Source organism: Dendrobates tinctorius, unplaced genomic scaffold (genome assembly GCF_039654945.1).
Source record: "Dendrobates tinctorius isolate UK_male_01 unplaced genomic scaffold, ASM3965494v1 ptg000103l, whole genome shotgun sequence".
Lineage (NCBI taxonomy): Eukaryota > Metazoa > Chordata > Amphibia > Anura > Dendrobatidae > Dendrobates > Dendrobates tinctorius.
The window spans coordinates 35,236,230-35,522,159 of record NW_027361771.1 but is presented as its reverse complement, the minus strand read 5'-3'; the positions used below and the strand labels follow the sequence as shown (position 1 = coordinate 35,522,159).

The 285,930-nt window shown below is 45.5% G+C and overlaps 3 protein-coding genes across 18 annotated transcripts; 1 reads left to right on the top strand and 2 right to left on the bottom strand.

The window, feature by feature from the left end:
• Positions 1-45,887: 45,887 nt before the first annotated feature.
• On the bottom strand, positions 45,888-92,667 carry LOC141100190 (uncharacterized). The gene is made up of 8 exons (XM_073588502.1): positions 92,185-92,667; positions 80,809-80,937; positions 61,239-61,430; positions 60,719-60,842; positions 60,216-60,328; positions 60,043-60,123; positions 59,802-59,916; positions 45,888-47,086 (listed from the first exon to the last, which is right to left on the bottom strand). The coding sequence occupies exons 2-8, from the start codon at positions 80,890-80,892 to the stop codon at positions 46,086-46,088; spliced, it is 1,710 nt and encodes a 569-aa protein (XP_073444603.1). The 5' UTR covers positions 80,893-80,937; positions 92,185-92,667; the 3' UTR covers positions 45,888-46,085.
• A 22,265-nt stretch (positions 92,668-114,932) lies between these two features.
• LOC141100202 (uncharacterized) lies at positions 114,933-259,704 on the bottom strand. Of its 5 annotated transcripts, none has more exons than XM_073588545.1 (8): positions 259,582-259,691; positions 223,575-223,687; positions 220,216-220,613; positions 217,523-217,620; positions 217,324-217,426; positions 205,265-205,374; positions 164,114-164,266; positions 114,933-115,271 (listed from the first exon to the last, which is right to left on the bottom strand). In XM_073588545.1, exons 3-7 carry the CDS (start codon positions 220,247-220,249, stop codon positions 164,204-164,206), a joined length of 408 nt encoding a protein of 135 aa, XP_073444646.1. In that variant the 5' UTR covers positions 220,250-220,613; positions 223,575-223,687; positions 259,582-259,691; the 3' UTR covers positions 114,933-115,271; positions 164,114-164,203. The 5 variants fall into 5 exon arrangements, with proteins under 5 accessions (XP_073444646.1, XP_073444645.1, XP_073444647.1 ...); XM_073588544.1 differs by having other exon boundaries at positions 204,348-205,374; positions 259,582-259,690; XM_073588546.1 differs by lacking the exon at positions 205,265-205,374 and having other exon boundaries at positions 259,582-259,683.
• A 26-nt stretch (positions 259,705-259,730) lies between these two features.
• Positions 259,731-269,603, top strand: LOC141100200 (uncharacterized). Of its 12 annotated transcripts, XM_073588527.1 has the most exons (8): positions 259,827-259,894; positions 260,215-260,260; positions 261,289-261,384; positions 261,463-261,557; positions 262,117-262,163; positions 262,934-263,124; positions 263,203-263,322; positions 263,400-265,983. In XM_073588527.1, exons 5-8 carry the CDS (start codon positions 262,119-262,121, stop codon positions 264,067-264,069), a joined length of 1,026 nt encoding a protein of 341 aa, XP_073444628.1. In that variant the 5' UTR covers positions 259,827-259,894; positions 260,215-260,260; positions 261,289-261,384; positions 261,463-261,557; positions 262,117-262,118; the 3' UTR covers positions 264,070-265,983. The 12 variants fall into 12 exon arrangements, 7 of the variants coding, with proteins under 7 accessions (XP_073444627.1, XP_073444625.1, XP_073444628.1 ...); XM_073588526.1 differs by lacking the exons at positions 259,827-259,894; positions 260,215-260,260 and adding an exon at positions 259,731-259,826; XR_012234631.1 differs by lacking the exons at positions 260,215-260,260; positions 263,400-265,983 and adding an exon at positions 269,312-269,603 and having other exon boundaries at positions 259,810-259,894.
• The last annotated feature ends 16,327 nt before the right edge of the window (positions 269,604-285,930 follow it).

The window sequence follows — 285,930 nt, the reverse complement described above, 5'->3', positions numbered from 1 at the left end:
GTGACTTCGATGTGCTCAAAAAATATGTTCAAGTCCCCGTGGCTGCATGTGTTGCGCCTGTTAGACACCCGCAACACATGCAGGGATTGCCTAAGAAACAGCCAATCCCTGCATGTGTTGCGGGTGTCTAACAAACAGCCAATCCCTGCATGTGTTGCGGCAGCCGATGCGAGACATGCAGCCTCAGAGACTCAAACATATTTTTTGAGCATGCCACAGGCACTCAGCACACAAGTATGCTCGGATAACATCTTATTAGAAAACATTTACTCATCACTTCTGTATACACACCACATAGGGGACACCTTATAGGAGACTCTGGAGCTTATGCATCACATAGGAGACACTGAGGCAAGAGCATGTAGCACATAGACGCTGGAGCAGGAGCATATACTTCACATAGGAGACTCTTGGGCTGCTGTCTTCTGAGGGACGTGAATGCAAAGCGCGCTAACTCCACCCACAAAGAACGTCTTGGACTTGGCCACCATCAGGACGTAATCCTTCATTGCATGGGTCAGTGATCATTACTGAATGCTGCATGCTCGCAATGTAAGGAGCAACTAAAGTAGGGGTAGGAACCTTTTCTCTGCAAAGGGCCATTTGGATATTTATAATACCCTTCGGGGGCTGTACAATTCACACTCTAATTCTGCCCACAAAGTGCATCCTGGCACTAGTGTCAGGACATACTCTTTCATTGCACGCGCTTCAGTGTTCAGTAGTGAACATCGTGTACACGTTATCACAGAGCAAGAAGAAAGTAAAGAACCAGCAGCTGTAAAAATGCAGTTGCCAGCCCGAGGACTACCATTCCCATGAATCTGCCTGGGAGCCACATAAAAGGTCATCGAGAGCCGTATGGCCCAAGGATCTGAGGTTCCCCACCCCTGAAATAAAGGGTTGGCAAAATGGAGCTGCCAGCTCAAGCACTATGGTGCTTATTGGTTACTTATTAAATTGCTGGTAATGAAGGAAATAAATTAGTTTCTGCTTTGGAGCTGCATTACATTGCGCTGATCGCAAGATACTTGAACTGAATAACCGTCCAGGGGAGCTAGCACACTCCTAAGGTGCGTCCTCCTCCACTAATGGAGTTCGGCCTCCCGTTGTTTAGTAACAGAGTACAGAAAACACAGACAAGTTGAGTAAGGAGTGGTTTGGAAGCCACTTCGATGTATTTTTTTTACAGTTTTTTATTAAGCCAAATCACTCAATAAAATTATTTAAAAATGTTAAGGGAATCTGTCATCAGGTTCTTTTCTACCCCTTCTGAGAGCAGTATAATGTAGGGATAGAGACCCTGATTCCATGTGTCACGGAGCTGCTTGCTGTCATTTTGATAAAAATCCCTGGTTTATCTGCTGCAGGTATAGCAGTTATCTGAATGTTGAGCTCTGTATAACTCTGCCCACAACCTGATTGACAGCATTGTTCCTGTGTACAGTGTGCTCAAGAAAGCTGCCGATCAGTGGTGGGGAGAAGTTATACAAAGCTCATGAATATGGAGGACTATCTGGCAGCAGGTTTACTAGTCCTTTAATGATAATCTCCTGCTGAGCTGAAACAGTGATTTTATCAAAACTACCCTAAGCAACCCATTAAATGACACATCACTGGTCTCTGTTTTCAAGCTGTTCTGCTCTCAGATTAGGTGTCAAATGTCCTTAAAGGGTTAGTCCCAGAAACCCATTATTTTTCCAAAAGTACAGTAAATGCATACTTATTGTTAATATACAGACTAAAGGCCCCGTTACACATATCAATGTCCCAACGATCCAACGTGGATGGGATTGCTGGGACATCGTTAGGCAGATCGCTGGTGAGATGTCACATAGACAGCCCCTCCAGCGATCAGGACCAGCGAGCAAGCTGGTATCCAGGGTAAACAGTGGATAACTAAGAGCCACGCGGCTCTTAGATACCCACTGTTTACCTTGGAAACCAGCGTCGCTGATCGCCGGTCTCTCGCTGCCACAAGCAGCGATGCATGCTTGCCAGCGGGAGACCAACGATCAAAAAACAGCCCAGGACGATGGAGCGCGATCAACGATACTCGGCAGGGGGGCGGTCGCTTATCCATGTCACACACAGTGATCTCGCTGGCGATATCGCTGTGTGTGACGGGGCCTTAAGACCAACAAAGTTTCTTTCTTGTACCTTTTTTCATCTTTATTTTCAACTAGCTGAAAAGCTCGGCGTTGCCCGGGCATAATAACTAACTGTGGTTAGTTATAACAAATTATAATTCCGGGTACTGTATTTTTCAGATTATAAAACACTCCGGATTATAAAACGCACCCCAAATTTTGAGGAGAAAAAGAGGAAAAAATGTTTTTTAACCCCTTCATGACCAAGCCTATTTTGACCTTAATGACCAGGCCATTTTTTGCAATTCTGACCAGTGTCCCTTTATGAGGTAATAACTCAGGAACGCTTCAACGGATCCTAGCGATTCTGAGATTGTTTTTTCGTGACATATTGGGCTTCATGTTAGTGGTAAATTTAGGTTGATAATTTTTGCGTTTATTTGTCAAAAAATCAGAAATTTGGTGAAAATTTAGAAAATTTTGCAATTTTCAAATTTTGAATTTTTATTCTGTTAAACCAGAGAGTTATGTGACACAAAATAGTTAATAAATAACATTTCCCATATGTCTACTTTACATCAGCACAATTTTGGAAATAAAATATTTTTTTGTTAGGAAGTTATAAGGGTTAAAAGTTGACCAGCGATTTCTCATTTTTACAATAAAATTTACAAAACCATTTTTTTTAGGGACCACCTCACATTTGAAGTCACTTTGAGGGGACTATATGCCAGAAAATACCCAAAAGTTACACCATTCTAAAAACTGCACCCCTCAAGCTACTCAAAACTACATTCAATAAGATTATTAACCCTTCAGGTGTTTCACAGGAACTAAAGCAATGTGGAAAGAAAAAATGGACATTTTAATTTTTCCAACAAAAATTTTCTTTTAGCATCAATTTTTTCATTTTCACATGGGAAACAGGATAAAATGGATCCTAAAATTTGTTGGGCAATTTCTCCTGAGTACAACGATACCTCATATGTGGTCATAAACCACTGTTTGGGCGCACGGCACGGCTCAGAAGGGAAGGAGCGCCATTTGACTTTTTGAATGGAAAATATGCTGGAATATTTAGCGGTTGCCATGTCGTGTTTGGAGAGCCCCTGTGTGCATAAACATTGGAGCTCCTCCACAAGTGACCCCATTTTGGAAACTAGACCCCCCAAGGAACTTATCTAGATGCATAGTGATCGCTTTGAACCCCCAGGTACTTCACAAATTGATCTGTAAAAAAAAAAATACTTTTTTTTCACAAAAATTTTCTTTTAGCCTCAGTTTTTTCATTTTCACATGGGCAACAGGATAAAATGGATCCTAAAATTTGTTGAGCAATTTCTCCTGAGTGCACAGATACCTCATATGTGGTCATAAACCACTGTTTGGGCGCACGGCAGGGCCCGGAAGGCAAGGAGCACCATTTGACTTTTTGAATGGAAAATTAGCTCCAATCGTTATCGGACACCATGTCGCATTTGGAGAGCCCCTGTGCACCTAAACATTGGAGCTCCCCCACAAGTGACCCCATTTTGGAAACTAGACCCCCTAAGGAACTTATCTAGATGTGTAGGGAGCACTTTGAACCCCCAAGTGTTTCACAAAAGTTTATAACACAGAGCAGTGAAAATAAAAAATAATTTTTTTTCCTCAAAAATGATTTTTAGCACACTATTTTTAATTTTCACAAGGCTAACAGGAGAAATTGGACCACAAATCTTGTTGTCCAGTTTGTCCTGAGTACGCTGGTACCCCATATGTGGGGGGGAACCACTGTTTGGGCACACGGCAGGGCTCAGAAGGGAAGGAGCGCCATTTGACTTTTTGAAATGCAAATTACTTCCAATCGTTAGCGGACACCATGTCGTGTTTGGAGAGCCCCTGTGTGCCTAAACATTGGAGCTTCCCCACAAATGACCCCATTTTGGAAACTAGACCCCCTAAGGAACTTATCTAGATGTGTAGTGAGCACCTTGAACCCTCAAGTGCTTCACAAAAGTTTATGACGCAGAGCCGTGAAAATAAAAAAAAAATTTTTTCCCTCAAAAAATTATTTTTTAGTGCGCAATTTTTTATTTTCACAAGGGTACCAGGATAAATTAGACCCCAAAATTTGTTGTCCAGTTTGTCCTGAGTACGCTGGTACCCCATATGTGGGGGGGAACCACTGTTTGGGCACACGTCGGGGCTCGGAAGGGAAGTAGTGACATTATGAAATGCTGACTTTGATGGAATGGTCTGCGGGCATCATGTTACATTTGCAGAACCCCTGATGTACCTAAACTGTGGAACCCCCCCACAAGTGACCCCATTTTGGAAACTAGACCCCCTAAGGAACTTATCTAGATGTGTGGCGAGCACCTTGAACCCCCAAGTGCTTCACAGAAGTTTATAACGCAGAGACGTGAAAATAAAAAAATATTTTTTTTCCTCAAAAAAAATGATTTTTAGCCAGCAATTTTTTTTTTCACAAGGGTAGCAGGATAAATTGGACCCCAAAAGTTGTTGTACAGTTTGTCCTGAGTACGCTGGTGCCCCATATATGGGGGGGAACTATTGTTTGGGCACACGTAAGGGCTCGGAATGGAAGTAGTGGCGTTTTGAAATGCAGACTTTGATGGAATGGTCTGCGGTCGTCATTACGTTTGCAGAGCCCCTGATGTGCCTAAACAATAGAAACCCCCCACAAGTGACCCCATTTTGGAAACTAGACCTCCCAAGTAACTTATCTAGATGCCTGGTGAGCACTTTGGACCCCCAAGTGCTTCACAGAAGTTTATAACGCAGAGACGTGAAAATTAAAAAAAAAAATTTTTCCACAAAAATATTTTTTTAGCCCCCAATTTTTTATTTTCCCAAGGGTACCAGGAGAAATTCGACCGCCAAAGTTGTTGTGCAATTTTTCCTGAGTACGCTGATACCCCATATGTTGGGGTAAACCACTGTTTGGGCACACGTCGGGGCTTGGAAGGGAGGAAGCACCGTTTAACTTTTTGAACGCAAAATTGGCTGGAATCAATGGTTGCACCATGTCGCGTTTGGTGACCCCCTGATGTGCCTAAACAGTGGAAACCCCTCAATTCTAACTCCAGCCCTAACCCCAACACACCCCTAACCCTAATTCCAACCCTAACCATAACCCTAACCCCAACAGACCCCGAACCCTAATCCCAACCCTAACCATAACCCTAACCACAAGCCTTACCCTAATTCCAACCCTAACCCTAATTCCAACCCTAACCCTAATTCCAACCCTAACCCTCTTTCCAACCCTAACCCTCTTTCCAACCCTAACCCTCTTTCCAATCCTAACCCTCTTTCCAATCCTAACCCTAACCCTCTTTCCAACCCTAACCCTCTTTCCAACCCTAACCCTAACCCTCTTTTCAACCCTAACCCTTTTTTCAACCCTAACCCTCTTTTTAACCCTAACCCTCTTTTCAACCCTAACCCTAACCCTCTTTTCAACCCTAACCCTAACCCTAATGGAAAAATAAAAATAAAAATATTTTCTTTATTTTATTAGTTCTGCCTACCTATGGGGGTGATAATCGGGGGGTTTATTTACTTTTTTTTTTCATTTTGATCACTGTGAGAGTGATCAAAATGAAAGAATGGAATCTGCAGCCGGCAGATTCGGGCGAGCGCACTACGCATGCGCCCGCCATTTTCAAAGATGGCGGCGCCCATCATCCGGACCCGAGGGACACCGGGAGGGTCGGGGGGACTCAGGAGGTACCGGGGGGGGGTGAGGGGGGGATCGGAGGCTAGCGGGGAGCAGAGGGAATGGGAGGGGGGCAGATGATGACAGCGGCGGCAGATCGCCGCTGTCATTCAGTTGCGGGGGGGCGATCGCCGGTGGGGGGGTGGAATCGGTGTCTCCAGCCATGTCCGATGCTACAGCAGCGTCGGACACGGCTGGATTGTAATATTTCATCAATTTTCATTCATTCATTTTATCGCTCTGATTGGCTGTTTCACTTTTAACAGCCAATCAGAGCGATCGTAGCCACGTGGGGGCGAAGCCACGCTCCCTGAGGTGAATTACAAAGCCCCCTGCATCTGCGGGGCTTTGAAGTCATGACGCCACATAGGCATCACTGGTCAGATTTGAACCAGGTTTCATGACGCCTATGTGGCGTCATTGGTCGTGAAGGGGTTAAATAAAATGGTGCTTCTTATAATCCATGTGTCTTATTGCTTACCGGGGGTGGTGGTTGCGGTAAAGCGGGGTCCCAGGGTCGCTGGTGGAGGAGGCAGGCTGGGAAGAGGGGATGTTCCGATGTGCGGCGCGCCGCTGCAGGTGTCCGGCGCTACTGCAGGGGTCTCCGATGCTGCTGCGGGGGTCTCCGGTGCTGCCGCGGGGGTCTCCGATGCTGCGGGGGCTCTGATGACATTTTATGAAAGGCCAGAGCCCCCACAGTTCCATGGTTTCTTGTGCGGTGGACTCCGGGAAAAATGGCCGCCAGGGGGCAGTGCATGCGCAGATGTAGATCTCTGCACTGAACTCTGATCTCATCTCCCAAGATCTTGGTGCCGAGATCTCCATCTGCATATGCGTCGCCCCCTGTGGCCATTTTTCAAGAGTCCACCATGGAACTGTGGGGGCTCTGGCCTTTTACCAAATGTCGGCAGAGCCCCCGCAGCAGCACCGGAGACCCCCGCAGGAGCACTGGAGACACCGCAACAGCGCCGGGCACAAGAAGCACTGCCGGATACCCCCTCATCCCAGCCTGCAGCAACGGTACAGGTAAGATATCCGCATTGTAAGACGCACCCCTATTTTCCACCGAAATTTGGGGGGAAAAAAGTGTCTTATAATGCGAAAAATACGGTAAATTCCCCACTGTCGTCTCTGATCCCGGGTATATTTCCCGCTGTTTTCTCTGAGCCTGGGTATAGTCCCGGCTCTTGTCTCTGATCCCCGGGTATATAGCCCGCTCTCGGGCTCCCGACCATCCTCGCGATGCCGGCCATGTTGGCGGTACAGAGTGCGGATTGTCGATGATGTTGGTGTTCATGTCGCTGCTCTTCTCAAACGCAGACTGACAGCGGGGGCTCCGTCTGTGTGTGGTGAGCTTCTTCTTTCCTCCTTTCTGCCAGGCCAGCAGCTGGTGCACAGATCCAATTCTGGGTCCATAGAGTTTCTGGGCTTCATGTGCCAATCAGCACATTGGCAGTGGTGATCAGCGTAGACAGAGTGAAACTCCCGAGAGGATTCATCTGTTCCCTGGCTGAACTCTCGGCAGATGCGAGATCCTGGGCAACTAAAGGACTTGTGATGATTTCACGACCATGTGACCAATCACGTGATTGGGAGGAGGAGTCAGACGCATTGCTGTGCTGGTGCTGGAGTAGAAGTGTCAGCTCATGTCACAGAGCAGGGTCTTATACCACATCAGTGGGGGAAGTATTGTAATCCTGTATACATGGGATCAGAGGGTCCCTGCAGCAGAGCTGTGTGTCACAACTGTTGTCGGGTGTCCCTGGACCAGGGGCTCTTTCCCTGTGGCTATGCGGAGTGGGTGGGGCTATGTGGAGTGGGCGTGGCTTGATATACACACATACACTCATTTTTATATATATAGATTTGATGCATGCAGCTTCACATAGCAGAATGAGAGGTCCAATTCTTATTTTCAAAATATACACTGCTCAAAAAAATAAAGGGAACACTTAAACAACAGAATATAACTCCCAAGTAAATCAAACTTCTGTGAAATCAAACTGTCCACTTAGGAAGCAACACTGATTGACAATCAATTTCACATGCTGGTGTGCAAATGGAATAGACAACAGATGGAAATTATTGGCAATTATCAAGACACTGTGACGACCATCTGGTGCGAGTCTGGAGTGCAATTGAGACAGCACCCCGAGATACCCCGAGACCCTTTACCCTTATACAGGGATCTGCAATTACAGCAGAGCCCAGGAGGTAGCTGTCTGTATAAGAGCAGTGGACCTGAGCAGGACGGTCGCCAGAAAGGGATAAATTAACGGAACCGAAGGAGTAGTCAGAAGTCCAGGTCTAAACCAGGCGGGCGGCAGACGTACAAAATCGGCAGACAGTAGCAGAGTCAAAATCCAGGCCAGGTCAGAGTCTTAAACCAGGAGGGCAACAGAGGTACAAAATCAGCAGACAGTATCAGAGTCAAAATCCAGGCTACGGTCAGAATCAGCAATAGCAAATAACAAACTAGCACACTGGGGAAACCAAGACTATATCTGGCGGCCTGCAAGACAGGCCCCAAGGTATTTGAAGGATCAGGCTATCCCTCACAGGCTCACAGTCTGATTACGTCATTTGGACCGCCCCCAAGACCAGGCCAGATGGTGATACACCAACCCCTTCATGACTGACAGAGGAGCGGAGCCTGCGCCCACCAGATGCCTGCGCAGGAGCCCCTTCTCTGTCACCACCACCCATGGGCGAACCACGGTGCCTCCTAGTGGTCGAGGCAGGAACAGCCATCCCCGAGTCTGACGGCGACGTGACAGTCCGGCGCCTCCCAGTGGCTGAGACCGGAACAGCAGTCCTCGAGTCTGACGGTGACGTGACAGTCCAGTGGCTCCCAGTGGCTGAAGCAGGAACAGCAGTCCCTGTGTCTGACAGCGACGTGACAGTCCGGCGCCTCCCAGTGGTCGAGGCAGGAACAGCAGTCCCTGTGTCTGACGGCGACGTGACAGACATCCTCAATAAAGGAGTGGTTCTGCAGGTGGGGACCACAGACGACATCTCAGTACCAATGCTTTCTGGCTGATGTTTTGGTCACTTTTGAATGTTGGTTGTGCTTTCACACTCGTGGTAGCATGAGACGGACTCTACAACACACACAAGTGGCTCAGGTAGTGAAGCTCATCCAGGATGGCACATCAATGCGAGCTGTGGCAAGAAGGTTTGCTGTGTCTGTCAGCGTAGTGTCCAGAGGCTGGAGGCGCTACCACGAGACAGGTCAGTACACCAGGAGACGTGGAGGGGGCCATAGGAGGGCAATAACCCAGCAGCAGGACCGCTACCTCCGCCTTTGTGCAAGGAGGAACAGGAGGAGCACTGCCAGAGCCCTACAAAATGACCTCCAGCAGGCCACAAATGTGCATGTGTCTGCACAAACGGTTAGAAACTGAAGGGGTGCTTCTGAGGAAGATATTCATCGAAACATGCATTAAGGGGGCCCCTGGGTAATTCTTTCATTCTGGTAAATATGTTATTGCTTTAATTCTCTAGCCATGAGGTGCATTTCCCTTACTTGATCCTCTCTATACCCACATCATTTATTTTTAGGAAGGATTTTTTCCTTCTGAGGAGATCAGCTATGGGAAAACCAGCAGTGTCTGGGTTTCATCTATTTCATTGTGCATAATGTCGCTGCAGGCTTCATTTAACATGCTATTAGGCTCTAATATGTGAGATTATATCATTAATATTATCTATTTCTGCTTGCTGCACCAGCACTTTAAGAATTGCTTTATATTCCCTCATGTGCTACATTATTGTACCAGTCATTTTATAGTTCTTATGTTTGTCACCCAGTGTCATGCTATTTTCCACTTTCTGTATGGTTTGTGTCATGGTCCAGTCTGGAGTTTATTTTCTGCTGTCTTCACTCCGGACTGGTCATGCGGGAGTTAATCTCCTCAGCCTTGTTCTGGAGCTACAGTCATGGCCAAAAGTATTGACACCCCTGCAATTCTGTCAGATAATATTCAGTTTCTTCCTGAAAATGATTGCAAACACAAATTCTTTGGTATTATTATCTTCATTTAATTTGTCTTAAATGAAAAAACACAAAAGAGAATGAAGCAAAAAACAAAACATTGATCATTTCACACAAAACTCCAAAAATGGGCCGGACAAAAGTATTGGCACCCTCAGCCTAATACTTGGTTGCACAACCTTTAGCCAAAATAACTGCGACCAACCGCTTCCGGTAACCATCAATGAGTTTCTTACAATGCTCTGCTGGAATTTTAGACCATTCTTCTTTAGCAAACAACTCCAGGTCCCTGATATTTGAAGGGTGCCTTCTCCAAACTGCCACTTTTAGATCTCTCTACAGGTGTTCTATGGGATTCAGGTCTGGACTCATTACTGGCCACCTTAGAAGTCTCCAGTGCCTTCTCTCAAACCATTTTCTAGTGCTTTTTGAAGTGTGTTTTGGGTCACTGTCCTGCTGGAAGACCCATGACCTCTGAGGGAGACCCAGCTTTCTCACACTGGGCCCTACATTATACTGCAACATTTGTTGGTAGTCTTCAGACTTCATATGCCATGCACACGGTCAAGCGGTCCAGTGCCAGAGGCAGCAAAGCAACCCCAAAACATCAGGGAACCTCCACCATGTTTGACTGTAGGGACCGTGTACTTTTCTTTGAATACCTCTTTTTTTCTCCTGTAAACTCTATGTTGATGCTTTTGCCCTAAAAGCTCTACTTTTGTCTCATCTGACCAGAGAACATTCTTCCAAAATGTTTTAGGCTTTTTCAGGTAAGTTTTGGCAAACTCCAGCCTGGCTTTTTTGTCTCGGGGTAAGAAGTGGAGTCTTCCTGGGTCTCCTACCATACAGTCCCTTTTCATTCAGACACCGACGGATAGTACGGGTTGACACCGTTGTACCCTCGGACTGCAGGGCAGCTTGAACTTGTTTGGATGTTAGTGGAGGTTCTTTATCCAACATCCGCACAATCTTGCGTTGAAATCTCTTGTCAATTTTTCTTTTCCGTCCACATCTAGGGAGGTTAGCCACAGTGCCATGGGCTTTAAACTTCTTGATGACACTGTGCACGGTAGACACAGGAACATTCAGGTCTTTGGAGATGGACTTGTAGCCTTGAGATTGCTCATGCTTCCTCACAATTTGGTTTCTCAAGTCCTCAGACAGTTCTTTGGTCTTCTTTCTTTTCTCCATGCTCAATGTGGTACACACAAGGACACAGGACAGAGGTTGAGTCAACTTTAATCCATGTCAACTGGCTGCAAGTGTGATTTAGTTATTGCCAACACCTGTTAGGTGCCACAGGTAAGTTATAGGTGCTGTTAATTACACAAATTAGAGAAGCATCACATGATTTTTCGAACAGTGCCAATACTTTTGTCCACCCTCTTTGTTATGTTTGGTGTGGAATTATATCCAATTTGGCTTTAGGACAATTCTTTTTGTGTTTTTTCATTTAAGACAAATTAAATGAAGATAATAATACCAAAGAATTTGTGTTTGCAATCATTTTCAGGAAGAAACTGAGTATTATCTGACAGAATTGCAGGGGTGTCAATACTTTTGGCCATGACTGTAGCTGGGCTATTTCAGTCTCTCGCAGCCTGCTGACCAGTGTTCGTGATAGCTCAAGCTTCCAGTTTAGAGCCTCTGACCCTTGTACCTTGGTGATCCTCCTGCCCCTTTGACTGATACTCACGTGTATGACCCGGACTGATTTCTGACCCAGTCTCTTGGCATTCGTCTCTGCTGTTACGTTCCCTCTCTGGCATCTGACTCCCCAGCTTGTACCCCGACCACGTATTTCGTCTCACGTTTTGGACCCCGTGCTCATTTTCTGGCTTTCTGACTCTCGGCTTGGTATTTTGACTACGTGTATTGCTGCTCCTTCTGGTACGTCTGCGTCTGGAGACGTCATTGATCGGCAATTGCAAAGAGAAACAGTCAGCAGCAGATCTTCATTTGCATGCCCAAGAGGCAGAAGAATTCTTGGACAAACATTAATAACCACAAGATGGCAGGGGGGAGCGTGAGAACAGGACTTTACAGCAGCTTAGGGCTACGAAAACGCTTAGTCATGGGGGGCGGGGAGATAGGAACCCAGGAGGGAAATTCCTGAGGAGGGAGATAAATAGGACAGGAGAGGGTTCCAGAGGGTTCCAGTCCTGGGAGGAGCTCAAGAGGAGAAGAGACAGTGAAGGAGAATGTACAGTAGAGGAGAGCTCGTCCAGGGGACTGAGGAGAAAAGAAGTCAGGGGGGTGGTCCCGACACGAAGAACCGCAGAACAGACGAGGCCCCGGGGGTACCAAATTGACGACGACCTCGGACTGGTGAAGCGCTAGCGGTAGATAGGCCTAGGGAAGCCCCAGTGAAAGAGCCGCGAGGAACGTCACTATGACAGAAGGAAGGTGCAGGTACCCGGGCCTGAATACGGAGAGATGCTGCGGTGTATTGCTACGGTCATCAGGAGGATGGCCAATAAACTCGGACCTGTTGTACCCGAAAATCTGCCTCCGTCTCGTCTCTGTGTCGTCTGTTCACGGTAAGCAGTGGACCACCCCCCAATCTGGCCCTCACTACATTTGGCGTAGTCGGCAGGATCGCCGCCGCCAATACTTCAACTTCATCGGCAAGCCTGCGTCAGAAGAACCCAAAAGGACTCCAGTTGCTTTACTTGCGGATTACAAATTTGAGACTTCGTTCTGGATCATTGGCTGTCATCAGAGGATCCGGGGCGGTACAAAGACTGGACAAAATGGCTATGGTACGCCAGCGTCAGGAAGAGTCACAGGCGTTTGCAGCTGTACTGGACGATCTGGGGCTATTTCGAATCCGCCCCCTCATGCTAGACTCTGGAAGATGGGTGGAGAGGCCGACCACCGCCCCGCTCAAAAGCGGGAGTGGCCCAGGTGGAGAGACCTGCTGCGGCTGTTTGGCGCCATTCAGCTACTGGACACCGGATGGAATGCGACGATGCAGCTGTCGTGGTCTCGGACACTTGGAATGGCAGTGGCACCAGGAGATCGAGTCTCGTCAGGAGACCTGCCCCTAGGAGCCACTGACAATACCCCGAACATCGGTCGGAGAAGAGGAGCGACGATGGGCCCTGCTGGAACAGCCATACGAAGGAATCTTCAGGGAGCCTCCCCGTGGAATCATCAGTACTGGAGGCTGGCCCTGCTGGACGGCAGGGTGAAGATCCACGGCTGTTGGAGGAGCTGCGGGAAAGTCTGCTGGGAGCCGCGGCGCCGGGGAAGGTGAGCATTCCCCCTGCCTCGCCGGTGGCATCACAGGCAGATCCCGTCCCAACACTCCGTGTACAAGACAGGCCTCGGCCCCCCCCGCCCGACCTCCCGCTCTTCAGTGATCCCGGCTCCGGATGACTCCATGGCCCCTGCCGGGCCGATTGACACCCACGACAATGACCCTGAGCCACCCCGCCCGGCGGCACCTTGTCCTGTTTTGCCGGTGTGGAACCAACCCGCGGCCGCCCCTGCTGCGCTCCAGCGTTCAGCCACATCGGCCCCACTCCCGGTCACTGCTGTAATCGGACCGTCAGCTGCCGCGGTTGACTCACCGGCATCTGCGGTCGCTGTTGTTCCATCTGCGGCCTTGACTGCGGTCGACTCGCTGATGCCCGCGGCCGCCTTGGTTACAGGTGCGGGCTCCCACGCGGCCACTCCTGTTATGAATGGGTCACCGAGGAGGAAAAAAACAAAAGCTAAGTCACAGAACACCAGAGAGATTGGTAACTATGCAGATTACAGATCCCTGATCCTAACCACACAACTAGCAGCAGCCGTGGAGCGTACCTACGATGGTCCTAGATGCTTCGTCACAGCCGGAGGACTAAATAAGCCTGAAGCAAGAAAAGGGGAAAACTAACTGCCCCAGAGCAGACCCCAAAGGAAAGACAGCCCCCACACATGTATTGATGGTGAAGGAAAGGAAGGAAGGAAAGACACTGTCTGCAATCTGCAAAAAACCCTACAAAAATAAAGTCCAACACTTCTGATAGCAAAATTAACCCTGAAGTCACTAGACTTCTCCCACTATATTAGCACTCTGAAATATTCTGAGACAGAGCAAAAAGAGGCCAATCTAATAAGGGACAAAAAGCAAATTGGCAAATACAGATAAATAACAGTGGACATTTAGCGCAGCCCCAGCCGGGGCTGGCTGACCACACAAAAACTGAATAGACCAACAAAATCAAGTGTGAACATTAGCAGAAAAACAGCTTTAGATGACTGGAACAGAGCTGAAAACAAAGACCTGACAAGCCAGAAGGAATCACCAGCACCAGACTAGGGCGTCGGCTGTCTTAAATCCAGTCTGAGATTCCTGAGGTCCAATCGTCATCCTCATTATCAGGTGGCAGATCACTACTGATTAAATCAGCCTCACTACCTCCAGTTACCACCAGAGGGAGCCTGGAAGGAGAACTCACAACTGGTGGACCGGAAAATGAACTCTCAACAGTACCCCCTCACCGAACCCTCATCCACACGACCAGGCCGATCAGGATGGGCCCAGTGAAAAGCATGAACCAATCTATTGGCATGAATATCAGAGGCAGAGACCCAAGAATTATCCTCCTGGTCATAACCCTTCCATTTGACCAAATACTGGAGTCTCCGTCTAACCAAACGAGAATCCAAAATTTTCTCTACCTCATATTCCATATTGCCTTCAAACAACACAGGGTCAGGAGGTGCTGCCATAGGAACCACTGGCTCAACAAACCTCTTCAACAGAGACTTGTGAAATACGTTATGGATGTTGAACGTAACTGGAATCGAAATCAAAAAGAAACAGGATTAAGAATCTCCAAAATCTTATAAGGTCCAATAAATCTTGGCTTATATTTTGGAGATGCAACCTTCATAGGAATATTCTTAGACGACAACCAAACCATATCACCCACTTTAAACCGGGGACCAATGGTCTTATGCCGGTTGGAAAATCGCTGGGCCTTTTCCTGAGAGAGTGACAACTTATCCACCACTTGGTCCCATATCTGTGCATTCTCTCAACCACAGTGTCCACACCTGGGCAAGATGAAGATTCCACTTGCCCTGAAGAGAATCGAGGATGAAACCCAAAATTACAGAAAAAGGGTGACATCAAAGTGGCAGAACAAATTCTATTGTTCAGTGCGAATTCGGCCAAGGGCAAAAATGAGACCCAATCATCCTGATCAACAGATATAAAACATCTTAAATAAGACTCCAAGGTCTGGTTTGTTCTCTCAGTCTGTCCATTGGTCTGGGGATGAAACGCGGAGGAGAAGGATAACGGAATTCCCAGATTGGAACAAAAGGCTTTCCAGAATCTGGAAACAAACTGGACTCCTCTGTCGGACACAATGTTCTCAGGAATCCCATGTAACCGAACCACCTGTTGTAAAAACAAGGGCACCAACTCAGCGGAAGACGGCAATTTTGGGAGTGGTACAAGATGGACCATCTTCGAAAATCTATTACAAATCACCCAGATAACAGTCATTCTCTGAGAGACAGGAAGATCAGAAATAAAATCCATTGAGATATGTGTTGTGAGTTCATTTTCCCCTTCACCATTGAGGTCTGATGAACTCCCTCTTCTGGTGAAGGAAGGTAGTGAGGCTGATTACCAAGCACCTGGGCAGGATGATGATGACTGGGTGACGGGAATTACTGACTGGATATAAGGCAGCCGACACCCTTCTGCCTTGCTGGTGATCTCTCTGAGGGATTCTAGGAGACCAGTCTGATTCCTGCTCCTCAAAAGCTAAGTTTTCTGCTCTACTTTTTGTATTTGTGTTTTGGTTTTGTTTTGCATTGTTTTCCTTGATTTCTGCCATTCCCTGCTGGGGTGAGCTGAATTCCATTTTGCTCTGTCTTCAGAAAATACCTGAGTACTGATATAGTCTTTTTGAAGCCTAGCGTCTTCAGGGCTTTTTTCCCTATCAGCTGTTGGCTCTTGTTTTGATAGGGTTTTGGCGGATTACAGACAGCAGCTGTTCTATCCGGTCCTATCTAGTTAGCTTGGGCCCCATCATTTGCTCAGCCTATCTTTCTATCTGTGTGAGTGTTTTTTCATCTTGCTTCACCGTCATTATATGTTGGGGGCTGCCTATTGCTTTGGGGTCTGCCCTGGGGCAGTTTAGATTTCCCTTTCTGTCTTTAGGCCATGTAGTTCTCCGGCTGTGATCGAGGGGTCTAGGGCACCGTAGGAACCCCCCACGGCTACTGCTAGTTGTTTTTGATAGGTTCAGGGGTCTGCAATCCGATAGCTGCCAACTTCTCTGGTTTTCTGGACTTAGCTAGTATTTCTGTTTTTGCCTCCTACGGTGACTCATTCATAACAGATATGGGTCCATGGCCTCTTGGGCACCGGCAGGGGCATCAGCAACCCACTAGAACGAGAGCAGGGTTTAGACCGAGAACAAGTCCCACAGGACTGTACAAAATTCCCAATGTCACGAGACAAGGCAGGCCACCAAAAAGACCGACTCACCAAATCTCTGGTACCAAACATACCTGGATGAGCAGCCAATGCGGAGCAATGAATTTCAGACATCACTCTCTTTCTCCACTGGTCAGGAACATACAATTTTCCCATAGGGCAACGCTCAGGTTTATCCTCCTGAAATTCCTCCAGGGCGCGTCTCAAATCGGGCGAAATGGCAGAAAGAACTACCCCCTCACCTAGGATGGTAGTAGGCTCGGTCATATTAAGAGAATAGGCAAAGAAACTCCTGGAAAGGGCATCTGCCTTAACATTCTTAGTGGCTGGAAGAAAAGAGACCACAAAATTAAAACGCGTGAAAAACAAGGCCCATCTAGCCTGCCTAGGATTCAAGCGTTTGGCCGACTCCAGATAAATCAAATTTTTGTGATCGGTGAGGACCACAACTTGATGTCTAGCTCCCTCCAACCAATGTCTCCACTCCTCAAATGCCCATTTCATGGCCAACAATTCCCGATTCCCCACGTCATAGTTGCGTTCAGATGGGGAGAACTTTCGAGAAAAGAAGGCACAGGGATTCATCTTAGAAGTCACAGGGTCTTTTTGGGACAAAACCTCTCCTGCACCAATCTCAGAAGCATCTACCTCCACCTGAAATGGAAGTGAGACATCAGGTTGCCGTAAAACTGGAGCTGAAGTAAATCTCCGCTTAAGCTCCTGAAATGCTGAGACAGCCTCAGGAGACCAATTCAGCACATCAGCGCCCTTCTTGGTCAGATCAGTCAGTGATTTGACAATACCAGAAAAATTACCAATACATTTACGATAGAAATTGGCAAAACCCAAAAACTTCTGGAGGGCCTTCAAAGAAGTAGGCTGAACCCAATCAAAAATGGCCTGTACCTTGGCCGGGTCCATTTCAATAATCGATGGAGACAAGATAAATCCCAAAAATGAAATCCTCTGTGCACCAAAGAGGCATTTCGATCCCTTAACAAACAGGGAATTCTCCCTCAAATTCCAGAACACAGTCCGGACGTGTTCCACATGAGAATCCCAATCACTAGAAAATATCAAAATATCATCCAGATAGATGATCAAAAACTTATCCACAAAGTCACGGAAAATATCGTTCATAAAGCACTGGAAGACAGAAGGGGCATTAGTGAGCCCAAAAGGCATCACCAGGTATTCAAAATGTCCCTCCGGAGTATTAAACGCCGTCTTCCATTCATCCCCGTGCTTGATGCGAATAAGATTATACGTCCCCCTGATGTCAAGCTTAGTAAACCAGCAGGCACTCTTAACTCTGGAGAATAAATCAGACATCAGAGGTAACGGGTACTGATATTTAACAGTCATCTTGTTAAGGGAACGATAATCAATACACGGTCTTAATGAACCATCTTTCTTGGCCACAAAAAAAACCCAGCACCTAAAGGTGACGAGGATGGTCTAATATGACCCTTCTCTAACGACTCCTTAATATAGGACCGCAGAGCATCATGCTCGGGTACTGATAAGTTGAAAAGCCAACCTTTGGGAAATTTACACCCAGGCATCAACTCAATTGCACAGTCATAACTCCTATGAGGAGGCAAAGACGCAGACTTACTCTCACTAAATACATCAGAAAAATCGGCTAGATAATCAGGAATATCATGAGACTGAGGAGAGGTGGAGAAAACAGGAGCGTCCCTAAGAACACACTGACAACCCCAACTCACCACAGACCCAGACTTCCAATCCAAAACTGGATAATGAGTTTGCAACCAGGGAAAACTCAGAACAATAGTATCATGCAAATTATGCAGCACCAAAAGCTTACAATTTTCTTGGTGGTCTGGGGCAACTCGCATTATCACCTGGGTCCAAAACTGAGGTTTATTCTCCGCCAAAGGAGTAGCATCAATACCCCTCAAAGGAATAGGCGTCTGCAGAGGCGTCATGGAAAAATCACAACGTTTAGCCAAGTCCAAATCCATCATATTCAACGCTGCTCCTGAATCCACGAAAGCCAGTAGAAAACGTGGATAAGGAGCAGATCAGAGTAATTGCCAAAAGGAACTTAGGTTGTACACTGCCCACAGCAAATGTGTGTGCAAAACGTTTCTCTCGTTTAGGGCAGACAGAAATAGTATGAGAGGCGTCTCCACAAAAAAATACAGCTTATTACGCCTTCTAAACGCCTGACGTTGCGCCCTAGACAAAACCCCATCACATTGCATAGGTTCAGACGTTTGTTCAAAAGGTGGCAGCGCCTCCCGTGTAGTCTTACATTCACGTAAACGCCAATCAACTTGAATGGCTAATGACATAGAATCATCCAGACCAGAGGGAACAGGAAATCCCACCATAACATCTTTAACAGTCTCTGATAAACCCTTCCGAAAGAGAGCTGCCAATGCACTATCATTCCATGTAGTAAGGACCGCCCACTTTTGGAATTTTTTACAGTATAACTCTGCAGAATCCTGACCCTGGTTTAATGCCAACAGGGTTCTCTCAGGTTGATCAACAGCATTAGGTTCATCATACAACAACCCCAAGGCCTGAAAAAATGCATCCACATTAGTCAGAACAGGATTTTCAGGTGTCAGAGAAAAAGCCCAATCCTGGGGATCGCCGCACAGCAAGGAGATGACAACTTTAACCTGCTGCACAGAGCTCCCTGATGAGTTAGGCTTCAAGGCAAGAAATAATTTACAATTCTTAAAATTCAGAAATTTAGACCGATCCCCAGAAAACACATCAGGAGTAGGGATCTTAGGTTCAGCAGCATGTGACTGAATGAGGTAGGTGGAAATTCCCTGTACTTCAGCAGCAAGTTGCTCCACATGATCAGACAATTGCTTAATCTCCATTAGGAAAAAAAAAAAAATTCTCCTACGGCCCCAGAAAAAAAAAGAGGAAAAAATAAATTTAAAACAAAAAAATTCTGACACTTTTTTCTTTTCTTTCTTTAACAACTTTTTCCTGCTTTTGAGTACCCTAGAATCTGCGGTATAGCTGGTTATGAATGGGTCACCGAGGAGGAAAAAAACAAAACAAGCTAAGTCACATAAAACCAGAGAGGTTGGTAACTATGCAGATTGCAGATCCCTGATCCTAACCACATAACTAGCAGCAGCCGTGGAGCCTACCTACGATGGTCCTAGATGCTTCGTCACAGCCGGAGGACTAAATAAGCCTGAAGCAAGAAAAGGGGAAAACTAACTGCCCCAGAGCAGACCCCAAAGGAAAGACAACCCCTCACACATGAATTGACGGTGAAACAAGATGAAAGCACAAACACAGGCAGGAAAATGGGCTGAGCAAACGATGGGGCCCAAACTAACTAGAAAGGATAGGAAAGGAAAGACACTGTCTGCAATCTGCAAAAAACTCTACAAAAATATAGTCCAACACTTCTGATAGCAAAATTAACCCTGAAGTCACTAGACTTCTCCCACTATATCAGCACTCTTAAATATTCCGAGACAGAGCAAAAAGAGGCCAATCTAATAAGGGACAAAAAGCAAATTGGCAAATACAGATAAATAAGAGTGGAAATTTAGCGCAGCCCTGCCGGGACTGGCTGACCACACAAAAAACTGAATAGACCAACAAAATCAAGTGTGAACATTAGCAGAAAAACAGCTTTAGATGACTGGAACAGAGCTGAAAACAAAGACCTGACAAGCCAGAAGGAATCACCAGCACCAGACTAGGACGTCGGCTGTCTTAAATCCAGTCTGAAATTCCTGAGGTCCAATCGTCATCCTCATTATCAGGTGGCAGATCACTACTGATTAAATCAGCCTCACTACCTCCAGTTACCACCAGAGGGAGCCTGGAAGGAGAACTCACAACTGGTGGACCGGAAAATAAACTCACAACACACTCCGACTTCACTCCCGGTGCCGGCTGCGGCCTACTCACTGGGATCCATGGCTGCCACTGCCCGTCGCCTTGCCCCAGCTACAGCTGGGCCGCCAGAATCTGTGGCCGCCTCTGCCCCCCTCTCAACCCCGACCGCATCCCGCCTACCGGACTCTGCGGCCTACACCGGACCCTCCGCTTGGGTTGCGGAGGTCATTGAGCAAAAGAAGGCCAGAGAGTGGGAGATCTGGGGGCTGCTCCACGATAAAGGGGAGGCTGGCATGGCGGCTCCACGGTCCACTGGGCGGCTCGTGCACACAAACATGGAGAAGGGCTACAGGTTCATTCGGGACCTCGCATCCGGCCAAAAGGTATACCTGAATGTGACTTCCATCCGTCACAGCCGGGCTCTGCGGGAGGGAGACCTCATCTCCTACTACAAGGAGTACTGCCCCCCGCAGCTACTACGCTGTAGCAATGCTCGCCTATCCCGAAGGCTACGAGCCCCCATAAAAGGACCCACAGAGACACTTCAAGCATCCCGGGAGCTCCACAGCTGTGGAGTTCCTTGCTATTGGCGGAACATCGGCCGTCAGGAGATGGCCCGGACTGTCGGAATTTCGGTGCACCGTTGTGCAGCCTACAGGACAGTTTCACGTCCAAGATAAGGTAAAAATGTTTTTGTTTGTTGTTTTCTCCTGATTCAGTGGGGATGCATACGGGAAAGTGCTCATGTTAAAGGAAGGGGGAGTACTCTCATTTTGTTTTTGAAAAGTTGTGTTTAAAGAATAAGTAAAAAAAAATTAAGCAGAAAAAAAGGGGTTACTTATGCTATTATTAAAATCTGGTTAACCGTGTATACGGTATACAAAAGTTGGTTTGATATGTAAAATATGCATAAGAATGTTCAACAGGTCCCGGGTACGAGGTATGACGAAAACGCCAACCATGGCTTTTTAAAGTGAAGGACAAAGAGAAGGAAGGAATTGAACCAGACAGTGGTCCCTCAGTCAGGTCCCCGATACCATGGACACCCCAGAAGTATAGGCGGACGCTGACTATGGTAGGCGAAAGGCCTCGGTCATGGCGTTCCGGACTGTTGTGGGTGACAGAAGGGGAGAGTAGTGGGAGGTACATGCCGTAGAGTAGTCCGGGTGGACCTAGCCCAACCTGAAAGAAGTTGTCATGTGGCGTGACGTGCTCCCGGTTTGGTTCGGCCCCCCGGGTGTGGCGGGTTCGGCCCAACAGCTGGTCCAACAACAGACAGTGTAAAAGCTTCAAGACGACGAAGGTAGGGAATACGATTGTCAAGGACGACAATAGACAAAGGAAGGGAGAGTGTAGGGAAGGAGACCTGATGGACGGACTTGTCTGTAATGAGAGAAGGGATGGTTGGTGCACTGAAGATGGATGCTTGTAATAGTAGAAGGGCAACAGCTGGGGAAAATGGAATAGGAGTGCAGTACCTAAGTTTGACCACAAGATGGCAGGGGGAGCGTGAGAACAGGACTTTACAGCAGCTTAGGGCTACGAAAATGCTTAGTCATGGGGGGCGGGGAGATAGGAACCCAGGAAGGAAATTCCTGAGGAGGGAGATAAATAGGACAGGAGAGGGTTCCAGAGGGTTCCAGTCCTGGGAGGAGCTCAAGAGGAGAAGAGACAGTGAAGGAGAATGTACAGTAGAGGAGAGCTCGTCCAGGGGACTGAGGAGAAAAGAAGTCAGGGGGGTGGCCCTGACACGAAGAACCGCAGAACAGACGAGGCCCCGGGGATACCAAATTGACGACGACCTCGGACTGGTGAAGCACTGGCGGTAGATAGGTCTAGGGCAGCCCCAGTGAAAGAGCCGCGAGGAACGTCACTATGACAGAAGGAAGGTGCAGGTACCCGGGCCTGAATACGGAGAGTTGTAAAGGTGCTGCGGTGTATTGCTACGGTCGTCAGGAGGACGGCCAATAAACTCGGACCTGTTGTACTCGAAAATCTGCCTCCGTCTCGTCTCTGTGTCGTCTGTGCGTGGTAATCAGTGGACCACCCCCCAATCTGGCCCTTACTACACTGCATCTAGCGCACTCCCATGTACACACCTACTATTGTCCAGTACTCTCCGTGCCTCCGTACACTCGCCCTGTACCCGGCGTGTCCCCGTGTCCATGTTCCTACAGACACACTCACTCGTGTCTCCTGTGAGCCGGCCACCTGGTGCCAGCAGTTGTGGTACCTTACCCCCTGGGGCTTGTCCCTGACACTCCCTGTATACGGGGTGGTCCTCACTAGGTCAGCTCCCCTTGGGAGGGTTGGTGCCACGACCCAGAGGGTCCACTCCAGGAGTTCTCACAGTAGTCAGACCATGGACCCCGCTGGTATCACGGCTTCTGCATCCCAGCTAGCCAGTCTCCAACAAGAGCTTACTCGGCAACGCGACACCCAGGCCCAAATCCTCAGCTATATGGCATCGGTAGATAACCGGCTTCTTTCCCTTCAGGCCACTGCCTCTGTTTCTGCCCAGGCTTCAGCCCTGCACCCGCTGCCATGCTTGTTCAAATCACCCCGATACAGTGGTGACCCCAAGTTTTTGGGGGGTTTTGAACCAATGCCGATTGCATTTTGAGCTCTTGCCGCAACACTACCCCACCGATCGTGCTAAAATTGCTTTAGTAGTTTCCCACTTAGAGGGAGAGGCGCTGGCATGGGTGAACCCTCTCTGGGAGCGTGATGATCCCCTCGTCGCTCAGCTTTCCATCTTTTTGGGCACCTTTCGCAAGGTGTTCGGCGAGCCGGGTCGTCTGGCTTCCACCACAGAGTTCCTCTCTAACCTCCACCAGGGTACTCTATCGGTAGGACAATATGCCATCCGGTTTCGCACCTTGTCCTCTGAACTCGGTTGGAACAATGAGGCCCTTGTGGGGGCCTTCTGGCATGGACTGTCCGGTCGGATTAAAGATGAACTGGCGGGTCGGAATACTCCCACCTCTTTGGAGGAGTTGATCGCTCTTGACACACGCATTGACCTGCGTTTTCAAGAGCGTACCCGTGAGGCAGCCAGAGAGAGAAGATCTCCTCGTCTTCCTCCGTCTACTTGCAGTCCTCCCCGCTCACGACCTGTGCCTTCTGCGGTCCCCGCTCCTGAGCCTATGCAAGTGGACCGTTTCAAGATGGTCGAACATCGTCGCAATGAGAGGCTCGCACAAGGACTCTGTCTTTACTGTGGGAGTCCTTCTCATCTTCTTCGCTCCTGTTCCAAGAAGCCGTGAAACATCTCCGCCTGGGAGTGGTAGGAGAGGCCTCCCTAGGTATACGTGACGCCTCTCCTCCCCTGATCGTGTCTGTTCTGTTGCATGTGGACTCGAAGCACTATTCTGAAGAGGCTTTCTTAGACTCAGGAGCGGCAGGGAACTTTATTAGGCTCGAGGCGGTAAAAAATACCGGATTCCTGTCAGATCCCTGGAGACTCCTTGGGTAATTGCTTTGGTCGATGGTAAACTCTTGTAGGAGACCGTTACATCACTGAGGAGATTGAGATGCAGATTGGAGCTCTGCACAGGGAGATTTCCTTCCTTGTTTTGTCGACTATGTCCCATGGTCTTCTTCTTGGTCTCCCTTGGTTACGGACTCATGAGCCAACCCTGGACTGGCGGTCAGGTGACATACTCCTCTGGGGGCCATCTTGTCAGGAGAAGTGCTTGTCGTCCGTCCATCCCACGAACTTTACCTGTCCATCCTCGGCACCTCCAGGTCTTCCATCGGCTTATTGGTTTTTCTCGGATGTCTTTGACAAAAAGGAGGCTGAGACTCTGCCTCCTCACCGTCTATATGACTGCCCAATCGACCTCTTTCCTGTTGCTACCCCACCCAGGGCAGAATTTACCCGCTTTCGCCTGCTGAAACCCAAGCTATGTCAGAATATATCCAAGAGAATTTTGCCAGAGGTTTCATCCGCAAGTCCTCTTCACCCGCAGGAGCGGGATTCTTCTTTGTGAAAAAGGACAGCTCCCATCGTCCCTGCATAGACTATCGAGGGCTGAACGACATCACAGTCAAGAATAAGTACCCACTACCACTGATCCCGGAGCTCTTCGACCGGCTAAGAGGAGCACGAATTTTTACCAAGTTGGATTTCGTGGGGCCTACAACTTAGTCCGTATTCATTCTGGTGACAAGTGGAAGACCGCCTTTAACACCCGAGACGGTCACTATGAGTACTTAGTCATGCCCTTCGGCCTGTACAACGCCCTAGCAGTATTCCAGGAGTTCGTGAATGATGTCTTCCAGGATATGCTGTACTCCTGCGTGGTAGTCTACTTGGACGATATCCTCGTGTTTTCCCCTGATCTGTCTGCTCACAGAAAAAACATGCGCCAAGTCCTCTTGCGCTTGAGGGAGAACCGCCATTACGCCAAGCTTGAGAAATGTGTCTTCGAACAGACATCCTTGCCATTCCTGGGGTACATTATTTCAGACTCCGGTCTCCGAACGGATCCGGCAAAAGTGTCTGCCATTCTCGATTGGCCACGGCCCCATGGGGTAAAGGCAATCCAACGTTTCCTCGGCTTTGCAAACTACTATTGGCAGTTCATTCCCCATTTTTCTTTGTTGGTTCGCCCTATCTCATCCCTAATCTGCAAAGGGTCTAACCCGAATGCTTGGTCCCCTGAGGCAGAAGAAGCTTTCCAGTCCTTGAAACAAGCTTTCGCCTCGGCTCCAGTGCTTCATCTTCCTGAGGTTAATAAACCTTTTATTCTCGAGGTGGACGCATCCTCTGCCAGGGTTGGCGCAGTCCTGCAGAAGTCATCTTCCGGACACCTCGTCACCACTGGCTTCTTTTCTAAATTTTTCTCCCCGTCTGAGCAAAACTACTCCATCGGCGACAAAGAGGTGTTTACCATTAAGTTGGCTCTGGAGGAATGGAGATATTTACTGGAAGGCGCCATACATCCATTCAAGATCTATACGGACCATAAGAACCTGGCGTACATCCAGTCTGCTCAGAGATTCAATCCCCGGCAAGCCAGGTGGTCTTTGTTCTTCGCCCGCTTTGAGTTTGAACTCAATTTTCAGCCCGGCGATAAAAACGTTAATGCGGATGTGTTGTCAAGGTCTTTCCAGTCGACTGATGCTGAAGAAGAGCCTTATCATATCATCGACCTGTCTAAGTTGATTACCGTGGCTCCTGTCAGGTTGACCACGTTACCTCCGGGAAGGACCTTTGAGGCTGAGAACAACCAGAGACGAGTGTTGAACTGGGGACATTTGTCCAAGATTGCCGGTCACGTTGGTGTCAAGAAGACACTCTCCCTAATTTCATGCTACTATTGGTGGCCATCCCTTCCCCAGGATGTCAAAGACTTTGTGGCTTCTTGTCCTTCCTGCGCTCAGAACAAGGTGCCCAGACAGCCACCCTCCGGTCTTCTGCTTCCGCTTCCTGTACCTTCGGTTCCATGGCAACACATAGCCCTGGATTTCATTACCGATTTGCCTCTTTCCTCCGGTTGTACTGTGGTCCTGGTGGTTGTAGACTGATTCTCGAAAATGGCCCATTTCATTTCTCTTCCCGGACTACCCTCGGCCCCTGAATTAGCGAAGATCTTCATTTCCCACATCTTCAGAATACACGGTTTCCCACTGCACATAGTATCTGACAGAGGGGTTCAATTCACGTCTCGGTTTTGGAGAGCTCTTTGTGGACTCATGAAGGTGACATTGGACTTTTCTTCCGCCTATCACCCGCAAACCAATGGGCAGGTGGAGTGTACTAACCAGATCCTTACATCCTATCTCCAGCACTTTACTAATGCTCATCAAAACAACTGCATCGGTCAACTTCCTTGGGCTGAGTTTGCCTACAATAACCACTCCAGTGAATTGTCCACCAAGTCTCCCTTCTTCATCGTCAACGGACATCATCCCAGTGTGCCTCTTCCGGTACTTCCTGTCTCGGGAGTACCTGCGGCCGACTCTCTATCCGTGGAGTTCTCCAGGGTATGGCAGAAGACCAAAACCGCTTTTGAGAGAGCACGTGACAGGATGAAACTACACGCTGACAAGAGGCGCCTGGACGTTCACCCGTATCTTCCTGGTGACAAGGTGTGACTTTCCTCCAGATACATTCGCCTTAAGGTACCATCTTACAAACTGGGCCCCCGTTACATTGGTCCTTTTGAGGTCCTCAGGCGTATTAATGATGTTGTGTACAAATTGAAATTACCCCCTTCGCTCCGTATTCCCAATTCCTTCCATGTGTCACTCCTTAAACCTGTGGTACTTAACCGGTTTCATCCTTCTACTGGCCACACTCCCCAGCCTGTTGGCATGGGGGATGAGTTTGAGGTAAACAACATTTTGGCCATGAAGAAGGTAAGAGGGAAAGCTCTTTTATTAATTGATTGGAAGGGTTTTGTGTTATGATTGGGTCACCGAGGAGGAGAGCAAGCCCAAGCTAAGCCACAGAAAACCAGAGTGGTTGGTAACTAAGCAGATTGCAGACCCCTGATCCTATCCACACAACTAGCAGTAGCCGTGGAGCGTGCCTACGATGATCCTAGACGCCTCGGCACAGCCAGAGAGCTAACTAAGCCTAAAGCAAGAAAGGGGAAATCTAAATTGCCCCAAAGCAGGCCCCAAAGAGATAGATAGCCCCAAAACATGTATTGTCGGTGAGACAAGATGAAAACACAAACGCAGGCAGGAAAATAGACTGAGCAAATGATGGGGCCCACACTGACTAGACAGGACAGGAAAGGAAAGACACTGTCTGCAATCACGCAAAAAACCCTGCAAAAAAGTCCAAAACGTCTGATGCAAAAAATACTGAAGTCGCACGACTTCGCCCACTATATCAGCACTCTGGTATATTCTGAAAGCAGAGCAAAAAGAGGCCAATCTAATAAGGGACAGAAGCAAAATGGCACAAGCAGTAACATATGGTTGGAGGGGGCTGGTGATTCTGTTATGATTGGGTCACCGAAGAGGAGAGCAAGCCCAAGCTAAGCCACAGAAAACCAGAAAGGTTGTTAACTAAGCGGATTGCAGACCCCTGATCCTATCCACACAACTAGCAGTAGCCGTGGAGCGTGCCTACGATAATCCTAGACGCCTCAGCACAGCCGGAGAGCTAACTAAGCCTAAAGCAAGAAAGGGGAAATCTAAACTGTCCCAGAGCAGACCCTAAAGGAATAGATAGCCCCCAAACATATATTGTCGGTGAGACAAGATGAAAACACAAACGCAGGCAGGAAAATAGACTGAGCAAATAATGGGGCCCACACTGACTAGACAGGAAAGGAAAGACATTGTCTGCAATCACGCAAAAACCCTCCAAAAAAGTCCAACATGTCTGATGCAAAAAAAATTGAAGTCGCACGACTTCGCCCACTATATCAGCACTCTGGCCTCTTTTTACTCTGCTTTCAGAATATACCAGAGTGCTGATATAGTGGGCGAAGTCGTGCGACTTCAGTATTTTTTGCATCAGACATGTTGGACTTTTTTGGAGGGTTTTTTGCGTGATTGCAGACAATGTCTTTCCTTTCCTGTCCTGTCTAGTCAGTGTGGGCCCCATTATTTGCTCAGTCTATTTTCCTGCCTGCATTTGTGTTTTCATCTTGTCTCACCAACAATATGTGTTTGGGGGCTATCTATTCCTTTAGGGTCTGCTCTGGGGCAGTTTAGATTTCCCCTTTCTTGCTTTAGGCTTAGTTAGCTCTCCGGCTGTGCCGAGGCATCTAGGATTATCGTAGGCACACTCCACGGCTACTGCTAGTTGTGTGGATAGGATCAGGGGTCTGCAATCTGCTTAGGCCTGTTTCACACTTCTGTTTTTGACAATCAGCCAAAATCCGCCGGTTTGAAAAAAATGGATCCGCCATTTTTTTTGGCAGATCCGTTTTTTTCCCCATTGAGTTGCATTACCGGCGCATCTTGACGGATGGACATCCGTTGGATCCGTTTTTTTACGGAGCCGCCAAATTTTTTGCGTCCGCCGACATGCCTGGACGGACCCTGCAACTTTTTTTTGGTGCAGGCTCCGCATTTTACAGTGCGCATGCCCAGAGAAAGGAAGTCAGCCGGGAATTTAACCCTGAAATCCTTTCTGGCGGATGAAAAAAATTCTCTCTCTCTCTCTCTCCTTCCCAGGCAGCAGTTCCTTTAAAATTCTTAATTCGGCGGATCCGTCATAAAAACGGATCCGGTGGCATCCGTTCACATCAGTTAATAACGGATCCGCTTTCCGCCTTTTTGGCGGATTTTGACACAAAAAACTGAAGTGTGAAACAGGCCTTAGTTACCAACCTTTCTGGTTTTCTGTGGCTTAGCTTGGGCTTGCTCTCCTCCTCGGTGACCCAATCATAACAGAATGACCAGCCCCCTCCAACCATATGTTACTGCTTGTGCCAGTTTGTTTCTGTCCCTTATTAGATTGGTATATTCTGAAAGCAGAGCAAAAAGAGGCCAATCTAATAAGGGACAGAAACAAACTGGCACAAGCAGTAACATATGGATGGTGATTCAGCACAGCCCCAGCAGGAGCAGGCTGACCACACAAAACTGAGATAGACAAAACCAGATCAAATGTAAACAGAATAGCAAATGAAAACTTAGTTTCCAGCTCAGTCCCTGCATGTTCAGCTAAGACCTCAGGAGGCAGGAAGAAAATCACCAGCAGGGATAGAGGGAGTCGGCTGTCTTAAATCCCAATCTGAGACTCCAGATCTCCAATCGTCATCCTCATTATCAGGTGGCAAGCCTCTGTAAATCAGATCAGCTCCATTACCTCCAGTAACCACCAGAGGGAGCCCAGAAAGAGAACTCGCAACCCCTCTGTCAATTGGACCAGCTCCACTACCTTCAGTAGTAACCAGAGGGAAGCCAGAAAGTGAATTCACAACAGTTTTGGCCCTGAAGAAAGGTCTTGGGAACCCAGAAAGAATATCCATGCTCCTCAGATTTTGTCTAAGTTTCTTTCCAGCCTTAGAAAGATGGGGCGTAAAGGGGGGGTACTGTCACACTGCCTGTCACATCGCTCTCACCTGGGGGCGGGACCCCGGACCCGTTGTCACCACTTCCGGTGCTGCGGCCGCTCCGATGGTCCCGTCGGGTGCGCACGCGCACCTCTCGCTCCTAGCTCTGTGGTTGCACTATGTTCCAGTGCGCACGCGCGCTCTGCCCAGCTCTGTCTTTGGTCTTGTCCTCTCTATGATACTGGAGGACTTGACCCGGAAGTTCTTGTACTCATGTGCTATATCAGGCTACCTCTTCCTATGGGAGGTGCCTGATTATTGTTGTGCTTCCTGGCTTGGTCTGCCATGTCCTTCCCTGGCTGTACGCTGTATTCAGGTCCTCTGCCTTGTGCTGAGTTGTGCCTCCTGGCACACACTCTTATCCTGTCCTCTGCCTTGTACTCAGTTGTGCCTCCTGGCACACGCTCTGATTCTGTACTCTGCCTTGTGCTCAGTTGTGCCTCCTGGCACACGCTCTGATCCTGTACTCTGCTCTATGCTCAGTTGTGCCTCCTGGCACACCTTCTGCCTAGCCTTGCACTCTGGCATGTTTCTCTGCACGCGCTCTGTTTAACTCTGTACTCAGGCTTGCTCCTTAGCATGCACCCTGCTTTGCTCGCTCCCGGGCGTGCCTGTCTGTGCACGCCATACGTGCTCTTGTGTACCCGCCTTGCACTATCCTGCATCTAGTTAACTCCCGTGTACACACCTACTATTGACCAGTACTCTCCGTGCGTCCGTACACTCACCCTGTACCGTCCTGTACCCGGCGTGTCCCCGTGTCCACGTTTCGCATGTTCCTACAGACACACTCACTCATGTCTCCTGTGAGCCGGCCACCTGGTGCCATCAGTCGTGGTACCTTACCCCCTGGTGCTTGCCCATGACACGCCCTGTATAGGGGGTGGTCCTCACTAGGTCAGCTCGCCCTGGGAGGGTTGGTGCCACGACCCAGAGGGTCCACTCTAGAAGTCGTCACAGCAAAGAAGAAAACAGAAAAAAGCAGAGAGATCAGATTCTGAATAATACAGGGAGTCAGCAACCACCAACATGATCCCTCATGGCACAGGAGCAGGTGAGTACTATAATATACAAATGTCTGCCTGTAGAAACACTTCTCTCCTAGTGAAATCACTGTTTTCTATCCCTGTACTGTGATATCACTTTGTACATTATTCTTGCACTGTGACATTACTGTATACCATAACTATACTATGACATTACTGTGTGCATTATCCCTGTACTGTGACATCTCTATATGTTCAATACCTGTACTAAGAAATTACGATGTGCATTATCCACATACGGTGAGATTACTATGTGCATTATCTTTGTACTCTGATATAATGATGTACCTAATCCGTGTACTGTGACATAACTGATTATTCCTGTTCAGTGGCATCACTGTTTATTATACCAGTAGTTTGACAGCACTGTGTACATTATCACTGTTCTGTGACAACACTGTACATTGTGTACTGTGGAGTGCTTAAAGGGAATCTGTCACCCCATTTTTTGAGTATCAGCTGCCGGCAACGCCATCAGGGGCTTATCTACAGCATTCTGAAATGCTGTAGATAAGCCTCCGATGTAACCAGAAAGATAAGAAAAACGAGTTATATTATACTCACCCGGGGGGCGGTCTAGTCTTGGTCTGATGGGTGTTGTGGTCCAGCACCTCCCATCTTGTAGCGGTGACATCCTCTACTTTGCTTCCCATCGCGGCTCTGGCGTACTTTACCTGCCCTGTTGAGGGCAGAGTAAAGTACTGCAGTGCGCAGGCGCCGAACCTCTCTGATCTGGTCCGGCGCCTGCGCACTGCAGAACTCTGCTCTGCCCTCAACAGGGCACAGGAGAGTGCGCCTGTGCAGGAGCCACGACGGGAAGCAAAGAAGAGGACGTCTCCGCTAGAAGATGGGAGGCGCGGGACCGGACCGCAATACACATCGGACCAAAACAGGACCCGGACCGCACCTGGATGAGTATAACTCATTTTTCTTATCTTTCAGGTTACATTGGGGGCTTATCTACAGCATTACAGAATGCTGTAGATAAGCCCCTGATGGCGGTGCCGGCAGCTGATACTCGAAAAATGGGGTGACAGATTCCCATTAACTGTTGTACGTGAGGCCATAAAGGAGGATCTTAAACATTATTTATTAAACAGTACTTGTAAGCCAAAACCAGCATTGGGTGATAAATACAGAAGTGGTGAGACATATTTCTATTCTACTTTTCCACTGATTGTTCCACTCCTGATTTTGGTTTACAAATACTGAGATAAAATACTGACCACATACTGAGTGTGTGACCATGATCTTAGACCTTTTTCACATTGCGTTCATCCCCATGCTCAGTTGTCCAGTTGGGACTTAGATCCGAATCCTCTACAAAACAGGATTTGGGCATATGTGTCAACAGGGCCATTGACTAGAAGATGCCTGACAGAATCACTTTCAGGCGTACTTTCTGGAGGCAGACTCTCATTGGCATTCTACTACATCTGACTGTCCACCTCCAGTAGGCGTGTACGCCTGAAAACGATGCACGACGGAGCACATGATGCCTCTATCGGCATCATTATAGTCAATGGCCCCGTTGGGACATATGCAAAAATCCTGTTTTGTGGGGGGGCTCGGACATAAGCCCCGGCAGGATCATTGAGCGTGGGGATGAACGCAAGGGGCCTTAGTGGTCTGCGCAGTATTAAGGAAAACGAGAAATAATGAATGACTTATTGGAGATGCAGCTGGTGAGTCACTGGACGAGAGAGGTAATTTTTATTATGGAGCACTTTTTGGTGACAACTCTCAAGAACTGATAGCTCATCCTTAGACTAAACCATCACAACTAGATGTAAGATTCTGTCGGCACCTGGTCGGTCAGCTGCTTGGACTCCAGTGCTCAGCGAGCATCAGTCATCGTTAATATTCACATTGTCTTTAGGCTGTCATGGTTATTAGGGATATAACCCAACTTTTGTTTCCACTTTCAGTTCCAGTTAGGAACTTGCAGCTCTCTGGCGCCCCCCCTTATCCTCAGGTCAGCAGAGAGAAAACTTGGCACTCAAAATTTTTTTTATTGTAGTAAAAGATTCATTTTAAACAATGAAAATGTAATAGAAAAATAATAGAACAGAAAAATAATTAAAGTCTTTACATGCATCATAATCCTCAGGTCAGGGAACTGCACCTAGGATTAGTAGTCGCCGGAAAGGCTGCCTTGTCGCATACTGGCTATCGGACACTCAGCAGTGAGAGCGATGTGTATATCACCAGCCCCAGGCAGGGAATATATACATAAACCTCCGAACCGTCACTGCCAGGGTTCCCCAATACCACCAGGACGCTATGCTGCCACCAGTTCATTTGATACTAAAACCTATATCGGGTCAGGAACCAACCGACAGTGTAGCGTGATTTGGCGCGGAGTACGTGTTGGTTCTATCATAGAGCAAAAAGAACGAAACTAGTAAATGTACAAGTTTACTCCAGAAAATATAGGCAGTATTTACAAAAATGCAAAAGCTATTACAAAAGGAGACAAAATACAGTATGTACAAACGGTTACAAATAAGAGGGATTAAAATAAGAAACTTACTCTCAGTCACAGATATGACATGTCAATAAAGGGGAGGAGGGCCTTCCCAAGGAAAATGGTTCATCAGCACAGTGTGGATGTTAGCTGGTTCTCCAGGCATCTGACACCTCCCCAACTGAGCGTCTCAGCTTTAGGCTATGTGCCCATGTTGCTTTTTTGATGCAGAATGTTCCTGAGCAGAAACACACACCCTCTTCCCGGGAAAATGCATGCGTTTTATGACGCTTTTGTTAAGTATTTTAGCATGCGTTTTCCTATGTGTTTTTGCAATACAACTGTATGTATGCGGAAACGCACGCGTCTCCGACAAATTAATGAACATGCTGCGTTTTTTTCCGCTAAGCGTTTCCGCAGCGGAAAAAAAAGCACCTTTAGCACATGTGCGGATTCAATTATAACATGGGATGCTTTTCTTAAGCGTTTCCGCGGCAGAAACGTGCGTCTAAAAGCTCCATGGAAACGCTTAAAAAAAACGCAACGTGGGCACACAGCCTTATGCTTTTGCCCAAAACCAAGAGACTCCTCCCTTGCTGACTTCACTTGGTGGGCTGTTAGAGGACATTTTTGAAGTTATTAAAACTCCTATCTTTCCAGATCTTTGGCTGGGGGGCTCACAGGGTGATGACAGGGGCATTACCTTTTCCTCTGCAACGTGACCATTCCTTTGAGACCAACTATGACACGTATGCATGTTGATGGGGGGGGCAGAAACTGTTTTCCCAGTTTCTGATGGGCGTAACGGCTAAAAAACATTGCCATGAGTAGCCCTAATTATACGGATTCTGGAAATATCTTTTTCCTGTCTCTAAGATCATTGTGTGTTATTAAATTCGACCTGGAATAGACAAAGGAGATTGTGGAGGGAAAGACCGCATTTAACTGGCCAGATGCAATAAATGTGGTTAGTGGATAGTTTTTCACAGAGGCAGAGAGAGGGGGGCTGCAGCTGTGAGGGGGAATCGCTGGTGAAGCTCTTTAAAAACCAATGGGGGGAAGGGCAGTAATTAATCTCTGGATGTGTACCTGGAATATCAGGAAATAACTGATATTTTCCTGACAGGCTGGTTTGTACTTTTCTAAGCTGTTCTTGAAGGTTTTATAGCATTGTTTCATTCACATCAATAGTGCAATGCTGTAATACCTGTAATACTATGCCCCCGTCCCACCCCAGCTACGTCCATTTTGGTAGAATTGAGCAAAACTGGTGTGAGAAAAACAAAATGCGCAATATTTTTGTGCAACTTCGAGTTGCGCAAAAACTTTATGACTTTTGATGGGGATATACACCAGAATTCTGGCATAAAACTCTGATGGGTCGGCCACATACTCTCAGACACAGCAGTTTTGATCTAATGTGAGAATATAACCAAAGAAAACCAACTTGACAATGTTCCATATCACTGAACAAAACAAAATTAGACTTTTACTATAATGCACATTAAAGTGGCTGTCCAGTCACAACATATCAAAAACCTATCCATAGGATATCAGATATGTGGGGGTCTGACGCCTGGCACCCCCACCAATCGGATGTAATTTGCTCCAGCGGTGTCCGGATGTAAACACTCAGTGGAGTCACAAAGTGCACCCCTATTCAACGAGTAACATTCGCTGTCAGTTTGAGATTTTTTGAACAGGAACTGATCTGCAGGACCCTGCAGTGGCTGCTACACATTGAATTGTGCTGTGCAGCTCCACTCAAAATGTTGACATCCCTACCAAAGATATAGGAGCACGACCTTTGCCCCTGACTGGTCTCATTTCCTCTTTTGTCTTGAATTTTACAAGACTCTGATGAACCTTATCTGAATGGAGCAGAAGTCAAGCATATGCATCCCTAGGGATCACACCTCCAAGGATTGGTGAATTGTCTCCTTTCCTGAAGTTACCATGAATAATAAGGCTCTTTAGCCGAAACACGTTGGTTAGTGTGCAACTGGTGATTCCATCTCTGTTTTTGTATTTTATTCATTTTGATAATAAAGTTTTTTTCTGAATTTGACCACATATGTCTCGCTGGATTTTCAATCCCTTTTATATTGATTCCTGAATTTACCAATAAACACTCTTGAGTGTGGAGATTGTGAATAAGGAGTAGCCGTCGTTTTAATTATTACATAAATCAACGAAAATAGGAAACTTTGTAATATATCTCATCAGATAAATGTTTTTTTTCCTTCTCGATTGAGACTTAGGCCTCTTTCACACATCAGGTTTTCGCCATCAGGCGCGATCCGGCGCTTTTGACAGAAACCGGATCCGGCGAAATGCAATGCCGGATCCGGTTTCCCCCCCATTGACTTGCATTTGCGCCGGATCGCGCCGGATGGCCATGCGTTTCATCCGGTTTTCGCCGGATCCGGCAATGTGACGCGATCCGGCGTCTGGAAAAAACGGCTACTGTAACGTTTTTTGTCTCCGGCGAAAAAGCCGGACACGCCGGATCCGGCTTTTTCACACAATGAAAGCCTATGAGCGTCGCAATGCGCCGGATCCGGTTTTTTGGTCTGAGCATGCTCAGTAGCTCTGCCCACAGGAGATATATAAAAGCAAGACAATGGGACCCTCAGCCACACCCAACATGCCACCCAAGCCAAGAACCAGGAGCAGGAGAAGGCAGCAGACATCTGCAGCAGCAGCACCATCAGCACCACCCCAAATGGAGCAGCAAATGGAACATGCTGAGGAGGGGAGTCCAGCAGCAGATGAGAGACGGTAATTATCAAATCCCCCATTCCTCCAAACTAGGGCCATGGAATATCAAGATATTCATTGGCCCTTTGTTTCTCTTTATTCAACAGCCGCCAAAGAGATGCAGCAGCAGCAGCAGCAGCAGAAATGGCATCACTGGCAGCAGCAACAGCAGCAGCAATACCCACAGCCATGGAGTCTGGCCATCAACAGGACAGCACATCTTCTTCTGGGAGCCCTCCCTCGCATCGTCAGCGTTTGACGGTAAGTTTTTATTTCCAAAATCCATCATCTCTGTAATATATGTCTATTCATTGCCTTTTATTTCAAAACAGGAATCACAAGATGAAGAGGAGCTCCCAGAAGAAGGAAGGGGTGGACAGACACCTGGAGTGGGCTCACAATTGGTAAGTTTTTTGCATCAAACGCAGAAACACAACATCACACTACACACAACACATAGAAAACAATGTTCTGCAGACCACACACAGCAAACAAATGCCTACATCCAAAGACATAACATTTTTTGTTTTTTTCTCTAGTCTTCCCAATCTGGTGCTCGGCCAAGAGGTCCTCGCAGTGCCTCCCAGGGTCGTCGGCGACAGCAACGCGGCGGTCACCAGCGTGTAAGTATAAATATTTTTGCTTTGTTTTTTTTGCACTTTTTATTTCATTTCTTTTGTGGAGGCTAATTATGTTATTTTTGTCTTTTTCTTTAACAGCCTTCACAGCGTGCTCCCGACTCTGACGGTGAGGATGGAGGGATTGATGTGGACCGCCTCATCGATCTCGTCAGAGAAAGGGAGCCGCTCTGGAATATGGCTGACCGCCGCCACGCTGACCTGATCGTTACCCGACGACTCTGGGAGGAAATCTGTTCGCTCCTTGTGGGCCGCTGGGAGGACCTCGATGTTCGGGCCCAGATTAAAGAGCGTAAGTATATACAGTACCGGTTGCTTGATGTAAACCAGTGTTTCCCGAACTCCAGTCCTCGTGGTCCCCACGGATCATGTGTTCAGGATTTCTATTTACTATGGAAATCCTGAAAACATGACCCCTGGGGACCATGAGGACTGGAGTTTGTGAAACACTGATGTTGTATACTAACCACTCCTTTCTCGTTTCAGGGAACAGAATTGTGAATCGGTGGCGGTCTGTGAGGGATCCTTTCAAGAAGGAGTTCAATAAAGAGATGCGGGCCCCGAGTGGATCTGGAGGACGCAGGAGCAAGTACAAGTACGCACAAGCCCTGTCGTTCCTCCGGGAAACAATGCTCACCAGAAGGTAAATATTACACACCACATGTGAAAAAAAATGTTAGATGTAACTTTTTTTTTTTCAGCCAGGGCCATACCATGTCAGTATTTTAATTGTTTTTTTTTCTCTTTATTCCACAGCACGGTGAGCAGCACTCGGGAGCCTGCACGATTGGACCCTTCTGAGGCGATCCCTGAGGAGACCGGCACCGAGGGACACTTCGACCGCCCCGGTACATCTGCACCTTCCCAGCCTTCCCACACATTCGACCCATCTGTCCCATCCACCAGCACAGGAGCATCGTGGCCGCCTACATTACATGAAGCTGCTGGTGAGGAGATCGCTTTCCCTTTACCCCACCCTTCTGCCCCTGCCACCTCTAGTACACCTGCGGGTACTGGGCGGCAGCGGCAGAGGGGTCAGGAAAAGAGTTATGCGCAAGAGTTCTTGCATCTGAATGCATCTTTCCAGAACTGTCTAAAAGTCTAGTCAGAGCAAATCTCCGCAGGCTTTCAGCAGATCAACTCCAGCATTCTGGAGGTGAAGACACTTCTGCAAACCATGCATTCAGAAGCAAGATCTTCGCCAAACCACACCTTTTTCAGGTCTGTTGTGAAGCGCATGGCAACACTATCTCCTACCCAGCAGATGCATGTAATGCATTCGTGCCATGGTGCTCTACAGCAGGTTACCTCCCAACCTCCACCTCCCACCACTGTAGTTCCTCCACTTGCACCCCCTCCAGCCACTTTCCATCCTCCCCCTCCTATTACATCTGCACCCCCTCCAGCCACTTTCCATCCTCCCCCTCCTATTACATACCAGCAACCTCACCAGTACCAGCAACCTCCCCAGTACCAGACATCTCCCCACTTCCAGCAACCTGCCCCGTACCAAACTCCTTCCCCGTACCAAACTCCTTCCCCGTACCAAACTCCTTCCCCATACAACTTTCCATCAACATCATCTGCTCCTACAGTCCCTGCCCAACCCTCCACTCCACCGCCCACCACCTCTTCTGCCTCCAACATGTCCACCCATTCTGTAGCTTTTTCCACACCTTCACCTCTAACTGTTCCTTCCCCACCACGATCCCAGTCCTCTCTCCACACACCCAGTGTCGAAGTGTCCCGCAGCCCCTCCAGCAGTATTTCCACCCCACACTACACAGATTTGTAATTTTTTTTTTTTTTTAATAAAAATGCCCATTGGGTTTAAAACCTTTATTAAAAAAGTTTTTTGCACTTTAAAAACATTTTACAAAAAAAAAAAAAATTTAAATAAAAGTTAAATTATCGTTTCACAATGGTTGTCTGTCTTTTCTTTCTGCGGCGAACTATGTTTAAAAAAAAGGTTAAATACAGGGTATTTCAAAGGTAAAGAGGTATTCAAAACCAGGTATATAACTGTGGGTAAATTTTAGCTTTTTGCCACAGTTGTGTTCCTGGTTGTGTTTGAAGCAAAGTATTTCACCTAAAAAGTTGTGTTTATTGTTGGTGATTTCCTAACAATGTACACAACTTTTGTTAAAAGGTGAAATACTTTGCATAAAACACAACCAGGTACACACCTGTGGCCTAAAGCTAAAAATAGTAGACCATGACAAGATAGCCAACTTTGGTTGGCAAAGGTATATACTGTTGGTCCAGAAGGTACACAAGTTTGGTTAGGGCACAAATCTTTCACACTCTGTCATCCTGCCAGTGTACTCTGCCTTGAGGGTCAATTTTAAAAACCGGATCCGGCGTAATCCGTCGAAAAACGGATGAACCGGATGAGACGGATCCGGTTTTGTCTGTCAAGAACAAGACGGATCCGGCAGAAAACCGGATCCGGCACATCAGGTTTTACAAAACATTTGCCGGATCCGGCATTCCGGCACGACGCCGGATCGCGCCTGACGCCGAAAACCTGATGTGTGAAAGTAGCCTTAGGACTGAATCATCAGTGATTTCTTCAGATTGCACACTCCTGATCCTGCTCTGGAACACTACTGTTTCTTCTCCGATTTCTATTGTGCATTAACCTTTATTCTACCATACCCACAATGATAAAATCAATTTGTACAACAAAAATGAGCTTGCCAACTTGCTGCCATTTTAGCTTTGAACCGCAGAATAAAAGAAAACGACTAAGTAACAATACTATTAGCTATTCCATATTGTTGGTAGTTTGAACAAAACAATTTACCTTAATTTTAATGGCTGTGATATATTATTTCCAGGGATGTTGTATAAGCACAATGTAAGCGCCGACACAGCAGTTACACCAGTGTGTCGAGGGAAAAGAGATTATGAAAACGTGTCCAACATTATGTATTTTAATGTTACTGTCAACAGCAAAAGTAACGAAGTTTGCAAATTCAAAAGAAAAAAAAGTCAAGGTATTTTATTTAACCATTTTATTTTTGTCAAATATTTGTAGACTTTTCCAGGAGGTTCGAGTCAAGTGAATGTCACAAGACTACAATAGCAAGCACAACAGTTACAAAACGTACGGTGTGCAGTGTAAAACAGTGCAGAACCTAAGGCATGAACAGACTGGAGTCCTCGCCTGTAAGTTGTGGGCAATCCAAAGAGAGGAGCGCTGGAAAGACAGATTTTGGCCCCTAACGATCTGACATTAATGGACAATTCTAAGCATAGAATAGTGGACAATCCCTTTAAGCTTGATTTTTAGGTTATTATTCAAAAATTCCAAAATATTCTAGTTGTCATGCTGGTCATGAGCGAACATTAAATTAACTGTCTCTTTCTGTTCTTAAAGGGAATCTCTCAGAAGTTTTTTGCTGCCCCATCTGACGTCGGCATGATGTAAGGGCAGAGACCCTGATAGCTTCTTGTAGTCACTCTGCATAACTAGAAAGCTGCCAATTAGTGGAGGGGCTCTTATACAGAGCTCATGAATATGGAGGACTACATGGCAACAGGATTACTAGCCCTATAGTTATAATCTCCTGCACCTAAAGAAGCGATGTTATCAAAACTTCAGCAATCAGCCCAGTAAGTGACACATCGCTGGAGTCAAGGTCCTTGCCTCTACATTATGCTGCTCTCAAGTTCAGTGGTGAAGACTTTGGGACATATTCTCTTTAACTGCTCACTTTACAGAAATTCCTCAAAATTACAATCACAGATAGACACCTTATTGTGTCTTATAGCACCACTAAGAAAGGAGGTGATAAGACACATAATGGGATAAAATGGCTCATAATGCCAAGGTAGGGAGATAATTGGGGATGCTTTATGCTACGAAATTGTTACTGTAATATCTTTGATAATCAAACCCTTTATAGGCGACAGAGGATCGCTGTATGGTAATGTCTACTAAGAGAAGATTACGATCAATTATAATAAGCCAGCTTTAGATATAGAAAAGCACAGCGTAAAATGAACTAGAACTATCACTTTTTTAAATATATATTTGAGTGTCCTATTAATTACAAGCAGATCAATGAGGCCGGGTCCAATGCTTTCTATTGAATTTGTACTCCTGTCTGTGTGTCCTCTCCTGTCGCCTGAGCTGCTCATCTCTCTCAAGGGTTTTCTTGAACAACTGATGGAGGTCTCAGGACTCAGACCATCACCGGATTCCCTGTATTGAAAAAGGCACTCAAATAGTTAAAAAAAAAGTGTTTAAGGTTTAGTTTATCTTTAAAAAGGAGTGAAAGTAGGAAATGGGTCACTCTGTTAGAGCAGTCTGACCCAGTTTGTGTAGATTTTACCTGCACATTTTCCTTTTGACACTAGACAAGTATTTGTGTTTCCATTACTAGGCTTTGAGTTGGAATGTGGTCTATGCATTAGTAAAGAATTCAATTTGAGCCAGCCCCCTCACCCTCCCATATTACAATTAAACTTTAGAAGTTAGACCAATTTCAATGGTTTAGTATGCAAATTGCCTCTTCAGAGAGGAAGAAGACGAACTGTAAAGCAACCTATTGGAACTAGCAATCCTAAAAGTCACTGTTGACCCTTTATCGAGCATTCCCACATGACTCCGGATAAAAACAAACAAACCGGAATCTTAAATTTGCAGACATGGTTTCGAGGGGTTGCCCAATGTTCCCATAGGATAACTACATGGCCTATAAGTCTCCTTATACTGCCATGTCACTCTCCACAAAGAGCAACCTTATAGCTTAGACCCCAATGATTCACTAAAAAAAACCTAAAAATAAATGTGAGAGTTAATGTCTATTTGGACAATGGGTTTACAGGCAAGAGTCAACCATGCCATATTCCGATAAACTGGTGGGATTGGTGAACCGATAAGGGTCATTCCATGTCAAGTGGACCAGTTTTAAAAATCGTCCCCACTCGACCTTCTCCGATTTTGTTGAAAATTTATGAGGATGTACATGTATGTTTGAAAAGAGGTTCTGTAAATTTTTAGGGCCAGATCTCAAATACATTGGGCACTGTTGACCTTTCACTGGAGATTCCACCAAGCCTGCGGCTTCAGCTAAGAGGATTTTGCAAACTTTGGCACATAGCCATTAGAGTTCTATACTGGCTATGATGCTGAAATTTGGCATACTAGCTCAACTTTTGCTGCTAAACACGATAAAATTATTACCGGCTATGACAAAACAATATTTCGGCCGCAATTTTGTGTCAAAGTAGCTTGAAAAACGCATCGCATAAAATTTATGCCTAACTTTGCCCATATATAACTCAAGACCAAAAACTAATAGTAACTGGTGCTTTGCCTTGTACACCAAACATCTACATGACTTTGCATTGCTGCAATATCATGGTCAAAGCATATGTATTTGTGGAAATATTTACACCCACATATGATGAAAAACTTAAAAAAACGAATTTTACCTATTTTTAGGTCAAATTTCTCAAAAAGGGTACCCCTAAAATATATTAATTCTGATATCATTAGAGCACATTTTTCTCTACAAGGATCAGTTTTTTTTTTTGGAGTCTCTCAGTTTAAGAAAAGAAAAATGCCACTGAACATGGTGCTATTTATTAATACGCAATGAATGGTAACTGCACTATTCAAAACCTTGCGTTGGTCCATGGTGGTTATACCACAACCAATTCCCTAAGAATTGGTATTATAATCCTATTAAGAATTGTAATAATGCTGTCTTTCGAGAATTGGCAGCCCCATCGCCTAGGAGCCTTGGCCGATAGCCGTGCAAGGCCAACCGCGGGCGGTCTCTTTATCGCAGGTTCCGAAGCCTGAGGGTGGGTGTCTTTGCGTAGGATCCCAAGCCTAATATTGGGTATCTTTTGTTGGTTCCCAAGCCATAATGTTCAGTCTAAGTGGTCTGGAATTGTTGCTGAATTTGCAACATAATCGGTTCAGAGAAGCTGTATTGTCGGCCCATTGCTGTTGCAGCTGGTGCTGGAATTATTGCAATGATTGACTGCTCGGGAATCCAGCATGTATCATTTCTCACAGGCCAGTGAAAGAAGCTAGCTGGTCCATGAGGATGCATAAAATTTATGAATGCATCATGGTCGTCGACTGAAATTTCAGAAATATTTCCAATCCACCAGTTCCTATCGTAAATGCAGGCAATGTATTGCCCTGGCTGGAGGTTTGCAATTGGCACAAAAGCCATTTCTGATCTGACAGATCTATCTACATGGGCAATGAAAGATGATGGGTCATTTGACACCCTTGAAATGCGAATCTTTTTGTCATCAATTGGCACAAACTGGCGATTTTCTCTTGTTCCAGCAATTGTATGTCCATCTTTGAACCTTTCTTCTTGAACTACCCGTATTTCGTCAATTTTTTCTTTTGGAACAAAAAAAAAAAACTTGATTCCATGCAGTTCCTTGTTGCAAAAGTTGAATAAATCCACCAGGGTCAGTATTTGGTTTTCAGTTGGGCGTTGAAGACTGGCACGAGCTGCCAACCTCTTTGCTGTCCCTTCAATCCTATCACAGGGCGACTTTCCATGACTGGTACAAATAAAATTCCATTCAGCGCTGATATTGAAATCAGCATTGTGGTGGCACAAGTTGAGAAAACTTTTGAAATTTTTGTACTGGGCTGCAGATCCATCGCTGAAGTAGTGGATATGACGAATCCCATAGATGAGTCTTGAGATACTCCACAATTACTGTTAAGAAAGTGTGGACTGCATCTATGTCATGTCGTGAGCAATCACTGATTATGCACAAGCTGATGTTCTGCGCAGCTTCACCATTTAACTCCTTGAAGTAAATTACAAATGGGTGTACTGTAGCTTGACTATTTTCCCAGTGGAAACCTTGAATGGCATCTTGAACAATAAATGAGTAATTTTCAGCAAAGTCCATAAGGATCACAAGCTCTCCAGGTCTCAGATTTTTCCTTCAACGATTTCAGATAGCAACTTTGATGCTTGGCGATGTAGTGATGGCTACAAAGTTTAGAAATTTTCAAAACCAATTCTTCAATGAAATCTTCTATAGTCAGTTGTTTGGTATCAAGCGTGTCTCGATCAGTGTGAATCCATTGTTTGAACTCAATAATATCTTCAGGGTCACTGTTGACAAACACATTGACTAGAAATTCTTTTAAAACTTCAGGACCTGGGCATTTATCACAACGGCCAAGCATACAGTCCTTGGATTCAATTCCACAGACCATTTTGCATATGAGCTCTTTGTAGTCATCATTGATTGGGCATGCTGCAAGCATTAGTTTGACATTTTGGTGAAGTGTACACACACAAACGGAATGTGTTCCAGCAGATCCAACGGTTACGCATCACTTTGGCCGAAGCTCACAAAACTTGGAAAATCCAATTTCAGGGCCATTCCGATCCCGATAGGCAACAAATATTTCCCTCATATTGCTCAGTAATAGTCGCTTTTGCATCTGTTTTTTTTCTCCTGCTATTCGCACTGATACATAGTCTTTTTTACCAGGGCACATTCGACTGAATTCATCATCCTCAAAAAATGCCTGCACCTCTTTCTTCACTTCCTCAGGAACTTTCTTGCCACACTTGATTCTAGGTAAGGCTAAGATCCCATGTTCACATTTAAGCTTTCGAGCTTGTTTGACCATTCGTTCAGAGACACCGAATTCGTCTGAATATAGCCCTAATGGACCAACTTTTAGGTGCCAATGTCAAGATTTGGACCTTTTCTGCCCGACTGGACACCTGCAGCTTTTGCTTCAAATCTGCCAAAAGGTGATTGTAATCCAGGCACATTTTGCACTGTGCTGTTTTTGTTTGCTCAATGTCTTTCGGCTCAAGCCCTCCAATTGAAGCAATCTTGCTAGAAAATGCATTTTGTACCTGGCTTATCTTTCTCCTTGCATATCCAAGCGAATCCCGCTGGCTTACCCGAGGATATTTCGGGGGAGAGATGCCAATGGATGTTAAGCTTGAATTTAGACTTTCAGGAGAACATTCCATTCCATCTGGATCTGATTCAGAGGAAACTGGATCAGTTGATTTTTTCCTGTTAGCAAATTCTTTTCGACCTGATGCACACATCTTCTGGCCAGACTTCACATCATTCTTTGTAAATTCGTTCAACTGGTCAGCTGCTAACAAATTGATAGCTCGCAAATTCTTTTTGGTGTTATGACCTTTCTTCCCAAAAGGATTGCAGCACAATTTTTGCAAATGCTCATATTTGGTCAAGAATGAAGCTTCATGGTTGTAAACAGATTTGTGAATGTTCGTCAAAATTTAGTCCCACTCGTCGACGCAGCAATTTCTGTTCATCCAATCCAAAGCTTGTAAACAATTTCAATTCATCCTTGCTATGGGTGAATGTCTTAAGGTGGCACTTCGAATTGTTCGCAAGGCCGATAGAGCACTGGGCTGATTCTTCATCAATTTCATTCTCCATCGCTAAAAAATAAATAATATATGCATTAAAATGTAACAATAGTCAATAACTTTTCATAAATAAAAAGGTTTATAGGTTTTTGATAATAGACATTGCTAGCAACAATACAACTCTGTAACATGTGATAAGAATCTGAAAATCAAACACAAAATCAATGCATTACGCGCATAAATAACACCATGTTCAGTGGCATTTTTCTTTTCCTAAACTGAGAGACTCCAAAAAAAAAAAAACAATGATCCATGTAGAGAAAAATGTGCTCTTTATAATGATATCAGAATTAATATATTTTAGGGGTACCATTTTTGAGAAATTTGACCTAAAAATAGGTAAAATTCGGATTTTTAAAGTTTTTCATCGTATGTGGGTGTGAATATTTCCACAAATACATATGCTTTGACCGTGATATTGCAGCAATGCAAAGTCATGTAGATGTTTGGTGTACAGGGCAAAGCACCAGTTACTATTGGTTTTTGGTCTTGAGTTATATATGGGCAAAGTTTGGCATAAATTTTATGCAACGCGTTTTACAAGCTACTTTGACACAAAATTGCGGCCGAAATATTGTTTTGTCATAGCCGGTAATAATTTTATCGTGTTTAGCAGCAAAAGTTGAGCTAGTATGCCAAATTTCAGCCAGTATAGAACTCTAATGGCTATGTGCCAAAGTTTGCAAAATCCTCTTAGCTGAAGCCGCAGGCATGGTGGAACCTCCAGTGAAAGGTCAACAGTGCCCACTGTATTTGAGATCTGGCCCTAAAAATTTACAGAACCTCTTTTCAAACATACATGTACATCCTTATAAATTTTCAGCAAAATCGGAGAAGGTCGAGTGGGGACCACTGGTCCACTTGACATGGAATGACCCGAAAGTAGGTTTTTTTTCTGGCAAAGCAAGCAGATATTTTTTTCCCCAGACATGTCTACAGATCAGACACTACATACCTGCATATGACCTATAAATACTTGCTTTAGGGCATGGTTTCAACCCTATGTATTACACTAGATTATATACCTTGACTTCTGGATGCACAAAATTTGAAGAAATCCTCAAATGTTATCTCACAAATAAATATTTTTCATTTATGTTATGAAATGTTATGGAATTTATATAGCATGTAAATATTCTCCAAGCCTTAAATGTTCTCTACCTAATATAGCATACTACAAGACGAGGAATGGCATAATGTGCCTGCTGATACTGTTCTCTACAGTCAGGAAAATGCCAAATTAAGTCATTTAACAGACAATGGATACACAGCCCAAAACCCACAGCTGCCACACCTCTGGTAACCAATGTGGAGAGTACAAATGGGACAAGGAGGCTTGCAAAGGACTTAAAACAAGCCTTAGTAAACTTAATGTTAGTGTAGATCCTGCTAAAGACTAGGAAGACAGTATTCATTCTAGGAAAAGTTGATTTAAATAATAAAAAAGACTGAAAAAAAAGGAAAAATACATACATAGGGTACCCTTATATATCACCCTGGATTATAAAGGCGGCTTTGACCTGGAAATGCATAAATACAGTGTTTGTGTTCCGAATTTAATGTCATAAGTTTTTCTGATAAATTATGTCTATCCTTTAAAATTTTCTTCTATTTAATATGAATTTTCTGATGTTGAACAAGGCCGGGTTTCTGCGTAAAGCATTTCCCACACTCGGAACATGAATAAGGTTTCTCGCCTGTGTGAATTCGCTCATGCTGAATCAGTTTTGATTTGCGTATAAACCCTTTTCCACACTTGATGCACGAATATGGCTTCTCCCCAGTGTGAATTTTCTGATGCTCTACCACATCATATTTCTGGGTGAAGCATTTCCCACACTCGGAACATGGAAAGGGCTTCTCCCCAGTGTGAACTCTCTGATGTTTACCAAGTGTAGTTTTCAAAGCAAAACATTTCCCGCACTCAGTACATGAAAATGGCTTTTCGCCTGTGTGAACTCTTTCGTGGCGCGCAAGCTTTGATTTTCGCGTAAATCGTAATCCACACTTAGAGCATGGAAACGGCTTCTCCCCTGTATGGATTTTCTGATGTTCAAGAAAACTATATTTCTGAGTGAAACTTTTTCCACACTCAGGACATGAGAAAGGCTTTTCTCCTGTATGAGTTCTTTCATGGCGATCTAGAGTCCATCGGTCCTTAAATCGTTTACCACATACTGAGCAAGAAAACCGTTTCTTCACACCTGTATGACTTCTCTGGTGTTTGAAATAATGAGATTTTTGCTTAAAACATTTCCCACAATCAGAACAAGAAAATGGTTTTTCCCCAGCATGCAATCTCTCATGTTCAATCAGATTGGCTTTATACACAAAGTTCCTCCCACATTGGCTGCAAGTGTGCAGCTTCTCCCCTGTGTGAATTCGCTGATGTATCAGGAGACTTCCTTTTTTATAATAACATTTTCCACAATCTAAACATGGATATACTTTCCTCTCTATGTAATCTTCATTCTGTGTATCAGTATATAAATTATCTAAAGAATTTTCCCAAGCATTTGAAGAAACAGGAAATACAGGGAACATATTTAGAGCACTGGAATTCTCTTCTGCAGAATCCTGAATGAGGTCATTGGCTTCCATTTTAAAATCTGTTGATAAAAAAAAAGATATGTGTTGGAGATGTTCACACTGTTCAATAATTAAAAAAATAAAGAAGCACTCCTCCCATCAAAGTTTTCATCCTCTTAATATATTACAATCTTCATATTATATAGTACTGTGTACTTTCAATTGCTCATTTTGTCCTTCTAACGTGCTAATTCTTCTCTTTTCCATTAGGTCTATGACATCATGTGATTAAAAACTGACAAGCTGAATTCTTCTAAGCTCTATGTAGAAACAGCAGGTCAATTTTCCCTTATTAGTCATGTTTCTCTGCAAGAGTCCTAGGCAGGGGGAGGAGCGGAGCAGTTAGGTCAGGAGATGAAGAGGGGAATGTTTTTTTGCAGGGAAAATAAACTTTCTGTTTCTACATAGAGCAGAGAAAATGGAAGAATTTACTGGGTAGAAAGGCAAAATAAGCAATTGTAAGTACATAGTGCTATATAATATGATGATTGAGAAGTAAATTGGTCCAGGAGGCTGCCAATAGGCTTACAGCAACATTGAGAAAAAACATCCCGGCTCAGCTATGTTTTGCAAAAGACTACATCAAGTCTGCCAAAAGCATATGGGAAAAACGTGTTATAGTCTCATCAGACTAAGGTTGAATCTAGCCAAAATTGCAAAAAGTATGTTTGGTGTAAAATCAACACTAATCATCACCAAAATAACACCATACCCACAGTAAAGCATATTGGAGGCAGCATTATGCTTTGGAACTATTTTTCAGAAGATAAAATTGAGGTTTTAGTCAAGTTTTATGGAATTAGTTCCAAATATCAATTTTGCAACAAAACTGTCAGACTTTTGCTAAAAAGCTGACGATGAGGGAGATGTTGGAGATTCCTCTCCTATACTTTTGGCTATAGCTAAAGTGTTGTATCATACTAGGAAAACCATTGTAAAACATTGGCTGGATAGAGGCCCCCTTGAAAGAAGAAGTTATTCGGTGCATAAATAATATAATTCTTAATGGAGAAAAAGGTGTACGGTTAGGTCCATATATATTTGGACAGAGACAACATTTTTCTAATTTTGGTTCTAGACATTACCACAATGAATTTTAAACAAAACAATTCAGATGCAGTTGAAGTGCAGACTTTCAGCTTTCATTTGAGGGTATCCACATTAAAATTGGATGAAGGGTTTAGGAGTTTCAGCTCCTTAACATGTGCCACCCTGTTCTTAAAGGGACCAAAAGTAATTGGACAATTGACGCCAAGGCTATTTCATGGACAGGTGTGGGCAATCCCTTCATTATGTCATTCTCAAGCAGATAAAAGGCCTGGAGTTGATTTGAGGTGTGGTGCTTGCATTTGGAAGGTTTTGCTGTGAAGGAAACATGTGGTCAAAGGAGCTCTCCATGCAGGTGAAACAAGCCATCCTTAAGCTGCAAAAACAGAAAAAACCCATCTGAGAAATTGCTACAACATTAGGAGTGGCAAAATCTACAGTTTGGTACATCCTGAGAAAGAAAGAAAGCACAGGTGAACTCATCAATGCAAAAAGACCTGGGCACCCACGGAAGACAACAGTGGTGGATGATCGCAGAATAATCTTCACCATGGAGATTATTCTGCGATCATCCACCACTGTTGTCTTCCGTGGGTGCCCAGGTCTTTTTGCATTGATGAGTTCAACAGCCAACCAGGTGAACAACACTCTCCAGGAGGTAGGCGTATCAATATCCAAATCTACCATGAAGAGAAGACTGCATGAAAGTAAATACAGAGGGTTCATTGCACGGTGCAAGCCACTCATACGCATCAAGAATAAAAAGGCTAGACTGGACTTTGCTAAAAAACATCTAAAAAAGCCAGCACAGTTCTGGAAGAACATTCTTTGGACAGATGAAACCAACATCAACCTCTACCAGAATGATGGAAAGAGAAAAGTATGGCGAACACGTGGTACAGCTCATGATCCAAAGCATACCACATCATATGTAAAACACGGCGGAGGCAGTGTGATGGCTTGGGCATGCATGGCTGCCAGTGGCACTGGGTCACTAGTGTTTATTGATGATGTGACACAGGACAGAAGCGGCCGAATGAATTCTGAGGTATTCAGAGCCATACTGTGTGCTCAGATCCAGCCAAATGCAGCCAAACTGATTGGTCGTTGTTTCATACTACAGATGGACAATGACCCAAAACATAATGCCAAAGCAACCCAGGAGTTTATTAAAGCAAAGAAGTGGAATATTCTTGAATGGCCAAGTCAGTCACCTGATCTCAACCCAATTGAGCATGCATTTCACTTGTTAAAGACTAAACTTCAGACAGAAAGGCCCACAAACAAACAGCAACTGAAAACCACCGCAGTGAAGGCCTGGCAGAGCATCAAAAAGGAGGAAACACAGCGTCTGGTGATGTCCATGAGTTCAAGACTTCAGGCAGTCATTGCCAACAAAGGGTTTTCAACCAAGTACTAGAAATGAACATTTTATTTACAATTATTTAATCTGTCCAATTACTTTTGGTCCCTTTAAAAACAGGGTGGCACATGTTAAGGAGCTGAAATTCCTAAACCCTTCATGCAATTTTAATGTGGATACCCTCAAATGAAAGCTGAAAGTCTGAACTTCAACTGCATCTGAATTGTTTTGTGTAAAATTCATTGTGGTGATGTCTAGAACCAAAATTAGAAAAATGTTGTCTCTGTCCAAATATATATGGACCTAACTGTATATTAAAAAGGGGAGCAATTGGCAAATTTGGAAAAGAATGGGGTGATTTTATAAGACGTAATTCAGTAGTCTCAGAGGAGATGTAATATTTAATAAGCTAATGTTGGGAAGATGAGGGTATTTTGGATAATGTATTATAGTTTGGATTCACAGTTGGGATTTGTCTATAAAAAACTTTTCATGAATCTAGGTGCGGGGGGTTGGTGTTAATGGGGTGGGGATTCAGTTTCATTAGCAGTGGTTATGTACATCAATATTGCTTTAGTGATCAAGGACTATATTACTAATGTAACTTTTGCACTCTTATGAAGTTTGTATTGTCAGTTTGCGTGATTTAAAAAAAAAAAAAAAAGGCTGACATTGAAGAGGAGTTTCTCATTTTAGCACAATGACCCTAAGCAAACCTCCAAATCAACAATAGAATTGCTGTGCCAGAAGATCAAAATTTTGGAACAGCCCAGCCAGAATTGAGAATCTATGGGTCTACCTGAAGAGGGTGCTGTACACAGGCGACACCCTCGCAATCTGACAAATATGGAGCGCTGCTGCAAGAAGGAGGAGTGGGCAAAGATTGCCAATTCTAGATGTGCCAAGCTGACAGACTCCTATCCATAAAGGCTGAACACTGTCAGAAATTCAACAAAGTATTAATATAATGGTTCTTTACTTTTCTTTATCCACCTGAAATGATTTCAGTGTATTTGTCAGTTGAATTGTACAGATTACGTGTGACATTAAAGGTGGAAAAAGTTATAAAATGATTCTTCTTAGTATGATCTTTATGCATGACACACAATCCTGGCATTTTAACAGGGTGTGTAGACTTTTTATATTCACTGTGTATTCACTAATATTGCAACAGACCTGAACATCATAAGTCATTATGCAGCTTGGATAAAACAGAACTTATTCCTTTATGTAGATCACACAATGAGCAAGGGGTGAGAAAACAGTGGCCTCAGAGAACACATGGTAGTATGACAAAATAATGTAGTTACAGAACCATTGGTTGACAGGAATAAGATCATTTTACCACCACTGCACATCAAATTAGGTTTAATGAAGCAGTTTGTAAAGGCTCTAAACAAAGAGGGAATATGCTTCGACTACTTCTGCAGAAAAGTTTTTGCTGGTCCTCAAATCAGAGGGCTCATGAAACATCCACACTTTAAAGATTCATTGAACGATGCTGAGGCAGATGCATGGTCTTCTTTCACTATGGTTGCACAGAATTTTCTTGGGAAACATAAAGCAGATAATTACACTGAACTAGTAAAAAGAATGCAGTCTTCTTTCCGTCACCTTGGCTGTGTGATGAGTATCACCATGCATTATCTTCACAGCCACTTGGATTGTTTCCCAGATAACCCTGGTGACCTAAGGATCTCGTCTCCCAAGATCTTGGGACGAGATCTGAATCTGAGCAAGCGCCGCCCCCAGGGGACATTTTCCCAGAGGCTACCGCATCGCTGCAATGGAGCTGCGGGGGCCTCCGGGCTCAGACAAAATGCCGGTGGAGCCCAGACGCACAAATAGCCACCACTGCTGCCCCTCAGCACAGAGCCCCCACGTTCCACAGAGGAGCCGCCGCCGCCCCTGAGCACAGAGCCCCCACGTTCCACAAAGAGGAGACGCCGCCGCCGCCCACCAGCACAGAGCCCCCACTTTCCACAAAGAGGAGCCGCCACCGCCAACCCCCAGCACAGAGCTCCCATGTTCCACAAAGAGGAGCCGCCGCCGCCAAAACCCAGCATAGAGCCCTTACGTTCCACAAAGAGCCACCGCCGTACCGCTGCCACAATGAGGTAATAGGGGGCTACGTCACTTACAGCTTCCCTGTGAGACGCCCCCTCCCTTCGTCATCGGGACCACTCCCCCCACCATATGCAGATTGCTCGTCACCTGCCCTTTAAGACGACACCCAGCATATAAGACGACCCCCGACTTTTAAGAAGATTTTCAAGGGTTAAAAGGTCATCTTAGACACTGGAAAATACGGTAATGTAATAGACAAGCCATTATTTCTTATATTTAGGAATATTTAGGGACACTACAGCGACGGAGTCTGTTCCACAGAACTGGCGCATAGCAAATGTGGTACCAATATTCAAAAAGGGCTCTAAAAGTGAACCTGGAAATTATAGGCCAGTAAGTCTAACCTCTGTTGTTGGTAAAATATTTGAAGGGTTTCTGAGGGATGTTATTCTGGATTGTCTCAATGAGAATAAGGGTACCGTTACACTTAGCGATGCACCAGCAATCCCGACAACGATATGGATCGCTGGTGCATCGCTAAGTGGTCGCTAGTGAGCTGCCACACAGGCAGATCTCACCAGTGACATCGCAGGGGTCGGGGGGGTCGCTACTTACCTGTCAGACACGGCGATCCTGACGTCCTCCCGCCCGCGTCCACGCGTCGCTCGTCGGCGCCACAGGAAGCGCCCGACGAGAAATGATCTAGGACGTTCTCGCGCAATCAGCGATAGCCAGCGGGGGAGCCGGTCGGAGGTATCACATGTAGCGATATCGCTAGCAATATCGCTGCTGCGTCACAAATTCAGTGACGTTACAGCGATATTGCTAGCGATCTCACTATGTGTAACGGGCCCTTAACTGTTTAACTCCTTATCAGCATGGGTTTATGAGGAATCGCTCCTGTCAAACCAATCTAATCAGTTTTTATGAAGAGGTAAGCTATAGACTGGACCAAGGTGAGTCATTGGATGTGGTATATCTTGATTTTTCCAAAGCGTTTGATAACATGCCACATATGAGGTTGGTACACAAAATGAGAATGTTGGGTCTGGGGGAAAATGTGTGTAAATGGGTAAGTAACTGGCTGTTATGCGGGGCTTAGGTCAAAGGAGGCTGACAAACCCGGGCCCCTGCGGAGTCCCTCAAACTAGGGAAAACCCTGTCTGACCCTCAACCCAGGGTTTTTGCTAAAGGTGCAAATGCCTGAGCCTCCAGCCTCTCCTTATCTCCTGCTCAGCCCTAGGCTGAACCCTCCACCCTCCACCCAGTGAGTTGTCAAACCACCAAAGCCCACACAGTAATGACAGACAGGGAGAACTCAAACCACACCGCGCCGCAACCACACAGGACAATACTATAATGTGAACAGGGCAAAACAAAGCACAAATATAGGAAGGCGAAAAGGTAACAACGGATCATACGACACCAGATATGAATTTCTCTCTCCAACACCTCCTCTCCAGACCGGAACCACTTGGCACAAAACACAAGCTATAATCGGTGACGCCCACAGGCCAGCACGACTATTTAAAGACCGTGGGCGTGACCAAACATCCCACCTGATTTCCAGCTAGATTAACCCCAGATAACCTGAGTAAAATCAAGCCGCGCCACTGAGGCTATAGTGGACGGAGATGGAACTACCGCTGCCTGCCGGACGCTGTGGTGTGAACAGCGTCCGACATGACAGTACCCCGTCTTCTACGAGGGACCCCAGGGCCGTCAAGACTCATAGGACCTGGCTTGTGCGGATGACGGCGGTGAAAAGAACTGACCAGCCGATCCGCATGTATGTCCGAGGCTGGTACCCAAGACCTCTCCTCCGGACCATACCCCCGCCAGTGCACCAAATACTGAAGAGTACGGCGCAGTACTCGAGAGTCCACCACCTTGGAGACTTCAAACTCTAAATCGCCATCCACCATGACTGGAGGTGGCATCGGCGTCGTGTCCACAGAGCCTACCACCTTTTTCAATAAAGACCTGTGAAACACGTTGTGTATCTTGTATACCGCAGGAAGCTACAACCGATAAGCAACCGGGTTTATGATGGCAGCAATCTTAAAAGGGCCAATAAACCTTGGACCCAATTTCAATGATGGAATTTTGAGTTTTATGTTTTTAGTAGCTAACCACACCCAATCACCCACACACAGGTCCGGACCTGGCACGCGTCTAGAGTCAGCCACACGTTTGTATCTTGCACTCATGCTCAGCAATCGCTGTTTCACACTCCTCCAGACCGATGATAGTTGAACTCCTAACCGGTCCTCCTCTGGGACGCCCCCAGAGCCCCCCTGACGCAAGGTACAAAATTGAGGATGGTGCCCATAAACACAAAAGAACGGAGACTCTCCCGATGATTCTTGGCGGTGATTATTTAATGCGAACTCGGCCAAGGGAAGGAACGTCGACCACTCCTCTTGGTTGTCAGACACAAAACATCGCAAATACTGCTCCAGATTTTGGTTCATGCGCTCAGTTTGACCATTTGACTGCGGATGAAACGCCGACGAATTAGACAACTTGATCCCCAATCGTGAGCAAAAAGCTTTCCAAAACTTCGCCACAAACTGGGTACCCCTATCAGACACTATGTCCGACGGAACTCCGTGCAGTCTGACCACCTCCTGCACAAAGACCTGAGCCAACGTCTTCGCGTTGGGCAAGGAAGGCAACGACACAAAATGCGCCATCTTCGAAAATCGATCAACCACCACCAGGATGACCGTGTTTCCCGCCGAGGCAGGCAAGTCTGTGATAAAGTCCATGGAGATTTCTGTCCATGGCCTACTAGGTACCCCCAGAGGCTGTAGAGTGCCAGCAGGACGGGTTCTGGGCGACTTGGCCCTGGCGCACGTGATGCAAGCTGTCACGTACGAAACCACGTCCTGCCGGATTTTTGGCCACCAGAAGCGGCGCGATACCAGTTCCAAGGTGCCCCTAACCCCTGGATGACCGGCCAGGACCGAGTCGTGGTGTTCCCCCAACACTTTAAGACGAAGATGAAGGGGTACGAACGACTTATTAGCAGGAAGTCCTGGTGGTACCTCCTCCTGGGCCTCGGCAATCTCCGCCTCTACCTCAGTCGTGAGAGCCGAAACCACTACACCTTCCTGGAGGATGGGTACCGGATCTTCCCGAGGTTCTCCCCCCGGAAAACACCTGGACAAGGCATCCGCCTTGGTGTTTTTCGCCCCAGGACGGTAAGTCACCAGAAAGTTAAAACGTGTAAAAAACAATGCCCAGCGAGCCTGCCTGGGAGACAGACGCTTGGCCGACTCCAGATAGAGCAGGTTTTTATGGTCGGTGATGACTGTGACCTGGTGGGCCGCCCCCTCCAAGAAGTGTCGCCATTCCTCAAAAGCCAATTTGATGGCCAACAACTCCCTGTTGCCGATGTCGTAATTCCGTTCGGCCGGCGACAGCTTCTTGGAGAAGTAGGCGAATGGACGCAAATTGCTCAAGGACGAGCCCTGTGACAGTACTGCCCCCACTCCTACCTCAGACGCATCGACCTCCACCGTAAAAGGATTAGATACGTCCGGTTGCACCAGAATGGGGGCTGAAGCAAAACGGTTCTTCAGGAGCTCAAATGCACGCACCGCATCCTCAGACCAGATAGCGAGATTGGTACCTTTTTTCGTCATGTCCGTGAGCGGTTTGGCTATAGTAGAGAAATTCTTAATAAACTTCCTATAATAGTTGGCAAACCCAAGGAACCGCTGGAGCGCTTTTAGATTACCAGGCCGTTCCCATCGCAGCACCGCTTGCACCTTCGCGGCATCCATTTTAAACCCTGCGGCGGACACAATATATCCCAAAAAAGGCAACTCTTGAAAAAAAAACACGCATTTTTCAAGCTTAGCATAGAGCTTATTCTCACGGAGCAGCTGTAACACCTGCCTGACATGCTCTAAATGAGTGTCCTGGTCGCTCGAATAAATAAGGATATCATCCAGGTACACAATCACAAATTTCCCCAGCACATGAGCAAATACATCATTTATGAAATGTTGGAACACAGCAGGCGCGGTTGTCAACCCAAATGGCATAACTAGGCTTTCAAAATGACCCTCAGGGGTATTAAATGCCGTCTTCCACTCATCCCCCTGACGGACCCTTATGAGGTTATATGCCCCCCTGAGGTCAAGTTTGGAAAACCACTTCGCACCAGCCACCTGGTTGAACAAATCAGGGATCAGAGGCATCGGGTAGGGATCACGGACCGTAATCAGGTTTAACTCCCGGAAATCCAGACACGGGCGTAACCCCCCATCTTTTTTCTTAATGAAGAAAAACCCCGCTGCTACAGGTGAGGATGAAGGCCGGATGTGCCCTTTACTTAAACTCTCCGCAATGTAGTCCTTAAGAGCTTGTCTCTCCGGACCAGAAATACTAAACATCCTCGCCTTTGGCAATTTAGCCCCGGGTTTTAACCTAATTTGACAGTCATAGGCTCGATGTGGAGGTAGTTCTGAGCTACCCTTATCAGAGAATACGTCCGCAAAATCCAGCAATGCCTCCGGAAGGCTGGACTTCACGGCGGACACACATGTGGCCAAGCAATTTTCCTGGCAGAAACTGCTCCACTGGACTATGTCCTGGGTTCTCCAGTCAATCACCGGGTTGTGCTTAGACAACCATGGAAAACCCAGGACTATTTGTGCTGGGAGATTATTGAGTACCTTACATGTAACCCACTCAGAATGTAGGACCCCAATGTGGAGTTTAACCTCAGCTACAAACTCAGTAATCTCCCCCTGTGGGAGGGGAGCGGCATTAATGGTAACCACGCGAATAGGATGAGGGAGTTTTTCGATCTTGAAACCTGCCATGCGTGCAAACTCCTCATCCATGAGATTGGTGGCTGAACCGCTATCCACAAACACTGATATTGGTAGCTCTCTGCCCGCAATAATAACCCTGGCAGGGAGCATACATTGAGATACCATCATGAAGGATATGCATACGCTCAGTTGGGCCTCCTCCATACCCTCTGAGCTTACCAGTTTTCCGCCGGTGCGACTTTCTTTGGTAGCACAGGACAAGCATTTACATAATGATCTCTTTTACCACAGTAAAAACATGCTCCATGCTTCCTGAACCCAGGAACGCGACGCTGCACATGTGATACCCCAGCGATTTGCATAGGTTCCGTGGGCTCATCTGCAGCAACCACACTGGCACCCCTGCTTTCCCCCAGAGGCAGCGTCTCCTGCGCCCCTTGACGCAAACGGCGATCAATACGAATAACCAAACTCATGGCAGATTCTAACGATGCAGGAGTCTCATACATCAGGAGGGCCTTTGGGTATTTTCTATCATATAGACCCCTCAAAGTGGCTTCAAATGTGATGTGGTCCCTAAATATAAAATGGTGTTGTAAAAATGAGAAATCGTTGGTCAACTTTTAACCCTTATAACTTCCTAACAAAAAAAAATTTTGGTTCCAAAATTGTGCTGATGTAAAGTAAACATGTGGGAAATGCTAGTTATCAAGTTTTTTGGGTGCCATATCTCTGTGATTTAAGGGCATAAAAATTCAAAGTTGGAAAATTGCGAAATTTTCTAAATTTTCGCCAAATTTCCGTTTTTCTCACAAATAAACGCAAGTTATCTGAATGAAATTTTACCACTAACATGAAGTACAATATGTCACGAGAAAACAATGTCAGAATCACCGGGATCCATGGAAGCATTCCAGAGTTATGACCTCATAAAGGTACAGTGGTCAGAATTGTAAAAATTGGCCCGGTCATGAACGTGCAAACCACCCTTGGGGGTGAAGGGGTTAAGATACAACACTAAACGTAGAAATCTTGCAATGGGGGCTTTTTTAGACTAATTGCCTTTTGTTTCAGGAAACAACACATGCACATAGCCACAATGGTAAAACCCCCGACTCTATTTATTGTATTGACGTGTTTAATGAGCCTGTACAAAAGTCACTGTGAAGGGAGGTGGAGCAGGGTCAGGTGTGACAACACTTATTGTGAATAGTGGATAATGTGTTATTAGCTTTGAATAGTGGTGCTACCTGCCATTGTAATCCTGCCTGTTAAGAAAACTCCTGTAAACTCCTACCAAATGGACATATGACTCTAACAAAGCCCCAGGGACCAGTGTGAAAATAGAAAAATTTCTATTTTTGTTTAAATTAAGATCATGATCCAAAAAAGCAAAAACCCAAACATTGCCTTTTTTAAATATATGTAACACAAGAACCTGATTTAAACAATAGGTCATTTTCTGATGATAGCTTCCCTTTAGGCAAGACTGATTACAGTCATGGCCAAAAGTTTTGAGAATGACACAAATATTAATTTTTACAAAGTCTACTGCTTCATTTTTTCTAATGGCAATTTGCATATACTCCAGAATGTTATAAAGAGTGATCAGCTTAACAGCAATTACTTGCAAAGTCAATATTTGCCTAGAAAATGAACTTTATCCCCCAAAACACATTTCAACATCATTGCAGCCCTGCCTTAAAAGGACCAGCTAACATCGTTTCAGTGATTGCTCCATTAACACAGGTGTGGGTGTTGATGAGGACAGGGCTGGAGATCAATCTGTCATGATTAAGTAAGAATGACACCACTGGACACTTTAAAAGGAGCCTGGTGCTTGGCATCATTGTTTCTCTTCTGTTAACCATGGTTATCTCTAAAGAAACACGTGCAGTCATCATTGCACTGCACAAAAATGGCCTAACAGGGAAGAGTATCGCAGCTAGAAAGATTGCACCTCAGTCAACAATCTATCGCATCATCAAGAACTTCAAGGAGAGAGGTTCCCTTGTTGCCAAAAAGGCTCCAGGGCGCCCAAGAAAGACCAGCAAGCGCCAGGACCGTCTCTTAAAAGTGTTTCTGCTGCGGGATCGGGCTACCAGCAGTGCAAAGCTTGCTCAGGAATGGCAGCAGGCAGGTGTGAGTGCATCTGCACGCGCTGTGAGGCGGAGACTCTTGGAGCAAGGCCTGGTCTCAAGGAGGGAAGCAAAGAAGCCACTTCTCTCCAGGAAAAACATCATGGACAGACTGATATTCTGCAAGAGGTACAGGGAGTGGACTGCTGAGGACTTGGGTAAAGTCATTTTCTCTGATGAATCCCCTTTTCGATTGTTTGGGACATCTGGAAAACGGCTTATTCGGAGAAGACCAGGTGAGCGCAACCACCAGTCTTGTCTCATGCCAACTGTCAAGCATCCTGAAACCATTCATGTGTGGGGTTGCTTCTCAGCCAAGTGAATGGGCTCTCTCTCAGTCTTGCCTAAAAACACAGCCATGAATAAAGAATGGTACCAGAATGTCCTCCAAGAGCAACTTCTCCCAACCGTCCAAGAGCAATTTGGCGATCAACAATGCCTTTTTCAACATGATAGAGCACCTTGCCATAAAGCAAAGGTGATAACTAAATGGCTCAGGGAACAAAACAGAGATTTTGGGACCATGGCCTGGAAACTCCCCAGATCTTAATCCCATTGAGAACTTGTGGTCAATCATCAAGAGACGGGTGGACAAACAAAAACCTTCAAATTCAGACAAAATAAAAGCATTGATTTTGCAAGAATGGACTGCTATCAGTCAGGATTTGATCCAGAAGTTGATTGAGAGCATGCCAGGGAGAATTGCTGAGGTCCTGAAGAAGAAGGGTCAACACTGCAAATATTGACTTGCTGCATTAACTCATTCTAACTGTCAATATAACCTTTTGCTACTCATAATATGATTGCAAATATATTTCTGTATGTGATAAAAACATCTGACAAACACACATAAAAACCAGAGGCCAGCAGATCATGTGAAAATATAATATTTGTGTCATTCTCTAAACTTTTGGCCATGACTGTATAGCTTTATTGCTAAGCACAAGAGTTCAGAAGGGAGGAGGAGCAGAAGTGGCTCATAAGTGTAGGAAAAGACCTATTGATCTATACAAAGTATGTTGAGGCATCCATTTTAGGAACTTTGGGTATTTCTATCAATTGAACTAAATGTTGGTTATTGAAATGAATGGCCAGCCTCTCCAGAACAGGAGAATTATTTAGGAGCTAACTCTTGTAGCTCATACAAGACAATCCAAGGGGCCACTGCTCTCGATGATATTCTATAACAATTATACACCCCAATATGGCATTTGTATATGGATTGATAATTAAGGTATACTGTACAAACAAAAGCTGGTGGAACATAAGCGGAGATAAAGTAAGAGATGGCTGTTCAGACTTACTGTAATTAGGAGAATATGTAACTCACCTGGGTCAATGTCAACAGGAATTTCCTCTTCTTTTATTTGGCCAAGTTTCAGATACATCTCCTCCACTTGTTCTTCATCAACAACTTCAACTTTAACATGAACCATATTTTCTAGCTAAATATGCAAGAAAGAAAAAAACAGAAACACTGGTTTCCATATTTGAATACAAGAAAAACGGATATAAAATGTAAAACGCTAAAAATGGAGTATATAATGTAAGCTTCCTGCCATTTCATCTACCTGATGATCCTGTGAGTCACTGTCATCTTGTAGGTCACTGTCATCCTGTAGGTCACTGTCATCATCCTCTTCTAGAATATCCTGGGAACACAGAAGGATAAAGACTAAATCATTAATTAAAAAAAAAAGCTTCAGTCTATTGGCTCTGTGTTAATGATATTATTTAGTGAGACCTTGGCGTCATCTACTTGAAGATCCTGAGGAACAGAGTGATTTTGCTGCAAACAATCGTGGAAATTCAGAGGACTAGGGCATTCCTCTGGAAAAGTTATCTCACTGGAGCTATCTGTAGGAAACACAAACACAGTGAGCGAATACATTGTGGTTTACTACGTTTCTCAATATTGGAAAAGAGAGTGAGACCAATGTGTCCGATGTTGCATCTTAATGGTGAATTTAGCACAAAGCGACAATTCTTATGGATGGTTAAAAATTAAGGTTGAAACATAAATGTATTTGTTCCCGACCTCCTTTTAAGTTTTAGTGTTGATACACCATTTAAAAATCCATGTAAGACTTTATTAAAATTGGTGCATGCATTTACGAAAAAGAAATGTTGCAAATTGTGCAAAAGTTTGTGCGCAACCGCAATGATAACCATCTCGTATTTTTTCTATGAAATGATCAAATGATGAATTACATCAATTTCTCCTTTACCATTATCGTCTCCTCTTACCTGGAGATGTTGGGGACTGGTTGTCCTCCATCATGACGTCCTTGTACAAAACCTTGTGTCCTTCTAAATACTCCCACTCCTCCATGGAGAAATGGACAGTGACATCCTGACACCTTATAGGAACCTGACACACAATGATACAGTCATCATCCAGCCACTATGGGACCAATTCATCAAGGCTTTTACACTACAAAATGGCACAAAAGCTTTGAAAAGTAGCAATTTTTGGAGCAAAACTGCCCAGCACTTTAAATCAGCTCTGCTCAAATTGGTGGAGCTTGGGATGAGTCGCGGAGGGATGGGCTATGGTCATGTCCGTCCGATTCATGAAAATTGGTGGACATTTTTTACGCCAGAAAACCAATTGCAGTCCCCAACTGGAGTAGCACTTATGATGCGGAACACGCCACTAAGAAGAGGCCCCCAAGTATGATCTGGTGTGTGCCTCTTAATTCAGCAAATGCGCTACCTCAATCTTCATTAATCAGCCCCTTATTCCAGTATTCCCAGCAGCGCTCACCTCTCCAGTCAGAAGTTCAATGATCTTGTTGGTGAGGTCCAGGATCTTCTGGTCACTGTATTTCTCTGGTAACATGGAGTGAGGTGGAGTCTCCATGATGGGGCTCTGAGTCCTACTCCGTCCTTCTGAGACAACACGATTGCTGTTTGGGGTAACGTTCTCTCCGGATTTCTTCCTCACTACTGTACAACTCTGTGCATGGAGGTAGATTCTGATTAATTAATATCATCTACACTGCCAAAACCCTTGACAGCTCCAGCTACGTATGTAGTGTTTTAACGGTTTTTTTTTTTGGTTTTTTTTAAATCAAAGTTTTATTGAGGTAAAAACATAATAAAGGGGAGTACCAGATCACACGAGTACAGTGGTATTTACAAAAAGTAAAATTCATTTATACTAGCAAACAGCATATGAAAAGAAAAACATTTAGTTCAAATTTTGGATATAAATGAAAACAACTCTTTACCCCAATGTGCTTATTCCTACCCTTGCTTGGAATGCAAAGCGATTTGAGTACACAGAAATAAGGACCAATTTATCAGTGCTCAAGAATATAGAAGTTGTCTTTCTGATGGTACAAGGATTATCCGAGAAAAAACAAATTAAAGATCACATTCCTAGCGAGTGCTTCAGATACCACTGTTGGGCATTCAATCCAGTCTCCACACTGCTTTTCCGAATTTGGCTATGGCTCTCCTCTTAATGTGAACCTTTCTCTCCATTAGAAAAGTAGTATGTAGGAACTGGACCACTACCTTTTGTAATGGAGGAGAGGCTCCAATATCTCCTACATACCCTAAAATTCAAAGCAGGGCTGTGGAGTCGATAAGCTAAACCTCCAACTCCTCAATTTCCTGACTCCCGACCCAGTGCACTGCCTCACTACTGAGCATGTACATACCCGACCCCACAGCACTGCCTCGCTACTGAGCATGTACATACTCCGACCCCACAGCACTGCCTCACTACTGAGCATGTACATACCCGACCCCACAGCACTGCCTCACTACTGAGCATGTACATACCCGACCCCACAGCACTGCCTCACTACTGAGCATGTACATACCCTGACCCCACAGCACTGCCTCACTACTGAGCATGTACATACCCCGACCCCACAGCACTGCCTCACTACTGAGCATGTACATACCCTGACCCCACAGCACTGCCTCACTACTGAGCATGTACATACCCCGACTCAAAAGCACTGTCAAACTACTGAGCATGTACATACCCCGACCCCACAGCACTGCCTCACTACTGAGCATGTACATACCCCGACTCAAAAGCACTGTCAAACTACTGAGGATGTACATACCCCGAAACCACAGCACTACCTCACTACTGAGCATGTACATACCCCGACCCCACAGCACTGCTTCACTACTGAGCATGTACATCCCCCGACTCCACAGCACTGCCTCACTACTGAGCATGTACATGCCCCGAACCCACAGCACTGCATCACTACTGAGCATGTACATGCCCCGACTCCACAGCACTGCCTCACTACTGAGCATGTACATACCCCGACCCCACAGCACTGCCTCACTACTGAGCATGTACATCCCCCGACTGCACAGCACTGCCTCACTACTGAGCATGTACATGCCCCGAACCCACAGCACTACCTCACTACTGATCATATACATAACCGGACCCCACAGCACTGCCTTACTTACTGAGCATGTACATACCCCGACTCAAAAGCACTGCCTAACTACTGAGCATGTGCATGCCCTGAAACCACAGCACTACCTCACTACTAAGCATGTACATACCCCGACCCCACAGCACTGCCTCACTACTAAGCATGTACATACACCGACCCCACAGCACTGCATCACTACTGAGCATGTACATGCCCCGACTCCACAGCACTGCCTCACTACTGAGCATGTACATACCCCGACCCCACAGCACTGCCTCACTACTGAGCATGTACATCCCCCGACTCCACAGCACTGCCTCACTACTGAGCATGTACATGCCCCGAACCCACAGCACTACCTCACTACTGATCATATACATAACCGGACCCCACAGCACTGCCTTACTTACTGAGCATGTACATACCCCGACTCAAAAGCACTGCCTAACTACTGAGCATGTGCATGCCCTGAAACCACAGCACTACCTCACTACTAAGCATGTACATACCCCGACCCCACAGCACTGCCTCACTACTAAGCATGTACATACACCGACCCCACAGCACTGCCTCACTCCTGAGCATGTACATACCCCGACTCAAAAGCACTGCCTCACTACTGAGCATGTACATGCCCCAAAACCACAGCATTACCTCACTACTGAGCATGTACATACCCCGACCCCACAGCACTGCCTCACTACTGAGCATGTACATGTCAGGAACCCCGCACTGCACTTGCTCACTGAGCCAGTGCACGTGTCCTGAGTACAAAGACTGTGCACAAAGATACCTGCGGAGCGGGGTCTCAGTGGGTGACGATGCATACTCCAAGCTCACAGGACCTGAAGCATGTGACTGCTGGGGGCGTGGCCTCGGCGCCACAGAGCCAGGAGCTGCAGGGACACTCCTAGAAAGGTAACTACGGGGCAATGTTACCAAGGGGCATAGACAGAGACAGAAACCAGATGAAGTCGGGGTCAAAGCACGAGATAGCAATACATGTTGTGAGTTCATTTTCCCCTTCATTACTGAGGCCCGAGGAACTCCCTCTTCTGGTAAAGAAAGGTAGTGAGCCTGATTATCAAACACCTGAGGATGATGATGATGACTGGCTGAGTGGAGTTACTGACTGGATATAAGGCTGCCGACGCCCTTCTGCCCTGCGGGTGATTTCTCTGTGGGATCCTTGGAGACCAGTCTGAATTCCTGCTCCTCTAAAGCTAAGTTTGCTGCTCGGCCTTTTGCATTGGTGCTTTGACTTTGTTTTGCTTTGTTTTTCTGGATTTCTGCCATTCCCTGCTGGGGTGTGCTAAATGACTTTAGCTCTGTCTTCTGAAAATACCTGAGTGCTGATTTAGTTTTTGAAGCCTAGCTGCTTCAGGGCCTTTTCATATCAGCTTGTTGGCTTATGTCTTTGATAGGGTTTTGGCAGATTGCAGACAGCAGCCTTCCTGTCCTTTCCTATCTAGGTAGTTTTGGGCCCCGTCTTTGCTCAGTCTATCTTTCTGTCTGTGTTAGTGTTTTCATCTTGCTTCACCGTCATTATATGTTGGGGGCTGCCTATTGCTTTGGGGTCTGCTCTGGGGCAGTTTAGATTTCCCCTTTCTTTCTTTAGGCCTATTTAATTCTCCGGCTGTGATCGAGGGGTCTAGGGCATCGTAGGAACCCCCCACGGCTACTGCTAGTTGTGTTGATAGGTTCAGGGGTCTGCAATCTGATAGTTGCCAACTTCTCTGGTTTTCTGGACTTAGCTTGTATTTCTGTTTTTGCCTCCTACGGTGACTCATTCATAACAGAATCACCCGCCATACCGCAGATCCTGGGTACTCAATAGCAGGAAAGAATTGTCAAAAAAAAAAAAAAAAAGTGTGTATATTTTTTCCTCTATATCTCTGAGGCCGTAGGGGGAATTTTTTTTTTTCTCTCAATGGAGATAAAGCAATTGTCTGATCGTGTGGAGCAGCTCGCTGCGGAAGTGCGGGGAATTTCCGCCTACCTTGCTCATTCACATGCTGCTGAACCAAAGATTCCTACACCTGATGTATTTTTTGGGGATCGGTCTAAATTTTTGAATTTCAAAAATAATTGTAAATTATTTTTTGCCTTGAAGCCTAACTCGTCAGGGAGCTCCGCGCAGCAGGTTAAAATTGTCATCTCTTTGCTGCGTGGCGATCCCCAGGATTGGGCGTTTTCTTTGAAACCAGATGATCCTATTCTGACTAATGTGAACGCATTTTTTCAGGCTTTGGGGTTGTTGTATGACGAACCTAATGCCATTGATCAGGCTGAAAAGACCCTGCTGGCATTGAACCAGGGTCGTGATTCTGCAGAATTGTACTGTCAAAAATTCCGAAAGTGGGCAGTACTTACTACCTGGAATGATACCTTGGCTGCCCTCTTTCGGAAGGGGTTGTCAGAAGCCGTAAAAGATACTATGGTGGGATTTCCTGTTCCCTCTGGTCTTGACGATTCTATGTCATTAGCCATTCAGGTTGATCGGCGTTTGCGCGAATGCAAAGCTGCACGAGAGGTGTTGCCACCTGTTGAACAAATGTCTGAACCTATGCAATGTGATAGAGTTTTTTCCAGAGAGCAGCGTCAGGAGTTCAGAAGGCGTAATAAGTTGTGTTTTTTCTGTGGAGATGCCTCGCATATTATCTCTGTCTGTCCTAAACGAGAGAAACGCTTTGCACACACGTTTTCTGTTGGGGGTGTTCAACCTAAGTTTCTTCTGGCTATTACTCTGATCTGCTCCCTGTCCACATTTTCCGCCAAGGCTTTTGTGGATTCGGGAGCAGCCCTAAACCTAATGGACTTGGATTTTGCTAAACGTTGTGGATTTCCGATGACACCTCTGCAGACGCCTATCCCATTGAGGGGGATTGATGCTACTCCTTTGGCTAAAAATAAACCTCAGTTTTGGACCCAGGTGGTAATGCGGGTCGCCCCAGACCATCAAGAAAATTGCAGATTTTTGGTGTTGCATAATCTGCATGATACTATTGTTCTGGGGTTTCCCTGGTTACAAATTCATAATCCAGTTTTGGATTGGAAATCTGTGTCTGTGGTGAGTTGGGGTTGTCGGTGTGAATTTAGTGAGGCTCCGGTGTTTTCCACCTCTCCTCAGTCGCATGATGTTCCTGATTATTTGGCGGACTTTTATGATGTATTTAGTGAGAATGAGTCTGCGTCTCTGCCTCCTCATAGGAGTTATGACTGTGCAATTGAACTGAGCCCGGGGTGTAAATTTCCCAAGGGTCGGCTCTTCAATTTATCTGTACCCGAGCACGAGGCTATGCGATCCTATATTAAGGAGGCGTTGGAGAAGGGTCATATTAGACCATCCTCGTCACCCTTAGGTGACGTTTTTTTTTTTTGTAGCCAAAAAGGATGGATCATTAAGACCTTGTATTGATTATCGTGCCCTCAACAAAATTACTGTTAAATATCAGTATCCGTTACCCCTGATTTCTGGTCAATTCTCCAGAGTTAAAGGTGCTTGCTGGTTTACCAAGCTTGACCTCAGGGGGCGTATAATCTTATTCGCATTAAGCATGGGGATGAATGGAAGACGGCGTTTAATACTCCGGAGGGACATTTTGAGTACCTGGTGATGCCTTTTGGGCTCACTAATGCCCCTTCTGTCTTCCAGTGCTTCATGAACGATATTTTCCGAGATTTTGTCGATAAATTTTTGATTATCTATCTGGATGATATTTTGATCTTCTCCAAGGATTGGGATTCTCATGTGGAACATATTCAGACTGTGTTCTGGATCTTGAGGGAGAATTCCCTGTATGTCAAAGGATCTAAATGCCTTTTTGGAGTACAGAGGATTTCTTTTTTGGGATTTATTTTGTCCCCGTCAACTATTGAAATGGACCCGGCCAAGGTACAGGCCATTTACGATTGGGTTCAGCCCACTTCTTTGAAGGCCCTCCAGAAGTTTTTGGGTTTTGCTAATTTTTATCGGAAATTTATAGCAAAATTTTCTAGTATTGCCAAGCCATTGACTGATTTGACTAAGAAGGGTGCTGATGTGTTAAATTGGTCTCCGGAGGCTGTTTCTTCCTTTCAGGAGCTGAAGCGAAGATTCACCTCCACCCCGGTTTTGCGGCAACCTGATGTATCACTTCCATTCCAGGTAGAGGTGGATGCTTCTGAGATTGGTGCAGGAGCTGTTTTGTCCCAAAAGGATCCTGTAACATCTAAAATGAATCCCTGTGCTTTCTTTTCCCGAAAGTTCTCTCCATCTGAACGTAACTATGATGTGGGGAATAGGGAACTGTTGGCCATGAAATGGGCATTTGAGGAGTGGAGACATTGGTTGGAGGGAGCTAAGCATCAAGTCGTGGTCCTCACTGACCACAAGAATTTGATTTACCTAGAGTCGACTAAGCGCTTGAACCCTAGACAGGCTAGGTGGGCCTTGTTTTTTTACACGTTTTGATTTTGTGGTTTCTTTTCTTCCTGGAACGAAGAATGTCAAGGCAGACGCCCTCTCTAGGAGCTTCTTTGCTGATTCTCCTGTGGTGACCAAGCCTGCTACCATCTTAGGCGAAGGGGTAGTTCTTTCTGCCATCTCGCCCGATTTGAGACATGCTCTGGAAGAGTTCCAGGAGGACAAACCTGAGCATTGTCCCAGTAGAAAGTTGTATGTTCCTGACCAGTGGAAGAAGAGAGTGATGTCTGAAGTTCATTGCTCTGCTTTGGCTGGTCATCCAGGTATTTTTGGTACTAGAGATCTGGTGAGTCGGTTTTTTTGGTGGCCCTCCTTGTCTCGTGATGTCAGGAATTTTGTGCAGTCCTGTGGGACGTGCTCCCGGTCTAAATCGTGTTCTCGCTCTAGTGGGTTGTTGATGCCTTTGCCTGTCCCCAAGAGGCCATGGACCCATATTTCAATGGATTTCATCTCTGATATGCCTGTCTCTCAAAGGATGACTGTTATTTGGGTGATTTGTGATAGCTTCTCTAAGATGGTTCATCTTGTACCACTCCCTAAGTTGCCGTCTTCCTCTGAGTTGGTGCCCCTGTTTTTACAACAGGTGGTTCGTTTGCACGGGATTCCTGAGAACATTGTATCTGACAGAGGAGTCCAGTTTGTGTCTAGATTTTGGAGAACTTTCTGTTCCAGGCTGGGAATTCAGTTGTCCTTCTCCTCTGCTTTTCACCCTCAGACCAATGGGCAGACAGAGAGAACAAACCAGACCTTGGAGTCATATTTGAGATGTTTTATTTCTGCTGATCAGGATGATTGGGTTTCATTTTTGCCCTTGGCCGAATTTGCTTTAAGTAATAGAGCTAGTTCTGCCACTTTGATATCACCTTTTTTTTGTAACTTTGGGTTTCATCCTCGATTTTCTTCAGGGCAGGTGGAGCCCTCTGCCTGCCCAGGTGTTGACACTGTGGTGGAGAGAATGCACCAGATCTGGGACCAAGTGGTGGATAAGTTATCTCTCTCTCCCAGGAAAAGGCCCAGCGGTTTTCCAACCGACATAGGACCATTGGTCCCCAGTTTAAGGTTGGGTGATATGGTGTGGTTATCATCAAAAAAATATTGCTATGAAGGTGGCTTCTCCTAAGTTTAAGCCTAGATTTATTGGACCTTACAAGATTGTGGAGATTATTAATCCGGTCTCTTTTCGTTTGGCTCTTCCTGTCACATTTAAAATCCATAATGTGTTCCATAAATCTTTGTTGAAGAGGTTTGTTGAACCTGTCGTTCCGGGGGTGGCACCTCCAGACCCTGTATTGGTTGAAGGTAACATGGAATATGAGGTAGAGAAAGTACTGGATTCCCGTCTGGCTAGACGGAGACTCCAGTATTTGGTTAAGTGGAAGGGTTATGGTCAGGAGGATAATTCCTGGGTCTCTGCCTCTGATATTCATGCCAAAAGATTGGTGCGTGCCTTTCATCGGGCTCACCCTGATCGCCCTGGTGGCGTAGTTGAGGGTTCGGTGACCCCTCCTCAAGGGGGAGGTACTGTTGTGAGTTCATTTTCCCCTTCATTACTGAGGCCCGAGGAACTCCCTCTTCTGGTAAAGAAAGGTAGTGAGCCTGATTATCAAACACCTGAGGATGATGATGATGACTGGCTGAGTGGAGTTACTGACTGGATATAAGGCTGCCGACGCCCTTCTGCCCTGCGGGAGATTTCTCTGTGGGATCCTTGGAGACCAGTCTGAATTCCTGCTCCTCTAAAGCTAAGTTTGCTGCTCGGCCTTTTGCATTGGTGCTTTGACTTTGTTTTGCTTTGTTTTTCTGGATTTCTGCCATTCCCTGCTGGGGTGTGCTGAATTCCTTTAGCTCTGTCTTCTGAAAATACCTGAGTGCTGATTTAGTTTTTGAAGCCTAGCTGCTTCAGGGCCTTTTTCATATCAGCTTGTTGGCTTATGTCTTTGATAGGGTTTTGGCAGATTGCAGACAGCAGCCTTCCTGTCCTTTCCTATCTAGGTAGTTTTGGGCCCTGTCTTTGCTCAGTCTATCTTTCTGTCTGTGTTAGTGTTTTCATCTTGCTTCACCGTCATTATATGTTGGGGGCTGCCTATTGCTTTGGGGTCTGCTCTGGGGCAGTTTAGATTTCCCCTTTCTTTCTTTAGGCCTATTTAATTCTCCGGCTGTGATCGAGGGGTCTAGGGCATCGTAGGAACCCCCCACGGCTACTGCTAGTTGTGTTGATAGGTTCAGGGGTCTGCAATCTGATAGTTGCCAACTTCTCTGGTTTTCTGGACTTAGCTTGTATTTCTGTTTTTGCCTCCTACGGTGACTCATTCATAACAAATACAGTACCAAAGGGTTAGACAGAATGGATAGTCAGGACGTAGCAATAGATCAGATAACCAGAATGGGCAATAGACGGTACAATAGGGACAAACTGTAACGGAGTAACGATAGCCAAGTCAGGAGGTCAGAACCAGAAAAGACAATAGTGCCAAAACGAGAAACGGAGTAGAGTGAGGGAACAGACCAGGTCATACACGGGAAGCAAACAAGCAACGCAGAATACACGCACACCAGGGTCAGACACACCAGAACAACAGTATAGCTGACAGAGAACCCTGGTAAAGAGTGAGTATAAATACCCCTCTCAGATCCAGAAAGAGGCCAAGAACACTTAACCCTGTGAGTGCAGGGCAATAACCCTGTTCAAACCATGACAGTACATACCCCGACTCCACAGCACTGCCTCACTACTGAGCATGTACATACCCCGACCCCACAGCACTGTCTCACTACTGAGCATATACATAACCGGACCCCACAGCACTGCCTTACTACTGAGCATGTACATACCCCAACTCCACAGCACTGCCTAATTACTGAGCATATACATGCCCCAAAACCAGAGCACTACCTCACTACTGAGCATGTACATACCCCGACCCCACAGCACTGCCTAACTACTGAGCATATACATACCCTGACCCCACAGCATTGCCTCACTACTGAGGCGAAACACGCGTCGGGGTGGGTCGCAGTGGCAGATTCAAACGCGCATTCTGGTAATATATCCATTGCACTTTGTGCTGGCATTGTGATCGTTTTGATTCACTGCTTTTACCTCTTATTGGTCTGGTGTCCAGGCACTACTGCTTTAGGAAGATTATGCATTGTAGGCATTGTTATTATTATTGGACTATAGATAATGATTGTGATAGGTCAGTGGCTATTATTCAATACGGATATCTGATGTATCAGTAAGCAGCTTTTTTATTGAGTCAGTGTGGTTACTGCCTGCGACTTCTAGAATGAAAGGCACTTTATGTCTTTTTATGTAATGTGATAATTTAAATAAAATTTTCTTATATTTTTTCTACATTCCTTGTGCCATTAATTTATTTTTTGGCATTGATGTATTACGAATGTGACCTGTTGTGTTATTTAGGTTAAGAGGACTAATATGTATGCCTGAGCATGTACATACCCTGACCCCACAGCACTGCCTCACTACTCAGCATGTACATACCCCGACTCCACAGCACTGCCTAACTACTCAGCATGTACATGCCCCGAACCCACAGCACTACCTCACTACTGAGCATGTACATTCCCTGAACCCACAGCACTACCTCACTACTGAGCATGTACATGCCCCGAACCTACAGCACTACCTCACTACTAAGCATGTACATACCCCGACCCACAGTACTGCCTCACTATTGAGCATATAGATACCGACCCCACAGCTCTGCCTCACTACTGAGCATGAACATACCTTGACCCCACAGACCTGCCTCACTACTGAGCATGTACATACCCCGACCCCACAGCCCTGCCTAACTACTGAGCATGTACATACCCCGACCCCACAGCACTGCCTCACTACTGAGCATGTACATACCCCGACCACACAGCACTGTCTCACTACTGAGCATATACATACCCGGACACCACAGCAGTGCCTTACTACTGAGCATGTACATGCCCCAAAACCACAGCACTACCTCACTACTGAGCATGTACATACCCCGACCCCACAGCCCTGCTTAACTACTAAGCATGTACATACCCCGACCCCACAGCACTGCCTCACTACTGAGCATGTACATACCCCGACCACACAGCACTGTCTCACTACTGAGCATATACATACCCGGACACCACAGCACTGCCTTACTACTGAGCATGTACATGCCCCAAAACCACAGCACTACCTCACTACTGAGCATGTACATACCCCGACCACACAGCACTGTCTCACTATTGAGCATATACATACCCGGACACCACAGCACTACCTCACTACTGAGCATGTACATGCCCCGAACCTACAGCACTACCTCACTACTGAGCATGTACATACCACGACCCACAGTACTGCCTCACTATTGAGCATATACATACCGACCCCACAGCTCTGCCTCACTACTGAGCATGAACATACCTTGACCCCACAGACCTGCCTCACTACTGAGCATGTACATACCCCGACCCCACAGCCCTGCCTAACTACTGAGCATGTACAAACCCCGACCACACAGCACTGTCTCACTACTGAGCATATACATACCCGGACACCACAGCACTGCCTCACTACTGAGCATATACATACCCGGACACCACAGCACTGCCTCACTACTGAGCATATACATACCCGGACACCACAGCACTGCCTTACTACTGAGCATGTACATGCCCCAAAACCACAGAACTACCTCACTACTGAGCATGTACATACCCCGACCCCACAGCCCTGCTTAACTACTAAGCATGTACATACCCCGACCCCACAGCACTGCCTCACTACTGAGCATGTACATACCCAGACCACACAGCACTGTCTCACTACTGAGCATATACATACCCGGACACCACAGCACTGCCTTACTACTGAGCATGTACATGCCCCAAAACCACAGCACTACCTCACTACTGAGCATGTACATACCCCGACCACACAGCACTGTCTCACTATTGAGCATATACATACCCGGACACCACAGCACTGCCTTACTACTGAGCATGTACATGCCCCAAAACCACAGAACTACCTCACTACTGAGCATGTACATACCCCGACCACACAGCACTGCCTCACTACTGAGCATGTACATACCCCGACCCCACAGGACTGTCTCACTACTGAGCATGTACATACCCCGACTCCACAGCACTGCCTCACTACTGAGCATGTACATACCCCGACCCCACAGCACTGTCTCACTACTGAGCATGTACATACCCCGACTCCACAACACTGCCTCACTACTGAGCATGTACATACCCCGACCCCACAGCACTGCCTAACTACTGAGCATGTACATGCCCCTAAACCACAGTACTGCCTCACTATTGAGCATATACATAACGACCCCACAGCACTGCTTCACTACTGAGCATGAACATACCTTGACCCCACAGACCTGCCTCACTACTGAGCATGTACATACCCTGACCCCACAGCACTGCCTCACTACTGAGCATGTACATGCCCCAACTCCACAGCACTGCCTCACTACTGAGCATGTACATGCCCCAACTCCACAGCACTGGTCACTACTGAGCATGTACATACCCCGACCCCACAGCACTGCCTCACTACTGAGCATGTACATACCCCGACCCCACAGCACTGCCTCACTACTGAGCATGTACATGCCCCAACTCCACAGCACTGGTCACTACTGAGCATGTACATAAAGTGCAGCAAAGATTCATCTCAACTAAAAGCAGAGATCCTTAGATCAGGAACACAACATACATTTATAGGATAGTTCATAACTTTCACAAATTGTTATGAAAATATTTACAGCACACCCTGCATTGTACTACTGTACCCAATTTTTTTTAATAGATTTTAGAAGTCAATCCATTTTATACAGACCCCGACTCCACAGCCCTGATTCAGAGGCAGTCAAATGTTACATACCTCTTTAATCATCCTACCCACATTGTCCCATAATACAGGGTGGGCCATTTATATGGATGCACCTAAATAAAATGGGAATGGTTGGTGATATAAATTTGTGGCACATTAGTATATGGGAGGGGGAAAACATTTCAAGATGGGTGGTGACCATGGCGGCCACTTTGAAGTCGGCCATTTTGGATCCAACTTTATTTTTCCAATGGGAAGAGGGTCATGTGACACATCAAACCTATTGAGAATTTCACAAGAAAAACAATGGTGTGCTTGCTTTTACCGTAACTTTATTCTTTCATGATTTACAAGTTTCTCTTTGTTTACAGCCATTGACATGTCGCAGAGGATAATACGTGAGGAGCGGATATAAATTGTGTAGATGTCTGGTGAACGCAGTACCCGGGTTTTTGCAGCAGATTTCAATGCAAGACACCCTACGCAAGAAAACTGTCACCATTCCCATTTTATTTAGGTGTATCCATATAAATGGCCCACCCAAAAAAGTTTGCCTCATCACTGAACATAATGTTCTGTGTAAACATTAATAGACAACTTTCCAAGGGATTTCAAAATACATTCCCATTCTCTTCAGGGGAAATATGCCCTATATCCCTTTCCCATCTTGACCTGATCAAAGCCATAGGATCCCCTAAAATGTTGGATAGCAAATATTTGTACATTAATGAAATCAAACTTCTAGTTGCTTTTGCTTGTACAACATAGTCCAGAAGCCCATTGGATGAAATAGTGAGATCCATACACTCTTAGACCCTTATTCGTGCCTTAACTGAACATATTTGCAGAAGTCAGAGTTTCGGAACTGGAACGTCCATTTTAGGTGATCAAACGTACAGAAGTGTCCATCCAAATATAACTGATATATAGTAAATATTTCAGTCCTCTTTTACTCCATTCTTTAAATCCTTCCAGATGACAGAGCTCCCTCAAGCTTGGATTATTCCATATAGGAGTATATTTAGAATAGTTGCATATATCCCACAGATTTTTACAAGGTCTACTACATTTTATGTATAAGAGCAAGGGTCGGGGCATTACTACTGGATTTGGCGTTGAGTATATTTAACTCTAGAATTCCAAAATATTATCCCCACCCCCCCAGGTATTTAAGTACCACAGCCCCTGCCCCCATAGTCTTCTCCAATGCCCACCTCCTGAAATGTTGGCACTCAGTGGTCAGAAAATACCCCCATGCATTAAGAAGGGTTAAACCACCCTTATCTTTGGGCACCTTTATTTTAGGGACGCCCTTTGTCCAGACCGGAAGATATTATGAGTCTTTTAAACCAGTACTTTGGGATCAAAACAAGAGAATTATGTAAAAGTATAGAGTACAGAGGGCTTGGGGCACATTTTCAAGAAATGTGTTCTGCAAAGGGCAGAGAGGGGTAGTTTCCCCTACGCTCCAACTTTATTTCTTTAATTAACTTCCAGAGGATTCAGGTTTAAATGGATGAAGTCATTATCCTCGCTGGTAACATAAATGCCAGGTATTTGAGATTTTGCACCATCGGGATTGCTACAGACTCATTTGGTCAAAAGATGTACATTATTATCTAGGCCGAGAAAAAACGACTTCAAACAATTAATATTTAGGCCAAAAAAGGTCCTAAATTTTTAAATGGTATCCATTGTTAATGGAAGAGAGATATTCAAATTATCAACAAGAATTCTGCAGGGTGATCTGTTCCTCTTTGCCACTATATTTCAAGCCCGTAATACCCAGGTGTGGTTTTATTGCAATAATAATAGAGGACAGCCTTGTATTGTTCCCCTAAAAGATCAAAACTCTCCAACATATCTCTGTTGGCTCTTATTCTAACTGTCGAGGTTTTGCACTGTAGCATTACCCATTTGATAAAATTAGGCCCAAATCCAATTTCCCTTCGCACTGCCCTCATACAGTTCTGGCAAAAATTAAGAGACCACTGCACAGTTTTATAAAAATCAGCTTCTCTACATGTCTGACATCCATTCCATTCCAAAGTAGGTTGAATTCCAACCAGAGTGCACCTCATTCTATTTAATGTGTTTCTGATTAGGTGATCACCTGAACCAAAACTTATTTAACGAAGGAAAGTATAAAAAACCCTGCTGTGGTGTTCACAATCCTCTTGCCATAGGACAAGCTGGATGGCAAAACAGGTGCAATATCCCAAAAGTAATAGGAATGAAAAAATAACTTTTAACCATGCCAAAGGAGTTGAAAAGAAAAGTCTTGAGTGAGGAAAAGAAGGGCTCAATTCTGTCTTTACTAACAGTGGGATACAGTGAGTGTCATGTTGCCTCCATCCTTAAAATTTCTAAAACGGCAGTCCATTACAACAAGGTCAAGCAGCAGATATTGGGGACAACAAAGCTACAGACCGGCAGAGGGCGAAAACGACTCTCCACTGACATGGATGACCGTCATCTTATTAAAATGTCACTCAGCAACCGCAAGATGACATCAAGTGACCTACAAAAGGAATGGCAAATGGCAGCTGGGGTGAAGTGCACAGCAAGAACAGTTCGTAACAGGCTCCTAGAGGCAGGGCGGCTCAGGTCATGTAAAGCTAGAAAAAAAGCCTTTCATCAATGAGAAGCAAAGGAGAGCCAGGCTGAAGTTTGCCAAAGACCATAAGGATTGGACCATAGAGGACTGGAGTAAGGTAATCTTCACCGATGAGTCTAATTTTCAGCTTTGTCCAACACCTGGTCGTCTAATGGTTAGACGGAGACCTGGAGAGGCGCACAAGCCACAGTATCTTGCACCCACTATGAAATTTGGTGGAGGATCGGCGATGATCTGGGGATGCTTCAGCAAGCATGGAATTGGGCAGGTTAATCTTTGCGAGGGACATATGAATCAATCCACATACAAGGTTATCCTGGAAAAAACATTTGAAGCCTTTGGCTCAGGCAATGTTCCCCAACTCTGAGGACTGGCTTTTCCAGCAGGACAATGCGCCAACACACAGCTAGGTCAATCAATGTGTGGATGAAGGACCACCACATCAAATCCCTGTCACGGCCAGCCCAATCTCTAGACCTGAACCCCATTGGAAACCTCTGGAATGTAATCAAGAGGAAGATGGATAGTCACAAGCCATCAAATAAAGAAGAACTGCTTAAATTTTTGTACCAGGAGTGGCATAAGGTCACCCAAAAGCAGTGTGAAAGACTGGTGGAAAGCATGCCAAGACGCATGGAAGCTGTGATTAAAAATCATGGTTATTCCACAAAATATTGATTTCTGAACTTTTCCTGAGTTAAAACATTAGTATTGTTGTTACTAAATGATTGTGAACTTGTTTTCTAGCATTATTTGAGGTCTGCAAGCACTGGATTTTTTTGGTCTTTTGACCATTTCCCATTTTCTGAAAATAAATACAAAACTTAGTGCTTGGAAATTCGAAGACATGTTGTCAGTAGTTTATAGAATAAAAGAGCAATTTACATTTTACTCAAAAACATACCTATAAAGAGAAAAATCAGACAAACTGAAAATTTTGCAGTGGTCTCTTAATTTTTGCCAGAGCTGTACATTTCAACTGCACACTATCAAAAGCCTTTGTGGCCTCCAAGAAGAGAACAGCATTATTCTTGGGATAAGGCTGCACTGCTTGCAAATTCAAAAATAGCTTTCGTAAGTAATGGCAGCCAACTTTGATGGCATGAAGCCAGCTTGATTTGGGTGTATTAACGTCATCACAGAGCTCAATATATTTGACAGGATTATTGCCAGAATATTGACATCAGACGTTAGTAGTGAAATAGGTCTGGATGATTCTGGTAGTTCCTCATCTTTCTCTTCCTTTGGCAAGACAACTATTATAGCGTCATATATTGATCTTGGTAGTGTCCCCTCAGCAAATGCATCATTAACCATTTCCAAATAGTGTGGTAAAAGCTCCACCTAAAATCTAAAATATTTTAAAAATCTCTACTGAAAGCCATCAGATCCAAGGGCTTTACCATTTGACATTTCCCCTACCGTTCGTTGACTCTTCTCCAAGGAAATCAACAAATCCCTTAGGCTAGTTCCACACTAGCGTTACCAAGCACAGTGCAGGGCCGCCGCTAAGCTCCGCCACGGCCGTGCCCCCTCTGTCAGCAGCTCCTCTGGGCGCATGACGCTGCATGCGACTAGCGTACCCTATATTTAGCGTTGGGTACGCTGGCCGTGCGCTGGTATGGTTTTGCCGGCGCATGCGCCCTTTTTGCGCTGCGCCGACGCGCGCCAAACGCACTCTGTTGCATTTTTGTGCGCTTGGCGCAGCACAAAAAGGGCGTATGCGCCGGCAAAACCATGCTGCGCTTGGTAACGCTAGTGTGAAACTAGCCTAAAAAAAAATCTCTGTTGCCTTCTCCCAAAGTTGGAAGTTTAATCCCAATAGTGCTTCTCCTGAGTACTTGGCCCCAGATGAATACTAATTGGTAAAAACTATGTAATGTCTATAAAATTGCAGGAGTTTTGGTGTTAATGCCGAAACAGAATTGATATCAAAGAATTCCCTAAGTTTCTCTCTAATGGTAGTGCAATTAATAATTTTAAACAGAATGGATTAAAGAAGTCCACTACCTGGACAACTTCTTCTCATGCCCCTCTCTTGGTCCCCATAAAATAATAAACCTTATACTCACCTTCAATGCCAGTGCTGTTCATGCGGTGTCGGCACTCCGTCTTCTGCGCTGTTGTGACAAGTGACGACGGCGTCCAATCAGCGTTGGTGTCACTGCCCCACCTCCTGTTGAATTGAGCAGGAAAAGGAAGTCCGGGATCAGCTGCAGCTCAACTTCCTCTTCATGTTCAAATTGTCATAAGGCGGGGACAGCGCTGATTAGGGGCCATTGTCAAAATAACCACACGTGAGCCACGGGAGAACGAGTGCTGACCCCCTTGGGAACGGCACCAGAGGTGAGTATAGGCTTTATTACTTTATCGGTGCCAAACATTTTGATCAAGAAGGGGTTGTCCTGGTAGCGGACAACTCCTTTAAGTTTCCAACCTATTGAATACTTACATATTAACGGTGCCACCTGCACCTATAGCCAGAGCGTAGAATGATCCATTAGAGATCTAGGAAGATATTCAATTTTAGATATTAAACGGGAACCAACTGTCACTTGGATTTTTTTGCTGCTTTTTAGTACATGGTAAAGGTAAATGGTAAGTCATGGTAAAACCAATGGTGTCGTTCAAAAGTACAACTTGTCCGGCAAAAAACAAGCCCTCACATGGCCATATTGACGGAAAAATAAAAAAGTTATGGCTCTGCTCTGAGAAGAAGGGGAGCAAAAAACGAAAACTGAAAAAGTTTCCGTCATGGAGGGGTTAATATGGTACCTGAGCCCTTGAAGTGCAGGATATTTGTCAAAATAGGCCTGGGGGGGGGGGTCTGCCCATTGGGACCAGTCTCAACTGGACCCTGTGAGCGCTCTCCACAGCAAACAAAGGAGAGAGAGGATATCTTTGCCAAGATATGAAGTAAACAATTAAAACAAAAAAAAAACAACGTCATTCCCCTCAAGACTTTTCTGGAACCCTCACCAGCCTAATATTATTGCGTCTCTGACAATTTTCCAGATCATCAGCCTTAGCAATCAGTGCTGCGACTGTATAACTCTGCGGACTGGCGGGAGAGCGTCTTCCAACTCACTAACTCTGCTTTCCACTGCTGTGGTGCGTTCGGCCCCTTTCTACACATCATGACGTATTACAGAAATAGATTCTTGTATACGGCCACCTTGTCCCATCAGTGTATTGAGCGTAAAGTTACATTTATTAAATGCATTGAGGACATCTGCGACGGAAGGGGGACCCTCTGGGAAGACTCTTCAAGGGTACAACTTTTACCTTTAGGAGCTGCAGTAGATCCATTATGCCTTTGAGGCATTGGCCTTAGCTCAGGGCACTCAGTCTTCTCCTCCAGAGATAATGCCATAAATCGAGACCTTTCACCAGATGTTTCCCTGTGGGGGAGGCTCTGACCTCTTGAGCGGCAGTGCAGGCGGCAAATTGGATTTCGGCCAGCGCCACGTCTTCATCCCTCTCTTGATTTTAAAGTGCATCATGACACCGCCAAGGCCCGGAAAACAGCTCCCTGTCATTCAGGCACTTTGAAGAAGTGGGTGAGTCAAGCGCTGGTCTGTTCTTTTGCCTCCAAATGGATCATTCAGGATGAAGCGCCGCGGGAGCTCAGAGAACGCACGTTTCACCACATACACAGCGTGGCCATGCCATGTTTTAATGATTATTAACACTCTACAATATAATTGTGCAAAAGAGCTGTGCTACCATCATTACCAGTGGGTGATGGATGCAAATTAGCCCTTAGATGTCACAGATGATAGAGATCGTAGCATGTAAGCTGTGAAATGATGGAAGGAGCTGTCACCGCATTGGTGACTCTGCAAAAAGCCTAACACAGCCCAACAAGAACCATGTATCTGCTTATCAGGCCTTGGGACAGAAAAAAAGAAAAGGTTTGACATAAAAGTCTCAGCCACTATGTGACGGCAGACTTATGAGTCCTCAAAGTGCGCTCTGTCAGGAATCCCCGGTTCTGGTGGAGAGACCGGGCATTTATGTGATCCCAAGACTGTGATATGCATATTTCTGGCCACATTCCAACTAGACATGCACAGCATCACTCAATTCACTTGTATTGAATGAAAGCGTGCACGTCTAGTTGGAATGTGGCTGAGAGTATGCATATCACATACTTGCAGCCATATGACTGTCCTCTCCTGGCAACAGAGAATCCCAAAAGCGCACGCAATGAGGATTCACAAGTCTGCAGTCACACATAGACTTCAGATTTTCGTGTCAAAACTGGATATCACCTTTAAGTGCTCTGGGCCTCTACCCCCTAAGGTTGTTTCCCTTTTGAAAGCTCATTGTCTGGTGGCTGAAGTCACATAATGAGCTATTAATCAAGCTAAATAGGTTGGTGGTGGGCAAACCACCTAGAAAGGCAAAAGCTTATAAAGTGCTCTGTCACACCTTGAGAACTTGAGGCCTCATTTGAATTTAAATAAAAATGCTAATTTCTTTGGAATGCAGCAACAGATAGAAAGTATAAAAGGTGTCCATGGATTTAGCTTTAATGTGTTTGGGGAGGGTGGGGTGTCTTACCCTTTAAAGAATAAGAAAATAATTAGTAGACAGCAGCAAAAAAAAGAAAAGTTAACACTTTATATTTCTAGCTTCTCCCCTCAAAAAGGTCATAAATAAGATATAGGTACTACCAACAAGGATAACTAGTGCCTCAGAAAACAATGCCTCATAAGGATATAACAATAGTAAGTATAAAAAAAAATAAAATAGAATCTTGTAGATTGTGAGCCTTCGCAGGCAGGGTCCTCTCTCCTCCTGTACCAGTTATAACTTGTATTGTTTAACATTATTGTACTTGTTTATATTATGTATACCCCTCCTTACATGTAAAGCGCCATGGAATAAATGGCGCTATAACAATAAATAATAATAATAATCTATTTCCTAACGACAAAAATAGGCAAGGCATCTGACATTCTCAAAACCCCTCACCTCTCCAATTAGAAGACAGATAATCTCCAGGGTCAGGTTCAATATCTTGTCGTTCGTCCTATGCCCATCCGTGTCCATCCTCATTGTTTTGAGGAGGAAACTGAGAACAAGACCTCACCAGGAAAGGTTCTGTGTAGTAAAAAAAACAAATAATAATAATTAGGTTGCCCATAACCTGTAATAAAGTATAATCACTGAATGTGAATAATGATATAACATTCATGAGACGTACAGTCTAATCCCAATGCAGCTCCTATGCATTACAATTTATTTACTTGATTATAAGGCACTATTAAAGGGGATCTGTCACCCCATTTTTCGACTATCAGCTGCTAGCACTGACATCAGGGGCTTATCTACAGCATTCTGTAATGCTGTAGATAAGCCCCGATGTAACCTGAAAGATAAGAAAAACTAGTTAGATTATACTCACCGAAGGGGCGGTCTGGCTCCGGCGCAGGCGCACTGCAGTATTCTCCTCTGCCCTCAACAAGGCAGAGCAGTGCGCCTGCACCGGAGCAACGACAGGCAGCAAAGAAGAGGACGTCACCGTTAGAAGATGGGAGGCGCCGGACCGCAACACCCATCGGACCGGACCGAATGCCAGCGTGAGTATAATCTAACTCTTTTTTCTTATCTTTCAGGGTACATCGGGGTCTTATCTACAGCATTACAGAATGCTGTAGAAAAGCCCCTGATGGCGGTGCTGGCAGCTCAGCCGAAAAATGGAGTGACAGATTCCCTTTAATTCCACAGCACTGATGAAGAGAGTCACATTCCCACCACTAAGGCCCCAGGAGAGGGTCCAGGATGATGCTCGGTAGACAGCAGGTCAGTGAACATTACTCTGTGTGTGACGTCCAACCCTTGATAGTGAATGCTTTCTCCAGCAGGTATAGTGGGTAAAATAAGTATTTGATACGCTGCTGATTTTGCAAGTTTTCCCACCTACAAAGAATGGAGAGGTCTGTAATTTTTATGGTAGGTACATTTCAACTGTGAGAGACAAAATCTAAAAATAAAAAAAAAAACAAAACAGAAAATCACACTGCATCATTTTTAAATATTTAAAATGCATTTTATTGCATGAAATGAGTATTTGATCACCTACCAACCAGCAAGAATTCTGGCTCTCACAGACCTGTTAGTTTTTCTTTAAAAAGCCCTCCTACTCTGCACTCATTGCCTACATTAAATGTGTGTTTTAACTTGTTACCTGTATAAAAGACACCTGTCACACTCCAGACTCAATCACACTCCAACCTCTCCACCATGACCAAGACCAAAGAGATGTCTAAGAACAAAAGGGAAAATTTTTTAGACATGCACGAGGCTGGGATGGGCTACAGGACAATAGGCAAGCGGCTTGGTGAGAAGGCAACAATTGTTGGCACAATTATTAGAAAATGGCAGAAACACAAGATGACTGGCAATTCTCCTCGGTCTGGGGCTCCATGCAAGATCTCGCCTTGTGGGGTAAGGAGGATTCTGAGAAAGGTCAGGGATCAGTCCAAAACTACACGTGACGTTCTGGTGAATGACCTGAAGAGAGCTTGGACCACAGAATCAAACATTACCGTTAGTAATAAACTACGCCGTCGTGGATTAAAATCCTACAGGGCACGCAAGGTCCCCTTGCTCACACCAGCACATGTCCAGGCCCGTTTGAAGTTCGCCAATGAGCATCTGGATGATCCAGAGGAGGCATGGGAGAAGGTCATGTGGTCAGATAAGACCAAAAATTGAATTTTTTGGTATCAGCTCCATTCACCGTGTTTGGAGGAAGAAAAAGGATGAGTACAACCCCAAGAACACCATCCCAACCGTGAAGCATGGTGGGGAAACAGACTTGGGGGGTGCCTTTCTGTCAAGGAGACAGAACAGCTGCACTGTAGTGAAGGGAGAATGGATGGGGTCACGTATCGCAAGATTTTGGCCAACAACCTCCTTTCCTCAGTAAAAGCACTAGATAGGTTGTGGCGGGGTCTTCCAGAATGACAATTACTCGAAAAACACACAGCCAGGACAATTAATCAATAGCTCCATAAAAAAGCAGACCTGAACCCAATAGAAAATATTTTGGAGGGAGCTCAAACTCAATGTTGCCCAGCGACAGCCCCAAAACCTGAAAAATCTGGAGAAGATCTGTATGGAGGAGTGAGCCAGAATCACTGCTGCAGTGTGTGCAAACTTGGTGAAGAACTACAGGAAACGTCTGACCTCTGTAATTAAAAAACAAAGGTTTCTGTATCAAATATTAAGTTCTGTTTTTCTATTGTATCAAATACTTAGTTCATGCAAAAAAATGCAAATTAATTACGTAAAAATCAAACATTGTGATTTTCTGTTTTTTAATTTTATTCTCTGTCTCTCACAATTGAAGCGTACCTACGATAAAAATTACAGACCTCTCCATTCTTTGTAGGTGGAAAAACTTGCAAAATCGGCAGTGTATCAAACACTTATTTTCCCCAACAGTAGGTCTACATACACACCTTTACAAATTATATATGTCATTTTTTTACATTTTAAAAATTACAAAACGGAAAATGGGCTAAAGCAAAACTTTTGGCACCCTGCATGATTAGTACACCCTTGAGACAGCAGTGAAACAATATACAAAACGCAGGTTGGGGATTCTAGCTTCACAAGATATGGCCTTCCCAAAACCCTGTGCATTTTTTCTACTAGGCAGCCAACCCCACCATGGTCTGGTAGGTGTGGGGTGGTTGTTTTTTATCAGTAGTCTGCACCTGTGCTGCTCCTTGCCTTTATTAGTGGAGGCCGGCTGCATCCTGCTATATGTGCATTTGGCATCAGACAGGGTTTTGGGAGGGCCATATCTTGTGGTATGAGTTTTTTTGAATTTTTTCTATGTTAGCTGTTTGGATTCTAACATCCGGCCGGGGCCTCCAATAGTTCTGCTACTCCTGTGGTAAGCTTGCTCTGAACAGTACTATTTCATGTTACCTAACTATAATTTATGATCTTTATATACTTTTTTTTTTTTTTATCATAAAGGTTTTTATTGAGTTTTCAGAAAAAATACAAACTTCTCATACAAAAACATCAAGAACAGGAGCAATGAGTAGCAAGAGGTGGAATAACCTCGAGCCATTATTAGAATATCAATCTGGGACATTAAATACCCCTTCCAACAACTTGAACATAGAAGCGGGGAGAGGGGGGGGGGGAGGGGGAAGGGGAAGCAGCTCTACATGCATGGCATTCTTAGGCACAATCAATTTATTTATGGTGTAGGTGTCTGTATCTGGGGGAGGGCCGTTACATAAAGGGAAGTGGCCCACGGATGCCATTGTTTAAGTCTCACCGTTCTCTTCTCTAGATTGGGGGTCAAGTTGGTTTCGTATAGCCAGTGTAGGTTGGTCCTCTCAATTAGTTCTGTTTTTGTAGGGGGGCTCACCGACCTCCACTTGTATGCCACACAGTACCTGCCGGCTATGAGAATGTGAGAAATGATATTTTTTAAAAGATCCGGGATCCCATCTAGGCCAATGTGTAGCACCGCTAAGGTTGGGTTTGGGGAAAGACGGAGACTAGTAACCTCATGGATTAGATTGAACACCTCCTGCCAGAAGTTAGATAACTTAGGGCAAAACCACCACATATGACACAAGGTGCCCCTGTGGTTGCATCCCCTCCAGCACAAAGGTGACATATGTGGGGAAAAAGAAGCCAGTTTAGTAGGAGAGTTGTACCACCGCAGATGAACCTTTTTTAATTGCTCTATGTGATTGAGACATGAAGAGAATTTGTGGATCCATTTTGAGGCCGCGAACCATTCTTGCGACGGAAGCTGAGAGGCTAGATCTTTTTCCCATTTGAGCATATACGGCAATTGTTTGTCCGGTTCCGGGGAGTTTAGCAGGTTATGGATGTATGAAAGGCCTTTGATTTTGCTATTATGAAAGAATCTTTTAATTGCGGCGTGGTCGGCTGTTGTGGGAACCGGTAGGTGAGGAGCGGACTGAAGGAAGTGACGTATTTGAAAAAACTGGAATAAACTGTGTCGGGGGAGGTTACATTTAACACACATTTCTGAGTACGGGAGTAGGACGCCTTCTCTATAGAGATCTGCTAGGGTAATTGGACCTCCACGTGTCCAGGCGGCAAGATTCAAATTCGGAATGAAGGCTTCCAGCGATCTAAGGGGAAGGCTGGGACCTAGAGCCTGTGACACTGGCTTGCTCCATAAGGACCAAGCTTTCTTTAGAGCTGCTGTGGTGGGTAGAAGATCGCCGGGGGGCGAAGGGGTTAGGAGCAGGGAGTCTATGAATTGTTTAGGGGAGTGGGCCTGTGCCCAGGTGTACTCAATCTGTAACCATCTCAAGTCTGAATCATTCTTCCACCAATCTCGAGCCGGTTCCAGGATAGCAGCTCTGTGATATGTTAGAATATTAGGAATACCCATTCCTCCACCACTGAACAGGGCATGCATACATCTCAGGGCTATTCTAGGTTTTTTCCCAGCCCATATAAATTTACTCATTAGCGAATGAATTTTGGTGAGATACCGTTGCGGAATTGTTAGGGGCAGGCACCGAAGTAAGTAGATAATTTTTGGGAGACAGATCATTTTAAAAGTCTGCATTCTTGCCACCCAAGAGAGCGGGAGAAGAGAAAGGCGAGTAAGTTCTTTATCCAATGAGGTGTGCAGGGTCAGCAGATTTTTCCGGATCACGGAGTGTAGCGGGGCCAGTATAATACCCAGGTAGGGGATTCCCTCGTCTTCCCATTTGAAAGGGTAAAGATGAGAAAGAGTGGCTCTGGTAGAGGCTGGAAAGAAGAGCGGAAAAATTAAGGACTTGGTAATATTAAGCTTGTAATACGAGACTTGAGCGAAGGAGGACAGGATCTCCATTACGTGTTGTAGGGACACCTCTACATTAGTGCAAGATAAAATCACGTCATATGCATATAGACTGACCACATGATTTATACTCCCCACTCGAATCCCCGAGATCCGAGGGCATTCACGGATAGTCTGCGCCAGAGGCTCTATAGCAAGGGCATAGATGATAGGGGAGAGCGGACACCCATGGCGTGTCCCATTGGTTAATTCAAAACTCCGAGATATAAATCCGGATGCCAGAACTTTGGCGTTAGGGTTAGAGTACAGCGCCATTATGGCATTAAGTATGGGGCCTTTGAAACCAAACTTGGCCAGAACAGATTTCAGATATCCCCAGTGCACCCCGTCGAACGCCTTCTCTGCGTCCAGGGACAGGAATACACTGGGGATTTTCCTCCCCTCAGCCACCGCAATCAGATCCAGCATACGTCTCGTCCCATCTTTCGCCTGCCTCCCCGCCACAAACCCCACTTGATCCGGGGAAATCAGTGATGGAAGAACTTGATGTATTCTAGCTGAGATTATTTTGGCGTACAATTTTAAGTCGCAGTTTAGGAGGGATATTGGCCTGAAGTTTCCTGGTGAAATAGGGGGTTTTCCTGGTTTTGGCAGGGTAGTTATAATGGCCTCTAGATTATTTGGTGAAATATCTGCTGTGGCTCGCCAAGAGGAGAAAAGTCTCAGGAGGAAAGGAGACAGGGTTTCAGTGAATTGCCTATAATAGGAGTTAGTGAGGCCGTCTGGGCCTGGAGCTGAATTTCTTTTGGCTGTGGTCACCGCCTGGCGAACCTCTTCCAGAGAAAAAGGGGAATTTAGTTTCTCCAGCTGTACTGCAGATAACCGAGGAAGATTAATATTGTTTAAGAAGGAATTAATTGCCGTTTGGGTAGGCTTTGGGGCAGTGGGGTCATTTTTAAGGTTGTAGAGAGACTGGTAAAAGTCAGCGAATGCGTTGGCTATTTCCGTTGGGTTGCGTATTGTGGCATTAGAACCCGTCACGAGGTATTCAATTTTATTTTGCATTTCTCGTTTTTTAACCCTCCTGGCTAGTAAGGCACCCGCCCTGTCACCCATCACATAGTACCGCTGTTTGAGGGATCTTAAGTTTTTCTCATAGTCTGCCATCAACACCTGGCGGAGCTGTGTTCTTAGTTTCCTGAGTTCATCAGATGTCGACAAGTTTGGGGCAGATTTATTGTGGGCTTCCAAAAGTACTATGTGGGACAGTAGAGCTTTGTAAGTTGCCTGACGCCTCCTCTTCTCCCTAGTGGCAATTTTGATGAATGACCCCCTAATATAGGCCTTGTGTGCAGACCAAAGCGTTTCCTTTGTCACCTCCTTGTTATCATTAAAGTTAAAAAACTCTGCGAGGTCGGCCTGCAACGCCTCAGAGATTTGTCTACAGGCTAGGAGGGAGTCATTCATGCGCCACCGGGCAAAAACAGGCGTGCGGTTTTGCTCCTGAACTGTCAGGTATATGGGGGCGTGGTCCGACCAAGCTATAAGTCCAATTTTTGAATCTGAGCAATCCATAATAAGTGAGCTATCAACCAAAAAGTAGTCCAATCTGCTGTAAGAGGTGAACCGAGGCGAGAAGAATGTGTAGTCCCTCTCATTTGCATGTTGGTATCTCCATATATCATGGAGATGCCTTTCTGAAATTATTGTGCTCATCTCCTTCCTCTTTACAGCAGTATTGGAGCAATGCAGAGTGCTGGACATTACCATGTTAAAATCCCCGCAGATTATTTGCTTACCCTCTTTAACGGATGAAAGCTTGGAAAGAAACCTCCGCAAAAAGCTGATCTGACCAGAGTTGGGGGCGTAAACGGTTGCAATAGTATACTTAGATCCATTTATGGAGCAATTAATAATGGCGTATCTACCGTCAGGGTCTAAATGTTGTGAATGTAGTGTGAACGCAACAGTATTTTTTACACAAATGAATACTCCAGCCTTTTTTTTTTTTCCACAAGCCAGCAGTATGAAAGGAAATTTAGCATTATTTAACCTGTGCGAGTCCCCTTGGAGGAGATGAGACTCCTGACCACATATTACATCACATTTGGATTTAACCACTTCCCGCCAAAACATGGATCTCTTGGCTGGCGAGTTCAGACCCCTAACATTTATAGACATACAGTTCAGTACCATTGTACATGAAAAAAAAGTCTCTTGCCTAGAGCTGCAGGGGGAAAAGGAAGGTTAGGCAGGAAAGAGATAACACTAACAATATTGACATCACTAACATTACTGATGTAGGGAGCATCAGTCCACAAAGAAAAAAGCCCAAAAAAGGGGCCTGCGGTATGGTGGAAATTTACCGCCATGGGGGTTCAGGGTCCTGGTTGAACAGAACCAGCGGACCTTAAAAGTAGCAACTAAGTCTCAGCCGCGACTCAAACATATCACATAACTCACACGACGGACCAATCTTCATTCACTTTATCCTGTTGGGATGATCCTGTAGCTCTTGGAGATCTGGCCGGGAGATTTGCCAAGTTCCATGAGGATAGGAGCTTTGCCAACTGCTGTGGGGAATGGCAGGCGTGGGTATTTCCTGCTCGGAAAAGCAGGATCTTTACAGGGAAACCCCATCTATAGGATATAGCTTCATCCCTGAGAACTTTGGTATAAGGAGCAAATTCCCTCCTTTTTGCCAGGGTTCCTGCAGACAGATCTGGAAAAATGGACAGGTGCCGGAATTGCTCAGACAGAGGGGGTCTCTTTCTCAGGGCTTGCAGCAGGGCTTCTTTGGTCTTGTAAAAGTGCAGGCGAGCTAAAGTGTCCCGAGGGACATCAGCACTGAGGGATTTAGGCTTAGGGACTCTGTGTATTCTGTCCACCAGGAAATCAGTTGCAGTCAGGTCTGGGAGCAGCTCCTGCAGCAAGGAGCCCAGAAAACTCTGCAGCCCCTTGTCTGGTATGGCCTCTGGAATTCCTCTGATTCTTATATTATTTCGGCGGGACCTGTCCTCTAAATCCAAGACCTTGGTATGGAGCTTTTGCACTTGTTCCTCCAGTGCTGCATTGGCATCAATGAGGCTATTGTGTGACTTTGTCAGCTCCCCCATTTTAGATTCAATATGTGCTGTACGGCTGCCTATGGCAGTGATATCTCCCCTCAGCTCAGCCACCATATCTTTCCAATCCTGCTGCAGTGATGAGCGGAGGGCACTGAGCAGTTTCTGCATTGTACCTTTGGTAAGCGGTATATCTGCAGCGTCTGTGTCCAAGTCTGGGCCTGCTGTGGATCCCCTCCTGGATGAGCGTGAGGAAGCTGTGGAGGAGGATGCTGCCGCCATTTTCCCTCGCCCCGTGCTGGAGAAGAAGTCTGTAACTTTCGCCGGGGACGGCTTCTTCTGGGATTTTCCCCTTGGCATGCTACGATCCTGGATACCTCCGCAGCACTCCCCCCCCCGTGTGCAGAGAGATTGGTGCCGCTGGCGAGCCGCAATGAGCCGATTAGGAGTCGAAGTGGCTGGAGCTCAGCAGCTAAGTGACCGATGCCATTAGCAAGCAGGCCACGCCCCCTTTATATACTTTTGAGAGAGGGCTTTGCTCCACTTTACTTACTAACTCAATCTAGACTGTTGGCGTGCACCATTTGTCTTTTTCTGTCCTACTTGCACTTTATGTGTTGCTGCACGATTTATAATATATTTTTATTTAAACTATAAAATCTTTTTTAACCGTACTACTCCTTTTCCTCCTTTATTCTTAAGATTAGTACCTAGTAGCACCCCCTTCTCAAAGTATCACAGCTTGTAAATGTTTTTTGTAGCCGGACAAGAGGCTTTCAATCCTTGTTTGAGGGATTGTCATCCATTCTTCCTTGGAGAATTGTCCAAGTTCTGTGAGATTCCTGGGTCATCTTGCATGCACTGCTATTTTGAGTTCTAGCCACAGATTTTCAATGATACGCAGATCAGTGGACTGTGAGGGCCATTGTAAAACGTTTATCTTGTGCCTTTTCATGTAGTCTGTGATGTGTATTTAGGATCATTATCCATTTGTAGAAGTCATCCTTTTTTCAAACTTCTTTTTTTTTTTTTTTTTACAGACGGTGTTATGTTTGCATCAAGAATTTGTTGAAATTTCATGGAATCCATTCTTCCTTCTATCGTGAAATGGCTGCAACGCAACCCCAAAGCATGACTGATTTACATCCATGCTTAATGGTTATCAAGATGTTCTTTTCCTGTAGTTATGTGCCCTTATTACTCCACATATATCTTTGATCATTGTGGCTAAAAAGTTATATTTTAACATTGTCAGTCCAAGGACTTGTTTCTAAAATGCATCAGGCTTGTTTAGATGTTCTTTTGCATACTTTTGACTCTGAATTTTATGATGAGGACACAGAAGAGGTTTTCTTCTGAAGACTGTTCCATACAGTCAAGTGGGGGTTCTGGTTTACCTCTCTAGTAAACCTATGAACAGCTCTCACTGAAATTTTGCTTGATCTTCCAGACCTTATCTTGACCCCTACTGTTCCAGTTAACTGACATTTATTAATTACCGTACATTTAGAACTGAGGAAAGGGTAACTTGAAAACACTTTACTATCTTCTTGTAGCCTTCTCCTGCTTTGTGAGCCTCCACCATTTCCATTTTCAGAGTGCTAGGCGGCCGCTTAGAAGAACCCATGGCTGCTGTTTTTTAGCCCAAGGTTAGAGAAGGCTGGGTTTCATAAAGCTGGGAAATTTCCATCACCTGGCCTTTCCTAATGGTGATCGTGAACAAGCCATAACCCTAACAGGCTCATTAAGTTCTGAAACCTTGGTCAAAGTTATCTGAGCACACAAATCTCCACAGGTGCCCAAACTTTTGCATCGCGACATTTTTCTTTACAAAATATTTAAAATGTAAAAGATAAATTTTTTTTTGCATAAAACACAAAGGAAATGTGTCATCTTTAGGCCTTTTAGAGATCATTTCATCTTCAACTTCCTTAACTGTTCACAATAACAGTAATTTTGACCAGGGGTGTCAAACTTTTACATGTCACTGTACATATATATCTTTTAAAACACCCTTTTTTTTTACCACTAAGCCAAAATAAATAATATTTATAAATTGCTAAAAGTCCATCCTATCAAAATACAACATTTGTAAATCCATACGGTAAACGCCACAGAAAAGATATAAAAAGAGCAGAATTGCTATTTTGCAGTCATCTTACCCTCCAGTAAAAAAAAATGCAAACAATCGTATTTGTTTCGGTCACATACAAGCTAATAAAACTAAAGCTCACCCTGCAAAATAATCAAGCCCTCATACAATCTAGTGTTTGGTTTTGTTTTAGCCCTGGAGTGGTGGTACTAATGTACTGTAAGGTCCCTGCCCCTAGTCTCATACTTTTCAGCCCTTCCTGGCTCTGCTTGGGTTCCGAGTCGCCATCTTGTAACGGCGCCCCTGACTGACCGGCTGTGAATGTAAAGCTATGAGACCGTCACTCCGGCTCACCTACACTTAGATTACGTAGTGACTTCCCGCTCACCCTGAAAACACTAAAGTGATCCGGTAGGTCGCAAACTGCTGATGAAGAGAGAAGAAGAGGGCGGCTGGTGAGTAGAATACTAAGGTCAGGGAACGTAGAGGCACCACACTGCTGGTGTGGTGCTGTAACAGGAGGAAAAGAGCAAATATTTAGCTTTTTATAATCCATACAGTGGTGTGATACAGAATAGCGGCCCAGCCACTTTAAAGTGAATCTGACAGCAGAATTCACCCCAAACTATTTCTATCCACATGTAGCTGTTGCAAAGTCAAATCCAGCAATATCCACTTCCATTACCGACAGATCTGTATCTGAATCGATGCACAAATGAGGCTGAAGTGCTTTCTGTGTGCAGAAGCACTTCCCAAGCGCCTGTCGCTCCAGCTCTCTTTTGCGCATCCTCCTGCTCGACGGTGAAACGATTGGCCTTCGGGTAAAGGAGCTGTCAATCAAGCAAGAGGAGGCGGTGCTGGGTGAGGAATAGAGGCGGAGTGAAAGACACTTGTCAAGTGCTTCCACATGCCGGAAGCACATCAGCCTCATTTGCATATCGATTCCAACGCTATTACTCGGTAACAGACTGGGAATTTCTAGACTTTTTGTTTCCAAGAGCTGCATGTGCATATTAATAATTTGGTGGGGTGAGACCCTGCTGACATTCCCTTTAACACACTGTATGAAAATGCCAAACTTTATAGCAGAAACATGTTGCAAAGAAGTCATAAAAATGATTGCCGGGAACGTTGTACAGATCCATGACAACAGTTGGGGAAGCCGGCTCTGGCCAGCAAGACTGCCCACTGATATATTCTGCTCCATTTATGGCAGGAAGAGTCCTGTGCCTACAATATAGTAGGTAGGAGACAGCAGGGGATGCGGTGCAGTGTTGCAGGCAGCAGCTGCTTCTTCTTCTATACTAGTCTGTGGCTAATACAGAATATGGCACGGGATGGCCCAGCAGGCTCTGCATAAAACCGCAGCAACATCATTTGTGAATTACCTCTAGCTGCAGGTACCGGGCTCTCAGAAAAGGAACTGGAAGCAGCACGGAGGATAACCTAGAACAGACCTATAGTCATGAGTTTGTAGCCAATCAACAAAGGACCACAACAAAATGGCCGCCGTGCTCCGGTTCTGGGCGTTCTCTTCAGTAAATGAGCCTATATATATATAAATATAACGGTGAACTGCTGTTAACGACACGTCCCCTAATGTTTACCAGGTAAAAAATAGAGGAAAGTAGGGCTGAAAAATAAACGAGAAAGGGCAGATTTGTGGACTACAAGAAAATGAACGCAGTATTAAACTACAAATAGACGCTCTGTAGTCGAGGAACGGGATAAAAGAGGCTTGGAATGCAGAAACCGGAAGCGATGGAAGCAGCTTCCAAGGGAAAGAGGTGGAGCTATTTCCGTGTCAGTGTTTTTATGTAAGGTGGTTGTACCTAGAATGCATGGGTTCCTTCCACGTCCTGTCAGCAGCCCATACATTCTAGCGTCTACCATGGCTGTAAGGGCAGATATTGGTGGGGTCCTGTGAGAATTATAGGACTCGACGCTGCTGATATGGTACTGTGTGCGGTTATACAGGTGGATCGGACCTCTGCGGTTCTGTGTGCGGTTATACAGGTGGAGCGGACCTCTGCGGTTCTGTGTGCGGTTATACAGGTGGAGCGGACCTCTGCGGTTCTGTGTGCGGTTATACAGGTGGAGCGGACCTCTGCGGTTCTGTGTGCGGTTATACAGGTGGAGCGGACCTCTGCGGTTCTGTGTGCGGTTATACAGGTGGAGCGGACCTCTGCGGTTCTGTGTGCGGTTATACAGGTGGAGCGGTCCTCTGCGGTTCTGTGTGCGGTTATACAGGTGGAGCGGACCTCTGCGGTTCTGTGTGCGGTTATACGGGTGGAGCGGACCTCTGCGGTTCTGTGTACCGTTATACGGGTGGAGCGGACCTCTGTGGTTCTGTGTGCGGTTATACAGGTGAAACAGATCTCTGTGGTTCTGTGTGCGGTTATACAGGTGGAGCGGGCCTCTGCGGTTCTGTGTGCGGTTATACAGGTGGAGCGGACCTCTGTGGTTCTGTGTGCGGTTATACAGGTGGAGCGGACCTCTGTGGTTCTGTGTGCGGTTATACAAGTTGAGCGGACCTCTGCGGTTCTGTGTACCGTTATACGGGTGGAGCGGGCCTCTGCGGTTCTGTGTGCGGTTATTCAGGTGGAGCGGACCAGCAGTTATGCAGGTGGAGCGAACCTCTGCGGTTCTGTGTGCGGTTATACAGGTGGAGCGGGCCTGTGCGGTTCTGTGTGCGGTTATACGGGTGGAGCGGACCTCTGTGGTTCTGTGTGCGGTTATACAGGTGGAGCGGACCTCTGCGGTTCTGTGTGCGGTTATACAGGTGGAGCGGACTTCTGCGGTTTTGCGTGCGGTTATACAGGTGGAGCGGACCTCTGCGGTTCTGCGTGCGGTTATACAGGTGGAGCGGACCTCTGCTGTTCTGTGTGCGGTTATACAGGTGGAGCTGACCTCTGCGGTTCTGCGTGCGGTTATACAGGTGGAGCGGACCTCTGCGGTTCTGTGTGCGGTTATACAGGTGAAGCGGACCTCTGCGGTTCTGTGTGCGGTTATACAGGTGGAGCTGACCTCTGCGGTTCTGCGTGCGGTTATACAGGTGGAGCGGACCTCTGCGGTTCTGTGTGCGGTTATACAGGTGAAGCGGACCTCTGCGGTTCTGTGTGGGTTTATACAGGTGGAGCGGACCTCTGCAGTTTGGACTGTGTTGCTATATGTGTGCCTTCAGTGACCTGTCTCATATTTTAAATACTGTGCCTATGTATTTAATATTGTGGCCTTCAAAAAAAAAACTAGCTCCATCTAAATGGCGGCGCAGTAGCATCTTTCGTCAAGCAATGTGCTCAGTCTGCACATGCGTCACCCACTGTCTTCGGAGGAACTGTGCCGTAGCGCGCACAAGAAGAGGAAATCGTTGTCGTCGAACATAGCGATGCAGAGCACACACGAGATTTGATACTAGCACTCATAAAATAATTAGTTGTACCCCACTATTTCACCAATGTATTAAAATATATCATGAATATTTTTTGACTGGCTAATTAGACTGGACGCTATCTTACCCTCTTTCTTATGGTGGCATCATGAACATGGATGTTGTGGGGCCTTTGTGCACCTTTGGGGTAATTTTGGTCGGTTGACCCGCAGGCCTGCCACTCCTGGGAAGGTTCACCACTAGGGATGAGCGACTTTGCCTTTTTTTGGGTTGAGTCGGGTTTCATGAAATCCGACTTCAGCGAAAGTCGCCGACTTTTGAATTTGACCGACCCATTTCGCTCAACTCTATTCACCACTGTTCCATGTTTTAGCCATTTGTGGATAATGGCTCTCACTGTGGTTCACTAGAGTTCCAAAGCTCTAGAAATGGATTTATAACCTTTTCCAGACTGATAGATCTTAGGCTACTTTCACACATCAGGTTTTCGGCGTCAGGCGCGATCCGGCGTCGTGCCGGAATGCCGGATCCGGCAAATGTTTTGTAAAACCTGATGTGCCGGATCCGGTTTTCTGCTGGATCCGTCTTGTTCTTAACAGACAAAACCGGATCCGTCTCATCCGGTTCATCCGTTTTTCTATCCGTTTTTCGACGGATTACGCCGGATCTGGTTTTTAAAATTGACCCTTGTGGCCTTCCGAACGGGATTGGCTACTGGAAAACTATATATAGCATTTTCCTACAGCCCTTCTTTGACAGGTTGTAGAGGAGAAAGTGCAGGTTGGAGAGAAGAGCAAGTTACTGGCGAAGATGGATGTTGTCATTGGAAATATTACCACTAGAAGTTCTGTGACGGTTTCAGTAATGAGGGACAATTTTGCACTATACTTTATGTCACCTCAAGGCAGAGTACACTGGCAGGATGACAGAGTGTGAAAGATTTGTGCCCTAACCAAACTTGTGTACCTTCTGGACCAACAGTATATACCTTTGCCAACCAAAGTTGGCTATCTTGTCATGGTCTTACTATTTTTACCTTTAGGCCACAGGTGTGTACCTGGTTGTGTTTTATGCAAAGTATTTCACATTTTAACAAAAGTTGTGTACATTGTTAGGAAATCACCAACAATAAACACAACTTTTCAGGTGAAATACTTTGCTTCAAACACAACCAGGAACACAACTGTGGCAAAAAGCTAAAATTTACCCACAGTTATATACCTGGTTTTGAATACCTTTTTACCTTTTAAATACCCTGTATTTAACCTTTTTTTTCTAAACATATTTCGCCGCAGAAAGAAATGACAGACAACCAGTGTAAACAATAATTTAACTTTTATTTTAAATATTTTTTTTTGTGTAAACTGTTTTTAAAGTTAAAAAAACTTTTTTAATAAAGGTTTGAAACCAACCAAATGGGCATTTTTATTACAAAAAAAACATTATAACTCGGTGTAGTGTGGGGTGGAAATACTGCTGGAGGGGCTGCGGGACACTTCGACAATGGGAGTGTGGAGAGAGGACTGGGATCGTGGTGGGGAAGGAACAGTTAGAGGTGATGGTGTGGAAAAAGCTACAGAATGGGTGGACATGTGGGAGGCAGAAGAGGTGGTGGGCGGTGGAGTGGAGGGTTGGGCAGGGACTGTAGGAGCAGATGATGTTGATGGAAAGTTGTATGGGGAAGGAGTTTGGTACGGGGAAGGAGTTTGGTACGGGGCAGGTTGCTGGAAGTGGGGAGATGTCTGGTACTGGGAAGGTTGCTGGTACTGGTGAGGTTGCTGGTATGTAATAGGAGGGGGAGGATGGAAAGTGGCTGGAGGGGGTGCAGATGTAATAGGAGGGGGAGGATGGAAAGTGGCTGGAGGGGGTGCAGGTGGAGGAACTACAGTGGTGGGAGGTGGAGGTTGGGAGGTAACCTGCTGTAGAGCACCGTGGCACGAATGCATTACATGCATCTGCTGGGTAGGAGATAGTGTTGCCATGCGCTCCACAACAGACCTGAAAAAGGTGTGGTTTGGCGAAGATCTTGCTTCTGAATGCATGGTTTGCAGAAGTGTCTTCACCTCCAGAATGCTGGAGTTGATCTGCTGAAAGCCTGCGGAGATTTGCTCTGACAAGACTTTTAGACAGTTCTGGAAAGATGCATTCAGATGCAAGAACTCTGGCCCATAACTCTTTTCCTGACCCCTCTGCCGCTGCCGCCCAGTACCCGCAGGTGTACTAGAGGTGGCAGGGGCAGAAGGGTGGGGTAAAGGGAAAGCGATCTCCTCACCAGCAGCTTCATGTAATGTAGGCGGCCACGATGCTCCTGTGCTGGTGGATGGGACAGATGGGTCGAATGTGTGGGAAGGTGCAGATGTCCCGGGGCGGTCGAAGTGTCCCTCGGTGCCGATCGCCTCAGAAGGGTCCAATCGTGCAGGCTCCCGAGTGCTGCTCACCGTGCTGTGGAATAAAGAGAAAAAAAAACAATTAAAATACTGACATGGTATGGCCCTGGCTGAGAAAAAAAAAAGTTACATCTAACATTTTTTTTCACATGTGGTGTGTAATATTTACCTTCTAGTGACCATTGTTTCCCGGAGAAACGACAGGGCTTGTGCGTACTTGTACTTGCTCCTGCGTCCTCCAGATCCACTCGGGGCCCGCATCTCTTTATTGAACTCCTTCTTGAAACGATCCCTCACAGACCGCCACCGATTCACAATTCTGTTCCCTGAAACGAGAAAGGAGTGGTTAGTATACAACATCAGTGTTTCACAAACTCCAGTCCTCATGGTCCCCAGGGGTCATGTTTTCAGGATTTCCATAGTAAATAGAAATCCTGAACACATGATCCGTGGGGACCACGAGGACTGGAGTTCGGGAAACACTGGTTTACATCAAGCAACCGGTACTGTATATACTTACGCTCTTTAATCTGGGCCCGAACATCGAGGTCCTCCCAGCGGCCCACAAGGAGCGAACAGATTTCCTCCCAGAGTCGTCGGGTAACGATAAGGTCAGCGTGGCGGCGGTCAGCCATATTCCAGAGCGGCTCCCTTTCTCTGACGAGATCGATGAGGTGGTCCACATCGAGTCCTCCATCCTCACCGTCAGAGTCGGGAGCACGCTGTGAAGGCTGTTAAAGAAAAAGACAAAAATAACATAATTAGCCTCCACAAAAGAAATGAAATAAAAAGTGCAAAAAAAACAAAGCAAAAATATTTATACTTACACGCTGGTGACCGCCGCGTTGCTGTCGCCGACGACCCTGGGAGGCACTGCGAGGACCTCTTGGCTGAGCACCAGATTGGGAAGACTAGAGAAGAAAACAAAAAATGTTATGTCTTTGGATGTAGGCATTTGTTTGCTGTGTGTGGTCTGCAGAACATTGTTTTCTATGTGTTGTGTGTAGTGTGATGTTGTGTTTCTGCGTTTGATGCAAAAAACTTACCAATTGTGAGCCCACTCCAGGTGTCCGTCCACCCCTTCCTTCTTCTTCTGGGAGCTCATCTTCATCTTGTGAATCCTGTTTTGAAATAAAAGGCAATGAATAGACATATATTACAGAGATGAAGGATTTTGGAAATAAAAACTTACCGTCAAACGCTGACGATGCGAGGGAGGGCTCCCAGAAGATGATGTGCTGTCTTCCTGGTGGCCACACTCCATGCCTGTGGGTGGTGTTCCAGCTGCTGCCATTGCTGCTGCTGCTGCTGCTGCTGCATCTATTGGGCGGCTGTTGAATAAAGAGAAACAAAGGGCCAATGAATATCTTGATATTCAATAGCCCTAGTTTGGAGGAATGGGGGATTTGATAATTACCGTCTCTCATCTGCTGCTGGCCTCCCCTCCTCAGCATGTTCCATTTGCTGCTCCATTTGGGGTGGTGGTGGTGCTGATGGTGCTGCAGTGGTCTCCTGCCTTCTCCTGCTGCGCTTGGTTGCTTTCTTGGGTGGCATGTTGGGTGTGGCTGTGGGTCCCACTGTCTTGCTTTTATATATGTCTTGTGGGCAGAGCTACTGAGCATGCTCAGACCAAAAAAAACGGATCCGGCCACCGGATCCGGCTTTCGCCGGATCAGGCGCATTGCGGCGCTCATAGGCTTTCATTGTGTGAAAAAGCCGGACGCGCCGGATTCGGCATGTCCGGCTTTTTCGCCGGAGACCAAAAACGTTACAGTAGCCGTTTTTTCCAGACGCCGGATCGCGACACATTGCCGGATCCGGCGAAAACCGGATGAAACGCATGGCCATCCGGCGCGATCCGGCGCAAATGCAAGTCAATGGGGGGGGGAAACCGGATCCGGCATTGCATTTCGCCGGATCCGGTTTCTGTCAAAAGCGCCGGATCGCGCCTGACGGCGAAAACCTGATGTGTGAAAGAGGCCTTAATTATTCTGTTTCTCATTTGTTCCTGAATTTCTTTGGATCGCAGCATGATGTCCAGCTTTTGAGGTCCTTTTTTGTCTACTTCACTTTGTCAAGCAGGTCCTATTTAAGTGATTTCTTGATTGCTAACAGGTGCAGCAGTAATCAGGCTTGGGTATGACTAGGGAAATTTGATGTGATAAATCTGTTAATTTATGTTTTAAGGGTGGGTGGCTAGTCACATTTTCAGAGGGTGGGTTTGGATTTTTTTTCCCCTTAATAATAAAGACCTTCATTTAAAAACTGTATTTTGTGGTATCTTTGTCTAATATTTAAATTTGTTTGGTGATCTGAAACATTTACGTGTGACAGACCTGCAAAAGAATAGGAAATCAGGAAGGAGGCAAATGCTTTTTCACACAATTGTACATACATAGAGGATATATCACACTAGTGAATATCTAATGATATAGCTACCAATCAATGTACCTATCAAACTCTTCATTATATTTTATAGCTATCTAATCTCTATCTTCTTTCACCATGCTATTTGGTGTCCTATACTAAATAGCCCTATGTATACACTGTCTTAGGCCTCTTTCACACATCCGGCGTTGGAAATCCGGCGTGGTGCGGCTGGGAACGCAGGGTATGCGGCGCAACTTATGGCGCCGGATTAGCTGTAAAGAAGTCGAGGAAGAAAAGCGAGGCCGGTGAGGAGAGCAGGGAAGAAAAGCGAGGCCGGTGAGGAGAGCGGGGAAGAAAAGCGAGGCCGGTGAGGAGAGAGAGCGCTCCGGGCATGCGCACAGGGTCAAATGGTGCATGCGGCGGCCGGATCAGGTGTAAGCCTGATCCGGCGGCCGGAATGTGCCATGGAGTAACATTGTCCCGCAGAGCCGGGAGGGCCACATCCGGCTTTTTGTGCCGGACAAAAAAACGCAGCATGCGTCGTGTCCGGCTGCCGGACGGGAGAATTCTGCCGGATCCGGTAAAAACTGGAACAAACGGAAGCACATCCGGCGCATTTGCTTCTCAATGACAAAAAACGCATCCGGCGTTAAAAAAAAAACACGGATCCGGTTTTTTACACACATGCCGGATTGTGCCTGACGGCACAAACCAGATGTGTGAAAGAGGCCAACCCTTTCCCCAAGTACACAGTCAGAAAATAAATTTTCAGAATATATTTTAATACATTGGCACAGGGGAAGTTGAACTCATTTTATCAGTACTAATATCAAATCTGTGTGTGCTGCATTGCTACGATCAGCGGCAAAGATTTCCTCTCCCAGTGCAGGAGCGTGCACAAGTCCTCGGAACACATTTGCAGACTGACAGCATCTCTTGCTAATAGATGTTACTTACGCATGCGCCGCCACCATTATGTTGGAGCAATTTTTTTTTTTTTTGAAGATCACTCTTAAATGTTCAGGTGCAATTTTTAAAATAGGAGGCAGGTCACTGAAGGTTCAATGACCTATCATTTTAAGACAAGAATGATAATGATGAGGCTGGAGCGCAAGCATCTCATTCTTTCAAAACTGCAAACACAAATAAACAAGAAACACAAGACCTATTTATTCAACCCAGGTATCATGTGGGCACCTTGGGATATTTGTGTGCTCAGATAACTTTGACCAAAGTTTCAGACCTTAATTAGCCTTGGGTTCTTCTAAGCAGCTGCCTAGCACTCAGAAAATGAAAATGGTGGAGGCCACAATGCAGGAGAATGTTAGAAGAAGATAGCAAAGCATTTTCAAGTTGTTTTTTTCTCAGTTTGAAATGTAATCAACAAATGACAGTTAACAGAAATAGTGGAGGTCAAGATAGAGTCTAAGGCTATGTGCACATGTGCGGAATTGCCGTGGATTTTAAGTGTGTTTGCTGCGTTTTTTTCCCTGTGAAAACGCATACAAAAAGCAACCCATTGAATACAATGGCATTCCGCACATGCTGTGCTAATGCTGCATATTTTTCCGCGGCGAAATCGCATCGTGGAAAAATACGCAACATGCTCATTCTTTGTGCGGAATCGTGGGAATTCCACACACATAGGAATGCATTGATCCGCTTACTTTCTGCATGTGGCTATGCCCACCATGCGCAAAGTAAGCGGAAAATGTGCGGATGGTACCCAAGGTCTAGAGGAGAGGAGACTCTCCTCCAAGGCCTGGTGACCATATCACTGTAAAAAACAAAAATTAAAATAAAAAATCGTGATATTCTCACCTTCCAGCGTCCCACGTAGCGTCCCCAGCAATGCTCCCAGTAAGTCCCGTTCCCAGTGATGCCTTGCGACAATGACCAGTGATGACGTAGCGGTCTCGCGTGATGCTACATCATCTGGGGTCATTGTCGCAAGGCATCGCTGGGAACGGGACTTGCCGGGGGCATCGCGATGATCGAGAAGGCTGTGGTGGACGCTGGAAGGTGAGACATCACGATTTTTTTTTTTTAAATATTTTTTACATTCTATCTTTTACTATTGATGCTGCATAGGCAGTAACAATAGTAAAAAGTTGGTCACACTTGTCAAACACTATGTTTGACAAGTGTGACCAACCTGTAAATCAGTTTTCCAAGCGATGCTACAGATCGCTTGGAAAATGCTAGCATTCTGCAAGCTAATTACGCTTGCAAAACGCTATTTCTTCGCGAGAATTCCACATGCGGATTCCCGCGGCAGGGAGTTGCAGAATTGCCACGGAAGTTTCCGTGGCAATTCCGCACGTGTGCACATAGCTTGAAAGAGCAAAACAAAATTTTAATGAAAGTTGCTTGTAGGATTGCTAGAAAGGCAAACCAGAACCCTTGCTTGGCTGCAAAAGACCCTAAGGCTATGTGCACACGGTGCGGATTCTGCTGCGGATCCGCAGCGGATTTGGCCCTGCGGATCCGAAGCAGAACTGCAGATGATGTACAGTACCATTCTAGCCTATGGGAAATTGAAACCGCTGTGCAGACGGTGCGGATTTTTCCGTGTGGTTTTGACTACGGTTTCAAATCCGCAGAAAGAATTGATATAGTAACATAGTAATAGTAACATAGTAATTAAGGTTGAAGGGAGACTTTAAGTCCATCTAGTTCAACCCATATCCTATCCTAACTTGCCCTAACATGTTGATCCAGAGGAAGGCAAAAAAAACCCATGTGGCAACAGTAAGCTTCACATTGGGGAAAAAAATTCCTTCCCGACTCCACATACGGCAATCAGACTAGCTCCCTGGATCAACGCAATATTAAGGAGACTAGTGTATATACCCTGTAATATTATACTTTTCAAGAAAGGCATCCAGTCCCTTCTTAAATTTTAGTAGTGAATCACTCATTACAACATCATATGGCAGAGAGTTCCATAGTCTCTCTGCTCTTACAGTAAAGAATCCGCGTCTGTGAGTATGCTTAAACCTTCTTTCCTCCAGACGTAGAGGATGCCCCCTTGTCCCCGTCACAGGTCTAAGAGTAAAAAGATCATTAGAAAGGTCTTTGTATTGTCCCCACATATATTTATACATTGTAATAAGATCACCCCTAAGCCTTCGATTCTCCAAACTAAATAACCCCAAGTGTAATAACCTGTCTTGGTATTGCAGACCCCCTAGTTCCCTAATAACCTTGGTCGCTCTTCTCTGCACCCGCTCCAGTTCAGCTATGTCTTTCTTATACACCGGAGACCAGAACTGTACACAGTATTCTAAGTGTGGTCGCACTAGTGACTTATATAGAGGTAAAATTATGTTCTCCTCATGAGCATCTATGCCTCTTTTAATGCATCCCATTATTTTATTTGCCTTTGCAGCAGCTGCTTGACTCTGGCCACTAAATGTGAGTTTGTCGTCCACCCATACACCCAGGTCTTTTTCAGTGACTGTTTTGCCCAGTGTTTTACAATTAAGCACATAATTATACAACTTGTTCGTTCTACCCAAGTGCATGACCTTACATTTATCCCCATTAAAGCTCATTTGCCATTTATCAGCCCAAGCTTCTAGTTTACATAAATCCTCCTGTAATATAAAATTGTCCTCCTCTGTATTAATTACCCTGCAGAGTTTAGTGTCATCTGCAAATATTGAAATTCTACTCTCTATGCCCCCTACAAGGTCATTAATAAATATGTTAAAAAGAAGCGGGCCCAAAACTGACCCCTGTGGTACCCCACTGCTAACCGTGACCCAGTCCGAGTGTGCTCCATTAATAACCACCCTTTGTTTCCTATCCCTGAGCCAGCTCTTAACCCACCTACACATATTTTCCCCTATCCCCATTGTTCTCATTTTATGTATCAACCTTTTGTGTGGCACCGTATCAAAAGCTTTTGAAAAGTCCATGTACACCACGTCCACTGCATTCCCTTGGTCCAGTCCGGAACTTACCTCTTCATAAAAGCTTATCAGATTAGTCTGACAGGAACGGTCTCTTGTAAACCCATGTTGATATTGGGTCATAAGGTTATTCTTCTCCAGATACTCCAGTATAGTATCTCTTAGAAAACCCTCCAGGATTTTACCCACAGTTGAGGTTAAACTTACAGGCCTATAATTTCCAAGTTCAGTTTTTGTCCCCTTTTTGAATATTGGCACCACATTTGCTATACGCCAGTCCTGTGGTACAGACCCTGTTATTATGGAATCTTTAAAGATTAAAAATAGTGGTCTATCAATGACTGTGCTTAATTCCTGCAGTACTCGGGGGTGTATCCCATCCGGGCCCGGGGATTTGTCAATTTTAGTGATTTGTAGACGCCGCCGTACTTCCTGCTGGGTTAAGCAGGTGACATTTAATGGAGAATTTTTATCCCTGATCATGTTATCCATCATGGGATTTTCTTGTGTAAATACTGTTGAAAAAAAGTCATTTAGCATATTGGCTTTTTCCTCATCCTCATCCACCATTTCACCCAGACTATTTTTAAGGGGACCAACACTATCATTTTTTAGCTTCTTACTATTTATGTAGTTAAAGAATATTTTGGGATTATTTTTACTTTCTCTGGCAATGAGTCTCTCTGTCTCAATCTTTGCTGTCTTGATTTGCTTTTTACAGAATTTATTTAATCTTCTGTATTTATTTAATGCCTCATCACTACCTACTTGCTTTAATTCTCTAAATGCTTTATTTTTATCTCTTATTGCGCCCCTTACAGCTCTATTTAGCCATAGTGGTTTCCTCCTATTTCTCGCATGTTTATTCCCATACGGTATATATTGTGCACAGATCCTATTCAGGATGCTAATAAACGTCTCCCATTTTCTTTGTGTATTTTTATGTCTCAGGATATCGTCCCAGTTAATTGCACCAAGATCATCTCTCATCCGTTGGAAATTTGCCTTCCTGAAGTTTAGTGTCCTTGTAACCCCTCTACTACACATCTTATTAAAGGATACATGAAAACTTATTAATTTGTGATCACTATTACCCAAGTGACCCCCAACCCTTACATTTGATATGCGGTCTGGCCTGTTGGATAATATTAGGTCTAGCAGTGCCCCCCCTCTTGTTGGGTCCTGAACCAGTTGTGAAAGGTAATTGTCTCTCATAGTAGTCAAAAACCTATTACCTTTGCTGGAACTGCAGGTTTCGGTTCCCCAATGTATTTCAGGGTAGTTGAAGTCCCCCATAATAATGACTTCTCCTTGAGTCGCTGCTTCATCTATTTGCTTTATGAGGATATTCTCTGTAGCTTCCATTATTTTTGGAGATTTATAACAAACCCCTATCAGTAATTTATTATTTTTCCCCCCTCCCCTTATCTCTACCCACAGGGACTCTACATTTTCATTAGATTCATATATATTATCACGAAGGATGGGTTTTAAGGATGATTTTACATATAAACACACGCCTCCCCCTCGCTTATTTGTACGGTCATTTCTGAACAGACTATAGCCCTGTAAATTAACTGCCCAGTCATGGCTCTCGTCCAGCCATGTCTCAGATATCCCCACCATGTCATAATTATGCTCCAACAACATTAACTCCAATTCCTCCATTTTGTTGGCGAGACTTCTGGCATTAGTATACATGCACTTTATGTATCTCTCTGTACCTCTATTCTTTCTTAAATTATTAACTGTTCTAACCCCACCCCCCATGCCACCCCCACCCCCAATGTCATTATTTGTGCCCAGGTCTCTATCTGCACTGTCTTCCCCTCCTATAAAAGGAATACCCTCCCCCCCCGTCCCTAGTTTAAACACTCCTCCAACCTTCTAGCCATTTTCTCCCCCAGCACAGCTGCACCCTCCCCATTGAGGTGCAGCCCGTCCCTAGCGTAGAACCTGTAGCCAACTGAGAAGTCGGCCCAGTTCTGCAGGAACCCAAACCCCTCCTTCCTACACCAATTCCTGAGCCACTTATTAACCTCCCGTTGCCTCTCTGGCGTGGCACGTGGTACAGGAAGTATTTCCGAAAATACCACCTTGGAGGTCCTTGCTTTAAGCTTACAGCCTAATTCCCTGAAATCATCTTTAAGGACCTTCCACCTACCTCTAACTTTGTCATTTGTGCCAATGTGCACCATGACCGCTGGATCCTCACCAGCCCCTCCCAGTAATCTGTCAACCCGATCAGCGATGTGTCGGACTCGAGCGCCAGGTAGGCAGCACACCGTTCGACGATCCCTGTCTTTGTGACAGATTGCCCTATCTGTTCCCCTAATAATTGAGTCTCCCACTACCAGAACCTGTCTGGCCTGCCCTGCTCTCCTATTTCCCCCCTTACTGGAGAAGACACTCCTCCGGCTTTCAGAGGACATGCCTTGCTGCAGCAGTGCTACTCCTGCACTAACACTCCCCTCATCTGCCAACTTAGCAAACTTATTGGGGTGTGCCAGATCAGGACTAGCCTCCCTGGTGCTCTTCCCTCTACCCCGCCTTCTAACTGTCACCCAGCTAGCTGCTTCATTGTCCTGCAGCTCCAACCTAGCATCCCCCCCCCTCATCTATCCCATTGAGCGTCTGCTCAGTGAGCAGAAGACTCCTTTCCATATTGTCTATGGATCTCAGTGTTGCCAGCTGCACATTTAGATCCAGTATCTGGGCTTCCAAATGCACAACGTGCTCACATCTTGCACAGCAGTATGCACCCTCGACCGGCTGTTCAAGGACTGCATACATGCGGCAAGACGTGCACTGGATGGCATTGGCAATAGTGGAGCACATCCTAATGGGGATTGCACCAGACAATAAGATAAGCAAAAGTAAATAAAAAAAAAAAAAAGTATTACTATAACAGCAATTCAGTAAGACCTCCCTTGGAAACTCTCTGAATCTAAAGTCACTGAATTTCAAGTCACACACTTACCACAGTTCGCACTTACACTCAGGTCACACTCAGCTCGTTCACACTCGCTCAGGAAGAAGATTTAAAAGAGTTTTTTTTTTTTTTCCCCCTTTCACCAGCACACCACCTTGCTGCTCAATGCACTTCCAAAAGGAGTTGAGCCCCAACCAGCTGCCCCTTATAAACCCTTAATTACTGTATGAACTCCCACCCTTAATTAACCCCTTGTGAATATAGTTACACCTCAAGATTTAAATGCAATATAGTTTACCCTTAAAAACACAGATAGTAAAAGAAGAGATTAACCCTGAAGAGAGAAAATATAGGTTAAACAAGCCCCCAAAGCCCCCCAAAAATTGAACAGGTAGAAAGCACTCAGCAACCTACAATTCAGCAACTCACACAGGTATTTGTTATAAGTTTTCCAAATACCTCTTCACTGAATTTCAAGTCACACACTTACCACAGTTCGCACTTACGCTCAGGTCACACTCAGCTCGTTCACACTCGCTCAGGAAGAAGATTTAAAAGAGTTTTTTTTTTGTTTTTTTTTTCCCCTTTCACCAGCACACCACCTTGCTGCTCAATGCACTTCCAAAAGGATATGTCATTCTTTTCTGCGGATTCCGCTGCGGTTTGACATCTACATTGTGGAGGTGATAATTGTGGATTGTGCAAAATCCGCCCGGAAAAATCTGCACCGTGTGCACATAGCCTAAGAAAGATTTAGCAGACTCTGGAGTTGTGACACATTGTGCTACTGTTCAGAGACACCTGCACAAATATGGTCTTCATGGAAGAGTCATCAGAAAAAACCTCTCCTGCAACCTCACCATAAGGCCGGGGTCACACTAGCGAAAAAATCGGACGAATGCAATGCGATAAAAAAAAATCACATTGCAATCGTCTCAATGTTACGTTATGGTGTCGCTCCCATCCTCCGATTTTTTTTTCGGATCTTTTCCTCGGACTGAGACAATCGCAGCATGCTGCGATTGTCACTGATTTTCGGATCGGACTCGCCAATGCAAGTCTATGGGTGCGATAAAAAAAAATCGGATTACAAACGGACCACAAGTGTGACTTGCAATAAAATTGCAAGACTTCTCCAGGTCACCAGGAAATAGCATCAGGCTTTGGCAGGAAGCGTTTGCATGCAAATTTCACTGGCACCATAGAAAAAAAAACAGGAAGAACGCCTCCACGGATTCCTCCAGCATGTCCACGCATGTAAATGTTGAAATGCTCATAGTTCTGGTCCAGGAGAGGCCAGGACTATGGGACCAGAGAGATCCCCACTATGCTGACTGGGCACGCAAGGAGGCAGCGTGGAGCCATAATTCAAAACACAAATGTGATATGGTCTATGTAAGTTCCAATATATGGCCTCCTTGGCCAATTATCTTTATGAAAGTACTACGCCATTAATGTCTGCATATTCTCCCAATATAAATGACCCATCCCTGACTGGTGGCCCCATTAATTTTTTCAGACAAATATTGCAATCCTTAGCTAATTGTTCTCACAACAAATGCAGTGCTCTTCTTGTTTTTTGGTTAGCCAGTATTAAAAAAAAAAAAAAAAAAAATAGATGTTCACATCCATACATTATTAAGTATGTTGGTTAGAAGGTCCTTTGTATTAGCCTGAAACCGTTACTCCTTTTTGTAGTATTGGTATAGCGCCATCAGAAATAGAATTCCTATAATTTTAAATATCGTTGCATAAGCACATTTAACTTGTTGCTAACATAGCCATATGTGTGGTCTGAACACTTGTGTTTTGGTTTACATTGCAGTGACTGCTGTCAGGACACGTATAGGAGGGAGAGACAGCTGAGGGCCCGTAGTGGAGCAGCCGCAACCACCAAGAGGAAATACCTCTACTTCGACCGCCTAGATTTTCTTGCTCCTGTGATGGATCTGAGACCGTAAGTGCAGGGTTTAATTTTTTATTTTTTTGTATTAAGTATATATTTTTTTTACATTGTAGTACCGAGTCAAACCTTACAGAGAGGGAGACTGGTTCCGACTCTGAGGTGGTGATAGATCCAGTGTCTGATGTTGCTGCAGGGTCTGGCCCATCTGCAGAACTTTCAAGAGCCACACCCCCCCACCACCAGAATCTGCTAGCCAGCCAGCACAACATGAGGACCAGGCCACTGGATACCTCGCCACAGCCTTCTGCCCTACCACGACGAGGCTGGCGCAGGAGAGAAGGCGCAGCTTCGGGAACAAGGAGGCAGGTGGACCGAGGTGTCTTGGAATACTTGTCTACAGCTGCTCATGATGATGGGGAGGAGGCTTACGCGTGCTATCTGGCACAGTACTTCAGGGCAATTCCCCGTGGGTACGGGCTGCGTACCAGAGGGGCTCTGCAAATAGTTCTTGATGCTAGCACGCCACCCAATAATCCCAGCACTGTCTTTCAATTTTTGGAAAGGTGGCAGCTGTCGGCGGAAAATCAAATACACAGACTGGTTGGACATGAAGTGTCAACTCAAGCATCCTTGGAACCTCTTCCTCCTCCGCCGGCACACATACAGAATGTGGCTCCACAGGTCCAATATATGGGCCAGGATGCACAATATGGCCACTTTAACTTACCCAATGTTGGAGGGTGGCCCCAACATGGGTATGTTAGACATGGCCATATTGGGGGATATGGGCAATTTGGGCAGCCCTACCATCAGGACTACCCCCAACAATTTCCTAATTACCCCTACCCAAACCCACAAATTGATCCAGCCAGGATGCAACAGATGCCAGAACCAACTGGCAGTGCACAGGGAAACTGATTTGGCCCAGCAACCAAGGCCAAATGTCCAAGCAGGACCCCCACCTTCACCACCCCAAACCTACCATAATTTGTAGGTTTGGCTTTGTTACTGGGTTTTTTTGGTTTTATACAGTATGTATATTTTTTGGGTTAGATTTTGACATAATAATTTGCTGCTAACATTATGCCATATGTTACTAATATGGTTATTTTCTTTTGGCATTAAAAAAAAAGACAAACAAGTAATAAACTTGTTAAAATTCACAATGTGTGCTTGTTCTTGTTCAAACATGTTCTGTAATGTGTTAGATACATCGTAAACACTAAAGTAGTCACAAAAAACACACAAAAGGTCAAGCCAAAAATCTTTGAGAACACAACACAACCAAACCACTACATAGATAAGGCATCATCTTGCCAGGGAGTAGCACCCTGAGGTGTAAGAAAATAAGTAGTAACACATCACGTACTTTGAGTCCCGAGATTGGACGACGGGGTGGGTTCACAAGTGGCCTAGGCCTAGACACATTGCCAGACTCAACTTCAGCATCATCATGTGAGGGGCAATCATGAATTCGTGTGAAGTTATGTAGGACCACACAGGCTTTAATAACTTCATTTACATTAGCTTCACTCAGCTGAATGGCGGACTGTAGGACCCTCCATTTGGCCAAAAGAATACCAAAGGCGCACTCCACCAGTCGCTGAGCACATGATAGGCGCAAGTTAAATATTCGACGCCGGTGGTCAAGGTTTCATCGTGGATATGGCCTCATGACATGTCGGCTCAATTGAAACACCTCATCTGCTACAAGAACATAAGGCACCGGTTCCAGATTTGAGTTGGGAAGCTGACGTGGTGGTGGTAGGTCCAGCTGATTATTACACAGCCGCCGACCCATAATGGAAGAATTGAAGACTCTGGAGTCTCCAGTTCTTCCATAGGCCCCAATATCTACAATTATAAACCTGTAGTGAGTGTCGACCAGGGCCAACAATACTACAGAAAAATATTGTTTATAATTATAGAATTGTGACCCTGAGTTCGGCGGCTTACGCACACGGATGTGCTTCCCATCCAGGGCTCCAATACATTGTGGAAACTGGCACGTGGCCTCAAATCCACGGGAGATACGTAACCAGTCTGCCATTTTGGGCTCCTGCATTACCACATGATGGAGTCTGGACTAGATTTCTGAGCAGGTAGACCAGACAATGCCAGATATTGTGGATTTCCCGATTAAAAATTCTAAATGCAGACCAGCATATGAAAGGCCAGTTGAAAGGAAGCAAAGAAAAAAAACCAGGAGTACACAGCCCAACAAACAACAGATAAAGCTTTAAGCAAAATTAGAGTGTATCAATTCTAAAGTATGCATGGTCAACATTAAATTACATGCCATGGCTTGGTTCAGTAATACACAAGCATGTAATGTATCTTGGGAAATGTGCTTGTAAATCTATAATATTAAAGGACAAAAATCTATAAGAATCAAGGTCTGGAAATTAAATATGCTGCCTCATACATCATCAACATATTGCTTTAAGACATACAGTAAGGTGAGGAGAAGCTTCTCCTCTGCAGAAATTGCTTTGCGCTTCCTCGTGTCCTGAAACGTGATCCCAGGGCGCACAATCTCCAGCAAAAGATCAAATGTAGCAAGGCTCATCCGACAATATTGAAAGAACTTCTCCGGATGGCTACGCAGAGATGTATAAAAACAGTGGAAATGGCCTTTAGATATCCTGCGCAACAAAAGCGGATGGACCCACATTCGTCTATGCCTCCTCGGATCGACAATGACAGGGTATGGCTCACCAAAACCTTGGGATATAAGCCAATAGAAAAGAACACGCTCAGTGGTGTTAAAAGTCAGCCTGTCTGTCATGTTTAGCACAAAGCAGAGATACCAAAATCCAAGCACTGACTATGGCAAAGGTAGCAGGCTCCCACCAGTTGTAGAGCCCATAAATATAAGGCTGGATGATTATTTAAATTAGTTTCAGGCCTAAAAACCGTTATTTGTCCATTTTGCAAACCTCCGACAAAATATCGCCAGACAGATGTCAAACGGATGCTTACATGCGAATAAAATCGGATCATCGCAGGAAATTCGGATGACAGACTGATCACTGTTCATGAAACATTTGTCCGATGTTGGTCCGTAAATATCGGACCGATTTTTTTATCGTTGTGTGTGACTCCGGCCTTAGGCCACATCTCACCTGTTCAGTATTTTACATCAGTATTTGTAAGCAAAGAAGTGGTGCAAGTGTTTGAATTACACTTTTCCTCTGATTGTTCCACTCCTGGTTTTAACTTACAAATACTGATTTACCCTTTTACCCCCAAGGGTGGTGTGCATGTTAATGCCCGGGCCAATTTTTACAATTCTGACCACTGTAATAACTCTGGAACACTTCCATGTATCCTGGTGATTCTCACATTCTTTTCTCGTGACATATTGTACTTCATGTTAGTGGTAAAATTTCATTCATATAACTTGCATTTATTTGTGAAAAAAATGGAATTTTGGTGAAAATTTTGAAATTTTCGCAATTTTACAACTTTGAATTTTTATGCCCTTAAATCACAGAGATACGGCACACAAAAAACTTAATAAATAACATTTCCCACATGTTTACTTTACATCAGCACAATTTGAGAACCAACATTTTTTTTGTTAGGAAGTTATAAGGGTTAAAAGGTGACCAGCGATTTCTCATTTTTACAACACCATTTTATTTTTAGGGACCACATCACATTTGAAGTCACTTTGAGGGTTTTATATGATAGAAAAATACCCAAAAGTGACACCATTCTAAAAACTGCACCCCTCAAGGTTCTCAAAACCACATTCAAGAAGTTTATTAACCCTTCAGGTGCTTCACAAGAATTTATTGAATGTTTAAAAAAAAAAAAAAAAATTAACATTTGACTTTTTTTCACAAAAAAATTATTTCAGGTCCAATTCTTTTTATTTTACCAAGGGTAACAGGAGAAATTGGACTGCAAAAGTTATTGTGCAATTTGTACTGAGTACGCTGATACCTGATATGTGGGGAGGAACCACTGTTTCGAAGCATAGCAGAGCTCAGAAGGGAAGGAGTACCGTTTGACTTTTTCACTGCAAAATTGGCTGGAATGGAGATCGGACGCCATGTCGCGTTTGGAAAGCCCCTGATGTGCCAAAACAGTGGAAACTCCCCACAAATGACCCCATTTTGGAAACTAGACCCCCCCAAGGAACTTATCTAGATGTGTGGTGAGAACTTTGAACCCTCAGGGGCTTCACAGAAGTTTATAACGTACAGCCGTACAATTAAAAAATCATTTTTTCCACAAAAATGATCTTTTCATCCCCAAATATTATTTTCCCAAGGGTAACAGGACCCCAAAAGTTATTGTGCAATTTGTCCTGAATACGCAGATACCCCATATATAGGGGTAAACGATTATTTGGGCGCTTGGCAGAGCTCAGAAGGGAAGCAGCGCCATTTGACTTTTTTGGCTGGAATTGGGATCGGACGCCATGCCGCTTTTGGAAAGCCCCTGATGTTCCAAAACAGTGGGAACCCCCCATAAATGACACCATTTTGGAAACTAGACCCCCCAAGGAACTTATCTAGATGTGTGGTGAGAACTTTGAACCCCCAAGTTCTTCACAGAAGTTTATAACATACAGCCGTACAATTATAAAATCATATTTTTTCCACAAACATGATCTTCTAGTCCCCAATTTTTTTATTTTCCAAGGGTAACAGGAGAAATTGGACCCCAAAAGTTGTTGTCCAACTTATTCTGAGTATGCTGATACCCCATATGTGGGAGAAAACTACTGTATGAGCACACGTCGGGGCTCGGAAGGGAAGTAGTGTCGTTTTGGAATGCAGACTTTGATGGAATGATCTGCGGGTGTCATGTTGCCTTTGGAGAGCCCCTGATGTGCCTAAACTGTGGAAACCCCCCAAGTGACACCATTTTGGAAACTAGAACCAAGGAACTTATCTAGATGTGTGGTGAGCACTTTGAACCCCCAAGTGCTTCACAGAAGTTTATAACGTAGAGCCATAAAAATAAAAAAATCATTTTTTTCCACAAAAAAGATATTTTTGCCTCCAATTTTTTATTTTCCCAAGGGTAACAGGAGAAATTGGACCCCAAAATTTGTTGTGCAATTTGTCCTGAGTAGGCTGATACCCCATATGTGGGGGTAAACCACTGTTTGGGCGCATGGCAGAGCTTGGAAGGGAAGGAGCACCGTTTGACTTTTTGATCGCAGAATTGGCTGGAAATGAGATCAGATGCCATGTTGTGTTTGGAGAGCCCCTGATGTGCCCAAACAGTGGAACCCCCCCAATTCTAATTTCAACCCTAACCCCAACACAGCCCTAACCCTAATCTCAGCCCTAACCCTAGCCCTGACCCTAAGGGTGTGTGCACACGTTGCGGATTCTGCTGCGGATCCACAGCAGATTTAGCCCTGCAGATCCGCAGCAGTTTCTGCTGCGTTGTACAGTATCTTTATATTCAATGGCAAATGAAAAACGCAGTGCACATGCTGCGGATTTTTCTGCGCGGATTTGCTGTGGTTTTAAATCTGCAGCATGTCACTTTTTTGTGCGGAATCCGCAGCGGTTTGACACCTGCTCCATTACCAGGTGTCAAAATGCAGGGGAAAACCGCTGGCAAATCCGCACTAAATCCGCAGGTAAAACGCAGGTCATTTGACCTGCGGATTTATCTGCGGAGTTAGCCAAATCTGTGCAGAAAAATCAGCAGCAGAATCCACATTGTGTGCACACAGTCTTACCCTAGCCCTAATGGGAAAATGGAAATAAATACATTTTAATTTGTATTATTTTTCCCTAACTAAGGGGTTGTTAAAGGGGGGGTTGATTTACTATTTATGGCGTTTTTTATATTTGGCAGTTGTCGCACGCTAAAAGACGCTTTTTATTGTAAAAAAGTTTTTGCATCACCACATTTTGAGAGCTATAATTTTTCCATATTTTGACCCACAGAGTCATGTGAGGTCTTATTTTTTGCGGGACGAGTTGACGTTTTTATTAGTACCATTTTCGGGCACGTCACATGTTTTGATCGCTTTTTATTCCGATTTTTGGGACGCAGAATGAACAAAAAACAGCATTTAATTAACTTCTTTTGGGGAATGCGTTTACACCGATCCACGTGTGGTAAAATTGATAAAGCGGTTTTATTCTTCGGGTCAGTACGATTCCAGTGATACCTCATTTAAGTCTTTTTTATGTTTTGGCACTTTTATGCAATGAAAACAATTTTATATAAAAAATAATTATTTTTGTATCGCTTTATTCTGTGAGCTATAACTTTTATTTTTTCGCTGATGATGCTGTATGGCGGCTCGTTTTTTGCGAGACAAGATGACGTTTTCAGTGGTACCACGTTTATTTATATCCGTCTTTTTGATCGCACGTTATTGCACTTCTTGTTCAGCGGTATGATGATAAAGAATTGTTTTTTGCTTCTTTTTTTTTTAAAGGGTTAACTAAAGGTGTCAACTAGTGGGACAGTTTTATAGGGCGGGCCAGTACGGACGCAGCGATACTAAATATGTGCATTTTTATATTTTTTTTATTTCCAAAAAAAATAATTTATTGGGGAATTTTTTTTTATTTATTTGGGGATTTTTAATAAATTATTTTTACACTTTTTTTTTTTTTTACTTTATTACATTGTCCCGGGGGGGGGGGGGGGGCATCACTATCTAGTGTCACACAGTGCTGTGTCAGATCAGCGATCTGACAGGCGCTGCAGCAGGCTTCCTCATGCAGGCAAGCCGCCTCCCTGCAGGAACCCGAAGGCTCCCATGGCAATATTGGATTCTGGGGTCTGCAGGCAGGAGGACCCTTGGAGCGACGCAGCTCATCGTGCTTCTTCGGGGGTCGCAGGGAAGCACGGAGGGAGCCCCCTCCCTGCGCGCTTCTCTCCTATGCCCCCGGTACGCTGCGATCATGTTTGATCGCAGTGTGCCAGGGGTTAATGTGCCGGGGGCAGTCCGTGACCGCCCCTGACACATAGTGCCGGGTGTCTTTTTTTGGTGTCATTGGTTATCTTGGTGCTGTTTTTGAAAACTGTTTCTGCCCCTTCCCCCGTGAGCGCCGCTGATTGCGTTGGACGTAATATTCCGTCTTTGGGACTTAGGTCTCAGGTTACATGGATGGAATATTACGTCCAATGTAGGAAAGGGGTTAAACACACAATAAGCCCAAAAGAAATATAAATGGGTATTAACTCAAGAGAACTTAGGAAATAACGATTGGTTATAAAAACAATAACCACTAAAAAGTATAACTCATAAAAATTTTATTATAATTTAAATATTTAAAAGAATTTTTTACAGTGCATCAATACTACTGGGCATTATACAAAGTGATGGGACCAACATCATACATAGTATTCAGTAGTGTTTTTAAGCCTAATCTAGCAAGTTATAACCAACTACATATCATAAAAATCTAAATATCACTTTTCCACATATAATAGGCATAAATAGTAAAAACAAGCAGGATGGCAACACTTACACATATATAAAAATGATGAGACAGGTCCCCACCGCCCCAACGCACGTTTCGTATTAAAACTTCATCAGAGGCAGCACAAAGACCGCGTCAATCCGTGGCAAAATACCTGAATTTTAAAGATAAAGAAGAAATACTTAGAGCCTATAAGGGGAGGCGGCGACCACTGATAATACAGGGACACAGAGTCCTTCTGTTTGGAGATTTTTTTGGCTGAAGTGACATGAAGAAGGAGGGCATTCAGCGAAATATGTACTCTACTATTCAAACGCAATGTAAGATTCCAACTGAATTATCCAGCAACTTTGCGGTTCAGTACCAGAGAAGGTACGATGAGGTCGTTCGTGGATCCTAAAGAAGCCATGGAATGTTTAAAACAACAGATGCCCTCTTCCGGACATCAAACACCAGCAAACACCAGCCCATCAAGAGAGGTGGCGGAAAGGAACATAGAGAAGGAGAGGGGGACGACTCAATTCCATTCTTATAGACTAAGATCGGAGGCGCATACAGAGGGGGACAATGAGGGAGTCTCAATGGCAAAAGAACAGAGACCCCCAGTGACAAGGTCGACCAAAAAAAAACAAATAAGACAAGATGCAAAATGAATTAAGGATGGAGAATCTGACATAAAATACACCTCGTGATTGGTAAGGGCGTCCAGTTAAGGCTAAGCCATACAAGAGTCACTTGAGAGATGGTGATTAAGACTAAGCAAGATAAATATAAGCTTAGAAAGGACTGTTTACTATCACCAACTCTCTGAGAAAAAGTAGCTGCACATCAGCAACATCTAAAAGATGTACGAAGATGCATTATCTACTTAAATGTTCACTCGTCTGGGACCTGGGAGGAGGGACTCTCGGGTGTTCGTGGGGAGTCGCTCTCTTTCCCCTACAGATTTCATAAACTACCACACCCCATGGAATCCCTTTTTCTTTTTTTTTTTTCTTCCTTAGCTGGCGGGTTTTGTGTCCTCTTGCTCTAAGGGTACTAAGGTACTGAGAGGTCTTCACAGAGGAGAACTTTATGCCAACTCCTAACAATGACAGCTAGGGATGATCAGTATATTGGGAAGATGGACAAGGACAACACTAATTGCATGGTTTTGTTCTGAGTTGGGAACTTTTTCGGGATAAAATTGCACCGCAACTGTTGAAATTATATTGTGGGGGTTCTCTTGGGGGGCGGGGGGGGGGACAAACTTTGTGCTCCTCTGACATCATGGATGAGGTGATGAAAGGGGTTTTTGTAATGTTGGAATAATTTAGGAATTAAGAACTGTTGTAGCTATATAGAAGGATGGGGGACTTTTAAGTTCTAAAGACTTGAAGTTGGATCACAAGAGGTTCAGGGCTCAAGGCCAAATTATATATAACATCGACGGGTAAGGTTAGATGTGATAAATAAGGCGGACGGGATATAATTCAGTCTGGATAGTGGTGGAAAAAAGAGAAGTCAAAGACGTGGTTTCTACATGGGGTGGGAGGGCAAAGATTGTCCATGATTCTACTTGTTATATGCTAATGAATTTACTAATGGCTAAGAAGATACTTAATGACATACCGCACACGAATAAGATAAAGTTATATCTCACTTATACGAGCAGAAGGAAATATCTTATACTAAAAAATGGTTAAGTTAATAACTTGGAATGTAAAGGAATTACGCTCAACAAACAAAAGGCTGATGATACTCCGTCATTTAAAACGACTAAAGGTAGATATAGCCATGCTTCAAGAGACACATCTAGCCAAGGGAGATTTTTTTAGGATGAAGCAACTATGGGTTGGAGAAGTTTATGGCTCTAGCGCGCTAGATAGGAAAGCAGGGGTTTTAATACTTATACATAAATTGTTGACACATAAAGTGACATCTGTAGAGACAGACCAAGAGGGCAGGGTAATAAATTTGACATTACAAACACATAACGATATTGTTAGTTTATATAACATACAGTTGTGGCCAAAAGTATTGACACCCCTGCAATTCTGTCAGATAATACTCAGTTTCTTCCTGAAAATGATTGCAAACACAAATTCTTTTGTATTATTATCTTCATTTAATTTGTCTTAAATGAAAAAACACAAAAGAGAATGAAGCAAAAAGCAAAACATTGATCATTTCACACAAAACTCCAAAAATGGGCCAGACAAAAGTATTGGCACCCTCAGCCTAATACTTGGTTGCACAACCTTTAGCCAAAATAACTGCGACCAACCGCTTCTGGTAACCATCAATGAGTTTCTTACAATGCTCTCCTGGAATTTTAGACCATTCTTCTTTGGCAAACTGCGCCAGGTCCCTGATAATAGAAGGGTGCCTTCTGCAAACTGCCATTTTTAGATCTCTCCACAGGTGTTCTATGGGATTCAGGTCTGGACTCATTGCTGGCCACCTTAGAAGTCTCCAGTGCTTTCTCTCAAACCATTTTCTAGTGCTTTTTGAAGTGTGTTTTGGGTCATTGTCCTGCTGGAAGACCCATGACCTCTGAGGGAGACCAAGCTTTCTCACACTGGGCCCTATATTATGCTGCAAAATTTGTTGGTAGTCTTCAGACTTCATAATGCCATGCACACGGTCAAGCAGTCCAGTGCCAGAGGCAGCAAAGCAACCCCAAAACATCAGGGAACCTCCACCATGTTTGACTGTAGGGACCGTGTTCTTTTCTTTGAATGCCTCTTTTTTTCTCCTGTAAACTCTATGTTGATGCCTTTGCCCAAAAAGCTCTACTTTTGTCTCATCTGACCAGAGATCCTTCTTCCAAAACGTTTTAGGCTTTTTCAGGTAAGTTTTGGCAAACTCCAGCCTGGCTTTTTTATGTCTCGGGGTAAGAAGTGGGGTCTTCCTGGGTCTCCTCCCATACAGTCCCTTTTCATTCAGACGCTGACGGATAGTACGGGTTGACACTGTTGTACCCTCGGACTGCAGGGCAGCTTGAACTTGTTTGGATGTTAGTCGAGGTTCTTTATCCAACATCCGCACAATCTTGCGTTGAAATCTCTTGTCAATTTTTCTTTTCTGTCCACATCTAGGGAGGTTAGCCACAGTGCCATGGGCTTTAAACTTCTTGATGACACTGCGCACGGTAGACACAGGAACATTCAGGTCTTTGGAGATGGACTTGTAGCCTTGAGATTGCTCATGCTTCCTCTTCTTTCTTTTCTCCATGCTCAATGTGGTACACACAAGGACACAGGACAGAGGTTGAGTCAACTTTAATCCATGTCAACTGGCTGCAAGTGTGATTTAGTTATTGCCAACACCTGTTAGGTGCCACAGGTAAGTTACAGGTGCTGTTAATTACACAAATTAGAGAAGCATCACATGATTTTTTGAACAGTGCCAATACTTTTGTCCAATCTCTTTTTTATGTTTGGTGTGGAATTATATCCAATTTGACTTTAGGACAATTCTTTTTGTGTTTTTTCATTTAAGACAAATTAAATGAAGATAATAATACCAAAGAATTTGTGTTTGCAATCATTTTCAGGAAGAAACTGAGTATTATCTGACAGAATTGCAGGGGTGTCAATACTTTTGGCCACAACTGTATATGCCCCAAACATAAACCAAAAGAAATTCTTTACATCTTTATAGAATACATTACTTACGGATAAGGATGATAACATAATTATAGGGGGAGACTATGAGGTACTTAGAGAGGACGAGGATAGAAAAGGGAGGTTAACAGGACTGAGCATAGGGGAGGAGAAAAGACACACGGTGAAAAAAGGGTATTTAGAGGACATGATATTGAATTGGCAGCTGAGGGATGCGTGGAGATCAACGCACCCTATGGACCGGGAATGCACACATTACTCTCACGCGCATAAGACGTGGTCGAGGTTAGACATGTTCATTATTTCAGATAGGTTACTGCTTAGAACGCTAGCCATCAATATTGAAGACATGGTGATCTCAGATCATAGTCCTGTAACTCTGGACTTGGCTGATATACACCAGAAAGGGACAGATTATATATGGTGTTTCCCGGGATTTATGACAAAGGACTATGATTTTGTAAAACGGATGGGAGAATGGTGGACAGAATTTGCATCCCATAATGAAGAATACAAATCCAACTGGGTCGCCCTCCCAGGGCTGCAGGGTTACTCAGTATCGGGCCGGTCTCAGCGGGTGGTGTGTCACAGCAGCGGTGACCTGGTCCGTGGCCCTGGGCGCCCAAGTAATGGCGGGATAATGCTTATGTTGGAATGTAGTTAATGGAATAGTTCGTGACACCACCTGTGGTGTTCGGCAACTGGGATGTTAGGCCGACGCTGTAGACAGATCCTCTGGGACAGATGGTGTGGTGCAGCAGTGATGTTATAGCCCTCCACAGGCAGGGCTGTTGTCCCAGGGCAGAATAGGTGAAGTGACACTTAGATGGTGTAGTGTCCGGCGCAGGGGATGCAGCAGTGCCAAGCAGGCGGTCGCAGGAAGGAATGGAGGACACCAGAGCATGTAGTTCCAAAGCTTTACTCACAGTCTGTAGTGCCCGCTTCTGTGCCGTGTCCTCCGGGTCAGGGACCCAGTCAACCTCCAGGCAAGATGGAATGCTCCCTTCCAACACTCCTCCAACTTATGTACCTTTTCTGAATGTCTCCTCTATAGCGCCTTTAAGTGTGAAGATCTCCTAGTACTGAGTTACACTGGAGTTCCTCCTATCAGATGTTCCCAAGAACTCTACTTGTACGGCAGACAGCTGTAGCCTGCTTCGGGGACTCCTTACTCCTGAGTCCCGGCTCTCTATCAGTGTTGCTGTTGTGCCCCCAAGTCTTAGATGGGAGTAGTGCATTTACAGCCCACTACTCCACCGGTGTCTGCTGCAGAACCATTAGTGTCCATACAACCTCGGGGACCGGGCCCCGGCCTTGCGCTTAGAACTTCTAGGCAGGGTTCTCTCCTAACCCACGTCCTCTGTGTTCCCTCTTCTCCTACGTTCCGTACTCGTCTTTCTTTCCTATGGAAGCTCGGGCTTCAGTTCAATGTCTTTCTCCTTCTTTCCTTTCCCGTGCCAGCAGACCTGGGTCACTTAGGCCTGCTGCAGCACTCCTTCCTCCATCCCTCTTCTCCATCCCGAGTGGCTTCCTCTCTCAGACTCTCCCGTCTGACTCACTTACTGACTGAACTGTAATCCTAAACCTTCCCACTCTTATGTATTCTCAACTCCACCCACCTCTCAGCACGTCTAGTGTTCCAAGCAGGGAACCACCAAAGGTGCTCGGCTTCTCTCTAAGCAAGGAGCCGCAAAGTGGTTTTGCTGAACTACTCTATTGTGTGGGGTGCGAGTGTTGGAGTGTGGTCAGGAGTTCCCACCTTACCTGGATGGTGGGGCACCACACCTTAGGAGAAGGTGCAGTACCTCTGTGGCGACTGAGCCTCAGGGGCGTCACACAACCCTAGACTATACTGGGAAACTGCGAAGGCGGTATTAAGGGGAAACATCATAGCACACACGCAGAGATTAAAGAAGCAAATAAAAGACCAATTTATAAGGGCAAGTGGCGAAGTCAGGACAACATATATAAAATATAAAAACTCCCTATTAGACACAGATAAAAACAATTGGATGCGAGCTAAAAAAGATTTTGAAGAATGGTCAGAAAAAAGGGAACAACTATATAAGAGTTACCTGGACATAGAACTAAATAGGTATGGCGATAAAGCAGGTAAAATAATGGCCAATTTGGCCAAGGGAAGGTATTCACATACATCTATAATGGCAATCAGAAATAGGGGAGGACAACGACTGACAGATCCCAAAGACATAAATCAGGAGCTAGGGAAATTTTATACTGACCTGTATAGAGAGGAAGGAAGACAGGACGCAACAGGAGACACATGGCTTGACAAAATTAATATCCCGAAACTTACGGACGAGGAGTTACAAGACTTAAATGGTTACATCACAGAGGAAGAAATAAGTATGGCAATAAAGGGGTTGGGTCCAATTAAGCTCCTGGACCCGATGGGTTTAATGGTTCCTTCTATAAAGCATTAAATGGACAAATAACTCCCATACTTAAAGATTTGTTTAACCGTATTCTGCAAGGGGAAGCCATGTCAGAAGTTATGAATACGGCTTACATAAAACTTTTCCCAAAGGGAGGGAAAGACTTAGAAGACCCCTCGGGATATAGGCCAATATCATTAATAAACCAAGACGTCAAACTTCTATAAAAAATAATGGCCGATAGACTGGCTAAAATACTACCAAGGTTAATCTCGAAACATCAAACAGGCTTTGTAAAGGGTAGGTCAGCCGTTACCAATATCAGGAAAGCTATGTTGCTACTAGACGCGACTAGAAATAAACGCCTGGATAGGGGGGAAGACCCAGCCATGGTCACACTAGACGCAGAAAAAGCATTTGATAACATGAGGTGGCCATGGCTGGGTCAAGTATTAGATAGAATAAATCTGGTGGGCCCATTTAGGCATTTTTTGGCGGCTCTATATCATAAACCAAGAGCAAGGGTATATACGCCGGGATTTCTGTCAGAAACCTTCGAGCTGAAAAAAGGAACGAGGCAGGGGTGCCCTCTGTCCCCTCTATTGTTTAACCTGGCAATAGAGCCTTTGTCAAGGTATCTAAATGATCATGATGCATACAAGGGTGTGGCGGTGGGGGGACAGATGGTTAAAACTGCACTATTTGCAGATGACAATTTTATTTATGAGAAACCCAGAAGAAGATCTCCCTAAATTACTATCAGAGATTGAAAAATTCTCGGGCTTCCGGTTAAATAAGAGTAAATGTGAGATTTTGTTTATGAGAAATGCTGAGAAACGAAGCCAGGGAAATAAGACAATGGGTATCCCAAAAGCGACATCTATAAAATACTTGGGAATAAATTTGGGAAAATCGGCAAAACAGATATATGATCTAAATTTTAAACCAATTATCGATAAAATAGAGAAAGAACTAGAAAGATGGGGGAGTTTACCCCTCTCACTACTACGACGATGCCACCTAATCAAAATGACAAGTTTTGCAAGACTATTGAACCCATTACAGACTATTCCAATGCTGATTCGGCACGTGGATGTTCAAAGACTGAATAAGGCCTTTTCTAAGTTCATATGGAGAGGGAGAAGGGCGAGACTTGCTTAGAGAACTTTAATGCGTTCAAAAGAGGGAGGGGGGTAGGATTTCCAAACATTAGAGGCTATAATCACTCATGCTTAATGAGAAATGTAATTGATTGGGTTAAAAAGATGGGGCGTTATACCGATTATACGCTAGAATCGGAATTTTGTAGTCCATGGGACCTGACGGCATTGCTTCACATACCATTATCACAAAACAAAAAACACAAATATCCTGAACTAAAAAGTAAAAAATATACTGCAAATAATGCATAAAGGTAATAATAATAAGGGTATTTAGTAAACATAATTTTGATCAAAATAATGTACAAGCCATCCCGCCACGTCACGGCAACCCTTGTGGGACAGTCCCTACTCTAGTATTTAAAACCTTTTCACTTGCCAAGTGGCGTGAATGTGAATAAGGGTCGAGCGGCTGAACCACTAGTAAGAGCTTAGGCCAGACTGGATGGCTTTCCCAGCTCAGAAAGAGGGCGGTCACACCCATATATGCACTGAATGCACAATGAAATGAATAAAAAATAAATCTGAACTGAGAAAAGTAAGTTAATGTGTATGCACAATGTAAGTGCATATTAACACATGACCATTAACCAGAGAAAACAAAAAGCAAAAAACACAAATATCCTGAACTAAAAAGTAAAAAATATACTGCAAATAATGCATAAAGGTAATAATAATAAGGGTATTTAGTAAACATAATTTTGATCAAAATAATGTACAAGCCATCCCGCCACGTCACGGCAACCCTTGTGGGACAGTCCCTACTCTAGTATTTAAAACCTTTTCACTTGCCAAGTGGCGTGAATGTGAATAAGTGTCGAGCGGCTGAACCACTAGTAACAGCTTAGGCCAGACTGGATGGCTTTCCCAGCTCAGAAAGAGGGCGGTCACACCCTCACACATTTATTTGTTTTTTATTTATTTATTTTTTTTATTTTTTATTTTATTTTTTTACACACCATTATCACATATTCTGCCAGATATTAAACACTCGGTAATCTGTAAGGACACTATTGCCACATGGAAGGCAGTAAGGAAAAAACTGAAAATGTCATGGAAGGTATCAAAACATCTTAATCCCTGGGCGTTCCCAGCTTTTAAATTAGGTAGAGAAAATAAATTATATACGGCATGGATACAAAAAGGTATACAGACGTTAGATGACTTAATACACATTCAGGACTGTCGTTGGTTGACAGGACCAGAGGTGATAGAGAAGTATAAATTGCCACGATTCCATCTGATGCTCTATAGTCAATTAAAGCACTATGTATTAGATAATCTACAGGACGTGAGGAGGGAGATCGACTCTGAGGTATGGGGCGACATGGTTGCCAGGGACATCGGGGATGTATCAATCTCCTCAATATATGGGGAACTGAGGGACACACTGCGTCCATCAGGAACAGAGTTTTTAACAAATGGGAAAAACACATACAAGATGGAGATCTTGATCATAAAATACTGCAAGGTTGGGAACTGGTAAGGAAACATATCATCAATGAGCAGTGGAGGGACAGCCAATTCAGGATAATGCACAAAATAATATGCGGATTTAATATACAGCCAACTCCACAAAAACCTGACAGGCAAACGAGTTGCCCTAAATGTAGCACACCTAAAACAGACATGGAACATGGAATATGGTCGTGCCCTAAAACACAAGAACTCTGGCTAAAGACTCAACACTAGTGTTGAGCGATACCGTTCGATACCCAAAAATATCGTATCGGATGGTATCGCCCGATACGAAAAAAATATCGGGTATCGCCGATTCCGATACCGGAAGTCCCATTCAAGTCAATGGGACTTCCGGTATTGGAATTTAAAAAAGCCCTTTATTTCCTTGTTGGCTAATTCTACATAATTGAAAACAAATAAGAATCATGTAGAATGTATTGTGGGAGGTGGAGGAGACATTAAAGGCATAGTGGTTTATTCAAATCACATGGCATAGCATTAATTCCAATTTTTTTTTTCAAGACGTTCGGAGTTAAAAAGATATTGACTATGTTAACTTTTTTATATTTTGTCAGATATGTATGTTTCACAACTTCCATGCTCTTCACCTTCTTTTGTACTTCTCCCACACTTTCTCCTTCATGATCCGCAGCAGTAGCATTTTTTTCATCAACTTTTTCTTCACCTTATTCATCTTCTTCTTCTTCACCTTCTTCCCATTATTTTTTTTTTCCATTCTTCATATTCTTCTTATTCAGCTATTATTAATTTTCATATGTTATTTCTTCATCTTCTTCCTATTCTTCTTTTTCTTCATTTTCTTATGGTGACAGGCATTCCTGTAGTACTTATCTATAAAAGTTATAAGATTACACCTTACGTTCTGCCTGTCACAAAAGATTTACAACAGGATTTGTCCGCGTTCAGTTTGGCCTGCAGCATCAGGCATTTTCCAGGGGCACCACGAGGAGGAACGGACTCACCCCCATTTACTGCTTAGTCTTCTTCTGCTTATAATTTTGATTTCTTCTATGCTGATTTTTAGTCTTATGCTTAATGTTCTTCTGCTTTCTGTTCTTCTGCTTTTGCTTCTTCTGCTTCTTGTTCTTCTGTCTTTTGTTCTGTATCTTGGTGGTTGTCTTCATGTTCTTTGTCCTCTTAGTCATATTATTTAGGGTCATATTTCTGATCTTCTTTGGTGTGGTTTTCAGGGTCGTCGTCATCAGGGTCGTCGTCATGGAGATCAATAAGGATTACCAAAGACAATTTCAAAAAGCTTGATCTTGGAAATGTAGCAGAAGGTACAAGGCGGCTGAGAAACTGGCGAGAACCAGCTGACAGTACTGGAACCCGTAGTGGCAGCAGAAGGAACAATAGCCAATGGCACTACTGAGGAACAGCTGACGGTGCTGGACCCCGGTAACTATGCAGGAGGTACCTGTGCTAGAAACCACTACCAAGGACCAGCTGACCTTGCTGGACCTCGGATACCGATATGGCGGCACCTAGGCCAAAGGCTTTGGCGAGAACCAGCTGACAGTGCTGGAACCCGGATGGGTAGCAGAAGGAACAAGAGCCAATGGCACTACCGAGGACCAACTGACGGTGCTGGACCACGGTTACTAAGCAGAAGGTACCTGTGCTAAAAAGCACTACCAAGGACCAGCTGACGGTGCTGGACTTCGGATACCGAGATGGAGGCACCTAGGCCAAAGGCTCTGGCGAGAACCAGCTGACAGTGCTGGAACCCGGATGGGTAGCAAAAGCTACAAGAGCCAATGGCATTACCGAGGAACAGCTGACGGTGCTGGACCATGGTTACTAGGCAGGAGGTACCTGTGCTAGAAAGCACTACCAAGGACCAGCTGACGGTGCTGAACCTTCGGATACCGAGATGGAGACACCTAGGCCAAAGGCTCTGGCGAGAACCAGCTGACAGTGCTGGAACCCGGATGGGTAGCAGAAGGAACAAGAGCCAATGGCACTACCGAGGAACAGCTGACGGTGATGGACCACGGTTACAAGGCAGGAGGTACCTGTGCTAGAAAGCACTACCAAGGACCAGCTGACGGTGCTGGACCTTCGGATACCGAGATGGAGGCACCTAGGCCAAAGGCTCTGGCGAGAACCAGCTGACAGTGCTGGAACCCGGGTGGGTAGCAGAAGGTACCCATCCAAAGCAAAGTAGCCAGGCCGCAAGCCGGCCGCAGTTACCGAAACCCACAGTCCTACAGGGGGTTCATGTCCCATTTTCACTACGGATCCAGCCTTCAGTGCCAGTTCCCGCAGCCCACATAGGAGTCACCTAAACTGCAGGCACCGTAGAGTCGGCTAACCCGGCCGCAAGACGACAGGACAATGGATTGGTGGCAGAGTGACCTTGACACTATCCGGAAACAGCTGGCGTGCTGGAACCAGGCTGGGCAACAGGGAGTACCCGTGCCAAAGACACTGCCGAGCACCAACTGGCGTTGTTGGAACCCAGGGACAATCATGGTGAAGGCCGAGGCCTACTTGTTGGTAGTTTTAGATTGTTTGTAGGCTATAACAGACTGTCAACGTGATCCAGTTAGGCATCTGTCTCCACTCTGTTTTCAGGATTTCACGTGACCACCAACACCGCCAGTTTATGTGTACAGTAGCCGTCTGCCCAATCCACACGTGTTCCTGTGTTACTGGGGTTCTGTAATGTCAGCAGATCCCCTGATGTGTGTCTGCCACTGTCTCCTGCTCTGTCCACATTCCCACCACTTGTAGTGGGAAGGTGGACAGCGCAGGAGACAGTGCCGGACACACATTGGGGGATCTGCTCACGTAACAGAACACCAGCAACACAGGAACAAGTGTGGAATGCGTGGACGGCAACTGTGAGCAGGAACTGGCGGTGTTGGAGGTCAGGGGAAATACTAGAGACAGAGTGGAGACAGAGGCCAAATCAGAGAATGTTTAATTCTGAAGTAGTTACAATTTGGAGGCAGCAGCAGTTTGCCCTCCACACAGCAGGAGATCAGCTGACGTTACTGACCCCCATTTTCACATGAACGAGTGTTTTTTTCTGTGTGGACAGCACTTCCGAGCAACAACTGACGATGTTGGAGCCCAGGGATAGTCATTTTGTAGGCTGAGGCCTACTTGGAGGCAGTTTAAGATAAGACGTTGTTAGAATTTGGAGGCAGCAGGAGAGTTTGCCGTACACACAGCAGGGGATCAGCAGACGTTACCGAACCCCACTTTCACATGAACAAGTGTGTTTTTCTGTGTGGACAGCACTTCCGAGCACCAACTGGCGTTGTTGGAGCCCAGGGACAATTATGGTGTAGGCCGAGGCCTACTTGGTGGCAGTTTTAGATTGTTTGTAGGCTACAACAGACTGTCAACGTGCTCCAATTAGACATCTGTCTCCACTCTGTTTCCAGGATTTCACGTGACCACCAACACCACCAGTTTATGCGTACAGTAGCCGTCTGCCCAATCCACACGTGTTCCTGTGTTACTGGGGTTCTGTAATGTCAGCAGATCCCCTGATGTGTGTCTGCCACTGTCTCCTGCTCTGTCCACATTCCCACCACTTGTAGTGGGAAGGTGGACAGCGCAGGAGACAGTGCCGGACACACATTGGGGGATCTGCTCACGTAACAGAACACCAGCAACACAGGAACAAGTGTGGAATGCGTGGACGGCAACTGTGAGCAGGAACTGGCGGTGTTGGAGGTCAGGGGAAATACTAGAGACAGAGTGGAGACAGAGGCCAAATCAGAGAATGTTTAAATCTGAAGTAGTTACAATTTGGAGACAGCAGCAGTTTGCCCTCCACACAGCAGGGGATCAGCTGACGTTACAGACCCCCACTTTCACATGAACGAGTGTTTTTTTCTGTGTGGACAGCACTTCTGAGCAACAACTGACGATGTTGGAGCCCAGGGATAGTCATTTTGTAGGCTGAGGCCTATTTGGAGGCTGTTTAAGATAAGACGTTGTTAGAATTTGGAGGCAGCAGGTGAGTTTGCCGTGCACGCAGCAGGGGATCAGCAGACGTTACCGAACCCCACTTACACATGAGCGAGTGTTTTGTCTGTGCGTACAGCACTTCTGAGCACCAACTGGCAGTGTCGGAGCCCAGGGAAAATCAGGTAGTAGGCTGAGGCCTACTTGGTGGCAGTTTTCTATTGTTTCTAGACTACTACTAACTGTCAACGTACTCCAATTAGGCCTCTGGCTTCACTCTGTTTCGAGTATTTCCTCTGGCTCCCAACCACGCCAGTTGCTGCTCTGAAATGCCATCTGCACAACCAACACTTGTTCCTGTGTTACTGGGGTTCTGTAACACCAGCTTTTCCCTAGAGGTGAGACAGGCAATGTCTCCTGCTCTGTCCACTTTTCCACTACAAGTAGTGGGAATGTAGACAAAGCAGGAGACATTGCCGGACTCACCTCTGGAGATGAGCAGATGTTACAGGACCCAGGTAACACAGGAACAAGAGTTGATTGTGCAGACGGCACTGGAGAGCAGAAACAGGCGGTGTTGTAGGCCGGAGGAAATACTCAAAACAGAGTGGAGACAGAGGGCAAATCAGAGAACATATTAAATCAGAGGTAGTCAGAAGTTGTAGGCAGCAGGAGAGTTTGCCGTACACACAGCAGAGGATCAGCTGACGTTACCGAACCCCACTTACACATGAGCGAGTGTTTTGTCTGTGCGTACAGCACTTCTGAGCACCAACTGGCTGTGTCGGAGCCCAGGGAAAATCAGGTAGTAGGCCGAGGCCTACTTGGAGCCAGGTGTAAATCTGAGGTACTTTGAGTTTGGAGGGAGCAGGACACTTTGCCATACACACAGCAGGGGATCAGCTGACGTTACCAAACCCCACTTACACATGAGCGAGTGTTTTGTCTGTGTGGACAGCACTTCTGAGCAACAACGGGCGTTGCTGTAGCCCAGGAAATAAAGTTCAGGTCATAGAAACATGAACACAACAGGAGACCTGGATCCTGTTGCCAGCCAATTATTTATTCAGGAAGAGGACTGGCAAATTCAGGTGAGATCCAGGCCTTGTTCATTTTCACAAAAGTAAGCCGGTCAACATTATCGGCGGATAGTCGCGTGCGACGGTCTGTTACCACACCACCTGCAGCACTAAAGACACGTTCCGATAATACACTGGCAGCAGGGCAAGCCAGCACCTCCAATGCATACTGGCTAAGCTCTGGCCATGTATCCAGCTTAGAGACCCAAAACTTGAACGGGGAAGAGCCATCTGGGAGTACACTAACAGGGCAAGACAAGTAGTCTGTCACCATCTGACAAACGTTGCCTCCTGCTGACTGGAGCCGTCTGTGATGGTGTAGCCGTTTGTGGCGGTCCCACAAAACTTTTCCACATTTGGGCCATACTGGCCTTGCCTTGTCCTGCTGCACTGCCTCTGCTACCTCTTTGTGCAGAGCTTCCTCCACTGCCTCTACCCACATGGCTGCTTTGAAAAGCACTACCAGCAACACTTGCGGGGGGAATGGAGAACATGATGGCCTGCACAAGTGTTTCTTGGTACTCCCGCATTTTACGCTCCCGGTTCAACTGTGTTGTGAGGCTTTGTAAGTTGTCCCGGTAGCGAGGATCTAAGAGGGTGTACACCCAATAATCAGCCGTGTGGAGAATGTTGGCGATGCGGCGGTCATTTAACAAGCACTGCAGCATGAAATCAACCATGTGCTGCAGACTGCCAACTGGACCGGAAACGCTGTCCCCATCTTGAGGCAGCATCTCAGCCTGCTCAGCATCACCCCACCCTCGCTGTACACACTGACTACTAGAGCCTTGTGTACCTCCCTCCTCTGGAGAGATGTGTTCCTCCTCCTCCATTGACTCCTCGTCATCCTCCTCACTAAGTGTCCCCTGCCTGGGCCTTTGTGTGGAAGCACGTTGCCCAGACTTGCCAGAAGCAGATGGCATTTCTGACTCCTCATCCTCGACCTCTTCAAAAACCTCCTCACTTAGTGCTTGCTGCCTGGCACACGTCATCGCGCACCCGCCGTGTCAGAGGCAGAGCGGGGAATGATGGGAGAAAAAGTGCCAGCTGACACTCTCTCCTCTATCTATGCTTGGAACTGTACCGGCAGACGCCAGTATAGTTCAATGCGGCTGGGGGAGTCGGCGTTAGGGGTAGGCGGGCCCCCCGCCTCACAGGGGCCCCATAGTGGCTGCATGATGTGCTGCTAACTGGGGGCCCCTGGGGGAGCGGAGGCCCCAGGCAACTGCCTGGTCTGCCTGCCCCTAACGCCGGCCCTGGTGGTGGCTGCGGTGAAGCAGAATCCCAGGGTTGCTGCTGGATCAGGCAAGAGTGGTGCGCTGCTGCAGGCTGGGATGAGGGGGTGTTGCGATATCCGCTGCTGGGGGTAAAAATGGCTGTGGTGTGGGGGGGCTTTGACGGCATTTTGTGAAAGCCCGGAGCCCCCTGCACATCCATTACGGTGATGCGGTGGCCTCTGGGAAAATGGCCGCCAGGGGCGGCGCATGCACATATTGAGTTCTCGGCAACGAGATCTCGGGTGCCGAGATCTCAATCTGAGCATGCGTCGCCCCCAGCTGCCATTTTCTCCGAGGCCACTGCATCGCAGTAATGGATATGCGAGGGGCTCAAGGCTTTCACAAAATGCCGGCAGAGGCCCCCGCACCACAGAGCACTGCAGCCATTTTCACCCGCAGCGACGCACATTGGAACATCCCCTCATTCCAGCCTGCAGCAATGTACCACTCTTGCCTCCTCCAGCAGCAACACTGGGACCCTGCTCCACCGTGGCTGGTAAGGTGTATCTGCATTATAAGACGCACTACCATTTTCCCCTCCAAATTTGGGGAGAAAAAAGTGGGTCTTATAATCCGGAAAATACGGTATGTTTCAAAATTACAACTCGTCACATATAAAACAAGCCCTCAAATGGCTGTGTAATAAAAAAAATATATATAAAAATCACTAGATCTTGATAGAGTAAAATAATCTGTCACATTGGTAGAGTTCTCACAAGTCTACTACTTTGTCACAACATACAGTTTCAGACTCACTGATTCTATGCTTAGCTAAAGAAAACAATTTGAGCTGCACCACAGAAGACCGTTGCTTCAAATCCAATGTTGGATCCAGTGTTGGATTCAAGGAGTATCGCTTCTCCTTGTGGAAACTGACATGTCTGGCATACTAGTATGAGGAGACCATGCAATGCTCCTCTGGTAATCCATATTACCTCTAAAGAGAGGAAGAGAACTAGAACTCTAGTGTCACCTATTGGAAGTAGCAATCCTAAAAGTCATTATCGACTCTTTAACCAGCCTTGCCACATGACTTTGGCTATGTGCACACTCTGCGGATTGGTCTGCGGATTTTGCAAAATTCGCAGGTAAATCCGCAGGTCAAAAGACCTGCGGTTTACCTGCGGATTAGCCTGCGGTTTAGCCCTGCGGTTTCACACCTCTGAAATGGAGAAAGTGTGAAACCGCAGCGGATTCCGCACAAACAATTGACATGCTGCGGATTTGAACCCGCAGCAAATCGGCGTGGAAAAATCCGCAGCATGTGCACAGCGTTTTTTGTTTTGCATAGATTATAATGGTACTGTACAGCGCAGCAGAAACTGCTGCGGATCCGCAGCGTGTGCACATACCCTTCGGGTGAAAGCCAAGCCAATTATATATATATACTAGCTGAAGAGCCCGGCGCTGCCCGGGCATAGTAACTAACTGTGGTTAGTTACAACAAATTATAATTATCCTCCATCCCACAGTCCCGTGCCCATGTACCCATCATACATATCCACCATCCCATAGTCCAGTGCCCATATACCCATCACACATTCTCCATCCCATAGTCCCGTGCCCATATACCCATCATACATATCCTCCATCCCATAGTCGAGTGTCTATATACCTATCATACATCCTTCATCTCATAGTCCTATGCCCATATACCCATCATACATATCCTCCATCCCATAGTCCCGTGCCTATATACCAATCATACATATCCTCCATCCCATAGTCCCGTGCCCATATACCCATCATACATATCCGCCATCCCATAGACCCGTGCCCATATACCTGTCATACATATCCTCCATCCCATAGTCCAGTGCCCATATACCCATCATACATATCGTCCATCCCATAGTCCTGTGCCCATATACCCATCATACATATCCTCCATCCCATAGTCCAGTGCTCATATACCCATCACACATCCTCCATCTCATAGTCCCGTGCCCATATACCCATCATACATATCCACCATCCCATAGGCCCGTGCCCATATACCCGTCATACATCCTCCATTCCATAGTCAACCATTATGACATCATAATGAGTGGCGGGGCTTGCAACCTATGATGACATCAGCGTCGCCATGGCAACCATTGTGACATCATAATGAGGGGCGGGGCTTGATACGCACACACTTTTTCCCCAGTATGTAGATAGGAGCAAAATTGTTTGGTGAATTGGAACGCGTGGGATTAAAATTTAGCCTCACAACATAGCTTAGGACGCTCTCTGGGTCCAGACGTGTGACTGTGCCAAATTTTATGGCTGTAGCTGCGACGGTGCGGATGCCTATCCCAGACATACACACATACATACATACACACTTTGAGCTTTATATATTATATACTAGCTGAAGAGCCTGGCGCTGCCCGGGCATAGTAACTAACTACGGTTAGTTATAACAAATTATAATGAATGTGTGGCGCCCCTGAGGCTTCAGTCGCCACAGAGGTACTGCACCTTCTCCTAAGGTGTGGTGCCCCACCATCCAGGTAGGACGGAGACTCCCTTCCGCATTCCAACACCTGCACCCCACACACAGGATAGTTCAGCAGGGACCCGTCCATGCTTTATGCTGGAAAGGTCATAGGGTGCCTTTTGTGGTCTCTGGCTTTGTAACTCAAGAGCTGCTGGGGAGGCGGGTGGAGTTAGTATAAAAGAGAGGGAAAGTGTAGGATTTCAAGTCAGTCAGTCAGTCAGTCAGTCAGTCTGACAGAAGGTCAGTCTGAGGGGAGCTCAAGGCGGAGGACTGGTCTTAGTGGAACGAGCTCCCTGGGAGAAGAGAGAGAGAAGAAGGAGTGCTGCAGCTGCCTCAGTGATATGAGCCAGCTGGCACAGGAGAAGGAGAGAGGAAGAAAGGGACGTAGACTGGAGACAACAGATTCCATAAGAGAGAGATAGAACAGATCGGAACAAAGGAGAATAGAAGCACGGTGGGAAGCAGGTTGAGAAAAAGAGAGAACCCTTCCAGTCCAGAGCGCAAAGGCCGGGACCCGGTCCCCGTGGTTGATTGGATCTTTATGTCCGGCAACAGACACCAGAGGAGTAGTGAGCCACTAACGCCTTACTCCCATCATAGACTTGGGGCACAACAGCGAAACGAATAGAGAGCCAGGATGCAGAGAGGAGTCCCCGAAGCAGGCTACAGCTGTCTGTCATACAAGTAGAGACTAGGAACACCTAGAGAGAGGCATTCCAGGGTAACTAAGTACTGGAGTGCTTCGCACCTAAAGGGGCATTGGAGGAGTCGATCAGAAAGGTACATATTGGCGGAGTGTGGAGGGGAGAATCCTATCCTGCCTGGAGGTTGGCTGGGCCCTGACCTGAAGAACACAGTGCGGAGGCAGGCATTGGTGTGAACTGCAAACAGAGAGTAAAGCTTTGGAACCGCATACTCTGTGTCCTCCAGTTATTCCAGCACCGCTACCCCAGGGTATCAGCCTCTACACCATTCTGCGTCTCTCCTAATCCATTGCACCTACACTGCCCTGGGACTACAGCTCCACATGTGGGGAGCTGCTCCATCTTTGCTGCACCACACCATCAGTCCCAGTGGATCTGCATGCAGCGTTGGCTCAACATCTCACTTGCCAAATACCACGGGTGGCGTCACGAACTTTACATTACAAACAAACATCACCGCCATTGATATTGGGGCCCAGGGCCACGGACCGGGTCACCGCTGCTGTGACACACACATCATCCCCTTGACACCGGCCCGGTACCGAGTACCCCACAGCCCTGGGTGCAGCGAGGGCGACCCAAATGTATCTATATATATAAACCTGAGTGTATAGCCCCTCCCACTGCGCATAGCCATATTCACCATAATATGCCACACAATCCAGTCAGCCAGAGCTACCGGACAACTACCCCTAATATCCCACATCGTTCCATCAGCCAGAGCCACCAGACTACTAATTTTCCCATGTCATCCCTTCAAAGCCACCGGACTACTACCCCTAATATCCCACATCATCTCGTCAGCCAGAGCGACCGGACTACTACCCCTAATATCCCACATCATCCCATCAGCCAGAGCCACCGGACTACTACCCCTAATATTCCACATCATGGGGTCAGAACCAGAGTGCTGAGTGGAATGGCCCTAACTTCCATACCGGGGATCCCTTTAAGAGAGGCCTGGCATCAGAACCAGAGCGCTGAGTGGATTTGCCCTGACTTCCATACCAATAATCCCTTTAATAGAAGCATGGGGTGAGAATCAGAGCGCTGAGGGATTTACCCTAACTTCCATACCTGAGATCTCTTTAAGAGAGGCCTGGGGTCAGTACCAAAGCGCAGAGTGGATTTGCCGTCACTTCCATACTGGGGATCCCTTTAAGAGGGCCCTGGGGTCAGAATCAGAGCGGAAAGTGGATATGCCCTCACTTCCAAACCAGGGATCCCTTTAAGAGAGGCCTGGGGTCAGTACCAAAGCGCTGGATGGATTTTCCCTGACTTCCATACTAATGATCCCTTTAAGAGAGGCCTGTGGTCAGAATCAGAGCGCTGAGGGATTTGCCCTAACTTCCATACCGGGGATCCCTTTAAGAGATGTCTGGGGTCAAAACCAAAGCGCTGGATGGATTTGCCCTGACTTCCATACCAGTGATCCCTTTAATAGAGGCCTGGGGTCAGCATCAAAGCATTTGAAGGCAATTGCCCTGACTTCCATACCGGGGATCCCTTTAAGAGAGCCTGAGGTCAGAACCAGAACGCTGACTGGAATTTCCCTCAATTCCATACCTGGGATCCCTTTAAGAGAGGCCTGGGATCAGTACCAAAGCGCTGGATGCATTTTCCCTGACTTCCATACTAATGATCCCTTTAAGAGAGGCCTGTGGTCAGAATCAGAGCGCTAAGGGATTTGTCCGAACTTCCATACCAGAGATGCCTTTAAGAGAGGCCTGGGGTCAGTACCAAAGCGCAGAGTGGATTTGCCCTGACTTCTGTACCGGGGATCCCTTTAAGAGAGGCCTTGGGTCAAAATCAAAGCACTGGATGGATTTGCCCTGACTTCCATACCAATGATCCCTGTTAGACGTCGGGTTCCTGCAGATGCACAGCGGGAATCCAGAGCCGTGCATTCAGCGGTCTCCCATTCTCCAGAGACCACAGAGGAGCCTGTTCAGCAGCCCCGTCGTTTCCGACGCTCTGCTCAGACCAGCTCTGTGGGTCTGGCTGTTGCTGCCACCTCTAGGCTGGCAATAGCAACGCAGGCTGATCAGCAGCAAGCGACTCCAGAGGCTAAGTCCTTCCGTCGCTCCACTGAGCATGCTCACGAGACGATCTTCCATTGGGGATCGGGAGTCACATGCTCAGGTCCTTCTCCAGATCTGATTGGTCCATCTCAGGGATGTGGAAGCTTCCGGAAGGTCCTGGCTATAAAAGGTTCGCATGGCCGCTCGGCCATGCGCTAGTATGGAATCTAGTTGCTAACTGTGTGAATGATGACGGATGTCTCATTAAGATTCCCCTCCCTCTGATATTACGTGTGTGGATACGGAACTAGTGATAGAGTCAGCGCCAGTCAGTGGCAAGCTACAGGCCACAGTGCATACAATCCACAGTACTAGCATCCGACAGTGAGCCTGATACCGGGCATTGTCATATAGTGGCAGCGTCTGTCGCTGCATGCAATCCGCTGAGACCTGTGAGTTCAACAGGCTCGGCATTTGTGTTTAACGCTACGGCACCTCTGTGAAGTAACAGAGGGCGCCCAGTGCACACCGGGTGACGTTCAACCCGCGTGCGTTATACCGCCATATTGGGCATCTGCCATTACCTAGCAGCAGTGTAACACCTCTGTACAGTGGACCACGGGCAGCGAACGCACTTATTATTATTTAGTGCATTCCACCGTCCCTAACAATCCCTTTAATAGAGGCCTGGGATCAGAACCAGAGCATTTGAAGGCATTTGCCCTGACTTCCATACCGGGGATCCCTTTAAGAGAGGCCTGGCGTCAAATTGGAGCGCTAGATGGATTTGCCCTGACTTCCATACCAATGATCCCATTAAGAGGGAAGATGTGCCTATGGGATGGAGGATGTGTGACTGAGATATGGGCAGGGAGGGGGGATTCATTTCTGTCATGTACTCTCTGCTGCTTTCTGCGGGGGCAGACGATGGCTGGAGCTTATGTTCCCAGGGATGCTAGATTTCTCCCACCATGTCATTGTCTGCTGAGGTATTGTCATGCAGTGAGAAAACTGTTGGTCCTAGCAACCAATCACAGCTCAGCTTCTTTTAAACAGCTCTGGTGAAATGAAAGATGCTTCGTGATTAGTGTTGAGCATTCCGATACCGCAAGTATCGGGTATCGGCCGATATTCGCTGTATCGGAATTCCGATACTTAGTTCCGATACTTTTTTCATATCGAATACCGGAATCGGAAGTTCCCATAATGCTAGGAGCCCGCTCGATTTGATTCAGCCAATGGGGATCCTCAGAAGTGTGGGCACATCCTGTTAGGCATGTAGGCATGTTAACTACTGGCATGGCTGTGTTTGGCTGCTGAAATGATGTCATGATGCACTATTTCCGCCATTTCGGGTTCACTCTGCTGTGAATTCAGTTAGGGACAGGCTGCTGTTGAAGACTGTGAGGGACAGTTAGAAATAGCGATCATCAAACATATCTATTGCTCTACCCAGGCTACATAATCCACCACTGTAGCATTTTTGTAGCCCAGCAGCGCTGTTTTAATAGCTGTCTTCAAGGGCTGTGTGATTGCAGACCCACGCTGTGTAGTGTGTCCAGCAGGCACGTCTGCTTGTAGGCCGCCCAGCGTGTGTCTCTGCCTCATACACATTTTTCTTTTATTGCTGCTTTTTTTTTCTCCTGTATAGTGTGCTTCCATATGTATCCATATACGTTGGTTGCAAACACTAAAGGAGTGGACAGCGGAGCCTTTCAGCAGCCTTTCAGTGCTATAGCCCATTTCTCTGCACTGTTTTTGGCTGTCTGATTGGTCTCTCTGTGTGTGAGTGCAGCTCACGTTGCAGTGTGTTCTACAGCCATCGCTGGTTGTAGTCCGCTCAGCGTGCGTCACTGCCTCATACATAGTCCTTTTTTTGCAGCTAATTTGTCCAGATTTTTGCTCCTATATTAGTGTGCTTCCATCCGCATCCATTGTCATTGGTTGGTTGCAAACACTATATAGGATTAGATAGAGGAGCCTTTTTGCTGGCTTGTGCCTTTCAGGGCCAGCCAGACTAGTATCACCCTATTTTTTGGAGCCTCATCAATTGCATTGTAGGTTAGCTTCGTGCATTGTAATCGCTCCAAAAAGTTTGTGATACTATAGCTTTCAAACTTTGGTCACATCCTTTTCTTTCCCCCCCCCCAAAAAAAAAAAAGGAAATAAAGTTCACCAAACACTCCACTTTAGAGTTGTGTAGGCCACATTAGATCATATTAAAGTGTAGTACACACACTCTTAGCCAAATTAGTGTTTCTTATACTGGTTAGCAGGTGTTCAGGAATAAGAACACTAAGCCCCCCCTTTTTTACTTTTCTGCCTATCTTTATCAGTCTACCAAGATGAAGAAGGCAGGGAGTAAGGCACGTGGTCGTGGCCGTGGTTTCAGCAGGGAGAGGACGGGGGGATTCAGCAGGGAGAGGACGTGGGGATTCGGTGTCTGCTGCGGCCACCAGTGACCCGGCATCCCCCACTTTTACCAGGCAACAGTCCTTCATGCGCAGCTTTGTAGGACCTCGCCGTACCCCACTGCTGCGTGACGAACAAATTGAAGCCGTTGTCGGATGAATGGCAGCTAACGCATCCACTTCAATGACTTCCGCATTCTCCCAGGGCCAGAGCACTGAGGAGCAACCATCTGTCTCTTCACCACCAGTGTCCGGCACTGTCTCCTGCGCTGTCCACCTTCCCACTCCAAGCGGTGGGAATGTGGACAGAGCAGGAGACATTGGCAGACACACATCAGGGGATCTGCTGACATTACAGAACCCCAGTAACACAGGAACACGTGTGGATTGGGCAGACGGCCACTGTACTGCGGTACTAAACTGGCGGTGTTGGTGGTCACGTGAAATCCTGGAAACAGAGTGGAGACGGATGCCTAACTGGAGCACGTTGACAGTCTGTTGTAGCCTACAAACAATCTAAAACTACCACCAAGTAGGCCTCGGCCTTCACCATGATTGTCACTGGGTTCCAACAACGCCAGTTGGTGCTCGGCAGTGTCTTTGGCACGGGTACTCCCTGTTGCCCAGCATGGTTCCAACACGCCAGCTGTTTCCGGGTAGTGTCAAGGTCACTATGCCACCAATCCGTTGTCCTGTCGTCTTGCGGCCGGGTTAGCCGACTCTACGGTGCCTGCAGTTTAGGTGACTCCTATGTGGGCTGCGGGAACTGGCACTGAAGGCTGGATCCGTAGTGCCAATGGGACATGGACCCCCTGTAGGACTGTGGGTTTCGGTAACTGCGGCCTGGCTACTTTGCTTTGGATGGGTACCTTCTGCTACCCACCCGGGTTCCAGCACTGTCAGCTGGTTCTCGCCAGAGCCTTTGGCCTAGGTGCCTCCATCTCGGTATCCGAGGTCCAGCACCGTCAGCTGGTCCTTGGTAGTGCTTTTTAGCACAGGTACCTTCTGCTTAGCAACCGTGGTCCAGCCCCGTCAGTCGGTCCTCGGTAATGCCATTGGCTCTTGTTCCTTCTGCTACCCATCCGGGTGTCAGCACTGTCAGCTGGTTCTCGCCAGAGCCTTTGGCCTAGGTGCCTCCATCTCGGTATCCGAGGTCCAGCACCGTCAGCTGGTCCTTGGTAGTGCTTTTTAGCACACGTACCTTCTGCTTAGCAACCATGGTCCAGCCCCGTCAGTCGGTCCTCGGTAATGCCATTGGCTCTTGTTCCTTCTGCTACCCATCCGGGTGTCAGCACTGTCAGCTGGTTCTCACCAGAGCCTTTGGCCTAGGTGCCTCCATCTCGGTATCCGAGGTCCAGCACCGTCAGCTGGTCCTTGGTAGTGCTTTTTAGCACAGGTACCTTCTGCTTAGTAACCGTGGTCCAGCCCCGTCAGTCGGTCCCCGGTAGTGCCATTGGCTCTTGTTCCTTCTGCTACCCATCCGGGTGCCAGCACTTTCAGCTGGTTCTCGCCAGAGCCTTTGGCCTAGGTGCCTCCATCTCGGTATCCGAAGGTCCAGCACCGTCAGCTGGTCCTTGGTAGTGCTTTCTAGCACAGGTACCTCCTGCCTAGTAACCGTGGTCCAGCAACGTCAGCTGTTCCTCAGTAGTGCCATTGGCTCTTGTAGCTTTTGCTACTCATCTGGGTTCCAGCACCGTCAGCTGGTTCTCGGCAGTGTCTTTGGCATGGGTACTCCCTGTTGCCCAGCCTGGTTCCAGCACGCCAGCTGTTTCCGGGTAGTGTCAAGGTCACTATGCCACCAATCCATTGTCCTGTCGTCTTGCGGCCGGGTTAGCCGACTCTACGGTGCCTGCAGTTTAGGTGACTCCTATGTGGGCTGCGGGAACTGGCACTGAAGGCTGGATCCGTAGTGCCAATGGGACATGGACCCCCTGTAGGACTGCGGGTTTCGCTAACTGCGGCCGGCTTGCGGCCTGGCTACTGTGCTTTGGATGGGTACCTTCTGCTACCCACCCGGGTTCTAGCACTGTCAGCTGGTTCTCGCCAGAGCCTTTGGCCTAGTTGCCTCCATCTCGGTATCCGAAGGTCCAGCACCGTCAGCTGGTCCTTGGTAGTGCTTTCTAGCACAGGTACCTCCTGCCTAGTAACCGTGGTCCAGCAACGTCAGCTGTTCCTCGGTAGTGCCATTGGCTCTTGTAGCTTTTGCTACTCATCTGGGTTCCAGCACCGTCAGCTGGTTCTCGGCAGTGTCTTTGGCACGGGTACTCCCTGTTGCCCAGCATGGTTCCAGCACGCCAGCTGTTTCAGGGTAGTGTCAAGTTCACTATGCCACCAATCCGTTGTCCTGTCGTCTTGCGGCCGGGTTAGCCGACTCTACGGTGCCTGCAGTTTAGGTGACTCCTATGTGGGCTGCAGGAACTGGCACTGAAGGCTGGATCTGTAGTGCCAATGGGACATGGACCCCCTGTAGGACTGTGGGTTTCGGTAACTGCGGCCGGCTTGCGGCCTGGCTACTTTGCTTTGGATGGGTACCTTCTGCTACCCACCCGGGTTCCAGCACTGTCAGCTGGTTCTCGCCAGAGCCTTTGGCCTAGGTGCCTCCATCTCGGTATCCGAAGGTCCAGCACCGTCAGCTGGTCCTTGGTAGTGCTTCTAGCACAGGTACCTCCTGCCTAGTAACCGTAGTCCAGCAACGTCAGCTGTTCCTCGGTAGAGCCATTGGCTCTTGTAGCTTTTGCTACTCATCTGGGTTCCAGCACCGTCAGCTGGTTCTCGGCAGTGTCTTTGGCACGGGTACTCCCTGTTGCCCAGCCTGGTTCCAGCACGCCAGCTGTTTCCGGGTAGTGTCAAGGTCATTATGCCACCAATCCATTGTCCTGTCGTCTTGCGGCCGGGTTAGCCGACTCTACGGTGCCTGCAGTTTAGGTGACTCCTATGTGGGCTGCGGGAACTGGCACTGAAGGCTGGATCCGTAGTGCCAATGGGACATGGACCCCCTGTAGGACTGTGGGTTTCGGTAACTGTGGCCGGATTGCGGCCTGGCTACTTTGCTTTGGATGGGAACCTTCTGCTACCCACCCGGGATCCAGCACTGTCAGCTGGTTCTCGCCAGAGCCTTTGGCCTAGGTGCCTCCATGTCGGTATCCGAGGTCCAGCACCGTCAGCTGGTCCTTGGTAGTGCTTTTTAGCACAGGTACCTTCTGCTTAGTAGCCGTGGTCCAGCCCCGTCAGTCGGTCCTCGGTAGTGCCATTGGCTCTTGTTCCTTCTGCTACCCATCTGTGTGTCAGCACTGTCAGCTGGTTCTCGCCAGAGCCTTTGGCCTAGGTGCCTCCATCTCGGTATCCGAGGTCCAGCACCGTCAGCTGGTCCTTGGTAGTGCTTTTTAGCACAGGTACCTTCTGCTTAGTAACCGTGGACCAGCCCCGGCAGTCGGTCCTCGGTAGTGCCATTGGCTCTTGTTCCTTCTGCTACCCATCCGGGTGCCAGCACTGTCAGCTGGTTCTCGCCAGAGCCTTTGGCCTAGGTGCCTCCATCTCGGTAACTGAGGTCCAGCACCGTCAGCTGGTCCTTGGTAGTGCTTTTTAGCACAGGTACCTTCTGCTTAGTAACCGTGGTCCAGTCCCGTCAGTCGGTCCTCGGTAGCGCCATTGGCTCTTGTTCTTTCTGCTGCCACTACGGGTTCCAGTACTGTCAGCTGGTTCTCGCCAGTTTCTCAGCCTTCTTGTACCTTCTGCTACATTTTCAAGATCAAGCTTTTTGAAATTGTCTTTGGTAATCCTTATTGATCTCCATGACGACGACCCTGATGACGACGACCCTGAAGACCACACCAAAGAAGACCAGAAATATGACCCTAAATAATAAGACCAAGAGGACAAAGAACATGACGACAACCACCAAGATACAGAAGAACAAGAAGCAGAAGAAGCAAAAGCAGAAGAACAGAAAGCAGAAGAACATTAAGCATAAGACTAAAAATCAGCATAGAAGAAATCAAAATTATAAGCAGAAGAAGACTAAGCAGTAAATGGGGGTGAGTCCGTTCCTCCTCGTGGTGCCCCTGGAAAATGCCTGCTGCTGCAGGCCAAACTGAACGCGGACAAATCCTGTTGTAAATCTTTTGTGACAGGCAGAACGTAAGGTGTAATCTTATAACTTTTATAGATAAGTACTACAGGAATGCCTGTCACCATAAGAAAATGAAGAAAAAGAAGAATAGGAAGAAGATGAAGAAATAGCATATGAAAATTAATAATAGCTGAATAAGAAGAATATGAAGAATGGAAAAAAAAAATTAATGGGAAGAAGGTGAAGAAGATGAATAAGGTGAAGAAAAAGTTGATGAAAAAAATGCTACTGCTGCGGATCATGAAGGAGAAAGTGTGGGAGAAGTACAAAAGAAGGTGAAGAGCATGGAAGTTGTGAAACATACATATCTGACAAAATATAAAAAAGTTAACATAGTCAATATCTTTTTAACTCCGAACGTCTTGAAAAAAAAAAAATGGAATTAATGCTATGCCATGTGATTTGAATAAACCACTATGCCTTTAATGTCTCCTCCACCTCCCACAATACATTCTACATGACTCTTATTTGTTTTCAATTACGTAGAATTAGCCAACAAGGAAATAAAGAGCTTTTTTAAATTCCGATACCGGAAGTCCCATTTACTTGAATGGGACATCCGGTATCGGAATCGGCGATACCCGATATTTTTTTTGGATCGGGCGATACCATCCGATACGATATTTTTGGGTATCGAACGGTATCGCTCAACACTATTCGTGATTGGTTGATGATACACACACACACACACACACACACACAATCAGTTTTATATATAGAGATTTTGGTAATGCATTTATACTTTGGGATTTAAAAGTTGCATAAAAATGAATGGTCACCACAATGTAAAAAAAAATACAATACTCCGCTCTACTTCTCCCGCAGTGAACGTTTTGAAGCACTGCACATCTCAGCACTGCAGGCGCCATCTAGTGACATCATTGCACCCACAATGTTGAGACGTCAGACGTCAAAGGAGAATGAAGAAGGAAGATGAGTAAGGTGGCCCTCCCTATTTCATTATTACTTTCAATGTTATCGGCATCCAGGTTGATGATACAGTGTTGGGGGAAGCGGCTCCTGCACTGGCACCAGGCCTCAGCAGCTGCATGGTCTGCCATCGTTGGCTGTATGCCAGTGGAGCCCAGTGAGCAGCACTATTCTATTACTTGAGAATATTATTTGGTATGATATTCTGAGGGATGTATTGTGTTTCCTTAAAGGGCTCTATATTAAAATAGTGGGGTCACTTGGGGGGTGTTTCCACTATTCAGGCACATCAGGGGCTCTCTAAATGCGACATGGCGTCCGCTCTCGATTCCTGCCAATTTAGCATTTAAAAAGAGAAACTGTGCTACTTCCCTACCAAGCCCTACTGTTAGAATGGGTCACCGAGGAGAAAAAAACAAAACAAGCCAAGTCACAGAAAACCAGAGGTTGGTAACTATGCAGATTGCAGATCCCTGATCCTAACCACACAACTAGCAGCAGCCGTGGACCGTACCTACGATGATCCTAGACGCTTCGTCACAGCCGGAGAACTACATAAACCTGAAGCAAGAAAAGGGGAAAACTAACTGCCCCAGAGCAGACCCCAAAGGAAAGACAGCCCCCACACATGTATTGACGTTGAAACAAGATGAAAGCACAAACACAGGAAGGAAAATAGGCTGAGCAAACAATGGGGCCCAAACTAACTAGAAAGGATAGGAAAGGAAAGACACTGTCTGCAATCTGCAAAAAACCCTACAAAAATAATGTCCAACACTTCTGATAGCAAAATTAACCCTGAAGTCACTAGACTTCTCCCACTATATCAGAACTCTGAAATATTCTGAGACAGAGCAAAAAGAGGCCAATCTAATAAGGGACAAAAAGCAAATTGGCAAATACAGGTAAATAAGAGTGGAAATTCAGCACAGCCCCAGCCGGGGCTGGCTGACCACTCAAAAAACTGACTAGACCAACAAAATCAAGTGTGAACTTTAGGAGAAAAACTTAGCTTTAGATGACTGGAACAGAGCTGAAAACCAAGACCTGACAAGCCAGAAGGAATCACCAGCACCAGAATAGGGCGTCGGCTGTCTTAAATTCAGTCTGAGATTCCTGAGGTCCAATCGTCATCCTCATTATCAGGTGGCAGATCTCTACTGATTAAATCAGCCTCACTACCTCCTGTTACCACCAGAGGGAGCCTGGCAGGAGAAATCACAACTGGTGGACCAGAAAATGAACTCACAACAGTACCCCCCTTGAGGAGGGGTCACCGAACCCTCATCCACGCCACCAGGCCGATCAGGATGGGCCCGGTGAAAATCACAAACCAATCTATTGGCATGAATATCAGAGGCAGAGACCCAAGAATTAGCCTCCTGGCCATAACCCTTCCATTTGACCAAATACTGGAGTCTCCGTCTAACCAAACGAGAATCCAATATTTTCTCTACCTCATATTCCACATTGCCTTCAACCAACACAGGGTCAGGAGGTGCTGCCATAGGAACCACTGGCTCAACAAACCTCTTCAACAGAGATTTGTGAAACACGTTATAGATCTTGAATGTAACTGGAAGAGCCAATCGAAAAGAAACAGGATTAAGAATCTCCAAAATATTATAAGGTCTAATAAATCTTGGCTTAAATTTTGGAGATGCAACCTTCATAGAAATATTCTTAGATGACAACCAAACCATATCACCCACTTTAAACCGGGGACCAATGGTCCTATGCCGGTTGGAAAAATCGCTGGGCCTTTTCCTGAGAGAGTGACAACTTATCCACCACTTGGTCCCATATCTGCTGCATTCTCTCAACCACAGTGTCCACACCTGGGCAGGACGAAGATTCCACTTGCCCTGAAGAGAATCGAGGATGAAACCCAAAATTACAGAAAAAGGGTGACATCAAAGTGGCAGAACTAGCTCTATTGTTCAGTGCGAATTCGGCCAAGGGCAAAAATGAGACCCAATCACCTGATCAGCAGATATAAAACATCTCAAATAAGACTCCAAGGTCTGGTTTGTTCTGTCAGTCTGTCCATTGGTCTGGGGATGAAACGCGGAGGAGAAGGATAACTGAATTCCCAGATTGGAACAAAAGGCTTTCCAGAATCTGGAAACAAACTGGACTCCTCTGTCGGACACAATGTTCTCAGGAATCCCATGTAACCGAACCACCTGTTGTAAAAACAAGGGCACCAACTCAGCGGAAGATGGCAACTTTGGGAGTGGTACAAGATGGACCATCTTCGAAAATCTATCACAAATCACTCAGATAACAGTCATTCTCTGAGAGACAGGAAGATCAGAAATAAAATCCATTGAGATATGGGTCGATGGCCTCTTGGGCACCAGCAGGGGCATAAGCAACCCACTAGAACGAGAACAGGGTTTAGACCGAGAACAAGTCCCACAGGACTGTACGAAATTCCTGACGTCACGAGATAAGGAAGGCCACCAAAAAGACTGACTCACCAAATCTCTGGTACCAAAAATACCTGGATGACCAGCCAATGCGGAGCAATGAATTTCAGACATCACTCTCTTTCTCCACTGGTCAGGAACATACAATTTTCCCATAGGGCAACGCTCAGGTTTATCCTCCTGAAATTCCTCCAGGGCGCATCTCAAATCGGGCGAAATGGCAGAAAAAACTACCCCCTCACCTAGGATGGTAGTAGGCTCTGTCACACTAAGGGAATCGGCAAAGAAACTCCTAGAAAGGGCGTCTGCCTTAACATTCTTAGTGCCCGGAAGAAAAGAGACCACAAAATTAAAATGCATGAAAAACAAGGCCCATCTAGCCTGTCTAGGATTCAAGCGTTTGGCCGACTCCAGATAAATCAAATTCTTGTGATCGGTGAGGATCACAACTTGATGTCTAGCTCCCTCCAACCAATGTCTCCACTCCTCAAATGCCCATTTCACGGCCAACAATTCCCGATTCCCCACGTCATAGTTGCGTTCAGATGGGGAGAACTTTCGAGAAAAGAAGGCACAGGGATTCATCTTAGAAGTCACAGGGTCTTTTTGGGACAAAACAGCTCCTGCACCAATCTCAGAAGCATCTACCTCCACCTGAAATGGAAGTGAGACATCAGGTTGCCGTAAAACTGGAGCTGAAGTAAATCTGAAATGCTGAGAAAGCCTCAGGAGACCAATTCAGCACATCTGCGCCCTTCTTGGTCAGATCAGTCAGTGGTTTGACAATACCAGAAAAATTACCTATAAATTTACGATAGAAATTAGCAAAACCCAAAAACTTCTGGAGGACCTTCAAAGAAGTAGGCTGAACCCAATCATAAATGACCTGTACCTTGACCGGGTCCATTTCAAAGTCGATGGAGACAAGATAAATCCCAAAAATGAAATCCTTTGTACACCAAAGAGGCATTTCGATCCCTTAACAAACAGGGAATTCTCCCTCAAAATCTGGAACACAGTCCGGACATGTTCCACATGAGAATCCCAATCACTAGAAAAGATCAAAATATCATCCAGATAGATGATCAAAAACTTATCCACAAAGTCACGGAAAATATCATTCATAAAGGACTGGAAGACAGAAGGGGCATTAGTGAGCCCAAAAGGCATCACAAGGTACTCAAAATGTCCCTCCGGAGTATTAAACGCTGTTTTCCATTCATCCCCCTGCTTGATGCGAATAAGATTATACGCCCCCCTGAGGTCAAGCTTAGTAAACCAGCAGGCACTCTTAACTCTGGAGAATAAGTCAGACATCAGAGGTAACGGGTACTGATATTTAACTGTCATCTTGATAAAGGAACGATAATCAATACACGGTCTTAATGAACCATCTTTCTTGGCCACAAAAAAAAAAACAGCACCTAAAGGTGACGAGGATGGTCTAATATGACCCTTCTCCAACGACTCCTTAATATAGGATCGCATAGCATCATGTTCGGGTACTGATAAGTTGAAAAGCCGACCCCTGGGAAATTTACACCCAGGCATCAACTCAATTGCACAGTCATAGCTCTTATGAGGAGGCAAAGACGCAGACTTACTCTCACTAAATACATCAGAAAAATCGGCCAGATAATCAGGAATATCATGAGACTGAGGAGAGGAGGAGAAAACAGGAGCGTCCCTAAGAACACACTGACAACTCCAACTCACCACAGACCCAGATTTCCAATCCAAAACTGGATTATGAGTTTGCAACCAAGGAAAACCCAGAACAATAGTATCATGGAAATTATGCAGCACCAAACATTTACAATTTTCTTGGTGGTCTGGGGCAACTCGCATTGTCACCTGGGTCCAAAACTGAGGTTTATTCTCCGCCAAAGGAGTAGCATCAATACCCCTCAAACGAATAGGCGTCCGCAGAGGCATCATGGAAAAACCACAACATTTAGCAAAGTCCAAGTCCATCAGATTCAACGCTGCTCCTGAATCCACAAAAGCCTTCGTGGAAAACGTGGATAAGGAGCAGATCAGTGTAACTGCCAAAAGAAACTTAGGTTGCACACTGGCCACAACAAATGTGTGTGCAAAACGTTTCTATCGTTTAGGGCAGACAGAAATAGTATGAGATACGTCTCCACAGAAAAAACACAGCTTATTACGCCTTCTAACCTCCTGACGTTGCGCCCTAGACAAACCCACATCACATTGCATAGGTTCAGACGTTTGTTCGAAAGGTGGCAGCGCCTCCCGTGTAGTTTTACGTTCACGTAAACGCCGATCAACTTGAATGGCTAATGACATAGAATCATCCAGACCAAAGGGAACAGGAAATCCCACCATAACATCTTTTACGGTCTCTGATAAACCCTTCCGAAAGAGAGCTGCCAATGCACTATCATTCCATTTAGTAAGGACCGCCCACTTTTGGAATTTTTGACAGTATAACTCTACAGAATCCTGACCCTGGTTTAATGCCAACAGGGTTCTCTCAGCTTGATCAACAGCATTAGGTTCATCATACAACAACCCCAAGGCTTGAAAAAAATGCATCCACATTAGTCAGAATAGGATTTTCAGGTGTCAGAGAAAAAGCCCAATCCTGGGGATCGCCGCGCAGCAAGGAGATGCAATTTTAACCTGCTGCACAGAGCTCCCCGATGAGTTAGGCTTCAAGGCCAGAAATAATTTACAATTATTCTTAATATTCAGAAATTTAGACCGATTCCCAGAAAACACATCAGGAGTAGGGATCTTAGGTTCAGCAGCATGTGACTGCATGAGGTAGGTGGAAATTCCCTGCGCTTCAGCAGCAAGTTGCTCCACACGATCAGACAATTGCTTAATCTTCATTAGGAAAAAAAAAAATTCTCCTATGGCCCCAGAAAAATAAAAGAGGAAAAAAATATAAAAAAAAAATTGACACTTATTTTAACAGCTTTTTCCTGCTTTTGAGTACCCTAGAATCTGCGGTATGGCTGGTTATTCTGTTATGAATGGGTCACCGAGGAGAAAAAAGCAAAACAAGCTAAGTCACAGAAAACCAGAGAGGTTGGTAACTATGCAGATTGCAGATCCCTGATCCTAACCACACAACTAGCAGCAGCCGTGGAGCGTACCTACGATGATCCTAGACGCTTCGTCATAGCCGGAGGACTAAATAAGCCTGAAGCATGAAAAGGGGAAAACTAACTGCCCCAGAGCAGACCCCAAAGGAAAGACAGCCCCCACACACGTATTGACAGTGAAACAAGATGAAAGCACAAACACAGGCAGGAAAATAGGCTGAGCAAACGATGGGGCCCAAACTAACTAGAAAGGATAGGAAAGGAAAGACACTGTCTGCAATCTGCAAAAAACCCTACAAAAATAATGTCCAACACTTCTGATAGCAAAATTAACCCTGAAGTCACTAGACTTCTCCCACTATATCAGCACTCTGAAATATTCTGATACAGAGCAAAAAGAGGCCAATCTAGTAAGGGACAAAAAGCAAATTGGCAAATACAGATAAATAAGAGAGGAAATTCAGCGCAGCCCCAGCCGGGGCTGGCTGACCACACAAAAAACTGAATAGACCAACAAAATCAAGTGTGAACATTAGCAGAAAAACTTAGCTTTAGATGACTGGAACAGAGCTGAAAACAAAGACCTGACAATCCAGAAGGAATAACCAGCACCAGAATAGGGCGTCGGTTGTCTTAAATCCAGTCTGAGATTCCTGAGGTCCAATCGTCATCCTCATTATCAGGTGGCAGATCTCTACTGATTAAATCAGCCTCACTACCTCCTGTTACCACCAGAGGGAGCCTGGAAGGAGAACTCACAACTGGTGGACCAGAGAATGAACTCAACACGTCGGGTTCCTGCAGCTGCACAGCGGGAATCCAGGGCCTTGCATTCAGCAGTCTTCCATTCTTCAGCGACCGCAGAGGAGCCTGCTCAGCAGCCCTGTCGTTCCCGACGCTCTGCTCAGACCAGCTCTGTGGGTCTGGCTGTTGCTGCCACCTCTGGGCCGGCAATAGCAATGCAGGCTGATCAGCAAGCGACTCCAGAGGCTAAGTCCTTCCGTCGCTCCACTGAGCATGCTCACGAGACGATCTTCCATTTGGGATCGGGAGTCACATGCTCAGGTCTTTCTCAGGGATCTGGAAGCTTCCGGAAGGTCCCGGCTATAAAAGGTTTGCATGGCCGTTCGGCCATGCGCTAGTATAGACTAAAGTTGCTAACTGTGTGAATGATGACGGATGCATGGACTTGCAAATGACTCATTAAGATTCCCCTCCCTCTGATATTACGTGTGGATAGGGAACTAGTGATAGAGTCAGCGCCAGTCAGTGGCAAGCTACAGGCCCCAGTGCATACGATCCACAGTACTAGCGTCTGACAGTGAGCCTGCTACCGGGCATTGTCATATAGTGGCAGCGTCTGTCGCTGCGTGCAATCCGCTGAGACCTGTGAGTTCAACAGGCTCGGCATTTGTGTTCAACGCTACGGCGCCTCTGTGAAGTAACAGAGGGCGCCCAGTGCACACCGGGTGACGTTCAACCCGCGTGCGTTATACCGCCATATAGGGCATCTGCCATTACCTAGCAGCAGTGTAATACCTCGGCACGGTGGACCCCGGGCGGCGAACGCACTTATTATTATTATTTAGTGCGTTCCGCCGTCCCTAACTTTATGCTAGCGCCAGGGTCTGGCTAGTAATGGCGGACCAGCAGCAGTTACTGCAGTACATTCGGCAGCTGGAGGGCAGGTTGGCGGCTTTCGAGAGTCCCACCTCAGCTGCGAAACTAACTGCGGCCGCTGCCCAGGCAGTCGCAAAGGCCGTCTCTCGTGTGTCCATGGCCACACCGACATTATCCCGCCTATCGTTGCCCGATAAATTTTCGCGTGACAGCGCCACCTGTAGGGGTTTCGTGAGCTAGTGCTCTATCCACCTTGAGTTACTGGCAGAGCAATTTCCTACAGAGCGGGCTAAGGTGGGGTTTATCGTTTCCAGTTACTAGCATTAACACAGGTGCCCCGCTCGGTCAGCCATTATGCTGTCCGTTTCCGGACACTGGCTTCCGAGCATGAGTGGCCAGATAAGACACTCGTCCCTGTGCTCTGGAGAGGTTTGGCGGAGCATGTCAAAGATGCCCTAGCTACCAGGGAGATTCCCATAAGTCTGGAGGAGCTGATTGCTATTTCCACTCGCATTGATCTTCGTTTCACAGAGCGCGGGCTGGAACGTGCTCAATCCAGACAGAAGGTTAGCTTGGCTCCCACCTTCGCTAAACCTCTTGAACCCATGGAGGAGTCTTGCACCGGTCCCAAACGGCTCCCGGCACGAAGCTCCACTCGCTGTTACCGGTGTCGACATTCTGGTCATCCGGCTAACAGGTGTCCGCAACGGTTGAAAAAACTATCACACCCAGTGGTGGTTGGTGGAAGTCTATCTGATATGGAAACTTTCTCCCCCAAACCGGTATTCCGAGAGACAGTAGATAGCGGTGCTTCCACCTGGGAAGTAGAGGTCACGGTGGACTCCGGGGCAGAAGGAAACTTCATGTCCTCAGCCCTCGCAAAAAGCACGCAATTCCGGTGGTGCTACTTCCTTGCCCCGTGACCGTCAGTGTGGTCAACGGATCAGCCTTACCATCTCAGATTACCCACCAGACAGCACCCCTAGGGCTCTCAATCCAACCATCTCACCACGAAACGTTGTCCCTGTTCATTATGCCAGAGGGCATTGACCAGGTACTTTTCGGAGTCCCCTGGCTCCGTTGCCACTCCCCTCATATAGAGTGGTCCTCGGGGAGTATACTGGGTTGGAGCAAGGACTGTGAGGGAAGGTGCATGAGGGGCAGCGTTCAAGTAGCCTCCACGGAAGTGCCCGCAGATCTCTCTGCGCTTCCCAGACACTACCAGCAGTACACGGACGTCTTTTCTAAAAAATCAGCAAAGACGCTTCCGCCGCATCGCTTCTACGACTGTCCGATAGACCTTTCGCCAGGCGCGGAACCTCCTAGAGGCCGCATGTATCCTCTACCTCTCCCGGAGACGGAGGCCATGTCACAATATATCCGGGAGAACCTGGCAAGAGGGTTTATTAGGAAGTCGGTGTCGCCAGCAGGGGCAGGGTTTTTCTTCATACAGAAGAAGAGCGGAGAGCTGCGTCCCTGCATTGACTACAGAGGTCTCAATGCTATTACAGTGAAAAACAAGTACCCTCTTCCTCTGATCTCTGAGTTGTTTGACAGGTTGCGACGGGCCTGGATCTTTACTAAGTTAGAACTACAGGGGGCTTACAACCTGATCCGCATACGCGAAGGAGACGAGTGGAAGACAGCCTTTAATACCAGGGATGGCCACTACGAGTATCTGGTCATGCCCTTTGGCCTCTGTAACGCACCTGCTGTCTTCCAAGACTTCGTAAATGACGTCTTTGCTATATGCTCTGCACCTCAGTTGTGGTCTATCTGGATGACATCCTCGTCTTTTCTCCAGATTTGGCCTCTCACCGGAGAGACGTCTGCAAGGTCTTCGACCGTTTGCGGGCGAATTCTCTCTTAGCCAAGTTGGAGCAGTGCCAACTTGAGCAGGAGTCCTTGCCATTCCTGGGCTATATCAGCTCGGCCCAGGGGTTCGCTATGGATCCTGCCAAACTGCAGGCGGTAATGGACTGGCAGGAGCCCCATTCTCTTAAAGCGGTGCAGAGCTTTTTGGGGTTCGTTAATTATTACCGTCCATCCCCCACTTCTCCACACTGGTAGCTCCTTTGGTCACCCTCACCATAAAAGGAGCCAATCCCAAGGTTTCGTCAGAACAGGTCTCCGCGGCCTTCTCGTCTCTTAAAACTCATTTTGCTGGCGCTCCTATTCTCCACCGTCCCGATGTGGATAAACCCTTAATCCTAGAGGTGGATGCCTCGTCCGTCGGTGCAGGAGCAGTCCTTTGCCGGAAGGATGCTCAAGGTCGGAAGCATCCCTGCTTCTTCTCAAAGACCTTCTCACCGGTGGAAAGGAACTACTCCATCGGGGACAGGGAGTTGTTGGCAATGAAGTTGTCCTTTTCCGAGTGGAGACATCTCCTGGAGGGAGCCCGGTTCCCCTTTCAGGTGTACACTTACCATAAAAACCTGGTCTATTTACAAACAGCCCAGCGCTTGAATTCTCGTCAAGCTAGGTGGTCGCTCTTCTTCTGACGCTTCACCTTGCACTATCTGACCGGTGAGAAGAACGTCCGGGCTGATGCTCTCTCTCGCTCGGTGGTCTCGACGGAGGAGGATGCTGAGCCTCGGTTAATCGTCCCCACTGAGTCTGAGGACCGTGGCCCCCGTTCGCTCTTGAGTCAGTACCACCGGGCAAGACCTTTGTCTCTCCTCGCCTGCGGCCAGAGGTTCTCGCGTGGGCACACGCGTCCAGGGTGGGTGGTCACATTGGCAATAAGCGGATCACAGAACTACTGGCAAGGTCTAATTGGTGACCGCACATGGCTCGGGACACGAAAGAATACATTCAGGCATGCGTCTCTTGTGTGCGGAACAGGTCCTCCAGGCAGAGGCAGGCTGGGTTACTGTATCCCCTGCTGGTGGCAGATAGACCCTGGGAGATGGTTGGCATGGATTTTGTGGTCGGCCTGCCCAAATTTGGTGGCAGCACGGTCATCTGGGTGGTCACCGATCATTTTTCTAAAATGGTGCATCTGGTGCCACTCGCACGGTTGCCTTCCGCTCGTGGTCTCGCCACACTGTTCATAAAGCACGTATTTTGTTTGCACGGTATGCCGGACAAAATAGTTAGTGACTGAGGTCCCCAATTTGCGTCTCGGTTTTGGAGGGAGCTCTGCAATCTACTCAGTATCGAGCTAAACTTGTCCTCCGCCTATCATCCCGAGACGAATGGGTTGGTTGAGAGAGCCAACCAAACTCTGGTCACGTACTTGCAACATTTTGTTTCGGCCAGGCAGGATCACTGGGCATCCTTACTACTGTGGGCCGAATTTGCCCTGAATAATGCAGTGGCTCACTCCACTGGTCAGACGCCGTTCCTTCTTAATTACGGCCAGCATCCGTACATCCCCGTCCCGATGCCAGTGTCTTCCACTGATTCCAGGGTGGCGGACTGGGCAGTGGAGGCTCGCAACATTTAGGATCGCACCCAGGATGCCATTCAAGCCTTTAAGGAGAGCGCCCCGCTCCAACTTTTGCCCCTGGCGACTTGGTGTGGCTCTCTGCCCGAAATATCAAGCTTCGGGCCGAGTCCACCAAGCTTGCTCCGCGATATATTGGTCCCTGCAAAATCCTCAAGCGTATCAGCTCGGTGGTCTACCGTCTGGCTCTTCCACCACACTTGGCCATCTCTGACGTCTTCCTCGTGTCCCTTGTCAAACCTGTTCACATGTCCCGGTTTTCCGAGTCATCTGCTGGGACATCAGACTTGTCTTCGGATGAGTTTGAGGTCAACGCCATTGTGGGACGCAGGGTGGTGCATGGCAAAAAGTTTTATTTGGTGGATTGGAAGGGTCATGGTCCAGAGGCCCGGACCTGGGAACTAGTGGAGAACATCCACGCCCCGCTCCTTTTCGCGGCATTTTAGCGTAGCGAGGCTCAGAGGGGAGGGGGCCCTAGGAGGGGGGTAATGTTAGCCGTCGGGTTCCTGCAGCTGCACAGCGGGAATCCAAAGCCTTGCATTCAATTTCCCATTCTCCACCGACCACAGAGGAGCCTGCTCAGCAGCCCCGTCGTTCCCGACGCTCTGCTCAGACCAGCTCTGTGGGTCTGGCTGTTGCTGCCACCTCTGGGCCGGCAATAGCAACGCAGGCTGATCAGCAGCAAGTGACTCCAGAGGCTAAGTCCTTCCGTCGCTCCACTGAGCATGCTCACGAGACGATCTCCCATTGGGGATCGGGAATCACATGCTCAGGTCCTTCTCCAGATCTGATTGGTCCATCTCAGGGATCTGGAAGCTTCCAGAAGGTCCTGGCTATAAAAGGTTCCCATGGCCGCTCGGCCATGCGCTAGTATAGACTCTAGTTGCTAACTGTGTGAAAGATGACGAAAACATGGACTTGCAAATGACTCATTAAGATTCCCCTCCCTCTGATATTACGTGTGTGGATAGGGAACTAGTGATAGAGTCAGCACCAGTCAGTGGCAAGCTACAGGCCCCAGTGCATACGATCCACAGTACTAGCGTCCGACAGTGAGCCTGCTACCCGGCATTGTCATATAGTGGCAGCGTCTGTCGCTGCGTGCAATCCGCTGAGACCTGTTAGTTCAACAGGCTCGGCATTTGTGTTTAACGCTACGGCGCCTCTGTGAAGTAACAGAGGGCGCCCAGTGCTCACCAGATGACGTTCAACCCGCGTGCGTTATACCGCCATATTGGGCATCTGCCATTACCTAGCAGCAGTGTAACACCTCTGTACGGTGGACCCCGGGCAACGAACGCACTTATTATTATTTATTATTTAGTGCGTTCCGCCGTCCCTAACAATCCCTTTAATAGAGGCCTGGGATCAGAACCAGAGCATTTGAAGGCAACTGCCCTGACTTCCATACCGGGGATCCCTTTAAGAGACCCTGGGGTCAGAACCAGAGCGCCGAGTGGAACGGTTCCAACTTCCATATCGGGGATCTCTTTAAGAGAGGCCTGGCGTCAAACTAGAACGCTGGATGGATTTGCCCTGACTTGCATACCAATGATCCCTTTAAGAGGGAAGATGTGCCTATGGGATGGAGGATGTGTGGTTGGGATATGGGCAGGGAGGGGGGATTCATTTCTGTCTCTCTGCTCCTTTCTGCGGGGGCAGACGATGGCTGGAGCTTATGTTCCCAGGGATGCTAGATTTCTCCCACCATGTCATTGTCTGCTGAGGTATTGTCATGCAGTGAGAAAACTGTTCGTCCTAGCAACCAATCACAGCTCAGCTTCTTTTAAACAGCTCTGGTGAAATGAAAGATGCTTCGTGATTGGTTGATATATATATACACACACACAATCAGTTTTATATATAGAGATTTTGGCAATGCATTTATACTTTGGGCTTTAAAAGTTGCATAAAAATGAATGGTCACCACAATGTAAAAAAAAATACAATACTCCGCTCTACTTCTTCCGCAGTGAGCGTTTTGAAGCACTGCACATCTCAGCACAGCAGGCGCCATCTAGTGACATCATTGCACCCACAATGTTGAGACGTCAGACGTCAAAGGAGAATGAAGAAGTTAGAGGAGTAAGGTGGCGCTCGCTATTTCATTATTACTTTCAATTTTATTGGCATCCAGGATGCTGATACAGTGTTGGGGGAAGCGGCTCCTGCACTGGCACCAGGCCTCAGCAGCTGCATGGTCTGCCATCGTTGGCTGTATGCCAGTGGAGCACAGTGAGAAGCACTATTCTATTACTTGAGAATATTATTTGGTATTATATTCTGAGGGATGTATTGTGTTTCCTTGAAGGGCTCTAGTTTAAAAAAGTGGGGTCACTTGGGGGGTGTTTTTACTATTCAGGCACATCAGGGGCTCTCTAAATGCAACATGGCGTCCGCTCTCGATTCCGGCCAATTTGGCGTTCAAAAAGAGAAACTGTACTACTTCCCTTCCAAGCCCTACTGTGCGCCCAAACAGTAGTTTTCCCCTACATATGGGGTATCGGCATGCTCACGAGAAATTGCACAACAAATTTTGGGGTTAATTTTCCCGTTACCCTTCCGAAAATTACAAACTGGGTATAAAGTAAAATCTTTGAAAAATATAAATGTTCATTTTTTTCTCCGTGCACAGCAAGTTTTGGGGTTCATTTTCCCGTTACCCTTGTGAAAACGAAAAATTGGGTCTAAACTAAAATCTTTGGAAAAATGTTCATTTATTTGCATTCCACATTGCTTCAGTTCCTGTGAAGCACTTGTAGGGCTAATAAACTTCTTGTGGTTTGGAGCAACTTGAGGGGTGGAGTATTTAAAATGGTGTCAATTTAGGGTATTTTCTGTCATATGTAGCCCTCAAAGTCACTTTACATGGGATGTGTTCCCTTAAAAAAAAAAAAATGGTTTTGAAAATTTTGTTGGGGAAAAAAAAAAAAAAAAAAAAAAATCCCACAAAAAAAAATGTTTCACAAATTGTGCTGATTTAAAACCTCTACCTCTCCAAAACTGAACTTCTTCTGCCCCCCTGTCTACTAACCTCCCTAAATCTGACATTTCCCTCTCCGTGGGTGGCAATATAATAACACCCCGGCAGCAGGCGCTGCTTGTCTGGGTGTTACGTTTGACACCAATCTCTCCTTCACATCCCATGTAAAATCTTTTGCCGCTTACACCTAAAGAACATCTCTAGAATCCGCCCTTTTCTCACCATGGAAACAGCAAAAATCCTCACTGTCGCCCCTCACTCGACTTTCCCCTCTCCAGTCTATCCTTAATGCAGCAGCCGGGGTCGTCTATCTAGCTAATCGGTATTCAGACGCATCCGCTCTTCGCCAGTCGTTACACTGGCTGCCCATTTATTATAGGATCCAATTTAAAGTACTTGTTCTCACCCAGAAAGCTCTCCACAGTGCAGCACCCCCCTACATCTCCTCCCTCATTTCTGTCTATCGGCCTAACCGACCAATGCGCTCTGCAAACGACTTTCGACTAAACGCTGCACTAATCAGTACCTCCCACTAGCGACTCCAAGACTTAATAATAATAAATTTTATTTCTATAGCGCCGACATATTCCGCAGCACTTTACATTTCAGAGGGGACTTGTACAGACAATAGACATTACAGCATAACAATAATCACATAGATCATAACAGATACAAAGAGGAATGAGGGCCCTGCTCCCAAGCTTACAATCTATGAGGAAAAAGGTAGACACAAAAGGTGGGTGGTAACAATTTCCCTGATTGTATGGATCAGCCATAATGTTAAGTGTGTAACAGTACAGACACAGAGGGCTAATGGATGCATAAAGCATGTGGGAACATGATGCGGGGAACGTGGTTATGGTAAAACTTTTGGCTGTGACACAGGGATAGATTAGGTTAATGTGTTGAGACGGTAGGCCAGTCTGAATAAATGCGTTTTCAGGGCACGCTTAAAATTGTGGGGATTGGGGACTACTCATTTTGATCTGGGAAGTGCATTCCAAAGAATTGGGGCAGCATGTGTAAAGTCTTGGAGACGGGAGTGGGAGGTTTTGATTATTGAGGATGCTAACCTCAGGTCATCAGCAGAACGGAGGGCGCGGGTTGGGTGGTATACTGAAACAAGGGAGGAGATGTAGGGTGGTGCGGAGCCATGGAGGGCTTTGTGGGTGAGAGTAATAAGTTTATACTGAATTCTGGAGTAGATGGGTAGCCAGTGTAATGACTGGCACAAGGTAGAGGCATCGGTGTAACCATTGGCGAGGAATATGCGCCAATCCTCTGGAATGCTCTACCCCAAGAAATTAGGAGCATCCACAATTTGCATAGTTTTAGGCACTCCCTCAAAACACATTTGTTCAGAGCGACCTAGCACGGTCACTAATCAGTCATTTTATGTGTAAGTGTGTGTAGCCCATTCACTATCTCCATCTATCCTTCACTCCCTCAAGATGGCTGGACCATCATTGTATATACATCATTGTAAACACACACCTGTACTTTGTATCTCCCCACCTCATTGTAGATTGTAAGCTCTCACAAGCAGAGTTGGTTTATTTTGCTTTAATTGTATTGCTAACGTTGGTACCTATGACTTGTGTTTGAAACTGTGAAACTGTAATGCGCTGCAGAATATGTTGGCGCTATATAAAGATTATTATTAAAAATTTTGAAGGTTTCCAAATTTTTGCAAAATTTCCCATTTTTTGGCACAAATAATCACCAGTCATATCGAATAATTTTTACCACTATTATGTAGTACAATATGTCACAAAAAACATTCTCAGAATCAGTGGGATACGTTGAAGCGTTCCAGATTTATTACCTCATGAAGTGGCACTGGTCAGAATTGTAAATTTGGCCTGGTCTTTAGGGTGAAAACGGGCTTGGAAAGTAAAGGGGTTAACAAAAACAGCAATTATGACATTGATTTTAATATTTCTGTTAGCAGGGTTCTCAAGTAAATCATTATTTATTGTTAAAAGATGAGATTTGGGCTTTTTTAGTTTTACATTTTTGGAACAATTAGAAAAACATGTATTTTTTTGTCCATTTCATGGTGACATGGAAGGGTCAATAATGCACTGTACTAACTATAGGTAGTACAGGGCATTATTGAAGTTTTCAGTGTTTGAGTGAGAGGTACTAAAGATATCCTATTAGATAAAAGGTGGAGGTGGAGATGGAGAGGGACTGATTGAAGACATCCTTTTGTCTCCTTTCTTGTCCATCACACTATATGCACAAAAGAAGCAGCTGTTGTTGGTCTATGCATGTGATGTAGACATAGGGCTGAATGCCTCTTTTAGTGCCTAAATCTGATTATGTCCTATCAACAGAGGGACTGTAGGCTGTACACTTGAGAGAGACAGAGACCCACATTGCTGGCTGACGTAATCATAGATCACCACGGGAGGAGTTGGGTCACTTCATAGCTCACCAGAAGACCAAGAAGGACACATCCCATAGCTGAACAAGGGATTGGAAGGGGAATAATGCAGAGAAGTATGAAAGCATACAACTCTTTTATCCCCTTCACAACACATGATGTACATTTATGTCATATGTTGTGTCCTTGATTTTGATGCATGCTGGTAAACTGAGCCCTCATCTTTCCTGGTTTATGATCATCTACCTCTAACGGTCACGCTGTTATAATGTCCAGGCCGTTGTCAATCTGTGACGTCGGCATTTCACATACGCCGTCAGTTCAGGGAGTAAAAAAAAAAAAAAACCCTTACACAGCCCCAGATCCCAACAAATGAAAATGTTATGGGGGTCGGAAAATGGCGGCAAAATATATACCGTAAATAGAATTTTTTTTTTTTTTTTAAACAACATGCTAAATTTGTTTTTGAACCAATTACCAACAATGTCTAAAAATTTTTTTACATGTATGTAAACATATCAAGAGGTCAATTTTACCATATACTAACCATGGAAAATAAAACCAAATTTGTGCAACTGGAAATTTTTTGCAATTTCAAGGCACGTGCAATTTCTTTTCTTGAAAGTACATTATGTGCTAGAATGAATGGTGTCATTCAAAAGTACAACTCGTCCCATAGAAAACAAGCCCTCATACGGTTAGGTGGGCAGAAAAATAAACAAGTTATGGCTCTGGGAGGGGGGGAGAAAAAAACGCTAAATTGGGAGTCATGAAGGGGTTCATATAAAATAGCCACAATTGTTAATATATATAATTTTTTTTTAATACAGATTTTTGATAAACCAGACCAGCTTTTTTCAAACTTGCAGAGATAAATAACACAGAGCCTGCAGGACAATATTATATTTTCACAATATATTAGTCTCCTCATCTATAACTGCTCTCAGTAGCATAGCTACTGGGATAGGTAGAGGGGGTGGTCACCTCAGGCCCTTCGCTCTGAGGGGGCCCACCTGGAGCTACACAGTTACATTCTGCGGCAGGGCGACACGATCTCCCTGTTTTGCCATTTGGCCGCTATGGAGCCCTTGAGCAGGAAGGGTTAGACGGTGCCAGCAGTGGGCCCCACACAACAGTCATCACAAGTTCAATTGTATTGGCTGGATGCCGATACAGCTGACCACACTGATGAGACTGGGAGCGTTACACTTCCTCTCCCGTCATACCCCTCACGGCTTCTGACGTCCCTGACGTAGACACTGACAGGGGTCATGATGATGTCACTACTACTATATTACTCTCCTCTATGGGGGCTGAATTATAGAATATAGAGTCTGTCTATAGGGAATGCATTACACAATATAGAGTCTGCCTATTGGGGGCTGCATTATACAATGTAGAGTCTGTCCTTTGGGAGTGCATTATACTATATAGAGTTTGCCTATGGGGGGCTGCATTATAATATATGGAGGCAGTATATTATACTATATGGAGTCCTATGTGAGGTGCATTATACTATATGGAGGCTATCTTGGGGGCCATCATACAGTGTGGGGATCACAGTGAAGGGGCCATCATACAGTGTTGGAGCCATCAAACAGTTTGGGCATACTAAGGGGTCAGTATACATACAGTGAGGGGGTATTAGACTGTGTATAAGAGAGCATCATACTGTGTACAGGAGGAAACTAGGGACATTATTAAATGTAAATTGGGCACTTATCTTTATATGGTAACTCAGGTAACTGTGACTGTCAGGGGCACACAGAGAGCATTATTACTTTCTAGGGGACAAAATATGGACACTGTTTTCTAGGGCACTTACATCCGGCATTACTATATTCTAGAGGGATGCTTTAGAATTCAGAGGTTACACATAACCACACAGAAGGTGCAGTAATAGGGTCATATACGGCAGCAGCGGCTTAGTATTGGGGTATCAGTAGGATGAGGGGTTTGTGCAGGTTACGAATAGATAGTGACGATGCTGAAAATATAAGACATGAAATGTCTTTGTTGGAATCTCTGCAGTTGAGTCCTGGCTGGAGAAGTTGTCATGTCGGTCTGGGCCAGATGGAAAAGCGTAAAAAGTAAATGATTCCATCAAAAAGAATGTCCTCTGTAAGTCACCATCTATAACTGTACTGTTATCTCTCACACACGTGGTCAAAATTGTTGGTACCCCTCGTTTAATGACAGACAAACCCACAATAGTCACAGAAATAACTTGAATCTGACAGAAGAATAAATTTAAAAAAAATCTACAAAAAGGAACAAATGCAATGTCAGACAATGCTTTTCGATCATGCTTCCACAGAATTTAAAAAAAAAAAAAACTAATGAAATAGGCCTGGACAGAAATGATGGTACCCCTGAAAATAATGTGACAAAAGGGACATGCTAAATCAAGGTGTGTCCACTTATTAGCATCACAGGTGTCTACAATCTTGGAATCAGTGAGAGGGCCTGTATAGAGGTCTGCAGACACTCACTGTGCTGTTTGGTGACATGGTGACATTTGGAGACCCACTCAGAAGTTTCGCCCCCCCACCCCAAACCAAAACAAGAGCTACGCCTCTGACTGCTCTATGTTATTCTCCTGGTAGATCTGAGCACATGTTGACTGGAAAGGTTCCCTGCAAATATTAAAAGGTTCTCTTTTAAAGAGACACATTAAATATAATGTAGACTAAAACACAAGCCTGAAAGAAATGGAGACATAGAGACAGCAGCCACAAGATGTTAACGTGATAAATATGTAGCAAGAGGAAATATCAGGATGCAAAAACTAGGGGACAAATACCACCACCATGTCACGCGTAATATTGGTTTTGACCGAAGTGTTCCATTAACCCCTTAATGTCCAATGACGGACACAGTCCGTCATCAGACATCTCCCCTGCTTTGATGAGGGATCCGGCGCTGAGCCCGCATCAAAGCCGGGACATGTCAGCTGTTATGAACAGCTGACATGTGCCCGCAATAGGCGCGAGCGGAATCACCGTGCGCCCGCGCCTATTAACTAGTTAAATGCCGCTGTCAAAGCTGACAGCGGGCATTTAAATAGCATTTCCGGCCGCCGGGCCGGAAATGACGTCATCGCCGACCCCCGTCACGTGATCGGGGGTCGGCGTCATGTTGCCTGGACAACCAGAGGTCTCTATGAGACCTCTATGGTTGTTCCAGGCATATCGCTTTCAGCGCCACCCGGTGGTCGGCGCTGAAAGCACAGCAGTTAATCTGCTACATATGGGCGATCTGCTCATCGCCCATATGTAGCAGAGCCGATCGGGTTGCGCAAGCTTCTAGCCTCCTATGGAGGCTATTGAAGCATGCCAAAAGTAAAAAAAAAAAAATGTTTAAAAATAAAAAAAAAAATAAAAAAACATAAAAGTTCAAATCACCCCCCTTTCGCCCCAATCAAAATAAAACAGTAAAAAAAAAATTCCACATACACATATTAGGTATCGCCGCCTTCAGAATCGCCCGATCTATCAATAAAAAAAAAGCATTAACTCGATCGCTAAACGGCGTAGCGAGAAAAAAATTCAAAACGCCAGAATTATGTTTTTTTGGTCACCAAGACATTGCATTAAAATGCAATAACGGGTGATCAAAAGAACGTATCTGCACAAAAGTGGTATCATTAAAAACGTCAGTCAGGCACGGAAAAAATAAGCCCTCACCCGACCCCAGATCATGAAAAATGGAGACGCTACGGGTCTCGGAAAATTGCGCAATTTTTTTTTTTTTTAGCAAACTTTGGAATTTTTTTTCACCACTTAGATAAAAGAGGACATAGACATGTTTGGTGTCTATGAACTCGTAATGACCTGGAGAATCATAATGGCAGGTCAGATTTAGCATCTAGTGAACCTAACAAAAAAGCTAAGCAAAAAACAAGTGTGGGATTGCACTTTTTTGGCAATTTCACCGCACTTGGAATTTTTTTCCCGTTTTCGAGTATACGACATGCTAAAACCAATGGTGTCTTTTAAAAGTACAACTCGTTCCGCAAAAAATAAGCCCTCACATGGCCATATAAATGGAAAAATAAAAAAGTTATGGCTCTGGAAAGAAGGGGAGGGAAAAATGAAAATGCAAAACCAAAAATACCCCTGGTCGTTAAGGGGTTAATATCTTTAGGCAGATGATGAAGAATTTGGTGAGGAGACAAAAACTGCTTTGTGTATGAGCACCATTTAAAATATTCTCAATAAAAGATGAGTAGATTCAATGCTTCAAGAAATCACTCTTCATATTCTATTGGCAGCAAGTCCGATACGTTTCACCCTTACATTAATATCACATAACAGATTGTGGTCATTTTATTTTAGTGTTAATAATTTGTGTTTGTCAGCATACAAAATGCCAGATTAAACCGGATCAAACGGGTTGAAACTTGGCGAATGAGAAATGTGACCTGCCTGTGGCTGCACGGATGACATGACAATGATGATGACATCACAATGATGATGATGATTCCAGTAGCAGCACAGTGACCATTAGAACCATTAGTGTTTTTCCTCAGCAGCTTTGTGAGGAAAGATCTCGCTGCGGCTAGCTTGCTACTAGTGCTTGCTACTTGCGTTTTTTTTGTCTCTTTTCTACTAGCGCCTTGTTGATGTCTATGACTCAACATGTGGTGTTGTAGAAGAAGAAAAAAACAAACAACATCTTCAAAAGGAGAGAGTAATAGCGGAGAGAAGGAAACACCAACAGGTCCTGACATAGAGGATCCAGAGGAAGGATGTAGCCATCAGGTGAGCAAACCTGAAACTACTATTCATCTACCGAAAAGACACTCCCTTCTTCAAGGACTGCAGAACCAGTGGAGAAGGTTAGTAGGATCCATAAGGAAGATGGAAGCCTCCACAATAAAAAGAGGAAGGCAACTGTTGGGAAACCAGAATTTAAGAGACACCCCAGAAAATCAGAGTGGATCTTGCGAATGGGAAGTAGAAGACCATAGTGCACCTGTTGAAAACCCAACAATAAAAAATGCAACAGAGGAAAAATCAATTGAAAAACCTGTTGTGTGTAATGAAGAAAAAGCAACAGTGACGCACCAAGGTGGCATAAAAAGACCCTACATAGAGAGCAGATCCAGCATTACATCTGATGAACAATATCTAGTGTCAATGAAAAAAGCAAAACTAGACACTGAACATTCTCATACAAAGACCTCAGAAGAAGGAGAAATAGCCACGGTGCCATTAACAGTGGACAAATTCACTATTCATCATGTTCTTGGATCAGGTTGCAGTGGGGTGGTGATGCTGGCAACAGAGTCCATTCAAAAAGAGCGTGTTGCCGTAAAAGCAATTGTTAAAAAAGAAGCTATGCAATGGAAAGAAGAAGTAATAGCAGAAAGCAAAATCCTGCAGATGACTCACAAGAGCATCTTTTTAGTTCACGGCTATGGAGCTTTTCATACTAATACCTACCTCTACTATGTCATGGAGCTAGTCACTGGCGGGACCCTCCTTGACCTGGTTGAAGAGAGAGCACCGCTAAGCCTCTGCATCGTACAATTTCTAGTGGCGGAGATAGTGTGTGGAATACAATTCCTCCACTCCAACGGCATCATTCATGGAGATCTGAAATATGAAAACATCCTGTTAACCAGCCAAGGCCACATTAAAATCACAGATTTTGGATTGTCATCCATAATGACAAAAGAAGGAGACTTTGATGGAACCACTGCACTGGAAAAAATAATTGGCGAACCATATCTTGCTGAAGAAGACTGGTCTAGTTTAGGCATAATTATCAATGGTTTGGTCGCCATCCCAGGACCTCTAGGGATGTTCACAACAATCATTGACATGATCGATGACCGAGAAACATTTGAATACTTTAACCCTACAATTGTAGACTTGGTACTGGGTCTGTTTTGTAACGACAAGTCTCCGAGGTTAGGAATAGAAGGAAACATACGTGAGCATGACTTTTTCACTTCAATTAATTGGGAAGAAGTAGAATCTGGGAAAATGACATCACCACTAAAGATCAGTACTCAAAATGCTACTGATGAGCATGTGACAAGTGAGACACCTGTACCACACAGTAAGGAGAAGGAGGATCCATTCCTTTTGGAACACCAGCAGTTCTTTCAGAACATCTCATTTGTTTGTCCTGCTTGGAGAGCACACTACCACACTGCTCCAATGCAACCAGATGATTCACCTGCTGCCCCTCCATTACCTGACCAGCTAAGCCAAGAGACTGAACTTCCTGGATATTGTGGAGGACTGCTCACAGGCCCATCAAAAAGCAGCTATAAAGCCTGAGCACAAGATCTACGCAAGCTGTATGTTCACCACTCTAAACACAGTTATGTGTACCAGTTATAGAATAAATAGTTTTGTAACTTTCAAAGTTTGAACTTAATTTTTTAAAATAGCTCCTTTTCGTTCCGACTTTAGTAAACTTATTTGGGCTGCAGGTTGTGCTCCCCTGATTTAGACTGATATTAGTTACTTTATTTTTCAAAATAATAGCGATCAAATGTGATCAGGCCCGGAATGAGCATCTGCCGAGGCGGCCAGATGCCCGATGGTCCAGCAGGTCCCCACCACAAAGTGGCCCTCCGGCCCTTTAAATCTTCTGTGTGAAGGACCTATGTGCGCCCGCTGTTTAGTTGCACGCGCCAACAAGGGCTATATATATGTATTATATATATATATATATATATATATATATATATACACACACACACACACACACATCCTGCAGTGTCACCTATATATAACGTATATACACATCAGTAGCAGTATCGCCTGTATAATGTACAGTATATAGACTGCTGAATATCTAATATATAAAGCTTAATGTGTGTGTATATGTGTGTATGTATGTCCGGGATTGGCATCCGCACCGTCACAGCTGCAAAATTTGGCACAGTCACACGTCTGGACCCCGAGAGCGTCATAGGCTATGTTGTGAGGTGAAATCTTAACCACGTGCGTTCCAATTCACCAAACAATTTTGCCCCTATCTACATAATGGGGAAAAAGTGAAAGGAAAAGTGTTGGAGGCAAATTGACTGCCAGATGTGAAAAAGGGGGACTTAAAGGATGAGAGCGATGGCGCCAAAGAGAACATATCGTACAGTTGCTAAGGTGGGGCCCTGACATGGGATACTCACCACACACGGGGATATGAACACACACAAAATGCGCCACACACTACCACGTGCTTCAACACATATACCACCCTCAGCACACATTTCACCACACATACCACCAACCTCGCCACATAAAAGTCGAAAAACAGAAGTCGCCACTCAAAACTCGCCACGCTGTCCGAGAGCTGTTTAAAAGATGAAAAATGAGCTGTGATTGGTTGCCATCAGCAAGTTTTCTTTGTAGACAGTTGTGGTAACAGAGGCCTATTATTCTTATCATTTCTATGGTGTTATCGTCCTTCTGTAAAGCTGGAAATAACACAATTTATTACCGTGCCAACACAGACCACCCTCTGACACAGACTGCAGGGGGAGCCCAGTATCACACAGGATAGGATTAGATACACGGTTCAGCAGTCATTATCACACAGGAGAGGATTAGATGCATAGCTCAGCAGACAGTATCACACAGGAGAGGATAAGACACACGGCTCAGCAGTCAGTATCACACAGGATAGGGTTAGAAACACAGCTAAGCAGACTGTATCACACAGGATAAGATTAGATACACAGCTCAGCATTCAGTATCACACAGGATAGGATTAGATACATAGCTCAGCAGACAGTATCACACAGGATAGGATTAGATACACAGCTCAGCAGTCAGTATCACACAGGACAGGATTAGATACACAGCTCAGCAGTCAGTATCACACAGGATAGGATTAGATACACAGCTCAGCAGGCAGTATCACACAGGATAGGATTAGATACATAGCTCAGCAGACAGTATCACACAGGAGAGGAGTAGACACGGCTCAGCAGTCAGTATCACACAGTATAGGGTTAGATACACAGCTGAGCAGACTGTATCACACAGGATAGGATTAGATACACAGCTCAGCAGTCAGTATCACACAGGACAGGAATAGATACAATCATTATTATTTGTTATAACTAACCACAGTTGTTTACTATGCCCAGGCAACGCTGGGCTCTTCAGCTAGTACATTATATAGGTGATACTGTGATTATATACAGCAGTAGCAGCCAGCAGTCTATATACAGTACATTATATAGACAATACTGCTACAGATGTATACTCATTATATATAGGTGATACTGCTGTGTATATATCTATGTATTGCTACAGATGTATACTCATTATATATAGGTGATACTGCTGTGTATATATGTAATGGAACTGGAATTGAGGTTTGTTGAATGCAGTGAAGAGCAGGAGGCAGAGAAGGGGTTAACAGTGTTTACTTTAAACAGGTTAATTGCGTACAAGGAATACTCTGCGCAGGGAGATGAAAACAACCACGTAATGCACAGGAACACGAAGCACAACAGAATTTGCACAAAAACGCAATATTCGGAGGAAAAAGGGGTGTATGAGAGAGGCACCTTATCGGTTGAAGTTCTTGTTGGGGAGAGGTTGGAATAGCTCCCGCAGGCGTCGCAATCCATGGACAAAGTCTCTGGCTCTGCTGCGCAGGAACGAAATGCACTGTCTCCTGACCGTGCCGAGGTATCCGAGCTTGCTTGCCTTGGAAACAGTCCCTTTTGTTGGTTCCTCTGGAGTGTCGCAGTACACGGGGATCACACAGGTTGATAGGCCGCGGGATGTACAAACCTCTCATGGGCCAGCTAAGATCGGAAGGATTAAGATTGTCTTTTCCAATGCACGATGTATATCGGACCGATGCGGGAACACCTGGGGTCAGTGAAGTAAGTACGTCCTGAGAGACTGAGTCTTTCTGCAAGGTATTGGCGTATGTGAGGTTCGTCATCGGAGTAGTGGGGAGGGAGTCAACCTACACCCTTCTCCCTTGTCACCTTCCTGCCAAATCTCTTGTTTTCCCGTGCTCAGTCCTTTTATCTCCCCCACGCCCCCTTCGGTCAGGTGCTCAGGTCTGTTCCACCCAGACCAATCGCCCCCCCCGGCAACAGTGGTGACAGTTCCGTTAGTTCCGGCCCTAAAAAGCATATAGAATCGCCGACTCTGTTGTGGCTCATCTTCTTACATATATACACAGCAGTAACACCTATTTATCATGTATACAGTATTTGCAGTATCACCTGTATAATGTATAGACTACTGGCACTGAGTAGGGAGTTCCTGGAGATGTGCCGTTATGTAACCTGGCAGTGCGGCTCTATGTGTGGCCGCTGAAGATGCGATTTTCTACGCTCGTACCAATAGAGCACGGCAGTAATAGAGGAGGGGGTGATTCATTTCTGTCATGTGCTCTTTGCTCCTTTCTGGGGGGCAGAGAATGGCTGGGAGCTTATGTTCCCGGGGATGCTAGATTTCTCCCACCCGGTCAGTGTGTGCTGAAGTGTTGTGGAGTGGGAAAACTGTTGCTCATAGCAACCAATCACAGCTCAGCTTTCACTTTTAACCCCTTTCTGACATCTGACTTACTATCCTGTCCAGGTGACCCGGGCACGCATGACCATGGACAGGATAGTACGTCATACCTATCAGTCACAGGTCAACGCGGCCGGGTGTCAGCTGATTATCAAAGCTGACACCCAGCACTAAGTGCCAGGAGTGGTCACGGACCACTCCCGGCTCTTTAACCCCGTAACACTGCGATCAAGCATGATCGCAGCATTCCGGAAACAGGCAGATGGGCTTTCAGCTCTGACAACCCCTCTGCCTTTGGACCAGAGATCCTGCAGCATGACACAGGGTCCCAATCGCTGTCATGGAGACCCGATGTCGTCATGATGACATCTGGGTCTCCAGACCTGAGAGACTTCCTGACATACGCAGTGAAGTCTCTCAGGTTAGTGTAAAATCCCTGCAGCGATTACAGCTTCTATAGCATGCAGATCTGCATGCTATAGAAGCGAGCAGCTGGTGTAAAAGTAAGAATTAAATATAAAAGATTTTTTTAAATAATTGTAAAAATATTTAAAAAAATAATAAAAAGTAATAATTAAAAAAAAAATCAATATTCTATAAATAAATATTTGAATAAAAAAAATCTGAACAATAAAAGTACACATATTTGGTATCCCCGCATCCATAATGATCCGCCCTACAAAACTGTCCCACTAATTAACCCCTTTAGTGAACCCCATAAAAAAAGACAAAAAACAATGCTTTTTCATCATACCGCCAAACAAAAAGTGTAATAACACGTGATCAAAAAGATGGATATAAATAATCATGGTACCACTAAAAACGTCATCTTGTCCCGCAAAAAACAAGCCACCACACAGTTACATCACTGGAAAAATAAAAAAGTTATAGCTCTCAGAATAAAGCGATGGAAAAATAATTATTTTTTTATCTAAAATAGTTTTTATTGTATATAAACGCCAAAACATAAAAAAAATATAAATGAGGTATAGCTGTAATCGCACTGACCTGAAGAATAAAAACGCTTTATCAATTTTACCACACGCAGAACGGTATAAATGCCCCCCCAACAAGAAATTCATGAGTTGCTGGTTTTTGTTCATTCTGTCTCCCTAAAATTGGAATAAAAAGTGATCAAAAAAGTCACGTGCCCGAAAATTGTACCAATTAAAACGTCAACTTGCCCTGCAAAAAACAAGACCTCACATGACTCTGTGGGCCAAAATAAGGAAAAATTATAGCTCTCAAAATATGGTAATGCGAAATCTATTTTTTCCAATAAAAAGCATCTTTTAGCATGTGACAGATGCCAAACATAAAAACCCGCTATAAATAGCAAATCAAACCCCCTTTTATCACCCCCTTTGTTAACGAAAAATAATAAAATTTAAAAAACTATTTATTTCCATTTTCCCATTTGGGTTAGGTTTGGGGCTAAAGTTAGGGTTGGAACTAGAGTTGGGGTTAGGGTTTGGATTAGTGTTTGGATTAGGGTTGGGATTAGGGTTGAAATTAGGGTTAGGGATTAGGGTTAGGGGTGTGTTAGGGTTAGGTTTGTGGTTAGGGTTACGGTTAGGGCTGGAATTAGGGTTAGGGTTGGAGTTATAATTGGGGGTTTCCACTGTTTAGGTACATCAGGGGCTTTCTAAACAAGATATGGCATCCGATCTCAATTCCAGCCAATTGTAATCTTTTTAGAGTAGTGTAATTAGAAATCTGTAGTTTGAAAGATGGAATTTGAAAGATGGCAGACCACGTCTGGTCAGACTCATGCCTTTGAATATATGTGCACCTAAGGGCTCACAGCTGTGAGGGGATGTGGGCGTGTTTGGTCAGACCACATGTTCATCGTTAAGCAAGGTCATAAAAAGGGGGAAAGGGGTTTCACTGACCACTCGGAGATATGCATGGAAAAGACAAGAGGAATGGAATACATTATGGATACCAAATGATGGGTAAGCAGAACATACCACAGAAAGCAAATGCAATTACATGGACAATCAGGAGCCAGAAAAAGCTGTATGAGTGTATAGGTGTGTAGATGAGTGTATATGAGTGTATAGGAGTGTATATGAGTGTATGTGTGTTTATAGATATGTATAGGTGTGTATAGGAGTGTATAGGTGTGTATAGGAGTGTATAGGTGGGTATAGGAGTGTATATGTGTGTATATATATTACTGGCTGAAATCTTAGGCCTGTACAATGTTTCTAGGGTCTTTCACGCATTTCTGTTTGAAGCAATGATGTAGCTTCCTATTACATTAGGTCACGTCAGTGCGTAGGACTGACAAGATGTCATCGCAACATCCAGCAGTTGCCCCCCAGACCATGTTGTATTGGAGGGCAGCAAGGAGCATTCTGGAATAGAAGGTGAGAAGGACTAGTTAAAGATTCCCGAAAATAGCTTTTCTAGTGCAAATGCAGAATTTTTTTCTTTTGTTCATGTTCTCCTTCCATGAGATGTGGTCCTGTCTTCTATGTCTATAACTAAATAGTCATATTATGCAAGTGGGTGTGGTTCAAAACTCTTCTCACGAGGATCGTCCCAGGTTGCACTAACAAGTCCGATTTTAGGGAGCAGAGGAGGCTCAGGAGTGGAGAGATGCATTAACAAATGAAAAACGCCAGATGCTGGAGAACAGTGATGTATACACCAGGTAAGAAATTAAAATAGTTTACGGTAAATGATAGGTTCTCTTTAAAGAGAATCATTATGAAAAAAATGGCTTGTTTAAATCAGGTTTCTACAAAGCTATGTTTTCTTTTTAGCCAAGAAGCTATATCTTTACAAAAAGCCCTTAAGTTTAGTATGGCCATAATTGTACCAACTTGGAGAATTATTTTTGCCCAGTCATATTTACTGCACAAAAAAAACACATTTTCTCCTCACTTGAAATTTTCATTTTCATTTTTTTTCCTTTACCAAATAATGTACTGCAAACTGGGAATGATACCATATTTTGCAGATTATAAGATGCACCAGATTCTAAGACACCCCAAATTTTGAGGAGAAAAGTAGGAAAAAAACTTTTTTAATAAAATGGCGGTACCTCTTATAATCTATGCGTCTTATTGCTTACTGGGGGTGGTGGCCAGCGCTGGTTTTAGGCAAAGTAGGACCCTAGGCAAAGTTTAAAATGGGGCCCCAAATGCTAACATATTGCACATCACACAGAAGCATTTCGGTTGCAGTTACATGCGCTGAGTTCAGGCCGCTAAATGAGTGTGATCGACAATATTGAAATCGTTCAACGCTTGTTTCCCGGCCTCTTTACACCGTCTGAGAAAGAATGATGGGGTCAGAACAATCACTATTAGATCAATCTGTCTCCATACAAAATCATGTTATCAGCAGCACATCTACAGTTTACACCGCCGATGTGCTGCTGAGAACAATGATTTTTGTTCCAGCATAAACAATCCAATCACTCGATGAATAGGCAAGCATTTTGCTTGTTTAGTATAATACACCCCATAGTCCTCCATATATTATAAAGTGCTCCATATTGTAAAATGCACACCCCATAGTCCTCCATATAATATAATATGCCCCATAGTCCTCCATATAGTATAATACACTCCCTATAGTCCTCCATATATTAAAATACACTCCTCAGTCCTCCATATATTAAAATACACTGCTCAGTCCTCCACATAGTATAATACACTCCTCATAGTGCTCCGTATAGTATAATGCACCGCCATAGTCATCCATGCAGTACAATTCACTTCCCATAGTATAATGCACCCCATAGTTCTTCATATAGTATAATGTATTCCCCATAGTCCTCGATAAAGTATAATGCAGCCCACATATAGTATAATGCAGCCACCTCACAAAGTATAATGTAAGTCCCCATGGAATATAATTTTTTTTTTTTTTTTTTATCCAATAAATTTTTATTGAAATTTTCAAAGACAGAAATGATCTTACAGAAAGAAAACCAAAGATCATAATATAGACAGACAAAAATGCAAACAACAATAACAATAACAGACAATGAGACCGTAGGAACAGGAAGGGAGGGGGGGGGGATCCGGTAAGACTCAAGAAATCCTAATCCCCATGGAATATAATGCAGCCCCCCCTCATTTAGTATACTGTAGCCCCTTCATTGAGTATGATGCAATCACCCTTCACAGAATATAATAAATACTAGCAGAAGAGCCTGGCGCTGCCCGGGCATAGTAACTAACTGTGGTTAGTTATAACAAATTATAATTATCCTTCATCCCATAATCCCGTGCCCATATACCCATCATACATATTCTTCATCCCATAGTCCCGTGCCCATATACCCATCATACATATACTTCATCCCATAGTCCCATGCCCATATACCCATCATACATATTTGCCATCCCATAGTCGAGTGCCCATATACCCATCACACATCCTTCATCTCATAGTCCCATGCCCAGATACCCATCATACACATCCTCCATCCCATAGTCCCATGCCCATATACCCATCATACATATACTCCATCCCATAGTCCCGTGCTCATATGCCCATCATACATATCCTCCATCCCATAGTCCCGTGCCCATATACCCATCATACATATTCACCATCCCATAGGCCCCTGCCCATATACCCATCATACATATCCTCCATCCCATAGTCCCGTGCCCATATACCCATCATACATATTCGCCATCCCATAGTCCCATGCCCATATACCCATCATACATATTCTTGATCCCATAGTCCCATGCCCATAGTCGAGTGCCCAAATACCCATCACACATCCTTCATCTCATAGTCCCATGCCCATATACCCATCATATATATCCTCCATCCCATAATCCCGTGCCCATATACCCATCATACATAACCTCCATCCCATAGTCCCGTGCCCATACACCCGTCATACATATCCTCCATCCCATAGTCCAGTGCCCATATACCCATCACATATCCTCCATCCCATGGTCAACCATTATGACATCATAATGAGCGGCGGGGATTGCAACCAATGATGACATCAGCGTCGCCATGGCAACCATTATGACATCATAACGAGGGGCGGGGCTTGACGCGCACACACTTTTTCCCCAGTATGTAGACAGGGGCAAAATTGTTGGGTGAATTGGAACGCGCGGGGTTAAAATTTCACCTCACAACATAGCTTAGGACGCTCTTGGGGTCCAGACGTGTAACTGTGCCAAATTTTGTGGCTGTAGCTGCGACGGTGCGGATGTCCGGGATAGGCATACACACACACACATATACATACATACACACACACACACTTAAGCTTTATATATTCGATAATACAGCCCCCCATAGAATATAATGTAGCCCCGAATAAAATACAGCTCACCTCCCCATAGAATATAATGTAGCCCCATCAAAGGGTATGATGCAATCCTTCCTCATAAAATCTAATAGAGCCCCCCATAGAATATAATGTAGCCGCCCATAGAATATAATACAGCCCACCTCCCCATAGAATATAATGTAGCCCCCCCATAGTATATAACACAGCCTCCCCCATAGAATACAATATACCCTCCATAGTATATAACAGCTTCCCCCACAGAATATAATATACCCCCCAATAGTATATAACACAGCCACATAGTATATAACATAGCCCCACAGCCCACGTAGTATATAGCACAGCCCACATAGCATATAGCACAGCCCACATAGTATATAGCACAGCCCACATATAGTATATAGCACAGCCCACATATAGTATATAGCACAGCCCACATATAGTATATAGCACAGCCCGCCACATGGTATATAGCACAGCCCACATGGTATATAGCACAGCCCACATGGTATATAGCACAGCCCACATGGTATATAGCACAGCCCACAGCTCCCCCCCCCAGAATGGCCCCACAGTCCACTACTCATTGTTATATTTAAAAAAAACACAACACACTCCTCACCTCTCATGACCGCGCTGCTCCCGACTCCTGTCTCAGCGGCTGTGCTGCCTGGCACACGTCATCGCGCACCTGCCGTGTCAGAGGCAGAGTGCGGAATGATGGGAGAAAAAGCGCCAGCTGACACTGTCTCCTCCATCTATGCTTTAAACTGTACGGGCAGACGCCAGTATAGTTCAATATGGCTGGGGGAGTCGGCATTAGGGGTAGGCGGGCCCCCCGCCTCACGGGGCCCCATAGTGGCTGCATGATGTGCTGCTAGCTGGGGGCCCCAGGGGGAGCGGGGACCCCAGGCAGCTGCCTGGTCTGCCTGCCCTGGTGGTGGCTGCGGTGAAGCGGAATCCCAGGGTTGCTGCTGGATCTGGCAAGAGTGGTGCGCTGCTGCAGGCTCATGACCGCGCTTCAAAGGTTTTTTGAAGCAGACAGATAAGGGGGACAGTCATGCTGACTAGTGCATCATCTGCACTGGCCATCCGCGTGGAGTCATCGAAGGCACGCAAAACTTGGCAGATGTCCCTCATAGTGGCCCACTCAGTGGTGGTGAAGTGTGTCCGGCGCACAGTGCGACTTGTTTGTGCCTGATGCAGCTGGTACTCCATTACTGCTGCCTGCTGCTCACACAACCGCTCCAACATATGTAACGTTGAATTCCACCTGGTGGGGAGGTCACATATGATGCGATGTTCTGGCAGGCGAAATCGGCGTTGCAGAGATGCAATGCGTAATCTTACCATGCTGGAACGCCGCCTGTGAGCACACTCTAGGCGAACCTTGTGCAGCAGTGCATCAAGATCCGGATAGTCCCTCAGAAAGCTCTGCACGACCAAATTGAGCACGTGTGCCAGACATGGTATGTGAGTGAGGTTGCCTAGGCCCAGAGCTGCCACTAGATTTCGACCATTGTCACTCACTACCAAACCTGGCTGCAGATTCGCTGGCACAAACCACACATCGCTCTCCTGCTTGATGGCATTCCAGAGCTCCTGTGCTGTGTAGCTCTGATTCCCCAAAGAAATTAATTTAAGGACGGCCTGTTGACGTTTGGCCACACCTGTGCTCATATCTGGCCTAACAGGCTCATGCAGTGCTGATTCCAAGGAACTAGAGTAGGAGGAGGACTCAATATGTACAGACTGCATTCCCGCAATCCTTGGAGTTGGCAGAATACGTACAGAGCCACTCTCCAGATCTGTACCCGGCTCCACAACATTGACCCAATGGGCAGTGAGGGAAAGGTATCGTCCCTGTCCATGGCTACTGGTCCACGCATCGGTGGTCAGGTGGACCTTGCTACTGACGGCGTTTACTAGCGCATTTTTAATTTTTCCCTCCACATGCTTTTGCAGGGCAGGGACGGCTTGCCTGCTGAAATAAAAGCGGCTGGGAACATTGTATTGTGGAACTGCCAATGACATCAAGTTCCGGAAGGTGTCAGTCTCCACCAGCCTGAATGACAGCATCTCAAGGGCCAGTAGTTTGGCAATGCCGGCATTCAGAGCCAGTGCTCGGGGATGGTTTGCCGAGTATGGCCGCTTTTTATCCCATGCCTGTGCTACCGATTGCTGGTGAGTGGCCTGGGAGTGTGCTGATGACTGAGAACGTGGTTCAGTGGGTGGAATTTCACTGGGTCTCTGGACAACAGTGGCAGAGGTTCTTCAATGGCGTTCCAGTGAGGAAGCCGAACCAGCTGTGTGTGAGCTGGAGGAAGAGGCCCCAACACGAGCTGAAGAGGTGGTAGGTGCTGCTGAAGGTTGGCCTACATCTTCAGTGTGTCTGTGTAACTCCACCTCGTGCTTGGTACGCACATGTTTCCACATATTTGTGGTATTGAGGTTGCTCACATTTTTCCGTCGTTTAACTTTCTGATGACACAGCTTGCATTTGACAAAGCAAATGTCATCTGCAACTGTCAAAAAAAGACCACGCACTGCAAGTCCTGGGAGCGCCCGTTTTCTGTTTTGGAAGAGGATTGCTCCTGACGGGTGCCAAAGTGGAGGCTACAGGCAACCAAGTCTGCCCCCGCCCTCTCCCTCCTCTTTTGGCCGGTCGGGGAATCTCTTCCTCAGAGCTGCTCCCACCACCTTCCTGTTCCTGACGCCATGATGGGTCAAGGACCTCATCATCTCCACTCCCCTCTTCAAGCAGCGGCTGGTCCTGGGTTGTCTCGCCAGCACCGTACGCACCAGAAATTGGCAACTGAGTCTCATCATCATCAGATGAGCACTGAGGTGTGCTGACAATAGGCACTGGCCCACCCGCCTCTTCAGATTCAGAGGGACAAAGCAGTTGCGCATCACTGCATACTCCCTCTTCTTCAAGCTCTAGAATGCTGCTTGGCTGGCCACCTCTTTCCAAGCCAACAGATTCTGAGAACAGAAGTAAAGATTGAGATGGCTCCTGTCCAGGGCTCCCAGACTGCCTGGGCAATTTGGCAGGTGGTGAAGAGACAGATGGTTGCTCTTCAGTGCTCTGGCCCTGGAAGGATGCGGAAGTCATTGAAGTGAATGCGTTAGCTGCCATTCATCCGACAACGGCTTCAATTTGTTCGTCACGCAGCAGTGGGGTACGGCGAGGTCCTACAAAGCTGCGCATGAAGGACTGTTGCCTGGTAAAAGTGGGGGATGCCGGGTCACTGGTGGCCGCAGCAGACACCGAATCCCCACGTCCTCTCCCTGCTGAATCCCCCAGTCCTCTCCCTGCTGAAACTCCACGGCCACGACCACGTGCCTTACTCCCTGCCTTCTTCATCTTGGTAGACTGATAAAGATAGGCAGAAAAGTAAAAAAGGGGGGGCTTAGTGTTCTTATTCCTGAACACCTGCTAACCAGTATAAGAAACACTAATTTGGCTAAGAGTGTGTGTACTACACTTTAATATAATCTAATATGGCCTACACAACTCTAAAGTGGAGTGTTTGGTGAACTTTATTTCCTTTTTTTTTGGGGGGGGGAAATAAAAGGATGTGACCAAAGTTTGAAAGCTATAGTATCACAAACTTTTTGGAGTGATTACAATGCACGAAGCTAACCTACAATGCAATTGATGAGGCTCCAAAAAATAGGGTGATACTAGTCTGGCTGGCCCTGAAGGGCACAAGCCAGCAAATACTATATAGTGTTTGCAACCAACCAATGACAATGGATGCGGATGGAAGCACACTAATATAGGAGCAAAAATCTGGACAAATTAGCTGCAAAAAAAAAGGACTATGTATGAGGCAGTGACGCACGCTGAGCAGACTACAACCAGCGGTGGCTGTAGAACACACTGCAACGTGAGCTGCACTCACACACAGAGAGACCTATCAGACAGCCAAAAACAGTGCAGAGAAATGGGCTATAGCAATGAAAGGCTGCTGAAAGGCTCCGCTGTCCACTCCTTTAGTGTTTGCAACCAACGTATATGGATACATATGGAAGCACACTATACAGGAGAAAAAAAAAGCAGCAATAAAAGAAAAATGTGTATGAGGCAGAGACACACGCTGGGCGGCCTACAAGCAGACGTGCCTGCAGGACACACTACACAGCGTGGGTCTGCACTCACACAGCCCTTGCAGACAGCTATTAAAACAGCGCTGCTGGGCTAAAAAAATGCTACAGTGGTGGATTATGTAGCCTGGGTAGAGCAATAGATATGTTTGATGATCGCGATTTCTAACTGTCCCTCACAGTCTTCAACAGCAGCCTGTCCCTAACTGAATTCACAGCAGAGTGAACCCGAAATGGTGGCTGCTGCGGTTTTTATAGTGCATCATGACATCATTTCAGCAGCCAATCACAGCCATGCCAGTAGTTAACATGCCTACATGCCTAACAGGATGTGCCCACACTTCTGAGGATCCCCATTGGCTGAATCAAATCGAGCGGGCTTCTAGCATTATGGGAACTTCCGATTCCGGTATTAGATATGAAAAAAGTATCGGAACTAAGTATCGGAATTCCGATACAGCGAATATCGGCCGATACCCGATACTTGCGGTATCGGAATGCTCAACACTACTCAACACATGTATTTTAAGATGTGTGGGCTTTGGGTGGACATCGACCCACTGAGCTGGTTGTTCCACTATACCACAGGCAAAACAAGAGGTGGAAAATTGCATGATTTGTTTTACAGAGTGACACTAGTAACAAAACATTTAATTTTGCAAAATTGTCTTGCCAAAACACTTCCAGGGATGAAGGAGATAGGGGCAGGGCTGCTTTCTGTCTTGAATTTGGAAAAAAAAGAGGCAGAAAGACAGAAAGATAAAATGACGGAAAAGTTTTTCAAAAAGTGGAGAGTATTCATGGAATAGTTTCTGTCTACTGGAGAAATACAGGAGATAATGGTGTCTTTTATTAACTCAGATTGGTACATGTTAGAAGATTTAAGTGGTAATTTGGGTTAAATGTGTCATTTAGTAAATATATCAGAAAGGATAGATACAGAAATTGGCTGGTCAGAGTATAGCCACTTTGAGCGAGCAGATTTGCGGACATATGGGGTTAAGTTATTGTTGTTTGAGCAATATTGTTTCTGATTGACCTAATCTTATATATACGCTTAGATTGTATAAGGTGTCCTTTATCCTATGGCACTGTATACATTGGTCAATATGCTGTATTTGTCAAAAATTCAATAAAAAAGATGTTTTAAAAAAAAACAACTTCATCAGGGGGGAATTTGGATCTTATCTGTATTTGGTCGTGATCTGGTAAAGAGATATTTGCGGTTGAGAATCTAAAAGAACCACCAAAAAGATTTTCCTGGGGGGAAGGGATCATGTCAGATTTCTGAAAAATTATCAGCTATCCTAGAGAGGTCAGGATTTTCAGAGTTATTTGTAGGTGTTCTCTGAGGAACGGTGCAATGGGAGCCATGATTAGAAAATCGTGTTAAGGAATGATACAGAGGTTTTGCTTTCTGATCAACACCACTACCTCTGCCATAATGTTTATAAATGTGTGAGGTGCTGATGAAAGTCCGAATGGTAGTGTGTTAAATTGGAAGTGTAGGGTCTGGTGTCTCTGCATGGCTGCAAACCTCAGGAATTTCTGATATGTTAGATGGATGAGACTGTGGTAATAGGAGTCTTGCAAATCAGTGGTTGCCATAACAAAGTTTTTCCCTATTAAGGTGATTGTAGAGTTTATGGATTCCATCTTGTATCTCGTGTAGGAAATGATTTAGAATTATCCTGTAAGTTGCATTCGGTTTAGTTATAAGGAACAGAAAAGAATAATGAACTTTTCTCTAGCAACCTTCCACGACAGCATAGGAGGTTGTCTCCATGCCCTAATGGGGGACAGGAAGTATGAGAGGTTAAAAAGGTCCCACCCACCTCCCTCTCACCAGTGTCTTTCATGTCCCCCATGGGGCATCGAGAGGTTCAGTATGCTGTGTGGCCGGCTGCTGCAGCGTACCTGGAATTTCTTAAGCCGGGCAGTGGTGGTCGGTGGTGCTGCCTCCCCTCCTCCGTGCTGCTCCCGTCTTCTTAGAACACGGGACCGTAACTGGCCCACCCGCGCTCTCCCATAGGGAGTAAAGCGGGCCAGTGATCCCCGACCGGAGGCCTCCCGCAGCTCTCCGGTCTCTTCTCCTCCTGCTGCGCGCTGTGCGGTGACACGGAAGTGACGTCACGCGCGGTCACTTCCGGGGTATGTCTGATGACTTCCTATCATGGCGGCCCCCATTCAGCTGCCGGCGCGTGGAGCTCGCCAGCACCAGCTGTACCTGCTCGAGGAGGAGGGGGAAAAAATGAAAAGCTGCGCTGAGGGCGGGGTTAACCCCTTATTAACCCGCCGGAAGATGCCGACAGGTAAGACGAAATCCCCTGTCAGCATGGACGGTTCTTCCTGCCCTGCGTCTGCAGAGCCCAGCGCTGCCCCAACCACAGTGAGTGTTACCTGGGGTGGGTCCTAGTGGTGCGGTCCTGGGATAGAGGTCCTCAGAAATGCTTCTCCCCCTTTTTTTATAGGGAGAAAAGTCTGCCCACAAAAGCACCAATACCACCAGCAAGTCGGACACGTGCTATATGCAGTGCAAAACTTCCCTCAAATTGGGCGAAAAAACTGTGTCAGGCTTGCACGGATAGGGTGGTTAGGGCTGAGCACCCGTCACTAATTGACGAGATCTGCAGCCTGGTTACTCATCAGGTCCAGACCTCTCTGGCTGCTCTGTCTCCCCCACCACCACCACCTCCTCCTCAGATTGTAGGATCCCCATCCCCAAAAAAACGAAAAATACAAATAGAGGACTCGGAATCCGTATCAGAGAGGTCATATAATTCAGGCTCCGAGAATTGGGAACCGGGAACTTCCAAATAAGCTGAAACTAGGAGATACCTCCTTTCTGCGGAATATGTGGAAGAGCTGGTCAGTGCTGTGCGGGCCACCATGGGCCTAGAGGACGAACCAGTTACTCAGTCAGCACAGGACCGCATGTTCAGAGGATTTGAGGGACCCAGACAAACAGGTTTCCCAGTTCATAAGAGCATAGTAGACATGATCTCTCAGGAATGGGAGTACCCAGAGAAGCGCTAGTCAGCCCCGTCGGAGCTCAGGCATAGATTCCCCTTGGAAGGAGAGGAGTCTAAATGGGACATCCCGAAGGTTGATGTCCAGGTGGCAAGAGTGGTGAAAAAGACGGTCCTTCCATTTGATGATGTGTCCCAGCTTAGAGACCCGATGGACTGTAAGGCAGAAAGCCTCCTAAGAAAGGCCTGGGAAACTTCTGCCTTCTCCCTAAAATCAGGAATGGCGTCCACATGTATCTCTAGGTCTCTCTTCCAATGGACAGAGGAACTAGATAGTCATATTTCCCGGGGAACCTCAAGAGGTGACCTCCTTAACTCCCTTCCCATACTACAGAGAGCTACAGGCTTCTTGGCCGATGCATCAATGGAGATGATCCGCTCTTCCGCCAGAGCCATGGTCCAGTCCAATTCCGCAAGACGGGCCCTTTGGCTTAAAACGTGGAGCGGGGATGTGACTTCCAAGGTTAAACTCTGCTCTTTACCCTTCAAGGGTGAACAGGTCTTTGGCCCAGCCTTAGATTAAATTCTTGAAAAGGCCACAGATAAGAAGAAGGTGCTTCCTGAGCAGAGGACCACAAAAAAGCGGCTTTTTCGAGCCCCCCCCCAGAATCAGCCATCCCAGCCGAGAGGCAAGGGAAAGACGGGAAGATGGAGTTATGCTAAAGGGAGAGGCAGGAACATCCTGGTCCCCCAGCAGCAGCAGCAACAGCCACAAGAAAAACAATGACTCGACCCCGGTGGGGGGGAAAGCTTCCGAGGTTTATTCACTCTTGGCAGATGATTTCCAACAGCCCCTGGGTCCTCAACATGATCAGGGAGGGCCTGCTGCTAGAACTCAAATCCTTCCCCCCGCAGGGTATAAGAGTTACCTCCCTACCACCTCAGGAGACTCCAGCACTAAAAACCGGCATCCAGCTCCTGCTTCAATCAAACGCCATCTCTCCGGTCCCTGTGGAGGAACGGGGAGGAGGGCATTATTCCAGACTGTTCCTAGTGAGAAAACCCACAGGAGAGGCAAGGATAATAAATCTGAAGGGCCTCAATTGGCACATTGTATATCACAGATTCAAGATGGAGTCGGTGAAGACCGCCATTCCTCTGATAGGGCCGTCTCACTTCATGGCAACCATAGACTTAAAGGATGCCTATTTTCACATCCCCATACATCCTCACAGGAAGTATCTGAGGTTTGCGATCCGCCAGGGTACAGAAGTCAGGCACTATCAGTACAACGTGCTTCCCTTTGGGATATCCTCTGCCCCTCAAGTATTTTTCCAAGATTATGGCAGAAGCTGTGTCCCACATCAGAGGGCAGGGCATATGCATTGTGCCCTACCTGGACGACCTGCTGATAATAGGAGCCTCCTACCAGATCCTGGAAAGCCAGGTGACTCAAACCCTGAGTATTCTTCAATCGTTGGGGTGGATCCCAAATATAAAAAAGTCACAGATCCAACCGTCCCAGGAGATAAAATTCTTAGGTATCCTCCTAGATTCAAGAAAACAAATGATCTTCCTCCCAGAGGAACATCAGAGGTCCATAATATCAAGGATCTCAAGTTTCAGGGAAAAAAGGTCCCCAACCCTCAGATCAGCCATGTCTATACTAGGGTCAATGACCTCCTGCATCCAGTCAGTGCCTTGGGCGCAGGCCCACTCCAGAATACTCCAGTCCCACATCTTGGGGAGCTGGAACGGAGATCATACCTGCCTGAACAGAAGAGTCCAGACCCCAGGAAAGGTGAAAGCTTCACTGGTATGGTGGATGGACCACAAGAATCTGTGCAAGGGAATCAAGTGGACCCAGATTCCCCTGGTCACAGTAACATCAGATGCCAGCAAAAAAGGCTGGGGAGCTGTGGTGTCCCGACAACCATTCCAGGGGTTGTGGAGCCAGAAAATGAGTGCAAAATCGTCAAACTTCAGGGAGCTGAAAGCCGTGGAGGAAGCTCTTCTGGCAGCAAGACACCTGGTCCAGGGCCATCATATCAGAGTCTATTCGGACAACATAGCAACAGTGGCCCATCTCAGACACTAGGGCGGAACGAGATCCAGCAGCCTAGAGGGCCTTTCAGGTCGAATATTTTGCTGGGCCGAAAGACACCTCCGTTCTCTAACGGCAGTCCACCTAAAGGGTACCTCCAATCTTCAAGCAGATTTCTTGAGCAGAAAGTGCATCCAGCCTGGAGAGTGGAGCCTAAACCAAAGAATCTTTAATCTTTCAGAGGCTGGTCAACAGGTGGGGTCTTCCAGAGGTGGATCTACTGGCCTCAAGAGAAAATGCCCAAGTGAGAGACTACTTCTCCCTGAACCCCAGAGACAGATCCCTGGGGGTAGATGCCTTCGCACACAGGTGGAGGTTTCGTCTGGCTTATGCCTTCCCACCAGTTCCAATCCTTGCCGCAACCCTGAGGAAAATCCGGGAGGATCAGACCCAAACCATTCTGGTAGCCCTGCTATGGCCAAAGAGGAGCTGGTACTAATTATGGAGCTACAGGTAGATGGGCCATTCCACCTACCCCTGGAGGACGACCTTCTCTTGCAGGGCCCTCTACATCACCCAAACCTCTGGGGAATGAAGTTAGTGGCCTGGTTACTGAGACCCAGATCCTGAGGGCCAGGGGGCTATCAGAGGCAGTAATAAAAACCCTCCAGAAATCTCAGAAACCGGTCACCATTTTATAACAAAATATGGAAAAAGTTTTCCTCATGGTGTCTGCCAGATTTGCCTGACCCAGAAAACCCTAACATTTCCCGTATCCTAGATTTCCTACAGAGGGGGCTTGAGCTAGGTCTAAAACCCAGCACGCTTAAAGTTCAGGTATCAGCATTAAGTTCCATGTTCGACTGTGACTTGGCCAACCACAGGTGGATAAAAAGATTCATCACATCAGCCACGAGGCTACATCCAAAAAGGCTAGTCGCCATTCCACCTGGGGACTTGAATGTGGTACTTACGGGACTCCCTCAATCACCCTTTGAGCCCCTCCCATCCTGTACTCCTCAGCTCTTCTACTGTAAAGTGGCCTTCCTTATAGCGATAACCTCGGCAAGGCGAATAGGAGAGCTCCAAGCTCTCAATCAGGGAACCCTTCCTAACAGTTAGGGACTATTCCATAGTTCTTTCCCTTGATCCATCGTTCCTACCAAAGGTTGTGTCTGATTTCCGTAGATCGCAGGAAATAATTCTTCCCTCGTTTTGTCAAAACCCAGTGAACCCTAAGGAAAAGGTGTTTCATACGCTGGACGTGAGGTGCATAATTCTCTACTACTTAGAGTGTACCAAACCCTATAGAATTGACCACAACCATATTTCTGGTCCAAACAAGGGAAAGGTGGTAGCAAAAAACACCATTGCCAATTGGATTAAGAAAGCCATCTCCGAAGCATACCTGGCACAGAACATCACTCCCCCTACGGGGATCAAAGCACATTCAACACAATCTACCTCTACCTCATGGTCTGAAAGGGCAGGTGCATCTTCAGATTTGTAAAGCAGCAACCTGGTCCTCCTTACATACTTTCACTAAACACTACAGGTTGGACCTTGTGTCCAACAAGGATCTAGTCTTTGGCCGAAAAGTTCTTCAGGCCATTGTCCCCCCTAGTGCAGTATAGATTGCTATGCCTCCTATGCTGTCGTGGAAGGTTGCTAGAGAAAATAGAATTAGACTTACCAGTAATTCGGTTTCTAGAAACCTTCCACGACACCACTATTTCCCTCCCTGCATTCTTGGACAAAATTCTGAGAATCCTAAGGTAACCGGTGCTATGGTAATCAGTTATAAGTCACTGTTGAGAGGGAGGTGGGTGGGACCTTTTAACCTCTCGTACTTCCTGTCCCCCATTAGGGCGTGGAGACAACCTCCTATGCTGTCGTGGAAGGTTTCTAGTAACCGAATTACCGGTAAGTCTAATTCTGTTTTCTCTATTCTATTTCTGGCACAGGGGAAATCAACCCTGATACCTGCAGGTCCCTGAGACCTGACATCAGAGTTTTATGGAGCTTCTGAGATTGAAGAGAAGTTACTTTTTTGCTTTGCCAGGGGTAGGAGGAGAATTCGATCTTTATCCAATCTGAAGGAATCTAGAAACCATTGATTTGAAGTAATCATCTGCCAAGGGGTAAAAAAAAAAATGAGATTCTGTCTTTTTTTGGTGTCATTGGTTATCTTGGTGCTGGTTTTGAAAACTGTTTCTGCCCCTTCCTCCTTGGGGGTAACACAAACGTCCCGTTTTTCTCTTTCCTTTATATTGAGGAGGTTGGTTCTGTGGTGGACGAAAAAGGCTTTCTCCAGAAAATGTTTGGTTCAGGTAACAATTTTTTTTTTTTTGCTTCTGATGCCTTTTCTAGTAATTCGTCGAGGACTGGACTGAGCACATTCTCCTTGGAAGGAAATAGAGCAAAGCTTGGACTTGGAGATTATATCTCCATTCCACATCTTCAATCAAAGTGCCCATCTTGTTGAATTTGACAATACTGATGACCTAGTGTACTACAAATATAAAAATGGCTATTTTGAGTCCATATTGAAATATACATAATGCATTCAGACCATTACATAGCAGAATTTCTGGTCAAACATTTAGATAGACAGACAATGCTCACACTGACACAATCTTGAGAACTGCTTGTTTATTAACTTCACAAACAGTTCTGAGTTTCTATATGTTTGTTGTTTGTTATTGTAAAACATTAAGGTTTACTTAACCTCTGTCTGAGGTGGTTTTATCTAAATCCTTGTGGCTTTTATATTATACCTAGCTGAAGAGCCCGGTGTTGCCTGGGCATAGTAACCAACTGTGGTTAGTTATAACAAATTATAATGATTATATTGCACATAAAAACCATGCATCTAATCCTATCCTGTGTGATACCGACTGCTGAGTCGTGTATCTAATCCTATTCTGTGATACTGTCTGCTGAGCCGTGTATCTAATACTATTCTGTGTGCTGAGCTGCATATCTAATCCTATCCTGTGTGATACTGTCTGCTGAGCTATGTATCTATTTCTATCCTGTGATACTGACTGCTGAGCTGTATATCTAATCCTATCCTGTGTGATACTGGGCTCCCCCCATGCAGTCTGTGTCAGAGGGTGGTCTGTGTTGGCACGGTAATAAATTGTGTTATTTCCAGCCTTACAGAAGGACAATAACACCATAGAAAAGATAATAATAGGCTCAGTTACCACAACTGTCTACAAAGAAAACTTGCTGATAGCAACCAATCACAGCTCATTTTTCATCTTTTAAACAGTTCTGGGACAGCGTGGCGAGTTTTTGAGTGGCGACTTTTATGTGTCGAGGTTGGTGTATGTGTGGTGAAATGTGTGCTGAGGGTGGTATATGTGTTGAAGCACGTGGTAGTGTGTGGCGCATTTTGTGTGTGTGTTCATATCCCCGTGTGTGGTGAGTATCCCATGTCAGGGCCCCACCTTAGCAACTGTACGGTATATACTCTTTGGCGCCATCGCTCTCATTCTTTAAGTCCCCCTTGTTCACATCTGGCAGCTGTCAATTTGCCTCCAACACTTTTCCTTTCACTTTTTCCCCCATTATGTAGATAGGGGCAAAATTGTTTGGTGAATTGGAACGTGCGGGTTTAAAATTTCGCCTCACAACATAGCCTATGACGCTCTCGGGGTCCAGACATGTGACTGTGCCAAATTTTGTGGCTGTAGCTGCGTCGGTGCGGATGCCAGTCCCGGACATACATACATATATACACACCCACATTGAGCTTTATATACTGTATTAGATATTCTGGAAAAGTAAAATGGCTGCTCATTCCAAAACATATGTACACACATAGAAGCCAAGCAACACCCCATTTGCTTTCAAGTGTAAAAGCATAAAAAAATGTAGAATAGAGTTATAAAAAAAAGAAATGCAACAAAGATCCTATTATGAGACCCCAAACAATACCTACCTTGCAAGACGGAGCAAAAATCCAGAAAGTGTTGGAAAATCCACGAAATAGCGCAGTAGCGTCTCAGACAGGGTTGCTGAGGCAAAGCAAGCAGGTAAAATCCACGTACAACGCACTAGTGATTCGCACGGGAACGCTGCAGGAATACCGTATAGTACAATCCCCAGCGCTCGGGAGCAATTGGATGGGAGCGCTAATACGCTGTCTTTTATGACAAGGTCGCAGTAGTGGCCACCAATTGGAGCTGAAGGGGCATTGTAAAATACATCGACCAATCAGAGAATGAGAGCGCAGCAGTGGCCACCAATCGGTGAAGAGGGGCGTGGAAAAGGTAACGCTGAAGCACGCCTATTCGAGGTCTGAATCGTCACAATAGATGCTGTGCGGACAAGGTCCCAACGACCACCGAGGTCGTTATACAGATCGCTGATCGTTGCTGCGTCGTTGAGATCGGCCTGTTTGGTAGCTTACTAGTGACCATGTAGCGACGCACCAATGATCCTTGCCAGGTCATAGTGTTGTCGGGATCGTTGGTGCGTCGCTATGTGTAACGGGACCCTTACGGCCCATTGTCTGATGATTCCATGGTATGTTTCACCTTGAACGCTGGCCACTTGAAGGGCAGAATGAAACTAGAGTTACACATAAGTGTAAATTACTATATTAGGCTATGTGCACATGGTGCAGATTCTGCTGCGGATCCGCAGTGTTTCAGGAGCTGCGGGTCCGCAGCAGATTTAGGTGCGTTGTACAGTACCGTTGTTTTCAATGGTAAACTGAAAAACGCTGTGCAGATGCTGCGGGTTCAAATCCGCAGCATGTCAATTCTTTGTGTGGATTCCGCTGCGGTTTCACACCTTCTCCATTGCAGAGGTGTGAAACCGCAGGGCTAAACCGCAGGCTAATCCGCAGGTCTTTTGACCTGAGATTTTACCTGCGGATATTTACAAATCCGCAGGACCAAAGTCTACGTGTGCACACAGCCTTAGACCAGAGAAGCAAGACAGAAGCAAAAACTTGGATACCTGTAGTGTACAGTGTGGTGATACCTACATAATTGGGGACGCCCGTGCAGTATTGTGAATTTCTCAGGGGTTCTCTGACTTGGTGTTGCTTCTCTGATATTCCAGACGGATGATGTTTAAAAGCCTCTTGGTGACGATGTGAGTATACTGTATATAGTTAATCTTTATATATACATAATCATTATCGAAGTACATGTATCAAAGTACTATTGGCAGTTAAAACATGGATGAATGTGACATGCATCTCTATTCTCTTCATACAGGTAACCAGCTTTTCCAATCTCTGCTCTGAATCCACTCCTGTGTCTCCATTCAATGTCAGCAAGCAGTTAATCCTGAATGCTATCTCTGTGTTTTCAACTCTGCAAGCTTATATCTGGTAACCAGCTTTTCCAATCTCTGCTCTGAATCCACTCCTGTGTCTCCATTCAATGTCAGCAAGCAGTTAATCCTGAATGCTATCTCTGTGTTTTCAACTCTGCAAGCTTATATCTGGTAACCAGCTTTTCCAATCTCTGCTCTGAATCCACTCCTGTGTCTCCATTCAATGTCAGCAAGCAGTTAATCCTGAATGCTATCTCTGTGTATTCAACTCTGCAAGCTTATATCTGGTAACCAGCTTTTCCAATCTCTGCTCTGAATCCACTCCTGTGTCTCCATTCAATGTCAGCAAGCAGTTAATCCTGAATGCTATCTCTGTGTTTTCAACTCTGCAAGCTTATATCTGGTATATAGTGCTTTATGATCCATGTAGTGCTGGACATGTGTTTATTTGACCACAACATTTTATTGGGTCCTGGTGTCTCAATTTAGTGTGATTGATTAACGATAAGAGAGAGCCAACGAAAAAAAAAACAAACTTAGCCTTAACCTCCTATATATTCAGACCTAGCTAGGGGGAGCATTTATGCACATGTAATCGAAGTACATGTATCAAAGTACTATTGGCAGTTATAACATGGCAGTTAGACAGGGCAGGAGACAGGTAAGACATTTATATACATCTACTCCCTGTACATTTGGAGTACAACAAATATATACCATTTGCATTTGTGTAATTTTAATCCTGGCCGCTGCATTCACACACATCCACTGCCCTGGCATTAACTCTCTACACTCCATCCATATCGGCCCCTCACTCCTTTCCTCTCCTATGTATAGCACTCACGCTCTTTTCACATTGTTAAATTGCACAGATCCAGTCAGTCCCACCATTCAACATCAGAGACGCTCTCACAAATCACTTAACCATCTGCTCACTCTTTCTATCCTCCTTCTCCTAGTCGCAGGAGACATTGCTCCCAACCCTGGTCCCCCATGTTATAGAAAGTCAAACCCCCCAACTGCTACACTTAGAAACCCCTCTAATCTGATTAATATTCCCTGCCTGCCATCTGTCTCTCTTAATTGTGCACTTTGGAATTCTCGCTCAGTGTGTAACAAACTCTCCTTCATCCATGACTTCTTCCTTTCTAATTCTCTTAACCTCCTGGCACTTACTGAAACCTGGATCCAGCAGTCAGACACTACCGCTGCTGCTGCTCTTTCATACGGGGGGCTACACTTCTCTCATACCCCAAGATCAGACAATAGAGCAGGTGGAGGCGTTGGTCTGCTCCTATCATCAAAATGTACCTTTCAGGTTATCCCTCAAGTACCCTCACTTGTCTTCCCTTCTTTTGAGGTCCATGCCGTCAGACTCTACACCCCCCTCTCCATGCGAGTGGCGGTGGTGTATCGTCCTCCCGGCCCCTCCCATCAGTTCCTGGATCATTTTGCCACTTGGCTTCCACATTTTCTCTCCTGTGACATCCCTACCCTCATCATGGGAGATTTCAACATCCCCATTGCTCTTCCTCTCTCACCATCTGCTACTCACCTTTTATCTCTAACCTCCTCATTTGGCCTTTCGCAGCTTACTAATTCTCCAACGCATGAAGACAGAAACTCCCTCGACTTGGTCTTCTCTCGGCTTTGTGCAGTGGATGATTTTGCAAACTCCCCTCTCCCGCTCCCTGACCACAATCTTCTTTCATTTTCTATAAAGAACTGCCAGGCTGCTCAGGTCACCCCCACTGTCCAGACTTATAGAAACATACAGGCCATTAACACCCAGAAACTTATGAAGAACTTGCAGTCTTCATTGGCCCCTATCTCCTCCCTCTCATGTCCTGATTCTGCATTGAAGCATTACAATGAAACACTTCAAAGTGCCCTGGATGAATTTGCACCCCCTATAAATAGAACACCACAACGCAGACGGCGACAACCCTGGCACACGGTGCAAACACGTTTCCTGCAGCGGTGCTCCAGGTGCGCCGAACGTCTGTGGAGAAAATCCAATCTACACGAAGATTTCATCCATTTTAAGTTTATGCTTAGAACATACAACACTGCCCTTCACCTCTCCAAACAAACCTATTTCAACACCCTCATCACCTCACTGTCCAATAACCCAAAACGTCTCTTTGACACTTTTCATTCTCTACTCAATCCAAGAGTACAGGCCCCAACCACAGAGCTCAGAGCTGACGATCTGGCCAATTAATTCAAAGAAAAAATCGACCAGATTCGACAGGAAATTATCTCCCAATCACCTCATACCATGCACTGTCCTCCCTCCCCCACTGCATCTAGCTCACTCTCTGATTTTGAACCAGTCACAGAAGAAGAAGTAAGCAGGCTCCTTGCATCTTCTCGCCCAACTACTTGCACCAGTGACCCATTTCCGTCACATCTCCTCCAGTCCCTTTCCCCTGCTGTCACCCCTCACCTAACTAAAATATTTAACCTCTCTCTCTCTTCTGGTATTTTTCCCTCCTCATTTAAGCATGCCATCATACATCCACTACTTAAAAAACCATCCCTCGACCAAAACTGTGCCGCTAACTATAGACCTGTCTCTAATCTTCCCTTCATCTCTAAACTCCTGGAACGCCTGGTCCACTCCCGTCTTATCCGCTATCTCTCAGAAAACTCTGTTCTCGACCCTCTCCAATCCGGTTTCCGCTCGTTACACTCCACTGAAACTGCCCTCACTAAAGTCTCTAATGATCTGCTAACAGCTAAATCAAATGGTCATTACTCCATGCTAATTCTCTTGGATCTCTCGGCAGCATTCGACACTGTGGATCATCAGCTCCTCCTCACTATGCTCCATTCCATTGGCCTCAAGGACACCGTTCTCTCCTGGTTCTCCTCCTATCTCTCTGACCGCTCCTTTACTGTATCTTTTGCCGGTTCCTGCTCCTCTCACCTTCCCCTTACTGTTGGGGTCCCCCAAGGATCGGTTCTAGGCCCCCTCCTCTTCTCCTTGTACACTGCCCCTATTGGTCAAACAATCAGTAGATTTGGGTTCCAGTACCATCTCTATGCTGATGACACCCAATTATACGCTTCTTCTCCTGACATCACGCCAGCCTTTCTAGAAAACACCGGCGATTGTCTAAACGCTGTGTCTAATATCATGTCCTCACTATATCTGAAACTGAACCTGTCAAAAACTGAACTCCTGCTGTTTCCTCCCTCTACTAATGTACCTATACCCGACATTGCTATTTCTGTGGGTGGCTCCACTATTACTCCCCAGCAACAGGCCCGCTGTCTTGGGGTCATACTTGATTCCGAGCTTTCCTTTGCCCCCCACATTCGATCACTGGCTCGCTCTTGTCATCTGCACCTCAAAAACATTCCTAGAATTCGACCTTTTCTTACTTTTGACTCTGCAAAAACTCTTACTGTTTCTCTTAATCATTCTCGCCTCGACTATTGTAACTCTCTTCTAATCGGTCTCCCTCTTACCAAACTCTCCCCTCTCCAATCTGTCTTGCATGCTGCAGCCAGGATCATATTCCTCACCAATCGTTACACCGATGCCTCTACCTTGTGCCAGTCATTACACTGGCTACCCATTCACTCCAGAATTCAGTATAAACTTATTACCCTCACCCACAAAGCCCTCCATGGCTCAGCACCACCCTACATCTTCTCCCTTGTTTCAGTATACCACCCTACCCGCGCCCTCCGTTCTGCTGATGACCTGAGGTTAGTATCCTCAATAGTCAGAACCTCCCACTCCCGTCTCCAAGACTTTACACGTGCCGCGCCAATTCTTTGGAATGCACTTCCCAGGTCAATACGATTAGTCCCCAATCCCCACAATTTTAAGCGTGCCCTGAAAACACATTTATTCAGACTGGCCTATCGCCTCAACACATTAACCTAATCTATCCCTGTGTGGCACAGCCAAAAGTCTTACCATAACCAGATTTCCCGCATCATGTTCCCACATGCTGTATGCATCCATTAGCCCTCTGTGTCTGTACTGTCACACACTTAACATTATGGCTGGTCCATACAATCAGGGCAACTGTTACCACCCACCTTTCGTGTCTACCTCTTTCCTCATAGACTGTAAGCTTGCGAGCAGGGCCCTCATTCCTCTTGGTATTTGTTATAATCTACTGTATGTGATTATTGCTATGCTGTAATGTCTATTGTCTGTACAAATCCCCTCTGAAATGTAAAGTGCTGCGGAATAAGTCGGCGCTATAAAATTAAAATTTATTATTATTAATCATTATATGCATGCAATCTTTATATATATATATATATTTAACCTTTGCATCTTAAAATATACAAAAGTGTATGCAATCATACTTTTCCCTTCACCCATGACAGCACCACCTGAGAGAGGGATCCGCCCCGCCAGGACAGGAACCTACTGAGACATAAGGGGAGGCACCTCTCCCCCGCTTCAGTTGGGTTCCTGTCCTGGAAGGAATCCCACTGTGGCGGTGCCTGTCATGGGCGAAGAAAAAGATAAGACCCAGGCCCGTCCCGGCGCGGGAAGAACAGGTAGCTTACCTGTAGCGCCGGCCGTCGGGTCCTGGAAGCGCAGTCCCCGGGGTCCCTGGGGCTCCAGGTTCGTGCGGGCGTGGATGGGATTCCGGTGGCTCCGGGAAGCCCCCACCGCGCCGCCCTCCCCTCGCGCACGCCGCATCTCGATCCCCGTGGTAGGGGAGAGACGCTGGCGTCTTCAGCAGAAGGCGACGGTGTAATGGCGCTGGGTGCGACGCCGGCCGGCTTCTGAAGCGCTGAGCCGGCGGTCGCAGGGGGGAGGGGAGGAAGACGCTCACCAGGCGGAGGCATGCAATTTAAAAGGAGGAAGACAGCTGTAGATCGGCGGTGCAAAATGGAGTCCGAGCAGGAACGTTCAGCGTCCCTGCCTCCCTCACAGCCCTCTGGCAGGAAGCATGGAAGCCATTCAAGCAGCAGTCGCCCCAGCCGCAGGTCGGGGCACTCCTCAAAGTCCAAAGAGCGCGGGTCAGGTGCTCCGATGCAGCCTCCAAGTCCGGTACCCTTGATTACGGGTGGTGAGTGATCTTCGTGAATGTTAACAGTATATTAATAGGGGTTTTCTATTGTATGCTTCACCCTGTAGGAAAGGCCCAGAAAAGCGGGAAGCAAGAAGAAGAATAGGGATTGTGCTATATGTAAATCTCCCCTAGCAAGAGACTGGCAAAAAGATCTCTGTGCTTCGTGCATTCAGCGGACTATGGCGGAGGAAGCGCCTAGTTTCGCAGCCAATCTAATATCTGCCCTCAGGTCAGAAATGGAAGGCTCAATTAAGTCCTTATTGAAAAAAGGGAAAAAAAGCAGGAAGGATTTCCCTAGTTCCCCCTCAGATTCCGCGTCAGTATCATCTCAGGCGGAAAAATCATCCTCCTCAGACTCCTCAGATAGTGACACAGGGGGTAAGCCATGTTTCCCTGTAGAAGATACAGATGCCCTCCTAAAGGCCATTAGAACCACAATGGGCCTACAGGAAGAAAGGGCGGCTAAAACCCTAGAGGACGTCATGTTTGGGGGGCTTCAGGAGAGGAAAAAACGAACCTTTCCAGTAAACGCGAAAATCCAGGCGCTTATTGAGAAGGAGTGGAAAAAGCCTGAAAAATCGGGGGCCCTTCCATCCGCCTCTAAGAGACGATACCCCTTTGAATACAAGGATACGGAGGTATGGGACAAAGTCCGAAAAATAGATGCAGCGGTGTCCAGATCTTCCAAAAGGTCGGCCCTGCCCTTGGAAGATGCAGGGGTTCTTAGAGACCCGCTGGACAAAAAAGCGGACTCATATTTGAGGCACGCATGGGAAGCGACAGCAGGAGGTCTAAAGCCGGCGATAGCGGGCACCTGCACGGCACGCTCCCTTATGATCTGGCTGCAGCAGTTAGAAGAGAAGCTGGCGTCAAGGGTCCCAAGAGAGAAGATCTTATCAGACATGTATCTCTTGCACGGGGCAGCGGCTTTTTTGGCAGATACCTCGGCGGACTCTATGCGATTGACAGCCAGAGCAGCGTCACTATCAAATGCTGCTAGACGCGCGTTATGGCTTAAGGGCTGTCCGGGTGACCTTCAGTCCAAGGCCAAATTGTGCTCTCTCCCCTGCGATGGTCGATTCCTGTTCGGCAAGAACTTGGACGATATTCTGGAGAAAGCAGGCGATAAGAAAAAAGGCTTCCCCAGATTCCCTATGGATCAGAGGAGACAGCCCTTTCGGAGGGGGAGATTCAATAGAGGACGTCCTCCCGCTGACAGGAGAAGATGGGAGGATAAAAGAAAGAAAGAATCAGGGTTTATGTTTGGTGGAGGCACCTCCACCTCAAAAAAGTCACCACAATGACGCCGGTATTCCAGTAGGAGGGAGATTGGCACTCTTTTTCCAGGCCTGGGAAAAGATCTCCTCCAATACCTGGATTCTGAGCATCCTAAAAGAAGGCCTGAAAATCCCCTTTATTCGTCAGCCAAAACCCGTGGTCGTCATCACACCTATCAGGAAGATGACCGAAGAACAACTGGCCTTAGAAACAGAAATCCTGAGCCTGATAGACAAGCGGGTACTGTCCGAGGTGCCACGCTTACAGGAAGGAAAGGGGTTTTATTCACCCCTTTTTCTAATAAAAAAACCAGATCAGTCGTTCAGGACAATCATAAATCTCAGACGCCTCAATCTTTGGATAAGGAACCCGACCTTCAAGATGGAATCAGTGACTACGGCAGTAAAGCTGCTACATCAAGATTGCTTCATGGCCGTAGTCGATTTAAAGGATGCGTATTATCACATCCCTATCCATCCAGATTACCAGAAATACCTGAGGGTAGCGCTTTATATTCAGGGCACACTAAGGCACTTTCAGTTCAGGGCTCTTCCGTTTGGCATATCCATAGCCCCGAGGGTCTTCACCAAGGTCATAGCGGAAGTGACAGCCTTTCTCCGGATTCACGATACGGTCATAATACCATACCTGGACGATTTTCTTATAGTGGGCAGTTCAGAGGACCACTGTACAGCACAGTTGACTCAGGTGATCAACACCTTGCAAGAATTAGGGTGGATAGTCAATTTCAAAAAATCAAAACTACAACCCCTAAAGAAACAGACCTTCCTAGGATTTATACTGGACTCAGAAAGGCAAGAGTGTCTGCTCCCAGAGTCCAAGATAGAGAAGGTACAAAATCTGGCCTTGGCGGGCCGAAACCAACCATGTATGACATTAAGAAAAGCAATGTCCCTACTAGGTACCCTAACATCCTGTATTCCGGCGGTCAGGTGGGCTCAGTTTCACACCCGGCAACTCCAGGGGGAGATACTAAGAGCACAAAGATCGCTAAGAGGGCGTTTGGAAGGGAAGCTGGAGCTTTCCTCAAAAACCAGAGACTCTCTCAACTGGTGGTTGAACGGGACAAATCTGACCTTAGGAATACCATGGGACAGACAGGCGACAGATATAATTTTAACAGATGCAAGCTCCTCGGGGTGGGGGGCACACCTAAGGGGCCTCATAGGTCAGGGTTCCTGGACACCTCAAGAAAGGAAGGCATCCTCCAACCTGAGAGAACTGTGGGCAGTGGGCAAGGCCCTAAGCCACTTCATTCCGCTACTCCAGGGTCGAGACGTACGCATCATGTCAGACAACAAGGTAGCAGTGGCATACATCAACCACCAAGGTGGGACAAAATCACACTCCTTAATGGAAGCAGCAACAGACATTCTGAACAGTGCAGAGGAACACCTACACTCCGTGACAGCCCTACACATAAAAGGGGCAGAAAAAGGCAGATTTCCTGAGTCGCAATACCCTGAGGCAAGGAGAATGGGCGCTAAACCGGTCCATTTTTCAAAAGATAATTCAGCTTTGGGGGGAACCGGTGATAGACCTCTTTGCAAACAAGCACAACAGGCAAACAGAAAGGTTCTGCTCTCTAAACCCGAGGGAAAATCCATGGGCAGTGGACTCGTTGCACATCCAGTGGAACTTCAGACTGGCTTACGCGTTCCCCCCAGTAGCTCTGATCCCAACTGTGGTAAGAAAAATCAGAAACGATCAAGCCAGGGTGATTCTAATAGCTCCATTCTGGCCAAAAAGGCCCTGGTTTGCTCTGCTACGGAAGATGTCCCTCTCCGATCCATGGGTTCTGCCAGAAATCCCGGACCTACTAGCTCAGGGTCCAATATTGCACGCTCAGGTCAAAGGATTCCATCTGACGGCGTGGAATTTGAAAGGTCGCTTTTAATGGATAGGGGGTTCTCCCCTGGGCTGGTGGCCACTCTGCTAAAAAGCAGGAAACCGGTGACTACTAACATCTACGGCAGAACATGGGATAAGTTCCTACAGTTCTTGGGTAAGCCGTTAGGAAAAGAACCCCCGATTAGGGCCATCCTAGAGTTCTTACAATCTGGGTTGCAGATGGGGTTAGCAGTAAACACACTTAAGGTTCAGGTGTCGGCACTAGGGGCGCTCTACAATTGCAAACTGGCATCAGATAGGTGGATAGCCAGATTTATTAAATCCTGCCATAGAGCTAAGCCTATTCCAATACCCAAAATAGCCCCCTGGGATTTAAACCTGGTGTTAGAAGCCCTTACAAAAGATCCGTATGAGCCATTACATCAGCTACCCCTAAAGTTCTTGACCCTAAAAACAATCCTGTTAGTAGCCCTCACATCAGCCCGCAGGATAAGCGACTTACAGGCTCTCTCAGTAAATCCTCCTTACACGCAAGTCTTTCAGGATAGGGTAGTTTTAAGAACAGACCCCAGTTATCTGCCCAAGGTAGTATCAGATTTCCATCGGGGTCAGGAAATTGTCCTTCCATCCTTTTGCGAAAATCCAAAAAATCTGGGGGAGGAAAAATTCCATAGTCTGGATGTTAAAAGGGCTCTCGTAGAATATATATCTGCCACTAGCCAGTGGAGGAGGTCACAGTCCCTATTCGTAGCTTTTCAGGGTGCCAGGAAAGGCTATGGGGTTTCAAAAGGGACTATTGCTAGATGGATTAGGGAAGCCATTAGTGTAGCCTATTCAGCTAGTGGTATCCCGATTCCTGACGGCATCAAGGCTCATTCCACCAGAGCCGTGGCGACCTCCTGGGCTGAAAAGGCAGAGGTATCAATCGAACAGATTTGTAAGGCCGCTACCTGGGCCTCACCTTCAACCTTCTTTAAGCACTATAGATTAAATCTATCCTCCTCTGCTGACTTAACCTTTGGTAGAAGGGTGCTGCAAGCGGTGGTCCCTCCCTAAGGTGTTTCGAAGTCTCCAAAAATCTCTCAGGTGGTGCTGTCATGGGTGAAGGGAAAACCACCATGGTTACTTACCGGTAGCCGGTTTTTCCGGAACCCATGACAGCACCCGTACATTCCCCCCCTTTTTCACTGTATGGGTGTGCACAATTAGTAGGGTGTTTTGAGTGTTGTGGTGTTGGATTAAACATGTAACTAACCGGGAAGTCCTCTCAATGCTCTGTAACCCAACTGAAGCGGGGGAGAGGTGCCGCCCCTTATGTCTCAGTAGGTTCATGTCCTGGCGGGGCGGATCCCTCTCTCAGGTGGTGCTGTCATGGGTTCCGGAAAAACCGGCTACCGGTAAGTAACCATGGTGGTATTCCTTTAATTTTGTACTTTGAAATAAAATTGCGTTATATCGCAAGTAGTAGCCTTCTTTAAAGCCATAGCCGAACCTTAGTGCTAAAAACTTGGCAATACACCTAGGCATCTGCTGGGAATACTGTTGCTTTTTGAAGGAGAGGAAGAGATGCAGGGTCAGTTATATAAGTGCTGTGACACTATGTGAGGACATCCATGGGATGTGACTCCTCCCATAAGTCTTGAAGGTGCCAGGATTGCGCCGAGGTCCAGCAGCTTCTTGTGGTGAGCTTTCCCGATTCCTGCATCGGAAGCCTGAATTTGCCATGCTTTCCACTGTGGAATGCAACTGGCAGTGACTATGACCATGCATGACCATCTGCTAAGTGCCCACGTTGCAGAAATGCTGCAGAAATGTCCATAGCATTTCCACAACTCCCTGCCACGGGTAAAACACATTCGAAATTCGCATGGGTTTTTAGCTTGCAGAATGCTAGCGCTTTCCTAAGCGATTTGAAGCATTGCTTGGAAAAGTGATTGACAGGTTGGTCACACTTGTCAAGCATAGCGCTTGACAAATGTGACCAATGTTTTACTATTGATCCTGCTATGCAGCATCAATAGTAAAAGATAGAATGTTAAAAATAAAAAAAATAAAAAATATGGTTAATCTCACCTTCTGACGGCCACCGATGTCCATAGCTGCGCTCCCGGTATGTTCCAAGGGATGCTTTGAACTAAGGACCTTTGTAACGTCACACTCGCGAGACCGCTACATCATCTCAGGTGATTCACGCAATGCATCCCAGGGAACGAAAGATGCCGCCAGCACCGCTGAGAGCCGGGAGGACTCCGGGGGCCATCAGAGGGTAAGTACAGTCATATGTTAAAGTTTGGGTACCCCTATTAATGTTAACCTTTTTTCTTTATAACAATTTTGGTTTTTGGAACAGCTATTTCAGTTTCATATATCTAATAACTGATGGACTCAGTTATATTTCTGGATTCAAATGTGGTTTATTGTACTAACAGAAAATGTGCAATCTGCATTTTAACAAAATTTGACCGGTGCAAAAGTATGGGTACCCTTATCATTTTCTTGATTTGAACACTCCTAACTACTTTTTACTGACTCCCTGAAGCACTAAATTGGTTTTGTAACCTCATTGCGCTTTGATCTTCATAGCCAGGTGTATCAAATCATGAGAAAAGGTATTTAAGGTGGCCACTTGCAAGTAGTTCTCCTATTTGATTCTCCTATGAAGAGTGGCATCATGGGCTCCTCAAAACAACTCTCAAATGATCTGAAAACAAAGATAATTCAACATAGCTTTTCAGGGGAAGGATACAAAAAGTTGTCTCAGAGATTTAACCTGTCCGTTTCCACTGTGAGGAACACAGTAAGGAAACGGAAGAGAACAGGTACAGTTCTTGTTAAGCCCAGAAGTGGCAGGCCAAGAAAAATATCAGAAAGGCAGAGAAGAAGAATGGTGAGAACAGTCAAGGACAATCCACAGACCACCTCCAAAGACCTGCAGCATCATCTTGCTGCAGATGGTGTCACTGTGCATCGGTCAACAATACAGCGCACTTTGCACAAGGAGAAGCTGTATGGGAGAGTGATGCGAAAGAAGCCTTTTCTGCAAGCACACCACAAACAGAGTCGCCTGAGGTATGCAAAAGCACATTTGGACAAGCCAGTTACATTTTGGAAGAAGGTCCTGTGGACTGATGAAACAAAGATTGAGTTGTTCGGTCATACAAAAAGGCGTTATGCATGGAGGCTAAAAAACACAGCATTCCAAGAAAAACACTTGCTACCCACAGTAAAATTTGGTGGAGGTTCCATCATGCTTTGGGGCTGTGTGGCCAATGCCAGCACCAGGAATCTAGTTAAAGTTGAGGGCCGCATGGATTCAACTGAGTATCAGCAGATTCTTGACAATAATGTGCAAGAATCAGTGACGAAGTTGAAGTTATGCAGGGGATGGATATTTCAGCAAGACAATGATCCAAAACACCACTCCAAATCTACTCAGGCATTCATGCAGAGGAACAGTTACAATGTTCTGGAATGGCCATCCCAGTCCCCAGACCTGAATATCATTGAACATCTGTGGGATGATTTGAAGCGGGCTGTCCATGCTCGGCGACCATCAAACTTAACTGAACTGGAATTGTTTTGTAAACAGGAATGGTCACAAATACCTTCATCCAGGATCCAGGAACTCATTAATAGCTACAGGAAGCGACTAGAGGCTGTTATTTTTGCAAAAGGAGGATCTACGAAATATTAATGTCACTTTTATGTTGCGGTGCCCATACTTTTGCACCGGTCAAATTTGGTTAAAATGCAGATTGCACATTTTCTGTTAGTACAATAAACTTCATTTGAATCCAGAAATATAACTGAGTCCATCAGTTATTAGATATATGAAACTGAAATAGCTGTTGCAAAAAACAAAATTGTTATAAAGAAAAAAGGTTAACATTAATAGGGGTGCCCAAACTTTAACATATGACTGTATATCACTATTTTTTATTTTAATTCTATTTTTACAGGAATATGGTACCCAGGGCATGGAGGAGAGTCTCCTCTCCTCCAGACCCTGGGTACCATCTGCACATTAAGCACTCACTTCACGCATGGTGGGCATACCCACATGCGTTGAGTGAGTGAATCAATGCAATCCTATGGCGGCGGAATCGCCGCAATTCAGCAGAAAGAATGGACATGCTGTGGATTTTAGGCTGTGTGCCAATGTTGCGTTTTGTAAGTGTTTCCCGCAGCGGAAATGCTTAAAAACACATAAAATCGCATTTCCATGCAATCCTATGGGATTCCGCAATTGCTGTGCCCATGCTGCAAATTTTTCTGCTGCAAAATCGCATAGTGGTAAAATCCGCAGCATGTCCATTCTTTCTGCGGAATCGCGGCGATTCCGCCGCCATAGGATTGCATTGAAACGCTCACAACAAGCAGCACGTTACAGAGGAGGAAGTCACCCTTAGTGGCTCACGTTTTACAGGTGTAAAAAAACTCTGTAAATAAAGTGACTTACAACTTGGCTATTTAGTACACTGGCTATCAAATGGAGATACATTTATTGAAATGACAACAACCGTTTAAGCTTATATATAAATTTACAAGCTGTTTTTTTTCCTGAAAATGTGTACAGCATAAGAACCCTCAAGCTGATGTCTCACATTCCCATCGTAAATCCTAATTTTTGTGACTGAACCGCTGAGGATGGACCAGGTCAAGAATAAGACTGTCAGCAGCTTATTAAGCTTCACCCTGGAGATCATCTATCTGTTGACTGGAGAGGTGAGCAATATAGGGCACTCACATCAAGCAGCTTTCATATTTTCTCTCTGTTTCTTGCATAGATATAGGATTGGAGAGGTAAGCGATACTGGGAATGTGCATAGTGATACTTTTTAGAGTTCCCCTACATTCACAGGAATACACGGTAGCAAGGCAGACCTCTGAAGACTGTACCAGCTGTCTTTGCGTGTCAGAACAATGGAGCAGAATCCCCATCACTTTGCCTACACCACTTACTGAGGCAAGTGCAAAACAATGATCAGAAGATCCTGGACCTCACCAACAAGATGATTGAGCTGCTGACTGGAGAGGTGAGCGCTGCTGGGAATACTGGGGCATTATACAGTAACACAAGGGATGATGTGTCTGGGTGATGACTGTATCATTGTGTGTCAGGTTCCTATAAGGTGTCAGGATGTCACTGTCCATTTCTCCATGGAGGAGTGGGAGTACATAGAAGGACACATGGATCTGTACAAGAACGTCATGATGGAGGACCACCAGCCCCCAACATCTCTTCGTAAGAGGAGACATTGAAGAAAAATCCCTTTTAGGGGCCTTTTTGTGATCCTCCTGGTAGTTGGCATCATTATAAGGATTGGAATAAGGAGCCATGAATGCAAGGATGCTAATATGGAGCAATGCATGCAAGGATGGGGATGAGGAACCAAGCATGCATACCAGGATGGGGATTATGGGACAATGCATACCCGGCTTATACTAGAGTCAATACGCTTTTCCAGTTTTTGTGGCAAAATTAGGTGCCTCGGCTTATACTCGGATCGGTTTATACAAGAGTATACCGTATATAGTAAGTTGCTTTCCAGATAGTAGATCATGCATACATTAAGTCTAAACTAATGCTCCTATTGATCCAGGGAGCTAGTCTGATTGCCGTATGTGGAGTCGGGAAGGAATTTTTTTTCCCCAAAGTGAAGCTTACTGTTTGCCACATGGGTTTTTTTTGCCTTCCTCTGGATCAACATGTTAGGGCAGGTTAGGATAGGATATGGGTTGAACTAGATGGACTTAAAGTCTCCCTTCAACCTTAATAACTATGTTACTATTTTATTATTTTTATATGTTTGTTTACTTCACTATGAACTGTGCATATAATTTTGTCTGATTTTACAGGATTATTTTCTTGGTTCTGTCTATTTTTGTATGTGATCACTTGTATATTTGTACTGCACAGTAATACTTTATATGTTTTTTTCCAGCAAGGTTCGAAAAAGACCCAGTCCGGGTCGACACATTACCTATACCTAAGCTACTGTAATGCCCATCACCATCAACTATTCACTGTGGTGTAAATACTTGTATAATAAAAAACAAAAAATTATTTTGCAACAATCCATACACTGGCAAGGCATTCTTAAGTCATGTTATCCAGAAATGCTACACTAAAAATAATCTTAGTAATTGTAGAACCAAGAGGATTATCTATAAAGCTAGGTGTGCATGTGGCAAGGCACATGTAGGAAAAACTTTACAGAAAAATGGTGGCGCAACACATTGGGGACAGCAATAACGGTCATGATACATCCACTGCAAAACACATCAACGGTATGTATGGTGGCGACACTTCACTCTTGATGTTTACTGGGATCAATTTGTGCAGATCTCCTAAAAGAGGGTGCAAATATGACAGACTCCTTCCCAAAAGGAAGAGTAAATAGATCTATGGACTACAAACCTGCAGCCCCTAGGGGCTCAATGAACAGCTGAACATCAGCTGTTTTGTGTAATTTCCTTCCTTTTTCCCTCCCCTCCCCGATTCCCCTTTGTCCCTATTTTTTCCTATTTCGTGCCTTTTTACCATTTTTTTTTTCAGGCCGTCAATTAGGTTATATAGTCAGGTTGTTTTACCCGGTATGAACAATGTTACTTGACAATGTATCTCTCCATTTGAGGTTTTTTCATATCACATCCCAACTGTGAGGTTTAACATGGGATCTAACATAGCTAGGAATGGATTTACTTCCATGTTCATTGCAACCACTTCACTAGTGAGTGGTGTCTCAATGCAGCAGGCATAGAGGTGACTTGGGGGTCATTTAATAGTAGCACCACTCTTGGGTACTGCCCTTGTCAGGGCAGGAGTCTATGAATGGGGCACGACAGGGGATATTAAGGTCATCTGATTACCTTCTCCCCTTCCTCCAGCGCTTTCTTTTATGGTCTACATCCGCTACAAAGGATACTGATGAGACCTTTCCGATTTTTTACTTGCACTGTTGTCGCCATGGGCACTTTAATACTCATTGCACAGAAATGTTGTATATATATTAGCACCTTTTATTTTAACATTCCACTTCTACACGTTATGTGCGTGTTCATGAGCATGGCTTTTTTTAGTAACATTTATTAAAAGGGTAAGTTTTATTTGTACTCTCGTTGCTTGATATATAGTATATTGAAATGTACTTAAACATGTCCTGCATCGGGAATGTGTCTAATTAGTTATATAAGTATTGGACGCTGCACTCCACCAGGTAACCAACTACTAGAGTACCATGTTATCATAGGACGTAACTTGCCAATATAGGACAATCCCTTTATAACCAATCCACTGGCTATATCAGGAGCTGTAAAAGGCCTGTTAGAATGGACAGGTATCTGCACATGCATACCACTGTTACATTCAATGTCTATTAGCCTTCTAAAGAGCTGTTTTCCATTTAGAACAACTCTCTCTTTAAAACACTTTAAACATTAAAAGGGCTATCTTAGACAACTAATAAAGATATTCTGTTTGTAAAAAGCATTTCCCTTGTCTATGAGCGGTTACAAACAAGCTCAAACATATTTAAACAGAGCTGCAATATCTGTCCATGGACATGAGAGCCACTGTTGCGGGAAAGCAAGCAGACGGTTTTATTACCTGAAACAAAGATCTTCTGCCAAATATTGCAGTATAAAGTTCAAGATCTTAAAAACTTCTAGGATTAGAAAGGATGGAAGGATGATATCCATACTGTGCCAGTTTTTATAGAAGAGCAATCATCTCCATCCATTGACTGTAGACCACTATCGGAGGTATGCACCTGCTTGAAATTGCACATTGTTTCTTGCTGTTAAGAAAGTATATCATAATTTGCATTTCAGGGAATCCATATGATTATAATAATTTTTATTTTTATATAGCGCTAGCATATTCCGCAGCGCTTTACAGTTTGCACACATTATCATCTAAATTCCCTATCAGTATGTCTTTGGAGTGTGGGAGGAAACTGGAGAACCCGGAGGAAACCCACGCAAACACGGGGAGAACACACAAACTCCTTGCAGATGTTGTCCTTGGTGGGATTCGAACCCAGGACTCCAGCGCTGCAAGGCTGCAGTACTAACCACTGAGCCACCGTGCTACCCATATACAATTATTATTATTATATGTATATAATATGATTAATTTTCAAGTAACGCTATGATCCCATCTCACGTTATCTACTTGTCATCTGTGATTTTCTTGATGTAGAATAAGTTCTGACAGTTGTGTATAACATTTGCCAGTCAGAACATGATAGCGGGTGCTCACCTAAATGACTTTCCTGATGTTTGAGGAATGTCAATCTCTTTGCAAACAGTTTACCACACAGTGGACATGAGAATTGCTCCCCAGTGTGAATTGTGCAATGTTCTGAAAGACTTGATTTTCGTGTAAAACCCTTCCCACATTCAGAACACACAAATGGCTTCTTTCCCGTGTGACTCCTTTGGTGATTAATGAGAGTAGATTTATGTTTAAAGCTTTTCCCACAAACAGAACATGGGAAAGGCCTCTCCGCTTTATGAATAACTTGATGTTCAAAAGGACTTGATTTCCTAGAAAAACACTTTCCACATTCTGGACAAGAGAATGGCCTCTCTCCTGTGTGGCGTCTTTGATGGTTAGTGAGTACAGACTTCTGACTAAAACCTCTCCCACATTCTTTGCACAAAAATGGCTTCTCTCCTGTGTGGATTCGCAGGTGTTTCTCAAGCTGTGATCTCAATGTAAAGGGTTTTTTGCACTCTGGACAAGTAAAAATGTTCTTTCCCGTATGAAGTCTCTGGTGATTGCTTAGATGGCCTTTCTGGGTAAAACATTTTCCACATTCCAAACAAGGAAATGATTTTACCCCTTTGTGACTTCTGTAATGTTTATTAAGGTGGGACTTCTGGCTAAAACATCTTCCACATTCCGAACATTCAAAAGGATCTACACTTGTGTGGATTTGTTGGTGGTTTAGAAAAGGTTGCTTGAGTTGAAAAACATTTTTTACATGAAGAACACGTGTATGGCTTCTCTTCCAAGTGGATTTGCTGATGGTCATGAAATTGATCAATGGTAGAAAAAGAATTCCCACATTTATCACAAGTAAAAATATTAACGCTTTTATCAACTGAATGTGGGTTATGAAAAGATTGTGTGTGTACGTGAGGATCAGAGGATTTTTCTTCCCTGTGACATACCAGGGAGCAATCGGAGCTACACGTTTTTTTAAGTGTGCAATCTTGTGTTTCAAAGCTTGGAGAAAAAAGGAGATGTTCCTCTGAACTAGTCCTTATTATGGTTCCATCTGCTGGGAGAACAATAAAAACATTAATGTCTATAGGACGTAATCAATACCAGAGTTCAACAGCATTCATTTTAAAGAGAACCTCCAAAAATAAAAGTTTTCAATGTTTAGCTCCATGGTAGGTGGTTATATTATAGTACTGTAGAAGAAATAAATGTAACAAGTATCAAAGTCACATTATGAATTATATGTTACACAAGTCAGAAAATGTCTTAGTAGGTGGAAGGAGGCCGAGAGCTAACGATTCACCCCATTTAAAGTAGAGAAAGTATTCTAAGGACATTCTCTGGTAGAAATTTTGTTAACCCCTTTCCTACATTGGACGTAATATTCCGTCCATGTGACCTGGGACCTAAGTCCCAAGGACGGAATATTACGTCACACGCGATCAGCGGCGCTCACGGGGGGAGCACAGCTGATCGCGGGCGGGTGTCAGCTGATTATCACAGCTGACACCCAGCACTGTGTGTCAGGGGCGGTCACGGACCGTCCCCGGCACATTAACCCCTGGCACACTGCAATCAAACATGAACGCAGTGTACCGGGGGCATAGGAGAGAAGCGCGCAGGGAGGGGGCTCCATTCGTGCTTCCCTGCAACCCCCGTAGCGACGCGATGTGCTGCGTCGCTCCGAGTGTCCTCCTCCCTGCAGACCCCCAGATCCAATATGGCCCCAGGGGTCTTTGGGGTCTTGCAGGGAGGCGTCTTCCTCACTGCCTGCTGAGAGCAGGCAGGCAGAAGCCTGCAGCAGCGCCTGTCAGATCGCCGATCTGACACAGCGCTGTTCTAAGTGTCAGATCGGCGATCTGACAAAAGACAGTGATGTCCCCCCCCCGGGACAATATAATAAAGTAAAAAAAAAAAAAAAAAAAAAAAAAAACACGTGTAAAAATAAATTTAAAAAAAAAAAAAAAATATTCCCTAATAAACTCTTTTTTTTCTAAATAGAAAAACCCAAAACAATAAAAGTACACAGATTTAGTACCGCCGCGTCCATAACGACCCGCCCTATAAAACTATCCCACTAGTTAACCCATTTAGTGAACCCCTAAAAAAAAAAAAAGAAAAAGAAACAATGCTTTATTATCATACCGCCGAACAAAAAGACGGATATGAATAACCATGGTACTGCTGAAAACGGCATCTTGTCCCACAAAAAAAAAGCTGCCATACAGCATCATCAGCGAAAAAATAAAAGTTAGGCTGGTTTCACATTAGCGCTTTTTAAGCGCACGCACGGCCGGGGGTAGCTCCGCCCCCGAGCCGGATCTCTGCCCGGCGTGCCCGCCCCTTGCTTGTAGCGCCGCCTCCTAGCGGACAGCGGCGCCTGCGATCGGCGCACCCTATCTTTAGCATAGGGTGCGCAGATCGTGCGCAGGCCGTGCGCTAGTTGCGCTTTGACCTGCGCTGCGCACTTTTGACGGTGCGCCGTGCGCGCCAAAATCGAACTTTTCGGATTTTGGCGCGCACGGCGCACCGTCAAAAGTGCGCAGCGCAGGTCAAAGCGCAACTAGCGCACGGCCTGCGCACGATCTGCGCACCCTATGCTAAAGATAGGGTGCGCCGATCGCAGGCGCCGCTGTCCGCTAGGAGGCGGCGCTACAAGCAAGGGGCGGGCACGCCGGGCAGAGAGCCGGCTCGGGGGCGGAGCTACCCCCGGCCTCCGTGCGCTTAAAAAGCGCTAATGTGAAACCAGCCTTATAGCTCGCAGAATAAAGCGATGCAAAAATAATTATTTTTTATATAAAATAGTTTTTATTGCATAACAGCGACAAAACGTAAAAAAACGACATAAATGAGGTATCGCTGTAATCGTACTGACCTGAAGAATAAAACCCCTTTATCAATTTTACCACACGCGGAATGGTGTAAACGCACCCCTCAAAAGAAATTCTTGAAATGCTGGTTTTTGTTCATTCTGCGTCCCAAAAATCGGAATAAAAAGCGATCAAAAAATGTCACGTGCCCGAAAATGGTACCAATAAAAACGTCAACTCGTCCCGCAAAAAATAAAACCTCACATGACTCTGTGGTTCAAGATACGGAAAAATTATAGCTCTCAAAATGTGGTGATGCAAAAACTTTTTACAATAAAAAGCATCTTTTAGCGTGTGAAAGCCGCCAAACATAAAAACCACCATAAATAGTAAATCAAACCCCCCGTTATCACCCCCTTAGTTAGGGAAAAATAATAAAATTAAAAAAAAAGTATTTATTTCCATTTTCCCATTAGGGTTAGGGCTAGGGCTGAGATTAGGGTTAGGGGTGTGTTGGGGTTAGGGTTGGAGTTAGAATTGGGGGGTTTCCACTGTTTAGGTACATCAGGTGCTCTCCAAACGTGACATGGCGCCCGATCTCAATTCCAGCCAATTTTGCGTCGAAAAAGTCAAAAGGCGCTCCTTCCCTTCTGAGCTCTGCCATGCGCCGAAACAGTGGTTCCCCCCCACATATCAGGTGTCAGCCTACTCAGGACAAATTGCACAATAACTTTTGCAGTCCAATTTCTCCTGTTACCCTTGGTAAAATAAAAAAAATTGGGCCTGAAATAAATTTTTTTTGTGAAAAAAAGTTAAAATGTTCATTTTTTTAAACATTCAATTTTTTTAAAAAAACGCATGTTATATCAATAAAATGTTACCACTGACATGAAGTACAATATGTCACGAGAAAACAATGTCAGAATCACCGGGATCCATGGAAGCGTTCCAGAGTTATTATCTCATAAAGGGACAGTGGTCAGAATTGTAAAAAATTGGCCCGGTCATGAATGTGCAAACCACCCTTGGGGGTGAAGGGGTTAATATCAATATTTTGATACAATAATGCAAATTTAGCATTGCTCACGATGCTGAACTCTGTATAACCCCACTCACATCACTGTGGAAGCATTCTGTATATACTGTACATTGATAGAAAGCAGCCAAAGAGTGGTGTGTGTGTGGGGGAATTACACAGAGCAGTTGACTAGGATGCACGAAACACCTAGTCCTACACCTAATCTACTACTCAAATATTAACCCCTTTCCGACTGCTGACGGGATACATCAGCGGTCAGTGTCCCCTGCTTTGAGGTGAGCTCCGGTGGCGAGTCCACCTCAAAGCCGTGACATGTCAGCTGTTATAAACAGCTGACATGTGCCCCCAATAGGCACGAGCGGAATCGCGATCCGCCCGCACCTATTATATTAACTAGTTAAATCCCGCTGTCAAACACTGACAACGGGCATTTAACTACCGCTTCCGGCCGCTGGGCCGGAAATGAGCGCATCGCCGACCCCCGTCACGTGAGCGGGGGTCAGCAACGCGTTACCTTGATAACCAGAGGTCTCAGAGATCTCTATGGTTGTTGCCGGTACAATGCTATAAGTGCCACCCCATATGTAGCAGAGCCGATCAAGTACAAGTATGGCATGCTTCTAGCCTCCCATGGAGGCTATTGAAGCATGCCAATAGTAAAAACAAAAAACAACTAAAAGTTCAAATCACCCTCTTTTTGCTCCAATCAAAATAAAATAAAAACAAAAACACAAATCACACATACATAAATTTGGCATCGCCGCGTTCAGAATCACCCGATCAATAAAAAAAAAGGATTAACCCAATCGCTAAACGGCGTAGCGAGAAAAAAATTCAAAACGCCAGAATTAAAATGCAATAACAGGCAATCAAAAGAACGTATTTGCACAAAAGTGGTATCATTAAAAACGTCAGCCTGGCACGCAAAAAATAAGCCCTCACCCGACCCCAGAGGATGAAAAATGGAGACGCTACGGGTCTCAGAAAATTGTGCTTTTTTTTAAGCCAACATTGGAATTTTTTTTTCACCACTCAGATAAAAGAGAACCTAGACATGATTGGTGTCTATGAACTCGTAATGACCTGGAGAATCATAATGATAGCATTTTATAGTGAACCTAAAACTGACCTAGCAAAAACCCAAAGCAAAAAACAAGTTTGGGATTGCACTTTTTTTTTTTGCAATTTCACCACACTTGGAATTTTGTACCCGTTTTCGAGTACACGGCATGGTAGAAACAATGGTGTCGTTCAAAAGTTCAACTCGTCCCACAAAAAAATAAGCCCTCACATGGCCATATTGATGGAAAAATAAAAAAGTTATGGCTCTGGAAAGAAGGGGAGCGAAAAACGGAAAATCGAAAAAAGCTCCGGTCATTAAGGGGTTAATTGTATTGAAACAGTAACACACAGCTCTGTAAGTGACTCCTCACTGGAATTGGGGGTATTTGCCCAGATATCATGCTGCTCTCCGATTACATAGCAAAACCTGCTGACTTCTCTTTATCCCCTTAGTGACAGAGCCAATTTTGTCTTTAATCCCTTTCTGACATTTGACGTACTATCCCGTCCATGGGCCCTGGGGGGAGCGCAGCTGATCGTGGCCGGGTGTCAGCTGATTATCACAGCTGACACCCGGCACTATGTGCCAGGAGCGGTCACGGACCGCTCTCGGCACATTAACCCCCGGCACACAGCGATCAAACATGATCGCAGTGTCCTGGGGCATAGGGAATAATCACTCAGGGAGGGGGCTCCGTGCGTGCTTCCCTGAGCCCCTTGGAACAACGCGATGTGCTTGCCTTGTTCCGAGGGCCTCCTTCCTGCAGGCTCCTGGATCCAAGATGGCCGCGGGGGCCTTCCGGGTCCTGAAGGGAGGCGGCTTTCCCAGTACCTGCTGCTATAAATAGTAAACCAAATCCCCCCTTTATCATAGAATCATAGAATCGTAGAGTTGGAAGGGACCTCCTGGGCCATCTGGTCCAACCCCCTGCTCAAAGCAGGATTCGCCAAATCATCCCAGTCAGATGTCTGTCCAGCCTCTGTTTGAAGACTTCCATTGAAGGAGAACTCACCACTTCTCGTGGCAGCCTGTTCCACTCATTGATCACTCTAACTGGCAAAAAGTTTTTTCTAATATCTAATCTGTGTCTCCTCCCATTCAGTTTCATCCCATTGCTTCTAGTCTTTCCTTGTGCAAATGAGAATAAAGTTGATCCTTCTGCAATGTGACAGCCCTTTAGATATTTGTAGACAGCTATTAAGTCTCCTCTCAGTCTTCTCTTTTGCAAACTAAACATTCCCAAATCCTGCAACCTTTCCTCATAAGACAGGGTTTGCAGACCAGTCACCATTCTGGTCGCTCTTTTCTGAACTTGCTCCAGTTTGTTGATGTCTTTTTTAAAATGTGGTGCCCAAAACTGGACACAATATTCCAGATGAGGTCTGACCAAAGAGGAGTAGAGGGAAATAATGACTTCACGTGATCTAGACTGTATGCTTCTGTTAATACATCCTAGAATTGCATTTGCCTTTTTTGCTGCTGCATCACACTGTTGACTCATTCCGTTTGTGATCTACTAGTATACCCAAGTCTTTTTCACATGTGCTGTCACTTAGCCCTATTCCTCCCATTCTGTATATGCTTTTTTCATTTTTATTGCCCAGATGTAGTACTTTGCATTTCTCCCTGTTAAAAACCATTTTGTTAGTTGCTGCCCACTTCTCCAGTTTATTTATATCTTTTTGAATCCTCTCTCTCTCTTCTCTAGTATTAGCTATCCCTCCTTTGTGTCATCAGCAAATTTAATCAGTTTACCCTCAATTCCTTCATCTAAATCGTTGATAAAGATGTTGAACAATACAGGGCCCAGGACAGAGCCCTGTGGTACCCCACTTGAGATATTCTTCCAACTGGATGTGCAGCCATTTACGACCACTCTTTGGGTCCGATCACTAAGCCAGTTATGAATCCACCTAACAGTTGCCTTGTCCATTCCATACTTAGTCATTTTTTCAATAAGGATTGTATGAGATACTTTGTCAAATGCTTTGCTGAAGTCAAGATATACTATATCTACAGCATTTCCTTGATCCACCCAATCAGTGATTCCGTCATAGAAGGAAATTAAGTTAGTCTGACATGACTTATTAGTTACAAACCCATGCTGACTCTGTTTAATCACATCATTCTTATCCAGGTACTGACATACATGTTGTTTAATAATTTGTTCAAAGATCTTTCCTGGTATAGAAGTCAGACTCACCGGCCTATAGTTGCCTGGGTCCACCTTCTTCCCCTTTTTGAAGATAGGAACAACATTTGCTCTTCTCCAGTCTTCTGGCACTTCTCCTGTTCTCCAAGACTTTTCAAAGATTATGGAGAGGGGTTCAAAAATTTCTTCTGCTATCTCCTTCAGTACTCTGGGGTGTAATTCATCTGGACCTGGAGACTTGAATTCATTTAGGTTAGCTAAGTGTTTCCTCACTATCTTTCTGTTTATAGATATCCTGGATTCTTCTATTCCCTTAATAGGACAGTGAGGAACAGTTGATGTTACATTTCCTTTCTGAGAGAAAACAGATGCAAAATAGGAATTTAAAAGTTCAGCCTTCTCAACATCCTGTCTTACCATTTCATCATTTTCATCCTGTAAAAATCCTATAGCATCTTTGACTTTTCTTTTACTTTTGACATATCCCCAAAATCCTTTATTATTGCTTTTGACATCTCTTGCAAGCCTCAATTCATTTTCAGCTTTAGTAATCTGATTTGTGCCCTGCAGGTTCTGCAGACAGCATTATATTCTTCTTTAGATATGCCTCCCTCTTTCCATTTTATAAACATTTTTTTCTTCCTTTTTAGCATGTGCTTAAGTTTTGTGTTCATCCATCCTGGTTTCCTTAAATGCTTCCTATTCTTCCCTCTTTTCGGAATTGTTAACAACTGTGCTTTGAGAATTTCATTTTTCAAGATTTCCCATCCTTCCTGGACATTTTTGTCTTTAAGGATATCCAGCCATTGGATCCCTCCAATTCTCTTTCTGAATCCCTTAAAATCTGCCTTTCTGAAATCTAACCTTGACGTCTGAGTCTTCACAGGTCTTCCGCCTCTAGTTATCCAAAATTCTAAAATAGCATGGTCGCTACCTCCTAGGGTCCCAGCCACTTTTACCTCCTCAACCATTTCCTCCCTGTTTATAAGGATTAGATCACCCCACTTAGTTAGGGAAAAATAATAAAAAATTTTTAAAAAGTACCGTATTTTTCACTTTGTAAGACATACTTTTTTCCCCCAAATTTGGGGGAAAAGCGGGTGCGTCTTACAAAGCGGACATGCCTTACCATAGGCCATGATCAGGGGGTGTCCGGCGGTTGCTGGCCGATGCTGCGGGTGTCTCCGGTGCCCAGCGATGCTGCGTGTGTGCCCGGGGCTCTGCCCACGTTGTGGGACAGGCCAGAGCCCCAGCATTTCCACGGTTCCCCTGTGTGTGCGTTGGCTCCGATAAAGAAAATGGCCACTGGCGCTTGCGCAGATGGGATCTCGGGACCCAGCTCTCAAAAGAGGAGATCTGAAACCTCATCTCTTGAGAGCTGGGACCCGAGATCCCATCTGCGCAAGCGATGGCGGCCATTTTTTTACCGGAACCATGGCACACAGGGGAACCGTGAAAATGCCGGGGCTCTGGCCTGTCGCACAATGTCGGCAGAGCCCCGGGCAGCGCCGGGCACACACGCAGCACCGCTGGGCACTGGACACACCCGCAACACCGTCCAGCAACCGCCGGACACCTGGAGAGACCCGGCAGCAGTGGCACACATCGGAGCCCCCCCCATCCCTGAATGCGGCCTGCAGCATCACTCCACTCCTGCCTCTTCCAGGAGTGAGCCTGGGACCCCGCTACACCGCAGTCACCAACCCCGGTAAGCAATAAAATGCAAGGATAAGAAGCACCACCATTTTATTAAAAAAAAATTCTTATTTTTCTCCTCAAAATTTGTGGTGCGTCTTATAATCCGGAGCGTCTTATAAAGCGAACAATACGGTATTTATTTCCATTTTCCCATTAGAGTTAGGGCTAGGGTTAGGGTTGAGATTAGGGTTAGGGGTGTGTTGGGGTTAGGGTTGGAGTTGAGATGCGACATGGCATCTGATCTCAATTCCATCCAATTCTGCGTTGAAAAGGTCAAACGGTGCTCCTTCCCTTCCAAGCTCTGCCATGCGCCCAAACAGTGGACAGTCTGATGATAAATGGGCTACTGGAACAAACCGTTCAGGGGCAAGACAAGAAAACCCTCGATCTAATGAAATGCGACTGCAATAGCAGACCAAATGAGAGAGGATACATGAATCGTATGAGGAAACTCTGGATGGATATAAGACCTGCATGTCCACTAACTGAGAAACAACATGTCACCCGTTTCAATATCATAAAGATCCTTTATGCGGATGATGTGTTACTGTTCCTAGGAAATGCACAGGAGTCTGAGGATTGCTATGCACAGCATTACTAAATTTGGGACTATTTCAGGACTATCCATTAATTGGGACAAGTCTTGGGCTTGGATGTGGCAGTTGACCCAGCGATTCCTTTACGGGTGGTTACTGAGTGTAAATTTTTGTGCATTGTGATTTCGGCCAAGATAGAGGAGTTGTCCGAAATCACGAACAACGAACTGACCAGAGCATTATCTGACTTGGATCATGCTACTATTACCCCATATAAAACACACAGACTTCGGTTTGTTCACAGTCATCATCCCTCAATGCAAAGAGTTCACAAACATTGGTCCCTCTTGACCAAGGCCTACCGAAACATCAACACTTTCAAGCATTTACCATTGATGTGTAGACCACAGAACATTAAGGACAAATTAGTAAGGGCAGACTTGGGGTCACAAAGACAGAAACAAACATTAACTCGTACACTGACAGGACAAAGGAGGACCAGCACTTTTCCATGTTTAAACTGCATGAGTTGCAACAAGGATTTCTATACCTGTGAATCAAACTTTGTTATTTACATTATCAAATGTCCATGTGGATTACTGTACGAGGGGGAGACCACCCAAGCCAAAGAAGTAAAGCATAATGTGACTCAAATAAGATTCCAGGTCATAGACAAAGTCCATAGACCGAGGAGGGGTGGAAACCGTATCCAGCTACTCAGTGTGAAACATGCTGGATTTATACCTTAGATACACTTAGCCCAAAGGGACTCAATCGTGAAATTGATTGGCTGGCCTAATACAATATTATCTTTCCTCCATAGACCCATTGAATATTTTCATACGTTGTTACTGCATCAATCACAAACAGGATGGTTACTGAACTTACATATTTGGGCATTGTGATTTTGGCCAAGATAGAGGACTATATGAGCGGCTCAATTTGACTCCTTTGCTTGTGAGATTACAGCAGAAGACTGGGGCCTGGAAGAGACTGTTCCTGTCGATTGCGGGTAGAGCTAATTTGATTAAAATGATATTCATGCCTCAATTCCTCTACATGCTTCAAAATGCTCTGGTGTGGTTGGAACAAAATAAATTTTATAGGATCAACTCTCTTTTTAGGGATCTGATCTGGAAGGGTGGAAGGACACGCATTAAACTGGAACATCTGCAAAGATCGAAAAACAAGGGAGGCTTAGCGGTCCCTAACCCATGGATCTATTATGTAGCGTCCCAATGCCAGCATGTGGTGGGTTGGGGAGAATCTAGACAAAGTACATCAGCTGGGAAGGGTCGATTGTTAGCCAGCTTAGAGGCAGGTAGGTTTAGACTGAACCCTAAAAAATTTCCAACTATAGCTATGATGGGGAAAATCTGGCAGAAAATCAAGCAGTAGAGAGTTATAACAGAGTTTACATGTTACGCGCCAATCTGGTTCGACCCTAAAATGGTAAAGCTGATGCGATTGAGAGGGTTTGGTCAGTGGAGGCGTATAGGCATTTGGTTCGTATAGCAGCTGCTTGATGGTGGTGTACTCAAGACGTTTGAAATGCTCAGGAAGGAGTTTCCTTTGAGCCCGAATTTATTTTTCCAGTATCTGCAGCTGAGACACACTCTCAACAACCAGTTTGGGGTGTCGCATGTGGTTCTGCAACCAGACAGTTTACTGAATCTCATAGGACCTCAGAACAACACGAGGGGATTCATTACATAAATCTACAGGGGTCTGCTGGAAACATTCCTAGTACGGCACCTTTAACAATGAGAGATAAATGGGTGGCAGTCCTGGGTTCGATTTCAGAGTCTCAGTGGGAGTCCATATTGCAGTATATTTCCAAGGTGTCTATGAGTGAGGCCAGAAGGGTGTCGCAGCTGTACTTAGTCTATAGAGTGTACAGGACTCCAGTGTGGATGATGACGGCAGGGCTGAGAGGGGACTCAAAATGCCCAAGATGCTCTGATGAGGGGGCTGATCTCTTACATATGATGTGGTCATGTCCTCGCCTTCAGCCTTTCTGGGTGAAAGTCCTTAATTTGATCCAGGAGGTGAAGGGGTGAATATTCCGCGTACTCTGTTGGCCTGCATACTGGGATGTGTGGAAGATATTGCTACTGATGAATGGGGGAGATTGGCTATAGCCAGGTTTTTGTATGCTGCTAGAAAACTTATCGTGGTGCATTGGTTGGATGAAAAAACGCCAGTTAAACAAGAATTTGTGAACAGAATAAACTTTATTATCTTAATGGAAAGAAATATATATACACTGCTCAAAAAAAATAAAGGGAACACTTAAACAACAGAATATAACTCCAAGTAAATCAAACTGTCCACTTAGGAAGCAACACTTATTGACAATTTCACATGCTGTTGTGCAAATGGAATAGACAACAGATGGAAATTATGGGCAATTATCAAGACACCCTCAATAAAGGATGGGTTGTGCAGGTGTGGCCCACAGATCACAACTCAGTACCAATGCTTTCTGGCTGATGTTTTGGTCACTTTTGAATGTTGGTTGTGCTTTCACACTCATGGTGACATGAGATGGACTCTACAAACAACACAAGTGGCTCAGGTAGTGCAGCTCATCCAGGATGGCACATCAATGCGACCTGTGGCAAGGTTTGCTGCGTCTGTCAGCGTAGTGTCCAGAGGCTGGAGGCGCTACCAGGAGACAGGCCAGTACACCAGGAGACGTGGAGGGGGCCGTAGGAGGGCAACAATCCAGCAGCAGGACAGCTACCTCCACCTTTGTGCAAGGAGGAAGGAGCACTGCCAGAGCCCTGCAAAATGACCTCCAGCAGACTACAAATGTGCATGTGTCTGCACAAACTGTTAGAAATTGACTCCATAAGGATGGTCTGAGGGCCCGACGTCCACAGATGGGGGTTGTGCTCACAGCCCAACACCGTGCAGGACGCTTGGCATTTGCCACAGAACACCAGGATTGGCAAATTCACCACTGGCGCCCTGTGCTCTTCAAAGATGAAAGCAGGTTCACACTGAGCACATGTGACAGACGTGAAAGAGTCTGGAGACGCCGTAGAGAGCAATCTGCTGCCTGCAACATCCTCAGCATGACCGGTTTGGCAGTGGGTCAGTAATTGTGTGGGGGTGGCATTTCTTTGGTGGGCCGCACAGCCCTCCATGTGCTCGCCAGAGGTAGCCTGACTGCCATTAGGTACCGAGATGAGATCCTCAGACCCCTTGTGAGACCATATGCTGGTGCGGTTGGCCCAGGGTTCCTTCTAATGCAGGACAATGCTAGACCTCATGTGGCTGGAGTGTGTCAGCAGTTCCTGCAAGATGAAGGCATTGAAGCTATGGACTGGCCCGCCCGTTCCCCAGACTTGAATCCGATTGAGCACATCTGGGACATCATGTCTCGCTCCATCCACAGACGTCACGTTGCACCACAGACTGTCCATAACGCTAACAGTCCTGTTATTAGACCCAACTGTTGGTCTAATAGCAGGACTAAAATGGCTTCGAGGAGGGCCAATGTTAGCCCCCCCTACCGCCTGGGTTAATATGGAGACCATTGTACCTTAAATTGTCACTAGCAAAGTCCGTTGTGACCTTTTCAGTATGCCAAAAATTTGAGGTCAAATTTATAGTTTTCATTTTTCGTTTGCGGTATGACAGAGAATGTCAACAATGATCGCCATGGTACAGTGCACACAACGTTTACAAGCGATTACATACCTGCACTGACATTTGTAGAAATGTCCTCTGCACAATACTGATTATCAGTCAGTTTTGTCTCATTTTCTTCTGCTGTAGCTTTAACATCACCAAGAAGTTCACCCTAACAGCAAAAATGAATAATGGTGAAGAACATCCTTACAGACCACGTTGTGTAGCAAGAATAGCCTTGTCATACCTATGTGACAACGCTATGTACCTGCTGATCCACAGTGATAGTGGGATTTTCTTGCACACAACCCTGCAAATACAATGGACTTAGACATCTCTCTGGAGAATTTCTTTTATTTGATTGATCTGAAAAAAAAAAAAAAACAAAGAAAAAATCAAAACACAGTGACAGAATACAATATGGGGGAGTTAAAGTTAGGAGGACACCAACAAAGCTATTCTCTCTTTTATAATCTATTAAAAGGGATTGTCCACATTTGGGTACATTGTTTTTATATTGAAATAGATGTATTTTGGGTTGGAATTAATTTTTGCATTTGGGTTTAATGAAAAAGGAGCAAAGATTACACTTCATAGGCTCTTTGATTTGCTACACATTCAACGTCAAAGTGGTCTGTGGTCATAAAATAGCTAGAAATGAGCTCAGAATAATACAGGTAAAAAAGTTACAAACACTCCAGTCATAGTGAGCTCACTGACAGGTTCTCAGTTTACTCAATCTGCAAACAGCAAAATACAATGCAACACTAAGAATACTGAAGCAAAACGGTGTAAAATTTTTAATGAAACCCAGTTGGAAAAATTATTTTTAGCCAAAAATACATGCAGTTACGTAAAAAACAGGGATCTTTGTGTGTACTCGCCGTAAAATCCTTTTCTCCAAGCCAATCATTGTGGGACACAGGACCATGGGACATCCTAAAGCAGTCCCTGGGTGGGAAAAAGCACGACAGCTGAAACCTTGTGTATCAAACAATTAAATCTGGTCTACAGATGTGATATTGCCGATTGCAGAATTCGTCTGCCAAGGGCCGCATCTGAAGAAGCTTGAGAATTAATGTTGTAATGCTTAACAAACGTGTGAAGGCTGGACCAAGGCGCAGCCTTGCAAAACTTGCTCTGCTGACGCCTGATGCCGAATGACCCAGGAAGCCCCCACTGACCAAGTGGAGTGTGCCTTAATCCTCGCCGGGATAGGCTGACCTCTGACACGGTAAGCCTCTTGGATCTGGCTAGTGTAGCTTTAGAAGTAGGTAGGCCCTTTCTGTGTCCCTCCGGAAGCACGAAGAGGGAAGCCAATTTGCGGAAAGACGCTGTTCTGGAAATGTATTTCCTGAGTGCCCTCACCAAATCCAAAGTATGGAGAGCTTTCTCAGTACTATGGGCCAGAGCTGGGCAGAACGAAGGCAAAACCATGTCCTCTTTCAGATGGAAAGAAGAAATGACTTTGGGCAAGAAAGACGGAGACGTCCTCAAGACCGCCTTGTCCTGGTGGAAAACTAGAAATGGAGGTTTGCAAGACAAAGCCGCCAATTCCGAAACCCGCCTGATGGATGTTACTGCCACAAGAAAAGCAACTTTCCAAGAAAGAAGATTAAGTGATGCATCCTGCAGGGGTTCAAAGGGGGCCTTTCCCAAGGCTCCAATGGCATCTTGTAGTTCGGGACAAGATGCGACACTCCCTGTATGAAGGTCTTAACCTGCGATTTGGCAGCTATCCTTCGCTGGAACAGGACGGATAGGGATGAAATTTGACATTTGAGAGAAGCCAGAGCCAGGCCTGAATCTAATCCTGCTTGACGAAACTCCAAAATGGAAGGGATAGAAAACCCAAGAGGGAACATCCGCCGGTTTTGCACCAAGAGAAAAAGGCTTTCCAGACGCGATGGTAAATGCGCATGAATGTAGGCTTCCGAGCGTTAATCATAGTGGAAGCTACTTGCTGCGAGAAACCGGCCTGGGCTAGGATCCATGATTCAATGGCCATGCCGTTAAACTCAGAACTCTCGAGTTTTGGAGGTAAATCAGCCCCTGACAGAGAAGGTCTGGGCGGTCTTGGTAACCGCCAGGGGGCGTCGGCGACTAGTTGCAATAGTTCCGCGTACCACGCTCGGCGTGGCCAGCCTGGTGCAACGAGAATCACTGGGATTCCTTCCGCCTTGATCTTCCGGAAGACCCTTGGAATTAGTGGAAGCGGCGGAAAAATGTAAGGGAGGCGAAACTGATGCCACGGAAGCACCAGGGGATCCGACCCGATGGCTAATGGGTCGCGGGACCGAGCTACGAATGCCGGAACTTTGGCGTTTAGCCTGGAGGCCATGAGGTCCAAATCCGGAGTTCCCCAGCGCTAACAAATCTGCTGAAAAACTTCCAGCTGAAGGGTCCACTCTCCCGAGGCCAGGCCCTGACGGTTGAGAAAATCTGCCGCCTAGATCTTTACCCCGGGGATATGAACTGCAGAGATGACTGAGTGGTTTGTCTCGGCCCATTACAGAATGTGTGCTACCTCAAGCATCACCCTGCTTCGAGTGCCCCCCTGACAATTGATGTACACCACCGCCGTGGCGTTGTCCGACTGCATCCGAATGGGATGACCGGCCAGAAGTTAATGGAATCGCTGAAGGGCTAGCCTGATTGCCCGAATCTCAAGAACATTGATGGGGAGACGCGATTCCTGGATAGATCTTTTCTGGAGGGTGAATTACCAACAGTCATAATATAATGAAGTCGGGGTCTGAAGCCAGACCCTAGTGCCTCCTACAAACACTAAGCAAGAATTGGTTCAGGATAGAGCCAGCAGAGGGTGTATACTGCGGAGGAGTAAATTTCTTTGTGTATTTGCTTAGTGTCGTCCTAGTGGCAGCAGCATAACACCTATGGTCCTGTGTCCTCCAATGAGGCGAAGGAGAAAGAAAAATATGTCCCCAAAGCTCTTCTTACCTGGTGATTTTGGGGGCTTTTGGTCCTCCATCATGATGTTTTTATACAGGTCTGTATGTCCTTCTATATAATCCCACTACTCCATGGAGAAATGGACAGTGACATCCTGACTCCTTATAGGAACCTGACACACAATGATATAGTCATGACCCAGACACATCATCCCTTGTGTTACTGTATAATTCCCCAGTATTTCCAGCAGCGCTCAGCTCTCCAGTCAGCAGCTCAATCATCTTGTTGGTGAGGTCCAGGATCTTCTGATCATTGTATCTCTCAGGTAAAATGGGGTGAGGTGGAGGCTCGATGATGGGGCTGTGGCTCCTGCTCCATCCTTCGGACTTAGGAATACTGCAGGCTGTCACAACGTCACCGGTAATCTTTTTAATTACCACACATTCCTGCAAGTATGAAAACAAGAATAATCACCACTAAACACAATGTGCAACGGATCTAGACTATGGTCGGCCTTGAATATCTTTATTTAGTAAAGACTAAAATGGACAAAAGATAATACGCAAGTGTTGCAGAATATGATAGGGCTATATAAGCATACAAGCTAGTAATAAATAATAATATAATGCATCCAAATAACTAATTTTCTTCATAAATTAAGCCTAGAGATACTAAAAGGTGCCCATACACTTCAAATAACTTATCCATTTATCTCAAATTCATTTTCTGAAGGAGCCACATGAAATCCTGACTGTAGAGGAAGGCAGAAGTTAATTCTGCACATTATTATTATTTATACGTTTATCATTCAATATTGAGCAGAATTAAGTGTGCTGAGCAGCAGCTACTATTAAAACATGTTATATAGTAGGGCTTCTTTTAACAGGGTCTCTTACCTGTAGCATCTAACCACCAAAATCTAATCTACTGCTTTTTATAAAGTTTATAAATCATACCGTTCCATTACTTAGCCCATTTAATAAGTATAGATGTACCTTGATCAACAGCTTGGGGTTTCCACACAGCATGATCATCACACAGCTCCATCCACACTCAGTATGATGTTCACACAACCAATCCACTCTACTCCAACACACGATGTCCCCACAAAGCCCCACACACAGTACTATGGCCCCTCATCCCCTCAAAAAAAAAAAAGATTGGCCCATTACACAATGTGACGAATATGGGCGATATAATTTCATGTCCATCGACTGCATCATATCCGGTCCAAGAATATAGACCTCCTTCAAAATATGAGGCTGAGACAGTACACCTGGCTGAACAAGTGGTCCAGTTTCAAAAGCTCCAAGTGGAAAAACCCACACCCCTAGCAGCTTAGCTAGGACCAAGGCCTTTCTGGCAGGATGAATCCCTGATGGGAGCCCAAGCTGCTTAACTGATTCAAACCCCCCCTCCCAAACATATGGGAGCCATAATTTCATAAGGAGTTATGGAGTTATCATTTGTCCTAGTCATATACCGGTTACATTTTCTAGATCTAGGGAATGGCAAGAACACCTGCTGGGGCCTCAGCCAGTTTTAGCACCCACGGGTGGGGAAATATGTAAAATGGCTAGTAGAAGCAAGGAAGCAAAGAACTGTTTGGTCTCGAAATCCAACGGTGGACCGGACAAATCAGATGGCACCAAAACCGCCTCCCTATGACTTTCTGTTGAGAAGTTAGGATCCATCGTAGGTTTTGGAGTTAAAGCTACCAGACCCAAAGAGGGGGAAACTAGGACCATCGTGGGGGCGGGGTTACTGACCAATAGGTTTATTGCTAGTGCAAGGCAGTGGCCCGCTGCAGGCTCTCCATGCATTTGCTGTGAATGTCACATAGCCGCGACACATGCAGCTGTGGCGCCGAACAGCTGATTATAGGGAGTGCTCCAGGTATCCGATGCAGCTATTCAGTAAGCACTATAGACATTCGGATACCCACTTATCCGAAGATATTCAAACCTACTCATCTCCATTCTTACCCTTTATGTCAATACTAAATGAACAACACTTGTTAAGTATTATAAAAAAAGGTTACATGCCTCTATAGAGAAAAATAGCCAGAAATTACTCTAAGACATCGAAACATCCAGGGGACCCTACAGGACTGCTGCAAATACATCATGGCTCCATCACAAAGGGCACAGATCTATCATTCTACAGGAAACAACCTAGGGGACCTCGGTCCGGGTTGGAATAAAACAGATTTGCTCCACTGACCGTCGCTGAACTATGGAGATGTTCGGAGAAGCCAGGTTGAGACCCTCGAGTCAACTGGCTTTGTACCTCAACGGATTGTCGTCTTCCTAAGCTTGTTGTTACCTCCTCTATGTGTGCGTGCCACAGGTGGGATAGTCGACCCAGGGAGCTCTGAAGAAACAGCTACCATTATCCCGGCAAGTCAGCGGAAGGGTGATATTTTGTAATGTGCACCATCTTGGGTTATTTTGCTGGGACCGTTCTACGTGTTATCTGCCTGTTTCGTGGTTCAATAAAGTATTGCCACAACGTTTTACACTCACTCGGTGTTATCTGAATAGTGTTATGCCCATGTTAAAGGGAGAGAGGGCATTAGGCAGCACGATCACTGGCCAATGCGGTTTCGGCTAGCAGACCTGGATGAGCGCTGACCCCCAATGTCTCCACAGCCGTGTTCACATATACCATAAATATTGTTTATTTTCTGTAGCTATCCACACCAAATTACTCAATAACAATCTTCTCTGATTTTTGCTGCTTTTTTCTGCCTTGACGCATTTTTGGTGCAGAGGCAAAGCCGCATTTTTAATATTTTTTACAGTACAGAAAAGTATTGATTCTGCACTTAATAAAGTTACTGCTGTTTTTTTAGATGCATTTTTGTAGGCTCCACATAGAAGCCTCCAGAGAAAAGATAGAACCAAATCCACACATGTCAGCACCATCTCTAGACACACAGTGGGAACAGATTTCATGAAATATTTGCTTGAACAGTTAAACACAGCAAGACTTCTGTGCAAAAAAAAAAAGCAACTGAAAAAATGCAGTATTTGTCCAAGAAAAGGGGATGTGATTTCTTGAAATCTGCACCCTCGGTGCATCTAAACATGCTGCTGAACTCTGATTTTGTTGATATTTTTTCTTTATAGGCGTCTATGTGTAGCCTGAAAAAATGCAAAGAAAAATGAATGCTGTTGCATTTTTAACTGCAGAATCAAAACTCTTTTGTAGTATTAAAAAAGCAATTGGTCTGCGGGATGCACTGGAATAGTAAGAGAGCAACATGTGCCCTGCGCGTCACTCTTTGCCAGGGTCTGCATAAGATAACTGGCTAATCCCATCAAAGTTAGATTCAAATGACTTTCATTCAATCCATACTGGGGCCACAACACAGGTGGAATGGGAATGTCCCATTGTCCTCTCACCTCTCCGGTTAGCAGGTAGATCATCTTGAGGGTGATGGTTAATATCTCCTCAGACAAGTGACTTCCACCCATGTCTTTCCTGAATGGTTATAAAGAAATGTACACCATATGACCTAATGAAAGGGGAGAAAGTAAGAAGAATGATAAAGATTATACGAGTAAAACAGTATTTGAAGGTAAATGACTAACAGGACAACAGCCTGGAATATAGGCGCCAGATATACACAGCAAACTAAAGTCTGCTTCCCCTGTGTTATACTCCTAGACATCATCCCCGGACTGTAATGTCAGAAGAGACACCAATCTCTGATCCTTCTGATTAATGATAACTTTACATGGTATGGAACTGAACTCCACTCCTCCTGTATTATCACAACAGACAGGACACCACAGTCTACCCTCCTGTATAACAACAGACAGGACACCACAGTCTGCTCCTCCAGAATAACAACAGACAGGACACCACAGTCTGCTCCTCCTGTATAACAACAGACAGGACACCACAGTCTGCTCCTCCTGTATAACAACAGACAGGACACCACAGTCTGCTCCTCCTGTATAACAACAGACAGGACACCACAGTCTGCTCCTCCTGTATAACAACAGACAGGACACCACAGTCTGCTCCTCCTGTATAACAACAGACAGGACACCACAGTCTACTCCTCCTGTTTAATAACAGACAGGACACTACAGTCTGCTACTCCTGTATAATAACAGACAGGACACCAGTCTACCCTCCTGTATAACAACAGACAGGACACCACAGTCTGCTCCTCCTGTATAATAACAACTGACAGGACACCACAGTCTGCTCCTCCTGTCTAATAATAACAACAACAGACAGGACACCACAGTCTGCTCCTCCTGTATAATAATAATAACAGACAGGACACAACAGTCTGCTCCTACTGTATAATAATAACAACAGACAGGACACCACAGTCTGCTCCTCCTGTATAATAATAATAACAGACAGGACACAACAGTCTGCTCCTCCTGTATAATAATAACAACAGACAGGACACCACAGTCTGCTCCTCCTGTATAATAACAACAGACACCACAGTCTGCTCCTCCTGTATAATAACAGACAGGACACCACAGTCTGCTCCTCCTGTATAATAATAACAGACAGTACACCACAGTCTACTCCTCCTGTATAATAACAGACAGGACACCACAGTATGATGCTCCTGTCTAGTAATAACAGACAGGACACCACAGTCTGCTCCTCCTGTATAATAACAACAGACACCACAGTCTGCTCCTCCTGTATAATAACAGACAGGACACCACAGTCTGCTCCTCCTGTATAATAATAACAGACAGTACACCACAGTCTGCTCCTCCTGTATAATAACAGACAGGAAACCACAGTATGATGCTCCTGTCTAGTAATAACAGACAGGACACCACAGTCTGCTCCTCCTGTATAATAATAACAGACAGGACACCACAGTCTGCTCCTCCTGTATAATAATAACAGACAGGACACCACAGTCTGCTCCCCCTGTATAACAATAACAGACAGGACACCACAGTCTGCTCCTCCTATATAATAACAGACAGGACAGCACAGTCGACTCCTCCTGTATAATAATAAAAGACAGGACACCACAGTCTGCTCCTCCTGTCTAGTAATAACAGACAGGACACCACAGTCTGCTCCTCCTGTCTAATAATAAGACAAGACACCACAGTCTGCTCCTCCTGTATAATAATAACAACAGACAGGACACCACAGTCTGCTCCTACTGTTTAATAACAGACAGGACACCACAGTCTGCTCCTCCTGTCTAATAATAAGATAAGACACCACAGTCTGCTCCTCCTGTATAATAATAACAGATAGGACACCACAGTCTGCTCCTCCTGTATAATAAAAACAGACAGGACACCACAGTCTGCTACTTCTGTCTAATAATAACAGACAGGACACCACAGTCTGCTCCTCCTGTCTAATAATAACAGACAGGACACCACAGTCTGTTCCTCCTGTATAATAACAGACAGGACACCACAGTCTGCTCCTCCTGTATAAAAATAACTGACACGACAACACAGTCTGCTCCTCCTGTCTAATAATAATAACAGACAGGATACCACAGTCTGCTCCTCCTGTATAATAATAATAACAGACAGGACACCACAGTCTGCTCCTCCTGTATAATAATAACAACAACAGTCAGGACACCACAGTCTGCTCCTCCTGTCTAATAATAATAACAGACAGGATACCACAGTCTGCTCCTCCTGTATAATAATAATAACAGACACGACACCACAGTCTGATCCTCCTGTATAATAATAACAGACAGGACACCACAGTCTGCTCCTCCTGTATAATAATAACAGACAGGACACCACAGTCTGCTCCTCCTGTATAATAATAACAGACACGACACCACAGTCTGCTCCTCCTGTCTAATAATAACAGACAGGACACCACAGTATGCTCCTCCTGTCTAATAATAACAGACAGGACACCACAGTCTGCTCCTCCTGTTTAATAACAGACAGGACACCACAGTCTACTCCTCCTGTATAATAATAATAACAGACAGGACACCACAGTCTGCTCCTCCTGTCTAATAATAAGACAAGACACCACAGTCTGCTCCTCCTGTATAACAATAACAGACAGGACACCACAGTCTGCTCCTCCTGTATAACAATAACAGACAGGACACCAAAGTCTGCTCCTCCTGTATAATAATAATAACAGACAGGACACCACAGTCTGCTCCTCCTGTATAATAATAATAATAACAACAACAGACAGGACACCACAGTCTGATCCTCCTGTATAATAATAACAGACAGGACACCACAGTCTGCTCCTCCTGTATAATAATAATAATAATAATAACAGACAGGACATCACAGTCTGCTCCTCCTGTATAATAATAATAACAGACAGGACACCACAGTCTGCTCCTCCTGTATAATAATAATAATAACAGACAGGACACCACTGTCTGCTCCTCCTGTATAATAACAGACAGGACACCTCAGTCTGCTCCTCCTGTATAATAATAATAATAAGACAGGACACCACAGTCTGCTCCTCCTGTATAATAATAATAACAGACAGGACACCTCAGTCTGCTCATCCTGTCTAATAATAACAGACAGGACACCACAGTCTGCTCCTCCTGTCTAATAATAACAGACAGGACACCACAGTCTGCTCCTCCTGTCTAATAATAACAGACAGGACACCACAGTCTGCTCCTCCTGTTTAATAACAGACAGGACACCACAGTCTGCTCCTCCTGTTTAATAACAGACAGGACACCACAGTCTACTCCTCCTGTATAATAATAAGACAAGACACCACAGTCTGCTCCTCCTGTATAATAATAACAGACAGGACACCACAGTCTGCTACTCCTGAATAATAATAATAATAATAATAATAATAATAATAATAATAATAATAATAATAATAATAATAATAATAATAAACAGGACACCACAGTCTGCTCCTCCTGTATAATAATAAAAACAGACAGGACACCACAGTCTGCTCCTCCTGTATAATAATAATAATAATAATAATAATAATAATAATAATAATAGACAGGACACCACAGTCTGCTCCTCCTGTATAATAATAAAAACAGTCAGGACACCACAGTCTGCTCCTCCTGTCTAATAATAATAACAGACAGGATACCACAGTCTGCTCCTCCTGTATAATACTAATAACAGACACGACACCACAGTCTGCTCCTCCTGTCTAATAATAATAACAGACAGGATACCACAGTCTGCTCCTCCTGTCTAATAATAATAACAGACAGGATACCACAGTCTGCTCCTCCTGTATAATAATAACAGACAGGACACCACAGTCTGCTCCTCCTGTATAATAATACCAGACAGGACACCACAGTCTGATCCTCCTGTATAATAACAGACACGACACCACAGTCTGATCCTCCTGTATAATAATAATAACAGACAGGACACCACAGTCTGCTCCTCCTGTCTAATAATAAGACAAGACACCACAGTCTGCTCCTCCTGTATAATAATAACAGACAGGACACCACAGTCTGCTCCTCCTGTATAATAATAACAGACAGGACACCACAGTCTGCTCCTCCTGTATAATAATAACAGACAGGACACCACAGTGTGCTCCCCCTGTATAACAATAACAGACAGGACACCACAGTCTGCTCCTCCTGTATAACAATAACAGACAGGACACCAAAGTCTGCTCCTCCTGTATAATAATAATAACAGACAGGACACCACAGTCTGCTCCTCCTGTATAATAATAATAATAACAACAACAACAGACAGGACACCACAGTCTGCTCCTCCTGTATAATAATAACAGACAGGACACCACAGTCTGCTCCTCCTGTATAATAATAATAATAATAACAGACAGGACACCACAGTCTGCTCCTCCTGTATAATAATAACAGACACGACACCACAGTCTGCTCCTTCTGAATAATAATAATAATAATAATAATAATAATAATAATAACAGACAGGACACCACAGTCTGCTCCTCCTGTATAATAATAACAACAGACAGGACAACACTGTCTGCTCCTCCTGTATAATAACAGACAGGACACCACAGTCTGCTCCTCCTGTATAATAATATTAACAGACAGGACACCACAGTCTGCTCCTCCCGTATAATAATAATAACAACAGACAGGACACCACAGTCTGCTCCTCCTGTATAATAATAATAACAGACAGGACACCACAGTCTGCTCCTCCTGTATAATAATACCAGACAGGACACCACAGTCTGCTCCTCCTGTATAATAATAACAACAGACAGGACACCACAGTCTGCTCCTCCTGTCTAATAATAACAACAGACAGGACACCACAGTCTGCTCCTCCTGTCTAATAATAACAACAGACAGGACACCACAGTCTGCTCCTCCTGTCTAATAATTACAGACAGGACACCACAGTCTGCTCCTCCTGTATAATAAGACAAGACACCACAGTCTGCTCCTCCTGTCTAATAATAACAACAGACAGGACACCACAGTCTGCTCCTCCTGTCTAATAATAACAGACAGGACACCACAGTCTGCTCCTCCTGTCTAATAATAACAGACAGGACACCACAGTCTGCTCCTCCTGTTTAATAACAGACAGGACACCACAGTCTACTCCTCCTGCATAATAATAACAGACAGGACACCACAGTCTGCTCCTCCTGTCTAATAATAACAGACAGGACACCACAGTCTGCTCCCCCTGTATAACAATAACAGACAGGACACCACAGTCTGCTCCACCTGTATAACAATAACAGACAGGACACCACAGTCTGCTCCTCCTGTATAATAATAACAGACAGGACACCACAGTCTGCTCCTCCTGTATAATAATAATAACAGACAGGACACCACAGTCTGCTCCTCCTGTATAATAATAACAACAACAGTCAGGACACCACAGTCTGCTCCTCCTGTCTAATAATAATAACAGACAGGATACCACAGTCTGCTCCTCCTGTATAATAATAATAACAGACACGACACCACAGTCTGATCCTCCTGTATAATAATAACAGACACGACACCACAGTCAGCTCCTCCTGTCTAATAATAATAACAGACAGGATACCACAGTCTGCTCCTCCTGTATAATAATAATAACAGACACGACACCACAGTCTGCTACTCCTGAATAATAATAATAATAATAATAATAATAATAATAATAGACAGGACACCACAGTCTGCTCCTCCTGTATAATAATAATAACAGACAGGACACCACAGTCTGCTCCTCCTGTATAATAATAATAATAATAATAATAATAACAGACAGGACACCACTGTCTGCTCCTCCTGTATAATAACAGACAGGGCACCTCAGTCTGCTCCTCCTGTATAATAATAATAATAATAAGACAGGACACCACAGTCTGCTCCTCCAGTATAATAATAATAACAGACAGGACACCACAGTCTGCTCCTCCTGTCTAATAATAACAACAGACAGGACACCACAGTCTGCTCCTCCTGTCTAATAATAACAGACAGGACACCACAGTCTGCTCCTCCTGTATAATAAGACAAGACACCACAGTCTGCTCCTCCTGTATAATAATAACAACAAGACAGGACACCACAGTCTGCTCCTCCTGTATAATAATAACAAGACAGGACACCACAGTCTGCTCCTCCTGTATAATAATAACAGACAGGACACCACAATCTGCTCCTCCTGTCTAATAATAACAGACAGGACACCACAGTCTGCTCCTCCTGTCTAATAATAACAGACAGGACACCACAGTCTGCTCCTCCTGTCTAATAATAACAGACAGGACACCACAGTCTGCTCCTCCTGTTTAATAATAATAACAGACAGGATACCACAGTCTGCTCCTCCTGTCTAATAATAATAACAGACAGGATACCACAGTCTGCTCCTCCTGTATAATAATAATAACAGACAGGACACCACAGTCTGTTCCTCCTGTATAATAACAGACAGGACACCACAGTCTGCTCCTCCTGTATAATAATAACAGACAGGACACCACAGTCTGCTCCTCCTGTATAATAATAACAAGACAGGACACCACAGTCTGCTCCTCCTGTATAATAATAACAGACAGGACACCACAATCTGCTCCTCCTGTCTAATAATAACAGACAGGACACCACAGTCTGCTCCTCCTGTCTAATAATAACAGACAGGACACCACAGTCTGCTCCTCCTGTCTAATAATAACAGACAGGACACCACAGTCTGCTCCTCCTGTTTAATAATAATAACAGACAGGACACCACAGTCTGTTCCTCCTGTATAATAACAGACAGGACACCACAGTCTGCTCCTCTTGTCTAATAATAACAGACAGGACACCACAGTCTGCTCCTCCTGTCTAATAATATCAGACAGGACACCACAGTCTGCTCCTCCTGTCTAATAATATCAGACAGGACACCACAGTCTGCTCCTCCTGTATAATAATAATAACAGACAGGACACCACAGTCTGCTCCTCCTGTATACTAATAATAACAGACAGGACACCACAGTCTGCTCCTCCTGTATAATAATAATAACAACAGACAGGACACCACAGTCTGCTCCTCCTGTATAATAATAACAGTCAGGACACCACAGTCTGCTCCTCCTGTCTAATAATAATAACAGACAGGATACCACAGTCTGCTCCTCCTGTATAATACTAATAACAGACACGACACCACAGTCTGCTCCTCCTGTCTAATAATAATAACAGACAGGATACCACAGTCTGCTCCTCCTGTCTAATAATAATAACAGACAGGATACCACAGTCTGCTCCTCCTGTATAATAATAATAATAACAGACACGACACCACAGTCTGATCCTCCTGTATAATAATAACAGACAGGACACCACAGTCTGCTCCTCCTGTATAATAATACCAGACAGGACACCACAGTCTGATCCTCCTGTATAATAACAGACACGACACCACAGTCTGCTCCTCCTGTATAATAATAATAACAGACAGGACACCACAGTCTGCTCCTCCTGTCTAATAATAAGACAAGACACCACAGTCTGCTCCTCCTGTATAATAATAACAGACAGGACACCACAGTCTGCTCCTCCTGTATAATAATAACAGACAGGACACCACAGTCTGCTCCTCCTGTATAATAATAACAGACAGGACACCACAGTGTGCTCCCCCTGTATAACAATAACAGACAGGACACCACAGTCTGCTCCTCCTGTATAACAATAACAGACAGGACACCAAAGTCTGCTCCTCCTGTATAATAATAATAACAGACAGGACACCACAGTCTGCTCCTCCTGTATAATAATAATAATAATAATAATAACAACAACAACAACAGACAGGACACCACAGTCTGCTCCTCCTGTATAATAATAACAGACAGGACACCACAGTCTGCTCCTCCTGTATAATAATAATAATAACAGACAGGACACCACAGTCTGCTCCTCCTGTATAATAATAACAGACACGACACCACAGTCTGCTCCTTCTGAATAATAATAATAATAATAATAATAATAACAGACAGGACACCACAGTCTGCTCCTCCTGTATAATAATAACAACAGACAGGACAACACTGTCTGCTCCTCCTGTATAATAACAGACAGGACACCACAGTCTGCTCCTCCTGTATAATAATATTAACAGACAGGACACCACAGTCTGCTCCTCCCGTATAATAATAATAACAAAAGACAGGACACCACAGTCTGCTCCTCCTGTATAATAATAATAACAGACAGGACACCACAGTCTGCTCCTCCTGTATAATAATACCAGACAGGACACCACAGTCTGCTCCTCCTGTATAATAATAACAACAGACAGGACACCACAGTCTGCTCCTCCTGTCTAATAATAACAACAGACAGGACACCACAGTCTGCTCCTCCTGTCTAATAATTACAGACAGGACACCACAGTCTGCTCCTCCTGTATAATAAGACAAGACACCACAGTCTGCTCCTCCTGTCTAATAATAACAACAGACAGGACACCACAGTCTGCTCCTCCTGTCTAATAATAACAGACAGGACACCACAGTCTGCTCCTCCTGTCTAATAATAACAGACAGGACACCACAGTCTGCTCCTCCTGTCTAATAATAACAGACAGGACACCACAGTCTGCTCCTCCTGTTTAATAACAGACAGGACACCACAGTCTACTCCTCCTGCATAATAATAACAGACAGGACACCACAGTCTGCTCCTCCTGTCTAATAATAACAGACAGGACACCACAGTCTGCTCCCCCTGTATAACAATAACAGACAGGACACCACAGTCTGCTCCCCCTGTATAACAATAACAGACAGGACACCACAGTCTGCTCCTCCTGTATAATAATAACAGACAGGACACCACAGTCTGCTCCTCCTGTATAATAATAATAACAGACAGGACACCACAGTCTGCTCCTCCTGTATAATAATAACAACAACAGTCAGGACACCACAGTCTGCTCCTCCTGTCTAATAATAATAACAGACAGGATACCACAGTCTGCTCCTCCTGTATAATAATAATAACAGACACGACACCACAGTCTGATCCTCCTGTATAATAATAACAGACACGACACCACAGTCAGCTCCTCCTGTCTAATAATAATAACAGACAGGATACCACAGTCTGCTCCTCCTGTATAATAATAATAAGAGACACGACACCACAGTCTGATCCTCCTGTATAATAATAACAGACAGGACACCACAGTCTGCTCCTCCTGTATAATAATAACAGACAGGACACCACAGTCTGCTCCTCCTGTATAATAACAGACACAACACCACAGTCTGCTCCTCCTGTCTAATAATAACAGACAGGACACCACAGTATGCTCCTCCTGTCTAATAATAACAGACAGGACACCACAGTCTGCTCCTCCTGTTTAATAACAGACAGGACACCACAGTCTGCTCCTCCTGTATAATAATAATAACAGACAGGACACCACAGTCTGCTCCTCCTGTCTAATAATAAGACAAGACACCACAGTCTGCTCCTCCTGTATAATAATAATAACAGACAGGACACCACAGTCTGCTCCTCCTGTATAATAATAATAACAGACAGGACACCACAGTGTGCTCCCCCTGTATAACAATAACAGACAGGACACCACAGTCTGCTCCTCCTCTATAACAATAACAGACAGGACACCAAAGTCTGCTCCTCCTGTATAATAATAATAACAGACAGGACACCACAGTCTGCTCCTCCTGTATAATAATAATAATAATAATAATAATAATAACAACAACAGACAGGACACCACAGTCTGCTCCTCCTGTATAATAATAATAATAATAATAATAACAGACAGGACACCACAGTCTGCTCCTCCTATATAATAATAACAGACACGACACCACAGTCTGCTCCTCCTGAATAATAATAATAATAATAATAATAATAATAATAATAACAGACAGGACACCACAGTCTGCTCCTCCTGTATAATAATAATAACAGACAGGACACCACAGTCTGCTCCTCCTGTATAATAATAATAATAATAACAGACAGGACACCACTGTCTGCTCCTCCTGTATAATAACAGACAGGACACCACAGTCTGCTCCTCCTGTATAATAATAACAGACACGACACCACAGTCTGCTCCTCCTGTATAATAATAATAACAGACAGGAAACCACAGTCTGCTCCTCCTGTACAATAATAATAACATACAGGACACCACAGTCTGCTCCTCCTGTATAATAATAACAGACAGGACACCACAGTCTGCTCCTCCTGTATAATAATAACAGACAGGACACCACAGTCTGCTCCCCCTGTATAATAACAGACAGGACACCACAGTCTGCTCCTCCTGTATAATAATAATAATAACAGACAGGATACCACAGTCTGCTCCTCCTGTCTAATAATAACAGACAGGACACCACAATCTGTTCCTCCTGTATAATAACAGACAGGACCCCACAGTCTGCTCCTCCTGCATAATAATAACAGACACGACAACACAGTCTGATCCTCCTGTATAATAATAACGGCCAAGACACCACAGTCTGCTCCTCCTGTCTAATAATAACAGACAGGACACCACAGTCTACTCCTCCTGTCTAATAATAATAACAGACAGGATACCACAGTCTGCTCCTCCTGTATAATAATAATAACAGACAGGACACCACAGTCTGTTCCTCCTGTATAATAACAGACAGGACACGACAGTCTGCTCCTCCTGTATACTAATAATAACAGATAGGACACCACAGTCTGCTCCTCCTGTATAATAATAATAACAGACAGGACACCACAGTCTGCTCCTCCTGTATAATAATAACAACAACAGTCAGGACACCACAGTCTGCTCCTCCTGTCTAATAATAATAACAGACACGACACCACAGTTTGATCCTCCTGTATAATAATAACAGACACGACACCACAGTCTGCTCCTCCTGTCTAAAAATAATAACAGACAGGATACCACAGTCTGCTCCTCCTGTATAATAATAACAACAGACAGGACACCACAGTCTGCTCCTCCTGTCTAATAATAACAACAGACAGGACACCACAGTCTGCTCCTCCTGTCTAATAATTACAGACAGGACACCACAGTCTGCTCCTCCTGTATAATAAGACAAGACACCACAGTCTGCTCCTCCTGTCTAATAATAACAACAGACAGGACACCACAGTCTGCTCCTCCTGTCTAATAATAACAGACAGGACACCACAGTCTGCTCCTCCTGTCTAATAATAACAGACAGGACACCACAGTCTGCTCCTCCTGTCTAATAATAACAGACAGGACACCACAGTCTGCTCCTCCTGTTTAATAACAGACAGGACACCACAGTCTACTCCTCCTGCATAATAATAACAGACAGGACACCACAGTCTGCTCCTCCTGTCTAATAATAACAGACAGGACACCACAGTCTGCTCCCCCTGTATAACAATAACAGACAGGACACCACAGTCTGCTCCCCCTGTATAACAATAACAGACAGGACACCACAGTCTGCTCCTCCTGTATAATAATAACAGACAGGACACCACAGTCTGCTCCTCCTGTATAATAATAATAACAGACAGGACACCACAGTCTGCTCCTCCTGTATAATAATAACAACAACAGTCAGGACACCACAGTCTGCTCCTCCTGTCTAATAATAATAACAGACAGGATACCACAGTCTGCTCCTCCTGTATAATAATAATAACAGACACGACACCACAGTCTGATCCTCCTGTATAATAATAACAGACACGACACCACAGTCAGCTCCTCCTGTCTAATAATAATAACAGACAGGATACCACAGTCTGCTCCTCCTGTATAATAATAATAACAGACACGACACCACAGTCTGCTCCTCCTGTATAATAATAACAGACAGGACACCACAGTCTGCTCCTCCTGTATAATAACAACAGACAGGACACCACAGTCTGCTCCTCCTGTATAATAACAGACACAACACCACAGTCTGCTCCTCCTGTCTAATAATAACAGACAGGACACCACAGTATGCTCCTCCTGTCTAATAATAACAGACAGGACACCACAGTCTGCTCCTCCTGTTTAATAACAGACAGGACACCACAGTCTGCTCCTCCTGTATAATAATAATAACAGACAGGACACCACAGTCTGCTCCTCCTGTCTAATAATAAGACAAGACACCACAGTCTGCTCCTCCTGTATAATAATAACAGACAGGACACCACAGTCTGCTCCTCCTGTATAATAATAACAGACAGGACACCACAGTGTGCTCCCCCTGTATAACAATAACAGACAGGACACCACAGTCTGCTCCTCCTCTATAACAATAACAGACAGGACACCAAAGTCTGCTCCTCCTGTATAATAATAACAGACAGGACACCACAGTCTGCTCCTCCTGTATAATAATAATAATAACAACAACAGACAGGACACCACAGTCTGCTCCTCCTGTATAATAATAACAGACAGGACACCACAGTCTGCTCCTCCTGTATAATAATAATAATAATAATAACAGACAGGACACCACAGTCTGCTCCTCCTATATAATAATAACAGACACGACACCACAGTCTGCTCCTCCTGAATAATAATAATAACAGACAGGACACCACAGTCTGCTCCTCCTTTATAATAATAATAATAACAGACAGGACACCACTGTCTGCTCCTCCTGTATAATAACAGACAGGACACCACAGTCTGCTCCTCCTGTATAATAATAACAGACACGACACCACAGTCTGCTCCTCCTGTATAATAATAATAACAGACAGGAAACCACAGTCTGCTCCTCCTGTACAATAATAATAACATACAGGACACCACAGTCTGCTCCTCCTGTATAATAATAACAGACAGGACACCACAGTCTGCTCCTCCTGTATAATAATAACAGACAGGACACCACAGTCTGCTCCCCCTGTATAATAACAGACAGGACACCACAGTCTGCTCCTCCTGTATAATAATAATAATAACAGACAGGATACCACAGTCTGCTCCTCCTGTCTAATAATAACAGACAGGACACCACAGTCTGTTCCTCCTGTATAATAACAGACAGGACCCCACAGTCTGCTCCTCCTGTATAATAATAACAGACACGACAACACAGTCTGATCCTCCTGTATAATAATAACGGCCAAGACACCACAGTCTGCTCCTCCTGTCTAATAATAATAACAGACAGGATACCACAGTCTACTCCTCCTGTCTAATAATAATAACAGACAGGATACCACAGTCTGCTCCTCCTGTATAATAATAATAACAGACAGGACACCACAGTCTGTTCCTCCTGTATAATAACAGACAGGACACCACAGTCTGCTCCTCCTGTATACTAATAATAACAGATAGGACACCACAGTCTGCTCCTCCTGTATAATAATAACAACAGATAGGACACCACAGTCTGCTCCTCCTGTATAATAATAACAACAACAGTCAGGACACCACAGTCTGCTCCTCCTGTCTAATAATAATAACAGACACGACACCACAGTTTGATCCTCCTGTATAATAATAACAGACACGACACCACAGTCTGCTCCTCCTGTCTAAAAATAATAACAGACAGGATACCACAGTCTGCTCCTCCTGTATAATAATAATAACAGACACGACACCACAGTCTGATCCTCCTGTATAATAATAACAGACAGGACACCACAGTCTGCTCCTCCTGTATAATAACAGACACGACACCACAGTCTGCTCCTCCTGTCTAATAACAACAGACAGGACACCACAGTATGCTCCTCCTGTCTAATAATAACAGACAGGACACCACAGTCTGCTCCTCCTGTTTAATAACAGACAGGACACCACAGTCTACTCCTCCTGTCTAATAATAATAACAGACAGGACACCACAGTCTGCTCCTCCTGTCTAATAATAAGACAAGACACCACAGTCTGCTCCTCCTGTATAATAGTATCAGACAGGACACCACAGTGTGCTCCCCCTGTATAACAATAACAGACAGGACACCACAGTCTGCTCCTCCTGTATAATAATAATAACAGACAGGACACCACAGTCTGCTCCTCCTGTATAATAATAATAATAACAACAACAGACAGGACACCACAGTCTGCTCCTCCTGTATAATAATAACAGACAGGACACCACAGTCTGCTCCTCCTGTATAATAATAATAATAGACAGTACACCACAGTCTACACCTCCTGTATAATAACAGACAGGACAGCACAGTCGACTCCTCCTGTATAATAATAAAAGACAGGACACCACAGTCTGCTCCTCCTGTCTAGTAATAACAGACAGGACACCACAGTCTGCTCCTCCTGTCTAATAATAAGACAAGACACCACAGTCTGCTCCTCCTGTATAATAATAACAGACAGGACACCACAGTCTGCTCCTACTGTTTAATAACAGACAGGACACCACAGTCTACTCCTCCTGTATAATAATAACAGACAGGACACCACAGTCTGCTCCTCCTGTCTAATAATAACAGACAGGACACCACAGTCTGCTCCTCCTGTATAATAATAACAGACAGGACACCACAGTCTGCTCCTTCTGTCTAATAATAACAGACAGGACACCACAGTCTGCTCCTCCTGTCTAATAATAACAGACAGGACACCACAGTCTGTTCCTCCTGTATAATAACAGACAGGACACCACAGTCTGCTCCTGCTGTATAATAATAACAGACACGACAACACAGTCTGATCCTCCTGTCTAATAATAACAGACAGGACACCACAGTCTGCTCCTCCTGTTTAAGACAAGACACCACAGTCTGCTCCTCCTGTCTAATAATAACAACAGACAGGACACCACAGTCTGCTCCTCCTGTCTAATAAAAACAACAGGCAGGATACCACAGTCTGCTCCTCCTGCCTAATAAAAACAGACAGGACACCACAGTCTGCTCCTCCTGTTTAAGACAAGACACCACAGTCTGCTCCTCCTGTCTAATAATAACAACAGACAGGACACCACAGTCTGCTCCTCCTGTCTAATAAAAACAACAGGCAGGACACCACAGTCTGCTCCTCCTGTATAATAAGACAAGACACCACAGTCTGCTCCTCCTGTATAATAATAACAACAGACAGGACACCACAGTCTGCTCCTCCTGTATAATAATAACAGACAGGACACCACAGTCTGCTCCTCCTGTATAATAATAACAGACAGGACACCACAGTCTGCTCCTCCTGTATAATAATAATAACAGACAGGACACCACAGTCTGCTCCTCCTGTATAATAATAACAATAACAGACAGGATACCACAGTCTGCTCCTCCTGTATAATAATAATAATAATAATAACAACAACAACAACAGACAGGACACCACAGTCTGCTCCTCCTGTATAATAATAATAACAGACAGGACACCATAGTCTGCTCCTCCTGTATAATAATAACAGACAGGACAGCACATTCTGCTCCTCCTGTATAATAATAACAGACAGTACACCACAGTCTGCTCCTCTTGTATAATAATAACAGACAGGACACCACAGTCTGCTCCTCCTGTATAATAATAACAGACAGGACACTACGGTCTGCTCCTCCTGTATAACAATAACAGACAGGACACCACAGTCTGCTCCTCCTGTCTAATAATAACAGACAGGACACCACAGTCTGCTCCTCCTGTCTAATAATAACAGACAGGATACCACAGTCTGCTCCTCCTGTATAATAATAACAGACAGGACACCACAGACTGCTTCTCCTGTATAACAATGACAGGACACCACAGTCTGCTCCTCCTGTATAATAATAACAACAACGGAAAGGACACCACAGTCTGCTCCTCCTGTCTAATAATAATAACAGACAGGATACCACAGTATGCTCCTCCTGTATAATAATAATAACAGACAGGACACAACAGTATGATGCTCCTGTCTAGTAATAACAGACAGGACACCACAGTCTGCTCCTCCTGTATAATAATAAAAGACAGGACACCACAGTCTGCTCCTCCTGTATAATAATAACAGACAGGACACCACAGTCTGCTCCCCCTGTATAACAATAACAGACAGGACACCACAGTCTGCTCCTCCTGTATAATAACAGACAGGACACCACAGTCTGCTCCTCCTGTATAATAACAACAACAGACAGGACACCACAGTCTGCTCCTCCTGTCTAATAATAACAACAGACAGGACACCACAGTCTGCGCCTCCTGTCTAGTAATAACAGACAGGACACCACAGTCTGCTCCTCCTGTCTAATAATAACAGACAGTACACCACAGTCTGCTCCTCCTGTCTAATAATAACAGACAGGACACCACAGTCTGTTCCTCCTGTCTAATAATAACAGACAGGACACCACAGTCTGCTCCTCCTGTTTAATAACAGACAGGACACCACAGTCTGCTCCTCCTGTCTAATAATAACAACAACAGACAGGACACCACAGTCTGCTCCTCCTGTCTAATAATAATAACAACAACAGACAGGATACCACAGTCTGCTCCTCCTTTCTAATAATAATAACAACAACAACAGACAGGATACCACAGTCTGCTCCTCCTGTCTAATAATAACAGACAGGACACCACAGTCTGCTCCTCCTGTACAATAACAGACAGGACACCACAGTCTGCTCCTCCTGTATAATGACAGACAGGACACCGCAGTCTGCTCCTCCTGTCTAATAACAGACAGGACACCACAGTCTGATCCTCCTGTCTAATAATAACAGACAGGACACCACAGTTTGCTCCTCCTGTATAATAATAATAGACAGTACACCACAGTCTACTCCTCCTGTATAATAACAGACAGGACAGCACAGTCGACTCCTCCTGTATAATAATAAAAGACAGGACACCACAGTCTGCTCCTCCTGTCTAGTAATAACAGACAGGACACCACAGTCTGCTCCTCCTGTCTAATAATAAGACAAGACACCACAGTCTGCTCCTGCTGTATAATAATAACAACAGACAGGACACCACAGTCTGCTCCTACTGTTTAATAACAGACAGGACACCACAGTCTACTCCTCCTGTATAATAATAAGACAAGACACCACAGTCTGCTCCTCCTGTATAATAATAACAGACAGGACACCACAGTCTGCTCCTCCTGTATAATAATAACAACAGACAGGACACCACAGTCTGCTCCTACTGTTTAATAACAGACAGGACACCACAGTCTGCTCCTCCTGTCTAATAATAAGACAAGACACCACAGTCTGCTCCTCCTGTATAATAATAACAGACAGGACACCACAGTCTGCTCCTCCTGTATAATAATAACAGACAGGACACACAAGTCTGCTCCTCCTGTATAATAATAACTGACAGGACACACAAGTCTGCTCCTCCTGTATAATAAAAACAGACAGGACACCACAGTCTGCTACTTCTGTCTAATAATAACAGACAGGACACCACAGTCTGCTCCTCCTGTCTAATAATAACAGACAGGACACCACAGTCTGTTCCTCCTGTATAATAACAGACAGGACACCACAGTCTGCTCCTCCTGTATAATAATAACAGACACGACAACACAGTCTGATCCTCCTGTATAATAATAACGGCCAAGACACCACAGTCTGCTCCTCCTGTCTAATAATAACAGACAGGACACCACAGTCTACTCCTCCTGTCTAATAATAATAACAGACAGGATACCACAGTCTACTCCTCCTGTATAATAATAATAACAGACAGGATACCACAGTCTGTTCCTCCTGTATAATAACAGACAGGACACCACAGTCTGCTCCTCCTGTATACTAATAATAACAGATAGGACACCACAGTCTGCTCCTCCTGTATAATAATAATAATAACAGACAGGACACCACAGTCTGCTCCTCCTGTATAATAATAACAACAACAGTCAGGACACCACAGTCTGCTCCTCCTGTCTAATAATAATAACAGACAGGATACCACAGTCTGCTCCTCCTGTATAATAATAATAACAGACACAACACCACAGTCTGATCCTCCTGTATAATAATAACAGACAGGACACCACAGTCTGCTCCTCCTGTATAATAATAACAGACAGGACACCACAGTCTGCTCCTCCTGTATAATAATAACAGACACGACACCACAGTCTGCTCCTCCTGTCTAATAATAACAGACAGGACACCACAGTATGCTCCTCCTGTCTAATAATAACAGACAGGACACCACAGTCTGCTCCTCCTGTCTAATAATAACAGACAGGACACCACAGTCTACTCCTCCTGTATAATAATAATAACAGACAGGACACCACAGTCTGCTCCTCCTGTCTAATAATAAGACAAGACACCACAGTCTGCTCCTCCTGTATAATAATATCAGACAGGACACCACAGTGTGCTCCCCCTGTATAACAATAACAGACAGGACACCACAGTCTGTTCCTCCTGTATAACAATAACAGACAGGACACCAAAGTCTGCTCCTCCTGTATAATAATAATAACAGACAGGACACCACAGTCTGCTCCTCCTGTATAATAATAACAACAACAGACAGGACACCACAGTCTGCTCCTCCTGTATAATAATAACAGACACGACACCACAGTCTGCTCCTCCTGTATAATAATAATAATAACAGACAGGACACCACAGTCTGCTCCTCCTGTATAATAACAGACAGGACACCTCAGTCTGCTCCTCCTGTATAATAATAAGACAGGACACCTCAGTCTGCTCCTCCTGTATAATAATAATAACAGACAGGACACCTCAGTCTGCTCTTCCTGTCTAATAATAACAGACAGGACACCACAGTCTGCTCCTCCTGTCTAATAATAACAGACATGACACCACAGTCTGCTCCTCCTGTCTAATAATAACAGACAGGACACCACAGTCTGCTCCTCCTGTTTAATAACAGACAGGACACCACAGTCTACTCCTCCTGTAAAATAATAACAGACAGGACACCACAGTCTGCTACTCCTGTCTAATAATAAGACAAGACACCACAGTCTGCTCCTCCTGTCTAATAATAACAGACAGGACACCACAGTCTGCTCCTCCTGTTTAATAACAGACAGGGCACCACAGTCTACTCCTCCTGCATAATAACAGACAGGACACCACAGTCTACTCCTCCTGTCTAATAATAATAACAGACAGGATACCACAGTCTGCTCCTCCTGTATAATAATAATAACAGACAGGACACCACAGTCTGTTCCTCCTGTCTAATAATAACAGACACGACACCACAGTCTGCTCCTCCTGTCTAATAATAACAGACAGGACACCACAGTCTGCTCCTCCTGTCTAATAATAACAGACAGGACACCACAGTCTGCTCCTCCTGTCTATTAATAACAGACAGGACACCACAGTCTGCTCCTCCTGTTTAATAACAGACAGGACACCACAGTCTACTCCTCCTGTATAATAATAACAGACAGGACACCACAGTCTGCTCCTCCTGTCTAATAATAAGACAAGACACCACAGTCTGCTCCTCCTGTATAATAATAACAGACAGGACACCACAGTCTGCTCCTCCTGAATAATAATAATAATAATAATAGACAGGACACCACAGTCTGCTCCTCCTGTATAATAATAATAACAGACAGGACACCACAGTCTGCTCCTCCTGTATAATAATAATAATAACAGACAGGACACCACTGTCTGATCCTCCTGTATAATAACAGACAGGACACCTCAGTCTGCTCCTCCTGTATAATAATAATAATAAGACAGGACACCACAGTCTGCTCCTCCTGTATAATAATAATAACAGACAGGACACCACAGTCTGCTCCTCCTGTCTAATAATAACAACAGACAGGACACCACAGTATGCTCCTCCTGTCTAATAATAACAGACAGGACACCACAGTCTGCTCCTCCTGTATAATAAGACAAGACACCACAGTCTGCTCCTCCTGTATAATAATAACAAGACAGGACACCACAGTCTGCTCCTCCTGTATAATAATAACAAGACAGGACACCACAGTCTGCTCCTCCTGTCTAATAATAACAGACAGGACACCACAATCTGCTCCTCCTGTCTAATAATAACAGACAGGACACCACAGTCTGCTCCTCCTGTCTAATAATAACAGACAGGACACCACAGTCTGCTCCTCCTGTCTAATAATAACAGACAGGACACCACAGTCTGCTCCTCCTGTCTAATAATAACAGACAGGACACCACAGTCTGCTCCTCCTGTTTAATAACAGACAGGACACCACAGTCTACTCCTCCTGCATAATAACAGACAGGACACCACAGTCTACTCCTCCTGTCTAATAATAATAACAGACAGGACACCACAGTCTGCTCCTCCTGTATAATAATAATAACAGACAGGACACCACAGTCTGTTCCTCCTGTATAACAACAGACAGGACACCACAGTCTGCTCCTCCTGTCTAATAATAACAGACAGGACACCACAGTCTGCTCCTCCTGTCTAATAATAACAGACAGGACACCACAGTCTGCTCCTCCTGTCTAATAATAACAGACAGGACACCACAGTCTGCTCCTCCTGTCTAATAATAACAGACAGGACACCACAGTCTGCTACTCCTGTCTAATAATAACAGACAGGACACCACAGTCTGCTCCTCCTGTTTAATAACAGACAGGACACCACAGTCTGCTCCTCCTGTCTAATAATAATAACAGACAGGACACCACAGTCTGCTCCTCCTGTATAATAACAGACAGGACACCTCAGTCTGCTCCTCCTGTATAATAATAATAATAATAAGACAGGACACCACAGTCTGCTCCTCCTGTACAATAATAATAATAACAGACAGGACACCACAGTCTGCTCCTCCTGTATAATAAGACAAGACACCACAGTCTGCTCCTCCTGTATAATAATAACAACAGACAGGACACCACAGTCTGCTCCTCCTGTCTAATAATAATAACAGACAGGACACCACAGTCTGCTCCTCCTGTATAATAACAGACAGGACACCTCAGTCTGCTCCTCCTGTATAATAATAATAATAAGACAGGACACCACAGTCTGCTCCTCCTGTACAATAATAATAATAACAGACAGGACACCACAGTCTGCTCCTCCTGTATAATAAGACAAGACACCACAGTCTGCTCCTCCTGTATAATAATAACAGACAGGACACCACAGTCTGCTCCTCCTGTATAATAATAACAGACAGGACACCACAGTCTGCTCCTCCTGTATAATAATAACAGACAGGACACCACAGTCTACTCCTCCTGCATAATAATAACAGACAGGACACCACAGTCTGCTCCTCCTGTCTAATAATAAGACAAGACACCACAGTCTGCTCCTCCTGTATAATAAAAACAGACAGGACACCACAGTCTGCTCCCCCTGTATAACAATAACAGACAGGACACCACAGTCTGCTCCTCCTGTATAATAATATCAGACAGGACACCACAGTCTGCTCCTCCTGTATAATAATAATAACAGACAGGACACCACAGTCTGCTCCTCCTGTATAATAATAATAACAGACAGGACACCACAGTCTGCTCCTCCTGTATAATAATAACAACAACAGACAGGGCACCACAGTCTGCTCCTCCTGTCTAATAATAACAACAGACAGGATACCACAGTATGCTCCTCCTGTATAATAATAATAACAGACACGACACCACAGTCTACTCCTCCTGTATAATAATAACAGACACGACACCACAGTCTGCTCCTCCTGTATAATAAAATAATAACAGACAGGACACCACAGTCTGCTCCTCCTGTATAATAATAATAATAATAATAACAGATAGGAAACCACAGTCTGCTCCTCCTGTATAATAATAATAACAGACAGGACACCACAGTCTACTCCTCCTGTATAATAATAATAACAGACAGGACACCACAGTCTGCTCCTCCTGTATAATAATAATAATAACAGACAGGACACCACAGTCTGCTCCTCCAGTATAATAATAACAGACACGACACCACAGTCTGCTCCTCCTGTATAATAATAACAGACAGGAAACCACAGTCTGCTCCTCCTGTATAATAATAATAACAGACAGGACACCACAGTCTGCTCCTCCTATATAATAATAATAACAGACAGGACACCACAGTCTGCTCCTCCTGTATAATAATAATAACAGACAGGAAACCACAGTCTGCTCCTCCTGTATAATAATAATAACAGACAGGAAACCACAGTCTGCTCCTCCTGTATAATAATAATAACAACAGACAGGACACCACAGTCTGATCCTCCTGTATAATAATAATAACAGACAGGACACCACAGTCTGCTCCTCCTGTATAATAATAATAACAGACAGGACACCACAGTCTGCTCCTCCTATATAATAATAATAATAACAGACAGGACACCACAGTCTGCTCCTCCTGTATAATAATAATAATAACAGACAGGACACCACAGTCTGCTCCTCCTGTATAATAATAATAACAGACAGGACACCACAGTCTGCTCCTCCTGTATAATAATAACAACAGACAGGACACCACAGTCTGCTCCTCCTGTATAATAATAACAGACAGGACACCACAGTCTGCTCCTCCTGTATAATAATAATAATAATAACAGACAGGACACCACAGTCTGCTCCTCCCGTATAATAATAATAACAACAGACAGGACACCACAGTCTGCTCCTCCTGTATAATAATAATAACAGACAGGACACCACAGTCTGCTCCTCCTGTATAATAATAACAGACAGGACACCACAGTCTGCTCCTCCTGTCTAATAATAATAATAACAGACAGGACACCACAGTCTGCTCCTCCTGTATAATAATAATAATAACAGACAGGACACCACAGTCTGCTCCTCCTGTATAATAATAATAATAACAGACAGGACACAACAGTCTGCTCCTCCCGTATAATAATAATAACAACAGACAGGACACCACAGTCTGCTCCTCCTGTATAATAATACCAGACAGGACACCACAGTCTGCTCCTCCTGTATAATAATAATAACAGACAGGACACCTCAGTCTGCTCTTCGTGTCTAATAATAACAGACAGGACACCACAGTCTGCTCCTCCTGTCTAATAATAACAGACAGGACACCACAGTCTGCTCCTCCTGTCTAATAATAACAGACATGACACCACAGTCTGCTCCTCCTGTTTAATAACAGACAGGACACCACAGTCTACTCCTCCTGTCTAATAATAACAGACAGGACACCACAGTCTGCTCCTCCTGTCTAATAATAAGACAAGACACCACAGTCTGCTCCTCCTGTATAATAATAACAGACAGGACACCACAGTCTGCTCCTCCTGAATAATAATAATAATAATAATAATAATAGACAGGACACCACAGTCTGCTCCTCCTGTATAATAATAATAACAGACAGGACACCACAGTCTGCTCCTCCTGTATAATAATAATAATAACAGACAGGACACCACTGTCTGCTCCTCCTGTATAATAACAGACAGGACACCTCAGTCTGCTCCTCCTGTATAATAATAATAACAGACAGGACACCACAGTCTGTTCCTCCTGTATAATAACAGACAGGACACCACAGTCTGCTCCTCCTGTCTAATAATAACAGACACGACACCACAGTCTGCTCCTCCTGTCTAATAATAACAGACAGGACACCACAGTCTGCTCCTCCTGTCTAATAATAACAGACAGGACACCACAGTCTGCTCCTCCTGTCTAATAATAACAGACAGGACACCACAGTCTGCTCCTCCTGTCTAATAATAACAGACAGGACACCACAGTCTGCTCCTCCTGTCTAATAATAACAGACAGGACACCACAGTCTGCTCCTCCTGTTTAATAACAGACAGGACACCACAGTCTGCTCCTCCTGTCTAATAATAATAACAGACAGGACACCACAGTCTGCTCCTCCTGTATAATAACAGACAGGACACCTCAGTCTGCTCCTCCTGTATAATAATAATAATAAGACAGGACACCACAGTCTGCTCCTCCTGTACAATAATAATAATAACAGACAGGACACCACAGTCTGCTCCTCCTGTATAATAAGACAAGACACCACAGTCTGCTCCTCCTGTATAATAATAACAGACAGGACACCACAGTCTGCTCCTCCTGTATAATAATAACAGACAGGACACCACAGTCTACTCCTCCTGCATAATAATAACAGACAGGACACCACAGTCTGCTCCTCCTGTCTAATAATAAGACAAGACACCACAGTCTGCTCCTCCTGTATAATAATAAAAGACAGGACACCACAGTCTGCTCCCCCTGTATAATAATAACAGACAGGACACCACAGTCTGCTCCTCCTGTATAATAATAATAGCAGACAGGACACCACAGTCTGCTCCTCCTGTATAATAATAATAACAGACAGGACACCACAGTCTGCTCCTCCTGTATAATAATAACAACAACAGACAGGGCACCACAGTCTGCTCCTCCTGTCTAATAATAACAACAGACAGGATACCACAGTATGCTCCTCCTGTATAATAATAATAACAGACACGACACCACAGTCTGCTCCTCCTGTATAATAATAACAGACACGACACCACAGTCTGCTCCTCCTGTATAATAAAATAATAACAGACAGGACACCACAGTCTGCTCCTCCTGTATAATAATAATAATAACAGATAGGAAACCACAGTCTGCTCCTCCTGTATAATAATAATAACAGACAGGACACCACAGTCTACTCCTCCTGTATAATAATAATAACAGACAGGACACCACAGTCTGCTCCTCCTGTATAATAATAATAATAACAGACAGGACACCACAGTCTGCTCCTCCTGTATAATAATAACAGACACGACACCACAGTCTGCTCCTCCTGTATAATAATAACAGACAGGAAACCACAGTCTGCTCCTCCTGTATAATAATAATAACAGACAGGACACCACAGTCTGCTCCTCCTATATAATAATAATAACAGACAGGACACCACAGTCTGCTCCTCCTGTATAATAATAACAGACACGACGCCACAGTCTGCTCCTCCTGTATAATAATAATAACAACAGACAGGACACCACAGTCTGATCCTCCTGTATAATAATAATAACAGACAGGACACCACAGTCTGCTCCTCCTGTATAATAATAATAATAACAGACAGGACACCACAGTCTGCTCCTCCTGTATAATAATAATAATAATAACAGACAGGACACCACAGTCTGCTCCTCCTGTATAATAATAATAATAACAGACAGGACACCACAGTCTGCTCCTCCTGTATAATAATAATAATAACAGACAGGACACCACAGTCTGCTCCTCCTGTATAATAATAATAATAACAGACAGGACACCACAGTCTGCTCCTCCTGTATAATAATAATAACAGACAGGACACCACAGTCTGCTCCTCCTGTATAATAATAACAACAGACAGGACACCACAGTCTGCTCCTCCTGTATAATAATAACAGACAGGACACCACAGTCTGCTCCTCCTGTATAATAATAATAATAATAACAGACAGGACACCACAGTCTGCTCCTCCCGTATAATAATAATAACAACAGACAGGACACCACAGTCTGCTCCTCCTGTATAATAATAACAGACAGGACACCACAGTCTACTCCTCCTGCATAATAATAACAGACAGGACACCACAGTCTGCTCCTCCTGTCTAATAATAAGACAAGACACCACAGTCTGCTCCTCCTGTATAATAAAAACAGACAGGACACCACAGTCTGCTCCCCCTGTATAACAATAACAGACAGGACACCACAGTCTGCTCCTCCTGTATAATAATATCAGACAGGACACCACAGTCTGCTCCTCCTGTATAATAATAATAACAGACAGGACACCACAGTCTGCTCCTCCTGTATAATAATAATAACAGACAGGACACCACAGTCTGCTCCTCCTGTATAATAATAACAACAACAGACAGGGCACCACAGTCTGCTCCTCCTGTCTAATAATAACAACAGACAGGATACCACAGTATGCTCCTCCTGTATAATAATAATAACAGACACGACACCACAGTCTACTCCTCCTGTATAATAATAACAGACACGACACCACAGTCTGCTCCTCCTGTATAATAAAATAATAACAGACAGGACACCACAGTCTGCTCCTCCTGTATAATAATAATAATAATAATAACAGATAGGAAACCACAGTCTGCTCCTCCTGTATAATAATAATAACAGACAGGACACCACAGTCTACTCCTCCTGTATAATAATAATAACAGACAGGACACCACAGTCTGCTCCTCCTGTATAATAATAATAATAACAGACAGGACACCACAGTCTGCTCCTCCAGTATAATAATAACAGACACGACACCACAGTCTGCTCCTCCTGTATAATAATAACAGACAGGAAACCACAGTCTGCTCCTCCTGTATAATAATAATAACAGACAGGACACCACAGTCTGCTCCTCCTATATAATAATAATAACAGACAGGACACCACAGTCTGCTCCTCCTGTATAATAATAATAACAGACAGGAAACCACAGTCTGCTCCTCCTGTATAATAATAATAACAGACAGGAAACCACAGTCTGCTCCTCCTGTATAATAATAATAACAACAGACAGGACACCACAGTCTGATCCTCCTGTATAATAATAATAACAGACAGGACACCACAGTCTGCTCCTCCTGTATAATAATAATAACAGACAGGACACCACAGTCTGCTCCTCCTATATAATAATAATAATAACAGACAGGACACCACAGTCTGCTCCTCCTGTATAATAATAATAATAACAGACAGGACACCACAGTCTGCTCCTCCTGTATAATAATAATAACAGACAGGACACCACAGTCTGCTCCTCCTGTATAATAATAACAACAGACAGGACACCACAGTCTGCTCCTCCTGTATAATAATAACAGACAGGACACCACAGTCTGCTCCTCCTGTATAATAATAATAATAATAACAGACAGGACACCACAGTCTGCTCCTCCCGTATAATAATAATAACAACAGACAGGACACCACAGTCTGCTCCTCCTGTATAATAATAATAACAGACAGGACACCACAGTCTGCTCCTCCTGTATAATAATAACAGACAGGACACCACAGTCTGCTCCTCCTGTCTAATAATAATAATAACAGACAGGACACCACAGTCTGCTCCTCCTGTATAATAATAATAATAACAGACAGGACACCACAGTCTGCTCCTCCTGTATAATAATAATAATAACAGACAGGACACAACAGTCTGCTCCTCCCGTATAATAATAATAACAACAGACAGGACACCACAGTCTGCTCCTCCTGTATAATAATACCAGACAGGACACCACAGTCTGCTCCTCCTGTATAATAATAATAACAGACAGGACACCTCAGTCTGCTCTTCGTGTCTAATAATAACAGACAGGACACCACAGTCTGCTCCTCCTGTCTAATAATAACAGACAGGACACCACAGTCTGCTCCTCCTGTCTAATAATAACAGACATGACACCACAGTCTGCTCCTCCTGTTTAATAACAGACAGGACACCACAGTCTACTCCTCCTGTCTAATAATAACAGACAGGACACCACAGTCTGCTCCTCCTGTCTAATAATAAGACAAGACACCACAGTCTGCTCCTCCTGTATAATAATAACAGACAGGACACCACAGTCTGCTCCTCCTGAATAATAATAATAATAATAATAATAGACAGGACACCACAGTCTGCTCCTCCTGTATAATAATAATAACAGACAGGACACCACAGTCTGCTCCTCCTGTATAATAATAATAATAACAGACAGGACACCACTGTCTGCTCCTCCTGTATAATAACAGACAGGACACCTCAGTCTGCTCCTCCTGTATAATAATAATAACAGACAGGACACCACAGTCTGTTCCTCCTGTATAATAACAGACAGGACACCACAGTCTGCTCCTCCTGTCTAATAATAACAGACACGACACCACAGTCTGCTCCTCCTGTCTAATAATAACAGACAGGACACCACAGTCTGCTCCTCCTGTCTAATAATAACAGACAGGACACCACAGTCTGCTCCTCCTGTCTAATAATAACAGACAGGACACCACAGTCTGCTCCTCCTGTCTAATAATAACAGACAGGACACCACAGTCTGCTCCTCCTGTCTAATAATAACAGACAGGACACCACAGTCTGCTCCTCCTGTCTAATAATAACAGACAGGACACCACAGTCTGCTCCTCCTGTCTAATAATAACAGACAGGACACCACAGTCTGCTCCTCCTGTTTAATAACAGACAGGACACCACAGTCTGCTCCTCCTGTCTAATAATAATAACAGACAGGACACCACAGTCTGCTCCTCCTGTATAATAACAGACAGGACACCTCAGTCTGCTCCTCCTGTATAATAATAATAATAAGACAGGACACCACAGTCTGCTCCTCCTGTACAATAATAATAATAACAGACAGGACACCACAGTCTGCTCCTCCTGTATAATAAGACAAGACACCACAGTCTGCTCCTCCTGTATAATAATAACAGACAGGACACCACAGTCTGCTCCTCCTGTATAATAATAACAGACAGGACACCACAGTCTACTCCTCCTGCATAATAATAACAGACAGGACACCACAGTCTGCTCCTCCTGTCTAATAATAAGACAAGACACCACAGTCTGCTCCTCCTGTATAATAATAAAAGACAGGACACCACAGTCTGCTCCCCCTGTATAACAATAACAGACAGGACACCACAGTCTGCTCCTCCTGTATAATAATATCAGACAGGACACCACAGTCTGCTCCTCCTGTATAATAATAATAGCAGACAGGACACCACAGTCTGCTCCTCCTGTATAATAATAATAACAGACAGGACACCACAGTCTGCTCCTCCTGTATAATAATAACAACAACAGACAGGGCACCACAGTCTGCTCCTCCTGTCTAATAATAACAACAGACAGGATACCACAGTATGCTCCTCCTGTATAATAATAATAACAGACACGACACCACAGTCTGCTCCTCCTGTATAATAATAACAGACACGACACCACAGTCTGCTCCTCCTGTATAATAAAATAATAACAGACAGGACACCACAGTCTGCTCCTCCTGTATAATAATAATAATAACAGATAGGAAACCACAGTCTGCTCCTCCTGTATAATAATAATAACAGACAGGACACCACAGTCTACTCCTCCTGTATAATAATAATAACAGACAGGACACCACAGTCTGCTCCTCCTGTATAATAATAATAATAACAGACAGGACACCACAGTCTGCTCCTCCTGTATAATAATAACAGACACGACACCACAGTCTGCTCCTCCTGTATAATAATAACAGACAGGAAACCACAGTCTGCTCCTCCTGTATAATAATAATAACAGACAGGACACCACAGTCTGCTCCTCCTATATAATAATAATAACAGACAGGACACCACAGTCTGCTCCTCCTGTATAATAATAACAGACACGACGCCACAGTCTGCTCCTCCTGTATAATAATAATAACAACAGACAGGACACCACAGTCTGATCCTCCTGTATAATAATAATAACAGACAGGACACCACAGTCTGCTCCTCCTGTATAATAATAATAATAACAGACAGGACACCACAGTCTGCTCCTCCTGTATAATAATAATAATAACAGACAGGACACCACAGTCTGCTCCTCCTGTATAATAATAATAATAACAGACAGGACACCACAGTCTGCTCCTCCTGTATAATAATAATAACAGACAGGACACCACAGTCTGCTCCTCCTGTATAATAATAACAACAGACAGGACACCACAGTCTGCTCCTCCTGTATAATAATAACAGACAGGACACCACAGTCTGCTCCTCCTGTATAATAATAATAATAATAACAGACAGGACACCACAGTCTGCTCCTCCCGTATAATAATAATAACAACAGACAGGACACCACAGTCTGCTCCTCCTGTATAATAATAATAATAACAGACAGGACACCACAGTCTGCTCCTCCTGTATAATAATAACAGACAGGACACCACAGTCTGCTCCTCCTGTCTAATAATAATAATAATAACAGACAGGACACCTCAGTCTGCTCCTCCTGTATAATAAGACAGGACACCACAGTCTGCTCCTCCTGTATAATAAGACAGGACACCACAGTCTGCTCCTCCTGTCTAATAATAACAGACAGGACACCAAAGTCTGCTCCTCCTGTTTAATAACAGACAGGACACCACAGTCTACTCCTCCTGCATAATAATAACAGACAGGACACCACAGTCTGCTCCTCCTGTCTAATAATAACAGACAGGACACCACAGTCTGCTCCTCCTGTCTAATAATAACAGACAGGACACCACAGTCTGCTCCTCCTGTTTAATAACAGACAGGACACCACAGTCTACTCCTCCTGCATAATAATAACAGACAGGACACCACAGTCTGCTCCTCCTGTCTAATAATAACAGACAGGACACCACAGTCTGCTCCTCCTGTCTAATAATAACAGACAGGACACCACAGTCTGCTCCTCCTGTTTAATAACAGACAGGACACCACAGTCTGCTTCCCCTGTATAACAATAACAGACAGGACACCACAGTCTGCTCCTCCTGTATAATAATATCAGACAGGACACCACAGTCTGCTCCTCCTGTATAATAATAATAACAGACAGGACACCACAGTGTGCTCCTCCTGTATACTAATAATAACAGACAGGACACCACAGTCTGCTCCTCCTGTATAATAATAATAACAGACAGGACACCACAGTCTGCTCCTCCTGTATAATAATAACAACAACAGTCAGGACACCACAGTCTGCTCCTCCTGTCTAATAATAACAGACAGGATACCACAGTCTGCTCCTCCTGTATAATACTAATAACAGACACGACACCACAGTCTGATCCTCCTGTATAATAATAACAGACACGACACCACAGTCTGCTCCTCCTGTCTAATAATAATAACAGACAGGATACCACAGTCTGCTCCTCCTGTATAATAATAATAACAGACACGACACCACAGTCTGATCCTCCTGTATAATAATAACAGACAGGACACCACAGTCTGCTCCACCTGTATAATAATAACAGACAGGACACCACAGTCTGCTCCTCCTGTCTAATAACAGACACGACACCACAGTCTGCTCCTCCTGTCTAATAATAACAGACAGGACACCACAGTATGCTCCTCCTGTCTAATAATAACAGACAGGACACCACAGTCTGCTCCTCCTGTTTAATAACAGACAGGACTCCACAGTCTGCTCCTCCTGTATAATAATAATAACAGACAGGACACCACAGTCTGCTCCTCCTGTCTAATAATAAGACAAGACACCACAGTCTGCTCCTCCTGTATAATAATAACAGACAGGACACCACAGTCTGCTCCTCCTGTATAATAATAACAGACAGGACACCACAGTGTGCTCCCCCTGTATAACAATAACAGACAGGACACCACAGTCTGCTCCTCCTGTATAACAATAACAGACAGGACACCAAAGTCTGCTCCTCCTGTATAATAATAATAACAGACAGGACACCACAGTCTGCTCCTCCTGTATAATAATAATAATAATAACAACAACAGACAGGACACCACAGTCTGCTCCTCCTGTATAATAATAACAGACAGGACACCACAGTCTGCTCCTCCTGAATAATAATAATAATAATAATAATAACAGACAGGACACCACAGTCTGCTCCTCCTGTATAATAATAACAGACACGACACCACAGTCTGCTCCTCCTGAATAATAATAATAATAATAATAATAATAATAATAATAATAATAATAATAATAATAATAACAACAGACAGGACACCACAGTCTGCTCCTCCTGTATAATAATAATAATAACAGACAGGACACCACTGTCTGCTCCTCCTGTATAATAACAGACAGGACACCACAGTCTGCTCCTCCTGTATAATAATAATAACAGACAGGACACCACAGTCTGCTCCTCCCGTATAATAATAATAACAACAGACAGGACACCACAGTCTGCTCCTCCTGTATAATAATAATAACAGACAGGACACCACAGTCTGCTCCTCCTGTATAATAATACCAGACAGGACACCACAGTCTGCTCCTCCTGTCTAATAATAACAACAGACAGGACACCACAGTCTGCTCCTCCTGTCTAATAATAACAACAGACAGGACACCACAGTCTGCTCCTCCTGTCTAATAATTACAGACAGGACACCACAGTCTGCTCCTCCTGTCTAATAATTACAGACAGGACACCACAGTCTGCTCCTCCTGTATAATAAGACAAGACACCACAGTCTGCTCCTCCTGTCTAATAATAACAACAGACAGGACACCACAGTCTGCTCCTCCTGTCTAATAATAACAGACAGAACACCACAGTCTGCTCCTCCTGTCTAATAATAACAGACAGGACACCACAGTCTGCTCCTCCTGTCTAATAATAACAGACAGGACACCACAGTCTGCTCCTCCTGTTTAATAACAGACAGGACATCACAGTCTACTCCTCGTGCATAATAATAACAGACAGGACACCACAGTCTGCTCCTCCTGTCTAATAATAACAGACAGGACACCACAGTCTGCTCCCCCTGTATAACAATAACAGACAGGACACCACAGTCTGCTCCTCCTGTATAATAATATCAGACAGGACACCACAGTCTGCTCCTCCTGTATAATAATAATAACAGACAGGACACCACAGTCTGCTCCTCCTGTATAATAATAACAACAACAGTCAGGACACCACAGTCTGCTCCTCCTGTATACTAATAATAACAGACAGGACACCACAGTCTGCTCCTCCTGTATAATAATAATAACAGACAGGACACCACAGTCTGCTCCTCCTGTATAATAATAACAACAACAGTCAGGACACCACAGTCTGCTCCTCCTGTCTAATAATAATAACAGACAGGATACCACAGTTTGCTCCTCCTGTATAATAATAATAACAGACACGACACCACAGTCTGCTCCTCCTGTCTAATAATAATAACAGACAGGATACCACAGTCTGCTCCTCCTGTCTAATAATAATAACAGACAGGATACCACAGTCTGCTCCTCCTGTATAATAATAATAACAGACACGACACCACAGTCTGATCCTCCTGTCTAATAATAACAGACAGGACACCACAGTCTGCTCCTCCTGTCTAATAATAACAGACAGGACACCACAGTCTGCTCCTCCTGTCTAATAATAACAGACAGGACACCACAGTCTGCTCCTCCTGTCTAATAATAACAGACATGACACCACAGTCTGCTCCTCCTGTCTAATAATAACAGACAGGACACCACAGTATGCTCCTCCTGTCTAATAATAACAGACAGGACACCACAGTCTGCTCCTCCTGTTTAATAACAGACAGGACACCACAGTCTGCTCCTCCTGTATAATAATAATAACAGACAGGACACCACAGTCTGCTCCTCCTGTATAATAATAATAATAATAATAATAATAATAATAACAACAACAGACAGGACACCACAGTCTGCTCCTCCTGTATAATAATAACAGACAGGACACCACAGTCTGCTCCTCCTGTATAATAATAATAACAGACAGGACACCACAGTCTGCTCCTCCTGTATAATAATAATAATAATAATAATAATAACAACAACAACAACAGACAGGACACCACAGTCTGCTCCTCCTGTATAATAATAATAACAGACAGGACACCACAGTCTGCTCCTCCTGTATACTAATAATAACAGACAGGACACCACAGTCTGCTCCTCCTGTATAATAATAATAACAGACAGGACACCACAGTCTGCTCCTCCTGTATAATAATAACAACAACAGTCAGGACACCACAGTCTGCTCCTCCTGTCTAATAATAATAATAACAGACAGGATACCACAGTCTGCTCCTCCTGTATAATAATAATAACAGACACGACACCACAGTCTGATCCTCCTGTATAATAATAACAGACACGACACCACAGTCTGCTCCTCCTGTCTAATAATAATAACAGACAGGATACCACAGTCTGCTCCTCCTGTATAATAATAATAACAGACAGGATACCACAGTCTGCTCCTCCTGTATAATAATAATAACAGACACGACACCACAGTCTGCTCCTCCTGTCTAATAATAACAGACAGGACACCAAAGTCTGCTCCTCCTGTCTAATAATAACAGACAGGACACCACAGTCTGCTCCTCCTGTCTAATAATAACAGACAGGACACCACAGTCTGCTCCTCCTGTCTAATAATAACAGACAGGACACCACAGTATGCTCCTCCTGTCTAATAATAACAGACAGGACACCACAGTCTGCTCCTCCTGTTTAATAACAGACAGGACACCACAGTCTGCTCCTCCTGTATAATAATAATAATAATAACAGACAGGACACCACAGTCTGCTCCTCCTGTCTAATAATAAGACAAGACACCACAGTCTGCTCCTCCTGTATAATAATAACAGACAGGACACCAAAGTCTGCTCCTCCTGTATAATAATAACAGACAGGACACCACAGTGTGCTCCCCCTGTATAACAATAACAGACAGGACACCACAGTCTGCTCCTCCTGTATAACAATAACAGACAGGACACCAAAGTCTGCTCCTCCTGTATAATAATAATAACAGACAGGACACCACAGTCTGCTCCTCCTGTATAATAATAATAATAATAATAATAACAACAACAGACAGGACACCACAGTCTGCTCCTCCTGTATAATAATAACAGACAGGACACCACAGTCTGATCCTCCTGTATAATAATAATAATAATAACAGACAGGACACCACAGTCTGCTCCTCCTGTATAATAATAACAGACACGACACCACAGTCTGCTCCTCCTGAATAATAATAATAATAATAATAATAATAATAATAATAATAATAATAATAACAGACAGGACACCACAGTCTGCTCCTCCTGTATAATAATAATAATAACAGACAGGACACCACAGTCTGCTCCTCCTGTATAATAATAATAATAATAATAACAGACAGGACACCACTGTCTGCTCCTCCTGTATAATAACAGACAGGACACCACAGTCTGCTCCTCCTGTATAATAATAACAGACACGACACCACAGTCTGCTCCTCCTGTATAATAATAATAACAGACAGGAAACCACAGTCTTCTCCTCCTGTACAATAATAACAGACAGGACACCACAATCTGCTCCTCCTGTATAATAATAACAGACAGGACACCACAGTCTGCTCCTCCTGTATAATAATAACAGACAGGACACCACAGTCTGCTCCCCCTGTATAATAACAGACAGGACACCACAGTCTGCTCCTCCTGTATAATAATAACAACAGACAGGACACCACAGTCTGCTCCTCCTGTATAATAATAATAACAGACAGGATACCACAGTCTGCTCCTCCTGTATAATAATAATAACAGACAGGACACCACAGTCTGCTCCTCCTGTATAATAATAATAACAGACAGGACACCACAGTCTGCTCCTCCTGTATAATAATAATAACAGACAGGATACCACAGTCTGCTCCTCCTGTATAATAATAATAACAGACAGGATACCACAGTCTGCTCCTCCTGTATAATAATAACAACAGACAGGACACCACAGTCTGCTCCTCCTGTATAATAATAATAACAGACAGGACACCACAGTCTGCTCCCCCTGTATAATAATAACAACAGACAGGACACCACAGTCTGCTCCTCCTGTATAATAATAATAACAGACAGGATACCACAGTCTGCTCCTCCTGTATAATAATAACAGACAGGACACCACAGTCTGCTCCTCCTGTATAATAATAATAACAGACAGGACACCACAGTCTGCTCCTCCTGTATAATAATAATAACAGACAGGACACCACAGTCTGCTCCTCCTGTATAATACCAGACAGGACACCACAGTCTGCTCCTCCTGTAGTACCAGTATGTAGGATAGGTCAGTGCTGTTACCAAGGGCTCCATTGTGTTCATGTGTATTTAATACAAAATACCTTACTTCTGCCAGTAACATCAATGTCTCCGCGTCACCTCTAACCCGGAAGTTCGTGTCCTACCCTGCCCGACAGCGAGTTTTGGTTTCGCAGTTTAGTTGTGTAGTGGGCGTGTCAGGGGTGTCAGTGTTTGTGAGCTGCAGTGCTGATTGGTTCATCATGGCTGCAGCGCTGATTGGTTTACCACGGCAGTGAGGGCGGTGCATTTATGAGCGCGCTCACATCCAGATCCGCGATTTTCACAGGTGCAGCGTCTGCGCTTTTCACCGGTGCAGCGTCTGCATTTCACAGTTGCAGCGTCTGCTTTTCACAGGTGCTGGGGGCGCTTTTCACCGATGCAGCGTACAGGTGCTGGGTGCGCTTTTCACAGGTGCAGCGTCAGTGCATTTCACAGGTGCTGGGCGCGCTTTTCACAGGTGCAGCGTCTGCGCATGTCACAGGTGCTGGGCGCGCTTTTCACAGGTGCAGCGTCTGCGCATTTCACAGGTGCCGGGCGTGCTTTTCACGGGTGCAGCGTCTGCGCATTTCACAGGTGCTGGGCGCGCTTTTCACAGATGCTGGGCGCGCTTTTCACAGGTGCAGCGTCTGCTTTTCACAGGTACTGGGGGCGCTTTTCACCGGTGCAGCGTACAGGTGCTGGGCGCTCTTTTCACCGGTGCAGCGTCTGCGCATTTCACAGGTGCTGGGCGTGCTTTTCACAGGTGCAGCGTCAGCGCATTTCACAGGTGCTGGGCGCGCTTTTCACAGTTGCAGCGTCTGCATTGCACAGGTGCTGGGCGAGCTTTTCACAGGTGCAGCGTCTGCGCATTTCACAGGTGCTGGGCGTGCTTTTCACAGTTGCAGCGTCTGCATTGCACAGGTGCTGGGCGCGCTTTTCACAGTTGCAGCGTCTGCATTGCACAGGTGCTGGGCGCGCTTTTCACAGGTGCAGCGTCTGCGCATGTCACAGGTGCAGCGTCTGCATTGCACAAGTGCTGGGCGCGCTTTTCACAGGTGCAGTGTGCGCGCTTTTCACGGGTGCAGCGTCTGCGCATTTCACAGGTGCTGGGCGCGCTTTTCACAGGTGCAGTATCTGCGCATTTCACAGGTGCTGGGCGCGCTTTTCACAGGTGCAGCATCTCCGCACATTTCTGCCTCTCCACCGTTTGCCACTCTGCCATATGATCCATATTCTACCTATAGTAAGCTGTTGCCATTATTCCCAGATGCTGCGTGTCCATGCATTCCGGAGCACACATTTCTGCCTCTCGGTGCACATTTAGGGTGTGTGCACACATTGCGCATTCTGCTGCGGATTTGGCCCTGCGGATCCGCAGCAGTTTCTGCTGCGTTGTACAGTACCATTTAAGTCTTTGGAAATGAAAAACGCACTGCATGCGTAACGTATTTTTCCGCGTCGATTTGCTGTGGTTTAAAATTTGCAGCATGTCACTTCTTTGTGCGGAATCCACAGCGGTTTCACACCTACTCCTTTACAGGTGTCAAACCGCAGGCTAATACGCACTAAATCCGCAGGTAAAACGCAGGTCATTTGACCTGCATTTTTAGCCAAATCTGCGTGCAAAAATCTGTACCACAATCTGCAACGTGAACCCTAAGGAGCAGAAGGCGCACATTCATGAGCGCGCATTTCTGTGTCTCCACCATTTGCCACTCTGCCGTATGATCCGTATTCTGCCTCTAGCAAGCTGTTGCCTTTATTCCCAGGTGCTGCGTCTCCTGGAAGGTGTGGGTTGGAAAGAGCTGCTGATTCAATTAGCCACATTGGCTATTTTGGAGACTGCGGACGACCTGAAAAGTCAGGTAATGCCATGTACAAGCTCTCGTCTCTATGTATCTATGATATTTTTTGGTGAGTGACCAGATGTCTCCTGATTGTAGGCGACTTTGAGGACTCGTACCTTCAAGTATCACCTGGATTTGGGACACAACAGCCAGTCGTACGACGCTCTCGCACATATTCCCGAACATAGCAGGTGAGACTGAGGTCCGCTGGCTCGTGGTGCGGGGCGGAGGTCTGATGGCTCATGGTGTGGGGTGCAGGACTGATGGTGGTGTGGGGTGCAGGGCTGACAGCTCGTGGTGTGGGGCGGAGATGAGTACATTGTGCCTGAGCCTTAGACCCCAGCGTATGCTCCATACATGGCCAGATGGAGGATGGAAGCAGCTCTTTCGCGTCTGTCCCTGATCATGAGCCGCTCCATACACCCGCTCCTCGCCTGTAACGTACATGCACCTCAGTGGATGGGAAGATATTGGCTCTGCAGCTCCGTGGTTTGATTGGCTGCCAGGCTGCAATTGACGCTGTTTGGTTTATCAGGGCAGCGAAGGTGCGCATTCAGGAGCACACTCCGTCATTACGGACTCGTGCACCTGTGATATCTATTGGGGTTCATCTGTATACACTGGGTCTGTTGTACCTGCGCTATACACTGTAGTGGCTGTAACTCCATGCTTTGCCACACTCGTATTAGACAAAAGAAAAACAAGAAGCCATGTGACTGAAAGATTTATTTATTTTTATTATTATTATAGAGATGGATCCCGCAGCCAGTAATGGCGTCCAGCAGCAGCAGTTACAGGTTAATATACACATCATTTATCATAGATATGTTTCCATGGGTTGACTTTAATTAGGATGCATATTTGCCAAAAGGTTTTTTTTTTAAAGAATTTCCCCAACTTCCCCTATTAACAAACATATTTATATTTTTGACATTTTTTTTCCCTCCAAGGCCTTAATCAGACTAGTGCTTTACCCGCCAATTATGGCCATGCTCAGGTGCTCAAAGCGGCGGATGTGCTGGTACCACGATTATCTTGTGCTGCAATTCAGGCCTAATCACCGCAAACACCACGGCTGTAGGCCAGCAATGTTTTGGTATGGAACAGGGAGGGCTGCTGCTCCTGGAGGATGACGCCACCACACTTGCTGCTCACGAGCATCTGCGGGGCCTTTACATGTTGGAAAATCGGTGCAACTGGCGTCAATTATTCAGCATATTGAAATCAAATCTTCGCTCATGCTGCCGAGTCGTGTGACCATTGACACATTCAATCATCGCTCTGAGCAGCGATCATCGGAGCGATTGTTGCATGTCTAAAGTCCCCATTATACATGCTGAACATTGTATGAAAGTGTGTTATCTTCTATATTGTCCCATGAAAACATATAACATTTATAAAGATGTGAGGGGTGTACTCAGTTTTGTGAAATACTGTATATAGTTTGTATAGATTAGGAGGGAGATGAACACCGCAGCAAGTAACTGTCAGGCCGCCGTAACTTGGTGATGTGATACCCATTGCATTACTTAACCTTTTCTCTCCCTTCTGCAATACCATCTTGCAGGATATTCTACCAAGCGGCTATGATTATCACGTAGAGTCCTTCAAGGAAGGTGAGAATGAAGGCTGGTTCCATGCAAAGGTTAGAGCAAACATTTTTGCAAAAGAAGCTGAAGAATGGCTTCAGAGATTTCATCAGTCATCACATACTGATTTACGAGTTTCACAGACAACACAGTTAAAGTTGTTTTTAGGGTTAGTTTCATTCCTTAAACTGAACATGTAATAATTCTTAAGAATTACTGAAATAATGCAAATGTCTGTCCTTTACAGAAGGTATTCCGTTGCCACAACAATACAAGAGCAAACTTCCTCAGCAAAACAATGTCATAAAAAGCACACAAATTGTGGAGCAACATTGTCAATCACAGTGAGAAATATGGCTATGAAACGGCAAGTAAAATACGTTTTCTCCTGAAAACCTAAACCTATTCTCTGTACATTTCAGTAACATTTGTCTTGCATTCCAGGAGTAAGGATAAGCTGCTCTCCACACATCCATGTGTCATCTGCATCAATCATGAACATAACCATGCTATCTATGCAGCTGATGCTCTACACTTCAGGCGACCAAGTCCAGAAGTTGAAGAGGTGTTTCGAATCCTTTTTGCTAAGGGACATTCACCATCTACAGCTCTACAAAGTTATAAATTTGATTTGCAAGAGCAGTTTGGAGACCAAGCTTTTCTTGTACTTTCAGATAGGTCCAAATGCCCTGATATATCTTGGTGTTACCAACACTATTACAGTACTTTTCAAAGACAGTATGGACCACCAGATGGACTTGAAATGATCTCCAGGCTGAAGATGTTTATTCACACCTATAATAACTCATGTGGGTCTGTCTGTGCCAAGGTGGAATTGGAGGAAGACAAGGAACTGATAATAGCCATATGTTCACCATTAATGCAACGTGTACATAAATACTTGCCAGCATCAGGTGAAATTGCATTTATGGATTCATCAGGATCAATGGACAGACATAACAGTCGAATATTTATTCTACTTGCTCCTAGTGTCGCAGGGGCATTGCCGCTGGCAATCCTGGTCATGTTTTCTGAAACAAGTTATTATCACCCGTGCGCTAAAGCTACTGCAGTCTATTTTACCTGCAGATGCATTTTATGGTCGCGGTATTGAGCACGGTCCGGGGATAATTATCACAGATGATAGCCACAGTGAAAGAAATAGCTTGAAGGACAGATTTTCAGACTCACGGTTACTGCTATGCAAATTCCATGTACTCCAGGCGTTTTGGAGATACATATGGGATTCTACCAATCATGTTCAGAAAGTAGACAGGCAAGAGATATATACCTTGTTCAAGAAACTGGTAAATGAACAAAGTCAACTACAGTTTGACATTATTTTCACAGAGGTTATATCTAGTCCTATATTGCAAAAATATCAGAATGTACTGAAATATTTAAAGAAAATGAGAGAGAGCAGAGGAGTGGGCAATGTGCCACAGAGCGACACTGCTAACAAGGGGTCACGACACTAACAACTACAGTGAAGCCAACATAGGGGTGCTAAAAGAGAAAGTGCTGATGCGTATAAAAGCTTTCAATATTGTCCAGTTATTTGATTTTCTGACAACACGGTTCATGACATATTTTGAACAGAGGATCATCACTGTTCTCGGTAACAGAACTGTAAATTTCAGTCGCTCACGTTATTTCATTCCAGAACTCAAAATTGACAATTTGTTGGTAACACACATTTCTGAGGACACATATAGTGTGAAACATTTAACATCTGGCCATGAATATGCTGTAAACATGTTGACCGACACATGTTTCTGTCCGATAGGATCCAATGGGGCTCCCTGCAAACATCAATTTGCTGCAGCAACAAAATTCAACATTTCTACTTCCCAGTTTCTCCCACTTACAGATGCATGTGGTAAGCTTACACTGCATAAGATCTTGGCGGACTCCATAGATGTTCCAGAAGGCTGATATGATAACTTGCACGGAAGCAGAGGAGTTCCAGAAGGCTGGCAGGATAAACTGCAAGGAAATACTTCTACAGATGCCCTATCACAACAAGACGAATACACTGTCACGGTAGATGAATTAGGCCTGAAGGAAGAAGCTTCTTGTGCAGAGAAAACTGTGGCAAGAACTGGGACAGATGAGAATAATGATCGCAACAGGAACCTGAAGGACATGTGCCAGGTTTTGGAAGAAAAATTAGCTGAAAGAGAAGATATTTTTGGTCCCGGTGTGGATGCATTATATAAGAATTTTTTGTCAGTAGAGAAGCGAGATGACGCTCTACTTTCTGCCCTCCACACTTTTGGAAAATCAAATGGTCCTCCTGCTTTTCGTACTTCAAGGAGAATTCCTGTGCAACCCACAGCAGTGGCGAGGAGGACTACATACTTAGGTGGTCGTCCTGCAAAAAGGACATTAGTTGCAGAACATGGGTACTGCATCTCAAAAAAATCTGTGCCAGATTGGGTAATGCCTGTTTGTAAATTGCAGCATGCAGCCCCACACAGTCTCTCTCACTGCGTGGAGAATGTTAAAATGATAGGGAAAAAGCATTAGAAGACTTAGGCTAATAAGTTTTCTTAAAGACTGTCCTTTTTTGTTTAATTCAGATGTAGCAAGTATAATGATCCTGGACACTGGCTAGGACAGTGTTAAATACCTTATCTGCCTTCCTGTCCCAGTAATCACCCTCCAAAGTAGGGTTCCTCTCAGGACTGCAGCTGACACATCTCCAGCTATACTGTGTTACATTAGTCTTCAGTGTGTAGAGAAATACAGACTCCCACTCCCCCCTTCAATGACTTCTCCTACTGTCCTCGGAGGGTGAGGGCCATGTGACCACTCAGAGTCTCCACTCAGAGACACAGAACTTAGCAAAACTAGGAGAGCTCATCATTTGCAGTCTGAGAGGAACCCTACTGCTGATGGAGGAAGCCAGAGAAGGGATTTAACAGTGTCCTAGCCAGTGTTCAGGAGCATTACGCCGAAGCTTGCTAAATGTGAAGGAAAAATGTTTTAGGCTAGCTTCAGACTAGCGTTTCCGGGCGCAGCGCAGGGCCTCTGTGCAGCTCCGCCCCCTCCGGTCAATTCTTCTAGGGTCGCACATCGCTGCATGCGATCTGCACACCCTATCATTAGCATAGGGTGCGCAGACCGTGCGCTACGATTTCGAGTGCGCTGCGCCCTTTTGACGGTGCACCGAGCGCGCTAAAATGCAACATGTTGCATTTTGGCGCGCTCAGCTCACCGTCAAAAGGGAGCAGCGCACTCACAATCATCCTAGTCCTAGCGCACGGTCTGCGCACCCTATGCTAAAGATAGGGTGTGCAGATCGCATGCAGCGATGTGCGACCCTAGGAGGAGCTGACCAGATGGGCCGGGGGCGGAGCTGCACGGAGGCCCTGCGCTGCGCCCGGAAACGCTAGTCTGAAGCTAGCCTTACTCTTTAAAATTCCACCATTATTGCTTATTTTTCACACAGACACAGGATCTTTCTGATGGGTGCTTGTTGCCTAATGTATATAAAGCATGTCACGGTTGGCACATGTAATATGAAAATGTTTACAAATTTAACAATAAAAGAGTTAAAATACATTTTTTATTAAAGTCACTTTGGGAAAATAGGTGTGGTGTTGGCGGAGGGACAGGAAAAGTGATTTCTGTGTGGCCTGTCAGCATGGAAATGCGATGGCAAATTCAGTAGCCAGCAAAATGAATGTGATTGCAGGAAATCTCGTCCCCATGCTGCGATAATTTTTCCTACAAAATCAATGCGGAAGTTGACATGCGCAGCACCACACGGGTGGGAGGGCTCTACAGAATGAAGGCTCCACAGCGTAACAGGCAGGAGCCGCCGTGTGCAGACATTTATCTTGGCCAATATCCATGTCGCCAGGTCACTGTTTCATGTGTGACACATCAGTCCGCAGCGTCACTGGGAGCCTCCACAAGTAATTAGGGGGCAGATGACTGCCGCAGCCTCCACACACCTTGGAAACGCCAGTTAGAAAGGTTACAGCAGTGGGCGGTATGGGGGTGCACAGTGTGGGGGTGACACTATAATACTCCGACTCCTCACTTTCCCATTAAAGCGGTTGTCCATGACTTTAAAGGCCCTAACAAATAAGTGGGTAGCGCCCCCAGCGTTAGAAACTATCCAGGGAACATGATTCCGGTCATTTTTTACAGATGTATGGGCACAAAAATTCAAATTTGGATAATTGCAAAATTTCTAAATGTATTGGCAGCTTTCTGGTTTGTTTCAGAAATAAACGCAAGGCATATCAAACAAATTTTAACACTATCATTAAGTACAATATGTCACACAAAAACAATCTCAGAATCAGCGGGATCCATTGAAGCTCCAGAGCTCCTCAAAAGGGACAGTGGTTAGAAATGTAAAAATTGGCTTGGTCATTAAGCTCAAAAGTGGCGTGGTCAATAAGGGGTTAACATTAATAACCCATGGTTAGCACTGGTTACACCCGCCATCTTGGCTGTTAGGTCTTCCCTGGTGTCGGTTGGATCTGCTCAGTCACCGACACCCACAGCACAGCGGCGTCACCGGAGCTGTGTCCACGGTCGGGTACTGCACGTCTGTCGGCGGAGCTGTGCAGCGCAGGGACTGACAAGTTCCAGCTAACACATAGCCGCAGGTGTCGGTGTCGCACCCCCCATTGATCACACACACAGATGACCTATTCTAAGGAGAGACTGTCAATATCACAGTCCTGGACAACCCCTTTAATGAAAGCTCATGCCCACCATGGCAGCCCCTCCAACGCTGCTGCAGCAGCTCAGCTCATCGTCGACCGTACCAATGACATTACATTACAAAAATAAAAATAGATACCAATAAAAGTAAAATTAATTGAGACATCGTCATTAGGTTCAATGTTTTTGAATATCCATATTGAATCAGGAGCCCCATATAATGCTCCATACAAAATACACCCCATATAATGCTGCCCAAAGGTTACTAATGGGCCCATAAGATGCTCCCCAGAATAATATGCCCCATATAATGCTCCATAAAGGTTATGGCCCCATAAGATGCTCCATAGATTATGCCCCCATAAGATGCTCCATAGATTCTGCCCCCATATGCTGCCGCATAGAATATGCCCCATATATTATGCCCGCATATGCTGCTGCTGCCAAAAAAAAAATGCCATACCTCTCCTGCTCAGAGCCCAGCACTTGAGATATTCACCTGTCCCCTGGTCCATCGCTGCTCACCACCGTCTGCGCGTCCTCTGTAAGGGACTGTTCAGCCAGCAGAGGGCGCGGAGCGCACTAACCACGTCACCGCGCCCCCTGCTGGCTAAACATCACGGACACAGGAAGCAGCAGACGGCGTTGAGCAGCGTGGGAACGAGGACAGATGAATATCGCTATACTCACCCATCCTGGAACGTCTCTGCAGCCTCGCTTCTCCACTGTCTCCCTTCCTGCCTTCAGCGGTCACGTGATACAGCTCATTACCACTCATGAATATGCGCATATTCATGAGTTTAATGAGCGGTACCATGTGACCGCTGAAGGCAGACAGTGGAAAAGCGAGGGGGCTGCAGAGAGTGCCACGAGGGGTGAGTATGATCTGTGACACCCCCGCTCCCCCTCCCCCGCCGAACCCCAGGTATATGACTCATGTATAAGCCGAGAGGGGGACTTTCAGCACAAAAAAATGGGCTGAAAATCTCGGCTTATACACGAGTATATACGGTATCTAACGCTGAGGACACGGCCCATTACCGAGAAACCAGTGACTCCGGCTTGCAAAAACATAGAAAATATTAAATTTTATTATACAAAAAATGCCTAAACACAGGTATAAAGGGGAAAACCATGAAGCACAGAGCGGTGCTAGCTTCTCCGGCGCATGAGCAAAAGCGACGTGGAGTCTCCCAAGTTCTGAAAGTAGTAGTTGAGTTGGCCATTGAGCTTCTCCCGCAGCTGTAAAGGAAATGGAGGAAGACATTAATGGCGCACACATGGTCCGAGCCCGGCTGCCATGGCTCTAATACATCACAGTTTATGAGTGTGGCATTATGTCACCATGCATGACATCACCATTAGTCACCACGGTCATGTGATGTGAAAGCGCGCTATTAAAGGTCAGGGAGTCCAAGCGCATGCGGATTACAAGCTTTGGCTTTTCCGGTTCTCGTCCTTACATGTCAAGCATCCCAGTAGCACCAGGCAGCACAGACTTAGAATGGGGCCTATCGTGGCATCCGGTAAGTGGCGGCAGAATGTGCAGCGACTAATAGGGGACAAGTCCTATAATTGGAGCATATACCAAGCCCCCGAATACCACACGCATGTGTGACTGTGACTGCGGCTCTTACCTCTTGGTGTAGCCGACTTTTATTCTCTTCCAGAAGGTGATCGATGGAGGAATACGGCATCCAAACCAAAAGGAGACAAGGCGGACAGAGGCCATGGTGCAAAGTATACAGGATGGAAAAGATTAAAAATCATGGTAGCTTGCCTTTAAAAACAGTGCCTCCTTAGTCTACAGGTTGTGTCAGATATTACAGATGAGCTCCAAAGAGAATGTTTTCCAAATTCTGTACGGGTCTTTTACAATTGTGCCTCATGTAGATAATGTATGTATGTGTTATAAGGGACAATGTAACACAAGCTTTTTTCTGCTATGTGATAAAAGTCAACAATCATGAGTCTCCAAACTCCGTCTGATGCCGGATTCCAGACCGCTGTCCTTTATCAAATAGCCCACGTGATCCTTACCAGCTACGGGTCTCCTGATCCAAATACGCTAGCCTCATATGTACAGTATTAGATGAGACTGTTCAGTTTGTACACAAGTGGATTTTGGGGCACCAAAGTGGCTCAGTGGCTAGCATGCAGTGGCTCAGTGGTTACCCTTGCAGAACTGAGGTCCTGGATTCAAATCGCAACAAGGACAACACCTGCAAGCAGTTTGTATGTTCTCTGTTTTCTATCACACTCCACAGACATCCCGATAGGGAATGTAGATAGTGTGCCCCGATAGGATCAGCAATGACATCAGTAAAGCTGGGGAATTAATGGTGCTATATGGGGGGGGGGGGGATGAGGAACCAACCAGACCCTAATATTCCTGCCCTCCTGACCGCAGCGTGTAACTGAGACCTACTCTGGCTAAGTGAGGCTTAAAGGGAACCTGTCACATGGTTTTGGCCCTGTAAGCTGCGGCCTACGGCTATCAGGGCTTATCTACAGTATTCTATGATGCTGGAGATAAGCCCTAGATCTAACCTGAAGGAGAAGACAAACAAGTTTTATTATACTCACCCGGGTGCGGTTCGGTCTGATGGGTGTCGCAGGTCCGGGTCCACCGCCTCCCATCTCCATGCGATAACGTCCTCTTCCTTGCTTCGTGTCGCAGCTCCTGTGCAAGCGTACTTCTTTGCCCTGTTGAGGGAACAGCAAAGTACTGCATTGCGCAGGCGCCAGGAAATGTCAGAGATGTCCCGCTCCTGCGCACTGCAGTACTTTACTCTGCCCTCAACAGGGCAGAGCAGTGCGCCTGTGCCGAGGTAGAAGTGAGGAGGAGGACGTCATCGCATGAAGATGGGAGGCACCGGATAACGACACCCACCGCGCACAACCCTGCCCCACGGTGAGTATAATAAAACTTGTTTTTCTTCTGTTTCAGGTTAGAGCGTGGGCTTATCTACAGGCTTATAGAATGCTGTAGATAAGCCCTGAAAGGCAGTGGCCGCAGCTTACAGAGCCAAAAAAAGACGTGACAGGTTCTCTTTAACAAGTTGGATCAGTGATGTTTCTGCCCATTGCCATTTCCTGCGGTGCCTTTAATACATTCTCAACCACTGAGGTGCATGTACGTTACAGGCGAGGAGCGGGTGTACGGAGCGGCTCAAGATCAGGGACAGACGCTAAAGAGATGCTTCCATCCTCCATCTGGCCATGTATGGAGCATACGCTGGGGTCTAAGGCTCAGGCACAATGTACTCATCTCCGCCCCACACCATGAGCTGTCAGCCCTGCACCCCACACCACGATCAGTCCTGCACCCCACACCATGAGCCATCAGACCTCCGCCCCACACCACGAGCCAGCGGACCTCAGTCTCAACTACTATGTTCGGGAATATGTGCAAGAGCGTCGTACGACTGGCTGTTGTGTCCCAAATCCAGGTGATACTTGAAGGTACAAGTACCCAAAGTCGCCTACAATCAGGAGACATCTGGTCACTCACCAAAAAATATCATAGATAAATAGAGACGAGAGCTTGTACATGGCATTACCTGACTTTTCAGGTCGTCCGCAGTCTCCAAAATAGCCAATGTGGCTAATTGAATAAGCAGGTCTTTCCAACCCACAATTTCCAGGAGACGCAGCACCTGGGAATAAAGGCAACAGCTTGCTAGAGGCAGAATACGGATCATACGGCAGAGTGGCAAATGGTGGAGACACAGAAATGCGCGCTCATGAATGTGCGCCTTCTGCTCCTTAGGGTTCACGTTGCAGATTGTGGTGCAGATTTTTGCACGCAGATTTGGCTAAATTTACCTGCGGATTTAGTGCGTATTAGCCTGCGGTTTGACACCTGTAATGGAGCAGGTGTGAAACCGCTGTGGATTCCGCACAAAGAAGTGACATGCTGCAAATTTTAAACCACAGCAAATCGACGCGGAAAAACACATAACGTTTGCAGTGCGCTTTTCATTTTTCAAAGACTTAAATGGTACTGTACAACGCAGCAGAAACTGTTGCGGATCCGCAGGGCCAAATCCGCAGCAGAATCCGCAATGTGTGCACACACCCTAAATGTGCACCGAGAGGCAGAAATGTGTGCTCTGGAATGCGTGGACACACAGCATCTGGGAATAATGGCAACAGCTTACTATAGGTAGAATATGGATCATATGGCAGAGTGGCAAACGGTGGAGAGGCAGAAATGTGCGGCGATGCTGCACCTGTGAAAAGCGCGCCCAGCACCTGTGAAATGCGCAGATGCTGCACCTGTGAAAAGCACGCCCAGCACCTGTGAAATGCGCAGATGCTGCACCTGTGAAAAGCGCGCCCAGCACCTGTGAAATGCGCAGACGCTGCACCTGTGAAAAGCGCGCCCAGCACCTGTGAAATGCGCAGACGCTGCACCTGTGAAAAGCGCGCCCAGCGCATGTGAAATGTGCGCCCAGCACCTGTGAAATATGCGCCAAGCACCTGTGAAATGCACAGATGCTGCACCTGTGAAAAGCACGCCCAGCACCTGTGAAATGCGCAGACGCTGCACCTGTGAAAAGCGTGCCCAGCACCTGTGAAATGCGCAGACGCTGCACCAGTGAAAAGCGCACCCAGCACATGTGAAATATGCACCCAGCACCTCTGAAATATGCGCCAAGCACCTGTGAAATATGCACCCAGCACCTGTGAAATATGCGCCAAGCACCTGTGAAATGCGCAGACGCTGCACCTGTGAAAAGCGCAGACGCTGCACCTGTGAAATGCGCAGACGCTGCACCTGTGAAAAGCGTGCCCAGCACCTGTGAAATGCGCAGACGCTGCACCTGTGAAAAGCGCACCCAGCACATGTGAAATATGCACCCAGCACCTGTGAAATATGCGCCAAGCACCTGTGAAATATGCACCCAGCACCTGTGAAATATGCACCAAGCACCTGTGAAATGCGCAGACGCTGAACCTGTGAAAGGCGCGCCCAGCACCTGTGAAATGCGCAAGACGCTGCACCTGTGAAAAGCACGCCCAGCACCTGTGAAATGCGCAGACGCTGCACCTGTGAAATGCGCTCCCAGCACCTGTGAAATGCGCAGACACTGCACCTGTGAAAAGCGCGCCCAGCACCTGTGAAATGCGCAGACGCTGAACCTGTGAAAGGCGCGCCCAGCACCTGTGAAATGCGCAGACGCTGCACCTGTGAAAGGCGCGCCCAGCACCTGTGAAATGCGCGCCCAGCACCTGTGAAATGCGCAGACGCTGCACCTGTGAAATGCGCTCCCAGCACCTGTGAAATGCGCAGACACTGCACCTGTGAAAAGCACGCCCAGCACCTGTGAAATGCGCAGACGCTGCACCTGAGAAAAGCGCTCCCAGCACCTGTGAAATGCGCAGACGCTGCACCTGTGAAAGGCGCGCCCAGCACCTGTAAAATGCGCAAGACGCTGCACCTGTGAATAGCGCGCCCAGCACCTGTGAAATGCGCAGACGCTGCACCTGTGAAAAGCACGCCCAGCACATGTGAAATATGCACCCAGCACCTGTGAAATATGCGCCAAGCACCTGTGAAATGCGCAGATGCTGCACCTGTGAAAAGCGCTCCCAGCACCTGTGAAATGCGCAGACGCTGCACCTGTGAAAAGCGCTCCCAGCACCTGTGAAATGCGCAGACACTGCACCTGTGAAAAGCGTGCCCAGCACCTGTGAAATGCGCAGACGCTGCACCTGTGAAAAGCGCTCCCAGCACCTGTGAAATGCGCAGACGCTGCACCTGTGAATAGCGCGCCCAGCACCTGTGAAATGCGCAGACGCTGCACCAGTAAAAAGCGCTCCCAGCACCTGTGAAATGCGCAGACGCTGCACCTGTGAAAAGCGTGCCCAGCACCTGTGAAATGCGCAGACGCTGCACCAGTGAAAAGCGCACCCAGCACATGTGAAATATGCACCCAGCACCTCTGAAATATGCGCCAAGCACCTGTGAAATATGCACCCAGCACCTGTGAAATATGCGCCAAGCACCTGTGAAATGCGCAGACGCTGCACCTGTGAAAAGCGCAGACGCTGCACCTGTGAAATGCGCAGACGCTGCACCTGTGAAAATCGTGCCCAGCACCTGTGAAATGCGCAGACGCTGCACCTGTGAAAAGCGCACCCAGCACATGTGAAATATGCACCCAGCATCTGTGAAATATGCGCCAAGCACCTGTGAAATATGCACCCAGCACCTGTGAAATATGCACCAAGCACCTGTGAAATGCGCAGACGCTGAACCTGTGAAAGGCGCGCCCAGCACCTGTGAAATGCGCAAGACGCTGCACCTGTGAAAAGCACGCCCAGCACCTGTGAAATGCGCAGACGCTGCACCTGTGAAATGCGCTCCCAGCACCTGTGAAATGCGCAGACACTGCACCTGTGAAAAGCGCGCCCAGCACCTGTGAAATGCGCAGACGCTGAACCTGTGAAAGGCGCGCCCAGCACCTGTGAAATGCGCAGACGCTGCACCTGTGAAAGGCGCGCCCAGCACCTGTGAAATGCGCGCCCAGCACCTGTGAAATGCGCTCCCAGCACCTGTGAAATGCGCAGACACTGCACCTGTGAAAAGCGCGCCCAGCACCTGTGAAATGCGCAGACGCTGCACCTGAGAAAAGCGCTCCCAGCACCTGTGAAATGCGCAGACGCTGCACCTGTGAAAGGCGCGCCCAGCACCTGTAAAATGCACAAGACGCTGCACCTGTGAATAGCGCGCCCAGCACCTGTGAAATGCGCAGACGCTGCACCTGTGAAAAGCACGCCCAGCACATGTGAAATATGCACCCAGCACCTGTGAAATATGCGCCAAGCACCTGTGAAATGCGCAGATGCTGCACCTGTGAAAAGCGCGCCCAGCACCTGTGAAATGCGCAGACGCTGCACCTGTGAAAAGCGCTCCCAGCACCTGTGAAATGCGCAGACACTGCACCTGTGAAAAGCGTGCCCAGCACCTGTGAAATGCGCAGACGCTGCACCTGTGAAAAGCGCACCCAGCACCTGTGAAATGCGCAGACGCTGCACCTGTGAAAAGCGCACCCAGCAAATGTGAAATATGCGCCCAGCACCTGTGAAATGCGCAGACGCTGCACCTGTGAAAAGCGCACCCAGCAAATGTGAAATATGCGCCCAGCACCTGTGAAATGCGCAGACGCTGCACCTGTGAAAAGCGCACCCAGCAAATGTGAAATATGCGCCCACCACCTGTGAAATGCAGACGCTGCACCTGTGAAAAGCGCGCCCAGCACCTGTGAAATGCAGACGCTGCACCTGTGAAAAGTGCGCCCAGCACCTGTGAAATGCGCAGACGCTGCACCTGTGAAAAGCGCGCCCAGAACCTGTGAAATGCGCAGACGCTGCACCTGTGAAAAGCGCACCCAGCACCTGTGAAATGCAGACGCTGCACCTGTGAAAAGTGCGCCCAGCACCTGTGAAATGCGCAGACGCTGCACCTGTGAAAAGCGCACCCAGCACCTGTGAAATGCAGACGCTGCACCTGTGAAAAGCGCACCCAGCACCTGTGAAATGCAGACGCTGCACCTGTGAAAAGTGCGCCCAGCACCTGTGAAATGCGCAGACGCTGCACCTGTGAAAAGCGCGCCCAGAACCTGTGAAATGCGCAGACGCTGCACCTGTGAAAAGCGCACCCAGCACCTGTGAAATATGCGCCCAGCACCTGTGAAATGCAGACGCTGCACCTGTGAAAAGCGCGCCCAGCACCTGTGAAATGCAGACGCTGCACCTGTGAAAAGCGCGCCCAGCACCTGTGAAATGCAGACGCTGCACCTGTGAAAAGCGCGCCCAGAACCTGTGAAATGCGCGGCGAGAGGTAAAATTCGCGCTCATGAATGCGCGCTGCCCCTTCTGCGCGCTCTTGAATGCGCGACTTACACCTTCCCAGCCTGCCCCAGGATCTGGATGTGAGCGCTCTCATAAATGCACCGCCCTCACTGCTGTGGTAAACCAATCAGCGCTGCAGCCATGATGAACCAATCACGACTGCAGCTCACAAACACTGCCACCCCCCCGACACGCCCACTACACAACTAAACTGCAAAACAAATACTCGCTGCCGGACACTCCATGCTTCCCACATGGCCGTATACTACTTCCGGCTTTGAAGCCTGTGGTGGCTCCGCCCCTTCCCCAATACTTCTCCATGGCAACGTTTAGTCTGTTTTTTACCAAGCCAAAGTCACGTTCCTCTACCTGAGATTTCATTCAGCGTGCTATGTAGTAAATGGCTGAGGACCGGGCTATAGATATATATAAAGATATACACTCACTGGCCACTTTATTAGGTACACCATGCTAGTAAGGGGTTGGACCCCCTTTTGCCTTCAGAACTGCCTCAATTCTTCGTGGCAGAGATTCAACAAGGTGCTGGAAGCATTCCTCAGAGATTTTGGACCATATTGACATGATGGCATCACACAGTTGGCGCAGATTTGTCGGCTGCACATCCCTGATGCGAATCTCCCGTTCCACCACATCCCAAAGATGCTCTATTGGATTGAGATCTGGTGACTGAGGAGGCCATTTGAGTACAGTAAACTCATTGTCATGTTCAAGAAACCAATCTGAGATGATTCGAGCTTTATGACATGGCGCATTATCCTGCTGAAAGTAGCCATCAGATGTTGGGTACATTGTGGTCATAAAGGGATGGACATGGTCAGCAACAATACTCAGGTAGGCTGTGGCGTTGCAACGATGCTCAATTGGTACCAAGGGGCCCAAAGAGTGCCCAGAAAAAATTCCCCACACCATGACACCACCACCACCAGCCTGAACCGTTGATACAAGGCAGGATGGATCCATGCTTTCATGTTGTTTACGCCAAATTCTGACCCTACCATCCGAATGTCGCAGCAGAAATCGAGACTCATCAGACCAGGCAACGTTTTTCCAATCTTCTACTGTCCAATTTCGATGAGCTTGTGCAAATTGTAGCCTCAGTTTCCTGTTCTTAGCTGAGAGGAGTGGTACCCTATGTGGTCTTCTGCTGCTGTAGCCCATCTGCCTCAAAGTTCGACGCACTGTGCGTTCAGAGATGCTCTTCTGCCTACCTTGGTTGTAACGGGTGGCAATTTGAGTCACTGTTGCCTTTCTATCAGCTCGAACCAGTCTGCCCATTCTCCTCTGACCTCTGGCATCAACAAGGCATTTCCGGCCACAGAACTGCCGCTCATTGGATTTTTTTTCTTTTTCGGATCATTCTCTGTAAACCCTAGAGATGGTTGTGCGTGAAAATCCCAGTAGATCAGCAGTTTCTGAAATTCTCAGACCAGCCCTTCTGGCACCAACAATCATGCCACGTTCAAAGGCACTCAAATCACCTTTCTTCCCCATACTGATGCTCGGTTTGAACTGCAGGAGATTGTCTTGACCATGTCTACATGCCTAAATGCACTGAGTTGCCGCCATGTGATTGGCTGATTAGAAATTAAGTCTTAACACACAGTTGGACAGGTGTACCTAATAAAGTGGCCAGTGAGTGTATATGAGATAGAGAGAGATGTAGAGATATATATATACTAGATGGTGGCCCGATTCTAACGCATTGAGTATTCTAGAATATGGCCAGCGGGAGACTGACATTCAAAAGATGGTCCAGGACGATCCACCACGATCGGCGATCTCACAGCGGGGGCCTGGTCGTTACTGTGTGTCACACTGAGGCTAAGTACCCACGCTACAGAAATGCTATGGAAATTTCCGAATTTCCGCAACTCCCGCCGCGGGAAAAACGCATGCGAATACTAATGCGTTTTCCCGCTGAAAACATGCGTTTTTCACGCGATTTGAACAGAGGCGTAGCTAGGGTTTTGGTTCAGGGCGGGCGAAACTTCTGAGTGGGCCCCTAACCAGAGAACCTCAGCAGATGACCGCGCTGTTGCCAAAAATAATAATAATCTTTATATAACACTAACATATTTACAGTTTTGCACACATTATCATCACTGTCCCCGATGGGGCTCACAATCTAAATTCCCTATCACTATGTCTTTGGAATGTGGGAGGAAACCGGAGTGCCCGGAGGAAACCCACACAAACACAGGCAGAACATACAAACTCCTTGCAGATGTTGTCCTTAGTGGGATTTGAACCCAGGACTCCAGCGCTGCAAGGCTGCAGTGCTAACCACTGAGCCACCGTGCTGCCCATATATAATTATTATTATTATTATTATTATAATCGCCGCAATAATGGAAAAGAGAGTGTCACATGACGCTCCCTCTCCAATCATTATCCACTTCCTCTGACACACTGCGGGTGCGCAATGACGTCACTTCATCACGTCCCCGCTGTATGCCGGTCTGACTGCAGCACAGCTCCTGACATCAGAGCAGAGCTGCCGCCGAAATCAGCGTGGGAGCGAGGAGGAGAGGCGAGTATAGTTTTTTTTTATTTATATAGTGAGTCCTGGTTGCATGATTATGATACCCCGTATGGGGGGGCAGCATGATACCCTGTATGATGGGGGGCAGCATGATACCCCGTATGATGGGGGTAGTATGATACCCCTCATGAGGGGGGGCAGCATGATACCCCATGATGGGGGCAGCATGATACCCTATGAGGGGGGCTGCATTATATTCTGAAGGGACTACATTATATTCTTTGGGGGGGCTGTATTATACCATATGAAGGGGGCTACATTATAGAGAAAGAAAGAACAGAGAGGGAGGAAAAAACAGAGAGAAAGAGAGGAAAGAATAGAGAAAGAAAGAACAGAGAAAGAAAGAAATAACAGAGAAAGAAAGATTAGAGCGAAAGAAAGAGGGGAAAGAAAGAACAGAGAGAGAAAGGAAGAGGGGAAAGAAAGAACAGAAAGAAAGGAGAGAGAGAAAGAAAAAAAAGATTAGAGAGAGGGAGAAAGAGCACAGAGAGAAAGAAAGAACAGAGAGAGAAAGGAGAGAAAGAAATAACAGAGAAAGAAAAATTAGAGCGAATGAAAGGGGAAAGAAAGAACAGAGCGAAAGAAAGAACAGAGAGAGAGAAAGGAAGAGGGGAAAGAACAGAAAGAAAGAAGAGAGAGAAAGAAAAAAAAGATTAGAGAGGAGAAAGAACACAGAGAGAAAGAAAGAACAGAGAGAGAAAGAGAGGAAAGAAAGAACAGAAAAAGAAAGAACAGAGAGAAAGAAAGAAATAACAGAGACAGAAAGAACAGAGGGAAAGAAAGATTAGAGAGAGAAAGAAAGATTAGAGAGAAAGAAAGAGGGGAAAGAAAACAGAGTGAAAGAAAGAACAGAGAAAGAAAAAAGATTAGAGAGAGGGAGAAAGGTCAGAGAGAGAAAGAAAGAACAGAGAAAGAAAGAACTGAGAGAGAGAAAGAAGAAAAGATTAGAGAGAGGGAGAAAGAAAGAACAGAGAGAAACAGAGAGAAAGAAAGATTCTATAAAGATACTATAGCAGCCCAGCTCCCATTGTAGTGCCCACCTGAGCCTCCCGATGCAGGACATATCATGATCTGCTCACATGGCCGACATCCCGAGTCCAAGGCGATCCCGCTGTCTGCGCTGTCTTAGGACACGGTGATGGATCTGAAGCATTCCTTGAAGTGCCTCCATGGTTCCGTCACAATCTCCTCACGAAATTACCTCATTTCCTGTCAGCTTCCAGCACGTCACTTCCGGTGGAACGTCACATGCAAATTTTAAAGTGCTCCTCGGGGCTCTGCTGTGTACGTCTGTGTCCGCGGGAAAAGTAAGCTCCCACCGGGGCAGACTCTCTCTCAAAATCGAGACAGTTGGGAGCTATGAATGCTTTCCACCATACACCTTTTACACGCATAGCTCTGCACACCTCATACACACAAACGGTTCTGCTTTCTATGCTTCGTACACACACGGCTCCACTCAGTACACACATGGCTTCACTCTGTAGACCTTGTACACATGCGGCTCTGCTCCGTACACCTTGTACACACGCAGTCACGTTTTGTACACCTTGTACACATGCGGCTTTGCTCCATACACCTCCTACACATGTAGTTCCGCTCTGTATACCTCGTACACACGCAGCTCCGATCCGCACACCTCGTACACACACGGCTCTGCTACATGCACCCTGTAAAACCCCTCCTGACCCCACACATAAACTTCTCCTCATCCAGCGCACCATGACAACCAGCACAGCAGGGTCCTGCATAGTGCATACAGTCAGTGAGGCCCGTGATCATGTGACCTCGACTCCTCCCCTCCTGTGACCTCATCACAGGTCCTGTGGCCGAGAAGAGAACATAGCGGCAGAGAGCAGGGAGATGATCGATTCTCCCTGCTCTGCTGCAGATACAGTTTACAGTAGCGTAAATCCAGGTGGGCCTCCTCAGAGCGCGGGGCCCAGGGCCACCGCCCCCTCGGCGCCCCCCCCCCCCGGTAGCTACGCTACTGGATTTGCAGCATTGCTTGGAATGTGATTGACAGGTTGGTCACACTTGTCCAATAAAAAGAAGGCGAGCAGCATCCCGTCCAGGTGAAAAATCGTGTCAAGATTTATTCTGCCAGTGAAAAAATACGTTTCGGCCATATTGTGGCCTTTTTCAAGTACCACAATATGGCCGAAACGTTGTATTTTTTCACTGGCAGAATAAATCTTTGACACGATTTTTCACCTGGATGGGATGCTGCTCTCCTTCTTTTTATTGGACATTTGTGTTCACTTGGGTTCGTGAACTTGGAGCTTGCATCCATAATGCTCCTGATGTGCTGTCGGCTGTCTTTTGCTGTATTAGGTTGGTCACACTATGCAGCATCAATAGTAAAAGATTTAATGTAAAAAATAATTTAAAAAAAGGTTATTCTCACCTTCCGACGGCCCCCGATCTCCTCTCCACGCTCTCGGCATCTTCCGGTCCCGGTAATGCTTTGCGCGAAGGAACGGAGATGACGTCACTCTCACGAGAGCGCGACTTCATCAGAGGTCTTTCGCGCAAAGCATTACTGGGACCGGAAGATGCCGGGCACGTGGGGAGAGGAGGGAAAAAGTTCGGGGGCCATCAGAAGGTGAGTATATCACTATTTTTTATTTTAATGCTATTTTTTACAGGTTTATGGTACCCAGGGCCTGGAGGAGAGTCTCCTCCATCCGCATATTGAGCACTGCGCCAGTTATCTCCCCGGCTGCGTCGCCGCTTACCTCCATGCGGCATGAGATGACCCACGGCAACCGTCGGGAGATCAGCGGCTAGAGCCGCAGATCTCCCGACGGTAGCGGTGGCATGCGTCGTTCGAATTCCGCGCCAATTCGCGACCGGACTGCGCCCAATCAGTGACGCAGGGTTTCCGTTACAAACAGACAGGCAGACAGAATTAGACAATTATATAGTAGATTGCAGTGCATGTGTCATGCATTCGTTGTTTGCATATATTTTGGCCCTTACATACAGAGTGCTGCTGTTCTCTTTGTACATTGTGCAGTCACTGCAGCTGAGCGTTTTAAAGCCGAGCAGCTGCTGCACTGAGGGACCCTTGTCATGAGGAAATGAACTTAATTCCTCCCAGCAGCCTCCAACCGTCAATCATAGTGGTGGGGCAGGCTTCAGAACATAGTGAGTGGCTGGACCCCAAAACTGACTGACAGCCGGCTCAACGTAATACATTTATCCCTATAAGACCTGAAAGTTTGAATCACCCCCCCTTTTGCCTCATTCAAAATAAAACAATAATGCAAAAAATAATACAAATATTTAGTGATAACTCAGAATAGCCCAATCTATCAAAATGTAAAAAGAATTAATCCGATCGATAAACAGCGTAATGAGAAAAAAAATCATAACGACAGAATTACGTTTTTTGGTAGCCGCAACATTAAAATAAAATGCAATAACAGGCGATCAAAACATGGTATCTACCCCAAAATGGTATCAATAAAAAACAGCTAGGTGCGCAAAGCATAAGTCTCAGCCAGCCCCAGGTAACGAAAAATGTTAACATTTCGGGCCTTGGAAAATGGCAACTTTTTTTGTGACAAATTTTGAATTTTTTTCCCCACTACTTAGGCTAGGTTCACATTTGTGGTTGAGTCCGCAGCATAGCATCCGCATTCCCAAACGCATGCAAACGCATTTTTACACTGTATTTTTTATCCACATCATCTTACGCATAACATTAAAAAAACGCAGCGTTTATATGCGTGTGTATGCAGTTTTGTATGCATTTGCGTTTTTTATGCGCAAGTGTTAGAAATGTCCAATTTCTTCCAGTAGCTTTTCCTTGACATAAGACACCCAGTAGGCGTGTCTCATGGGATTTATATATATCCTCGTCTTTGGCTGCTGTATCTACCTGCATGATGGATCTTGACCTGGACAGCTTCCTAGAAGATCTGGATTTACAATTGAAGTTGGCTGCGGTCTTTGCTTGTCAAGAACACAGAAGAAGAGAAAGACTGAGAAGACGTCGTCGCTATTGGCAACACCCCATCCTTAAATTCCGAGAGAGCCGTGGAGCCTACCACTCCTTGTACACCAAGCTGCAGCAAAACCTGGAGAAGTTTTTTGACTACACGAGGATATCGCAGCTTAGCTTCCATGAGTTGCTGCTACGTGTCCAAGGAACCATCGCCAGGCAGGACACACTGCTCCGGTGAGCAATTCCTGCTGAGACACATGAGCCAGACGACCCTGGGAAGATTCTTCTCCACTGGACTGCTCCTACTCTTCATCACTGCCAGGTACCTGTAAAGAAATTGAATGATTTAACACATGTGGAGTATTGCCAGTCAATACATACCAATCAGTAAAGCGAATGTGATTACATAACCTTTGTCCGGTCCACCCTGGGAAGAAGTCTGTTTTTTACTTGAGGACATGGTTGAAGAGCAGGCAGCAGCCAAGTGAAACACTACAGAATATTGAAAAAAAAAAAGAAGAAAGATTAAGCTTGTAAAGATCAAAAAACAATGTAGACCCCCAAAAAAAGAAAAACAATACTTACATTACAGGCAGTAGTCCAACACCACAGCAGTCAGCACAGGCCAGGGACAGATGGCAGCAACAGGAGGCAACCACAGCACCAGGAGGCGACCACAGGAAAACCGCTGCACCAGGAGACACCCGCTGCACCAGAGAGAACCGGCCAGTCTACAAGGAACAGAAAAGGCATTCAGAGAGACAGACATTTCCAAAGCTTCTATACCTACATAGACAGTCTTGTCCTCACCACGACAGAAAGCTGCACGAGTAGCCAACCACTGTACCAGGCCAAGCCACACGTCTAAAATTAAACGCTTTATCAATTTTACCACACGCAGAACGGTATAAATGCCCCCCCAACAAGAAATTCATGAGTTGCTGGTTTTTGTTCATTCTGTCTCCCTAACATTGGAATAAAAAGTGATCAAAAAAGTCACATGCCCGAAAATTGTACCAATTAAAACGTCAACTTGCCCTGCAAAAAACAAGACCTCACATGACTCTGTGGGCCAAAATAAGGAAAAATTATAGCTCTCAAAATATGGTAATGTGAAAACTATTTTTTCCAATAAAAAGCATCTTTTAGCATGTGACAGATGCCAAACATAAAAACCCGCTATAAATAGCAAATCAAACCCCCTTTTATCACCCCCTTTGTTAAGGAAAAATAATAAAATAAAAAAAAGTATTTATTTCCATTTTCCCATTTTGGTTAGGTTTGGGGCTAAAGTTAGGGTTAGGGTTGGAGCTAGAGTTGGGGTTAGGGTTTGGATTAGGGTTTGGATTAGGGTTGAAATTAGGGTTAGGGATTAGGATTAGGGGTGTGTTAGGGTTAGGTTTGTGGTTAGGGTTACGGTTAGGGCTGGGATTATAATTGGGGGTTTCCACTGTTTAGGTACATCAGGGGCTTTCCAAACAAGATATGGCATCCGATCTCAATTCCAGCCAATTGTAATCCTTTTAGAGTAGTGTAATTAGAAATCTGTAGTTTGAAAGATGGAATTTGAAAGATGGCAGACCACGTCTGGTCAGACTCATGCCTTTGAATATATGTGCACCTAAGGGCTCACAGCTGTGAGGGGATGTGGGCGTGTTTGGTCAGACCACATGTTCATCGTTAAGCAAGGTCATAAAAAGGGGGAGAGGGGTTTCACTGACCACTCGGAGATATGCATGGAAAAGACAAGAGGAATGGAATACATTATGGATACCAAATGATGGGTAAGCAGAACATACCACAGAAAGCAAATGCAATTACATGGACAATCAGGAGCCAGAAAAAGCTGTATGAGTGTATAGGTGTGTAGATGAGTGTATATGACTGTATAGGAGTGTATATGAGTGTATGTGTGTTTATAGATATGTATAGGTGTGTATAGGAGTCTATAGGTGTGTATATGAGTGTATAAGTGTGTATAGGAGTGTATATGTGTGTATACTGTATATATTACTGGCTGAAATCTTAGGCCTGGACAATGTTTCTAGGGTCTTTCACGCATTTCTGTTTGAAGCAATGATGTAGCTTCCTATTACATTAGGTAACGTCAGTGCGTAGGACTGACAAGATGTCATCGCAACATCCAGCAGTTGCCCCCCAGACCATGTTGTATTGGAGGGCAGCAAGGAGCATTCTGGAATAGAAGGTGAGAAGGACTAGTTAAAGATTCCCGAAAATAGCTTTTCTAGTGCAAATGCAGAATTTTTTTTCTTTTGTTCATGTTCTCCATCCATGAGATATGGTCCTGTCTTCTGTGTCTATAACTAAATAGTCATATTATGCAAGTGGGTGCGGTTCAAAACTCCTCTCACGAGGATCGTCCCAGGTTGCACTAACAAGTCCGATTTTAGGGAGCAGAGGAGGCTCAGGAGTGGAGAGATGCATTAACAAATGAAAAACGCCAGATGCTGGAGAACAGTGATGTATACACCAGGTAAGAAATTAAAATAGTTTACGGTAAATGATAGGTTCTCTTTAAAGAGAATCATTATGAAAAGTCTAGTTACTCACCGGTTAACCTCCCAAAGGGGAGGGCCGCATATTGGAAATGCTGAACTGACCCATCTAACTGAACCGCCGCTCTGAGGAAGCGCTGATGAGCTGCATGAATGGGTATATGGTAGTAAGCATCTTTTAAATCTAACACTACCATAAAGCAATTTTTAAACAGCATTTTTATTGATGAATTAATTGTCTCCATTTTAAACGGGCGTATGACCAGGAATTCGTTGAGGGACTTAAGATTTATTATAGTCCTAAAGGAGCCGTCTGGCTTGCGGACCAGGAACAGAGGGGAGTAGAAACCTTTTCCCCTTTCTCCTTCTGGAACCATAGTTAGGACCTTCTTGCGGCAAAGATCATGAACCTCGGCCTCCAGGTCAGCTTGTTCTGATGTGGAAGTCCTGAGCGGGGTGACCTTAAAACGATCTTAGGGGACCCGGGTGAACTCTAGTCATAGACCCGCAGCTATCACCCCCAGTATCCAGCTACTACAAGAAATCCTAGACCAGGCTGGGTAGAAGGCAGCTAGTCTCCCCCCTACCGGAGCAGCTAGTCATTGGGGCGGCTTTTTAGTGTCACGGGCTGGACCTTCCTGGCGCCCCCCACCTCCGAACATGAAACCTGTACCTCTCCTTTTCTTGTCATCCCATCTACCCTGGTCCCTGGACGGCCTTCTACGGAAATATCCTTTCCTAGTAAAGGGACGTCTATAAGAAGGGTTTGGCAGACTGGGGAACTTCTTTTTATCATCCCCGGCCTTCTCTAAAAGTTCATCCAAAACGGGGCCAAACAGATATTCCCCCTCGCATGGAATGGAGCAGAGTCGTGACCTGGCCTGGATATCTCCTGGTCAGCATTTTAACCAGAGAGCCCTTCGTGCTGCGTTAGATAAACTTACGGTCCTCGTCGCCATTCTCGCAGAGTCTGCTGAGGCATCAGCCAAAAAAGCGGCAGCACTTTGAATGATTGGTAGGGTTTTCCGGATGGATGCTCTTGAGGCTCCGTCCTACAGTTGGGAATCCAGTTGATCTAGCCAGACCATCATGGATCTGGCCGTACATGTGGCAGCTATCGCTGGTCTTAAAGCGCCTGCTGACATCTCCCATGTTCCCTTTAGAAAGGAATCCGCTTTCTTATCCAGCGGGTCTTTTAAGGAGGCCATGTCATTGAATGGTATGGAGGATTTTTTGGAGGCGTTGGCTACTGCCGCGTCCAGCTTAGGGGCCTTATCCCATCTGTTTACCACTGGATCATCGAACGGGTACCTCCACTTGAAGGCAGGTGGCAAGGAGCCCCTTTTTTCAGGTCTTTTCCATTCCCTATCTATCAGGCTCTGGACTTTGTCATTT

Coding starts and splice junctions, on each gene's coding strand:
- LOC141100190 (XM_073588502.1), bottom strand. CDS start 80,892: ATGAGGATGGACACGGATGGGCATAGGACGAACGACAAGATATTGAAC. Junction 61,431..80,808: donor TCTGTCTTCTAATTGGAGAG/GTGAGGGGTTTT, acceptor CTCCATGCACAG/AGTTGTACAGTAGTGAGGAA. Junction 60,843..61,238: donor TTGAACTTCTGACTGGAGAG/GTGAGCGCTGCT, acceptor ATTGTGTGTCAG/GTTCCTATAAGGTGTCAGGA.
- LOC141100202 (XM_073588542.1), bottom strand. CDS start 205,125: ATGACCATCAGCAAATCCACTTGGAAGAGAAGCCATACACGTGTTCTT.
- LOC141100200 (XM_073588526.1), top strand. CDS start 262,119: ATGGATCCCGCAGCCAGTAATGGCGTCCAGCAGCAGCAGTTACAG. Junction 262,164..262,933: donor TCCAGCAGCAGCAGTTACAG/GTTAATATACAC, acceptor ACCATCTTGCAG/GATATTCTACCAAGCGGCTA. Junction 263,125..263,202: donor CAGTTAAAGTTGTTTTTAGG/GTTAGTTTCATT, acceptor TGTCCTTTACAG/AAGGTATTCCGTTGCCACAA.